Source organism: Columba livia, chromosome 2, assembly GCF_036013475.1.
Source record: "Columba livia isolate bColLiv1 breed racing homer chromosome 2, bColLiv1.pat.W.v2, whole genome shotgun sequence".
NCBI lineage: Eukaryota > Metazoa > Chordata > Aves > Columbiformes > Columbidae > Columba > Columba livia.
The window spans coordinates 108,101,741-108,377,427 of NC_088603.1; the positions used below are offsets into that span (position 1 = coordinate 108,101,741).

At 41.1% G+C, this 275,687-nt stretch overlaps 1 protein-coding gene and 2 long non-coding RNA genes across 12 annotated transcripts; 1 reads left to right on the forward strand and 2 right to left on the reverse strand.

Moving 5' to 3' along the window:
- Window positions 1-20,052: 20,052 nt before the first annotated feature.
- LOC110355620 (uncharacterized) lies at window positions 20,053-59,546 on the reverse strand. The gene is made up of 3 exons (XR_002408412.2): window positions 59,439-59,546; window positions 54,841-55,000; window positions 20,053-23,145 (listed from the first exon to the last, which is right to left on the reverse strand). It is a non-coding gene; the product is annotated as an uncharacterized LOC110355620 (long non-coding RNA).
- Window positions 59,547-62,275: 2,729 nt separating this feature from the next.
- Window positions 62,276-169,465, reverse strand: LOC110355641 (uncharacterized). 10 transcript variants are annotated; one of them, XR_010470439.1, is made up of 8 exons: window positions 168,836-169,465; window positions 116,109-116,168; window positions 85,981-86,154; window positions 75,773-75,965; window positions 73,812-73,937; window positions 73,154-73,252; window positions 66,149-66,462; window positions 62,276-62,930 (listed from the first exon to the last, which is right to left on the reverse strand). It is a non-coding gene; the product is annotated as an uncharacterized LOC110355641 (long non-coding RNA). The 10 variants fall into 10 exon arrangements; XR_010470440.1 differs by lacking the exon at window positions 62,276-62,930 and adding an exon at window positions 66,570-66,684 and having other exon boundaries at window positions 65,080-66,462; window positions 168,836-169,464; XR_010470438.1 differs by lacking the exon at window positions 62,276-62,930 and having other exon boundaries at window positions 65,081-66,462; window positions 168,836-169,128.
- Window positions 169,466-233,839: 64,374 nt separating this feature from the next.
- On the forward strand, window positions 233,840-267,768 carry APCDD1 (APC down-regulated 1). The gene is made up of 5 exons (XM_065053131.1): window positions 233,840-234,099; window positions 243,226-243,409; window positions 244,756-245,287; window positions 260,561-260,882; window positions 262,952-267,768. Exons 1-5 carry the CDS (start codon window positions 234,042-234,044, stop codon window positions 263,401-263,403), a joined length of 1,548 nt encoding a protein of 515 aa, XP_064909203.1. The 5' UTR covers window positions 233,840-234,041; the 3' UTR covers window positions 263,404-267,768.
- Window positions 267,769-275,687: the final 7,919 nt, after the last annotated feature.

Here is a 275,687-nt window from a genome sequence, read left to right on the forward strand (position 1 = left end):
CTGGCAACATTTCTTGGCATGAAAAGGGACAACATTGTACATGAAGAAGAAAGGCACTGGGTTGGACTTTTCCCACCCAAATTTGAGGATCCAGCTGAAGATCCCGTGGTAGGAGTGTTTTCCCATTAGGCAGTTCCTGAAGCAAGTTGGAGCTCGGCTACCCTTACAGGTGCATCATCCTGTTTATTGTTCAACAGGGGGTCTCTGGAGAGTAATGTAGATGTTAAAAATCAGGTGACATAAATCCAAGCTGTTGAGAATAATGAAGGTGGCCTGTTGGCAGAAGAATCCACGAAAAACGAATGTTCATTACCAAATCAGAAATCAAAGGTAAAGTTACTCCAGTAGGACGAATAATTGTACAAGACTCTTGGATTAGTCATTTAGGGCTTAATTCCACGGTACAGTAAGATTGCACATGAGTGCCCCATCACATTTCCATTATAATGGCAGTTGACTTTAATGTTTAAACCTGTTATGTTAAGACCACCTCCAGCAGGCTGATGGTTAAAGTTAGACTTTATTATAATCAGGGTTGTTTTTATTTTTTCTTCAGGATTTTCTTTTGCCAAGAAGTATAAATCTACGCTGACATAGTAAATTATGTATTCACTTATAAACCCTTTGGAAAAGAAAGTACATAACAAAGGATTTATGGAATGCAGTTTGTAGGCCAGACAATTATTTCATAATCTATTTTTCCTTCTGAAAAAAATTATTTTGATTTAGTTGGCATTGTTAATTGCTACTAGTAATCCTAAGTTTTTTTCTTTTTCATCTCCCTTCAAAGCCTAATGCCAAAAGAATACAGAATATATTACTAAAGAGACATGTATTAGTTCTCCTTTGGATCAGTGCTACAAAGTACAGCTAATCAGAATGAAAAGATTTATTTCTTATGTTATAGACATGCTGTTCTTGACAAGTGGGTTATCATTTCTTTACAACAAGCAGTGTCATAAAAATATTTCAAGTCACACTTATGCATGTACAGAGTAGCCAGGGAATTATGAGCTTGCAGTCAGTGGCTGAGACTGTCACAAGCTCTGAAACTGGAATTTCTGAAAAGGTTGTTGTTCATTGAATGTTCGGATTGGGCTTATTACAGAAACAGGTCACAATCTGCAAACTTCTGACCTAAATTTGGATGACAACATCCTCCTAATTCAGCAAAGTTTGGGTTGAGCCTCTGGGTTAAATCTTAGTTCAGATTGTCATCTGGTCTTTCATTAAGATTACCAGGAAAAATGTTGGCTTGAGACCAGGTTTTCCTTCTCGGATGTTTATTGTAAATTCTGTTGAAGCAGTCCAGATTGGTTGTTGTATGTACTGAAAGAGACCCTATATTTTCTTCATGTGACTGTCCAGAAAGATACAGGGAAAAGGAGCATGTTACTGCAGTACAGCTGTGGGTTTGCTAAGCAAATCTGGTCTGCAGACACATTTATATAGCAAATCTCCCAGTTGCTGCTCCCATTTTGATGAACCACAAATATCTTGGCATTCTAATGTCTCCACAGCATATCAATCTCAGCTTGTAAATAAGTAAATAGATAAATAAATAAATAAAAGAAACTGTGAAAACACTGTAGTAAGGATTGCCTTCTTCTATTCCATCATTTGATGCTTGCTGTGCTCCTCCAGAGAGGAAGACGACGGGAAGTAACACAGAAAGTCTCTTTAACTCAAGGTTTAGTAGCGTTTTTAAAAGGATGTTCATCCTGCATCATGACTTTGCTGTCACTGCTGGATTCTGCTCATTTCAGCTGTTCTGCAGGGATGTGAATCAGATGAGACTTTTTTTTTTTTCAGCTAGTGGGAAAAGTTATGTAGGTTTATGAGGGGAAAGTTTAGGAAAACAGCAGAAGCTGTTACAAATGCCAGTACAATTCTTGTGAAGGGACATTCTTAAGGAGAATAGAGGGAAGACTATTCTAGTAGAGGCTTGATCAGATGAGGTACAGGGCCAGCAGGTACTGTCTGAGAGATATTAAAGCCTTTTCTGCCTCTTGCAGATCAAACAGCCACATTCATGCTGGTTCTGCAGCCTTGTATTAGGTCACTGTGCTCATCTGCCTTCACAGACAGCCTGAAAATCACTTACCCATAAAAAAATATTTCATCCGCCATTGTTACAAATGCCTGTTTCTTGCATGTAACAACAGCAACAGTTATTCTCTAATTTTCCTGTGTGTTAAGTTGGAGCAATTGACACTGCAGTTTGTTAAATCAGTTACATTTTAGAGGCAATCAGTGAAACTTCTTGATTTTTTGCTGAGAGAAAAAAAAAAAACAAAAACAAACACTTTCTATCCCTTATAATAAAGCAAGTGGGAAGAAATCTCACAGTATTTGCATTAACATTTCTGTTTGAGGTCCTTACCTCTTTCAGTGACTTTAAAGTGTACATTATAACTCAAATACTTATTCAATTGTTTGGGGTTTTTTACTTTACAAAATAATAGGGTGCTTTTAAGTCATGCTTGACAAATCTGAGGTTGAGGATTATCAGAAGCTAAGAAAGGTCACATTTGGTTAGACAACAGAACCATCTCCTCCACTCTTCTCCTCTTCAACAATACCCAAAATACCTAGAAGATGATGTAATAGGGCAGCCATATATGATGATACTTCTTGTACTTTCCTGCGTTCCAAATATTTTTGGTTTGGAGACTTTGTAGGCACAATTTAATTTCTGTATATTTCATAAGCCTTGGTGGGTTTCTCTTTTAAGAGTCTGTCCAGTCTTCCCTTCCACCCATGTAAGATCTCAGCCTCTACATCTTCTGAAGAGGTGTTCCACAGCTCATCTGCCTGATGTAAAAAGAACTACCTTCTTTGTTTTATTTTGAACCTGGATTTTAGTGGCCTTATTTGATTCCCCTGGTGCCTTTCCTGGAAGAGTTGTTGAACGGCATCTCCCTTTCTCCTCTGTTCATGCCAGTTTGGGATTTTATGGGTTTTCTAGTTTTCTCTTACGAAGTCCTGAGAGTAGAATAGGTGTGACGTGAGTATACTTGGCAATGCTTGAACATATTGTTGTGAATCAGTACCTGGTGGAATCAGCATATATGCTCAAAGCCAAATTCTAGCCGACATACGGATAGACTTTTTTTCTCAGGAAAGATACTGTTACAGAGATACTTAGCACAGATACTAAAAAGAGTTCACTCTTAGCAGCCTTTCAGTCTTCAAAGGCAGCCTTCGTATACAGTTTATCCCTTCTAGCTGTGAACAGATTGAATCAAAGGCCTGGTCTCTGCAGATGTGAAGTGGCTGTTTTTTTTGCCAAAATAGGGTTTATATAATCCTTAAATCTTCTCACAGAAGACTTGTATAGACCTTGTATATTTCAAGGACTTGGTTTAAGTGATGTGCTCACATTTTGCTCACCTATTGCACAACTTGAAATTTGACCACTCTAAGTAGAATTATGTCGTATTAAGGTTTCATATTGTGATTGCAGCTCATTCAGGTTTCTTACACAAATATCCCTCCTGTGCACGTTAGTAGCAGACACCATGCTCATGTGTTCCTTGGATGTGCCTGGCTGTTTGCACTGTATGTATGTGTACAGCTGTCTTGCCCTTTTTGTGAGGAACTGGAGGCAAGTGCATATATTGTACATTGGACTGTTTTCCTTACAGGCATTTGCCCAGTGCTAATCTGTTGAAGACTGGAGACTTTTGGAAGGTATAGATATTTGGCTTTAAGTTTGTTAGGATGTTAACAGCTTTGCCATCTTTCAGAATATCAATAAAATAAGATAATAAAAACGAAAACAGTCTTTTAAACTTATCTTCCACATGAGGAATGGCAATTAAGGGCAAGGATGCTTCTCTCCTGCCTCACAAGAGTTCTCTCATCTTGGCCCTTGTCACTTCTAGCCTGTCAACACAGAAAGCCCAAGTCTCTGCCTGGATGCTGGTGCTCTCTCCTGTATTGCTGCAGCTTTGCCAGACTCTTGAGTCAGCACTGCTTTGAATGGCAGCTGACTGCCCTTAAAATGCTATATTTGACAGGCAAATGCTGATTAGTGAAAAATAAAATGCAAGCAACAGGAAAGACGCTTTTTGCAGAGCTGTACTGCTAAGATCTTAAATTCTTGCAGAGGCCACAGGCAAAGAAAATTGTCTTCTATCTATTAAAAAATGCTTTCAGCAGCCTTCTTTGAAAAAGAAGTCTGCCTAGTAAGCATAAAGGGAAGTGAAACATAGCATCAGAATATGACAGTCTACCATGTATATTCTTCTCTGGCCTGTAACATGCATCTGGAAGGATAAAGTCAGAATTATTTGTTGTAAATAACAACTTGGAATTCAGTTGGTGGAAATAAGTTCAGCTTTCATTTTTTTAAATGTAAGTAACCTTGATAGAAGGTTAAATTTGAATGTAAAGAAGATAAATCTTGAAGGCTTGTTAAGCTGATTAAAAAAAACACTACAACAGAGTGCTGTTATCATTATGCGAGAAAAAGCCCATTCCACTTGATCTACCTGGGTCTGTTCTTTGGGGCTTATGTGGACAATTTGAAGAGAGTTCTGCTCCTCTTCTTTGTCTTATATATCTTGTAGTTTCAATAGATTGGTTGTACTTCATTGCCTAGTCAGATAAAACCATTCAGCTATAGCCCCAGCCCAGTTCATGTATCTGGCCATATTTAGGAGGGCAGGTTTCTGATGTCTTATTTCTGTGTAGATTCTGAGTCGTCCCTCCAAGGTCTTTGTTTCCCTTTCATCAATCTCAGAATCTACTCACAAACTTATCTCAGATAAAAAAGACTGATCGAAGGCTTCATCCAAGGCAGCAGTCCCTATGCAGCTTTAGACCAAATTGGTAAAGATTAAGACGTTTCGGCTTGCAGGATTATTTATGACCTGTGTGAAGTGACTAGCTTGTCTCAAGGTTATCCATCCTAAAGAAAATTTTCCATCAAAAACAGGACATGACCTCCCTGGACACTCCTGCTAAACAAGGGCCAAGAATTTAATGGGTCTGGGGATGAATTATCCTATCATTTCTGAATGTTTTCTCCTGGTCTATGCTGATGAGGTACATTGGTGGGACATTGTGAAGGACACTGTCTATTCTTATAGTCTATTCATCTTTTTTAAGCCTCTAGAGTTTTAGCTCTTTGTAGATTTATGTGGTCTCAATCCCATAATACCTAGGGACAGTTGTTCATTGATTTATTCTCACTTGATTTATTCTTGCTTTCTAAGTTTTACTGAGCATGAATGGAGATATTCACAAGGTTGGCCAAATATCTCCTAGGAAGTCCACAGTAAAAAAAGAACTCAGCTTTGGTGTCTTAAGTGACCAAAGTTTCTTCCTCTGGAATTCCTTTCAAACACTTTGTTTGGTTATTAAAGCTGGAGGAAGGAAGGAGAAAATGTGTGTACAACAGGTTACTGACTTGAAAATGAAATGCCTTCCTGAAAGTGCAGGTTCTTAACTCTGCTGAGCTTCTGCTGATGACACTACAGAAGAGCAGCACGTTCTCTGCTGCTGTTAAGCCAGAACGGTGGGTCCTAATTAGGTTGTAAATCACCAGAATAATATCACCAGAATAATATCAGATGACATACTCAAGATACACAGGGTTAAAATGGGGAATGCAGAGCTGACTCTGGAGGGGAATCTTCTGATGTCTTTTTAGGGGACAACTATGTGGTAATGCTGTTGAAAACATGCAGGTATAGATCCAAAATGCAAAATTGCAAGATGCAGGTAGAAAAAAAAAATATGTTAAGATTCCATGTACTGAGTTGTAGATAATAAATACAAGATATTTGCAGTTCTGTCTAGTATTGGAAATGACAGCCATAAAGACTGAAAAAGGAAAAGAGCTGAATAAAGACTGAACTTGTTGCAGAATAAGATAATGAATACAGGATAACCCCTGTTTATTTTAGGATTTTGAAAAAGTTTGGCCTTGAATGTAGAATGACTCTTACCCTGTACCTTTGTTCTCTAGCGGTATTCTGGCACACGCAACCCCTCCAAAAACACAGAGACAAATTGTCAGCACAGGGCTGTGCAGAGCCTTTCTGCTCAGGCTTATTGCTCCAAGCCTCTGCTTCCTGCAGCTCAAGTCAGTGGTGCCTTTTTCTCAGCTGTACATCCTTAGAGGTGGGACCAGAGGCCCTGATGGTGCCTGAATTTCTGCCAGTGCAACCGAATAGGTGCAGGATGTGAAACATTGTGCACAGTACAAGCTACTGCAAATACACTGTTTTGTTGTTTGGTTGGTTGGTTTTTGTAACTGCTCTTGTATAGGTTCCTCCTCTGTGGGTCCTGTAAGATTCTGCAGAGGGCGGGTTCTTTTTGATGAACTGACCCATGGCTTCTTTTATTCTGTCCATATTGCTGTTAAGATGAAGTTCCAGGCAAAAGTGCTAAATTCTGTCCTCCAGACTCTCCGTGCAAATACGTAACAAGGTATTAATTCATGAAATGCAATATATTTTTAGTACAGTTTGGGGGAGGGAAGTATTTTGTTGTGAATTCAAATGAGCCATTTGCTGAATTGACAGCAGTCAAGTATGTGCAACAGATCATTCTAAGCTTTACTTCCTAAAGCATAAAGTGCATGTAAATTCTAGTGTCCTGTTCAAATGCAGACCGTACAGAGGGTGTCACCAGCATATCAGAGAGCAGAGCGGTTTTGGAGCCATGAGCTCAACAGAAATGACTGCGTGTAGCACTGCAGTGTGAACAGAACTTTTCTGTTAATTCCTGTTTTGCTCAGGCTGATCTCACCTGGATTTATGTAATCAGATGTCTGTGCTAGAGATTCCTTGTCATATATAAGAAGCATCCTCATCTTTACAAAATTTACCTTATGGGTATCCAATACTCAGTGGGCTTGCTTCTGTGCCCTAAGCTGCTGTATCCCACAGACAGGTGGACTTTGCGTTTCCATGGCTGCCAGTCTGTTTTCCTTCTTTCAACATTTTGACTCTTATAGACAGTTACAGTTTGATGAAACCACATGAAAATATCAAAAATGTCTATACCTTCCTGACTGATCCTCTTTGGTGGATGGTGCTTATATACAGACTGCTCAAAGACACTGACTTTTCTGTCTCTTTCACTTCCCGGCAAAAGACTTGATGTACTGAGCTGGGAGTGAAGAATTTAGAACAGCTTCCCTCTCCCTCCCCTCCTCTGTAGTGGCTGCATTAGGTACGAGCACCCATGAGGAATACAATACAACAAGCCACCCCTCGATTTACCTGGGGACTGTATCCTCCCTTGGCAGAAAAAACAAAAGTCCTCTTTTCTAGAGCTTTGTCCAGCAGGTCAGCTTTGAGAGCCTTCCTGTGTTGTATTAACACTGTAGATGATATTTGTTGAACAGGGTATGTACTCACTAAAATATCTGTCTCTTGAAAGGGTTATTGTTCTCTGATATTTTTGTTCTGTTAGGTCACCAGGAGTTTATTACCATATACTCTTTCGTTATGGTATTAGGGTTTTTTTAAAAAAATCTCTAGGTTTTTTAGGGTTGAGGGCTTTTTTTTAAGTCTCATGGTTTAATTGCAAGCTGTCAGGGCAACACCATAGTTCTTAGAAATTGAAGGATAATCCCTTGAAATGCAAAAGGTGACCAGAATAAACAAAGAGAGAAATTAAGTTACTGAAATGACTATCAATGTCAGCATCTCCACTGACTGGGGCAAGACAGTCTCAGAGACATACATTAAGAAAATACAAACCCAGGACTGGATTTTCACAGGGAACTGTCATCTTTTCCACTCAAGATCTTAGCCATTATTTTATACTAGTTGTGCATGAATTTTTTTTTAGCTCACAGAAGATATTTTGTCACTTCCACTGCATTCCCATTTGAAAATGTCAGTAAAGTGTTATCATTTCGTACAATGATGTGATTCAAAAGAATTCTAAGAAGTTTGATCCCTTGTGTGTTCTATTTTTTTTTCCCCACATGTTCAAGAGCTTGCACTCCTTATTTAGTAAGGTCTAAACATATCACTGCAATGTGTAGTATTGAATGCTAAACTGGGACCTATGATCTGTGGATTACAGTGTTCCAACAGTTGTTTTCCAGCACAGTGAGCAGTAGGTGAAAAAAAAAACATCAATGAGAAACACACAGTCGAGTCATACAGACATCCTGGTCAAACAGAAGTTCCCCCTTTGACTGATAGGAAAACCAAAGCACAGGAAGCTCATATCACCAGGCTGCAGGTGTTTCCAGGGCAAAGACTATACTTTTATGGGTCTGCTGTAGAAATGTGTGCTACTCAGGGCTGCAATTTCTGCATGTTACCGTAACACAGAAAATAGCACTTAACACCAATGGTAAAGGCAGAGGCAGGAGCTGGACTTGAATCACCTGATTTGCAGTCCCAGAAATTCCTTGCTAGTTTATTATACTGTATCTCTTCAGACCACCTCAAAGTGCAGGTATTTTTCTTGGAGGATAGAGATTGACAAGGACTAGCTAAGGAGGAGAGCCAGAAAGTAAAATTCTAATATGTGATTTGTTGGCCACACTCCCTTCAGACCAGTTCATTTTATTAATGTTCTTTCTTCCTATCATTGTCTCTTTCAGTAGAGCATTATAAATTCTGACCATTTTTCTTTGAACTGATTCCTAATCTATGTTTCTTGTTTAGGAAAATCAAGTGTATTTGAAGGTAAAGTTAGCATTTTCCTAATATTTCCGTTGCTTTGTTGTTGTTACTGCTCTGATGTGGGAAGACCTATTGGCCACAGACATAACTCCCTCTTTACACACAGCTGGCATATGAAAACAATATCAGAACATCTCCATGACACACAAGGCTTTTATATAACGATGTTTCAGACTTTACTGCAGTTTCCTTTGGAAATGCTTGAAACAACTACATCTGTTTCCTTTCATTGGGATTTTGTGTTCTTTAAGCCAAAACGAGGGGATAAAACTCATTAATTCTGAACAATAATTGCAATGTCCTATATAAATATTTTTTAGACTGCAGGGTTGGTTTTTTTATCTTTCCATTAAAAATATAAAATAGCTTGTCTGTTCAGTGTAATGAGGGTTCCTGGATACTTCTGCATTGCTCTGTTCTGCACAGATACTTGAACTAGATTTAAACAATTTGGCTCAGATGTTGGTGTCAAGCAGTGGCTACACAGAAAGAAGTACAGAGCCAGACGCCTAATGGCAGGAGAGAGCACAACATGGGTTTAATTTACCACATTTCTCAAGTGCATTTTGCATCCTATGGTGACTGGCAGCCTGTCATAGTTAGACTGCTACCAGCCCGAGTACATTCTTCCTAAAAATGTGCTAGAGACCCACCTCCTATGGCAGATGTTGTAGTTATGTCTCACCTTATGGCCAGGGAGCTCCTGACAGCCATCTGTGGCATAGTACGTAGATGGTTGTGAATGCACTCGTAAGCCAAGCACAGTTGCATGAAGGCAACCTACATTCTGCCGATTTTACAGAGGGATAAGATTGAGTCAGGCAAGCTATAACATCTAATCTAAAACAAAAAGGAGAAACAGTGCCATCTCTCCCCTTATCTGAGGACCGAGTCTCCCTCTGGATCCATTTGTGCTTGTCAGACAAATGGTTTTCTAACAGATATGTGCAGCTGTGGTTTAGTGTTCCATGCTTAAGAAATTATTTGCTATTCATCTCTCTTGGAATCACTCTTAATCCAGGCTAAGATAAAGTACAAATAAAAGTACTTAAAACATTTAGGGTAGATGATACACTTTAAAATGTTTATAAATAAAAGCATAAAAAACAAAACATGAAGATGAGACATCCTCTCAGAGTTCAAGTCAGCTCACCATGCCTGTTTGCCACTGCTTCCAGCAAGGCAACTTTTTCTCTCCTGACCAGAGTGACATTAGCTGTCCATCTGGTCTGTGACATTTCTGCTGCGCTTGGTCACTCTCTGTTATCCGTTGTTACTGGTAATACTGCAAATACATTTGGTTTAACTCTCCCTTAACCCTTCAGAAGTCCTATTCCTTCTCTGAGTTACCTGAAAAATTCCCATAAGAAGTGTGATCCTATATTTTCAAGTGTCCACTCTGCAGCTCTCCACAATACCTGTTTTCTAATTCACATCATACACGCATTGGGATGTCTCAGACTAGACACAATCTAGCATGTTGTGTAGTGTGCTGGAAGAGAAGGCACATGTTCATGGTCACAAGAGGAGTGCAGCAGCATCCCTGGGATTCCAGTTATCTCAGAATTTCACTACCTTAACTCTTGGTAGAGCTTAAGACAGCACAGAAGTCTTTGCTTCCACAGGATACACCCTCTAAGTACATACACAAGAAGAAGAGCATTGGAGCAGAGTATCACAGCTTTGCACTTATTTCTCAATAGGCGTGATATCTCAAGTCTTAGCTCCTGTTCAGACTAACAATCCCTAATCACCCATTGTGTTACATGCTGGCTGTTTCCTCCAGGCTTGGGGGAACTGGATCTCTTGGCAAAGATGCAAGGAAGAAGTGTTTGTACTCAAGTGCTGCAACTCAGTCACAGAATACAAGTTGCTTGGAACCATCAACTTCAGCCCAAGATAACATCACTACAGAAAACTACAGAATTTGGTGCCTTTATGTTTTCTTTAATTTATGACTCAGGTTTACCCACAGCAATTAGATATGTTGATTGAAAAATGCTATTCTGAACCACACATTTGTTTTTGGAGTGTTGTTTTTCAGACTTTTAGTATGGACTTGAAATACAAAATATACAGGGTGACTGAAATACAGACAAGGAGTGGACTTACTTCACAGAATAAAACAACTGTGTTTTTTCTGAGAGATCAGGATTCAGAACAGCACAGTACTGTCACATGTGAAGAGGAAGTATATCTGTGCTCGTAATACTGCTGCAGATGACAGAGGAGACATGACATTTTTGAAAAAATGTCCCAAAATAATGAGACCCAGAGTGAGTCTGAGAGTAATCCCAATCTCAGATAGGTGACCTGGGACTGAGTTAGTTTACTGGATATGAACATAAGTAAAATAATTCCATGTATCGGTTAACTAGTCCATGATTTTCATCTTAACATCCTCATCCTTTTCTAACCTTTACTATTTTCTGTCACTTCCACTTTCCCAGTTTAACATTGTGCACACCCCCTTTGTCACTCCAGAGTCTGTGTAGAGTCCCAGGGACCACAGAAGATAGCCCCAGAAAACCGAGATGTACCATCATTGCTGTGTACCTGACATGAAAAGTGAACATATGGGGAATAAATGGCATCAGTGGAAATAGGCATTTACTTCCTTCTGGCATTAAACAAGATTAAAAAAGGAAGAGCTAGATATGGCTTACTGTATGCAGAGATGGGAGAGGGGAGAATGTAACATTACAGCTGATAACAATAATTCCTTAAGATGGTACATTTGCTTTCCATTTAACTGTTAATAAAATACTTTTGTTTGATGTTCCCCATTAAGGTCTGTAATAGTTTAGATCCACACATGTCATAGAACTATAGAAGGGACCTTAAAGATCATCTAGCTCCAAACCACCCTGCCGTGGGCAGGGACACCTCCCAATAGAACAGGTTGCTCAAAGCCTCATCCAGCCTGTCCTTGAACACTCATAGGGAATGGGGCATCCACAGCTTCTCTGGGCAGCCTGTTCCAGTCTCCATCCTCATGTTGAAGAATTTCTTCCTTATATCTAATGTAAATCTGCCCTTTTTCAGTTTAAAGCCATTGCCTTTGTCCTGTCACTACATGCCCTTGTAAGAAGTCCATCTCCAGCTTACTTTTAGGTCCCTTTTAGGTACTGGAAGGCTGCTGTAAGGTATTCCCAGAGCTTTCTCTTCTCCAGGCTGAACAACCCCAACTCTCTCAGCCTTTCCTCAAAGGAGAGGTGCTTCAGCCCTCTGGTCATTTTTGTTGCCTCCTCTGAACTCACTCCAACAGGTTCATGTCCTTCTTATGTTAGGGGCTCCAGAGCTGAACACAGTATGCCAGGTGGGGTCTCACCAGAGCAGAGCAGAGGGGGAGAATCACCTCCCTTGACCTGTTGGTCACACTGCTTTTGATGCAGTCCAGGATACAGTTGGCTTTCTGTGCTGCAAGTGCACATTGCTATGTCATGTCAAGCTTCTCATCAACCAACACCTCTAAGTCCTTCTCCTCAGGGCTGGTCTCAATCCGTTCTCTGTGCATTCTCTTTGTGCTTGGGATTGCCCCGACCCATGTGCAGGATGTTGCACTTGGCCCTGTTGAACTTCATGAGGTTTGCACAGGCCCACTTCTCAAACCTGTCAAGGTCCATCTGGATGGCATCCCTTCCATCCAGCATATTGATTTTACCACACAGCTTGGTGTCTCCGGCAAGCTTGCTGAGAGCGCACTCAATCCTACTGTCCATGTCACCGACAAAGATGTTAAACAACAGTGGTCCCAATACAGACCCCTGAGGAACGCCAGTCATCACTGGTCTCCTCTTGGACATCAAGACCTTGACCACAACTCTTTGAGTGTGACCATCCAGCCAATTTCTTATCCACTGAGTGGTTCATCCATCAAATCCATGTCTCTTCATTTTAGAGATGAGGATTGTGTGACAGTGTTAAATGCTTTGCACAAATCCAGGTAGATGACATCAGTTGTTCTTCCCTTAAAGCTGTAATACTGTCATGGAAGGACACCAAATTTGTCAAACACAATTTGCCCTTAGTGAAGCCATTCTGGCTGTCACCAATAACCTCCTTATTTTCCATATGCCTTAGCACAGTTGACAGGAGAATCTGCTCCATGGTCTTGCCAGGCACAGACGTGAGACTGACTGGCCTGTAGTTCCTTGGGTTTTCCTTTTTTTCCTTTTTAAAAATGGGGGTTATGTCTCCCCTTTTCCAGCCAGTGGGAATGTGACCAGATTGCCATGACTTCTCAAATATGATGTATAGTGGCTTAGCAACTTCATCTGCCAGTTCTCTCAGGACCTGCAGATGCATCTAATCAGATCCCATGGAGTAGTTCAACTTCATGTTCCTTAGATGGTTTTGAACTTTGTCTTCTCCTATAGTGGGCAGTTCTTAATTCTCCCAGTCCCTGCCTTTTCCTTCGGTGACTTGGGCAGTGTGACTAGAGCACTTGCTGTTCAAGGCTGAGGCAAAAGAGTTGTTGAATACCTCAGCCCTTGCCATACATATAAAGAAACTTCCTTTCTGTTACGTTTCAGAAATTCTCTTTCCCTAAATAGTTTTCTCCCCACTTTCCCAAGCTTATGGTTTTTCCTATTTTAAATTTATTTCACGTTTGACACCAAGACAGACAGCTGTAATGTGACAAGAAGTACCTGAGTCAATACCATTCACCAGTTACTCAAATCTGCTGTTGATAATCTTTTCAAAGAATGGGCCTTCTCTTTATAAATCTAACATGAAGTCTTATTGCAGCTTCAAGGTTCAGGTGCAACAACAAAACAATAATTTAAGACCTGTAAGTCTAGTCATTGCTATTTTTAAGTTTAAAGGCCCATTGTCAAGAATCTTATATCCAAAGCTGACCTTCTTTAAGATTGCTATAATCTGCTTCGGAATGTTTCTTGGATACATTCACAAAAACTATTCTGGCACAAAGACATTGACAAAATTAATCACTTCCATTATTCATGTAGAAATCTACAATAATTTGGCAGTATGTAGAGAGCTTTAGGAAGAATTCTTTCCATGAAGCATTGCACAGGGCTTCTTATTCTTCCAGGAACCTGCATTGCACCTTGTTAAAGGCAGGATACCAGAACCTGTGGAATAAGGTTGCTGCTGTGTTTGGATGCACAGTTGTTGAATCAACACAAAGACAATTCTTTTCATATAGCTAAGCTGAGTATAATGACCATAAAAATACATTATACAAGGATAGACAGCTCATGCTCTGTTGTACCTGGAGAGGGCATAAGTTGCATGAAAAGACATGTTCAAGATCCTAGAAACAGCAATCAACTAGTTGTTAGAGGTTTGAGAAGCTGTTGGCATTAAAATGCAACACTTACTGGAAATTTCAGTCACGCTACAGCAAATAAGGGAAACATCCCGCTAGGGAATTTTGAAGATTCTAAATTGCAAATAATTAAAAAGGTAGCACTTTGAAGAAAAAAAAAAAAAAAAAAAATAGTGAAGGACCCAGAGAAGAGAAGAAGCCCTTGGTTTAGGCTTGAGGAGTGAGCAGAAGCTGGTTGACCGTGTGTTAATTGAGAATCATTCTAGGTCAAGGACCATACTGTGATAAAAATCCATGTTAGCCAGCCAAAAAAATACACCTTCCCCCACCTCCTCAAAAATGCATCACTGGCAGTGAATCTCAGAAAAGTCAGTAAAAGATAAGACAAAGCTAATCAGGTGGAGCAACTAACACGATAAAATGTATGGGAGAATGAGAGCAAGAAGACAGTTTAAGGGTAATATGTTAGAAGACTAAATGTTCTCTACCAGTTAAAACATCAGTCAAAACACAAATAAAACAATGCAGCTAAAAAAAAAAAAGCTATAAAGTGTAGAGTTTTATCCTTCAACTGGGGGTTATGCCTAAGAGGAAAATGGAAGTAAGCATAAACATTGGCAAGATAAACATAAAGCCGCAATAAGGAAGGCCAAGACGAAGCATGCAAGTTACCAAAGGTATTAAAACTAATAATAGAATCTTATTCAAACATCAAAAGCAGGAAACACGCCAGAGGATTGGTGAGCCTGAAAAATGATCTGTGTGTAAAAGGCATACTCAAGCAAGATCAGGCTACAGCAGAAAACCTGAAGTTGACGCCAAGGCTTCGCTATTCACTGCAGAGAGGTTTATAGAGTTTTTCATACCAGGACCATTCTTTACAGAGAAAGAGTCTGAGGATTTATCTCAAACTGAAGTGTTGATACAAGGACTTTTGTGCCTAAAAGAAAATGTAAACCACATAATGGCTGTTAATCAGGACCATGTGGTATTTACCTAAGTGCTCCAGAGGAACTCCCTCTGAAGGCTGTAAATGAACTGTGGTGCATGATATATTGCTTAAATTGGCCTCAGCACGAGAGAAATATAAGGTGATAAATACAATGGAAAATTTGAAAAGAACAGAATTAGTGCATACGTGGATAAATGCGGTGCATCTAGGAAGGGCTTGAAGAGGAGAATAAAGCCTTTTAGATGAAAAGTATTACCTTATAAATCTATTACAGTTCTTTGATCCAGTCACTAAACTTGTAAGTAGCATTGATTGAATTGATATAGTGATTTTCTCAACATGCATTTGACATCTGTCAACAATGATACTTAAAGGAACTAAGTTGTTATGGGAATGGTCACATAGATTATTAATTTGCTAGAAAATAAAGGGTAAGAACAAATGGTTGGCTTTTGCAATTGAAAGAGGTTACCAGTAAGGCCCAGGGGAGCTATACTGACTCATGCAGTTCATTAAATGAATTGGGAAGGGACTGAAGAGTGAGGTGATGAAGTTTGTAAATGAAACAGAATTATTCAGACTAGCCAAAACTACAGCAGACAGCGAAGAGTTGTAGATTAGAGGATCTCATGATACTAAGTGTCTGAGTTCAGAAGAAATAAACAGGGAACACCAAGTGTAAGAAATTAATGGCAACTAATGAAACTATGAGGCAAGTGTTTTAAAGCAAACAAAAGGAAATACTTTTTCTGAAAATAACTGAAATGTGAAACTCATTGCCGCAGGATGCTCTGGAAGCCAAAATTACTTTTAGAAAGTAATTAGACAAATTAATGAAATAACAGTTCATACACCATGGCTAAACCCAACAATGTAGATATAACTTCTGGCTTAAAGAGCTCCTAAAAATGTTACTGCTGGAAGCTGGGAAGAAAAGCAGTGGAAAGGTCATTCTGCAATTGTACTATTGTTAAGCATCTGCTTTTAGCTGAATTACAGCCAAATGAATAAAGAATTTTGAGCCCTGACTTCTAAGGATTTGGAATATACTGTTCATTTGTTGTTGTTGTTTGCTTGGGGTTTTTGTTTGTTCATTTTGTTTTGTTGGTTGTTGTTTTGGTTTGGTTTGGTTTTTGTCTTACCCATCTGCTTGTATTTGTCTCATCTTGTAAGTTTGGGACAAGGACATTTATTGTATGTTTATTCAGCAGTTAGTACAATTAGGCCTAACAGCATTTAATTTTTAGCTCTGAGATTCCTAAGTTATTATAATACGAATATTGAGCTGCCTTTCACAGAAAACACTTGCTGAATTATAAAAACAAGCAAACAAAATCCTATATTAAATAAAATTAAATTGCAGTGTCAGGCACCTCAGAGTTCAGAGGAATGTAATTTTAAGTTGTCCAAGCAAGCTCTAACCTTTGCAGTCAAAGCCTGGCAAAGCTACATGCAAATGGAAATGAATACATAGAAGAGAAGCAATCCAGGGTAGGTGCCATGTTTAACTGGGCCTCTTTATACATTCAGTTATAATTTTATACACACATTTCATGCATATACACACAAAAAGTCATAAAGTCTAGTGCTGTAACCAGGTTTTTCTTTGTACAATTTCAGCATGAGTAATGTAAGAATGCTAAATGAAAGAAAACTGGAATGAGAAATCTGTGAATCAAAACTGTAAAACAAAAGGGAAGAAGGTGAAGCATAGAAAGCAGTAATTAGCTTGAGGGAACAGCTTTGTAGAAGTGATATGGTACCTATTGGTTTGCAAAGAACTTGTGTCATTAGTGAGACAAAATTGTGGAATTATTTTCACTGATGGGGATTGCGTTTGTGACAGGTTGCAACAGTGACAGTGTTCTAGCACTGAGCAGGATATAATATTCACTAAGAAGTTGTAGGATTTCCTGCATGACTGAATATAGACGTAATATGAAAAAATGCATTTATTTCTAGTAAAACCCACAGAAATGCATTGAAATATCTGTCTCCATATCTTTTGGATATGAAGAATGAAGATTGGAAAATTCAGATTCTGAGCAAATTAAGAGTAGTTTTCTTGCTGGTGATTTACCAGAGAAAGAAGTGTCAAGGTCAGCATTATGTCAGAAAGGCAAAATACAAAAAATTACAGGTATGGAGAGAACAGATGAAAACAGTTGTCTTTTTCTTCCTATAGGCTATCTTTCTCCCTTGTAAACCTTTTACTTTAAATCTTTTGTCTGTGTACCAGGGCTGTCTCATTACTTAAGGCCACTTTTTTTGAGTGCTGTTCAGCTTAATTTTGCTACAGTTTCTTCCTCCCCCTCGGTACTGATGGAATGATCTGCTAAGGGGAGCTGAATTAGGACCATCTGAAGTGGAGACCACTGACCATAAGTCTTTATCCTTTGTTTTTCCCTTAAATCAAAACACTGAGGAAAAGAAAAAAAAAAAAAAAAAGAAAAAAAAGAAGGGTGTTCAACAAATATACAATCCATGATGTAGCTAGGCTGTGCATACAACCTGCATGTCCAACCACAGTGGCTAGGAAAGTCCTGTGGGATGTGCTCAGCTTCATTTGGCATCCTGATAGACTCCATTTGTATCCCATTCAGTGTCTCGGTACAGTACATGGGGTTGGGAAAGATGGTGTGTTTCTTGTATTCCCTTTGGGAGGCATCGTCTCTTCATTGGCTTAATATCAGAGGAGAGACTGAAGACCATGAGCAACCTTCTCCCAACCCCAGCATCAACCAGCCAAGTTAAGTGAGCTTTCTTCCAGAAGAGAAAGAAAGTATTTCTTTCCCCAGTCCCTTTCTTTCCCACCTGCAATCCCTCCTTTTGAGCAGGGCCTACCTGCTAATCAGGTCTCTCTGTTTTTATCCTTTGCAAAGCTCCAAAAAATCTGTCCAATCTTTCCATGAAACAACCAAGAGAACAAGTGGTTTGGCAGGCAGTAGAAAGTCAACATTTTATTCAGAGAGTTTCCCATGCCAATACTGAAGTGGCCCAGAATGCCATGGTCAGATATGAGCCAAGCATAGGCTTGCCCAACAGAGTCTGCGACACTGAGTGCTCCTTTTTCAAACTTTTCAAGTCTGTGTTCAATTTTGTATTGTCTGGTCATTTGTCCTAATACATTTTTTGACATTTAACTGCTAAAATAGATGGGTCACCTGAAATAAAAAGTCTTCACTGTGTTCTTTATAGTTTTTAAAATAAAAATCTGTACACTGTTTTCTTACAGCCCTGTTGTGACTTCTAGGGGTACAACAGAGTAGAGAGCTGGACAGCAGTTTGTTTTCTGATGATCACATTTACCTGACAAACCCCTGAAGACTAGAAAATGTACCAAACTGGTATCCTACTGAAGGATATTATGGGAGTAAGTGACTTTGAAAGGAGGGTTAGATACTTGTGAGAATAAGCATAGAATCTTCAGTTATGCCAATGAGGACAGAAGATGAGTCTCACTGATGATTGTGCTTCTGGGCATAAGCTGTTCACCTGTTTAGGTCAGAAAAACTTGCCTTTCTGCTGTGTTTAAATGTTGGCCTGTACTGTGAGTTTGAGTTTGTGAATTTAAAGCATCTGAGATAGGCTGATTCTAGTCTTCATACAACAAGATACAATGAAAGCTAACAGCAAGTTGTATCTTCAGGGTAACATTGCTTTTCTTTGTGATCATGCCTCTAATGTCACCTGCTGCATTAAATGCAATATATTCAACCTCTCTGTTCACGTGGGCCTTGAATTGTCAGTAAAGGGGAGTTTTGCACCATTGCCAGTCTCTTACTACATGTATAGGTCTGATGTTGACTTGTGAAAGCATGAATGAGCTGAGGTTTCCTGTTTGCTCCTAAGTAGCCCATCAGCAAACCCCCAAGTGGCTCAGGAAGGCAGACAGGCACATTTTTGCTGCCATAACAACAGATTTTTGGCCCTCAGACCTTGAGGAGCACAATTCAGATAGGCAGGGTCAAATGAATTGGTTCAGGGACCATCACCTGCTCCCAGGCTCCATACTTCCCTGGCTCCCTCTCACCTAACCAGCTACATCTTTATCACGTAGAAACGTAGGCCAGAGGGGTGGCCAAAATAGTGAAAAACTAGGTACCTCTTTGGATCTGGATCATTGTTTGCTTTGCCGTTGTGGTCTTTCTTGTATCTTGCTATCCTTAAAACCTTAGAAAGGAACCATAAAGTGAAGACAAATTCCTGTCACAACCTCAGGCTTTCAGAGTTACAGTGTAGGCTGCTCAGCCATGATTCTCAGACAAAAGTATATCTCAGCTGCTCACTGAAATGAACAGAGGTTAGATAGCAGTATGCTATTACATATGCACCTTGTGAGAACAAAACCATGAAAAATTAAGTCACAGTAGTAGAAGACGAGGAGAGAGATACATACAACTGAAACAGGTTTTCCCTCAAGGAATTTTCTCTCTTATCCTTCAAGAAATGATTGGGACCTGAGTATGCTTGTCGTGTTACTGTAGCAATCTCTACAGAGGGACCAAAACTGTCCACAAGGATCAAGTTCCCATAAATCCTAATAGGAACTAGGTGCTTACATATCTTATGTGCTTAATAAATGGGTTAGAGAACTAGAGATATCTTCACTGAATCTCAAGAGTACACAGTATTATACAATCCCCAAGGAAAAGCCCAAATACCATAGTATTTAGGAAATGCCCAAATACCACCCCTTCTTAACTGGGATTTGAACACTCTCTCAAAGACAAAATTCTAGCAGGCTCATGTATGATTCTGAAGTAATATCTCAAAGTAGTACATCTTGGCATATATACATTCCTCTATCATGGGAATGAAAATATATCCTAGAGTTACATATCCCATACTTGCTTGGAAAACAAAAAGTCAACATATTACTTTTTAAACACATGACCAGCTCTCTTAGCAAAGCATGACCTTGTAAAGGCCAGAAAATGTGTGCAAGTTTGCAGTCTAACCACAGACATCTACAAATCACAAGAAGCTTATGCAAAGCTGTTGTCTTGGTGTCTCTTTGTGCCATTCCTCATTATTTTTAGAAATGTCTGCCTTAGCTAACACAGAGATTATTCTGCATTTTAATTTGCAATTGTTTCTTACATGTACTCGAATTAGTACAAGGTCAAAAGGAAGGCTTTTGAAAGGAGATATGAGGTCTTTGTTGTCACCAGATGACAGCATGTTGAAAAGTTACCAAAATGCAATGGCAGAATAAAAAAGGGATTTTGCTTTTTGTTTTGCTCCTTAACATGAACTACTGAGCATTCAGGATTTCTTTGGATTGGGGCTCAGTCATCACTTTCAGAGTGAAGAAATGACTCCTTGACAGGAAAGGGCAAACACGATTCTTGTTTTCCTTCAATTGTATCAACATTTACAGTGGTCTGAACTATCCCCATTGTAGTCCAAACCCACAGGAAGGGGCTCTGAAGAAGGAAACCTTTGTGAGAAAATACCCTCACACAGCTTCTTAGGAGTTTTTGCTGTTGTTGTTTGTTTGTTTAGTTTCTTGGTGGTGGTGGTAGTGGGTTTTGGTGGTGGTGGTTCTGTTTGGTTTGTTGGTTGGTTTGGTTTGGTTTTTTTTTTTTTTTTCCACCGGGAGACAGGCTTTCTCTCCAAGGCCTATGACACAGGGCTTGTGTCCAAATCCTAAACTGGGAAGAAGTCCCTGAAGCTGTCCATCAGCTTAAAACACAGAACAAAAAAATAAACAAGACTTCATATTTAAATATAAAAAACATCAAAAGATGTGTGACAGAGGTAGATATGGGACCCCAGGATTCCTGGATGAGGTTCGAAAAGTATCAGTAAAAGCATTGCCATTTCCTGAAAGTTGAGTTTGGTCATTTCCATCTGATTCCCTGTATCTTGAACTGCCTGCATCTTGAATAAAACTGATATTGTTATTAAACTACTCAGTGCCAAAGACAAGGGATAGTGGCAGCTGAGCCTGACTTGTACCTTGTGGCAGCCAAAAGGAAATACATCATATAGCCCAAAAGTGACCCTGTCACAGGTCTGGAGACATTAGGTTCTGGTCTCCTCCAAGGGCAGATCAGAGCCAATTAAGCTACCTCGAGTATGGTGGAAAGTGAAATGAGTCACCCCTGCTCAAGGACCACTCTTTGCCCTGAGGGCAACTAGCACAGCACAACTATAGGGAAAGCTAAATTGCCTTACTCTTCAAACAATGTGCTTGCACTCAAACTGCCTTTTGGGAGTGGTCCTTGTCATGTGCTAATTCTCAGCTGTAGCTTGGCATTGTCTGGAATCTTTGGCAGGCTTTTTCTGAGTTCAGACCAAAACACTGCCAGACCTGTGCAGAGACAGCTGGAGAATTGCAGCCTTGTTGCTGTTTCTGCCCATGCTCCCATATCTGGAGCAAATTAATTTCTATATTTAGGTCTACTAACCAGCATGCAGGACAAGATCACCCACCTTCTGACTTGTCCCTGCACTCTTCCAACTGACATATGCAAGATGAAGCATTAGATACGAAGAAAGAACAGGACTCGCCCTCTTACCCAGAGTGCATAACATGTTGGAAAATATGGGGGACAATTTCAGCAGTGCATGGTTTCCTCTGTAGGCTCTACTGTGCCATCTTCATTCTTGCAATGATATTGCAGACTGCTCATTCTTCACCAGGACAAGCAGGACACCATGGAGAAGGGTGTATGTTGGCAGCCCAGTCTGTGCATCATGGCTGAAGGTGATTCCAGGCCCTCCATTCCCTTAGTGCCCCTGAACGCTAAAGCCAGCAAGAAACTTCAGCAAACAAACCCAAGGCTTTTTTTCTATAGCACAAATAAGTGAAACAAAATTTGGGTCCAACTTCTCAAGAGCACATATTCCTTTGCTGGCAACCCCATGCATATCTACTGGGGCAAAAGTAGCCTCCTAGTATCTGCTACTTAAAAGAACAGCAGTTACAAAGAGAACTAGCCACTAACATCGGAGTCTTTGCTTTTATCTTCAAACAACAGATGGTGTTAATCTGGAGCTTTGCATTCCTCAAAGTGCTGGAATCATGAAGCAACTTGTTTCCAACAGGACCCAGAAACACAATGTAATGCTAGGGAAAACAGTCAAAATGAGTGATCAGAGCAAAATATGCCTGCCGTCAAACAGTTAAATTCTTATCTTTTTGCAAGATAGGATGTCACCCAGCTGACAATTGTGGGTCTCTGCTTTCAGTCACATTGCCTGAGTTGGGAGTAGCTTGTGTGAGTCACCAAAATCTGGAGTAGCTTCAGTGACTGATATGCGTTATGACAGGATAAGACTAATAAAATCACAATTGCATTCATATGCCAATTTTACCCTGGAATAAGTATGCAGCACTCTGCAACTAGGTCACATTTCAGTGGAGTTACTTCAGATTTACTTCAGCTACCAAGATCAGAATCAGTGACTGCCTAAGATGAAAAGTTAAGGTGATACTGAGGCAATTTCTTTTGTGTTTCATATGGGGGAAGCTAAAATAAATAGCATGAAAGGCCCTCATGTTATTAGCTAGTGTGTTTGAAAGAATCCTGCCGCTGTGTTTTATCTTTTCTTAACTGCAAGCCAGAACATTTAAGATTTAATTATTTAGAGAAAGGGGGAGGGGAAATGTGCCTTTTGAAGAAAGTCCCACAAGTTTCCAAACACTTCAACGTTTCATCGTGGCAATCAGCCAGATGCCAAACAAAATGCTGCTTTCCACCAGGGATCTGACAGGTGGCCTTTCCAAAGTTTACACACTGAAGTGAGAGCTGATGTTCTGCTGCTTATTTTTCTGCCTTTTAAGTTATTCCTTTATTGAAGCCAGACTGCAGACATCTTTCCACGTAACAAAAGATAAAATCTTTCCCCGAATATTTGGGGGTTTTAGTATGCTTTTATTTTATCCATATCTACTCAGGGGATTATTATTCACACATTCAGATGAATAAATGTTGGTCTGGCAAGAGAGAAACACGTACATATGCAGGTGAAAGATAAGCTATTTGGAGCTTCACTGATAACGCAGAGCTGGATACTACCTAGGTACAACCCACAGAAAGATCTTGTTTCCCTTGAGCTGCTTTCCCTGTGCCATGCCACCAGCAGCAATGGGTTTCTGTCCAAGAAGAAGGCTGGTAACTCAGCCCCGCTCATCTTCTGGTTCATCCTCTGGAGCAGATCCACCCACCTCCATCTGCCTGTGGGTCCTCACCTGTCACCCACTGGCACATCCAAAGGGACACCTTTGGGGAGAAGAAAACACAGGCTGTGGTTGCATTCCACTATTCTCTCTGTTGTTCTAGCACTAATAAATGTTTCCTCAGAATCTTCTGGACGCTCTTGGAAATCCTCTAAATTGAGTAAATATCAGGAGAGACGAAGTGGAGGGGAAAAATGGAAGTACAATATCTCTAGGTTGTACATCTTGCTTTGTTTGCTCCTATCACATGTGATGTCCATACAAATACATGGCAAAGTCCAGTTGAAGAGATGAGAGAAACCACAAAATCTTCTGTAGCAACACATTTCTTGAAGAAACAAGAACCAAGACTGGTTGAATGGAATTGCTTGTGATTGATAGCTAGGTTAATGAGGCTCATATCTGACTCAGATTAACTCATTCCTGTGTCCAGATTCTCACCATCCACAAAAGAAGACTTGGGGCATGCCCTTCCCCTCGTTTATATCCTGTATGGCTATCATAAAGCCAAAAGAAAGTTGAGATATATTCCATAATGCAGTACGTAACCAAAAATTATCAGTGCTTAAGAGGGAGATTCTAGCAAAGAAAAGCCTAAGTCCTGACCAAAAGTTTCACTTACTTTTGGCAAGCAGCAGCAAGAGGTCTTTCCCACTGTTGTATTCATGTTCCTATACTGCACTCTTCACCACAGTGTCCAAGCAGTCTCCGAAACTTGTGACTAATGTTTGGCCCATATCACCAGTTTGCTCACCATTGCTGAGGGAAGAGAGATGTGAGCAGTGAAGTGCTTATTTTTTTTTTTTAAGTAGGGATTGTTTTAAATTCTTGTTATGTGTGTTGATATGTATTTATGGAAGACAAGGTGGAAGAAGTAGCTTTGCAGTTGAAGCAAGCAGGCAGACAGTGCTAAGTCTGTGCAGGACCTCAGTCCCTGGGGGATTTTATTCCACCAGCTGCAAACAGCACACATGAGCCTTATTTTTATGGAGGAGAGTCCTCTTCTGCCAAATGGGCAAGGTTGTAGCCCATAGCATTTCTCTTAAATACAAGGATATGTATCTATAAATATGATAGAAGTCTAGACATTGGTCAGGAGTCCTTGAAAACGATGTCTATGTTGGAGCTGTTTTACTGTGCCAGAATGCTGCAAAAAGACCTTTCCAATTGGAAAATTAAAAATAAAAACATAAGAGTAAGTATGCCAATGGACATATTTACTACATGCTATGAGTATTTTGTGCAGAGCCAGATCACAGAACAAAATCCTCTGTTCTCTGAACATTCTACATGAGCCAAGGGGAAGCGAAAATATGGCATCATCATGCTGAGTTGTCCATCCTTGGTCATAATCCTCATGTTTTGACCAGTCCTTTCTGTTCAACACTTTGTTTTCTGAAATCAGAGGAGACTACCACTGAATTTGTCTGCGGGACTAAGAAAGGCCTGCATGTGACTGAAGGGGAAGTACACTTCAGCATCACATCTCAGCTGCATTCTATTCATGACAATAGCAAAACAACCACTGGTTTCAGTCATGCAGCTCAAGCTCATTGCAAAATAAGCATAAAATTATTTACAATTGTTAGCAACATTCCACAATACTTAGAGCAGGCAGAGAAATGCTTGAACTCTTCTATGAGTAGTAAATAAGCCAACATGTTCTTGCCATCCCTCCTTCCAATCCACACCCTTAAGAACACTAGAAAAAAAAAAAAGGAGAAGAAATATAATAAAAGCAACTCAACAAAGCAGGAAATTCCTCAGGAATTTTCTTGTGTTCAGAATCTCTTTGAAATTATCCAGCAACTAAACCACAGGCCCCCCCATCCTTTTGGTCTTACAAAACAACAACATAGAGTCTTCTGTGCTCAGATGTGGTAATTACAGGCAACATGCACAAAGAAAAGCAAATAAATCTATTTCAATTGCCAGAGCCAAACATGCAATTGTGTATCTATAAAGGTAATTACAAACCAAAAGATCAGTCATGGTTCTTGTTTCTTCAAATTACCATTTTGCCGTGAAGAAAACCAATTCTCACATAAGCAATCACAATAATTTTAACATTTGTTTTGTGTATCAACATCAAATATGAATGCCCTTCTTTTTTGAGGCATCTGAAGTGTGTATTCTGAGTGAAACCTTATATCTCTGACTAATTTCAAATTCAGGAAAGCCTTGGTCCAAAATCCAGCATTGACAATGGAAAGAACCCATAGAGATTTCTACTACTGATTCAGATTTTTTTTACTCTTCTTATCTGTTTTTATGTCACTAGCCTCTCTTGCCAATAGACCTTGTAAGCACAAGGAGCAGAAAGCTGAGGCACTCTGGAGACAGGCAAATATAAAAAGTTCACATATTTTACTGTTGCTTTTTGGCTTTACTGCTGATATATCTGAAATTTCTTTACTTGTTGGTATTCTCAGTAAAGCATCTGGTTTTGTATACAGTAGTAAAATACCCTGGGTATCCCTTCAATCCTTGACCCAAATCCCTGGAGAATAGCATCCAGTTATTACCTTTTAGAGCAGGTTCATCCCGCAGGGGATCCCTTTCCCTGCTCGGAGGGAAACACAAACACATGCCCTAATGCCTAAGTGCCTAAACAAAATACCTCACAGAAAACTAATCCATTGCCATCTACAGAGCTTGATGAAGAATCTCACTGAAGGAATTAAAACAACTGATAAAATGCTTTTACATCAATAGGACATTTGGAGTACATTTAGCCTTTGGAAACATTCACCATATATTCAACACTTCTCAAAACCTGTGACATTTGTGCAGGAGAGAAACAACTACAAATGAAAAAGCCAGATCTGGCTGTTTTCAGTAGCTCCAGCTGCAGAAATCACTGTTATAACATCAGTGGATGTGATCCCGATGAAACCTTGAAAGATTGTCTCATTTCAGGGACAATAAGGGGAGATCAGATCAGACTTTTCCGCCTTTTTCCCTATGGATAAGCAAATCTTCATAACAAAAACAGCACACACTGCAGGCTCTCAAGGATGAGCTGTTGAGCTGACAAATGAGTAGGCCAGGCTCATGCTTGATGCCTAGTTTGGGCTCAGCTCAGCGTCTGCATGCAGGTCTAAGCCAAGGGAAGTCAAACCAGCAAGGATATTTTGGCACCATTTCCTGGAGTCCACATTGAACTCACATTTCTATTATGTATTTTCTTTTTCATACTCTATGTATTTAGTCAGCTTTGTTGACTGATGTCTGATTTTTTGGCTTGTTTCACTATGGCTTGGCTGTACCTTCGATAGCTTGGCTTGCCCAGCTCTGGTATCACTTGATTTGTAAAGCTCCTGCAGTTTCTTAATTGGACAGTGATAGTCTGGAATCCATTTATGAATGTTTGTGTTCAGCATTTCATGCTGCATATGAACTACTTGTTCATTCAGTCATTCAGCTTGCTGAACACAGAGCAGGAGCATATACAGGAATTTGGGAAGAGGAATGAGGCGGAAGACTATGATCAGTAAAGCTCGTGAAACCCTCCTCAAAGTACCAGTACCTTTAGCAGCTAAGCACAGCAACAAAGGTACAGGTTTTTTTGTGGTGGGTACCATCTTATTTCATGGTGTGTATTTTCCTTTCCTACATAATTCTTAAGCTTTCTTTCCACAGGACCCACTTATGGTGTCTTTCCATACCTTATGTGTAGGCAACAGCTTTTACCTGAGAAAAAGCTCTCAACAGATCAAGCAATGCAAAGGACTACGAATAGCATCTGCGTATCACCCTTCCCCTAGCACAGAGGAGCTACAAGCTACTGCTGCACACCTCAGCCCCCTGGTTCCCACTGTCTTGTTCAGAAGTCTACATGACACAGCAGCACTCAGAGCACCTGGGAGGGACAGCATGTGGTCACAGAGACAGGTAAAGTGCTTGGTCTGGGGAACCTGCACACTATCATTTCTTATTGCATCTCCTTCCTTTTTCCTTTATCAAAGCCCTTCCTTTTGCCCCTCATATTTCTGCCTCCATATTCCCTTTTCCTAGGCCAGGCTTCCAGCTTTGCCTCCTTCAGCTGTGCTGCCTTTCACCTGCCTGTCTGCCTCTAGCCTCCACTCTAGCAGGTGGAGGAGTGATGGGCAGAAGGGTGAAGGCACCTGTGGAGATTTTCAAGCTGTAACATGGAGACTCTTGTCATCCTATAAGAGCAGTGCCCTCTGCTCACCAGCAACGTCAAATGAAATGCAGTGGGGCACAACAAGTCAAGGAAGGAAAAGAGTCCTCTTCTCCCTAAGGATCACATAAATGCACTGTAAAAACCAGTGCTTTCTCCCACTCCATTGTGTGGACTGTGGGGAAATCTTTCTTGAATGAAAAAGTGAAGGAACAACAAAAGTATCAATGCCTCTTCCCTCACTGCCCCCAAAGTATGTGTTTCAAAGCGTTGTCAAGACAGTTGCCCTGCTAGCAAATGCAAGCACACGCTATGGACCCACATCACAGGCCAAGCTGCCTCTCATAATTTCCTCCTTGTGGATTTGTGGACTGTGCAGAGGCTACTTTAACTTGACATTTTTGTTTCAGCCCCAGGTGAGCAGCTGATTCTTGAAGCAGCTGCAGGCAATAGTGTGCAAGTGTTCACCTGCAAAGCTTTGGCACCGTGGCTGCTAAGTCACTGAGGCAGGGAGGGCTTTCTGCAGCAGCAACAAGCAGTACAGTGGGGTGTTGCAGGAGTAGCCTTGGTCCCAGAAGAAGCATGGCTTTGCTTTCAAACAACAGCTGAGATGTGGTCACAGGCAGAATAAAACACCAAGAAAAAAATTCAGCAAATAGCCTGGCTGCTCGTGGGAGAGTTTCTGGCTTGGCTGATTACACAGAAGCTGTTCTTCCTCGTGCGGTTGGGCAAGACCTACCATAAGAGAAGCCCCACTGCTGTTCATCCACTGGGGCTAAGGCTTGATGTTGCCCACTCTGGAGAAGCAGCATGCAACTTGTAGCAGAAACCTCTTGGCTTTGCTCCCACAGCAGTATGGCTTTGCCCTATCCTCAGTTCAAGACCTAGCTGGAAAAAACAGCCTGTACCTCACGGTGGACAAATGTTTTCATTAGTGGGACCAGATGCTGGTTTGGGATATGGGTAGAAAAACATGATGACTTCTCCTCCTTCTCAAAAAATTTGATGATGGCTTAACACACATGGGCAGATTAGGAGAACTTTAAAGTGTGTAGGGTTTACCAGGAACTAGTTGTTCCTCTTTCTCTTCTATGTTCTGCTTGGAGCCACGGTATAGAAGAATATGGGCCACACTGCATCTTCTCACAGACCACACTGACCCAGATCTTTATCTTCTCATAGGCACTTCACAGTATCACAGTATTTTTGGGATTGGAAGGGACCTCAAAAGATCACCTAGTCCAATCCCCCTGCTGGAGCAGGAACGCCTAGGTGAGGTTGCACAGGAACATGTCCAGGCGGGTTTTGAATGTCTCCAGAGAAGGAGACTCCACAACCTCCCTTGGCAGCCTGTTCCAGTGCTCTGTCACCCTTACTGAGAAGAAGTTTTTTCTCAAATTTAAGTGGAACCTCTTGTGTTCCAGCTTGATCCCATTACCCCTTGTCCTATCATTGTTTGCCACCGAGAAGAGCCTGGCTCCATCCTCATGGCACTCACCCTTTATATATTTATAAACATTAATAAGGACCCCCTTAGTCTCCTCTTCTCCAAACTAAAGAGACCCAGCTCCCTCAGCCTTTCTTCATAAGGGAGGTGCTCCACTCCCTTAATCATCTTTGTTGCCCTACGCTGGACTCTCTCCAGCAGTTCCCTGTCCTTCTTGAACTGAGGGGCCCAGAACTGGGCACAATATTCCAGATGTGGTCTCACCAGGGCAGAGTAGAGGGGAAGGAGGACCTCTCTCCATCTACTAACCACCCCCCTTCTAATACACCTCAGGATGCCATTGGCCTTCCTGGCCACAAGGGCACAGTGCTGGCTCATGGTCATCCTGTTGTCCACCAGGACCCCCAGGTCCCTTTCCCCTACACTGCTCTCTAATATGTAATTTCCCAACCTATACTGGAACCTGGGGTTTTTCCTGCCCAGATGCAGGACTCTACACTTTCCCTTGTTAAATTTCATTAGGTTATTCCCCACCCAACTCTCCAGCCTGTCCAGGTCCCGCTGGATGGCAGCACATCCTTCTGGTGTGTCAGCCACTCCTTCCCATGTTCATTGCAAAGGAGCTTTCCCTTCCAATCTTACACAACTCCTCTTGAAGTGGATTCCAGTGGATCAGTGGCAAAATTAGAAGAGGGAGTTTAAGGGCATATTAGTATTTGTGCCACAGCAGTTGTCAGCAACTCAGCCAAGGAACAAGCCCTGTTCTAATAAGCAAACACACAGGAGGAGGCAGGGTGTTGCTGAGCATTTTCTTTTCACTCTACATCTCAGTAGGCATTTGGAGGTGGGAATAGGACTGCAAGGTGTAAGATGATTTACAAACAGAATGTGATTTTATTCCTGGTTCCTGTGTTCATATGTTATGTTATTTCTTCAAGACATGCGGCCATAAATGGGAATTATGGAGAGGAGCTTGGGGCTTAGAAGATTACATTTGGATGGATTTCCAGCTTTTCATTTCAGGAGCATTTTTTAAAAAAATACTGCTAGCAGCCTTTTTGCCTACTGTGCTGATCAAAGCCCTCAGCTGTGCCACAATCAGAATGACAATAACAGATCTGTTTGAAATCATCCAAGTGTCATCTTGTACCACACAGCAGTGTTGAAAGATGATTGTGTAAGGATGAAACAACTGACTAAGAATGGTTATATTACTCTTTGACCACAGGTTGCATTTGTTGCTTTGCATGCAAACTTTCTGCCCAGAAAAAAAAAAAGTTATTGGGCCAACTGTGTCTCCAGTCACAAGCTATCAACTGGAAAAACATATCAGTTCATGTTCAGGACCACCAGCATTTCTCTGATGGTTTCTGAGCTCAGTTGAGCAGTGTGATGGAAGGAGAAGGACTATCCAGATGAGTTCCCACTTTTAATAACTTATATAAGGCTTTTGTGTATATCTCTCTAACACAGGAAGAGTAGTCTCAGCAAAATCACAATTGTTGGTATGGAACCTTTAGACCACCTTCTTAAGTATATTTGGGGAAATAGACCTATAAAAGAAACTGTCAGAATTCTGCAGGGAGGCTCGGCATGAGAACGAGAGCAGCACTGTAACTGAAATTTATTATGCTGGATTATTACTGTCATGAACAAATTCAGGAAAAATTCTGGTTTCAGAAGGGAATAAAGATAAGTGGAGGAAGCTGCCTACCTTATTTTAAGGTCACGAAAGCTATTTAGTTTAAGTAGCACATATGTCCTTAACCAGTTATGAACTAAGAACACAAGGGCACAGTGGGTAGATGTTTTCTGAGGCTGAACTTGGCCCTGGCACTTTTTATAATAACTCAAGATACTGAAAAATGAACCCATTTACTGTCCCTTCCAGAGTATAAAGGAATTAAACATTGTTTAACAAATACTGAGCAGACCAACAGCAAAATTTCATGGCACAGAGAACTGACACCATGAGGATAAAATACCGTGACTTCTTTAAACAACAACATTACATTCCCATGAACTCCACAGGACACTTTCCAGGGTTCTGGTCACTGGCAGAGCTATAAGGAAAAAGATGAATACAGCCTATAGTTTCGATGTGCTTTGAACTCAAGAATTATATGAAATGAGAATGGAAAAGGAAAAAAAAAGGACATGAAGCTTCCTCAAAACGTAAGTTCATTCTAGGGAAGGTCATACCCTGCCCGAATGTCCTCTATAATTGCTTACAGCTACCCAGCCCATTGGCAAAATGGGTGGTGTTGGCAGTGGTGGTTAATCAGCTGATTCACAGGCACTCAAGTGACTAAAAATGGGCCTAATTCAGCCAACTGGCTCAATTCGGTGGTGGAGATTGCATCAGTGGAAAAATCTGTATGCTGCCTACAAAGCGATTATAAAAAACTAGAGGCATTTTGGCCGTATCATTCTAATGGCAGTAGCTACCACAGGATATTAGAAATGCTGCTTTACTAACAGCCTTTATTTAGGTATTGTCTACATAGTATTTATGTAGTTTTCATGCAGCTTGCTCACAGCAGGCTAACATATACCCGATTATACCTGGTGGATGTGGTCAAAGATCCATGGATTCCAGTGGTTCTGAGATCAGAAATTGAATGTTCCAATTGAAGCAAACCCAAAATGAAAGAGTTCCAGAAAAACTCCCCCATAAAGCACAAGCTCTCATCAAAATGGTATGAATGTCACTGAAACGGAAATTCTGGGATGTTACTGAGTTCCACTCCTATAAAGCTACTGGCCTTGAAACCAGGATCCTCTTCTGAAAAGTCTTCATTTTCAAAACAGGCTTAATGGAGCAGATGATGCAAGATAAGAAGATATAGCTACACTGAGCTGCACAGCTTGCCTACTAGAAAAATTCTACATTTTCTGTCAAATGAGAAGAGCAAATACATATGTTGTTAGCAATGTTGCTGTAAATGTAGTCTTTTTGTTATAGCTCTGCCACTGCCAATGTAAGAGCTGTATATATTTACAGCTTATTTCACAGCTAGTCTAAAAACCCCAAAGCAAGATAAATTGTTAAAGCATTTTAAAAATGCTTATATTTGAATTTTTTTAAAAAATAAAATATATTGGATTATGCACACATGAGGAAACAAGTGGAATAAGCTGGATCAGACAGCATCTAGGTACTATCTGTAACATATCATGTTCAAATGAGGTAAAGTTACTTGCCTTTGCTTGGAACAAGGAATATTTGAGCTGTAAGAATATCCTACAACAAAGACCAGCTACCTAGTGGGAAATGAGTTTGTTGGGAAAACACATCAGCCAGCTTATAATTGGCATTTGATATTCAATTCAGACCTTTGCAGATTTGCCGTCAGAGGCCTCTCCTGCTTTCATCCTGAGACTGCACTCTCTGCTCGCTCTTTCCACGGATCCCTCCAAGTCATGACTGAGGAACAGAGGCTCATTTAACTTGGTTAGCTCCAGTCCTGACATTATGTCAGTTCCTCCTTTTTTCTGGATCAGTGGAAACCTCCTGTTATTACTCAGTGGCCTCAGTCCAAGGCTGGACTTTCCAGAGGCTGAAGCATAGAAGAACAGAAGTCTGATGCTGGTGATGAACCAGGACACCTGGTTTCCAAATCAAGATAAAACTGCAGTTGTACTACTTTTTTTTTTTTTTCACCTGTGAGAAGGGCACCGTTTTTTTTTTATATGTCCAGTGTAGGTCTCATCAGTATGGGCTTTTACATATGTGCTTGTATACACCACTGCCACTGTCCTTTGTTGCAGGACTGTTTGCAGGATAAGCACAGTCATCATAAAATCTATTAACATGTGCAGACACACTATTGAGTAAAATCAATCTCCATCAGAACTGAATCGTCTGAACACATCTTGGTGCTCTTTCATTCTGGGAGCAATTAAGACTGAGGCAAACACTGCTGAGTCCTCTTCTCTAAGATGAAATCCAAGCACTTGATGAAGGCACTTCATGAACAATTTGCTCCTACATGTTATTTCTGTGTTTCCTAGCAGAAACCCATTAGCAACTTCAGTGACAGAATTACTCATTTGCTGGTAGCAACGTGGAGCTGAAAACCTAGCAAGAGTGCCAAAGGACATTTTTATTGACATTTTGCACTCCAAATAAAGGACAAATATTGTAAATAGCAAAGGCTTGGTTGTCTTGAGCTAAGTGCTGGTCTTTCAGTCAAAATAATTTCTGTGAAAAACCTCAAAAAATACTTGAGGTCATCTCTTACAGAGAAAGAATGAACCATCTGGGGTTTGCATAGAGTAAGAGCAGGTCCACAAGTAAGCAGCAGAAAGACTTCCCCAGGCTTGGTACCACAGCAAGAGCACATGCAGATCAGATAACTTTACTGCTAGAAGTCCTTCATGTGTGTGCTCCACTGCTCATGCTTCCCATGAGATATTTCATGTGCATTTACTTCTTTATAAAAAAAAACCAAAACAAAACAAACAAAAAAACAAACAAAAAACCAAACAAAACAACAACAAAAACCACAAGAAACAAAAAAATCAGACAGAATTATGACAATCGCACACAATGGATCCATCAGTAGTAGAAAAGTTCATGTTCATTCTTGTCCTGGTTTTGTTAAAAATAAGTTTCTCTTTTAGTGAATTTGCCTGTAAACTAAAGTTTTCATATTAGCTGCATTTTCCTGGAAAACCAGATACATGTTTTAGTAAACATAGCAATGGAATGCGAGGTTATTGACAAGGACAGATGCACATCTTGTGGGAGGGACAAGGAAAAACAGGTGACCAAAAAAGCTGACCAACAGAATATAACATCCCATTCATGTGAACATATAAAAGTGGGAGATCACGAGGATCTCGTTCCTTTTCCTTATGGCCGACATTAGGAGAGGACCTTGCTAGTTGTCCCTGCAAACTGAGGCCTAGTGACAGCCTGAATCCAGTTCCAATTGGCTGCAGAAGCCAGTCCAGGACTTCGGGTGCTGGCCCTCATCTGCCAGAGCAGTTGCTGGGACTTTCAAGATTGGTTTTGTATATTTTGTATTATTTTCCTCTCTTTTGTCAGTAGCATTAGTAAAACATTTTTAATTTTTCCAGCTCTCTTCTCTCTGTCCTTCTTTCCCTCCCGATCACCTGTGCTTAGTAGGAAGGGTGGAGAGGGAGGGGCTGAAGGGGGAAATGGGGGGAGAGGGGGTTAACAATACATCTGCCAGGGTTTTATTGTCACCCCTCAATCAAAACCTCTACAATTCTGTTTTCAGACACTCTGTTAAAATGACACTTTTCTAAGTGTTTAGTCAGTGTCCTGATACAATTTGTCTGTGAAATGTTATAAAAACCTGCAAGGCCATATTTCACTGAAAAGATATTAGATATTCTTCACCTGACCTTTTAGTATTCAGCTCAAAAAAGAGTACCTGAGCTACTTAAATGGCCACAAATCTGTCTAGCTGCTTATATGACCCATTTTTGTCAACTTAAAGTCCTTTAGCCAAAATGTTATTGCAGACAAAAATTGAAAATTGTGTAAGCATACCTACACATAGCACTGTTTACATTATCAGCGCACACAGTATCTTGAAATCACACAGTGTGGATTCATATTCATCTTTTAAACGAACAACTTCTGTGAATGCAATATTCTTTCTGTAATCTTGTAATGGGCAAAAGATGAAGAAATGCTGGTCTAGTTACTCCAGGTAAACAGTTTCCTTCATCCCGCTAGTGTCAACTTGAAAGTCAGAGCATTCATTAAGAGTGAAAGGAAAAAAAGAGTCCTGCAGAGAAGCAGAAGGTGAAGAGGTTAGGAGTCAATTCCCATCTCAAGGAACTCCCTCCTTTCACAGAATGTTAGGGATTGGAAGGGACCTCAAAAGATCACTTAGTCCAATACCCCTGCTAGAGCAGGAACACCTAGATGAGGTTACACAGGAATGTATCCAGGCAGGTTTTGAATGTCTCCAGAGGAGACTCCACAACCTCCCTGGGCAGCCTGTTCCAGTGCTCTGTCACCCTCACTGTGAAGAAGTTTCTTCTCATATTTAAGTGGAACCTCCTGTGTTCCACTTTGCACCCATTGGCCCTTGCCCTATCATTCTATCACCAAGAAGAGCCTGGCTCCATCCTCATGACACTCACCCTTAATATAGTTGTAAACATTAATAAGGTCACCCACCCCTCAGTCTCCTGCAAGGTAAAGAGACCCAGCTCCCTCAGCCTTTCCTCGTAAGGGAAATGCTCCACTCCCTTACTCGCCTTTTGTGTAAGCTTAATTGACACAAAGCTGGAGGAGACCTCTTGAGCCCTTTAATCTAGACTGCAGAATTTACAGTAGGAAGCACAATATATACTGTGCATGCCCAGTGTAGTTGATCTTGCACAGCAAAGCTCATATGTTGGGACAACACTTGCTTCGCTGCATCAGAGGGAACCAGGTGTTGCACATAAACAATCATCCTGGCTCCAGGAGATGAGTTTCAGCAATTATGTCAATTGCCACTGCTTCATGCAATTAAGCTGTGCCACAACTCCCCCTGCAACCCTGAATCAGATTAATTTCCTTGGTTGGTGAGTAGGGAATCCTTACAGAAAGAAACTCTGAGCAATACTTTCATTTAAGATAACAATTGCTTCCCTATTTTTTACCCCTAAGAGCCACCTGCCCACAGTGTCATTTCAAGCATTTCTGGTTTAAACGATCAGGCAGTGATGATTGCTTGGTAAACAGGCCTTCTCTCATCATCAAAAAGTGAATGCTCAAGAGCTTCTCCTTCAGGAGAGCTTTTTTTCCTTTCACAGTGAACGGGCAGATGTTGGTTGATCTTTGCCCTGGCAGCTGGTCAGTGGACCAGACTCCTCCCAGAGGCAGGAGTGAGTAGGGGTAACCAGCTGTGCAGTTGGGCTAAGGTTTGCAGTCCCCGGACAGACTTTGAGAAAACACAGTGAAACTTCCTCAGTTCGATATAGTGAAAAGACCATACATAAACCTGTCGTACTGCAAGGTATAGCACAGCTGACTTTGCACCAGTCCACAGTCCTTTTCATCTAGATGAGAGTGCTGCCCTACCATGACCTACAAGCTGTAGAATTAGTTAATTTTCCCCTCTGATTAATAGCTCACGTAAAATTAGTACGAAAGAAAAAAAGATGTGCTAGTTAACCACCACATCTTTCGTGGCGGGAGGATGTAAATGTTGAAGTCAGAGATAATATTACCTCCCTTGGGCATTAGACACTTGGTGGTTTGGAGCACATGCCTTTGATAATCAACATCAGTATCTCTTTCATGTCACTGAACAGAAAATAGGGCCTCTTCAAAGAGACTAACTCAGAAAAGAAATTGTTAAGCAGGCCTGACTGGGTTGAGCAGCACTGGAAATTAAGTACCCTGGAGGGGCAGGATTAGAAGTGAGGTCAGCACTCTCAGACAGGGCAAAGGAGTACGTTAATAGCCCTCTGTGCTGCTTCTGAAGTTCAGATGGTTGTCACTGAATATCCATGTGGCCCTGGTTCTCCCCCTCCATATGCTGCCCTGATGATTAGCATTCTGCCTTCTTGTCATAAAACACATGAATTAGCTGGTGGCCAGGAGCTTACTGGCCTAAGCTTTTGAACTGCTTTAGAGCTTCAATTACACAGCCTCACTGAGAATTATTTTTTTTAATCCTGACTTTTTCATAATGTTAATCCGCTAGTAGATGCTTGTTCTTTATCTAAGATACCAAGGCGCTCAGCAAATGCATATGAAAGAATGAAGCTTTGTTCCTTTGCCATCCAAATTCCTATTTCGTGTGTGCTTCAAATAAGGGAATTACTTCTTAATGACTCACCATTTTCTTTGCCTTAACCCTTCTAGAGACAAATGACTTGCTGTACACTGATTACATCATTTATCTCCTGGACGGTAACCAATACAAATTTAACTTCATAGCAGAAGCACCTTTAGAAATGCATATCTGCTTTTAGCCTGTGAATGTCAAAGTTTCTTAATAAAACTGGGATCTCAGTAGTGATGGGCTTTGTTACTGTCCTACCCTTCTAGACTGGCCCATTGCTGGGCTATGTGGAGACATAGAGCCCTTGGAGCCACAGGCAAGGGACAGTGCACCCTAGCAGCGCACCCTGTGTCAGGGCAGGCTGGCTGGCTTGGGCAGGGAGTGATGCTGATAGATTTGTGCTGCTTGCAGACCCAGAGCTCCGAGTCATGGACAGCAAGGGATCTCTGTAACACATTTCATTATAAAAATTCTAAATACCTCGTAACTAAAGCAAAAGAAAACAAGGTGGCCTAAGGTACAGTGTTTCCAGGTTGTATTCTTTGAGTCCAGACTCTTTGCCAAAACCATTTTTGTGTGTGGTTCTAACAAGGGGTTAGTTTCTGTCCAGAGTAAACAATGTATAAAACAATTAATCACTGCCTCCACTGGCCAAGAAACTTCGTCAAACACTTTGCTAGCAGGCACAACATTTAAGCACAGATGCTACCAACACCAGAATCCAAACTCTGTAAGCTGCATCTGAGGGTTTGTCACTGTCTCCAGAGGTCTGGTCGTACGCTTCTCCAACACAATGCCAGCAGTTCGCTCACTTCTTCAGTTGATAAAGAAAAATAGAAACACTTGAGAGCAACTCTTCCTCCATCCACTGCTTGCTGTTGCTCTGGTTTAAATTGCTTTGCACATGCTGTCCCTGATCTACTCAAATATATAATTTCTTTCCATTTCCACTTATTTCCAGGAGCAGCTTCTTACATTTTACCTCTTAGATTGCTTCACAAAGACTTCCACAGGCAACCCAGAAAGCTTTTCTACAGAGGAACTTAAGACCAGAAGCAGACATTTTTCCAAATAGCAGTGAGTTATACTCCCAAGAGGCTCACTAATTTGGTGTTGTTTCTGGTGAACTAGAAAACAGAGCCTGGTAAGCAGGGTCTCCCAAGGCTGCACAAAAATCCCACATGCATAAATGACTTGAGGACATTTCTCATGTGTCCATCCAGCATGAGTGTCAAGGAAAACAGAAAAGATTAAAACTTTTATCTCCAACAACAGACTGCAGGACTGCCTTCCCACAGCTTCTACTGCAGCTTTGGGAATTAAGTAATGTTGGGGAGGGTCTGGCTGGTGAGCCAGCATACCCCAGACACATCTAGACCTGTCCCCACATCAGCTCCACCCAGACTGGGTAGGGAGCCTTACCATGGCAATACTTATTTAAACTAATATGTGCTTCCTTGCACAGATATACATTTCTGAAGAAATCTTCTCTCCAAAAGATCTCTAAGTATTTTACAGGTGATTAATTTTCACAGTATCTTTTTGAGGGAGGTATGGTTGAGTGTGGTTTTTTTTTTTTAAAGTAGAAGAAACCAAGGCATGATGAAATCAAGTATCTATCTCAGGAAGCCAGAGCAGAATCATAAACAGAGCATTCCCAAACTTCCACTGCATCCCATCACACACTCATTTCTTCATGATGCAGCTCAGGAGATCCAATAGCCAAACCCTGAATGCTATTTTGAATTGCCTAATGTGGATGAAGCATGTTACCCATATTAAGTATCTGCTCCTATTTCAGATTCACTGAGCTCTCAAGTCTCAATCCACTAGTATCCAGTTTACCAGTATCCGTAGAGGTCCACGAGGTCAGCAGAACTCTACAGCTGTAGGATGTGGTTTCTTTTGTTTTGAAGGGCAAAAAGACTTATGTCATAAATTCATTCAAAGATCAGCAAATCTACTTGAATATTTCTCTCTTCTACAGAATGGATACAGTGCATCCCAATGCAGTCTCAAAACAAGATTTAGCGCTTTGTTTTTGCTGTGTTTAAGAGTTTGTATGGATTTTGTCTAAAGCGGCAAATCGGTGAATTGTATTCAAAATGAACACTCACTATTTTTTCGCTTAGCTGAGAGACAGTTTGTTGAAAAGCCAGAAGAGTAAGTGTGACAGTCTGCTTAACAAACTGTCTTTGCTTTTATTCTGCAGATAAAAAACATTGGGACACCACTGATTGTTTCTTTTTTTTTTTTTTTTAATCTATCTATCTTTTGATATCACTGACTGAAGTAGGATTAAAGTTCAAGGTGACAAAAGGGATATACACACTTGGGACAGTAAATGTGTTCAACAGTAGCAATGAGAAGAATGCAATTAAGAGGGAAGTTCATTTTTTAGTTGGTAGACTGATTAAACCCAAAATATACAGACATATAAGCAGGTATTTATGTACTACCATTATGTAATGTAAGGATGGGCTAAGGATTTTTTTTTAATCTGTTTTAAAGAGGCAAATTCATAGAATTCAAAGCTACATTCCCCTTCATGGTGCACTTGTTCCTACAAACAATACCTGTCTCGTAAAGGGGTGTCCTGTTGACAATGACAGGCCTGATTAAACACTCAGCTGACACATAGGTTTCCATTAGCTCAAGTTCACATGCCTTGTCATGCTTCTCCGGCTGTCATTTTTCATTGTGCTTTGAACAAGATCAGCAAACACTGTTCTCCCACAAAATCTCCCCTGTTTCTTTCATAGGAGGAAATGAGGAAAAAAAAAAAAAAAAAAAAGCATGGTGGGGGGAGGGTATGGGGAGAGCATAATCACTTCTGCAGGGCACTCAAGCTTTGCATGAAAGAGCAGCTTCAAGTCCTCTGTCCTCAAACCAAGAGCACAGCCCTGCTGGGCAGCAGTGTCCCAGCATAAGGCTCTGCTCAGAGACAGCACAATGAAGCCAGAGCCCCAAAGGGAAGCACGGCCAGGCTGGGGGGTTATTTCAGTAGTAGTTAACTGACCACAGAGCCTTGGTGCTACTGACAGATCTGCAAGCCAAGCAGTTGTCAGAAATCATCTGTCTCCAGCTTTCGCTGACCTTAAAGATATACAGAAATTTCTTTGCTCATGCTGGGTTACTGGGTACTTGTGCACAGTCCTCACAGGGACGGGGTAATTCAAAGGCTGGGCACAACAGGCAATTAGAGGTATGTACATACAAACACGCATGAAAGAGAAAAAAAAAATTAAAAAGGATTTTGGCATAAAACCCATGTCTAAAGAAAAGCCAATTCAATCAGTGGCATGTTCATAAAAGTGCTCCAGAGACTGACCCTCACACAAAGCAAACCTTGAGCTCAGGCTGTGGGCTCGTGATCAACATCTGATGAGGAGTCGTAGGACACTTTGTCATTGCTCCCCCCAGTACAAACATTGCCCTCAGCTCAGTCTGGTTCCAGTTTAGAAGCGAGTCAAAGTGACCTCAGCTTCATTGAAACTCCCCGCTTGCTATTAAACAGCCCAGCAGGGATTTACGGGAATAGCGGGAACCAGATGGGAAAGCACCAGGACTGGGGACAGTGGAGCTACAGATCCAAAGGTCATTACTGCTCCACAGGGAGCTCCTGAGCCACATGTGTGCTGGTCGAGCCCCTGGGCTAAATAGTGGCTGCAGAGCTTGGCGGCCTGGGGAGAAAACCCTCTTTTCCTTCCCGGTCTGCAGACAACCCCAGCCCTCCCCTGGCCGCATCTGCTGCAATGGGCATTTAACCAGCAAAAGCACCTGGAAGTCAGGCTGCATGTGTTTGTTTTTATGAGGAGGGGCAAGGGGTTAAGCAGCAAAGCAGAAATGGAAAAGCAGATGACAAGCCGGTTTCACGGCCTTGTTCTAATCTCCCAATGCTTCTCCAGCAGCATGAGAGCTGCCACCTCCCCGCAAAGCCCAGATGGCTGCTTACCCTGGGGTCCCAGTCCTCCAAGCTGCCTGCAGGGTGTGTGTCAGGTGTAGGGAAAGGGCAGAGGAGCAGTGGTCCCCACAGCAGGATGGGCTTTTAAGAAAGTACAGGAAAATAAGACTCCTCAGTTCCATTGCAGCTTTCTTTGCTGTTAAGAGAGTAGGGCAGATTCAGGCATTTTCCAGGGGAGATTCTTTCAAGTGAGTCACACATGCTCCTCCTGCTAAACTTCTATTAAACAGGTGAGACCAAATACTGGGCAGATGCTGCAGGGATGGGCTTCACACCCTGCTGCCCTGAGGGCTGTGGGAGCTCACTGCTGCGCTGCCAGCCCAGAGGCTCCCACTGCCTGCTGTCACCCAGCCACCACATCCTACTGCTACCTCCTGGTGCTCCACTCACCCCAGCATGGGGGGACCCACAGGTGGATTTGTCCCTACAAACATGTTACAGTACTTCCTCATGATGTCATCTGACTACAGCAACGGTTGTTAAAACAGCAGTGGAACCGTTATTTCCATACTGTTGTGGCAGGCACTTTCCTGCTGCCTTTCCTCCTCTACCACCAGTTATCCTCTCTGCCAAAGCATATATCCAAATGTGTGCAAATGATGAAACAGCTGGAGCCCTGCAAAGAGCTAGAGCCATGCAGCCTGGCCCTCAAGGGCAAACTGGCCCTGACAAGGAATGCTAGAAAATCCCAAGATAAATCTGTGAAAGTAGCCTTCGAGCAGGATTTGGTGCCACAGCCTTTGTTCATCCTTAGATGTTATTGCCCCTTTGAGCAGGATGAGTATCAACACAGGGGGTGGCAGACCTTTGTCATGCAGCAGGAATGTTAACATCCTCCAGATTTAAACGGCGCCATCTGAAGAGCAGTTCATGTTCTGAAATTAATTTTTCATGTGTACATCATGAGGTCCTAATAAAAACGTTAAAAAATTGTCTTTGTTGTCGTCTGATCCCAACAGGACTCCCTTCTCCCCTTGGCACTTCTCATCATTGTTGTTGTCTGTAGACAACAAGGTTGTTGTTAAGGTTATGGTACCAGTTTCACAAAATGAAAAGTATTTAAAAAAAAAAAAAAAAAAAAAAGAGAGAAAAACAAGAAGACAAAACAAAACCAGAAAGAAGGGTGGGTTTTAGTTTTTGGGGCTTTTGGAGAAGGATGAGGGGGGAGAAAAAAGAAACAGAAATATACCAGGAAGCAATATAAAAAGAAACAGGGACTTTTGATGTTTTCTTTTCCCTCCTCCTTCATTCTTGCCTGAATTATAGGGCGTAGCATAGTATTTTCAAAGCGTCTTTTACAAACTTTATTTAGTTCAGTGATTCACATTTCCTGGGCAAGGTTAACCAAAGGGAGGGATGTTTCTCCCCTTGCCCACGGCTGTTCCCCAACTTTCAGCTAAATTGTATCACACTGTTAAAAATAATTGTCAGAAAGAAACCTTTTCTGATCTCCTCCAAGAGCATTGTTTTTCCCAACAATGTACAGGATGGTCCATTACTTACACATTTTAAAGAGTGATTTTTAAAGTACTTTGCACAATCTGAAGCCTCCAACTTGGATACACAGACGCACATGGTTAAGACCAAGAACTTCATGGTCATTGCCCACCAGAGCTTGTATTTGTCCAAGGGGGTTGCAGTCCCTGATTTCATCTGTTCAGTCTAACCTCTGCACAACTGCTCATCCCTTCTGGCTACACATTAGAGGGAAGAGTAGCAGCCATGTCAGGGCTCCAGAACACTGGACCTATGTGCAGAGGTTGGGGGGCAAACCAGGTACCCAGTTAAAGCAATAAAAAGTTGAGTGCATGGGGCATGACAGGCAATGCAGTTCGGTCAATAAAAGAAAAGGTCTGAAAAATCCAGTATCCTTTAAAGAATACCTGAATACTTAGAAAAATAGCGAGATCAGCATAGGAAAACTTTACCCTTTTACCCCTTCTGCTTCCCCTTCACTGAATTGAAGAGAAGCTTCTGCTGTCTCCATAAGAAACAACCATAAGGTCACAATTGTTTAAAGGGAGGAGAGAGGAGACCCTCTGGTTTCTTTCCAAAAAGCAGTTTAATTTAGATTCACAAAAGGTCAAAAAGAATAAATTGCAATGGATACTCTTCCTGTGTAGCCAGGATGTTATAAGGAAGCAAACAGGTAAGTATAAGGAGTCTGAAGAAAACATTTCTGATTGCAGAATGGTATCACTCTTACATATATTCAAGGAGTAAAATTACTTTTAAAGGGTGTGGGGGTGTGGTAGTTGTGACTTAGGTATGCATGAAGGCTCACTTCAGGGAGATAGTTACACATCAGAACCAACCTCTTAGCACTGAATAAAGCTCTGCTGGCATCGCTTAGTCTTGATCTCTATTACAATCCCTTGTACAACAAAGGAGATCATGTGGAGTGGAGCATCTCCCTTATGAGGAAAGGCTGAGGGAGCTGGGGCTCTAGCTTGGAGAAGAGGAGACTGAGGGGTGACCTTATTAACATTTACAACTATATTAAGGGTGTCATGAGGATGGAGCCAGGCTCTTCTCGGTGACAACCAGTGATAGGACAAGGGACAATGGGCGCAAACTGGAACACAGGAGGTTCCACTTAAATACGAGAAGAAACTTCTTCAGTGAGGGTGACAGAGCACTGGAACAGGCTGCCCAGGGAGGTTGTGGAGTCTCCTTCTCTGGAGATATTCAAAACTCTCCTGGACATCTTCCTGTGTAACCTCATCTAGGTGTTCCTGCTCTGGCAGGGGGATTGGTCTGGACGATCTTTTGAGGTCCCTTCCAATCCCTAACATTCTGTGATTCTGTGTTAGCCAAAAAACCCATAACTGCTGGAAAATGCTGAACGAACACATTAATATATGCAGTCTGTTACCTACAATATAGGAGGTTTATTAAGGTCCTTCACTCCTGATCCACATGCTGTTAACCTGTTTGTATGCTTTTTTGCCATGTGATCTCCTTGAAGCAGATAAATGTGTCTCCTTTCACCAAGTGATGAAGAAAAATGAAAAGGATTACCTGGAGTACATTAGTCTACTTAAATTGTAAACCAAGAATATCATACCTATTTTTGTGGGCTTAATCCACTACTAGTTATTTAGAATATTCTGCAGCCAACAAAAGTTAATGAAAAATACAGATTCCACAAAGAGGAAAAACTATTGGATAGATTTATGTAATTGCCTATTAATACCCCTAGTACTAAGAAAGCCTACCAGGACCTTGAAACAGGATGGCTGCATCTCCAGAGGACATGGTTTATTTACTTGTGCCTAATAATGAGCTGGATTATGACTTGGGTCAGTACAGGCTCTAAGGAGCCCTGACCAGACATTTGTGGATGATGCCTACTGGTTGCCTGAAAGTGGTCTGTGGCCAAAGAGGCCAGAGCCCCTCTGCTCCAAGTATAGGGAGATGGAGACAGGCTCTCTTTTGCACTTAACACCCAACACTGGGCATCATAGTCCCAGAACTAACATTTCTCCATCCTGCTCCCATAACAAAGCATAACAACTGTCTTGCTCAGTTTCCAGGTAATGAAATTGCACTTTTCTAATTGCCATGATCACTGACAGTTTATGTTAATCAAGTGACACCAACATAAAGTGGTGGGCTGCCAGAGGACTAGAAAGCATTTTATCCTCAACTGTTTCTGACATGTTTGTGTGCACAGTTCAGTTTACCATTAAGAAAGGCAAATAATGACCCATCTCCAGTTTGAGGCTCGGTCCCTTAAGTAATAAATTGAAAGCAAATGTTTAAACAAAGAGACACAACTACAAATTCAGCTTGACACTCTCCAGGAAAAGGGTCATTAGGCAGCAGAGGCCAGGAAATCTTCATCTGACCCCCAGGAGGTTTTTGCTGTACTTTAATGACCAGTGAAAATATCATTCATCTTTACTCACCCGATTTTCTAAGAATACAAGAGTCCAAAGTCAGGCCAATTACTGGATATAGGCATGCGGTGGCTCTACACATGCTTTTTTTGCCCTTGCAAACTATCACATGCATCCTGGGGCACAGACCACCAAGAAACCTGCCATGCATCAAAGGATGCACCAGAGAAAAGGCTGTGGCACTGCGCCACAACCCAGGGGATGGGACAGAGCATGAAGTGCATCAATGGAGCCTTTTTAGTGCTGATTCACAGGAATCAGCACGATCCATGGCATCCCAGACCACCACTGGCTCCTCCACCATCATTTGGGGATGATGGATGCAAAATACCACTGAAGGATTTTATACAAAGCCTTCTCTCTGCCTCTCCTCTCCAGAATCCTGGGGCATAATCCTAAAGAATTGAATAGGATTTCAGCAGGTAGTATAATGTTGCCATGTGGCTTTTCCTATTGATTTGAAGATAAACTATTAGTATCTGAACTGCTAGATGCTTGGATACATAGATAATCCTTCCCTTTGGAACACTACTTATTACTTTCTCCACCCCCTGAGGCTTTCTGTCAGCACTGATAACTCCCATCTAGGATGGGAAAGCATTAAAAGTGTTTCCACTTAACAGTAATCAAATTATTTTTTAAACACTCATAAAACCCAAACTACTCTTCTTCCATTACACTCTCCCAGCAAAAGCCAGTGATGTTTCCAGACATACAAGAAAGAATAGTTATACCCTATGGAAAAACACAATTGAAAGACAGACTGACTTCCCCCCTGAAGAAAATTCCAAGGCAGACAACAGTTGCATAAAACAAACAGGGAAACAACATGTAAATTAATAATATGTATCCCCCTAGAGCTGTGGTTCCGCTGCAAAAATGCAGAAAGGTATGGAAATTCACTGAGTCAGTCACGATGATGGAGTACATAACTGAAAGTTTTCTTTTAGGATATGTCCAGAAGCTTCTTGATGTTCTGACATGTCATTCTTAGAGCTTTGCCTTTTCTACTCCTTGCTTTAAACTAAGAACCTACACAGCCCAAGTGAATGGAAAATAATTCTTCATTCCAAAGCACAGAGCTGTATGCAAATATTCCTGTTAAAATCCCACTTTCAAATTTAACCTTTCAGCAGTCCTGTAGGCTGATGTGTTCAGTCCATTTTAAACTGTAAAATCTAATGAGAAAATGCTCCCACAAGCTGTGTCTGACCTGAAGCAGAAGAGCTCGGTTAACCGCATGAACCTTTATTTTGTAAATGCAGAATCCTCCCTGCCAGATGCTGTTGCTGCTGACAAAGTCCGTCATCAAACAGCGACAAGCATATGCAGTCCTGGTGGGTATGTGCTGCAGGGCAGGTGGCCATGTTAATATTTTACATAACTGAATATTTTTTTAATTTTTAATCTTTAGGCACTTAGCAATAAATGTGCAGATTGAGTAATTATCATTATGACAATTGCACCTACAGCTGGTTTTGTTTGGTTGTTTTTTTGTTGTTGTTGTTTATGGGTTTTTTGGTTTGGTTTGTGGTTTTTTTTGTTAGCCTACCTCCCTGCAACACAACTATGAAGAAGTTCACGTGAAGAAACAGGTCAGCAAGGGACAAACTGTGTCACTTAATGCCCTGATTCAGTAAGGAATTCATGCACATATTTAATTGCCAACTTGTTTTGGCTATTCATGTGCAGAAAAAAGGCATAAACCTTGGTCACAGAGCAATGCAACAAGCAAAGACAAAAAGACAAAATTAAGGTTTTGATTTTAAAAGCCTAACCAGGGATGGGTTCAATGAGAAAATGAGGGCTGCCATGCCTAAATGAGCACATCTGGTCAACTTTATTTTTAACAGGACAAAGACCCTTTTCTCTGAGGCCAAGATACTAGGTCTTTAATCTTCTTCCGTATTTCTCATGCTTATCACATACAGGCATATCGTAACGATGTCTTTATATTATCTTCTTCCTTTTAACTAAAGGCTCTGAGTAATGCTAGCCAATATCAATAACGATACCCTAAAAATAATATTATCGTCACACCAGAACCTCGCAGGGAACATAGTGTTAATCTCACTACTCCCTCTCGTATAGATCATCCAGCATCCTCAGAAAAACAGAACAACCAAAGAAACCCCCAAACCAAACGAAAACACACACAAAACAAACAAAAAAACCCCGTGAAGAGCAAGGCTCTTCACTGACATTATATTTGGAGTATCATCCATCTTATAGAGATTGAAAGCTTGAGTGATCTTTATTTTTATTAATCACACAGTTAAATTGCTCAGATATTAGGCAGGCAGGTTGGGGGATGAGGGAGGGGAGAGAGAAAAAATGAATTGGCTCAGAACTTCATCCCAAACAGAAACCAAATGTTAGCTACTTCTGAAGTACCATAAACTTTTAAAATGTTTCAGTTAAAGGAAACAGTGAAAGTAGTTACTTTTACCACACATTCAAAGATCTTCAAACCAAAACCAAGCCCAACAGGTATACATATGAACAGAAATACGCATTGGTCAAAAATACGATTGAGACATATTGGCCATGTGAAAGGTGAGACTACAGCTAAACAAACAAACAAAATACTATAAAAGGCATTGATTGTCAACCAGCCAAGTTATTACACACAATTGGTATGTATATGGGACACAATGATAGTAAGGACACTTTATGGTCCTAAAGTAAATAACAATTGTGGGAAATAATTTTAATTGTGCTCAGAAGGATTACAAAATCCCAGTTTCGTGTCCTTCTACAACAGACTAATGTTTTCCCATAAATTATAGCAGATTTCAAGGGAAAACAATTAATGGTAACAGAATCAAAGACATATGAAAGCCTTCTGATTTAAAGTGACATTGCTTATTTAAAAATAGTTGGTTTTTATCAGCTTCTTCTTAAGACCACTAAAGGTACATATTGAAGGTACGTTTCCACATGTACTGGAGAGAACTTCTGCACTCAGGAAGGTTGTAAAGTTGTGATCAACAACAAAGTTATTTGTAAATTGGCTGAATGCTCCTTAAAAAAAAAAAAAAAATGAAATTTAGTAAATAGACCAAAGATGACACTTTTGTCCTTCACTGTCATAATGAACCACTGAAGACAAGACAAACTATGACAATATTCTTACTGCAAACATCTCCTGCACATGCGAACCGTCAGACCAAAACTCTTGTCTCAGCTACTGGAAGGCAAGGCTCTGCATCATTCATTTTGTATGAGTATTTTCCCTTTACTAACTTAAACCCAACGTCTCAGTTTTATACCTTATTAATATTCTTCAAACCAATAAAAGGACTTCTTAAATATGATGGTTTGTCAATGTCTTACACACACCTTGAAGTAACTTAGCAATTAATTTGTGCATGTGTCTAGACAGGCAGCTAAATAAAATGTCCTTAAATTCATAAAACATCACGTATTATCATGTTCTCTACAGAGACTCAAGAAACCAAGACAAAGAAAGCATTAATAAAGTTGACCAAACACTAAGAATTATTCTGATTTTGAACATGTTTGAGCAAGACAGCACAAGGGATCTGACCTGCTTTTGATCATCTACTTTCACGAAGTATTTCAACCAGGTGGCTGAGATACACAGGCTGTTTTTTTGAGCAGTTTTGAGCAGTTACAAATCAAATCATCTGCAAAACTGAAGTGCAATCAATTACGTGGAGGCTAATAAGATGTCCTGGACTGGAATCCCTTCAACAGATCTCATTTTAAGACTTCTGTTCATGCGTTTGCTTTGGGCGTATTTGAAGTTCATTAACGAACAGAATTGCCAGTAGATCTGCTTAGCCCCTGCTATTTTCAGCATTTTGCAGCCCATTAACAACATTGAGATCTACACATCTAGTCATGTCAATAGGGCAGAATCACTAGCAAAATAAATATAAGAGTAAAAAAAAAAAAAAGTCCTGAGTGTACCTAAGTACAATTTATTCAGACACATTATTTGCCTTTTCTTTGATGGAGTAGTGGGATTTCAGAATTTTTAATTAGCAGTGTGGCACGCTCTTGCTAAACAAAAGGTATTTCCTGCTTTGAGAGCTCTTATAACTGAGGTACATTGCTTAAACCCAAATTTTCAGAGGCAAGTGCTTGCTTTGAGTGCCCCCTTGCTTGAACAATCAGCTCATTGATCCTGCAAAGGTGCTGGTGTCCCAGAACCATTCCCACTCTCCTTTAGGTTTCTGGAGCTTTGCACGCTTCTCTTTAAAATATGCCTCTTGTCTGAAAACCTCAGCTATAAATTGCAGCAAGAGGGCATTGCTTAAGGAGAAAGGAGGTAGTGAAACAAAATTACCAGTGCAGGGTGAAAAATCTCTAATTTGTCTACAATTAAAGGCTTGTATACTGCATCCCAGAAGGGCACTTTTAAAAATATCTTTGGAACCTCTGTCAGAAAAATTAGTAAATCTTTTGTGTGACTGACAATGAGCTACAATGTAGAATTCTTTTTTTCCACCCCTTTATTTGTTCCCTCAAACACTTTCTGCCCAACACACAGAAAGCTGAATAACTTCCTAATCTAGCAAGTGTCCATAGGACTATGCATTGACACCTGCCTAAAGATTTTTTTTATAAAGTTATAGATTTAGATTTCACTCAGGCAGCAGAAATGAGCACAACCAAAAGATTTCTCTCTTCAGAGCACACAATGATTATTTCTGCTTCAGCTGGAGCCCAGACAATTCACAGAGACCTAGGGGCAGTGCAGGGAGTATCCTCGTGCTTTTACAACCTCTCTGCCAGGAACGATGGGAATTCATCCTTTAATGATGAAGAGTTTTTTTGATTTACAGTCTCTGAAAATATCTTATTGTTAAAGAAGATGAATTTGCAGCTTCAGACAGAAATTAGCTGTTTGGAACAAAGGGTCAGCTTGTTTCAAGAAAGACACCTGAAGATCCCACAGATCAGAGTCAGCCCCTAGATCCTGAAGGTACATGTCTCTTAAGTGGCTGACAGACTCCGTAGGTTTCTGGGTCTTTCAGAGCACAGATGTAATAAAGTGGCCTTATATTCAATTGGCCAGGAGATTTCATCCTTTTTTCTCTGCTACAGACTTAGTATCATGAAGTGGAACTTCACTTCTAACTGAAGGGTTGCCATGCTCCAGGTGCCTTAGGATGCTTATTAGGAACAAGAAGATGCTTCATGGCTTCAGCAGAAGCATCTCTGCCTGTCCAGTAAGTGTCATCTGGGTGTTCCATCTCCCAGCTGGGCTCCTTGCTCAGGATGGACAGTGCCCAGGATGGAGCCCAGTTCTCTAGCATGAGGAAGAGAGTGGCTTGGGCATCTAAGGCACACTTGCTGAGTGACCCTTGGGAATTAATGAGATGAAGAGGGAGGTAAGCAGCTACCAGTGCCTGGAGATGGATCCTGAGAATCCAGGTACTCCTCACTGACGGAAGAAAAACTCTCAACAGCAAGAAACCCCCTAGCATGAGAAAGTAACTCAACCCTGTCATGAGGAGGGCAAAGCAAAACCCATGCCTATGAGCGTGAATCTTGGCTAAGCCCTGTGATCTGCTGCAGTAGCTCTGCACAAGTTGTTTGCCCTTTCTGTGCCCCAGTTCACCCATCTGCTAAACAAGGATAAAATTACTTGCTTACCAATTGCCACAGGAAAGTAGCATCCTAGAAAAATATGAAGATAGACTTAACTAAGCTTATCAATTATTTTGATATTCCCAGATGAAAGTTTCCAATATGTATAAAGTTTTATTATTATTTCAGCTGCTCCCTTCCATAGCATAATTGCCAAAAAAGGCTTTAGAAAAGCCTCAGATTAACCATTATAGTTTTCTTGTTAATGACTAGCAAAATATTATACTTCTCCCCTATGGGACACAAGCATTTGATTTCAGTTTAACACACGAGCATTTAAGAACCAAATTATCACTCCATGTCTTGTTCAAACCTAAGGTAACTTTCTCTCTTGGAAAATATGTTTTGGGGACAATCTGGTTATGCTTGTTTGCAAGTTACATGATTTCAAATATAATTTATAGGGAGACTAACCTGAGGTCAATTATTATTACAGTCTTGAAGAAGTGATTTTAAAATGGGAATAGCTCCTGCTTTAATCATTCATGTACTCTACAAAGCAAAATAAAAATAGTTTGTAGTGAAAAATACATCTTCTAGTGTAAGCATCCAATGTCAAAAGAAATGGTAAGATTAAAAATGATAGCTTTCAGCTGTTGCTCAGTAAGTAGTCAATGTTTCTTCTCTTCTGGAAAGCTGATACTCCCTCTTCAGGGGAATTTAAATGGACAAAATCAGAATGGGAGAATACAAGAGACTTAATGAGACTGCTCCAGTCCTGTGATTCTCTCTGTAGGAGATGATTAACATCTTGTTTGCTACCCACAACTGCCACATGTGGGCTGTGCCTGAAGTGGCCATTGTTAAACCATGCTGGAACATGCCATGAGGAAATTTAGTGAAAGGACTTGATTATACATACGTAGAATGGACTTGTCCCAACACCATAACTCAAATGAAAGGTAAACCAAGAAAGATCAACCAATCTTTAATAGAAAGCAGGAGGAGGAAGTTCAGAAAAAAAAACATTTTGCCATTCTGCCTCTAGAATATCCATGAGCTGTGGTTAGAAACAAAAGATTTCTGCAAGGATTCACTAGTATTCTTCAAAACCACATCAGATGGAAAATCCACAGCCACAGGAATGCTGGGGTCAACTCTGAACTTCAATATGCCCATAACTGCATGGATTAATGAAAACAAGTCTATAGATGGTACAGCAAAATTTTCTACATATATACATAATATGTAATCTGTGAGCACCTGAAAAGAACATTAAAGGGGGAGGTTGAAATGCTGTTTTCAGTTTTGGCCAGGAGAATGGGATTTACAACACTAAGGCCTTTCTCTGCTTTGAAATGGAAGAAGCATTTAGTGTGATGACCTTTCAGTACTTTCTCCGCTTGGCTGGTTACAAACACTATCACTTTCCCACAGTTTAATAAAGCCATTTGAGGGCCAAATTCTAATCCCAATTACACTCAGCCCACATTCTTTCCTCTCCCAGCCCACAGGGCTGGAAAGAAGTTCTGTGATGTACCCAGCTAGGATTAAGGACAGCTCAGCATTGGATACCAGGACCCACACAGGAGTTAGTCATAATCTGGACTTCAGACAGAAGAAGATGCAACATCCTTCCACCTTCTGCTGCTGCCACCAGAGCTTGGGTCATAACAATATATGGTCATATGCTTTAACATATGAAAACGTCATTAAATTAGTAAATGGTAGCATTCAGTATGGCACTTTCGTGAGGTGGGTTTTATTACTGCACTATGGGAAGATTGTGGAGATTCTGAAGGTCCAGTCCCCTGGGTCCCACCACACAGCATGTCCCTAGAGCACTGCTAGGGACATCAGAGGTGCACTGCCCTTGGTTTGAAAGGGTCAGTCTGGCCTGCTGACAGGTTCTCTATGTGTAAAATACAGTGCTATCAAAGCAAGAACCCCCTAGACCAGCTCTGAGTCAGGAGGAATGATACAAAGATTGACAGTTCATGGCTCACATCTTGATCTCAGTTCTGTCAAACCCTAAGTGTCTTTCGCTGAAATCATCTGGGTTAGCCCACATACCCACTGACCCAAACAAGACTAGATTATGGCCCAGGATTCCTTTCCACTTGAATTTAGTTCTTCTTTAACATTGATACACATTAAATGGCCTTAACCAGTGGAAAAAAGGAACAGCCTTCTTCAGAAAGCTGTGCAGGTGTGCACTCTTCTTACCTTTGGTCCTCAGTCATGTTATCAGTCTTGATACACAAATTTGACAATACGCTAACTCTGTGGAGATTTACAGAGGCCTATATGGAAACTAAACACCAGCAGCATGACCTAGTATTGCATTTTTCTACAAAGATAAACACTTATTGTAACTAAATTATTTAATTATCTGCAGGAATCTGTTGAGGCTCAAACACCTGCAACACAGCTGACTGATGCCATGCTCTTCCCCCAGAAACTTGTGCTGGAATGGCATTGCCTACACAGAGCTCTGCAGCCTTAACCTCAGCCTCTGCACCAGCCACTGTGACACCCACGCTTTGTCCTCCACTGCCAAGAAACACAAATACAGTCTGAAGCAAGCCCCCTCACATATGTAAGATTAATAGCCCATTTCTTCAAACATATCCACTGACTTTTCCATTTTGTATGCAGTAAAAAGACACTCCTGATGCCAGATTCTGCCACTCTCACTTAAACTGAGCAATGAATGACCTTCTGTGCAATCTACAGATGGCAGCAGGCTTATCTGAAGAAAAAGGAACAGATTTTAAGAGATATTTCACTTGGAGATAAGTGTTTTAGTGACTTTCAAAGCACAAAACTAGGATAGTACACTACGTGAATGGTGATATCACAGTCTGGCTGTAGCAGTTGAATAAAAAAAATTTGAACATTTTACACCAGAAAAAAATCTTTGCTATTAGCAAACAAGCAGTTTGAGCTGGTGAGACACAACAGCAGACGCACTCCCAGATCTCCAGTCTGTAGGTTTGCATGCTGGGGCTGCCTTCCAAAACACATGAAGTAGTTCCCAAGCCCTCATATCTTTTCACTACAACTAAATTCAGCATGTATGATTCTTACAGTGCTAGCAGTAAGAATGCTGCTTTGGGAAAAAGGTGAATGGAAGGAGTAACAAGGGGAAATGATAACACAAAGCGTAACATTTTTTTGTTATGATATCACTGTATTATGATGGTGCACCTTCACCCCTGATACACTTGGGCAGGTGACAGGGTAACCCCAAGGAGCTTCTGATGCCCTGTCCAACCTGCCTCTGTGTTCTCATTAGTGACAGGAGTGATCACAACTTCCAGCCTCAAAATCATGGAGACATTTAAAGTTATATCCTTCACCTTTAGTTTCAAATACAAGCAACTTTGTTGACCAGAGGACAAGCCAGTCATGTTTTCAACTTAAAAGCTCTTTCTGTTTGTTTGTTTGTTTTGACAGTTTGGACCAACCCAAAGGCAGTATCTAGGCTTCCTGGTTTTGAGTGGCATTACTGATAGCACTAAGCAAGTTTATCATTTTACAGTCAATAAGCTAAGATTTGTTTCATTAATAAATCTGAGATTTGTACATAAATCTCACTGTACCGAGTGTCCAGAAAAAAAGAAAAAAACTCCAACCCCCCACACAACAAAACCACAGCATGGGACTTGGATCCTGCTGTTTTGGAGTTCTTTGAGCTGGCTACAGACAAACACAGCAGGCTGCAGACTTCTTTGGGAAAGGTCAGGAGGTATGTTATTTTTATAAAAGGCAGTGCTGAAGGAAGGAACAGCAGCAGGATGAGAGAAATAGATGGTATCCTGTCGCTAATGGCTGAGCAAAGGGGGTAGATGTGGCATGCGGAAGAGTTCTGATGCATCCAGTGTTCCTGCCTAGCAGAGGCCCCAAAATGCAGCAGCAGACATTTTAGATGAAGCAGAGGAAGAGGCTGGGTTCAAAGTAAGGCAGTGGGAAGATGATTTTGACTGTGCTCTAAGCAGTAATTGGATGTCCCACTGATCTTAGTCATACATTATCCAGAAGAGGAATTACAAGCTACTTACTTCAGGATAAATAGAGTAGCAGTCACAGCATATCACAAAGCTGTGATCCTGTTTCCTGAAGGCTGGGGCTGGACACTCAGCAGGTGTGTATCTGCAGTCATTAAGTTTAATTGTTTCAGTGAGCTTCGCCACTGTAATCCAGAGTATGGCTGCACTCCTCTACATATAGTGACTGATGATTATTTACTTTTCCTGTGCTTTTCCCAGTAAGAGGCAGAACCAATCTGCTGCTTTTCTTCACAACTAGCACGAACCCTACAATTCCTTGAAAGACAAACCTGAAAAGCAAAGAAATTGATGCTTGCTCCATCATCAGGCACAGTGCCTCCAGCAGCTTCCTAACCCCAAACTGGCTCTTTGTCTATTCCAAGTGCTGACATTTTCCAGCTCTGTCTCTGTACTGAGCTGTCATCTACTGAGCACCTAAATCGCTGAGGCCAGGTGCTTGACCAGACTACAAGAAAGATGAACAACACCAGTGGTCCTGTGAGCCACTGCAGAGCTGGGCTGATTGAGAAGTGGCTTTTGTGGCAGCTACAGTCAGTTTTGCTTTGGCTGCAGATCTCTGGCAGCAGTCTGCCTAACTGTCCAGAACACAGGTATAGCTCTTGAAAAGTGCAAACAATGAGTACTTGTCATCCTCAGGTTATCAGCAGTCTTCTGGGCAAATATTAATAAGAAATTTTGGGGATAAAGTTATTTTGCAGCTATCATTTCTTAAAGTTTAAGTCTTCAATCACATTGACTTTCGAGTAAACAAGCTTGTGAATACCTCCATGACTTTAGAAGAGAATTTTTTATTATTAAAACTAGAGTCTGCTGAGCAACATTGCATGAATATCAGAACACATTCAAAAAACTTAGACATTTTTCCAGAAAATTTTCTGCTTACCCAAGAAAAACAGCAGAGAGGAAACAGAAGCAATGTAGGATTTGTCAGCCTAGTATGAGCGTGAAAATCTTCATTTCTGCAGATGGCATTTTGGACTGAACTGGCTCTCCCAGTTTTCTGTATCCTTAGAGACAAACTGATCTGTTTACACTCATGTGACCTGGTTGGAAGCAGATGAGAAAACTCAGCCTAAACTACAACCAGGAAGGTATGAAATATTCAAACTGTGCTAAGTGTGGCTGTGGCTTGCAGGATTTTTAACATGATTGTAACAAACACACACTTTGATCCATTCAGTAAGGCTAATTACATGTTAGTATCCATTAATTTGTCCTTGTGCTGGACACAGGTTTAGAAATCCTTCACTTAAGTGATACCACAGCAGGGTACTTTACCATCAGCAACAGCCATCCCCAGCTCCCCACAGAGCATCCAGCAGCTTCCCAGCCCCTTATCTCCATTCCACCACAGAGCTGAGCCAAACACCTGGTCCTGTGCCAGGACCCCCCCCCACTCAGCTCTATTTCAGCATCTCAGGGCAAAGCAGCGTTGGAAAACAATGGACAGTCATCCATGTGCAGGTCAGGAGCAGCTTTTGCACAGGGTGAGGCACCCACAAATCCACCACAATTCTCATCCTGGGGCAAGGAAACCACTGCAGACTGCCAATACAGGACAAAGCTTTCCATGCACTGGTTTGCATGCACATAGACCTCAGCATGGAGTCAATGCAGGCCCCTTAAAATAAAAGCTAAACATGATGAAAAAGCATGTAATTCTGGCATGTAATTCTTAACAACTTTCTCATGAACCCGGTAAAAATCCAAGTCTTCCAGCATTTAAATTCCAAGTACAGGAATTACTATACTATTAATAGTTATCTTTAAGTTACAGTATATTTAAGAGGCTCAGAGGGATGATATAAGCAAATATTACAGAGCCTATCTAGCAAGTTCCAGCCTCGATAAGCTAACAATATACTGAAAAAGATAGCTGTGTCCTGCCAACAGTATACTTTTAAGACACTTTTCTAAAACACAAAAACACGATAGAAAAATACTTTAAAAAGAAACAAACTACCACCACCATATGAAAATGAGCCATCCCAAAAAAATAACAGCATTGGTGTGAGCTTTTCTAAAAAGCCAGATGAAGCAAGACAGCACACTCAAACCATGTCTCTCTCCTAGAGTTTATACACATAAACTTGCAGATTAAATATTGGGAAAAGGAAATAAGCTAGAGATCACTGTTTAAACTCATGATTAGGAGTTCAAATGATCAAGTTATATGCCTGTTTTTATAGATACCCTATCTTTATATGTATCAATTGTTCTTTCTTCAACTAAGCTTTCCCACATGTGAAGTGTTTTGGATTAACAGTTATCGCAATAACTATGTTTTCTTTAAAATACCCTGAGCAAACTTTATATTGGTGATTTTCTCTGCAGACATTGTCTTTTTAATAGTATCAAGCTTTTGTAGATATCTCATAATAAAAAAATTGACATCTACACAAGATGTAAGTTATCAACAAAAATTTTAAATTTAAGCCAACTGAAACCCATGTAGTTGAACTGCTGATGAAAATAGCAAAAATATTACAATGGATGTATATTTTACACTGAGGAAGCCTAAGTGGGGAGGAGGAGCAGCAGAAAACCCACCTCTTACAGACTACCAGATCACTGCCCGCTGCTGTGATTCTGTTAATTTTCTTGAGCTGCTCATAACACCCAGCAACAAGCTTAGCTTATATGTCTATGCATCCACAAGGCTGCCAATCCCAGGATTATGTATGTATTTATAGGCAATCTATCCTCATATGTCCGTAGGACTTACTGAAGTTTTAAGGACATGATGCTCTAAGAAGTCCTATCAGAAGAACCTTTAAGCGCATGAAGACAGGGTAATTCAGGGTGTCTTTACTAAAGATGGGCCAGATCTTACAGAGCCAGTCAAGATTCCTATAGTCAAAGATATGGCCAGCACGTGGGATAAACCAGGCTCATCTCCACTACATGATGGGACCCCACACCCAGGTCCCCAAGCTAAATCCAGGCTGAGGAGGTAGATGTGAGCTCCACACAGAGTCTTCAGACTGAAAGAAGTAGTAACCCTGCTAACACAAATAGGGCTCATTAGCTCAGGCACAGGGCTGGTTTATGCTTTTTTGATCCAGATTTCTAAAAGCCTCTGGACAATTCACTGATATAGTTTCTCAGTGGTCTCCTAAAGAGCTGTGCATCCCAGCCAAGGACTGAGAGGTGGGAGGTTGCTGAATAAGGTTCTGTGGATGGGAAGAGAGCAGGAAGTTCTTAAAATGGTATTTTCACCAAAAGATAGAGATATATGGAGACATTCCCCAGTGCGGGTTTTGCACAACCTGGAAGAAGACCACCTCCTCTGCTATTGAGAATTTATTCCTATGCTTCCCATATACAGTTATTCCCACCTTTGCAGCACAGATTATGTTGCTACAAATATCTAGGTATAGAGGGAACCCCCACAAGGTAACATATATTTTTAAGGAAAGAACCCCTACTAAGCAAGGGGCTGCCAAACTTCAGAATGGGCTGAAAACTCTTTTCTGTCCTTTAATCCTCAAAGTAATAATTCTCACCCAATCCTTAGTCTGATATTCCTGCTTCAAATTTTCAGCTGAAGATGATCCCAGATCAACAAGAAGCTTGTCTAGTTTATTGACTTCTCCCCTTCCAGTTCTCTCTGTTGTTCTAATGGGGTAAAAAAAATAATAGCCTCCCTCCAAACTGCTGCTCACATAGGTCTTTGAAAAGATTTAAGATGGTGTTCTATACCACTAGCAAGTACTCACCAGTAGTTAAAATTAGCAGCAGTGACCCTGTATTACAGTGACGGTTTACTAAATGACAGAAGAGACTGGCTTGAAACTTTGTTGACACAAGTCCTCAGACCCACTTCCTCCTCACCCTAAAAACAGTGTTTGCTAGGCACAGATATTCAGAAGTATTTTGCGATTTACATTAACATATTACTGACTGCTTGCAATGCTTCTTCAGTTCCAGGGAATTTGGAATAAAGCTGCCTGCAGCACTGAATTAACTTTGGGCATAAAATACCAGTGTCACCATACATTCATGGTGTGAATTTTGCCAAAATTTTGTAGTGATAGGCTTTCAAAACCACTTTCTAGGGAGCCAGTATTGCTTCCTCTGGTGAACCGTTTACACAGACTTTAACAGGGAGTATTTGTTGCCAAGTAACAATGCTTCAATAGCTACTTGAATAGTTTTCTGTCGCTTAAACTGTTTTATGATAGTCCATTGCAGATGGTACAAACCCCTCCAGGCTACACTTACTGCAGTGGCAAACCTCTGCAGAAAGAGACAGCCAGTTACCTGCTTCCAGCCTTGTATTGTAGACACAGTGCAGAACTTTATATTAATTTCCTACTGCAGAACAAATTGTGAAAGCCCCAATGTATCTGCCATAGTACCTGGTTTATCCTGTGCATGACATCCTCACAGATTGGCTACCTGGGCTTAACATATTTTGCATGTTTACTCTTCTGTTTCCTGGAGCACATACTTAACTCTTAGCTCCATTAGGTGCTCTGGGGACAACACCTGGAACAGCTCCTAAAGTTGGTGCATCATCACTGACATGTATTTTCATAGATGTGGAGACAGCCACAGGGGATCCATAAGCCTGGGCCTAACTCTAGTATTGTGTCTTTTGCACGTGTAGCTTGTATTGACAAAAATGACAGCAAGGGACCACTTTCACTACAATATCACCCAACACATGGATAATTTCATACTGATTGCCAGCCCTGACTGAGCAAAAGTATTTTCAGGTCCTCCTAGTTCTGTCAGAAATGGCTTTAGGCAAGAGAAAAGTCCTCAGTGACTACACAAGAAAACTGCTACTTTAAGCTGAAGTAATTAAATTGACTTGTTTGCACCTGCCTCATTTCAAGGAAGTCCAGCTCATTAAAAGTTTCTCACATGGACAGATTTCAAGAACTAAGTTTTAATAGGTATTAAATGAGAGCTCTGGCTAACAAAGGGCAGAGAGATAGCTTCTACCAACCATGCACACCTTGGAAAGCATTTACTGTCTTGACAACCCTTAAACTACAAGATACTGCCAGCACCCACAACATTTATCTACAAGAATTTTACTAAAATTCAAATGTAGCAACCACATGTGATGCTTTGATTTTGGACAATGCACTCTGCAGTTTTACTAACATTGAAAGCTTCTTCAATAAGGAGGACCTTACTTGGTGGAAGGTGGCACTGCTGTACAATTGCATGGCCTTATATTTCAAGCTATGCTGTCAGCATTAATCATGGAATACTCACCCCTTGTTTTCCCAAGAAAGAGACTTTTTCCCCCCCTAATAAACATCAATGCTATTCATTAGAAGATTAAAATAGTGCAGTCTTACAGGGATACATTCAGGCTCACCAAACTATTTATGCAGTCTTAAGAAGAAAAGTCCACATGTATAAGGAGCTAAAGAAGAAAAACTTCCAGCCATAGTGGGAGTGCTCAGCCACCCCTTCCAAAAAGCAGCACAAACTACATGCAACAGCAATATTATTACTTACTTTTTTTTAACCATATCCCATAAGAGCTGTCATCAGCTTGCACTGACAGCACTCTCCTTCTAAAGCCCATGTCCTCCACAGTCTTTTCTCCCCTACTCTACTTACAAGCCTTCTAACTAATGAGCAGGTTATCTATCAATTTATCACCTGCTAGTAATTTATCAGCTGGCAACCACCCTTAGCTCATCAGCATATACACAATGAAGCACAAAAAGGGAGTCTGGGATGAACAACTGTGAGTCTCTTTGAAAGTTCAGTCTCTAGATGAGAGGCTTCCCGAAACAAATAACATTTAGGAGGGACAGCTGGAATCACAGCTGTAGCTGTTGAATGAAAAACAACTTTCAACTCACAGCACTTTAGAAAAATCACAGTCCCAAGAAGTGTTTTCTATGTGCACAGCATTATTTTCTTATGAAGGCTTACACTTTTTTTTTTTTTAATTCACTGAAGCTGAGCTCAGTTGTCATTTTTAGATGACTCCAAAGTCAACGGATGTTTGTGATGACATTTCTTTGGGATTTGCAGTCCAGAAGTATCAGCCCTATTTGCTATGTGTCTTTGTACACAATCCTTGTGGCACCTTTGTTTCTAGTAAGATAAGGAATCTGTATCCAATATGGAAAATATCTTGGGACTACAGCTGAAAGAGGATTGTAAGGATCTTTTATCTCTCTGGAAAAAAAAAGAATGAAAAATTTATCAAGCTTAAAACATGTCAGTGTTGATTCACCAGTCATACACAGTGTGTATGAGCCTGGGTGCACATCACCACCACAAAAGGCTCATGAAAAATCCTCAGAAAGTTTGCAAAGTGAGACTGCAGTTTCTGAGCAGGGTTAAGAGGGACGTGGCCTGCACACTAGGCGTGCCACTTGTTCCCATGTTGTCCAGCTCCCGGCTCGCAATCTGGCTTTTAACTGCTCCATGTGGTTTCTCCCATCCCTCTGCCTCCAGAGCAGGTCTTGGATGGTGACAGTGAGAGGGCTGCAGGGCAGAAAACTTTCAGCACACTGTCTGTAACAGCTGCTGAACATGAGAAGTAGCTTCCCCATCCTTCCTCTGGATATTTGATGGTCCTGTAGTTAAATTGCCCAGACCCACAGATTATTCCAGCTAAAACCCATGACCCACCTTCTCCCTCACCAGCTTCTCTCCCTTCCTTTAGGCTTGAAAATTAAATGTAAACATGCAAGCTATGTAGCCTAGCTTCTTAATTATAACAGCAACTAAACCAGCTAATTATTAGCAGCTCGCCTTTTCTGAAAGGAGATAATCAAGATGCAATGCCAGGATGAGAAATGGTTGTCCAAGGAAGATTTCTGTGTCTGTCTTGGCACCCGCATTGCCCTGCTTGGGTCCAAGTTAAGGAACTGTAAAAAGCCTTTGAAGTAGACTCAGCGTGTAATCTGCATATGTTTGCAGCTGGTTTACTGTTAGCGTGGCCAGAACAGATAAGTGATTATGTGTATCTGACCTATATTTGTTGATATTAGCCTTCTTGGAAGCTCTCTTTGTACACTGTCCAACCCTTGTGCGGCTGCTCATAGCATCACTTCTTGCATACTACTAAAAAGTCCCACATCACAAACTTGCAGAGGACTTCCAGAAATGCTTCTAAGGAAATACTTTTCTCAGAGAGCTGATGGGACAGCTACCACAAGTTATTTAGTCAGCTGTAATTCCCATCCATCCTAGAAAGTCAGCATTGACTTCGGGTGAGCGTGGGCTCACTCCTACATGGAGAGGAGGATGGCACAGTGCAGCCAGAGACAATTCCTTTGGTACGTCTACCTTTGGCATAGCCACAAAACACCCGCTGCCACTGCACTGTTCCTGCAGGTTATTTTGGTTCCCTGCCATATCTCACTGCCCACCAGGCCTGAATCCACAAAGGCTTTTCTGTGCCTAATTTTAACTTAAGTGAAGGGGAGGTAGGTGTCTAAATACTGATAGCTCTTAGTCATTCGACCAGCCCTACCTCCCCCAGGCAGCCTTGCTCAAGGACAATACGGAATAACATTCAGAGTACTAGGTAAGGTAAGATGCTGTCAGCTCATCCTTTTTCAGAAGTTCCATAAAAATATTCAGAGTATTGAGGTGCCCATGCTGGCTCAGATGATGAGTTTCTCCCATGCTGCGTAGCCTTTGAATGTGTTCAAACAAACCTCTTTTTAAACGGGCATACTATTGCTTCTCATTCCCTAGATGACAAGCACTTATGTCTGAGCTTTGCAAACACAGCAAGGATCGTGGCAGCTAAAGGTCTGGCCAGGTTAAAGAGAGCATATAACAAAGGCCTTGGGTCTGACTCCACCCTTCCACCAACTCTATATTAATGACATTTAGATGTGACCAGCAGCATTTACAACACTGTAGGACCTAGAAGCATTAGTATGCAAAGATTTTTTTCATTATTTTCCATACCTACTTATCAAATAGCATCTGATATTTCTAAAATTCAAAGAAAATTAAAGTACGATTTTAAGATTTGTGCCTGTTTCTCAGTCAAGTTAGTGAAAACAAATTCCTCACTTCTTTTTATAGTAACCCATTTCCTACCAGTTTCATATTTGGGATCAAATATTTGTGTTGTTAAGATACTGGTTATACATTTAAACAATTACATCCATTCATATTTAGAAAGAGAAAATAGAATGGGGCTATTTCTGCTGATCTTGGCTTTATTAAGTCTGTCCCTATGAAATCTAAATTCTGGGACAAATTTGACTTTGCTTCTTGAATGCCACTATCTCTTATAAAAGGAAGAACTAAAACACAGATATATACTAAAAAAAATACAACTATTTCATTTTAATTAATATGTATACAACATTCAGCAATATCTGTTTGTTTTGGAAAGCTGTGCTGTAATGATTAATACATCCACAGAAGAATCCACAGAACACAAGCAGGGTATGATGCTTCACCAGTGCCAAGGTCTGTCACACTGCATATTAGAAGTCTGGATGAGAAAGAATTTTCTGAGTCACTCAAGTGCTGTGCAAATTAAGTTAGCAGTTTAGATACATTTACAAAAACAAAGGCTGCTGATTACAAAGCTAGAAAGAAATGGGACTTTGTTTACATCTGATTCCTGGAAGGTAAAACATAATCAGAGGAAAAAAAAAATAGCTTTCAAGATTTTATTATTTGTTGTTGGGGTCTTGTCTGTGGTGGTTGTTTTCTTGTGGCAGGATAATATGGAAGATTTGGAAGATTTCTCTGCTCTTATTCTGTGGTGTGATTTGATGAGACAGCTGGTGGTACCCCATGCTGGAACAACAGTTGGGAATGGTCAGGTAATGTTTCTGGATAGTACAACACAAGCCAGCAATCTGTGTCTATCAACTATCAGTCACCTTCCTTTTAATTAGTTTCAGATGCAGCGTCTAAATGCGTGGTGAAATGTCAGCAGTCCCACACTCTGAAATAAAGTTTCCTCAGACCCCAGGCAGAACTTGATTGGTTTTGTTGCTGCAGCCCACTGACCTTTGAAGATAGAAAATCACAGTCATGCTTTTATCAGAGCCCACAGCTAATAAATGTTAGCCTTAACACAGTGTGCATTTTAAATCTTGCAGTAAAAGGCCTGAAACTTGCTGCTAAAACCTGCTTTAATCAGGATCAGTCTCACTGAAGTAAGATTAACTAAAGTTATAAAGTACTCATCCAAACCTAGGCGGCTGTCCAGACCCCCCGTAAAAATAGAAATAAAAGGTAGATGGAGATGAAGATTCACTCATCCTCCTGGACGCCTGTCTTAGGGTGGGTGATGTGCCCTCTGCACTGCTGATTACTGGGTGTGAACTGTGGAGTTGTCATATGCAGGGACAGGAGGTGGACTTGATGATCATGGTGGGTCCCTTCCAACTCAGGACATTCTATGATTCTATAAGTGACTAGAGCCTTTGCTTTCTAATGGTTAAAGTTAAATGATGTAAAACCTACCCTTATTTTCTACAGCTTTGCAGACTTTTCCTTGCAGTGAAGAAGTGAAGAAAATCTGTAAAATGTCAGATTGAAGGTCCTTCTAGCCCCTACTCTGCTCCCCACCATGGCCAAGAGTGGATGCCTACTGAACAGGCGCATATGAAAACTCCCTGTAACACTCCCCCAGAGCAGAAGCTTCCTGATGAGGCTGTGGTTTCTATGTATTTAGTACTCTCAGGGGATTACTCTTCCATTAAATTCTCCAGTCTCTCCTTGAATCCATGCAAAATTTCAGCCTGAGAAGATGTTTTGTTTGGAGCCCTACTATTTTATTCGCTTCATCTAATGCCTTTCATGTCTCATACTAGAAAAGAGTAAAACAACCCATCTACTCATTCTTTTCATGCCACTCAAGATTTTTTTTTTTTGTAAATCCATCACCTCCTCCTCCATTATCTCCTTTCCAAACAAAAAAGTCCTGACTTAGTCATCCTTCATGCAGAGTCTTTCTGTACATTGGATCATCTTAGTTGCCTGTTTCTGAACTTTTTCCAGCTGCCCTGTGGATATATTATGGTGAAGTATCATGACATTCTAAGATCACTGGAGCAGACCTCACACCTAACATCCCAAATTTGTTACAGTGACACTTATTCAGGATCAAAATGCCTGCCAGCACAGCGACAAGGCAGCCAGCAGTTCAAGAGCATGAGCCGTGTTACAGAGATTGCATCCTCTGAAATATCTTGAGCAGACTTGGTCAGGTATTCCCACCTCATCCTCTTCCACTGCAGCTGGCACATATGAGAGGTGAGAAGTCCCACCTCAGTGTGGCAGGGTAATTTTAGGTCGAGGAACCAACAGGGAGACTCCCTGAGCCTGGACCTTTCTGAGACAGAGAGCAGGCAAGGCTCTTGCTGCCTTAATTGTGTTCCTCCCAGATCCCTTCAGTGCCTTAACAACATTAGGAGAAGGGGCTGAATTTCCCAGTTGTTCTGTCAAAAGGTGACCCTCACATGCCAAACAGAAGAAATGAAAACACAAAGAACTCTTTTCCTAGGATCCCTGCCCATTCGTGTTCATGCAGAGAGGGCAATTGAAGCTAAAATGTTTCATCACCTAACACTATAAGCAAGCATGTCTTGCAAATAATCAAGGGCTCATGGGGAGGCCATTCAGGCAATATTTCCCTTTTATTTAGTGGCAGAAGGGAATATGAGAGGTCTGGTGGACCTCTGCAAATCCAGGGCCCTCTCAGTATCCTGAAGTCACTGCACGTGTGATAAAAGGTCAGCCTGTATGCTTGCCTGCAGACCAGTAGCTGAAGAAATGGGAGAATAGGCTGTCACTCAAGTAAAACAGTGGGCGGCTTTAGCCCAGACATCCTCAGAAGCTCTGTTCAAAGCCATGTGAGTTGAAACAATCCAAAAGCTTTAAATAACAGCCTTGAGAGAGGCACTCTGGGAGGCTTTTGTTTGTCCTTTTCTATGTATTTCAATGATATGTTTACTTTATGAATATTTTTTCAGCAGTAAACGGATGGCCCCTTGCTGTTCACCGCAAATGTATTATTACCTCAACCAAAATCTTCCTTGAAAGAAAACAAGCCAGTGTTTTTTTTTCTTCCAGATAGATAACCTTGAAAACCACAAAACCATAATAATACCGAGGGACCCACCCCACCCCTCCCCCAAAAACAAAAAAAAAAAAAAAAGGAAGAAAGCAGAGAAACAAGAAACGAGGAAAAAAAATGAAAGTGAAAAATAACAGAGAGCAAAAAAGAGCAAAAATAGTAATGCAATAGTTTCAAAGCTACTGAATATACGTCTTCGGGTATCTGCTTGAAAAACATGCTAGAGTTACTAGGGTATGGTGTGTTTATTCACTGCATTGCAAAGTAAAACATCTCAGCTTGAATCGTTTGGATTCTTGATAGCTAGGTGTTTATTTCTTAAAAGGTGATAACACCCTATCTGCCTGTAGTGTAATGGTCAAACAGGTGGGCTGAGAAAAACAAGACTGGTCATTCACCCCAATAAAGCCAAGGAATTCTGGATTGCATCAGCTGAGAATCCATTTTCCTTTGTATTATGTCTTTTCCTAAGTCTTAAGGGTAATACAAACCTTTTCAAACAAGAGCAGACTCAATTAAAAGTATGTGATATACAGTGTTCAGACTCCAAGGTTAGAAAAACACATTTTAAAAGCAAGCATTATTATTATTGTTTACTATCATAGAGTATCAGCCAAGGAAAATATTTTTGTCATCAGAAAAATCTTAAATTCCAAGTAGGGTGGGATGCAGCTGACATTCCTAGTGGTTTGCTGTCTTGTTTGGAGTACCATGTGGTTCACAGCTAAAGGGCAGAGATGCTTGCTACTGAAGGATTGTGGTCACCTCAGAAAAATGCATGGCCTAGAGCATTTCATAGTTCACCTGGAACAGAAATGCAAAGGCAAACAAAGGAAGGCAGAAGAGGTAATCTACTTTGGATTATTGCTGTTGGTGTGATGTCATTGTTACTTGTTAAGATCACTTTGTACTGAAGCCTTTTCACAATGTTGGTAACAATGCAGTATTAAATATGGCAAGGCAGCTGCACCATTCTTTTATGTAAAAGAATCAAAATAATGAGACTCGCATTAACACCTATGGTGTCACATTTCTGCAATAAAAACTACTTTTTACTGCTCCAAAACCAGGAAGACTTTATTTTTGATCTTTCAGGAAAACTACGGTGATAAACAAGCGCCTGTACAAGGAAGGGAAAATAGACCTGATTGTATAAAGCTTTCATCCTTTTCATCACACACATATGGCCTCCTTCCCTCAGAGTCTGGTGGGCTGCCAGGAACCATGAAATCTCGGAGCCTAGGGGCAGAAGAATCAATGAATCATGAGGAAACAGCTGAGAAAGGAAGCTACAGTGATTATTGCATGAGTTAAGAGAGATACAACCATGGGCTTTCCATCAGGTCTTTTTCCTCCTGCATTGCTGGCCATGCACTCCATCACACAGAGCCATGATCTTTTGAAATCTGGACCCTCGCAGCACTTGAATCTGTTTCCACTGTTACATCTTGAAGGCAACTGTGAAGCAAACACAAGGCCAGAGATTCATCAAATGCGTGAAGTCCAGTAATGTGATCCTCTCCAGTAATATGATTCACCTCTTTTATAATGAGGAGGTTTCATACCTTCACCCCACTCTGCAAAAGGTGTGAATGACAGCCTGTTGTTGAGGTCTTAATTTCTAGCAACCCGTATCAAATGTAATGCAGCTATAGACTGGATCCCAAGGTCACGCAGTATCTGTGCAAAAAATAGGTGTTTGACATCTCCAAAATGCTAAACAAAGAAACCATCCCATGCTGAACATTTTTTTGGCTATGATTATATTGGTGGAACTAGGATAGTAATATTCTGTGATGTATTGACCCTGGCTGTACACCAGGTGCCCACCAAAGCTGCTCTATTGCTCCCCTCCTCAGCTGGACAGGGGAGAGAAAATAAAACAAAAGGCTTGTAGGTTGAGATAAGGACAGTGAGGTCGCTCACCAATTACAGTTACAGGAAAAAATGACTCGACTCAGGGAAATTAGTTTAATTCATTACCAATTAAATGAGAGTAGGATAATAAGAAATAAAATCGAATCTTAAAACATCTTCCCCCCACCTCTCCCTTCTTCTTGGGCTCAACTTCACTCCCAGCTTCTCTGCTTCCTTCCCCACACCAGTGCAGGGAGATGGGGAATGGGGTTCTGGTCAGTTCATCACATGTTGTCTTTGCCACTCTTTCCTCCTCAAGAGGAGGACTCTTCACACATTCCCCCTACTCCAGCATGGGGTCCCCCCCATGTGAGACAGTTTTCCATTAACTTCCCCAATGTGTGTACTTCCCACAGGCTGCAGTTATTCATTAACTGCTCCTGAGTGGGTCCCCTCCATAAGGTGCAGTCCCTCAGGAACAGACTTCTCCAGCGTGGATCCTCCACAAGTCCTGCCAGCAAACCTGCTCCAGTGTGGGCTGCTCTTTCTTTCCATGGGGCCACAGGTCCTGCCAGGAGCTTGCTCCAGCATGGGCTCTTCATCAGGTCACAGCCTTCTGGGATGCACAGCCTCCCAGCTTTGAACAGTAGTGGATCCCTCTTGGAGCTGGCTGGCATTGGCTCTGTCAGACACAGGTGAAGCTTCTAGCAGGTTCTCACAGAAGCTACCCTTGTAGCCCTCCCTGTTACCAAAGCCGTGTCATGCAAACCAAATACATAATCAACTGCCAAAATTACCCTGCATGCTTCTCCCCTGTTGAGAAAAATGCATAGTAATCCATAAGACCATGGTATAATCAGTATAATTCACAAACCAACGAGGCACTTTTTGCTATTCAAGTAACATGAAAGAGAGAGTCAAGGGGTTGTTTTCCGCTTTCTTGCATGAAGAGAGGATTTAGTGAATCAACTCATAGTCTGAAGAGTCCAAAGCATCCCTCTTAAGGAACTCAGCATCTTCATATTTTAAAAAACTTTGGTGAGGCATTGAGACATCTTCTGTTCCTGTTAAAGTGTGTGGGAAATTTGCAATTGATTTCAAACTGAAGCAGAAGTTGATCCTTAGTGTATAATTCACAGAAATTTGGAGAAGCCTGATAAGTAATGGGGAAACAGCATGAACACTGAGAAAACAAAGGAACTTGTTAGTTTGTTTTTAGCTCTTTTTTTAGTACATTAAGCAAACAAAGTAGAATGTCGGATACTGGAACCCAAGTAAAGACAACCAATAAGAGCACATGACGTTTTAATCTTTCGATAGCTCAGATGATAAATGCTGAGTGTCATCATATTTACAGGTTGTTTCTGTATCTGAACACAAAAAGGCAAAGGGCACAACTTATTCCCTACAAGGCCAGCTGTTCAAGATGGATGGAGAAACATAATATTCTCAGGGCCACAATGACAAAACAACGTTTTCCTTTCTCAGTGTTGGGCCTATACAACACAGCTAATTAATGTCATGTGTTGCCTCATAGAGAGCTTGGCAACTGCACAGCTTCATGCTGTTTGTGAAGCAAGCACCACCATCAACATTTCACAGAGAGGGAAATGGAGGCAAAGACAGCAAGTGTCTGGTCCTAAATCACTCAGCATCTCAGCATCAAGTGCATGACTGGGGACGTGGTAACGACCCCCCAAGGCCTGAGCCAACCTCGCGCTGCTCTTCCAGGAATCCCCTTTCCACACAAGCCAACTGGCCAAGAGACGGAGGCAGCAGAGCTGCAAATAATAAACAAACCAGGAGGGATGGGACCAAGCTCCCAATGGCAAATACCTCAAAGATTTCAGCTCCTGTCAGCAAAACATATATCCCAACACAGGCACTACTGTCAGCAATAATGTTATATTGTTGTTTCTGGCTCCCACTGGAAAGAAGAGTGTGTAGAAGAAATCAGCTAATGGGTGGTGGTGATTAACTTGGTCATGCCTGATCCCTTTTCTCTGCATGGCCCAGTGCTACCTCTCCATGCTCCTCCTGCTGCTCCCTGGATAGTCATAGCTCATGTGGCAGCAACAGTAGGGGTCAGGCCATGGCATGTTGTTATCCATCGCTTGTGAGCCAGAGGGTTGCAATCATTGTGCTAACAAGATGTAATTTAACAGATTATAGTTGAGAGAACTGAAAATGAGAAATAGAGGAAGTTATTTAATGTTATCTAACCTCTCTAACTACCATTGCATTTTTTAATGTCCTGAAAGTGTACAATAAGAAGTTTTAACCCTGAGCTGAAAAGTAATGGCTCAGCCCTGGGGTCACCAAGGCAGTTCTTTGGTTTGCATGGGATACTTTTACTTCTGGAGTTTGGTTGGTTGGTTGTTTTTTTTTGTGTGCATGTTATTTGTTTGTTTGTTTGTTTGTGTTTGGTTTTGTTTTGTTTTCGCAATAGTGGTCATGATGCCTGAGCCCTGCTAGAACACCTCCGCTGACTTCTTACCAGTCAGTGATGCTATCGGACTGTACCATCCACATACAAAGTACATAAATGATGAATTGAACAGTTGGATTTAAATCCATTATCATTAAAACTGTATGTTCAGAGAAGCAGGGATCAGACCTTCTATTTATGTTTTTTATTTCATTTGATGCACAAGAACACATACACAGGGCTTACACAGATACAAAGTAGATAAGAACAATAATTCAATTCCACTTCCTTCCAAAAAGTGACCAAATTTACCCCTCTTTCCTTCTTTAATGGGAAAATAACCAGTTCAAACTGGAAAAACAGTTCAACAAATACTGACTCCATATGGAAAGAGTAACCTGCATTCTCCTACCCAAGAGCCAGGGAAAGCTTCACATACTGGAGGCTGAGAAACTTCAAACAAAGGGAAAAAAGCCGAAGGTTTGACTCCATTCCCAGCCAAGCAGCACCACCACTCCCAAGCCAGGATATCTCTGGTTTGGGATCATTCCTGGCCACACTGGATAAAAGAGGACAGGCTCTCAAAAATGTTTCTGAAGCCATGTTCACCTTTTGGGGAAAAACAGGGCCTAGCATTGTCTTGGGTGGCTTGAGTCAAAGCTTTTTGAAGTCAGTGGAAAGATTCTTGCTGCCCCTAGTGCTCTTTGGGCTGCTGCTCCATGTGAAGCGTGGAACAATTTGGCCATGGTTGCCGCTTGGAAAGTGGGATGCGGTATTTTGCATCAACTTCTGATTTAGGCTACACCCCTCAAAAAACATATTGCAATAGTTAACTAATATTTACTGGGAGTGGATCACAGCGGCTAGTGTTGCATTGGAAAGAGCGTGCAAAGATGTGAACCAGTTCTTCTATTACACAAGTGTCCCACAGCAAAGAGGAGTCCAGAAAAGACATGAAAAAATACACCAACAATCAAAAAGGGTGGTTATAACTTTGTATCAATCATCTGCACCTCCTTCTCTTCTCCTTGCTAGCTGACAGATTAGGCCATGTCACCAGAAAACTGGATCTCCAGCATCCATCTACACATCATTATACCCCAGCCACACTCAAACTCATACTATCCTGCATGAAAAAAATATGTGACCAGCTAACCAAACAACCAAATAATCTTGCCCCTCCAAATATCAGACAAACTTGCCAATGCCATTTCCAAGTGCGCCTCATACAGGTGACACTTTCCTCCTTATGTGTATTGTATTGTCCTTACCATTCATTATCCAGTGGTATTTAGGTCTCAAAAGCCTGTTTCTACCTCCATCACTACAGACCAATAACTTCCTCAGTTGAACAGGTCTGTGATAACAATAGAGTCTGTAGATCTGCACACCTGCACAAATATTTGCACATTCAAACTCTTCTGCTGTAAATCTCTTGGGGCTGATATGTTAAGATTTATTCCAACCCTACCAATTATGCCATCTGAATTAATGCCTTCACATCAAAACAGTGGCGACATGACAGCAAATTCAAGCCTCTGACTCTATTAAGGTATCTATTGATACTTTATGTCCGTGTGGAGTGTAACTAAAATCAAGAGATAGAATCCATAGGAGCTATGGAGCTTCATAGAATTATTTCCTCCTCCAGGTCCTTGAAAATCATTCTATGTCGTTACTGGAGTTGTTCAAATAAAGCTAGCCCACAAGTCAGTGGAAAGCATATTAAGAAACAGCAGACATAGATTTCAACTAGCTGTCTCCTCAAAGAACAAAAAAACCCTAAGTTGCAACACGAGCAAAAATGGGGAACAGGCCTGAGGTTTTACAGGAAGAAAAGCAGTCTGGACAAGGAGGGAGAACAAGTCTTGCCTGCTAGTGATAACAGTTTAAAAAGAGGTGCAGTGTTGGATCTTCTGTGGAACCTCTTAGCCTCCTTATTTTATTACTAATTGTGTTTTGAAACAGCCATTTATAGAAGAGATCCACATTACACGTTGCCAATTACTAACATATGTCCCACACTTGGCAAACAAGGCAACTCGGGAATGACATTTTGTGAATAATCAACACCATCACCAAAAAGTGCCTGCATCTTTGCTTTGGGCTTAATAATACATTTTCCCCCAAACAAGATAGCTTTCTCACGACAGTGCCAAATGGAACATATTAATCTTTAGTGATGGCTGAGAACATCATGTGCCAGAGAGGCAGAGACAAGGCTATGAGAATGTGTCTCGGACCTTAGGACAAACAGCTGCATGTGTACCAGACACAGAGGCTGCTCTGCAAAAAAGGTGCCTCTGGGCATTGCTACAGAACAAATAATGCACTAAACCAGTGAGCTTTAACAAACCAAGTCTGAGACTTCGAAGAGATCTGGGAGTAAATCACAAAACACTCAGCAAGATGCAATCCTCAGAGTGAGCAGCAAAACCTGCAGACAAGGATGAGATAGGACACGGAAATGGCCAGCTTATTGCAGTAATATGTACCGTCCATGAAAGAACCCCAAATAGACATACAGTTGTTGCATATATGCATGGTGTGTGTCTGAGCCAGGACAAAAGCAAAAAAACACATTTGAAATATCTGCCTAGCTTTTCCCTCAACATATGCATGCCAATGTAGATGGCCACCACACTGATACAGACAGGACAAGGGCTGTGCAGTCCTGTGGCCCCCTCTAACTTCTGCCCACCTGCTCCCAGCAAAGACACCCGCAAGCCCTTAGTACTTTGATGGGACATTTCCAATAGCTGAGGGTGTGGATAGACCTCTAATCTACATAGCTCTCATCAGTGCAAAGAACACTACTGTGAAAAATGTGACTCAGCCATAATCAAACCACTGATTTTGGGGTGAGCTGGTGGAGAGTCTGGGACAGTTGGTCTGGAGCAGGGACCACTGCACTTACTTTACATGATTCCCTTTGACCTTATCAGGCATTTCACTGGTATTTCATTTATCAGAGGCCCAACAGGACAGCAAAGTATCTTCTATACTGTGAAGCCCCACTGTGAGAAAGCCCATAGCTTGGAGATGGGGTTAGTACCCTGGGAGCAACATGCACGTGAGTTGAGTATTGTCACTCATGGGGAGGGGAAGCACAAATGTCAAGTGTTTGGGAAACAGTGAGTACAGGGATAATGAGGAACATTTACCTGAAGTGCCAAGGATTACAGTTGGGCTCTACCTTATTTAACTTTAAGCTTCCAAAACTTTGTTTTCTAGTCCACGTTCTTTGTTCAGGCTCTCTCTATAGAAAGTCCTGGAAAGCAGTTCAGCTTCAACAGCTCAGACTGCCCAGCTTTCTCCAGGGACTCCAAGGAAACTCAGAAAAGTGCCATTTAGATTTCACAGCTCATGCCTCTGGCAAAAAGCAGGTCTCATCTGCCTTTCCCTTCTCTCATGCTCTTCCATCCTTTCAGGGAACCTCCTGGTGCTGCCTCAGTTTCCCTTGTGACAGCTCCATGCTGGTCAGACACTTCCCTGAGCTAGTTTTAGTCTTTTGGCAGGTTAGTAGTCTGCTGAATATTTGAATTTAATCATCTGAAGTAGGGTCCCATGAGCTTGCACCAGGTAAGCAGTGGGAGCTGACAGCCAGGAGACAGCAAGGGAGGTGGGAGATGATGGGGTGGGATGGGAGGAAGGGACTCTCTTCCTCCAGTGATGATGGGATGCCAAACTGACTCACTGCTTCCCTTGAAGCTGCAGCCCCAAACAGGACACCTATCTCCAAAACAGTGAATGGTGGATGATAGGAATCCAAACATTTGGTAAGGAAAAATTGATACTCAAAATGAAGTTGGGACACTTTTTTTATCTGTTAAGTCATATAGTTAGCATACAATGAACACTTACCTGGAGGATATAAGTCAGTGATTTTGTTGATAAAATACAATGGTGCCAGGTCCCTCAGTAGTCACCTCCATGGAGAGGAGCAGACACACAGCAGCAACCCTACAAGACATAAGGGAAGCCTTGCCCTCAGCCATCACATGTACCACTGCCCTTTTCAGCCTTTTTAAATTACCACATCCTTCTTGCCACTTCAGAGACCCTTGTTTCAGGCTGAGTTGTATTTCAAGATGTACATTAGCAATCCTTTCCCTGAGATGAGTGCTGACTGATGAGTCCTCACTCGGTGAGACTGATGCCGTCAAGGATGGCTGAGCAGGTCACAGAGCCGAACCAGTGGCTTATTCCGGTTGAAAAGAGAGAGTCTTGGCTCTTAAAAAGGAAGTGATTCCTACCAGACTGCCTCCTGTGATTAACGCACACACCATCCTTCCTGCTGGGGATGGGGATCCTGGGGTGACTTTCCCAAGCAGACCTTGAGCCCATGGGCCTTGCTTCCATAAAGCAAGGTAGATAGCATGTGTTTCGTCAATGCAGATGCTCTTCCTTGGAATCTACTGTGTACATACTTCTTCTGTCCTTAACTTAAAGCTCATGATTCAGACATGCCAGAGGCTGGATGTGGGGGTTGCTCAATAGCTGGGTTGGTTTTACAACTTACCTCAAGAAAGTGTCATATTACCCCAGTCCGCCACAAAATGCAGAAAGACAGGGATTATCTGTAGGCCACTCCTAGGGCATCATTAGCTTTATCTGGTAGTGGTTTCTTGTTGTTTCTGTTTGTTTCCTGAAATATATTGATTTTTAAGCCTTAAAAATAATCACTCTCATTGGAAATACCTACTAGCTCTTCAGTGCATGTGTATTGTCCACATTAGGCTTTCTCTTATTTCCAGTCAATTCCTAAACTACATGTATGAACCCAGAGAAAATCTAGCAACCTTAAAAGCTTAGGTCTGACAAGAAGTGAATAGTCATTTATCACCATGCTGTATATATCAGCATAATGGGCTGCAAGCTTGCAATGTTTCACAGTAGTTTATTTCTCCCAAAATAATATTCAAAGAGAAAAAGTATATTCTCCTTAAAAGTTCAGGTTTTGCAAATGACCTCAATTGCCACATATTTAAATAAAAATAACACTCCTTCTTTTAAAGCTTCTACAATTAGGGCTTCATTTTGTAAGAAATGAAGACCCTCCACCCTTGTTCATGTGGGGACTGTCAGTAGCTTTAAAAGTTTTTGCCCTGGTGGGAAGGCCATGATTGAGAGACGACAGATTGAAGCACTGCTGCCATCTACGTAGCTAAAGTACGTTGTGATAATTTCTCCCAGTCACCCCTTCAAATCACTCACTTTCCTATTTTATCAAGATTCTCAATAGTTAGAAACCAGAAGGATCCCTGTGGACATCCAGTTTATTCTGCACTGTTTTCAGCTGTTTTCTCTCCCTTTCCATCTCTGTGCCTCCTCCTTTGAACTTTTATTTCTCCTTTATGGAAGCACGCTGTTTCCACCACTGCTGTAGGTATAGCTCTTCACATTCAAATCTACTCTATTCATCACACCACATAAAAATTGCAGATAAATTGCAGAAAAAAAACATAGCAGTGGAAATTGTGGCACCGTGCATCACATCAAAGTGCTTTGAGAACAAAGCTCAAAGGACAACCCCTAGTAATTCACCTGTGACAATTTTTCTAAATTCTTATACAATCTAGTGTGAAATTACTGTATTTTATTGTGTTACACTTAACACTTCAACTCTTGCTTTTGGTATTAATGGCAATGTCCTTCAACTATAGCTGCTTTTTGCTCCTTTTCTTTGATTCATTAGTTGTTTACTTCAGGCTATTAACAACCTTAGAACTAGCTTTAATCCACAGCCAGAGTCTTTAAATATAATACATCATCAACAGGTAATTATTCACTTTGAAGTCTTTTCTCCTTTTTTCTTAGCTGTGTGAGGTGATATCTGGGCCTTTAAAGTATGGTAACAGAGTACTTCAATCAAAGCACCAAAATTAGTAATGCAAATGTCAAAAAGTCAATTTGCGTGCCTTAAACACAGGGATGGCAAATCTTCCTTTCTTTCTCTCTTTCTTTCTTCTTTTCTTTTCTTTCCTTTCACTTCTTACTTCTGCTACAGCCTTGGAAAGCTTTTGACGCTTTTGCAACAGCGGTAGCTTGACCATTTATACTTTAGAATTGGGTAACTGTACTATAAATGCCCAGCACCATAAATTCACTAGATGAATAGGAGCCTTGGCCTTTTTTGTCCTGCTCAATAGGATTTTATTTCAGTAGTCCCACTAGAAGTCAGCTCAAAATTCCAAAGCTGCACATTAAAATTCTAGGCTAACACCTCTAAACATCCATTTGCATGAGCATGAGTTTGTGGTGCTGTGTTGATTCCAGAGGTCTTTGACTCAGATTCTTTGGCTTTATTTCAGGAAGGTCCTTGAGACCATGATTAAGTACTTCTGTACTTAAGGCTTTCCTAAGTGTTATCTGGTACTGGTATATGTTTCCTGAAATAGGATCTTTGTGCACACACTTGCAGAAATGCCTGGGCCAATCTCAGATGCACTGACAAAGACACAAGTACATATGGCAGCTCACCTCCACAGACTCACAGAAGATCAGTCTGTGGTCTCTGCAGTAAAGTGTGAGTTCATCTGGAGGACTTTTCAGTCTTGAAAAGTCAAATACGTAGTATCATGATGAACATCTGAGGCAATTTTTCTTTTGGTCACAGTATTCTTCTTTAATCTTTTCTTCAGCATTTTGTAGCTTTGGTCTGTAAACATCTGGCCTATAAATGCAAGACAGTTACATTACTGAGATAAAGAGTACCTCCTCTGATTATTCATATTTCTCTCATTATGTGCTTTTGGGGTGCTCTGACACACCTCTAGCAGAGGTGGCACTGTGCACTGATTTTATTATTATTTTATTGCTCATTTGCATTTCTTTCAGTTCACAGGCAGCAGTAACCACACTCGCAGCACGTAACAGGCAGAATGCTGCTCTCCCATCTCTCAGTTACCACCAGAATGAGTGGCGTAACTAAGGCAATCTGTGTACCTAGCTGCATTGGCCATAACAGCATCCCTATAAAGGACTGAAAGCAAAGAGCATCTTCTCCACTTACAGAAGCAGCAGCTAAGATCCAAGTTTCAGCCTTACTTCAACCAGGCTTCCATTATTAAAATGGTAAGTAAATCATGGCAGAAATGTTACATCCCACAGGCCTCCAATACCACCACTGGCTGGCTCAGCACAAGAGGAATAAGCCAGCATGTGAATTTGGGGTGCCGGGGAACTCCATGCAGCCACAGCTGCATGAAGGCAGGTGCAAGCACACTCCGTCTTCTCCTGCAAAGTGATCTGTAGCATCACAAGAAAAAATGCATGCATACTGAGGAGTTAAAATGATGAAAATTAAGCATACAATGAACAATATCCTTGCTTTTGGTGAAGATCTAAAAGCTTCTCCAAAGGGAAAACTAACAGTTAAAAAAGCTTTATCTTTGCAAGCATCATAAAAAAAGGTCAGAAGCTGTGTACACTACAAAGGCACTGCCTTCACCCCTCCATCTCTTGATTTCTTTAGATTGAAGAAACCTGTTGGCTTGAGTTCTAAAACTCCAGATAAAAGCTCTGATTTGTTAATTAAATTTTTACTGCTATCTGCATTTGATATCTTAGTCAAATTGTATCCGCTTGCAACAACAGAAAAAGTCACATCAAAGGAGTGCTCCACCTCCATGACCTGTAATTACAGATTTTACTGCTGGGTGACACTGGCTGTAAGATGCACCTGCCAGGCAGCCCTGACGTAATATCTACACCTAAAACAAAGCTGTTTCATTCAACTGGGGTGAACTAGCATATGCCAAACAAAAGGGCTATGTTTTGTCAGGAGCCAGCATAGCGTATTGCTTGTCCTGAGACAGACAGGAGCTTCTGAAAACAAGGGTTTGTTTGTTTTTTTCCTTTGTTATCACACTAAATTGGGGATAAGGGTGAGCTCCCATAGACAAAGGCAGAACTAGGAGAAAGAGGAAGAGAAATGGGGATGGGAAGATAAAGTGAGTTAAAAAAGAAAAGAGAGAAAAAGAAAATGAAAAAAAAATCCATCCTAGTGGATAAAACAAAACAAACAAACAAAAAAAGAAAATGCTATTTGTGAACAAAACACTGACAAAATATTAGAAAACATAGGGAAGGAGAGAACAAATAGAGAGGAAAACAGACTAGAAATTTTATGTATATACTAGTATATCTACTGGAATCAAGCTGTCACAGGCAGAGTATTCTTCACTTTAAACACCCACACAGGTAATGCAAAAATCTCCAATTTATGTCAATACTTCTTTTTTTTTTGTCCTCAATTGGTTTTCTCTGTGTTTTGAAACAAACAGAAACGTATTATAGTAAAGACTCACAACACAGTCTTTATTAAACTTGGGAACCTCCCTGGGAGCCCCAGAAATTATTATTAGTGTCTATGTTTGGGAAACAAAACACAAGAAGGAAAATAAAGCAGCACATTGAACAGGCTTGCTGGATAAGAATTTCTCCTGGAGTGATTAATATGCACAAAATATCCATATTACAGAACAGGCATTTTCAACAAGAGAATCATAATTTTGTTAAAAAAAACCACATTTCTTGTTGGGAAAACAAATATGGCAAATCCTTGCCTATCCACACAGAAGGCTTTTCTTAATACTGATGCAGAGACTTCCAGGCTAGCAGTCAAAAAATATCCAGTTTGGTTCTCTCACATGGGTTAATGTCTAAAACAACCCTTTCTGCAAAAATAAATGAATAATAATTAAAAAATTAATACCTTGCGTATATTGCTCATTCCATCCTGTTTTTTGATTTACATTTTCCCAAACTTTTGGGTTTTTTTAAACAGAAGAATCTCTGATTTTCTGATCAAATTTTTTTTGTTGTTGTTTTTAATGAGAGAGAGAAACAGTGAAACTAAAATCGCTTTCTTTGACTTACTTTGCTATGATCCTGGTCTCACTGTAACCTGGGATATGTTTGCTGTTGACTTCAGTGGACCCAAGATTTTGCACCTCGCACCCCTTTGGCCTCAGTGAACACTGACTAAACAGCATTGGTGAAAAAGCATGGGGTGATGTGTACAGTTGGATAAAGGGTCTGTGGACATCAAAGGTTCTCTCCATTTTCATTGGAACTTCAAAATGCTCTTGAAATATTTACAAAACCCAGCTGACGTGATGTCTCTGAAAGCTGGGATGAAAAGCACCCGCTGCGGCAGCCTGGGTTTTCAAACCTGGAGCACTGACAGGGCATCCCTTACAACTGCCGTGCCCCCAAACTGGGCATTAGCCCTTTCCCCAGTAGTCTGTCCCTGTATTGTGCTATTGGAGCCATCTTCAGTGGTGTTTCCACTGACACAGTAGGGCTTTCCTTGGTTGGCAGTGGCAGGAGCACTGTTCCAACTGAAGACAGGACCTGCTCAGATCCCATCATCAGCCTCAAACTTTTAAATGCTGCCTCAGAAGTGACAGCCCTCCCAGCCAGGACTGTAGCCTCTCTTGGGTTTCATCACTGCCTAGAGGAACAAGGAGTCACCTGGAAAACCTGACAGGGATGAGAGGGGAAATAGGCACTTGGGGGTGGTAGATGTCCCAACATCACAAAAGAAGGTCAGGGGTAAGTTGTGGCTAGAAACTGGCATTAATCCCTGGTCCCTGTTCACGGGTCAACGTTATTTCTAGTGTTGCTCAATACCATGATTTAACCTTGGGAAGACTGGGAGGCATGTTACAGGCAGAGGTCCAGGCTCCTCAGCCCCAGCCTGCCTGCACTGAAGTCTTTCCAGACTACATGGCTTCCAGCTTCCCCCAGCCTGAAGAAGAGCTGCCACAAGAACTCCTTCCCCCTCCTGAAAGCAGAGAGGGTTTCTGGAGGGAGGGTGAGCAGCAGGCAGCTTTCAGAAGCACTCAGGTTGGCATTGCTCCTGTTGGACCCCTTCTGTGGCAAAGGAGGTCAGCCTGGTCTCCATTCCTTCCCTTCCTGCCCCTCTCCTTCCTTCCAGCCTGGTCCTTCAGGCCAGAGAACAAGGAAGGTTTTGGCTTTGACTGGATGATGGTCAAAACTTACTGTTTGCAGAGAAAGGTGAGTATGAAACTCAAACCCCAGAGGATGCAAGAGCAAAGTCAATGTGAGACCAAAAGCAGAGGACGACCTCAGCTCACAGAATACAGTTCTTGTGTCCCCAGTTGCTCAGGTTACACCGAGTTCACAGGCAATAAGCAGTGTGACACCCTGCTGCTGTGAATTCCTGCTGTTGCCAGCCTTCACACCCTGCGTGAGGGAGCCTTGAAGCTGGGAGCATTGACACTGCCTGGGTCCCGGGAATTTCCCCAAAGCAGAAGGGTTTGCACGTGGGTGAGAACTGACCTGGTATTCAAGCTGTTGATTTACCGTGACATTGAAGACTCTGGGGCTGGCCAGAGGGGCTGCTGCCCCGGCAGGTCAGTAAGCCTGGGTGGGTTTTGGGGGGAAGGCAGGTGAGAGGCTGCCCAGGCAGGAAGGGGATCGAGCAGGCACACAAGAGGACAGTGGGTCTCTTGGGTTGGGAATGGGCAGGTGTGAGATTAGGGACATGGTGAAGCTGTCAAGGTATTTTGTTTTCAGGTGAAGCTGGAAACATTCATGAGGCATTTTGTAGAAATAAGTATGCCTTTGCCTTTGCTGGATCCAGCCTGAGATCTTGAAGTGGGAGCAAAATTATCTTGATCAGTAAGCTTAAGGGCCCTGGAAACAGGCATGAGGGCTCACAAAATTCTTGCAAAATATTACCAAAGTGCATCTGAAGTGTGCAATTTTGCAAGAGCAGTAAAACATTTTTCATTTCCACAAAGACCAAAGGAGCAGAAACACAAACGTTGACTTTCCAAATACCAAGTGTAACATCAAAAAGCAGTCAATAACTGAGACCACTAAAAGGCATTTTACCCAAATTGCGTCAAGGGTCCTAGATCAGATTGAACTAGACAGGTAAGAGCTGGTCTTTCATTTCTAGAAGAGGCCACTGTGTGGCATCCCCCATAGGTGTCTGTGTCTCTTCCACAGAGGTGAAACAACAGAGACCACATCCCTGCTCTCTTCATACACCATGCCCAAGTGCAGATTTACTTTTGCTCTACGTGCGGGTCAAGCTGGTTACAACCAGATTGTCTATAAGGGGCAGAGCCTGAGTTTGTACTGGATTCCTGCCATCTGTCTGGATTTCCATTCGAGGAAAGCCAATCTCCTTGCACCTGGAACAAGCCAACATGTGGGCAGCATCGATGGCTGAGCACCTCACTGTGATACTGAGGACATAGTTAACAAAGCAGATCCAGGCAGAAACACCAGAAACTGGAGTAAAATACGTCACAGAGAGAGAGAGAAACTCCACGGCTTCTAGCTGGACATGGAAAAGAGCTGTATCTCTTTTGGTCACCTGAAACAAAGCAAGGAAAAGTTGACCTAAGACTACCTTCCAATGTTGTCAATAGTCGCAGAACATTTAAAAAGCCATGTCTAGAAGAAATGAAAAACAGTGAGAGCAATTGCACACCTTTAGAGTAATTCTAGTTCAGTTATGAAAATGTATCTGCAGTCTATTTGCCTAAAACTGGAGCACTGTGATCCTTGTTTAGGAAGTAAAATATCCCGTACAGCAGGGGGAAATGACCCACAAAAGCAAGTCTTTACAAGCCTCCTCATTACACTGAGACCAGAGTGTGCCATGTGTGCTATCATTTTCTCAAGGCTTTTTCTTCTCCTTTTCCTGCTTTTTGTCAACAGTCCTGACTTCCCGTCTGCTTTCTATTTACAGAAGTTAAAGGGAAGAACAAAACCACATACCATTAGCTTGGAGTGGGATAGAAACAGGGATTAAAGTGCAAATAAAAATTAACCTGATGAATAATTCTTTCCAATACACAAGTTTGCATGAAAAGAGCAAAAGGGATATACAATTATGTAGACACATCAATTGCATCGAGTTTTGAAGTAAAAAACTTTACCATAGACCATAAGTCCAGCATGCAGGCATTATATTCTCTTGCTTCTCTTTGCATACAAGGTAAAAAAGTTGGTACAGGGCACAGTTTTGGAACATTTTCCTCTCATCACAGAAAATGTCCTTTTTTTTCCAGTTGTGCCAAATCTATCCCATCACCTCTAGGATGCTTGTGCTAGTCCAAACGAGGTTCTTGTTTGCAATTTTTCTTTCTCAGAAGCCTTTATCAATAACACTGCTCAAAACCTCCCAGCATCTTTGCACTGTTGGTCTCCTCTTTCCCACCAACACATCGATTAACATGTGTGCACCTCTTGGGTGTTTGTTGATGCCACTGATGAGAGCTCAGACCATTTACTCCTCTCTACCAGAGATCTGCGCACTGTTCGAGCTTTCAAGACCTGCTCTTCCCCCAGGGTGAGATGCTCCACGTCGTTTGTTTCTGACACTTACTGACCCTTCCTGAGCTTGTAGGATCCAGCCAGCTCCCTTGACTGCGCAGACGCTCCCTGAACACTAAAATACCAATCCCTGCAAAGAGGCGACTCCCTCAGGTGTTTTTTCCCCAGCAAAGCCATAAGCTTCATTTCCAACCTGTCTGCTCAAATTTAATGCCTCATCCAGCAGCATCGCACACCCAGTGCCTATTCCAGCTGATGCAGCTGCTCTTTTCCCCTGACTGCATGCTCCACAGGCTCAGGGCAGGGTTGTTCCCCCAAACCTCTGCACCAGCAGGGCTATTCCTCCCTCAAAACTTCTTGCTCTGAGAGCTTGGATACCAGCTCAGCATCTGCATGCACCTTCACCACGGCAGCTGGCAGACACCTCAGCTCTCCCCGCTATGCCTCTTCTCCCTCCCTGAATGCTCACCCACCGTCAGCCCTCCAACTCTCCCTCCCCTGGGTATTCCCTCTTATCCACCTCAAATCTTCCCTGGTCACAACAGCAGGTTCCCCATTTCATCTGCTCTGTGGTGTCCTGTGAGGAATAAAGCTCCACTTGGGGATTTGAGGGAATAGATGTGAATAAACAGCTGGGATTTTCTGTCCAGACCCAGTTCTACTCTTCTAGCTTTAAGAGGAGAGCAACTGTAGCTTTTCTTTTTTCTTTTTTTTGTACTTAAACAGTAATTTGGCATATGTGCTTCATTGCTCATCAGCTCATTCACTCAACAACAAAGACAGGAAAATGCTGGGGGGGGTCATTTCACCAGGAGAAGGCTCAGAAAATCTGGAAGTCTCTGATGAAAACATTTAGTCAATGGTCAGAATGAGTGTCTGTAGCGGTAAATGCGAACATATTAAAATGGCATGAGAAGTTTAATCTGTGATTGATCTCTCAGCAATTACCCTGCTTTCTAAATCTCTCTGTATCATTTAACGAGGTGATTTCAATGTTCTAATAAAATGTGGCAGGGTAATGTTTCCAGATGTCCAGTGTGTAGGGAAGTAAATGCTTCTCTGAAACCATAATCTGTATATTAAACCAACCGACAACATCTTCTGACTGAATTACTCTTCCATCTCAATTATAGAGAAAGGAGTCACCGAAAAGTCATGAGATTTTAAAAAATCCTTTCAAATCATGTCAGTTTTATACAAAACAGAAATCCTCCTTCTCTACCGATTTCTTGGCATAAAACACCACCATTTCAAAAATGCTGAAATGTCTGCTGTTAGAACATTTCTCTAAAATTGGTTACTTATTCCTCCATTAGAAACAGAAAACATCACTACTTGTACCCCATGATCGAGTTCTTTATCTCTGATCACTGCAAAAATGAGACCAACAGGTACAAATCCAGCTGTCAAATTACACTTTGAGAACGAAGGAAAAAGTTGCAATTAAAAGTTTAGGACATCAGGAATCACACTGGATCAGTCCACTTGTCAAACATACCTTGCAGCCAACACCAGGAGGTCACTAAGGTTCCCAGCCCCCTGTGCAACAGTTCTTCAGTGTGAAGATTGATTTTTTAATTAATTATTTTTTCATTTACAAGGATGCCTCCTGCAGCTGCTGGTCTGATTTCCATACTTCAAAGAGCTCATATAGAAGTGTTCACATGACACACCACCAGACCCATGCCCACCATTTCTCATGTATAATATATATGGCAACCACTGCACCATGCTAGAGGATGACTGTGAGCAACCCTGGCCTCTCCCAGACTCTCTGAGTAACCATGTGGGATGACACATGTCTGCAGCATTTCATGGAATCATAGAATGGTTTGAGTTAGAAGGTGCCTTAAAGATCATTAGCTCCAACTCCCCTGCCACGGGCAGGGACAACTTCCACTAGATGAGGTTGCTCAGATCTCCATCCAGCCTGGCCTTGAACACTGCCATGGATAGAGCATCCAGAACGTTTCCGAGAAACCTGTCCCAGTACCTCTCCACCCTCATAATGATTAATTTCTTCCTTATATCTTATCTAAATCTACCCTCTTTCAGTTCAAAGTCATTACTCATTGTCCTATCACTACATGTCCTTGTAAAAAGTCCCTCTCCAGCTTTCTTGTAGGCCCCTTTTAAGTACTGGAAGGCTGCTGTAAGGGCTCCCTGGAGCTTTCTCTTCTCCAGGCTGAACAGCTCCAACTCTCTCAACCTGTCTTCACAGAAGAGATGCACCAGACCTCTGATCATTTTTGTGGACCAACTCTGGACTTGCTCCCACAGGTCCATGTCCTTCTTATGGAGGACCCCCAGAGCTGGATGCAGTACTCCAAGTGGGGTCTCACAAGAGCGGAGTAGATGGGGAGAATCACCTCCCTGGACCTGCTGGTCACACTGGTTTTGATAAAGCCAGGGTACAATTTGCCTTCTGGGCTGTAAGTGCACATTGCTGGGTGATGTTGAAACTCTCATCAACCAACACCACCAAGTCCTTCTCCTCAGGGCTGCTCTCAATTTGGCTCAGGTTTGCCAGACCTGTCCCGGACAAACCATTCTTCAGCCAAACACTTAGGGTAGACTTCATGTTCTTTAATGTGTTTTGGTGCCAAATATCTCAGAGGAATCTCAGTGTGTGTACATATCTGTCTTGTACAGAGCAATTCAACATCTTAAAAGTTGAGGGTGAAACTAACCCCCTCATTACCTCTTCCTTCACTACCTGCGATTTTGGGCAGTGACATTTAACTACTACAGTACACAGGACCCATGTGTCTATTTTCCTTCCATTTGAGACTAGATGGTTTATCTTTGTCTGTATTCACCCATCAAAAACAAATAAAAACTTAACTAATCCCTGACAGCTGAGGTCACACTATGTCTTGGTTTCAGGGAGTGCAAACACAGCCCTCTTAGGCGAGAGAAAAGGGAAAAAGAGTTGCACACTTAACCCTCTCTGCTCTGTAAATAGTCTTGTTAGCTCTCAGCTATCACAAAAGCATATCCCTCATTGCATATGGCAAATATTAACCAGATATTGACTGCAACCCTATTCACACGACAGTAAGTAATGCACTCAGTCCTCTGTGTTTGGATGTGAAGGTCTGTATTGACCTTTGAAAGATTACAGAGCTGGAAGGGAATACTTTCAATGGTCAATATTTTACAATGTGCAGTTAGGTGAGTGCTTAGTGCCACAGCTCAGAGCAGCAACCCAAGGGAGGAGTATTTTGTTAAACAAGCTGAAATGTGCAATTGTGTTTATTTTAGAAGTGGCAAAAAGTGATGCTGAAAGCAAACTTTGTGCATGAAGTGTCTGTCATATCCAGGGAGCTTGCAATTGTAGAATATACTTATACAGATTGTTCACTTTAATATGTTGCCAAAGGATGTGAAGGCCAAGTTGTAGATTAAATTTCCCTTTTTCTTCCCTGCATATGATATAGTGATATGATCCAGATGATAATACACAAAGAAAAATTGCCTGGATTTGCCTGCCCACAGGGTTCATTTGGTTAACTTTCTGATATTTAATTCCAGTAATTAGCGAGCGCTCAATAAATGGGGATGTTTTGAAATCTGATACTCTGAAGCTGAGGTCCCAGCATTCTCTGTCTACATGTAAGAGGACTGAAGTCCTGTCTGGCCTTCACAGTTAACAGCCATGTAGGCTACACTATGTGCATTTTGTTGCCAGAAGTCACAGAACTGGATGCTCCTTGTCACTGTACATGTTTGTTGGGATCTATGCAAGCCCCCCCAAAAAAGAGATGTGTCATTTCTTCATAGACCTTTTCTGGCACATAACAGTCTTGTTGGCACTAACAATTGCTGCTGGGCAGCAAATATGAGAGCTGTATCTGTTTTCTCTTAATTAACTTGGGCTAAGTAATTCATAGTGAGTATTTGTCTCTACCCAGGAGGGAGGGGGAAGAATGATGAAGGGCTAAGTAAGGTTATATCAATGCATTTTGTTTCCCACCCAAGAAAAGGTGGAGCGTGACACTTCTCCTGCAATGCTACCTTCATTTCTAGAGCCAGCCTTGGCGTCCCTGCATATTTCTTACTTGGACATCCACACCTAAGCATGGGGACTGTCTTATTCCTGTGAACAGCTAAACCTCTCTTTGAGCTTCCTCAATAATATTGGGCAGAAGAAACTGTAAGCACCATATTTTCATGAGTATAACCCCAGGTTATGTGCAACCCCCACAGTGTACCACATGCCTTCCTATAGTCCTAATTCTTACCCTGCCTTTCAAATCTGTCTTTCAGTTCTGTGAGAGCTATCTGAAGACGTACACCATTTACAGTTTTATTTCAAAAAAGGAGGACTTTTAAAGAGGTTGATATTATCTCAGACTGGGCCATACCTTTGAAAAAATGGCAGTTCTGCTTACTGAAGTACTCTCTTCTTTGTCAGATCTGGGGGGTTGCACAGCAGGCCCCATTTCTCCATTCCCCAATACGATATCTATGAATGAGCTTGTCTAGGCACCAGCTTATTCCATTACTGCTGCCAAGTTTCCTTCTGCTGTAGTTTCCTGCTAGAAAAACAGGTAGACAGATATGTTAGAGCATATCTGAGACACATAGAGAACATGTCTTAGGAAGCAAGAGGAATTGTAGAGAAAAGAAGGAAAAATATATATCAATTAAACAGGAATTCAAAACTACTTTGAAAAAATATATGGTAGAAAAGGCTCAGCTTAAATAATTGTTTATCTTAATTTGTAGGTAATTCAAAGTGACAATACAAAACTATAAAGTACATGTGGAAGACATTTAGCATTCGTGGAACAAAACAAGAAATACTGCTGTCAGAAGTGAGGCAAAACAAGAGACTGGAATAAATCAATCTGAAATTATTCATAACATTACAGAGCAGTGTATAGCTGATATGTTGGACGGTTTTCTCAACATTCCAGTCATGGGAGAGTACACATCTCAAGCTTGCCACTTCAGAAGAAGACAATGACTACATGGAATAGCCTACCAAAAACCTTGAGGTAAGAACAGAAGTTTTATTAATGTGAAACTGTCCAGAGTCCTCTCCTTATCATAACAAGTACAATTAAAGGTTCTTCCGCTAATGAATAAAATACTTCCTTCATTTACAAAACAATCTACCGTAAGGGAAACTGCACTGAGTAGATGTTCATCCTCAAAGATTTGCTTTATTGGAAGTTCAATGTGAAAAGCTCTAAAGAATTTCAACAAAACACTGTAGAAATCTTCAGGGATATCTCATGCCGTGCCTCAAACAAGACCCCAGGGTAAAAAAAAAATTAGAAAACATTAAGATTGATGAGATAAGAGTGATCCTGCAATTATATAACACCTCAGGAGAGGTGCACCTTTCACAGAGCACAGTTGCAAGATCTATCATCAGCATCAAAGAGAACTGCATATAATAGCAAGCCCAGAGAACTCCAAACAAAGCTAAGAGCCATACAGGAAAAGTGGTAGTGTGATAAAGCAGAGGAAATCCAGCTGTAAGCTGATAAGCATGAAAGGGTTTTGCGAGTCAACGTGAAGAGGCCCCAGTCTGGTGACTCTGGTCTAATAACGAGCAAATTGCTGGCAACTTCAGTCCTATGTAGGACACACTGAAGAAAAGGCTGTAAGAATCTTGTTTGCTGCAGCGTGTATTTGTGCTGCCCACACACAGCCAAGTCACTAAATATGCACCTCAAAGTCTCTAACCTATTTCAGAGGGTTGTAAGAACTTTTATATTACTATTTGTTTCAACAGGATGAAAGTAATGTCCTGGGCTGCCCCTGCTAAACTGCAAGAGCCTCTGGCATAACCACGATGTGCAATACAGAAAGCCAAATAAACCCGATGTTTAAGGGAACCACCATCTTCAGAGAAATAGCATTTCTCTCTTCAGCCCAAACACTCACTGTGGGTATAAGGTGTGAGGTTCTGACAATCAATTTTACTAATATTAAGAGAGATACATAGATTATTATTCACTCATTTTTGAACTATTTTCTCTCTATCACATTTTCAAATTGTGATGAGTCTTAGGACTTCAGGCTAGCAGCAAAGTGCATTAATATTCAATAGGCAGAAGATAAATCTAAAAGTCAAAGTGGAAATAAATGGAGGCAATTATGTATTACAATGGGACTTTAAGGGAAGTGTTAAATTTGTCATACCTTTAAGTCTTTAAATCATTATTTAATATCTTCCTAAGAGAGGTGTTGTAATTTAACAAAAATTTGCTGGATTCAGTAATGGAATTGTATGACAAAGTTTCTTGGTCTGTAAAAGCTTAAAAGAAAATATGTCATTGGTTAGTAAAATTGTTTCCAAACTGAAATTTAAATGTTTCCAGTGAGTGAAACTTGCTGCCCACCCATGTCCCATGGAAGTACTCAAAACTACATCGAAGTGAAGCTTAAATTGTGCATAGGTCTTCTGCTGGCCCTCTGCGGTAGGGAGAAATGAATCCTAGTCAATCAGGGAACCCAGAGGTCAGGACTTGGAACTACTAATCGCAAACATATATGTATCTAGCATATCTTTAATGTGTGCACATGGAAATCTGCTTTATTCCGTCACTCACTGGAAGCCCAAAATGGATATTCCTTTGACTCTAAGTAACCAGGGCGAGCAAAGTTTCAACTTTATAAAATGATATCTCTTCAATACAAGGGAATGCTTTCCATATACTGTGGGATTAAGAAGACAGAATCATATAACAGAGAGTCATTTGGATAGATACATTCTGAGGAAAGAGAGAGAAGTTTTGTCTACAGAGTTCACCATTAATGCCCCAAAATAAAAGCTTAACTTCTTTTGGCAACTTCAGATTGTTCCAATCAGCAATGGAAAAAATGTGCTGATTTTTAAGGAACACTCATACTTTTACAACTGAAGCCAAAAGGATCATTATAATAATTTCATTTAAGAATCAACTGATTAATGAAAAAAACCCTTACATAATATCATGGAATTCCTTTACAGGAGCTAAAAAGTTTTGGTTGAATGACAATCTGTGTCTTAAGATGATGTTTTTTTTTAAAAATGTAAAGGTGGTAAAACTGCTACTTACTGTTTACACTTTGGATTCCTCTGCGTCATTCTTTAGCTCCTGAATGCTGTGCCATTGTCCCATGTTAAAAATGCCCACTGTTATTGAACACATTCTCCATATGCAAGTACTTACGGACTGTAACCACACCATTTCTTAAATTCTCAACTTCTCCTCATGAATAATCCCTAAAATGTGGATTCCTTAAATCTTTCATTTTAGAACTTAAATTGAAGGCTCTAAAACCCCTTTTTTTTTTTTTTTTTTTTTTTTTTATTTTCCAATACATTTTTGAAAAAAGAAAGATGAAGGTGGAATGTGTTGCTTTGGCAGAGGTATTGTGAATGGCAGTAACATTCCACCTCTGCTAGATACCTCAGGATCATAACAGTTGTTTGAGCCACTACATCATACCCAGAACATTTTTCAGAATTCCTGTTCTCTACTATATATCCCACACCATATAAAAATGACCTAATTTCTCTACTGCTAGATATAAAACTTCTGAGTTAATCAAATAAAAGTATTTCCAAGGCATCAGTCTCTCTGATATACCAGATTTGCAGTAGGAATATTATACAGCATTGGTCAGAGAGCAGAGTCCTGCAAGACCTTCTTGCTCATTTAAACTTCTGTGGTCATTAAGAATTCCTTACTTTCCATTTGGTTATGTATTTTTTGAAATTCAGTGTTTGTCCAATATCCTGCTTGCCTTTACTGCTTCATTAGCTTTGCTTTGGGAGAGTTCTGCACTTCCAAACATCTCAGGACACCAGAAATAGGCAAATATCATCAATCACATTTTACAGCTCAATAAACTAAGAAAGTAAGCTACTTGCTATAGGTTTTACACCTAGTAAGAAGATGGAAATGAAAGTTTAAGGCAGAAAGAGCTCCCAGTCATAAAAATGCAACTACAATGCAGAGGAACTAACTCGTCTTTCCAGATACCTGTCCTCCAGGCCAGTGAAAAGTATGCTGGATACAAGACCTGAGTCTAAACGGAGCTCAGTTTGCATTCAGATTCACTCAAAATCAGAGTATTTCAGATGTACATCACAGAAGTGTCAGACTGACATAATTTCTCTACATAGACTAAAATGACCCTGTGTTGAAAGAGGACAGGACTTTTCTGGCTCTGGCATTCAATAAGATATCCTGCTTTGAAAAATTATGCTCTTTCTTAAATAAAGAAAAAAAAAATAAAACAAGCATATTTAAAGTAAAAAACTGACAAGAACTGAGAAGGCATTACATGTTTGTGCAGAGAGAAGCTCATCCCTCTTGAATGATCATATTGATCACGGTGCTTGCTAATTTGCTAATAGCTTGAAAAGCAAATATAAAATATTCTTAGTCTCCTAAAACTCATCAAAATTATTATAAGACATGAGGAAGAAGGATGTTAAGAAAACTTCAGCAAAAAGGAGGGGAGAAGAACTAGAGGCAGCATCAGTAAGATGATGTTGAGGTACTGGAGTTCAGAGAATGGCAATGAGGCTGGTGAATGGTTTGGAGCACAAGTCTGACAAGGAGCAGCTGAGGGAACTGAGGCTGTTTAGCCTGGAGAAAAGGAGGCTGAGGGGAGACCTTCTCGCTGTCTACAACTACCTGAAAGGAGGTTGTAGCATGGAGGGGGTTGGGCTCTTCTCTCAGGTAACAAGTGATAGGACAAGAGGAAATGGCCTCAAGTTGCACCAGGTCAGATTTAGATTGGATATTAGAAAAAAATTTCTCCACAGAAAGGGTTGTCAGGCATTGGAACAGACTGCCCAGGGAAGTGATTGAGTCACCATCCCTGGAGGTGTTTAAGAGACACGTAGATTAGGTTCTTAGGGACATGGTCTAACGCCAGAGTTAGGCTGTGGTTGGACTTAGTGATCCTGAGGGTGTATTCAAACCAAAATGATTCTATTTTTCTGTCATTCTATGATTCTATGTTTATTGCCTCCTCAGTCTCCTTTCACCGTGGCTGGTGCACCACATGGTGGAAGCTTTGGTTATAGAGTAAAAGAAGTAAATATCTTATTTGGTTCATCCCCTCTAGGCTTTACCTCTTTCAGGTTTCATAGAAACAGTGGGAAAGGAAACGTGAGCACACAGAGTTCCAAGTGAAGTGGGCAACCTTACAGACAGCCCCGAGGTGGCTGCAATTCTCCAAGTGGCCCATGACATCCATGATTAACGCAAGCAGAGAAATGAAAAGCTACAGCTGCTTATTCAAAGAGACAAAAAATTAGAGACTTCCTGACTTCTGAAAGGTCCTAATCCACTTCTGGATTAGGACTTCAGCACCAGTCATTAGGCAGCTCTGGAAGAATGTGTCCTGTCACTGCCACTAGCATGTGGCACATGGAGGGTCTGCGTCTCCCCTGCAAGATGGGGCATATGCAGCATGCTGAGGAAATCAAAGGGATAGGAGATACAAATGAAAAGAGGACATGGCACATGAACTTTTGAGGACAGTTGTTTGCACACTTTACACATTCTGGGAATGTATTTTGTAACTTAAAAGCAGTTTGTGCACAATTTTTCTTCATCAGCATAACCCCATGAGCATGCCAATGCATTTAGAGATGTCATCCCAGTGCCAGTGTTTCTATCAGAAGCAAGTGTTCACTAGCGCAGACCTGCTTGTATGCTTATAAAACCTCACATAACTCCAGGACTGGTTTTAGACTGAAGAATACACCCAGCTAATGCCCTGGCTCCAAACAACCTTGGACTTTGGGTAAGTTTCAGTTCAGCTCTGAACATTAGTTTTATGACTGGAACCTTTTTTTGCCTCGGTGCTAAATCCATATTCGCATTGGAAGTTCTCAGAACCTCCGCAGTTGTTTGGTGGCTCTGTAGTTGGCACCATTTCAGTGATTACTGAAAACACAATGAAGGTAATAAGAAATGCTACTGATCAAAGACTACACAATTAATACCAGGATATGCATGCAGGTGGGCTGTGCAACACCAAAGGATCATCTGAGAGCAGAGAGCAGAAACTTCATTTCAGTCTTTAGGCCTCTGAATTGAGGGAAGCTGTGATGAGTACATAAGCACTAGCCTTTGGGCTTTCAATGGAAGGCCCAAAGATGGGCAAAGTATCAACCACCAGCACAAAACACTTCTGTCTCTGAGCTTCCCACCTTGGATGGCTCATCCTGGCCCACCTTGCCAACCCTGTCAGTTCAGCCCAAAAAGCAGATGCTGTAGTCCCACTGTAAAACCAGAGTGATTAAATTGGTCTGATTAAAAATAACTCGCTCTCTCTCTTCCCCCCCACCCCAAAAAAAAAAAAAAAAAAGGCAAATACTTCTAATATATCCTACAAATGATCAGGTTGACTGGTCAGCCATTTACAGAGTTGGAACAGTACAACCAAAGGGGCAGAAAACAGTGGTGGAGACAGGAACAAGTTGTCAAAACTTCCTCTACCAGCACTGTCAGCAAACCCAACACGGTCCTAAATTCAAACCCTAAATCTTCTAGGGCGTGATCTGACCGACATTTAGGAAAACCGGTTCGTGCTTAAGTGCCTGAATGAAAGAGACCTTAATTTCTTTCTCTCTTAGTCGTGACTTGGAGTAATGAAAACATTTTAGACAGAAGCATGATTGTTATGTTGATGATGTCCCTTCAACTATTTACAGAAGTAGTGCCAAGATACCACAAGAAAGGCTAAGCATAAAGTATTTCCAGCACATCAAAAAGCAGGAAGTATGGGAAATCTTCCCACTAGAAAAGCCTGATCCCATGAGATTTCCAGCTCAGCTGCTTAACTCTTCCTGTCCCAGCAGCCCAGAGAGTGAACTACATAAGTTCTGCAATCTCAGTGATCCAGCACAAGCTAACAGAAAAGCAGTGGAAATCACAGATATGCCATTGAGTGAGAGTTCAAGTGAGTCTCTTCACTGACTGAGCTTGAGGAAAACCAAAGGTATAGCTGTTTAATTCACCTCCCAATTTGGCCTGCTCTCCCCCCAAACTGGGGTTTGTGGTAATTAAGTCTTTCGAGCTCAACAAGAGCATGTGTTTTGCTGTGCTCTGGCTGGACTGTGTGCCAGGGGAAGGGGGCAGTGCAGGCCTGGATGACAAGCCAACAAAACCATATATAAAGTGCCTGACTTCTGTCCAGCAAACAGCAGTATCTATCAGGAACCACTTTCCCGGCTGCTCCCAGAGCTTCTTGGAAAACTGTCAGTGCTGTAGTGCCAACTGCACAGGGCACAGCAGCCAACACAGCTGCCTGGGACAAGCCCCACAGCAGGGTGCATGGAAAGAGATGGGGGGCAGCAATTTCCCCTTTGCAGTATTTGCATCACAGAGCCTTAAATCTTCTTTTAAACAGGATGTAATAACCTGTAGTTAGTCTATGGAACAGTGAATTGACTGCTGAGAGGAATCATGCCTCTTAGCAGCTTAGCTGATGGGCTTGTACCTCAGCTGCAAGCTCCTGATAGCTCTGGAGCATCTTGGTCCCCACAGGATCTTCTCTCCCCTGACTTCCGGCTACCTTGTATCTGACAGGGGAACCTTGCAGCAGCCACCTGCTCAACCTTGTGCCTTGCAGTATAGACACTACGTCAACCAGTCCAGGAAGTCTCTAAACCCTGCCAATTCCCTTCAGAATCATGGATAAAACTCACAAGGGACAGGGGCCTTTCTCCTGCAAAATAACATGTATAAAAATAAAGGCATTTCAGAGAAAATAAAGCCATGAAACAACTTGTCTTGTTCACAAGACACCCATGAAATCTTGGGCCATGGGCATGGTTCAGGAAAGTGTTCCTAGCATAAGGCACTGAGTGGTAATACAGATATGATGATGGGAATGAGTTAAGACTTTCTTTTCCAAGTGACCTGGGCTAACATACACAGAAAGCAAAACTCTGCTTCTGTATACCTCCCCTTTCTGAACTGCCTGTGATGGGTTTGCCCCTTATCCACATGACAAAAATACTGACCTGTTTTCATTTCTCCAACTTGTTTGTATACCCTTTGCTTTCCTCTGCAGTTGGACTGTCTTTGGTACAGTGACCAATCTGAAGCACTCAAATAAATATTCAGGTTTATATTTTTTCATTAGTGCCTGCAAATCTCTGATTTTTTGTTACCCATAAATCCGCTCACCTGTCCTCAGGTATCTCATGAAGCCTTAGACTTTTCATAAGTCCTTAGCTCACATCAGCTGCTTGCCTTTGACAAAAACTAAATGTGATAGATGGACTTGCATGGAAAGGAAAAATATTGTATCAATAATAGATAAAAGCATAAAGGGGAGGACTGAGCTGGCATTTCAGTGTATATTCAGGTCATTGCTTCAGCTGTCAAAATGATCCCTGGATAAGTCCTGACACCAAGATACTGGTTGCTTGGACACGATAAGAATGTAATCTTACTTTTTGGGCTTGACGGCTTAATAAAGCTGCATCTATTGAAATTAAGATCTGAGCTAGATAGTCAACACATGGCTTCATGAAACAGTGTCCAAAAGCCTTACAGCAAGCAGTTAGTACAAGGTACAGGCTCCAGCTACTGATCATCTATGGTGGATTAACAGTGTGTGTTGAAGAGGAAACCATCTCCAGACCACATCATTTTACAGGACCTGTTTAAGAGCAAGGAGAGAACAAGTTACACAGACTGCAAGGTGAGGGGATGGACAGCAATGGTGTAGGCTCTGGGAATGCAAGGAACAGCTATCTCTAAACCTGGACCACAGCACAGGCATGTTGCTGTGCCTTTAGACACAGTCTTACTTCTCTCTTTTCCTTCAAGAGGCAAGCTGGTGTAACTATCAAAATGCATTTGCGTACCCCAGAGCAAAGGCAGGCCTAATCCTCTTTCAGCTTGGCTCTGCCTCACTGCAGACTCAGCCACTGAAAGACAGCATATTGAATGGCTGTAACGTGACCAAGTATCTCAGCCCCAAGGCTGAATGAGTTTAAAATGAACTAAAGCAAACCGCTCTTAAGTAGAACTAAGTGTCCACACCACATTAAAACTTCTCTGAAGTCAAGTGTGTCAGAGAAGACCCATGTTTTCAGAAAATGAAGAAGCCTATAAGAATACTGCAGATTTTTGTCATGCTTTGAGTAGTATATTACTCAAGACTTGTTTGGGTATATTATACTAATGCTGATAGACAGGTACAAAGGCTTGTGTACTAACATTTTGCTGTATTTGATTATTGCCTTAATTTTTGCCTAGCTGAGGATTATTTTAATTAATATGGAAACTGGCTTAATTAAAATATATACATGGCAAAACAGACTAAGCCAAGAAAAAGCTCCCTCACTGCCTTGCAGACAATGTCACTTCTACCACAGATGCTCTGGCCAAAGAGGACGCATCCAAACTGTTATCCTGGAGCTAAACCAAATGCAGCGAAGTAAGAGTGCAGTCATTAGAAAATATTCTAGAGCAGTACATTGAAAATTATATGATCTTAACATTCAGAGATACAGAGCTGGACATAACTATCACACTTTCAGCAGAAATTTTCAAGCCATTCAAGACAAATTTTTGCTGAGGAACTGAGGGCACAACACAAACCGTTATTAGGCCTTGTTGAATACTAGTGCATGTTTCCAAGAATAAAAAGTGACAAAAAAGTCTGGCAAGAAAGTATTGGTGGTGACAACATAAAACACACAGCACAAAAATGCCTTTGCAGTGAGGGACAGAAAGCTAAATCAGTCACAGAGCAGTTAGAGAAGGAATAACGGGTACCAAGCAGATGTGGGGAAAGTACAAATCTTAAGAAATCATCAAATCACAGGAGTGGGAATTCTTATCTGAATGCTTCAAGAATCATCAGGATCTTTCCTTTCTGAGCTACTGAAGCAGCATAAAGGAAGAGGCGGATCAGAAGGTGTGCTGATGTCAGTAATTAAAAGGGGAATGTGACATACTGAGAACAAAAGTATTTTTTCATCTTTTTAAAGGTGAACTCAATGGCACTGGAGCCACCTGAGTAATGACAAAACCCTGTGACAATAAATCGCTCAATACTTTATAGTTTTTATGTATACATATAAAATAGTTTCTGTATGTATGTGCATGCATGAGTGTGTGCGTGTGAGAGTGTTATGGTGGTGAGGAGGTTTACCAGGGTTTTCCAGGCATGTGCAACAAGAGAGAGGAAATGGTGAAACTGTCTCCTGGGAAAGAAACAGCTCTGCTTTGTGTATGCAGGAAGGGTTACCAAATGACTTCATTACTACTTTTGCCCATCCCTACCAGAAAATTATTTAAGTATATGAACAATATCTAAAGAAACTTTGAGCCTGAAGAATCTTTCTTGTTTTGTTTCTACACAGTGTTCCTTTGCAACAAAATAGTGGTGGATAAACACGTAAATGTAAGTAGCAGGTTATGCCTTCCAATATTTACTTGCACCTTCTTATTTTAATGAAAATATAGCTATGCTTTTGTAGCTCTTTTCCACTTAAGCAACAGTTCTTGTTACTTACACATAAACATAAACTACAGTGTCAGAATTGTTAAGCTGCTAATTTTCTACATCTAATAATGCTATTCAATCCACAGAACTGCTGCCCCCAGCCAAAGATAAGGTGCAAAAAGTGCTTTAAATGTGCTGGCATATCAGCAGCTTTTATGAAGGCGTCAGAGAGAGCAAAGATGCAGCTTACCCTGCCAATCTGTTATTTCACAGCCAGAGAAACACAGGAGTTGATTTAGAGCACACAAAGAGGTTCAAAAGAAGATTCTAAAAGGAATCAAACCTTTGGGTGCCAGGTTCACAGGCCAGAAAATGGGGCCAGCTCCTCATTTACAGGGGGCACACAGCTGCAGGGGAGGGAGGAAAGCAGTCGTCTGCGCTTTTTAGACAGGCCAGGGCTACTCAGACTTGGCCAGCATGTCAGATTCAACTCCTCTTTCCCTTGAGCTCAGAAATAATAATGGTCTGTTTTCCCTTTTTTCATGTTCTTTCAACCATACTGCTATTTTTACCCTTCACTTGCTGGCACAAGGATCAGTCACTGTAGGACCTGATTTACAACCTGTATTCCAGACATTGCTTCTAGCAAGGCGGGGAATAGGGACAAGTTTGTTTAAACACCCATTGTGCGATGTCTCGATTTGGCTGCAAGAGGTATTTGGAAATATAACGCCAAGGAAATAGGCTGGTTCCTCTATCATTTATACCAATTAACTTCTGAGCAGAGAATCAGTCCATTTCCACAGAGTGAACCCAAGACTTTTAACACTCGTCAGTGAATCCCTCTTTAAAGGGCTGGTTTGTTTTCCCAAGAGGTATAGCACAACCCTGCAACTCTTTATGGATGGCTTTTCTTGACTGAAAGGAAAAAGGATTGTTTTATGAGAGAAAACTAAACAAATCTGACATCCTACACCATGTATTGACCCAATTTATTTTAAAGACAAAACACAACCTTCATCTTCCATGGCACAAGGGGCACTAGCATAATCTCAGAGCGGACCACAGTACTTGTTTTGATGACTGGGGACTCGTTTTAGATGTATCCACATAAATCCCACAGCCATCTGTGCCCATTCAAGATACAGAAGCCAGACCCCCTTCCAGAGCTACCAAAATCTCCTGGATGGGGAAACCCAGACAGAGGTGGTGGGGACCCCACTGATGGCAGACACAGGTCCCTTGCTGGCCATGGGTGGTGGTGCCAGCATGCCTGGCACTGGAGGTAAACAGGCTAAGAAGGATTTTACTGAGGGCTATAACAGCATGGTGGGGATGGACACAACAGACCCAGAGGTCATATCAACTTTTGACAATGATATCAGTATAGACTCTGTTCCTCTGAAAGCTACTCAGTGAGATGACCGGAAAAACTGCCATGTGCACACCAAACCAAAGGTTATTTAAATATTTAAATATGCAGGTGTGTATGAGTTCTTTTCAGTACATTTTGGCCTGGATTAATAAAACAGTGCTGGAGAATGCAACCGACTGACTGCACACAGCTGATGTAACATAAACCATCCTTCTAATTTCCAGAAATCAAGACTGTCAGCCATTATACAAATATACCAATCCCAGAGTATTTATACGTTGAAGTCACTCTACTTTACAATCAACCTTGTTATCGCCAGTAAGAGACTTAGAAAAAAATTTTGGCAGATTCCAACATTTCTGAAACAGAGAAGTGGTATTAGATGTATCGGCAAAAGATTGAGATGTTCTCCTGAGACACAAGTTTTGTTCAATGAGCTCAAATCTAGGGATGGATTTTTTAATATTTGAGAATGAAGTCAGTTTTGAATTCAGAAAGGAAGGAAGAAAGCAAATAAACTGGGAGAGCAAAATCTGGGTGAAGGAGAAGGTATCAGTTGCTCCCAAATTTCTGGGGAACACACAGCTGTTTATAATTCACGTTTCTAGACCTAAGACAAAAATCTGGAGGAAAAAGCTTACGTTTCTGGAAACAAAATCTGGGTTTGTACACGTACAATTCTCTCTGTAGTCCTTTCCATTTGGGGTTCTTCTTCAGCACCACCAGCCTTCAGAGCTGCGTGAGTCTGAGCAATGGGACCCAGCTATGACTGTCACCAACCTGCCCACACTGACTGCTGCCTAAAATGGAGGTGAGCTTAAAGCAAGGTAGAAATTCATCTCTCAGAGGGAAGAATCCACCCTAGAGCAGCCAGCCAACAGCCGTCCCAGCAAGGGCCTAGGCACTCTGCTGCCTAGGGAGAGAAGTCCTTTCCCCATCATGGAGACTGTGGGGCCACTGTCAGACCACAGAAAGCATCTGGCTGCATGTTCGGAACAGGGGAACATTTTCACTGAAGTATGATTCTGGCCACAATTATTTCACTCTTGAGTGAGACTATTATTATTTTTTATTATTGTTTTAGGAGGCCCTGTTTCATTAGGAGCGGGAAGTCTCTGTGTATACAAACACTCATATAGTAGAAAAAAAACAATAAACAGCCTTCTCTATTATAATAATAAACACAACAACAAAAAAGGCTATTGAAATCTTGGGCTATAAGAACAAGAATAAATAGTGCTCCAGTGAGCGAGTTCCTGTTTCTAATTAGACCAGGACAACATGCCTTCTTGGGCAATAAGTCCATTGTCTTCCCCTCAGAGGTAGGAACATGATGCTTCTTGGGCAGTTATAAGATAGTGTGGCAGTGATAAGGTTGAAACAGAGCCGTGTGTGTCCCCAGCACTGCTGCCCTGAAGACAGGAACTTTCTTCATAACATGCTTGCCCAGAAATGGCCTTGCAAAATTCAGAGTTATTGAGTACAAAACAAAATATGCTTGTTTTGGTTTTTGTTGGTTTTGGGGGGTTTTGGTTGGTTGGTTGGTTTTTGTTTTGGTTTGTTTATGGGGGTTTTTTTTCTGCTCAAGGTATTTGGTAATTGCCAGGAAGTTATGGGACTCCAGTCAGTAAAGATTTTGGTCATCGAAGTGGCTATTAGAGCTGGTCATGAGATTTGTGACGACATGTTGCTTCACTGGAAAACACTGATTCGTCAGAGCCAGAAAGTTTCATGTTAGAACGTATCTGTTTCAAGAACCAACATCAAACCGCAGGTAGTTTTCCACTGGAAAACTGCCTGGTTTCCTACCAGCTAGCCTGGTGGGCTTCTTGGGACACGGGGATCATGGGCTCGCTGCCACCAAACTGGGAGGCTAGTAATGCTGGGAGACCCAGCTGAAGTCAGCAGTCCCAAAGTATAAGCTGCCAACCCCAGCTTTGGCTCGATGTGCAGCTCCGTAAGATGCAGCAGTGAGACTGGAAAGAAGTACGTCCTGGGGAGCGTATTTTATTTTGGAAATACCATGCATCATTGTTTCCTATTCCTATTTTTTCCCTATAAACTTCTCTTTTGTGGGTAATTTCGAAATAACTGTTTTCGTTCCAAATCAGAGCCAAACCAAATGTCAGAATTTCCCACGAACCAGGAATTTGATAATTTGGCCAGTTTTTCTGGTAGTAATCCAACAAATTTTCAATTAAGTTGTGTGTGGCTTGATGACGACAAGCAGTTTGATCTTCTATAGAATTTTGAGTACTTTTCAAAGCACTTTCCAGATAGAAATAAACTGTCATTTTGCTTTCAGCTACCAGCAGGTGAAGGCACAAGCAGTACCTGGACCAGGACTCTTCTCCCAAGGGAGTGTCCTCACGTCTTGGTGAGGCTACCACAGCATGACCAGCTGAGTCATTAGAGAAGGTGGGCAAACCCACTCTAAAAACATTGTGAAGGAGTGGGGGAGATCACATGTGACAAGCTACCAGTCTGTAACTTATTAAGCAATATTATAAAATAACAAACTCTCAAAATAAGATGGGCCTTTGCAGAGCACAGATCCATCTGATGAGAAATATGGTGATTTAAATGAAATGTCCTTCACTTCCTTCTTTATTACTGGCCTGTGAAGTGATAGAGAGTTGACTTGGGAGGGAGAATACAAATGACCAGCAGTTTAACTCATGACCAGTGAGAAACTAGAATGGCAGCACCTACTTCCCTATTGACATTTCTATCAATGAAGCATGTTCAAAACCTGTTCTGAGCAGGGCTAAAATCTCCAATGCTTTTCACACCCACACAGCACAAGGCAAGGCTCTACAATGGGGATCGGAGCATGGCCCAAAGCTCCCAAGGGAAGGGCCAGAGTCTAGGTCTGAAATCAGTTCTTCAGAAAGCTTGTGTTTTCCTAAGCCACCACAACCACTACAGGCTCTATCCTGCCCTGCCCAGCCTGGCCAAGATGCCAGTGACAGCAACAAGGATGCTACACTGGCGGCATGCATGCAGATATTCCCAAAGCTGCTAATGGAGATTTCTCTGCCAAAGAGAGAGGCTGGGTCCTGGCTGCATTTGATGATCCCCAAATTGCCCCACCGTGATCAACAGAGGGGAGGTTGGCAGCCAAAGTGTTGATGTCTGAAACTGTGAGCTCTGGACTCTTTTATGTGTCAAACAACCTAATTTAGATTATTTTTTGGATGTGAGAATTCTGTAGTCATTATTTACTCTCAGGTGTCTAGCTCAGAGTATCCCTATATTTAAGCACTTCCCAGGACTAGCCACCTAGAAATTATACCAATTTAAGAGGTGAGAGAAGAACAAGAGACAAGTATCAGGAGAGAGCATCTATCAATAACTTTCCAACAAGATAACGTCTTTAAATGAATGTAGGGCTCACTCAAAGGAAAAATAGATTTAAAAAATTTATTGAGATTTTACATAAAAACACTTTACTCCAGAAACTACTGTGGACTATTTGCTTCAGAGGCAAATGAATCCAGCTGAGCTGATATATAAACTTACTTGGGTAGACAGCCTGAGAGTACCAGAAATTATTGGTGTGTATCCAAAGCTCACTGTCATCAAACTCGAAACATGGAGAAAGCATTACAACCTCTGTGTGACTACATTGTAGCAGTCGCTAAGGTCTTCTGTATGTTTGCTTCAAAATAGTTCTGGGCTTACCATAGATACTCCCAACAGAAGGACAGCTGCTACACTGCTTTATTTCATTCCCAAAGAATCTGCTGTGAAGCAGCAAGACTATCCTGCAGAATACAGTGCTTCTAGGACTGGCCTCCGCGATTCACTCTCTAGAGCGAGGATATCAGGGGATAAAGTTCCTAAAGTTGTGGTTTTTTGGAGCCAGTAGGTCAGAGAGGAGACCTGCTGTTCCCTCTCTGCCTTTGGGAAACGGGGAGACGCATGGACCTATATTCCTTATCACATGCTCCTGGGTGATCCGAAAGGAAAGCACTGTCTCCTTCACAGCTAAGCACTATCTGCTTCACAGCTCTCCTTCTTTTCCTGAGATGCAAATAAAAGAAAGGTGCTGTGTTTCTGAGACATACCTCTGAAAATTTACCACCCCATGATCTGGAAGGCAAAACTGGACCTAGTCATCCTTCCTAGCCTGTTAATCTCTAAAATCTGTGAGTCACAGGCAGGCAACATGTAAAGTGGCCAGTGTTTGCATATCTCTGCCTTTCTCTCTCCTGTCTCACCACATGAGGAGCCCATCATTCTGAGCTTTATTCAAGTTCAGTGACTTTATTATGCATTTATCTTCATCTCTCAAAAAGCGAGCAAGTAGATTTTCTGCCAACTGGTAAATGCAATGACAAAAAAAAAAGACATCCAAAGAAAGGCAGCTCCCTGAAAAATTACACATGTAGGAAAACATTAGCTACTAATGTTCAGTTTTAAACCTGGAAATCAAAAAGGCATCTTCTGATGACTGCCAGCAAGTCCTGGGCATGCAATGCAGGAGCAAACAGTTGTGAGGCACTTGGTAACAGCTTGGCAATGAATTTCTCTGAGGGTGGCCATGTGTGTTGGTGTTGTACGCAAGGCTTGATTTCCACTCTCTTCTATTAATAAAGTTAATAAGTAGAACTATGTGCTGTACTTAGGTGTGTCACACTAGATACATTTAGTGCACTGCAGACTCTAACAGTCCATGCTTTAGAAGAGTTTAAAAGAATAAAGGATGTTCATGAAGGTAACTTTACTGAGGCAAGCAAAAAATAAGCTAAGACCAGCAGATCAGCTGAAATCCCTCTGTTTTTCTGCTGGTGTCTTCTAGGTGCTAACATGGATGACAAGATGTCAAACATTCACCTTCCTCACTGATGTACCTGATCGGTGTCAGATGATGACATCAAACAAAACAACCACGGATCCTTTAACATGTTACTGCTGATTGGGAAGGCTGCAAAGAGGAGAGATCAGAAAGACAATGTAAAAACACAGAGAAAGAAGAAAGGAGGAAAGAGCATGAAAAAATATCAGCTCTCCTCTCAAGGGATGCAGTCTCATACTCACAGTTCTGACACAAAGAACAAACAAAAAAGAAGTACAATACAGTTTAGGAAGTAAACAGTGTCCACAATTCAGCCTGGCTATTTGTATAAACCTTTCATTCGCATCTTGAGCTTCTGACATAAAAGGGACACAAATGAGCCTAAATACACACCAGAATCTATTGAGCCACAATTTAAACTATAATTTGGTCCTTTCCACAGGATAAGCTGGATCGGAGTTTCTTCCAGCAAGACAGTTTCTATATGGTGCATGTGACTTTCTGTTGTCCGCCAGAGTAATCTCTGAAGCAGATGATTTGCAATTTCAGATACATTACCAGAAATCTATTCTATATGCCTTATTTTCAATGGTTTCTGCTGTTGATAGCAGTGACCCTTTGTTCCTCCAAAATGTGTGCCATGCTCTTTCATGATGCATGGGTTCATCTTTTCAAAGGCTTGATGATTTTACATTAAAAAGATTTTGCCAGATCAATGTGAGTGCCAGCAGTGCTAAGTAATTTTTTCTTACTGCTACAGATGGGGATGGTTATTTCTCAGGTCATTTGGCAAAAGCCACACAATTTTATGAGCTTTCAAAAACATTTTCAAGGGAAAGAAAAAGTGGAGACATTTTCTGGAGATGTCTTTTCGATAATCTCTGACCTTCCAGTTTCTACCTCTCAGCTGCCATAGACACAATGACTTTCCATGGGTGAACTTATTACTTCTAAAAAGAGGCAGAATTCCAGTGCTACCATGTGCAACAGGTTGATTGCAGCCTATGGAAACCATAAATCAAAGTGCCATGGCTTAGTGTCTGATGACTGGTTGCCCTAATGTCAAGTCCAGTCTCCAGGTATCAAGGCAGTAATTCCTTTTTAGGTAATTGTGTGATTTTATATGATGTACCTAAACAGAGAAATGCATTAGACAAAACTCCAAAAGAAGGAAGCAAGAAGTGAAAAAATAACCTTGGAAGCACAAAATTTAACATTGCATACTAGAACCGAAGCAACTCTTACCCAACTTGCTGTGAGCAGGGAGCGTTTGAGGACAGTTTCATTGTGCCTGTGAGAGTATTCAGTTACAATTTTGTCTCTTTGAGCTGTGGTGGTGTTGATTTGGCAATCAGTGGGGCATTTCGATTCCAGCTGGGTGACTTCTAATGAGAATAGGAATCTATGCTATTTGTCAGATACTTGAATTGACTAGCACTTCTTATTTTAAGGTATTAAGGGTTAAACAAATTTAGAAATAGGATTTTACAGAATCAAGGCATGGGAGACACAAGACTAACTGCATTATAACTAATTGTAAATGTACAGCTGTCAGGGTCTCCCGTTATCTTTTTATTTTACTATATTCATGGAAAAGAGTAAAAGCAAGAAGCTAAACTTAATGATTCCCTTCAACTCCTTCAGTACAGCCCATCCAATTGCACAAATGACAATACTTTACAGATACAATTCTTTATTTGTTCATTCGTTTTCTTTCTCACAGACAGAACTTCCATTGTTGAGATCTCTGCCCAGAACTGTCACCCTAACCTACATCAAGAAGCTTCCTGTAGTTCACAGAGTTTGTGACTTTTCTCTTGTTGAAAAGGGCAGTTTTTCATTTCTTAGGTCAAAACAGATTACACTATTTATGTGAATGTCTATTTTAAAATAGTTATGGAGGGCTGTTGGGATTGTTTGGGAGCGGACTTCACAGTCTCAACAACGCTGGCTCCAGAATGGTCCTCAGTTCAGGGTAGTCACACCACAGGGAAGGGAGTTTCTGGATCATTTACTGTAAGTTTTAGCTAAAGAAAACTGAGAAGTACCAGAACTTAAGCCTGTGCCTGTTGGTAAGCATTAGGTTAATCTACAAGGAAAACGTCTGCTTTATGAAGAGCCTTGGCTTTATTGTCTTCCCAAAAGCAACACCATCAGGTGAAACACTAGACCACCACAAGCAGTAGAGCGCAGCTATTTGTAAGTCTTTTCTGAAAGCAACCAATCAAACACACTGTATTTCATATATGTTTCTGGACATATACTGTTAACTTTCTGGGAAATATTCCAATGGACAAGTTTGGAGTCAGCAATATTTTTTTGGACAAGTGTATTTTAAGGAGTAACCTCAGTTACTGATGTGAGCATTCCCACTTACAAACTTATCTGAGGGAATTACACCCCTCCTATCAGGAACCTACTATCCCACCTGTAAGTTTAAGAAAATCTGCCCAGCACAGTTTGAAAGTCAAACACAAAATGAGATACTGCTCATGAATAAAATTGCATAGAGGAATCTTATTTTCTGAATCTTTTAAACCACATCCCCATTAAAAACCAAACGAAAACAAAAACAAACAAAAAAACCCCACACCACCACCACAAAAAGCACAAACAAAAAACACCACACATGCAAAGGTAGCTGAGACTTTTTATTAGAACATCATGAGTCCTATCCTTTTTTCCCTAGCCTGCATTTTTTACCTTCATACTTATATTTGCAGTGCTTTCAGTTCAACGTGTTTTATTACTTCCTTATTCAGGTGTGCACAGGGAGGGAATTGCCCAACTACCAAAATATTCTACATGTCAACAAAGAAAAAGATAATTCAATTAATGAAAGTTCTGTCCAGTCCTTTCATGTTGTCAAAAGCACAGAGTAACAATATTAGCAGGAGCCTGGCAACACAAGTTTCTTCTGGTTGTTGTAGCAACAAGTTAGACCTCAATTAAACAACAAATGTATTATTTTGGATATGCTGGTCTTTCAAAACAGACTTCTCTAAATCTGAATATTAATTTAGTCATATACATTAAAAAAATCCCCTGTAATTTTCTCAATAAAGAGTATAGAATAAAATTTCTAGTATTAGAACTACATAAGCTCAGGCTTAAATCACATGACTTGAGAAAGAAATTGGTAAGGAGAGTTCACAAGCAGGAACTAGTCCTAAAATGATGTATTCGATCTTCCAAGGGCTTCGTCCATAAAGAATAAAACAAAGACACTTTGTCTTTCATCCCCATAGGCTGCACTTGGAAGAGCCCAGAGTTATGTTGACCCAGACATGGGTCGTCAAGGTAGATTTTCCAGCACAGCTCCAATTTGATACCTTATTAAAAATTATGCCAATGTTGATAATCTTTAATAAATGTTAATACTAAAGACACACTCAGAGGGCTAAAGAGGAGATGCAAGGCATTTATAGTCTGAAGGAAATGGTCAAGAGGCATATTTTCCCCCTTGGATGTTGTGCCTCACTTAATCATGGCAGGGGGGATTTTTGAATCTTTTTATGCTGAGTTCACTTTGGCTCTTTGCGATGCGAGTTCACAGGAGGTGCTAAGAAGCAGAGGTTTCTTCAGGAAGTTCAGGGTAGGCAGAATTGTTTTTCTTCTGCATCTGAATGAAAATCTGCCAGAAATGTGCAAGAGCTGGAATATTCTCTTTATTTTCATAGCACAGTCATTATTTTCCTCAGAAAGTGGTTCAAAAAGCCTTTAGGGTCTTTCAGCTCCTCCAGTCACCAGCTAGTGTCTGGCACAGTTTAGACTGATATTTGCTTATTCTCCATGTTGTCTCTCCAAAAACTTCCTTCCCTTCAGAGGAGGCTGCTGCTATGACCTCACCTCAACTGTCCTCAGCTGCAGCTCAGAAATGTCAGCAAAGGAACACTAAAAGCCTGATGTGTTACTTTCCTTTAGTCCCTATGACCAAATCAGCAAGTGCCTTTGCAGTGATGAAAGAAGCTGGAAGCACCTTGGAGGGTTTGGTGGTGTGGCATGTTGGCTCTGGGAACCTCATGAAGTGGAAAGGCCATGTCTTCTGTAGCCGTGGCCACACAGCCGCTTCTCATCAGAGTTAATAAAAAGTACATGGCCCAGACTCAGAGGACACTGAAATTCCATGCTGAAAGACATAGGTTTTGCTCTTTCTGGGGCCTGGACAGCTGTCTTCTGTGACTGTTACAGGTGCAAGTCTCACACACAGCAGCCTCAGCTGGGTGCAGTGCTCTCAAATCGCTGGATGACACCACTGATTGACTGATAGGTTTGGAGGGATGGGGTGATGGGGTAATGGGATAATGTCTGTACTTTAAATTAACCATGGCCAAAGTCCTTTCCAATGGTGACTTAGAGGTAGTTCTGTGAAAAACAGGACTGAGACTGAGACTGCTTTATTATTCTCATAACAAATGAAAGAGTGCCTACAGGTGTCCCTAAAAGAAAGGTGAGTGTGGAAATGGGCGTTGCAGTTCAGACACCACTGGAAAGTCCAGTTTCCCTACTTAGTGGGCTGTACTGGGAGGCAAGAAAGAGAAAGAACTAGAGAACTTAACTGTAAAGAAAAGCAGGTTCCAGGTAGGGAAATGGTCCTTAATGTTTGAGGGTTCAGTTCTGATGAGAAATTCTTACCTCAAGAGGACTTTTACTCTGTTAAAAATCAGTGATTTTACTCCCTTACAGCACAACCAGCAAAAAATCACATGTATATTTGGGATGAATCATATAATACAGGGAATTGCAGCTCTCTTTTTCTTTGTGTAATTGAACTCTCACAATACTGTGATCATGAGAGGAAAGAACCACCAGCATCCCTGCCCTGACCAGGGCTCCCACATGTTGGCTGAAGGGTAACTGCTCCTCTGTGCATCCCATCCTCCCAGAATTTTTTTATTTCCAAATAGCCCGACAGGCTGAGCAACAGAGTAATGAGCAATATCACAAACTTCAGAACAACAAAAAAGCGGGTTTTCCCTCTGGTTTGGGATCCCCAAGTGGCTTTTCTGACATTTTTAAAAGTCAAAGTTTTCCATCTGACTGGGCTGCTTTTCAGTCTCTCTCCTGAGGAGACATTCTCCTGAACTGGTTTACCTTAAAAGAGGAAATAAGGTTATGCTGATCCTCAGTGAGGATCCCAACAGGATCTCCTCAGCCAGACACCAATACTTACAGAATTGAAAGTCAATCCATTTTACCTTTTTTACAAATGTTTTGAAATTGGGCAAAAGACTCAAAACTTGCAGGTAGAATGCCACACACATACATGTGCACATGGAAACAGAAATATTTTTTAACTGTGGCCTTTTCTCACATACAATTTTTTATCACTGCATACATAGCTAAAAACAATTGCACACGTAAGTGACTGAATTTCCATAAGCAAAAAAAAAAAAAATCCATTTGTTTGAATGGCATTTTTGTCTGTGAAAGGTTTAACCCTCACGGGCAGATGCACTAGGACTATTGTCTGCAGCAACAGTGCTGGAACTGGGCCTGTGTCACCAGGTGAAAGTATGTAGTAGTTAGCAAACATATTCATTCTCAGCTGGAAAAATCACTTTTTCTTTCATCAAGAAAAATCTTGACCTGTTATAAACACCATCTGGATTTAAATCTGGTCCTTGAAACAACAGTGAAAGTCCTATGCAATACTTGGGTGATTTGTCTAAACCATGGCTGCAAGTCTCTAAATCATGCCCATAATAGTAAATCTTCATTATTCATACCCAAACCACGGGTAATGCTATTTAAATAAAGACATCTACTAGTGAAAATACCAGTATACCAATATTCAAGAGGACAACCATCAGTTTATCATTAACCACAAGTCATCTTACTGATTTTACCTGGGTATATTGAGGGATAGTGATCAAAGTTTGTATCACATATGCATGTTGTAATTTTTTCCTATGAGCTTCTTGGAGTTGTCTCAAGTGATTCAGACTCATATCTTGCATATTTAAAAAAAGATATGTTGGTCTAAGACTGCTTTTAGAAGCTACGTGAAAGAAAAAGTATTTGTATGTTTGTTGGTTCACTCATGCTAAAGAGTTTGTGAAAAGCATTACAAAGAAATGAACAGAACAATACAGCTTTTAAGAAGGCAGGTCTCTAGAAATCTGCCAATGAAACTACTTCTCGAAATGATAAATGAGAGCCGAAAGAATGAAATAGTGAGGGAATTTGTTTTCACTGATGTTATTTCTCCATTATTTCTTTACTTCACAGAAACTTTTGTCTCAGCATTCTGCAGAACAAATACTACACCGCATGATATAAAATTATTGCACAGAAAATGAAGCTGAAAAATATTGACTCAGGTAACTTACACGAGAATACTAATTGTATGAAAAAAAAAAAAAAAGGAAAATGTACATTTCCATTTATATTCAGGTAAGTCTGGGCATATGTGTGAACCACACGATGGGTGTGTCTGTTCTGTGCAGAGAGAAACTGGACCAGCAGGGGATTTTAATCTTTCACAAAATGTGGAAATATACTGTATGTAGAGGTACTTTGCAACTGAGTTCACTGAAAAGCACACTGCTTTAGCCACAGAAATGGAATTACTCTTTGTAACTTTGTCTCATTTGCAGGTCCGGCTTTTGGACCATGTTTCAAACAAGCAACCACTCATCCATACATCATTTATAAGAATAGTGTTATTAACTCATAAATAACAAACACAGAACTTCTAATATCCACTCACAAATGCCATCATTTGCACATCATGATACTCTACCCAGACTCTTATACCAACTGCTGAAGATATGACCAAGGCTGTGCACACAAGAAGAGAAGGTTTTCTAGGCCAAAGCACACTTTTCACATGCAATTCCAAATGAAAGACTGACTTAGTTGATCTAAAGGTTGAGAAAACAGAGAGATCATTCCCTTCACACCCTAAAAAACCCAAGTGCCTCTTGGTAAAGAGGCAGGCACATTCTGTATGAACAGGGCATTCTGAAGGAGCCTGCATAACCACGAATTTGGGAAGTGAGCAAGGTAACGTTAGCAATGTGTCTTTGACATGGTGATCAGGGACCTTCCCCCAACAACTACCGCAAGTCCACATTGCTGCTCCCTACAAAGCCAGGCTGCAAGTGGCAAGTATATTTTGGTACTTTTGCTAAGTTTTTTGCCCAAACCAGGATTTCTCTTTTGGAGTGCATCCTGCATACTAGTCTCTCAGCTATCTCAGCTGGGAACTGGCCAGGACAGTGTAGCTCCCACCCATACTCAAGTTTCCTAGGAGAGAAACTAAGGCAGGACATATGGAGGAAAGCCTTACGTGGCCACATGCTGCTGCACTACCCTAGTCTGCATCTCTGAAGAAATACAACCTGCTCCATAATGGTTACAGCTATGAAGACCACTCTTTCTTTTACTGTTTTGACTGGATCTGTGATTCCTTCAACCCTGCAGCTGGGCATGGGTTACGGGACTGGGGAAGCAGACCCTTGTGCAATGCGGTCCTTCAATACCTTCCCCCCTTCTGGGCTCTCTCTGCAGTAGCAGATGGGAAATGCATGTTATCCAAGCCCAGAAGTTTGTGATAAAATGAGGATTTAATTGTTATTTCCCCAGTGTTGACTTATCCTTTACATATTCCAGTGAAAGCAGGTCACACTGATTAATTGGGGGTGGGGAGGTTTCAACAAAGAAAAAAGCAATTGCTAATGTTTTCAAACTGGATCAACTTGGGGAGGGTTGCTAGGGAAAAAAAAAATGTGACAAGTTGCCTTGTATATAGCAAGTTCTTAATTATAAGAAATGCCTTCTGTTGTCAAGACACCCTACAGTTCTGAAAGCTTTTACTTTTATCTAGTATTTGAAGTCTAAGTAAAAAATAGTTATGCTTAATTCAACTTTTTTTCCTTCAAAGAACACAGCATTCGTACTAATTTTGGTTTTCCTGGAACTGATAAAAGCCTAAGTGGTTATCATTGAATCTGACTGTCTTTCTGATAGAACAAAAATCCATGGGGAAGATGGCAGTTTTCAATGTGCTTCTCTAAAGCACGTGGTCTTTTAGACTACTAAATATGCTTTGACATAGCTGTAAGATGTTTAGGAAAGTGTTCCACAATAACACTAGCTGATTCTCCTCAGGAATTGTATGCATAACAGATAAATTCAACCTTGCTTACACAGCATAAACATGTTTCAATGAAAAAGTAAGTAAAAGGTGGAAAATTAGGTTTTGAAGGAGAAACTCTACCCTAGATCTAGGAACTCTGCCATCAGTTCTATCCATGTGTGTGTATTAACTGGGGGTTTTGTTTGTTTAATCACACTTCACCATCTATAGTTCGTGATGCCACTAATCTATTAGAAATAATAGCAGAATAAGCTTTTAACTTGTTAATTTTATTACACCAAAGATTAAATTTACTTTTCAGCCTCCTGTGCCAGAAGATTTTGGCTGTTTATTCTGGTTGGAGAACATGACAATCGGTGCTACTTAGCAGGGATCACTTTTTTCTCCCTCTAAAAGATAAATGTTTTAAAACATTTAAGCCCTCTAATTTTTCTTCTTTAGAACACATGGCTCTATGTTGGCACTGCTGGGAGTTATTGCTGTATTTAATGGCATACTATAATCCAGCCTCCAGCTGTCTGGGAACACAAGTGAAGAAAGCACAACTAGATATTTTTACCATGTATGATGCATAGCCCACAACGTATAAGGTTGATTGGAGGGCTGTGGGACAGTATCCAGCAAAAACTGCTGTTTTGCTTTTAAATGGCTGTTACAAAAACTTCAGCTGCCAGGTCCTTGCACTGTTTTCTCATTATCACACAAAAGCAGTATGATTTATATTATTCTTCAGATTGTAGTAAGGAAATAAAATGTAAATGAAGAATCCTCCTCAGTTCTGCTGCTTGCCTTGGCTTGGCTTTATCTGCCTATACTAAACATGCTCTGGGAAAAAGAAGCTGCCAGTGTTTTAGTAACTTGGGAATCACCAAATCATAGGAGCTTCTAGTTTAATACTGGGGCAGTAAGATGAATGAGAAGGTAGTGTTTTTAAATAAAAAGGATACCTGAACACAAGCAAGCTTCTCCAAGACAGAGCTACAAGAGAAACAGCTCCAGATCTCATGATTTGACCTGAATCTAAGAGCTGGCCATTCCCAACTGTGTTTCCTATAATGTTTTTTGCATGTCTTTACCCTAAGCACAATTAACTCTCTTGCAATAAATTAAAAAAAAAAATTGTTCTCTAACTTCAGTTTTCCTGCACCCATCTCAGACATGAGAAACTCAGCAATTGACTGGGCCAGCTGTTGCCTTCTGTTAGTTTTCTCCATGTCACCCTAGCCCAAAACGTCCCAATCTAATACTACCTTCTTGTTAAGTTTTCATTGGCAAGACGAAGCCTGTTGTTGCAGCTCCAGTTGACACCAGCAAAATTACACTTCCATACAGTTAGTGTGATATCAGAGTGGTTTCTAGGCATTTTCTCCTTCAAAGATTGTTGTGAAATCAACACATCACATTCACCCTACCGGTCACTTACACCAAGCAGAAGTGGTCACGTAAGTAAGTTTCAGCAATTCAGAGTTCACAAGATGCAAAAAGGAGAAGTGGGGGGAATGGCAGGGTTGGGGAAACATGGGACAGGATGGATGAACAGACAGACAAAGCCCAAAACAAGGGTAAAGGAAATCTTCCCTGAAGCTACATCTAGATTGTGAGGTCCAAGAGTACTTCCCACTCCCATATCTAAGCGGGTAGCCTTGCGGAGTCCTGACTCCTTGTCTGGATGAGATCAGGGCATGCCATCCAGACAGTCACCAGAAACTGAACGTCTCCTGGGGAAGTGAAGAAAAGATCCAACGGAAATTGTTGGTCTTGATGTAAGGTTTTACTTACATCTTCTCTTAGGGAGAATGCCTTGCTACATGATTAAGGAAGTTCCTCCAGCCCTTAAATTTGAGAACAACTTTGTTTGCATCATTTCAGTCACAGTTCACCAGCAGCCTCCCTGATTAAAAAATTTGCTCCTCAGCAGCAGGCAATGTTGGCTGTTCAGGGCAATCCCTCTTTAAAAGCCAAGTCCAACTGAGACATAAAGTGCACAAATCCCTACCCAGGGTGTTTCTTAAAGAGTCAGTTCCTCTCTTCTGTCTCAGCTTCAGTCAGTTTGCTATGTCAATTACTGACACCAGAGCCTGATTCTGGTAGTGAAGACAGTAATCCAGGGGGTTGTCTATATATCTGCTTCAAGTCTGACTTCTCTTAGATGCTGAAAAAGGATAACATCTCTCTCACACACACAACTATTCAGACAAAATTTACTGCTTAGTTTGAAAACAAAAGAAATTAACCACTGTATCATTATTTTTAATGAGAAAAAGAGTCCAATCTGATCCAAAGAAACTTAATGTATTCCCACTGCAGTTATCAGATTCAGGGTTACACCATCTGGACCAGCATGATTCCTTATTACTCTGGGACCCCCCACACAAGCGCTGATAGCTTCTGCTTACATATTTATGCTTTCCGCTGGGGGGACAGATCCTTCAGGAGGCCAAGTTATGCCAGATTGTGAACGGGGCAAACAACCCTTCCAGGCTGCCCCAGAGTTGCCATGAAGTGGGTCAGCTCCAAACAGCATCAGAGGCATATTTTGGTGTGTAGGGTTGCTCAGCCTTGGACAACCCTTCCTTCCACTCCCATTAAACTGTCTTCATCAACTGATAAGTTTTCTGTCCATTCTGCCTGTTTTCTGGATGGTCTGGAAATCCGTGAGACATCAGAGTAGGAAAGAATGAGAAGGACATCCAACAGCAAATAGCTGGTGAACAAACCAAGAGGATGCACGTCCCCAGTTCTTCTCTGCCAGCAGCTCTTCAAGGGACAGCTTGCACATTGCCAAGAGGGAGGCAGCATGCATGACTTCTATCTGTGTGTTTGGAATATGTGTTGGAGTCAACAGTGGAAAGGCTGGGATTTGTCAGCCCCTGTGTAGGCAGTTAACTTATGAGTCATCTCACCCTAAGTGGGACATGTGAAAAAAAATGTAGGCTGTGCCCTAGAAAGTGCCTATTTCCAGAAGTGACTCTAAAGGAGCATGGATGACTAGTTTCTCCTGTAGATGTCCAAATGATAAACACCTGATTTTAGGGAGATCAATCCCATTACCACTTTCTCATTTGTAATCTCTGAAGTTGTAATACCTCTTTATACCCTGCATTGAGATACTTAGTATTTCTTCTAAGACTCACAGCAGATCTGTCTATTTTAGGAGAAAACTGTAGGGAGATTCACTGCTATTAAGATTTATCATTGTTCATTTTGCCTGTCAACTGAGGGACTTTTTCTCCTTTGTTCACCTAAAAATAGTAAGGAAACAGGTATATATGACAAGTGCTCTGAGACTGTCTTTGTTATCCAGTGATTCAGCACACAGTCACACAGTTTCCCAATTCAGAAGGAACTGGCCCAGCCATGCCCAGTGCTTTGCTTTCAAATCCATCACCTTATTTGCATGCCACACAGGCAGTTTGCTGTTCAGGGGCACCAAAGAAAAAATTCCACTTCTTTATTGTAAAAAGATGCTGTCGACAGAGCTTGCAATGCTTTTGCCCTCTATCAGAGAGGCCAACATACACTAAAAACAGCTCACAGTGACATAATTCACATCTTCTGTTCTCATCTTCAGGAACCAAAACCACACTAATTAGTAGATTCTAGAGTGCAAAAGCTTGGTTAAGCCTTACTCCTCAACAAATTCTGTAAATTTTTTTCAGCCCTTCTGTGGTTTGGGAAGAGATCAAGCAAGTATTTGGAGTGGGATGTTGAAAAATCACTCAGCATTTGCCTGACTCACAAGAGATTCACCTTTGGCTCCAGGGACAGGAAAGCACTGATTTTGGAAAACTCCAAAGGTAAAGGCTTTTTCAGAATTGCTGTTTAAAATGATCCTTTGACCAGGAGCTTGTGTCTCAGTGTATTGTTTTACCCTAATGATAAAGCTTATGCAATTTTAATGGACTGTTTTTCTGCATGATGAGACACTGCAGTTGTAAAGATCCTTTCATCAAATAATCCCAGCAGTAAGTATTTAGTGTAATCTTACTAATACACTAGAAATTGCTAGTGATTACTACATCCATGTTATGACTGGGGATGCAGTAAAACTAAAGGATCTACTCAGGCCAATTGGATGCTTATGGACGCTCAAAAATAAAACCCAGAACTACTTGTTCCCTTCCCTCTCCTCCCCCTTCTATTTGCTACTCTATACTTCCAGAAAGCAATGTCATGAACTATTAAACAGTCTTGAAAGTGGATGAGAAAAAGAATTATGACAATACGTGCTGTTTTTTCTCCACAGTTTCTCCATCATTTATGTGAGAACACTGCATATATGCCCTCCTGTAACAATGCATGGACTGAATTTTAATATCATGGACTAGAAGTGACAGGTTTAAAGCTCAAAGCTAGATAGTCCCCAGCCCATCTTAAATGGTATTCTGTATCCCTTTTCCCAATTACATATGTACGCATGGATTTGTCAGCGTGTCTGAAATTCTTCCATTAGCACTAGTGGGAAATGCACACTCCAGATAACGTGATGGAGTTGCTATTCCCACTGTGTGCATGTAGGCACATGCACACCCACTCTCAGACTGTATGTAGAGCACTAGATTTGGGGAACAGAGAGCCCAGAGGAAATTAAGAAAAAAAGAGAAAGACTGGCAGACTTCACTCTGCTTTTCATATGTTTTCAGTACAACAGTCAAATGAGTGTCTGCTGCAACATGTCTTTGTTTTGCTGTTGAAAAACAACAAAGTTTATGGAAAGAAAAAAGAACAGTTTCATTCAATAGATCTCCAGTAGCAGAGAGCAGTTGGTCAACAAGGCTGTGTTTGTCTCTTGTATTTCTAAGTGGTAAGTGGTATCTGCACCAGAAAACAAGCTCTGCCAACTGCATTTGCCCAAATGTTTTCAAAATGTTTGCTTTTGAAGTGAAGTGAGGCATTTTGAAAAATGCATTTATTTCATTGAGAATGCTTTTAAAGGAGAAGAATCATGGCTTCTCTATTTCAGAAAAAATTCTGATTTTAAGGGAATTTTGTTTGGGGAGGAGTTCTTATATTATTCATAAACTATTTCACGATATCTCAGACAAATCTTCCTTTTATTATGGAAAAAATATTTAAATAAACTCTCAAAATACTATATGTTTAATCTGTTTTGAAATGTCTGTGTTTCAAAACAAATGATCACTTATTTATACATCCAAATTTTCTGAAGCAATTTGTTTTGCATGAAATCATAAAGCAACATGTTTTCATTTTAAGTCAAACCAAAATGGATTTCCAAATATTGATGTGTTTAAGAACATAAAAATGCCTAATTCCAACCAGATCTTATTACCAACTAGGTCCTGGAGGAAGCATAACACAGTGAGTCTTTACCCCAACTGGCAGACAAAGGGCAACGTCTGATCATACAAGTCCCAGCACAGAGCATAATTAATATCAGCCAAGAATTCAGACTCTGAAGTACAAGAAACATTTTAAACTCTTATGTTACAGATGAGACTGCAACAGAAACATTTTAAACTCTTATGTTACAGATGAGACTGCAACAGAGATAAAACTTATGCTTTCACATATGGGAAATAGAAATGCTCAGAAGTTAATTAAGCATGCAGTCCCTATTGCAAGCTGAAAACTGTGGCCTCCAGGGCCCCTGATAATGGGGCACAGCAATAGGACAGCACAGAAAAAAAAGTCCCATTTTAGGTAAACAGATTGTTTGAACTCACAATGGTCTCAAAAAAGTTTTGTTTTGTATATTTTTCAGCTACTTGCACCCCAACAGGGAGAAAATTTTATAGTATTTGTCCAAGACACTTACATCACTCGTATTGCTCCAATCACTATGATGTCTTCAGGATGGTGTTTTGCGAAATAGATCCTATCCATTGAGTAAAATCAAATAAAAAAAAAAAAAAAATACAGTAAATCAGTAAAATATAAACTAGCGCTCTGTCCCCAAATGACAATAACTTCTTATCACTTATTTTTTCCTACAACTATTGCCATCATTTGTTTATTCTATTACTTACAATTGTGCAATGGTGTTTGTTCTAAGCATGAAAGGGAGGGTGGGTTATTGTTTTGTTGTTTTATTTAGGGTTTGGGGGGTTTGTTGTTGTTGTTTTAAAGCATTTTAGATGTCACCGGAAAATTGTGAATTTGCACGGTAGAATACACTGGAACTGATTCCCAGTGAGAATGGTTCATTCAAAACCCTAAATATGACGGGTAGTGGCGAGGGGGTGGGAGTGTGAATATTTCATCACCAGCTCACATGAATGCACTGGTAGGATTATCCTGTGATTTGCAATATTGCTTCTCCAAAACCAGAATGAAATAACAGACTTACAGTTACTCTTTTCAAACTTGTATTATTCTGATGTTGGTGTAGAACTAGAGGAGAATGTCAGATGTACAGTACTGACTTTCCCATCATTTCATTTTAAGTCACAACAGTTTTCTAAGCACTGTTGAATTTCTTGACCATAGAATGGGAAGAACGACATGTATACTGTATAATAAAGGAAATGATAGACCATGGTCTGTTCTCCAGGTGAATGGACAACTAAAGTCATTAGCTAGGCACAAACAACCATGTCAAGCATGTGCGTTGGCATGGGCTGATGAGAAGTTCACCTGTAAAGGAGCTGCCTTGGTTCCTCTCGCAGTACCACATAGAGACCTCTGGAGAAGGTCTTTGCATTTGGCCTGCCCCGCTTCAAATAAGATGAGCTGACACGAAGTTGTCCTTCTCACTTTCCTGGCAATAAAGGGAGCTGTGAGAATCAGCCTCACCTAGATCCACACTTTTTAGGCGGCCAGATTGCAATTAGGCAAGCCATGCAACTCCTGTCTCTGAAGCAAAGCAAAAAGCTCAGAGGCAGAACTGAAGCACCTCTTTTCTAACTCTGCTGGTAACCTGCTAGGGTAATCTTGTAAAAATAAGTTTTACTCATTGGTGCTTTGAGTAACACACTGCAGATTCAGTAAGGAATATGTCACAGGCTTATTATGACATTTCTTTGACAGTTATTTGATCTGTGGATGAAGGATGAAGCCTATAAGCAAAGCACCAGTAGCCACATGGAGAAATTTGCTGAGAGAGGTATATCGCTTGTCTGGATCTAGCCTCTGTTATCAGTCTTTGGAAATGTAAAATAATCCACTACCTAAAGTTGTTTTTTTGTTTGGTTGGTTGGTTGGTTGTTTTTTTTGTTTTAAGGTGGGGGGGGGGCAGGAATCAAGCAAGCTATATTCACTATGTATGACAGCATTTAAAACAAAGATGCATATTGTGTTTGGTATATGTGAGTCAGCAGGATGCAGAAAGCAGGGCCTTAAGGACATTTTTATTCTTACTTGAATCACCCCAGAGGTAGAGCTAAGAAAGTGTTTTGCTCTTCTTGGTTATACACATTAATGTATACCACAAACACCAGATTGCAGAATGTGCTGGTGGAAGAGCCACTCTGAGCACAGGGAAAAAAAAAAAAAAGAATAAGGAAAAACAAAAAACAAAACAAATCAAAACAAAACTTCTAAAGCACCTTTAAATTGTAACATCTTGAGCAAGGAAAAGCCTGAATTATGTAAAAGTTGGCAGGGAGCCAACATCTGGCAATAATAAGATTGTTTTGTAAGCAAGCAGTTTTCTACACAGCACGCAGCTCTTGGTCCACATTAGAGCAAATAGCAAATCTGTAAAGATGTGCACGGTCTCTGGCTGCCAGAAGGATACCCTAGGCTTTGAGTGAAAATTTTTGTGTCATTTGATCTCCTAAAACAGCCAGCTGAGATGAGTTATATTCCCCTTGCCAGGAACCTCGAAAGAATTGTTCAAACCATACGCTCATCCTTGCTGAATTGGAAACAAATGCCATTGCTACATTGTTGGACTTTGAAATCAAACTCTCCCTGGTTCTTCCCAGCGTTCCTGGGAGGAAACAAAACTCCTTCCTGTGTCTGCCACTTTTGTCTCCATGGAGGGACCTTCTTCCCTCTGCTCCCTGTACTCCTTCTCATCCTTTCTCTCCTCCTCCCACAACTGCAATCTCTCATTCCAGAAAGCCACATCACAGGCCTGCCCCATGTGTTAGCGATCTTCTCTTTGCCGCCATTAGACTTTGCCATCGCCCGTAGAAATGGAGTTGCTTAATTAGGTCCAGAGAGCTGGAGAACAACAAGGCCATTCAGGGTGGCACCCAGCCAGCGGCAGCTTCCCCTTGTTTTTTGTTGTTTTCCTCTTTTCTTAGAAGGGAAAAAAATCTCAAGCCCTTCCCTGCTTCTCACCTGCAAGGTCCAACGCACAGCTGAGTAGGTTAGGACCTTCAACCAGACCCTGTGACACAGAGACTGTCTTTCAAAGGCAGCCCCAGCACCACTCCAAAACCAAAATCCCACAGAAAACCACAAATTAGGTTGCAGGACCTTAGGACTCCAAAAGCCTAGCATGTGCACCAAGAAGAGTAGGCAGCTACTGATAGCTGTTCCCCAAGCCATGAAGGGCATTGACAGACACAGCCACTCATCAGCACGTTGGGGAAAAAGGTCTTGGAAGCCATCCCCTCAATGCTCAGAGCCACGTCTGGGTATGGTTTAGATTTTATTCCAGCCTTCATAAGAAGCACAGTTGCTTCCTGTTAATCCAACGACAGTTGAACTCCATCTCATGTACTTAACAATCTGAGTATCTTTGCTGACAATGAAGCATGCGTGTGTGTTTCATTTCAAGCTGCCTGGCTGCCCTTCTTCACCACCTCCCCCACAGGGCATCAGAGAGCATTCACAGATTTATCATTTCAAAGATATTTCACTGCAAATCTAACATTCACTTGCTGAATAATTCAATCATCTTATTAAAGAATTTCCCCAATTTTCTTATTTGACTTCTAGTTTTCATTTCGTAGAAGGATTACACCAGGGATAAAAACTGAACTGTAAATCACTGCTGCATATCAGCAGCACTTCAGACCAGATAGTGTACAGCTACCAGCTATTTGTTGGCATCTCTTAGGCTTTCTACTGTTTGCTCAGTAATATATATCAGTCAGACACACAAATAAAAAAGTGATTTCATCTAGAATAAGAGAAAATTATTAAAATAGTACCCTGAAAAGCTTAATAAATTTGTTCTTCACTGCTCTTTAAAAAAATAATAATAATTAAAAAAAAAATCTATATAACTTGTCTGAGACTCGACCAGAGTTGTTCGCAGCATGTATTTCAGCCAGCCCCAGTGAAGCAATGCCATCAGGTTCTCCTTGGAAATTGAGCACAAAAAGGGAAGGGAATGAAAGAAAAAATCCAGTTCTTAAGTTGCTAATTCTTTTTATACCTGAAAGCAAGAAGGTTTCTTCTGAAATGACAAGATGTAACACAGTCCTTTGTGTTTCAAAGGCCATGCACATTGATGTGTATAGACTGGAAGTGTTGCTAAGGCTGGGGAAAGTTAAATAGGCTATGGGTACAAATAGAGTCCCACAACCTTTGAAAGTCTCCTATACAAAATATGGGAAGATTTTCCTCCTATACGGTGAAACTGAGTTCAGAAAAAGCATGTGGAAGCATGAAATACCAAAGTCTGCAGTTTATCATTTTATCTTATGGCTTTATAAGAATATTCTACACAGATCTTAATTGCTCTCATCAGCATATGCCTGCAAAGCAGAATATCTCAGTTTGCATGCTGTCAGTGCTCGATGCGTGCCCAGCAGCACCTGGCTCTTGGGAAGGGTCTCCAGAGGAAGCAACAGAAGAGGCCCTCCTCCTTCACTTCAAAACAAAGCTTTGCCAAACAGAAAATTCCTGGAAGCTACATTATTACATCCAAGGACAGACTTCTTCAAAGGAAGTTAAAGTGAGGGGAAGATCAAAGACCAGATAGGAAGAAACAGGTTGTAGCAGTGGAAGATTCAATCATCAGGCAAATAAACAACGGGGTGCATGACCCTGAAGAGGACCACGGGGGAGTTTGTCTTACAAGAAGGTGGTGGATTTCACCGGAAACCTGGGCAGGATCTGAGGCTGCATGGCGAAAGAGCATGCGGTGGTGACCTGCGTGGGTATTAGTGACACTGGCAACAGATACTCTGGAGGTAACATTTAGGATTATGGAAGGGAAACTTCAGACCAAGATTTCTGTGGTCTCTTAGCTAAATGAAAGCTAAGTGACTATTGGATAAGGAGAGCCCTTGCATGAATAAATCAATTAAAAGATAGGAAATGGGGTATAAGTAAGCGATCAGTTCTCACAACAGAGGGAGGTCAACAGTTCAGTTTTACTGGCACTGATCCAGAGAAATGAGCTATTTAATATATACAGACACTGTCAAAAAAAGGGATGAGGCGTGAGGTAAAGACTGCTGATGACACTAAGTTATGTAGAATAATAGGGATGTGAGCAAACTGTGAAAAATTACAGAAGGGCCCAACAAGACTAAATGGCTGGGCAATAAAACAGCAGCTGAAATTCATTGTGCATAGCTGTAAAGTGATGCATGTGGGGAAAGACAACCGTAGATCTGCATAGACAGGAGTAGTTTTTGAAATAACAGCTTGCATTCTGAGGTGAGACCTTGCTGTTATGATAGATCATTCTGTAAAAGTGAAGTGAAAATGTGTAGAAATAAACAGAAAAAGAAGAGACAACAAAGGAAAATAACTTAAGTGCCATTGTATCAACCCTTGGTTCACACCTTTCAAATTGTGTGCAGTCCTTCTGGAGAGGAAGGGAACAGCATTAAAATTACAAAAGGTTCAGAGAAGTGCAGGGAGGCTGATGACAAGTATGGCAGGCCTTTCGTACAATGAACAAGCAAGGAATCTGAGCCTCTTTGCTCTGGGAGAATTAGAGCACCTACAGCCAAGCCTTACAAAGTCACAAACAGCGTAGAGAGGGTGAAGAGATCAATGGTCCACTGCCTCCACAGCCACAAGCAAGGCATGCACTCAGATTAAGTGAGTAGAAACCAAGTTCAAAGGAGACAAAAGAAGATGGCTTTTTATGCAACCATGGTAAGGCTGTCCTTGTTGAAGCTGAGCTGAAAATAGAGACTGGGATTGGATTTGGGAGGGAGAAGGAAATATTAAAGATATTTGTCCAGTGTTTGCTTGTCTTCACTGATAGAGACTGCATTGGGCAAGATGGACCTTAGGTCCAGCCTGGTACTACCATTCATCATAGTGTTACAGGAGTCCCTTAGACCCAGGCAGGCTGATTTCCCCTCTGAAACTCATTATTTCTCTTCTCAGCCAGAAAACCAAATCAAAGACAGGAAGAGAGTGTGACCAGAGAAAGATATCAGTAGTCATCTTACCCCACACACCATCACTTACCACTTAAACTAACATTTTCAATAACAAATTCAAATATTAATCCCATTTGTTCTCTTCAGTGACATTCCTCTGCTTCCTGATCTCATTTTATACACATACTTTGAGAGAAATAGCAGGAAAATTGAGTGCACCCAGAAAATTAAACTCAGATTTGTAATAGCAATTGTTCATACCAACAGTTGATTTCATGAGTGAAATGAGGATGATCACAGAAGGGAAGTGTATGTTCCATTCACAACAGAATAAAAATATCTTGGGTTTCATATTTTACATATTATCCTAAGAATTATTCATGTACATTTTTCCGTGATTAACATATAATAGCAAACACATTTTTCAAGGAAAAGAAGTGTGGAAAACATTCATTAAAAAAAATAAAGAAGTGGGGAGAAAAAGGGGTAAAACTCAGTTTAAAAACAAAAATAATATATATATATATTCCAGCACACTGTTCCTCCATATTAAGGGAGGGGAGAATTATGTCAGAACAATGTCTGAAATTAGCATAAGTCATGAAAATGTAAACTTTGCTTTTTGCATGGTGCTGAAACAGAAAATACAGTCCTTTATGAAAGGAGAACAGAGGCCTATGCTCACTAAAAAGATTCAAGTATTCCTTTAAAGACACATTTAGATAAATTGATTCTTTTTAATGGAAATCACTAATCTTATGGTTACAATTTTACAAAACACCTTTAACACCTACAGTTATTCCTGCCTGACCATACTATCACTTTCAATATCTCTGAAATGAACCCTCAGGTGTTCTAAACTAAAGTGTTTTATTTTAAAAATATCAAAAGCATCTGACACATATTCACGAAAAGCCTTCTGAGAACAAAAAGCACCTTTAGAACACACATTTGTGTCATGTTTCTGTTAAACTTCTCAAAGCTTCCATAGTATCAAAGGGAAAAGAGATCCAGGACACTATAAAAACATCATATACATCTTCATTCTAATACATTAATGTTTCTCATAGAAATAGCTCAAATTCCAAAAAAAGTGGGAAGTGTTATTCCACCTTGTCACAGCTTGACCTGAGCTAGCAAACACAACCACAACAGCTGCTTGGCTCAGTCCCTACTTCCCATCCCCAAACAGCGGAGAGAATCGAAAGGGAAGGGAACAAAACTAGTGAATTCAGATAAAACACAATTTAATAAAATAAGAAAATAATACTAATATACTAGTATTAATCATGATATATATAAAATGGAAAATAGAATATTGTACTCAATGCAATTCCTCACGAACTCCATCTGCACCAAGCAGCCAGTCCTTGGAAGAGAGAGATCACCCTGTTCCCAAACAGCTGATCCAGGGGAAAGAGAGAAAAAGGCAGAAAAAGCCCAGAGGCCTCTGCAAAATGAAAGAATGGCAAAAGGCTGAACTAGAGGAATTACCGAACAGAACTCTACCAAAACAGATCAGAACCAGGACAGGTCTCCATCTCAGTCTGCCTCTCCTCAGCCAGAAAAATCCAGCTCTCCTTAAGTATGAACCATGGTGCTAACGGTGTGGAATGTTCTTACTGATCAGTTTGGATGCCACTCAAGGGCTGCCCCATCTATGCCCCCCTTACTAGTTGCATCACACCTGTGGGCAGAGAGGTCAGAAAAGTCCTTGTCTTCCAGACAACAACCAGGATAACAGTAAGATCGTACATTCTCTTTGTTCCAACTCAAAGACACAGGAAATTTACTTGGGGGGGGTAGGGGGGGAGAAGGAAAAAAAATAAGGAAAAAAAAAATCTGTTGTGGGACGTTATGCTCTTCTTCTCAAACTAAACCCAAACAATGACCATGCTACCTACAAAAAAGAACAGTTTCTAAATGCGTGAAGAAAACTGACTCACTTTCAGTCAAACCAGCACACACCCACACTGTAACCCCTTCTATGAGTTTATTATTATCCTTGGTAATTAGAGACATGCACAATTAGAGAAAAGTAGGAAGGAAAAAATCAAAGGATGAAAACACTGTGGGCATTAAAGGCACTTCTTGCAAACACCAGCTTTCTTGGTTCATCCACACTTCTTGTCATAGTGGCAGATTTTGAAGGTAAGACACAAAATGAAGCCATGTTCAACCAAGCTCAGTTACAAACCACAGCTGAAGCTTGGTCTCAGAATTCTGCCTACTCCTAAAACTACAGAAATTGGCAGGGACAGCTTCTTTTTTAACACTATGGATGTATATACTAATATACATAGCTTCTCATTTCTTTTGGGAGTGCCTACATTTCTTTATGGAGTGCCTACATTCACAACAGACGGAGAAAGCAGCTGATTTAACCAAAGAAAGAGCAACTAGCTAACATGTTGTCAAATAAATGCAATGTTGTAAACTGCCTAAAGGACAAACATCATTTTTTCCCCCAAACTTTTCTAATCATAAGAACTTTAGGAGTTATTTCTAACTCAAATTATTGTGCAGTCACTGACTGAAGCATCCATTCAAATCGTGCCTCTTTAGGACAGACGTTTTTCGATATGCATTCCCGTGCCACATTTACCTGAATACAAAAGAGAACAAAAAAGTAAAATATGCACAGAAAATAGACCAAAATTTTCCATACTCGAGAGAGCTTGTTCTTCTTTGTGTCAATGTTTTTCCGATACAAGTATGTTTCAGCTAAGAAGTAGCCAATAGAGGAAAGATTATCTGTTCATCACAGTGGATGCAGTAACATGTTCACTGACTTCTAATTACACTATAAGCTAGTCTGGCAACTTAATGAAAACCCCCATGCCTTCAGAAGTCCAGTTTATAACAATTTTTCAGAGACAATTAATATACTTTTTAATCATGAGATAACCTTGTGTGACCATGCAATAAAATGTTCTCCTTGCAACTGCTCTGATTCTGCAGCTTGTGTACATACTGGGGCAGGGGGAGGCTGCTCAAGAAAATGGCCTTACTTTCTTATGCAGATTTTAAAATAATAGAAAAGAACCCTCTCTTTCTTTTTAGTGATGTGTAATACATTCCCCTGCGATGGGCAGATCTTTATCTCCAGTAAAACAGTGCAGATGAAACCAGCAGTATTAACACAGAGCTCTCAGCCTTTCCCAGTTTAGGCTGTAGCAGTATCCTGTCATAATGATCCATACCAACAGCAGCGGCACACATATGCCTATATTATACTGATTTCAGATGCAAGGCTTCTCCCTACATCATAGAAGGCCTTCCAAACCTCAAATATGCCAGTCAGTATTTTTCACCCTTGAATCCTAAGCAGAACTGGCTATGAGGGGTCCCAGAGCCCAAAATTTCGATTCAGTGGGAAATTTAAAAAATGTTCTTGGAGTTTTGCCTTGACAATGGAACAAGAAATATGAATATTGAAGTCCTGAAGCAGTTCAAGTTTTCTTGTACCACCAGAGGTAAATTAAGGAGCAACACATCTTGGGAAATTTAAGATCATCCACAGCACACCAGGGAAAAGCAGGTATATGGGAGCAATTTCATCAATAAAATGCTGAAGTTGCTCATCTCTGGAAATTGAAGCTCTGGCTTTTTGGAGCTCTTTGGCTTCCTATCTTCAGCCAGGTGGGCTGGTTGGGAAGCCAGGAGGTCAAGCTGGCAAGAAGCAAGCCAGGAGCCCACCCGAATTTGACATACCTTAATGGATTGTGCTCATTTCAGTGAACAAATACTCCATAAGAATAAAACATTCTAAAAAAAAAAAAAAAAAAAATCTGAGAAGTTTTATTGAGTCAGAAACAATTTCCCCATTTGATTGTAGAGGAAAAAAAAAAAAAAAAATTTCGGAATAGGTTGTTATTAGTGGTTTTGTCAGGCTGCTGTGCCCTGCTGTGCCCTCTCATGACTGAAATTCCCCACTCAGGCATTCTGATTTTCTCACTCCCTAAACACGTAGACAAACCAGTCCCTGGAGCCCCTTCTCCTTTTAGCGTATGGGATTAAAACCACATCAAAACATTAGGTAAGCAAGTCTTTTCCAGAGAGGCCATTCCCAGACTGTTCTTCTCTTACAATTTTTGCAGACCCATTCTGTTCTCTGAGTCCTGGGAATTCATCTCGTCCTCAATGGATGACTGGAGAAGGTGGGAGGAGAGCTGGTAAACTTCTTCCCCTTTTCTTCCTTCCAAGCAGTACCTCTTCTTCATTCCTTCTCAAGCTAGCTGCAGATCCTCATCTGGTTAATAGCTCTCCTAAAGGTATGTAATTCCCATAATAATTCAGGACCTCTATAACGTCCTTTTGCCAAAGAACACCACAAGAAGGTATGGGATAAAGGCAATGAAATCCAGGAAGGAAACCATGAAAAACAGTCTAAGTAAATAACGACTCATTTAAAATTGACATACAAGATTAGACAGACCAGGACTAAAATCACTTTCATATCACCTCCAAACAGAAGGAAGGAAAAAAAAAAAAAAAAAGGAAGAAAACAAACAAACAAACGAATCAGTGGGATTAGAATACAAATCACCCAAATGGGACCAATGCGGTCATACTGATGGAAGAATGAAATACAGTAAATTTGGATCTCTCTGGATTAAAAAATGCCCAGGACATTTTGAGCCTCATCACAAAATCCATGAGATCAAACACATGGCAATAATGATGGGAGACCTCGGTTATTTCCATGCAAACCAGAAAAGTGACACAGTGGGCTGTGGGGCAAAAAGCTAATTTATTTGTTTATTTTTCACAAGGTATAAGTGTCTGCCTCATGGAACAACCAGTCAGAGATCTGACAAAAAGACAAACATTTCTTGAACTGGTTCCAAGCATAGGACTTATTTGCAAAGGGCCTCCATGATTGCTAATGATCATAACATAATCAAATTCAATATTCTTGTAGAAATGGGGGGGGAAAATTCTGCAGTATCATTTAAGAAACTACATAAAAGTGGGAGAGGTTAGTAAAAGGAAAACAAGGTAAATTGTTAAAAGGGTAAACCACCTGAAGTCAGCTAGGAGACTATCTAAAAATATTTCACTAGAGTTTCAGAGTAAATGTGTACCACCTCTCTAAAAGTCTCAAAAGCACCAAAAAAAAAAAAAAACAATAAACCTAACATTGTTAAATGTCAGACTAAAGGAACCTCTTGCAATTAGAAAAACATTATTCAGAAGTAGAGGTCATGTCCAAGTGAAGAAAATAAAAAGGGTACAAAAGTTTATACGTTAAATGCAAAAACATAATAAATCAGAAAAAGTTTTGAAGAACAGCTTGCTACAGTCATCCCAATTAATCACAAAAGTTTTGCAAACACAGAAGCAGCATGAGCTTTGTCAGAGTTCATGTGACTAATACATGACAGAGGTGTAAAAGGAGTTCAAGGCTGCATCAGAAAAGCTAAGTGAATTATCTTCAGTTGGTGTTTATAAGGAAAAAGCTCAGAGAGGTTTTGTGTGAAACAAATTTGAAATCTCCAACTGAAGTGCCAGTGGCGGGGGATTACAGTAGGTCAATAAAACAGTAGCAAATATCTAAGACCAGATGCCATTCACGCAGCAGTCCTAGAGGAACCGATGTACAAAATCCTAAGTATGTGATTTATCACTTCAGTGGCTTTTAAGGGCTTCCAGCCCAGAAAAATGAAAGGCTGCACAGATGACAAAACTTATTAAAGAGGTCTCAGGAGCAAGGAAATAGAGGATACTACCGACCATTAGTTAGGTTTCTATGTCAGGCAGATTGGTTGGAACTTTAGTAGTAGATATATCCATAAATATCTCATAACAGAGAAGAAATGAGTAGCTTTTATGGAGGGCTGGCATACCTCCTAGGCACATTGCAGTTCTCTGAAGATACCAATAAACACATTAATAGGGTGATTCATTTGATATATTATATTTGGATTCCCAAAAAGCCTTTAACAGATTGAGAGACACGTAAAGAGACAAAGTTGTCATGGAAAAAGGCAGAAAGATTCTCTCAGGAGTTAATATATGATTAGTGACTTTTTTCTTTTGTTTTAAAGAAAGAAAATCTGAAGTGAACAGCCACTCTCAAAGGAGAAGGATCTGCTTTTGAATCTCTGCTTCTCAACCTATCCATAACAGATCTGTGGCAGAGTCTGAATAGTGAGTAAATCTTGTTCCTAATATAAAATTTCTCAGCATCATATAAATAAAAATGTACTACACAGAGTTGCAGAAATATTTCCACAGGACGGGGCAATAAGATGTCACCTCATAGTCCATACCATTAAACGTCAAGTAATATGTCAGTAAGAAAAACCTGAACTATACAAGCAGAATGACAGGCTCTACATCAATTATCATTCAAGAAAGATCTTGGAAATAAACTGGCAATACGTAACAGAAGTAGACTTTTGAGAATATTAACATATTACAAGCTACCCAATTTACAGGAAAATAATAGAGAAATTAGAAATATAAAACATCACTATCATTGTGTTTATAGTGGTACAGACTCATGGTGGGTCTGCCGTTTGAATGACATGGACAGAACTGGTCACTGAAGGGGACGCATTAGAACAGAAGAGGTACCAAAAAAAAAAGCAATAGGATAGAAGGAAGTATAGAAATACTTCTCCATGAGGAAAAAAAAATGAAGGAAGCCAAGTGTCTTCAGCCTGGAAAAGATACAATAACCTGCTTTTGGGTTTTTGCTTGTTTTTTTGTTTGTTTGTGGAGATTTTTTGGTTGTTTGGTTGGGGGGTTGTGTGCTTTGTTTTGGTTTTTCTTTCTTTTTTCTTGTTGTTGTTTTTCATCTCAGCTGCCTCATTAACTACCGGGTAACTTTTTCTGTATCTCTTTCCTACAGCTTGGCAAATGGAGTTTTCCAAGAGATACCACAGTAGTAATGCATTGCACACATTATATGCAAAAAAAACCAAACAAATGCAACAAAAAATATTGCCCTATTACTACAGGTAGTGCCTTAACACTGGTTTGGTGATAAAGTAAATAATGGAAAATACTAGCCATAAGTTATCACTTAAACATCATCTCTTCAAGTTAAATTACAAAGGCAGGAAAGGCTCACAGTCAGTTACAGTAGATTTATATTCGCTAGCGCCACAATTGACGGCAATTAAAAAAAAAAATGGCCATAGAGCAACATACCGCAAAAACAATTCATTTTAATCAGCAACAATAACTTTTGATTTCGAAGGAAAAGAATTTCTACTGGTTGAGTTGCAGGGCAACTTGGCTTGCGCATAAGGTCTCGCAGGCCATGGCATCTCTAATTTCGCCAACACCAAAAGGTTGCAATAGAGGTTTCTACAGTCCTAATGTGAAACAATTTGAATTTGTAATGTGTTCAGAGCCATTGGAAAGGTGCAATCTAAATGCAAATTAATCTGACAGTATAATTTGGATTGTTCCAGAGTCATATCTATGTAAGCAACTGGACTTTGAAGTTGCTTGTGAAGATAAAAGTCCCTGAAAATGAACAGACCCCAGCACAGATAAATTTTACTAAAGGAAAATTTGCAGCCACCTTTTTGGAAACATTCCTAAGGAAGTATGTCATGTACTAAGAAATCCATTCTGGATGATGCTATAAAATTGCCCACCTTAATTCATATGCCAAATTCTTCTCTATTGAATAACAAATTATGGTATACTCCAGTGTCAGCCAGAAACCGTTGAATGAAAGCCACAGCTGCGTCTGTTATTGAGCAGAAACTACAATGTTGTCTGATGCATTTATTGAGTGTATGACTAAATTCCTTTTGCATCTTTTCAGTAACTACCTGGACACTGTTTTGTGAGTGGTCCGCAAGGGCTATACCCGGGGGCAAATATATCCCATTCAGGCAACAAATGCAGGAGCAAAATGAAAGGCTTGATCAGAAGACTTTTTCTGGAAGTGTGAGGGGACCATGTGCTGGAGGATATCTAGAGAGCCAGAATGTTGCTAACAGCAGGCTTGGCAGCTCAGTACATGGCTGAACACACCAGGTGGGCTGTCCTGAGCTTTCCTGTAGAGCATTTTGTATAAAGCAGCAGCAGCTGCTGGAGTTTATTGTATTCTGGATCATTCTCAAAACTGTACAGAGTGATGTTCACTATGGATGCTCTAGATATAACCCAAGAGCAGTTTCTCACTGTTTTCACTTAAACTAAGTGGTAGCCTACCTTGTTATGGAGCAGAATTTCTCTCTAAAAATCCAGTACCGACTAGCAACAAAACGTCAAGAGAAAAATAAAACAAGGAAAAATTTTCAGATGCGTATTTGCCAGAAAAATGTCAGGCAAATTTCAAATGGTTCAGTTCAGGCTGGGAAGAAGAGACCACAAAAATTCAAATTACAACAAAAGCAGAATGTCTAAGAAATTTATCTTACTTTTCAGATTATTCATTGCGCTGTTTAAATATTAGCCTAAAACGTCAGCTGTCACCTTTGCATTTAATCAGCTCCATAGATTATATATAACCCAAGCTGCATAAACAGAAGTAGACTGAATAGTTATAAGTAACTTCGGTTAGGCTATTTTGAAGGAAAAAGTGAAAGCAAAATGTGGCTTATTGAAAGAGACAAGGCATTCATGTTGCCGTTTGAATCTGAAAGCGTTAAATCTTCAGTCCTGAATAAAGCAGGGATAGATTAAGTCACCCTGGGGATATGTTATTATGTTTTTCAAGAAAGATACTTTTATTTTTAATCAAAAGCTGGGGTTGGTGTGATCATATGATCTGAACTTCACAGCAATTACTAACACATGAATCCAGCTTTGATTAAAGAAGAAATCAAACACATCACAGAGAAGATATCAGTCAGTTCATTAAATGTCCCTGCCTAATGGCTTTTAACATTTCTTGTGTTTGGGGGAGCTCCCAATGATTACAGGAACAGTACGAAAGTTTGTTCAGTCCACGCTGAAGGGAAACAAGAAGTACTGTAGTGAGATGCCACAGCCCTCGGGACTGGTCCCTCTATTCCCATACTACTCCAGACCTGCAACATCCTTCCTGGGTGGCTGCTGCCAGGTTATTCATTGTGCTGTTTATCACTTAAACATCATATCTTCAAGTTAGATTACAAAGATGGGAAAGTGGCTCAGATGTGTCTGAACTCATCAATACTCTTCTTGCCCAACATCTATCACAGCATTTGAAGATAACATTTCTATGCTTCATTTCCTGAGCAGTTTTACATATTGTGTATTGCACACAGAGGCCTGACTAGAAGAAAATAAAGAATAGTCCCAAAACAGTAATGGCATTGTGTATCACTCCACTGATGTAAAGGAGGCCCAGGCTCAAGAGAACAGCCAAAGCTGGTGGATGGTCCCAGGACTGCAATTACGGAGTCCTCAAGACCTAAAAGCTACAGCTGGCTCCCTCCATCCTTCCTCCAGCTCAGAAACTGTGAATCTGGACCATTTGTACTTGTTTATGCATCACACTCAGCATTTCTCTTAAGTGCACTCAAAGGCTATGTGCCTACTCAACAGATGAAAATACCACCAGTCCCCCCCAAAAAAACAGTATAGTGTGTAATCTACATCCTTGGATGTTTTCAAGAGCATATTCCTGAGCAGCCTGAACTGATTTCAGAGCTGACCTGGCTTCAAGCTGGAGGCTGGAGTTGAGACCAGACTGAATTATTATATCACCTTATGGTTAACTGCAGACGGTTTCTATCATTAGTTTTACTGACTTCTGTAAAAAGAAAACTAAGAGGAGCTTTATAGAAACTTTCATCAGGCTACCTTCAGGTTTGTTTGTTAAAGAAGGAGATTTTGCAGAGCGAGGCAGGTAACTGAGCATCGTTTACCTCTTTCGGAAGTTAACTATTGCAACTTAATACCTGAAATTTGAAGCAATTGTGTGGCATTACCCAGGCTTCTTCAGGGGAATGTTGCTAGGATCAATTGAAGGCTACATTAAGTTTCCAGTTTCCTAACAAAATATGGAAAGAGATTCCCTGAACCCAGAGTGATTTTTTTTTTTTCCTAAGGATTTTGTTGAAACCAGATTTCCAATTGTCTACTGAAGTCTTGCATGATCATTTTGTAGGCTTTAGTTCCTCCTTCCTCTTCCCTACCACCTAGCAGAGAAAAATCAGCAAAGAAGAATTTCTGTTTCACATAGTGAGCTGCTCATAAGCTTTCCATTATTTTTTCAGCCCAGACTTTATGATTCAAAACTCACCCTTTAGGGATGAAACAGGATATATACAAAGCCTGCAGTCACTTGGAATACTTTCAGCACAGTGCTGGTGAGAACCCTGGTTATCCCATACCTATATGTACATTCCATCTCTCAGTACTTACAGGTCTGAATCTAAACTCACATCCAGTCTGACCCAAAATGTTAGAAAAGGTTAAAATCCATTTTGCTACTCATGTGATCTCCATTATCAAGCACCCAGTTTTGTGATCTTTGTTGACAGAAAGATCAGAATGGCTGAAATTACTGGAACTGAAACAAAAAGGATGGAGTCATACAGAAAAAAAATTTGTGGCATAGATAACCAGCTACATGCTTTTACAAATTTCCATCTAACACAACTGTAAATCCTTTCAATAGAATTGAGAGGAATATAGCTAGAACTAACAAAAAAAAAAAAAAAAAGTAGTTTTGCCTATTTTACAGTAGATGCTGCATGACACTATGAAATTAGTGGAAAAAAAAAACAAAACAAATACAATAAATCACACTTCTAAACAACCAGAAAGAGTAAATTCAAAATGTATGTTAGAGAGATAAACACTCAGCTTTTTGGGGTATAAACTACCACTAGTTCTTACAAACTTGGAGGTTCTACCTATACAAGACTGATTGATCATTTGCTGTTTTGACTACACTGTTGAATGTAAATTTTCTTTCAAGAAAAAAGATGTCTCAGCATCACTAGTCATCCACATACACCAGGTGAACACAACTGGTGAAGGATGTTAATCATAGTTTCCCAGTATTCTAAGATCTCCATTGGCATCAATGAAGAAGATACTTGAAAAATAGGGTAAAGCCTCAATATGGAAGGGTTGTGCTGTGCAAAGAGAGACAACACACCACCAATAATTTCCTCAACACAGCATTATCAAAAAATCACTTTAGTTCCTGGACTATGGTCAGGTTTCCTTCCAGTGCGGAGCAGGTAGGAGGACGAGTGACCTGTGTGATGCTGATGAGGGTCTAGATTCTCACTGAAGCAAAATAAGGACTCAGGTTGAATGTGCACCTTTAGTCCAAGGTCTCATCAGTTCAGCCAACAAAACAAGAGACATGAAAGAAATTAAAGATCTGCTGGTATTTTAAGTTGATGAGTCAGGCATTTTCTTCTGTAATTGTAGGCTGAGCAGAACTGTTTGCAAGAGGCTTTCCAGCTGTTTCAGGCTGCCTAACTTGTTTGTAGCACTTAGAATTCTTTCTATTCATTCAAAAGAAAACAAAAAAAACACCACACAAAAATCTGTCTTGCTGAGGTGAATTTCAAAGAACACTTCATAAAAGGAAATTCATCAGTGTTAGTAGTTTGTGGGTTTGTTATGGGTATGTTACTATATTGCCATTATCTCCAGTTGTATTGTTCTTAGCTGTCCACCACCAAAGCTGGGATGTTGCAAAGTTAAAAAAAAACCACCCTCTGGCGACCTAAAATGTCCCCAAATATCTTAATGTTTTCAAAACCCAATTCCAAATTTAAAATTATTCTCTGAATGTCTCTGAAGCTTGAATCTTTTTGTTCTCCATGGACCCCATCTAAACTTTTAGTGCCTTTTATTGCCCCTTCTCAAAATCTCTTAGTACCCTATAAAACACATAGCATTTTCAAACCACTTGCATGTTGCTGGACCAAGTCCCCAACTTCTTGCTACTCTTCCTAGTCCAATACACGCTGTATTTAAGAGGAGCTTTGTTCAAATACAAACCAAAGAAGAACCTGTGAATTTAGCCAACTGAGCAGCTCCAAGAGGATAGGCAGTACAGCTGTCAACTTTTCAAATCTGTGGTCTGAGGTATGTAGATCCCAGGCTACATATCTCAACACTTCAGTCCATTTTCCTAGAAGAGATTAGAGAGCCTGGGAGATAACATCACCTCAAAAATGCCTAAAATTGTTCCTTCACCCAGAGGATTTATTTGAACTGATAATGATACATTTTCTTTCTACACTGGTGCAGTAATATGCTTCTGTGATGCACTAACCTCAGCTTTAGAGTGCTCTTGGAGCAACATCAGCCCAGCTTCAAACCTGTAACTGTTTATCCTTATTGGCATAGCATTCCGTCAATTTATCTCCATTATCACATGCATCTTGACTTCAGTTTCCCTGACAAATCAAACATGTTTTATTCTCAAACAGAAGAAGGATTTCTTAATGTTTCTTTTGCTCAGAGTGCAGCTTGTGACCTTACCCTGTCTCAAGCATGCCATGAATGTGGAATCTCTCTCAAACCATGGAGTAGAACCGAGCTGAGATTGGAGCTGTGGCAGCAGCCAATTCCTTATGCTCTGAGTATCAGCTATTCTACATTTTCACTCTGATAAATCTCTAACTCAAGACCTTATGAAATGAAAAGTTTGTTACAGCACAGTCATTAATGAGCCCTCTTTTAAAGAATACATTTGTAGGCACTGCGAGGAAGCTTAACGAACATCATCCTTCTCCAGACTTTTTTCAAATCATCCCTCTAATTTAAATTTTATGTTAAAGAATATCTTCACTTTTATGGTTCTATTAATGAATTACGGAAAGATGCCTGATTCCATGGTAATTAAAAAGACAGTGACATTTTAATGTACCTTGTAATATGTTACTGTTGTATATCATTTGTAAAGTTCCATAAGATTTTCCATAGATAAAAAACTTTAAAAAAATAATGTAAGCAAAGATTTTAATCAAAGCTGAGTGATACTGAAATCCTGTTGAATGACCCTCTCTGTTTATGTTTTCAGCAGATGAGAACACTCAATGGAAAAGCGTAAAGTGATATCTGAGCCATATATATATTTTTTTGTCTGTGTATCAGTGAAGCAGATATATAATGTGTCTAACCAGTGAACATTAGAAGCATATTTGTGACACTTCATGAAAACGCATAACATCAGAAAACCTATGTATTGGCAACTATAACTGCCTTTCTTAAGTTATAGCTGACTTGTTGGTAGGATCCACCTCTGTTCCCTACATTGCTCGAGGAGAGAGATCAGGAGTGGGTGCTGATAACATGAGAACAACATGGGCTTGTTTCAGACATTTTGAATCAACTTCTCGGGCAACCTCATTTTCCACCAATGACAGGAGGAATCACAGATTACCCTCCCTGGGCTGATAGTCTGTAAATATCCATCAAGGTGTTTACATAAATTATAGCTCAACAGAGCTGAGTGTGGGACCAACATTTCTGTTGGACTTAGCACTACAATACCTCAACATTTTCCAACTACATAAGAGAAGGTAGTCTTCGTTTACATCATACAAATCCAAGTAAATCCTGCCAGTGTCTTCAGTGCAAGGAGAAAGGGACACATGTCAGACAGTGACAACATAACTTTGGTTATTTCCCATATGAGGGTGAAACCTCAAAATAAATCATATAGGTCCACAGGTATGTTTAAGCTACCATATCTGTAGTGCACCGTTAACAAAACTTTAAAGAAAATTTATGCAATTTTACTGCAATTTCCTTTTTACTCAACACTCATTTCCAAACCTTTTGAAATACATTATGGTCAATTAAATTCTTTACCATCTTGGTCCTTAAAATTAACTAGGACTGAATTTTCACTGTGTTGTGCCTGGCCCTACATTTAATTACTTGCACTTAGAATATTAGACACCATGCTGATTTCTCTCTAGAGGAAATGACCTAGGATCATTGGAAGCATATGAAGTTCATTTTAAGATGAAGCAATAACTTATATTAAAGGATGTAAAAGGTCTTAACCTCCAGTCCCTCAACATACTGCAGCAAAAAGCTCCTTTTTTTTTTTTTTTTTTTTTTTTTTAATTAAAAAACCAACATCTGCAATGCATTTTACCCCCAAAGACACTTAATAATCTTAAAACAAAAGTCTCCCTGGCCAAATGGTTGTGCATGAGCATACATGTAAGAAGTATCACCCAACTTGGCTGGTTGGCTTTACTGATTGTTTGAGGCATTATGTTCCCATTGGGTTACAGCTACTCAGCGTGCTCCAGTGGCACAATCTTTATTTCTGTTAATCTTTCATTTTAAAAATAAAAAAGGAAAAGTTGATCAGTCTGACACACACACAAACTTTCCCTTGTGTGAAGTCTTTCAGAGCCTCATCTAACTTTAAATTCACTGCTAGAAATGTCTGATGGTTTACTGAAGCACAGATAGAGATTTGGTTAGCAGTTGCTAGTTAACAGAAATATGGTACCTTCCTCTTAAAAAATGAAAGAAATGGGTGCCAATATCATAGTAATTAACACTTGTCAGAGACTGTTTTGGTTAATTTCAGGGAAATAACTTCAGTTGGTTAACTCAGAATAGGAATTTTAGAAATGCTTCAGGAAATGAATGTCCAACTAACATATCAATCTTGTCCAGTCATTATCATCTAACCAAAAGCTGAGTTAATTAGGCTTTCCATTCAACGTACTCTTTCTGGAATTTACACAACACTAACTCAGTGAGCTTGCAAGGGCTGATCCTGTCAGTGCTATAACCTTTCCTAAATTAACAAAACAAACTTTAAAGGCAGAGGCAATTGCATTTTGCCTTTGAATTATCAAGACAGGATGTTATAGTATGAATTATTACTGTAGGCAGATTAGACAGCCTAAAGCAGAGGGAGTGAAACTCTACCTTGCAAACAACATTGGCCTCCACTGGAAACGCTTGCTGCCAGCTCTGCAACAAGGAAGTCTGAAGCAAGTTGGCATTGGAAGTACTGCAAAAAGACTTCAACAATACCAGATCTCAAACAACACAAACATTAAGAGATTAACACTTGCTCCTTATTTTGACCTTGCAAACATCTAACTAGACAGCACCAGAACAAGTTATCACAAGGGCTACTGTGGGAGATCTCTCATTAAGATTATCATCATGGAAGAAAAATTCTAATTTGATTTGGACAGCTTCAAAATTTCCAGTGTTTCCTGATTTCACTTGGTCAGAACAACAAAAATATAGGGACTTGCAAACAAGTCTTTCCCCCATTTCAATATCCAGAATTCCTGGCCCCACATCCTCTTTCTCCTTAATCCTCCTATCTGGCTCTCCTTACCTCAGACCTCTGTTGCTCCACTGCTCCCATCTTCTTACCACAGCCTCGCGTTCCCCAACCCAAGGCTGGTGGTTGCTAGTTCACAGAAATATGGTGCCTGCCTTTTAAAAAATAAAGATCACCAGCTGATCCCTCCTGCCCACAACAACCCAACCTAGTAGTGATATTCCCACTGCAAAGCAAATTTCCTCCTGACCACAAAGACTAGAGCTGCAAAAAGGACTTTTTAGCTATGCTGGAGTTTTTTCTGCTGTTTGGCATATGGAAGGAGATGGCCAAATGCCTTGGACTACTTCTATCTCTTGAGAGCTTCACTGGCTTTTGCTGGGCCTCTTTGTACATTGACCCAGTGACCACAGCTGCTGGTGGTGACTCCTTGCTGTACAGGTACATGACCACGTGCCAAGCAAGGGCCAAAGTCAAGCTGAAAGGGCCAAACATGTTACCTGACCCATAAAATGCGATGGTTAAAAAAAATTAAGAGTAATTTGCAATTCAGTTGTAGACAAGCCATAAAACGGTGTGTCAGAATGGCCATTTCCATGACGGAAATATGTGAAACATGGCTGTTTAAATTTGAAGGAGTCCACGCTCAGTTTCTGTGAATTTGTCCTACACTCAGAGTTTTGAAGAGCCCAGCATGTACAACGGTTTTCTTTTTTGAAGATGTGTTTTCTTGTAATTTCTAAGCAAACTAATCTGGCATAGTTTCTACCAAAAGCCATCTGTTATCGCCAAACACCATTCAAGATATTCTCCAAATTTTTCCAGACTTGTGAATTTCCATCTAAATGTGCTGCAAGTGCCAGCCTTTACCAGTTTTCTCACAGTCCTGGCTGAGAACTGTATAAACAAGCAAAAAATTATTTCAAATTTCAAAAAAACAATTTATGTGCAGTCAGTGGCTTGGGCAAAGTTTCAGATCAGCTCTTTATTTTAGCTCCACCAGTTCCTACATTGCAGTGTACAACGGAAACCCGAACCAAGGAATGCTCTCAGAACAGCTATAGCCAGTCTGGACACACAACACTAAAAACTAAGCTCAGAGATTTGTTTGTTCAAGAGCACCGACCAAGCACCTTTACCATGTGTTAAATACAGGTTATTTGAAAGGCATTTGAAAGCTAAATTGGTCTTAGTATTACCTTTTATGTTTTATGGGTTGTGGAAATTTTCCCTGCTTAATTATCAAAGCATTTTTATGGCCTTCTACAATCACCAGGAAAAGAAGGACAGATGAGAAAGCTGGGGGAGGCAGTCTGATCCATCAAGGCATCCAGATGAAAGCCTGACCTCCAGAGCTCCCAGAGAATGGCAGAGAGTTTGTTAGCCACCAAAAGCAAGAGAACGACTGCCCTTCCCAGGAGGGCTGGAGGCTTTAGCTGAGCAACAACAGCTGTAGTCATTTGCATGGTGTGGGCATGTCGTACCCAAGATGATGCACCAAACACGGCTTCTCAGTGCTTGGAGAGGGTGATTGAAGCTCACTGCAAGTCCCAGCTCCTACAACAGGCAGCTCATGTTCTGGGTGATGGTCACAGCAGGCAGGATAATAAGTACAAATCACCATGGTGTCTGTCCACCTGGTGCAGACCAAGGAAACAGAACAGCCTGTCTTTTTTTATCAGCCCAACTGAACAGCTAGGCACTGAGGAGGCAATTTACAGCCAATTATTCCCTTAAATAACTACAACAAACGATTCCAAAAGGCTTCATTTCTTCACAGCCCCCATGAGCTGGACTGAGGTTGCAGAGGGTCTGCAGAGCCTCTAGACCCACCATTGGTCAATGTCATGGTAATGGAGAAGTGAACCGAGCTCTGCCAGAATATCAGCAACTACCTGGACCACCTGCTGCCTTTTTTGTGCCTTCCTTCTTCTGTTCCCTGCCTCTTCCGACTACTGCGATGGCACAGGAAGACTCCTTTCTCTCACGTCTACACTGAGCCCAGCACCATAAGGCTACCAAACTCTCTGCTTACTGACACCACAGAATCAAATAATCAAAGAATAAATTCTTCTAAAACTAGTCCAGATCTCTCCTTCCCCCGGTGTACTCCATCAGGAATTTGGTACCCAAGCTTCTTGGAAACCCTGCTAGGAGTTTAACTGGATGTCAAGTAATTAAAGCTCCTTAAAAACAATATGACCTTACTAGCCTGTCCTCTGAAGATTTTGGCATTCAGTAGCAGGAACTATGAAAGATTTTACAGTGAGCCATAAATTATTTTCCAAGTTACAGTAATAAAGGAGTGTCACATTTATTCAGACTGCTTCCTTCCTTTTTCTATCAGACTAATTTAAAAACTGAGCACTGTAAATAACCTAGGCACACTTGCCAGCGTCCAAGGTTGGCCCGGATTTTCAAAGGCTATCGCAAGCTATTCAATGAGCTTCCTAATGCTTGTAGACAACAGTCAACTCAACCATTTAAAAAAAACGCAAGTTTTCCTAAGCACACTCATTTCTTCCACAGCACGTCTAAGCAAACAGTGACTCTGACACACAGGTACAGTGCTGGTGTCCATTCACGTATTACAAGAATACAGCAACTGTATTGTGGTCAGTTCACCCTCCAGTGTACATAATATAATAATTTTGTATGCAAGGTGTAGGTTTTTACATGTTACAACAAGGCCACAGAAAAGCATAAATTTAGATGCTAGGTACGTAGTAGATGGACTTGATATACAAGTCAAAATAAAACTCAGGAGCTTAATTAATACCCTCTATACCCACATTTCCACATGTATGGCTGGTTTATATTAGTGATCTGTATTTTAAACCATTGTTAGATAGTTCAAAATAAATGTGGCATATACACTCCATCCTCTTCCTACCTTTGTCCAGCACTCTAAGCCAAGAAATCACAGTGGCAACAAGACATTTACTTTTTGGCTTCACAACAAAGATAAGCCATCCCTCCACAAGATCCAAATAAAAGAAGGGATTGTCAAGGTGGCAATAGTCACAGAGAATATGGCAGAGAAAGAAAAGCTAGACAGGAAAGCAACTGTAAAAATTAATCTGAAGACAAGGAAGGGTGCTTATAATGAATTGCGTAGGTGATAACCAGCCAGAATGTAGGGGGACAGATCTTCAGAACATACTCTTAATTTTCACAACCTATGTATACTCTCTAAATACTCTACCACTTGGAAGAAGCCTAGCTCCAGGCTTTTCTCATAAGTTTCCTTCCACCTGCCTTCAGCCAGGAATGAGGGACAATTTCTAACATGGCAAGGATAGTAGGAAAGGAAGGGGAAGAGTCAAATCCTTCAGGGTCTCTACTCCAACCACACAGCTCTCAGTTTAACCACAGTTCAGCTGAACTCAGAGAGACTTTTTATAAGCCAAAGATAACCGACTAAACTCCGTACCCAGCATCACACAAGCAGCACAGAAATTGTCCCCTCAAAACTGAGATGTGACAGCAAAGGACCTTACACTCAAACCACCTCATGGACAATACCTCACCTAGATTTAGGCAGGTCTAAATTAGATAACATTTAAGTTAAAAATACCAGTAAAAGACTTAGCCCACTGATTACAGGTGCTTCACTCAGATGCAGCAGCTCTTTCTCCCTGCTCACAACCTATAGAGCCAGGGTTTGGCCCTGATGGAAGATGTCAGCCTGTACTGTATGTCTTGTAGTGATACGCCTTAGTAAATTGGATTTACCAGCTTACACTCGTCTTAGAAAAAAATAGTGATTATATCTATTAAAAAGCAGAATCAGAAAGCTTCCTCTCGCCTTCCTGAGGAAAAACAAAGCCTTGGCAGCTAAAAATAAATAAAAACAAATTAAAAAATAAAATAAAAACAAAAACCTGAGGAAATGGCAATAGAACAAAAAGCAGATGAGATAAATTCAGGTTTTTGAAGATCAAGAAAGGAATAGACATGTCAGGTGTGCAGGCTACCTCAAAAAGCAGTCCCTGGGAGATGGAGGCTATGAGTCTAAACAGGGGAACTCAATGTGCATCCCAGGTCTATTTAAGCAAGTATTAAGGTAGCAAAGTCCCAAATGAGAATTTCTAGCTAATAAAGCAGAGCCCCACATCAGCTTCAGGTCAAACATAAACAATAATTTTTTCTAAATAGTAGCAAAAATACCCTGGAATAAAATGAAATACAAACTATATCCGAGTTTGGTTATACCTATGTAGAAAAAAAAAATGAGTCACTTTTCTTCTGTTCTCAGAAGTTTTGCAGTCTTTTGATTTGCTTGCTGTGGAAGGAAAAAAGTATTTTAATTTAAAAGTTATTGACTTTCTCACATTTAATACAAAAAAGTCTGCTTGCACTGAAATTTATGGCTAATGAGATCTTTGCAATCTTTGCAAAAGGTATCTTCAGTTTGACAGATACATTGCTTCTAATAATTCCTTAAGTTGTTAGTTCACTTTATGTACAATTCAAACAGCTGAATTATTGGTATGAAGGACAAACCACTAAATTGTCCTTAAGCTTCAGTGTTTATATTAGTTATTGATAAATTTGTGTACAATGAATAGTTGGTTTTGACGTTTTATTATTAACTGAGATGTTTTGGTTTGCATATAGTCAGTTCCTGTTCTGCAGGACATGATAAGCACCACCCATTGATACTCCTGTCTTGAAAAACATTACCAGTAAGGCCACCGCTGTATAAATTATCTGCAGAGTAGATACCCAGGACCTGGCTGTTGCAGTGCACTTCCACCTCACGCAACTTCCACCAGAGGTCAAAGACCGGAGCCCGCTCACCTCCTGGGTGGTAGCTACTCACACAGCCCATGTTCATCCCCTGCCTCTCAAGCTCAAATTTCGTAGTTTTATAGAGAGAAGCTAAGTGCTGAAGAAATTGTGAACAAGAATATTTAACATTAAGAATTAGGAATATTTAGTGTATAATGTTATGAATACAAAATTATCTTTTCTGTGATTCAGTCCCTGGAAAATGAGACAGCTCACTGCTGCTGTCCAGCTAAGGGCAGGATAACTTTCTTTTTTATTTCCCCCCCACACACACACTCTATAAAACCTCATTCTAATCCCTATTATTGTTGTAAAAGTCTTTTTACCTCAGCTGAAACTCTACAACCACCTGCGTGACTTTTCAGACAACCAAACGCATGGAGTGTATTTTAATTCATGTGGTATGTTCAAAGTTTAGTGGGTTTTGGTTTTTTGGGGTTTTTTTGTGTGTTTGTGTTTTGTTTGTTTGTTTTGGGTTTTTTGTTGTTTTTGTTTGTTTGTTTTTTAATTTGCCTCCACACTGTTTACACTGTTTTCTGCTGGTGTAGGTCTCCACTAATTGATTAGCAAGGAGTACAGGATGATGAAACAGTCAGTCATGACAGCCAGTTCACATAGAAATAACAATACACCTTGTACTGTGAGCCGCATCAATAAGGGAAAATGAAGTTTGCTGATAGGAGCGGTACTGTTTCCTTAGACCAGTTGAAGACCTGGGTCTCCTGCTCCTTTGTAAGGGTTCCAGATTCAATGTTCAGGCATGGAACACAGTAGATAAGAGAGATACACACCACAGCAAAAGACAGAAGGAAGGAAAAGAGGACCCATGCAGAGGCTCTGCAGTAGCAGGTATAGTGTTGCACATTTTGGTTGAACAGCAGTAACCCCCTGCAAGTGTAGAACATATCTATGCATACACATAGCAACACATACTTTAAGCTCCTCTATAGCTACAAAAAATGAATAAACAGCACCAGTGGAAAGCCATAAGATTGTCACCTAGATAAGTTGCATAGATCTAGTATTTCAGATCTCTGAAAATAGACTTTGGCTGTTTGTTTCAACCATAAATCAGGATCTCCGTTAATCTGCTTTTAGAGTGGCTTTCCTGTGCAGGTTTGAGAGTCTCAAAGGAATATACTGTTCATTGATTTATATACTAGTCTTGCTGAAGAGTTGATTTAACATTGCTTTTTGCAAACAGTGAATTGCTGCTAGCTGGTTTCTCTGAATACGCAAAGCTTGTACTGTATATAAAGGTGGGACAGTTTGACAGTTTGCAGCTAAGTAAATCACACTGATCTCAGTGTTTGCCTAGAGATTTACAGCGCACACTATAATTTAGGCCCCAATGCTGTCCCACGTGACACAGCCAAATAGGAAAACGTTTCGTCACCATATATTGGAACTTCTTTAATTTATCCATTATTTCACTACTTTTCATTATTTTCACTACTTTGAAAAGCATTACCAATGGCATCTAGAAATGTTTTCAAACTTAATTTGACAACAGCCTCAACCAGTACAATTTAGCTCTTCAAGCAACCCCTGGGCTTCAAGAAGTTTTCTTTTGATTTCCAGCAACGCTTACTTATTTTAGTACGAGTCACTGCATACAGCCACAACTAAAATAGCCACAGCAGTGTGCATAAGCTCCAGAAGATTTCTGAAACCCAAAAGATTCCAGCTAACCATAGGTGTTTTAACTCTAGTAAACAAAACAAACAAGCAAGCAAGCAAACAAACCAACCTAACATCATGTGCCAGAGAATATCAGATTTCAGTCAACATTCTCTATACCAGCCGCTCCTGCGCATTTGTTAAGAGTACCATCATATATATTGCTAGGCATGTGATAAAACACAACCCTGCGATCAGCTACAACTCCTTAGCAGGTATTTCAGGGCAATACATCTTCTCAAGGTCAGTTAGCCAATCCCTTTGCTACATTCAGTATTCACGAATCTAGATTTTTTGCCTACAGAGGTGACCCAGCTGTCACCATAATGCAGATATCTAGACAGCAGATTTTTTTTTTTTTTCTGATATTTAATTTGGCAAACTATAACTTGACACATTCTTTATAGTGACTTTTCCTGCTCCTGGCAAAAAAGTGTGCACCTCATTGGCCAGCTGAATAATGAGCAAAGATTACCTCCTTTGTAGAAAATTATGCTGCCAGTGTCACAATATGAAGACAGAATAATTTATAACTACTTCTCTCTCTTCTTCTTTCATTTTTGCCTGGACACTAGGTCTTTTATATCAAATTTCAAGCCATTTTTCATTTTAGGAGTTAATCTGTTTGGTTACTGAAGTGGAATGACGGAACACACCTGTGATCAAAGGAGAAGGTAGATGGAAAAAACATCTCCCGAGTTCACGTACATACTACATCCATTACCCTGACATTGTAACACAGTGCTTCATATAGATTTGGTCAATTATTAGACATTTTACAGTCATTTTCAGAACAAAGGAACCGTTGAGCAAGTCTGGCACACACTTCATTCTTTATTAATTTAAACTGTCCCAAGGAATGACTTGGGAGAGGTCAAATATCTCTTAATAAAAAATAAAAAAATTCCTCCTGTATAAAGAAGTATATTCACAAAGGCAAAAGCCAGAAATTAACATTCTTCAAGATGAAGAAAGACCACCACCTGCTACCAAAACCATCTGAGTTATCAGAACCCTCTTTAGAGTAAAGAAATCCCAGATTAAAGGCCTTGTTTGAACTTATTGAAGGTTTTCAAAACCCAGATTAGGCTAATTCAGGGGCTTCCCCCAGGAGCAGTTTTAAGTGTCTGTTTTGTTTCAGCGGGGAACAAAGGAAACCAAACTTTGAGTGCTGCAGTTTTTCCACAAAGATGTAACTTTTCTCACCCAGTCATTTTTAATTAACATCACTTGCATCATGAGAGCATTGACACACGACAGGATTATAAGGCTTACAAAACAAAGCTAAGGGCCACAGTCCCAGCCCTGGGACTGTCTCAGCACTGCAAGCAGGGACAAGACTGATGGCATCACACTTGAGGGAATGTTTCCCTAAAGGCCCGTGGATTTTTAAATCGATCTTAGGATTTTTTTTTCTTTTTTTTTTTTTTTTCTTTTTTTAAACTCAGTCATCTATCTTGCTGAGGGAGCATGCTCAAACTAGGAAAGAGGGGGAAAAGTTGTGTAGAAGGAGGAATCACTTCTGAGCAGACTGCAAGGAACCTGGTTATCAGTTCATCTCCGGTACTCTGTCTAATACCCAGGTCACATTCCCCTTAACATTTTACTCAATCAGAAGGAAATAATAGATGATGAAGAAAAAAAAACAGCTCTATCTGCTCATTTACTTCTTTCTCTTATTTTAAATAGTAAATTATTTGTGATATCATCTTCCGTTGCTATAGAGGCAACTCCAGAGGAGCAGAGGGTTATGTGAATTAAGCATATGGCAGAAGCTCAGTAAACTCCTTCAAGGGAGACAAGTGGCTGCTTATGTGGCCCACTAAAACAACAATTAAAAAAAATCACAGGAAGGAAAATTAGGAAAAGCCTCCTTTTCCTCCCTTCCGTACACCCACATCCAATGATTCCCCATGGCTGGGTGAAGGAAAAATCATGTAGAAAATACAGATTTTAGAAAACTGCCTCTAGATAAAACGTATTTGAATTTCAACATCACTTTTGCATCAGTTTTTATGAAGCACATTCAAAACAAAGTATGTATTCAGAAGAAGCAGAAAAGTGGAAACGTGTTATTTTGTAAAGGCTGATTTGCCTGGGAAGTATAACCTTGCATTGTTGCAAGACACATATTCATTGCTTCATAGATAAAAGAAACATTTTCTCATCTCTTGCGATAAGCTTTTTTCCCACTGATATGTGGGCCCCTATCTCTCTTCCCCTGAAGGATGAACAATAAAACACATTCATTTTTTTCTCTATAGGATTATAAAAAACAGGTGTTAGGAATTCCAGAGGCATTCATTACAAAATCCTTATACCACCTCTATGAGCAGAAAACATGATCTTCCAGATGCCATCCTATTCCAGTGGCTTGAAAACCTGGCTACTAGCACAAAAATTAACAACATGCAAGCCAAATAAAGTAGCACTCCCAACAGAAAACAAATATATTCACTCAAACGCAATGTTGTCTCATTCTAGGCTCCCACTTTACAGCTAAAGAGAAGGTAGGCTGGTTGCACTACCCTCCAGTATGCCATAGGAATGTTTATTCCACAACAGCCTGAAAGGCAACAACATAGAGGTACCAGACAGCATCCAAAATTCTCAGTTCCCCTCTCCCACTGATCTGGTGCACAATGGTGTCCAGCTGCCATACAGCTCATCCCATATCTCCACATCCAGGATTGGATTCTGCTCCAAGAAAATCCATGGGATTCCATGGCTTTACAGAGAAGCGTGAAGGTGGAAAACATGAACTTTTGTCTGCTTTTCTTTTGTGAGCTAGAAAAAATTATCTGTATATCCCCTTACCAATAAGGTAAATGCATTTTGGATACAATTTTTTGCAACTGCAGAGATGTCTGTAAACTGATAGCAGTTTATGTTAAATGACAAGTTTGCATACCTTGATAGCACATTAATCAAATCTCTGCAAAAAAATAGAGAAACAAATGAAAATAGAGCTTCTCACGTGGAAACATTTTTGTTAACTGATTTCTATTTTCATGTGTTCTTCTTCTATCTAGCTTTAGCTAAGGTCTGAAAAAAATAGTGTAACCAGTTACTCCTTCAATACCTGCCCCTTGTTCAAAGTTAGGAAGCTTAGTCAAAATGCTTGAGCAACTCTGAACAGGAAGAAAGAACTGCTAAACACTCATCCCAAATTCTGCTGTGAAAAAATAACAGTTTGTCAAACTCAAATTTATCAGTAAGAGGTAAGCACTCATTTCAACAATAGTGGGTGTTTGCATGTGAAGAAATAGAATGCAAAAGAGAAGAGAACAGACTTAAACTAATAGTTCAGCAGACAACATACCCCCTTACTCCTAGGTGCCATAAATCTATAAACTAAAGACCCTATAATTACAAAATTGAACAGAATGAAGATGATAAAGAAGACCTACTCCAGAAGGTGTGATAGGGCTCCTCGCAGCAGGCCAGTGCTCAACTTTGCTGAAGTTTTCCACCCAACTTCAATTCAGATTGAATTGAACCAGAACCCAGAGAAGGACCGTCATCTCCAAGACACTTTAACTTTTGTTAAATGCTTGGTTTGGTTTTTATAAACAGGCATTTTCCAGAAACATGTTTTCACAAGGAAAATTCACAACAAACTGTTCTTAGAAGCAAGCCAATTTCCAGCCCAGAGATCTAGATTAAATAATTTTAAGACATTTCCAAGAAACATCTGTTTCTTCCACATGAATTTCCAAGTCATTCCTCAGCTACTATTTTTTAACCTTCTGCTATTGTCTTGTCTGTTCTCTTCCCTTTTTTTTAAAGAAGCTGGAAAAATCACTGTCTCTTCAACCACAATGGAGTGCAAAGACTACTTAACAACACAAAGGATGACTTTCTGATAGCAAAACAAAGGTTATAAATACTGTAAAATACCTTGAGCTTGCTGATGGAGGGGCTGTAAATGGAAGGACATGCAACTCACCTTGTGGCTTGTTTTGAGGACAGAAAGAAGAAACATTCAAAATTCTGATGCTGGCACTATTCATAAGCATTAAAACCCTACAGCACTACCTGTAGAGAGACTTGAGCTTGTTCTGCTTGTACTCCCAAGCCAACAAGAAACTCACAGCTGTGGTTAGCAGGGCACCAAGCCCAAGCTAATAAAGTTCAGCTGGGAAGCAGCACATATTGGTTTAGGCCTGGTGCCATGCTAGTTTGCTATATGGCTTCCAGTCAGCTCCAAGTAAAGACAGAGCAAGCTCACATTTCCTTGTGAAAGATCACGTAGCCATTAGTTTAGATAAATACAAAAACATAACATAGGAACTCTAAGTCTTCAGGTTTGCAGGCATACAGTAGTTAGAGATGTTTGTGCCCTTGCAAGTAAATGTGCAAAGCTCTGCCCCATCAGTGGGTTACACTCATTCACCCACTGGACCCAACAGGTTCTTCACCCCATGGAAATACACCCTGGCAGAAAATTACAAATGCTGTAGCCAGATAAAGATGCGGGGTTAAGAAAAACCCCAAAGATTTTGAATGTATATTTCACATAAGTGAACTACTATTTCAGGTTGTTGAGTAAAATCCATAGAAACAAGAGAAATAAGGATGATAAAGCTGCTAGTGCTATCTTGTGAGGTGCTTGTATGGTATATTGAGATGTATTCATGCTCTGAAATGTTACATATAATGTGGTGCTATGATATGCTCATGACATGTTTACAGCTGACATTTAATACAGTGTTTTAGGGGAGAGACTGCTGCAGTGGAGAAGAGGAAGAAGAACTGAGAAAACAACTGTTAACAGTCACCCTTCAAAGGTTAATTCCACTGGTCTGAAGTACTCAACCTTAGTTTGAAAGAATGATTAATATCCTGACATCTTCTTCATAGTATTCAGAACTGTCTCCAGAGCTGTCATGATATTACACCACAATTTAAACTGCTTCTGCTCTTCTAAAATCTTGTTAAGTTTCACAAACTTTCTAAAATAGAATCTTGCAAAGCACAAGACAGAATAGTTGGTATTGATATCTACATCGTTATTACTGTCTGCTGTGGATAACTTTCTTCTTTGACAATCTGGCTTATAGCCTCTAGGAAACACTAGATCTTTCATCCTTTTGTTCAAACACAAAATTAACAGTAAGGGATTAAAATGTCCCTAAATTATCACAAGCACTCACATTTCGCTGCTGAGGAAAGAGGTTGCTTCATTCTTTACTGTCAGATCTATACAGTGGCATCTCTAACACCTCTCATCCATGGAAGAATAGCAAAGTAGAACTGCCAAGACTCACTGAATCTCTGAGGTGGTTGTTCAAGTAAGCAGGTGTGCTGGACTCTAAATTGACACACGTTAAGCTGTCTACTGACATCTGGCATATGGCAGTCTGAGAGTCATGAAGCTACCTTCATTACACCAGGTGTAGGCAAAACCATCTTTTTTCTCAATGATTTTACCTTAGATAACTACAACATTCAAATTTTCAGACTAATTCCCACTATAGTAGCAAGGCATGGAAAGTACCTACAGACAAGAGTGCCGACCATGTTACTACACCACCAAACTGGGATACAGGAACAGGGCTCAGCCTCCTGTTCTGCCACAGACACCTGTACAAAGGCAAATTTGCTGAGCTTCTCTCAGTAAAGCACAGAATGTAACAACACAAGTGTTCCCCATACCTGGAAGTGTTAGGAGAAAAAAAAATGTGAGCACACACAAAGTGTTAAATATTTATTTAACGATACATTGTCATGGCATGTGAATACAGCACAAGATTTAGAAACAACCTCAGAACAAATTCCTAAAGCCATTAGCTGGCAAATGCTTCACACCTGCCAAGTCCAGACCCCAAAACTAATTCATAACCATCTAGTAACTTTCCTCTCCCCCTGAGGACTTCCTGTAATTTTAGTATTGACTTCACTACATATGCAAGTATGATTGAGGTCAATTCATCTGTTTCTCACAAAAAACCTTCGTAGAGTCTCAGGTCTCTTATATGGCATCAATCAAATGTCAAGAATGGGATTTCTGTGGCATTTACACGGTCCCATATACTGAGAGATATTCATGGGATTTGAAAAGCAAAGGCTTTGTTGATATTTTTCTAAGTTCACTGAGGTAAATGCGTGCTTGCTCCACCCAAATCTGGAGTGACAGCAATGTGCTGGACTTTGTTTGCATGCATTCTTTCCATGCCATCTACCTGTCTAATTAAAACAGGCCTTAGAGCCAATCTCATAGACACTTGTTTTCACCAGGTAATGTTATATTGTTCAAGATTTCTGTCACAGTCAAGTGAAATCAGAAATTGATTTAATCTCTATTTTTCATATTCAAAAGAATGGCGAAGGAAAGACAGTGAATTGAAAAACGTCAAAAGGTCTGGATCAGGATCTAACTTGAAAATTAAGGTCAGTCCTTTAAAGGTTAAAAAAACTCCTTTAGCTCTGTATATCTTCTTTAAGGTCTGACTGTACTGGTCTTCTTCATGAGGAAATGGGAAAAAAAAAAGTCTGTAGAAGTTTCAGTTTACACCATTTCACTTTGGAAAAGTTCATACCTTGTTTTCTTCTACTTTTCTCCTTTGCAAATTGTGAACTTGAAAAGTTTGGTATAGCGAATGGGTAAAACAACATGTTTTGTTCTACATGGAGTCGCATTTGTCCTGAATCAAAGTCTTCTTTTATTGTAGAGTGTATATTTTTATTAAAACAATAATATCAGCAAATGTACAAATTAGTAGTGAGACCAATTTTCAATTTTGTTTTTTTTTCTGGAAGAAAAAGCATGAAAGTGTGGAGAAATTTTCTCCTTTGCAAACTTATCTCTGGCCTTTAATATCAGTTTACTTTCTTCTACTAATTATGATACAGACAAGAGACTTTTCACAGTCCTATTTCTGTGCTGATATTTACAAGCAGCTAGAGGACTGATTTTATATACTGCAGATCCGAAAATTACCCTTGGACTTAACACAGTCATTGAAATGCCAAGTTTTTGTAAAGGCCTTGCAAATGTCTTAGATTTGTAGTTCATTAAAAGTTTCATTCTTTGAAAGACTCTGAACAGTCTTGCCAGGGATGTGGTGGTAAAATGGTTTTAGCACTTCTGTGAGAGCTGTAGCACAGATGATTAGAGATTATAATATACAGAATAAGACCTTGGAGAGAACATTAGATTTTAACAGCACTTGAAAGCTTAACTAGAAGCTGGTCAAAGAAAATCATACACAAAATCCTCTCTCTTTTTCCTTCCCTACTACAGACAGTTCAGTCTTCTCTCTCAAGCACACACACACAAAAAACAAAACAAATAAACAAAATCCCTTAGATCCAGAGTGGTTGTTATGTTGCCTCAAAGAAGACGAAGTCAGCCTGGTTAACTTTACTGACATGGCAGAATAATGACTTGAGGCTACAGAACTAGAAGCCTCATGAGATTCTGCAATGCTATATCCCAGTCTTTCAAATCACAAAATGCTTCAGAATGGGTGTTCATTATTTCCTAGACAAATGCAATACTTCATCCAGCATCATTTTTTTAATCATAAAGTGATCTTTTTTTAAGCAAGATTTTGTGTATTTTTTCAGCTGACCGATGGGCAAGTCTGAAACTACAGCTGTTGGATTTCCAGCCTTTCTGAAGAAAACACTTCATATTGGTGGTCATATTGATGGGCCTAAAAAGTCATCCTCCCAAAGGTGATTGGGGTCATGCCCTGGTGTGCAGTGAAGGCACAACCTCAAATGTCTTTTCAAGAAGCCATACATAAGTTACATACTTATGGGGAGAACGGCAGAGAATTGCTGCTAGATCAGAATCAGGCTAGAAAACAAAGGATAGGATCAAGTAATGAATTCTCTATGCAGCAGTCATCAGCCAGAGCCTTGAAAGGGTGCACTGTTTAATAAATATGTTGTAATATCTGTAAAAAGGTGGGGAACGAACCAGATGTCACTGACAGGTAATTCAGTTATTTAGGGATTGGTCCAGACCAGAGCAGACTATGAGGTCAAGAAGACCAGAAGCACAATGGTAAAAACAAATATAAAAAAAGAAAAAGCACCCTTTTGAAATACAAAAAAAAAAAAACTATAACCTGGTCTTATACCTGATAGAGTCCTGACAACCATTTCAGTTCAAGGAGAGAGAGTGTGAGACATGGCAGGGAGCTTGGAGAAAGCATCTCTCTTCAATGGCAGCCAAGAGCAAAGGAAATGTTTGGTTTCATAAGGAAGGGGAGGAACAACCACCTCAGCAAGGGCATTGCAGGGTAGGGGTAGGATTAGACAAGAGGCAGAACTTCTCCTGTTAAGCGAGTTCTTAAAGCCTGGAATCACTAATATTAGAAAGGTGGCAGGTAGTCTGGGATTTGATAAAAGTATATAAATTATGGCATATTCTGAGAAGATGGGATGGGCCTTTCTTCATTCCATCCTTGGCTCTGCAGTCAGTGCAATATAGGACAACTAAATATCCACAGCAGCTAAAAACAACCATTCTCTGTAAAGCACAGGATTAAAATTAGGCGCACACTGTCCCAAAAGCTGGAGAGGCTGAGACACAATCAGGATTCAAATACAAGGATATGGATATGGAAGATACACAAATTTATCATCATTAACAGCAATACTTTTGGAAGGCATGGTATACCCTACACTTCACAAACCAATTGTGAGATACTGCAATTAAAACTATGTGCAGTCAAGATCAGACTAGCTGCCTGCTGTAAAGTTCATGAACTTCTTTCAGGATCCAGCTGGTGAATCTGTAAATGCAAAGCCTGCAAAGGCTAAGTGTGCTGATGCTATTTTCTCACTGCAGCAGGAGATATAAGAAGATCCCATGAAACAAAATCAATTTGAAAAGAAAGTAACTCAGACTCCCACAGTCCTGCTTGAGCTATGCTTTTCTGATCTTTTAGTCAGCCTCCCTTTTTAATTTTCCCCAGTGCCCTGAGATGCATGATTTAATATTTCAAATTCATCGCCTTTGTGATCTAGATTTACTGAGCACTTTGAAGTCAGACATAGTGACACCTTTTCAAAATTACTTAGACAAAAACAATCGCCTGCATTTTTTGCTATGCATATGAAAATTTATAAGATAAGAACAAATAATTTTGTGTGCTTTAAAATGTGGCCTAGAAATACATATGGCAAAAAGCATTTTCATGTGTCTCTGAAATAAACTTAGAGAGAAAATAACTTCTTTTAAGAAATAGTCTGTAGCCAATTTTGCAAAGGCTACTTTGTGTGCCCAAATTCTTTAGAAACTATTTTTCCAAGCAACAGTTGAAGATAATTATCCAAGCACATGCTTACAAAGGAAGGGAAGATCTGCAAGAGAGATAATATCTTTCAAGTCCATATAACTGGAGAAAGCAGACAAGCTTTCACGTATACAAGCCTTCCTCCAGGTCATTTTTTTCTTGACTTCCTAAGTTGGTACAATAAAATAAACCATTTACGTCCCAAAACTATTGCAGTTACAACAATGATGCCAATATTCACAAAGCTGAAGACTGCAAAGGCACACTCTATATGAATGTAAGATATCAACTGCAAACTGTTTTAGTGTAGTGGCAAACAAAAAACCCCAAAGATTCACCAGCAAAGTGTGTGTTGAAATTCTGCCTTAAAGATCCTCCTGGTGAGAATGAAAACTGGACTGGGTTTTTTTTGTTGTTTTATTTCCATTTTTTGACTATTGATGTTAATAGGAATGTCCTGTTCAAAGAACTTCAATGCCAGGGAAAGAAAAAAAAAAAAGACAGACACAGGAGTGACTGGATGCTGTAGATTCCTCACAGTTATAAATGAAATACCGGAAAACACATCTGGGAGCCACATTGCTGAAGACTGAACAAAATGAACCTAATGATCTGAGGGCTGAAGCAGTGCTGGGACTGAAGGCAGATAGAACCCTGCATAAGCAGTAGACCAGAAATGTAAAGCATCACGTCTACCTCCATCCTCTGCAGAGATTCCAGCTTTGCCAAAACTGTTTTCAACATAAATGCATCAGATCTTTTTTGCTTCTTCCAGACGTACAATGAAGGGAGACAGGAAAATGCTGGAGAAAGTTGCAGCTTTGCTTCTCAATATTCTCATGTACCTTTGCTGACTTAACACTGAAATAGCAGCACTACTTGAGTATGAATTCCCACCTTGCTCTTCCCATTGGAGGAAATAACTACAGGTAATAGGAGCTGCTCAGTAGCAACCTTTAAACTCTTGGAAAAGTATGTTATAACGGAGACTGCACAATTTCCTACATTTGGGAGTTCACAAATCCTTTGTCTAGGTACATTTGGAGAACAAAATTTAGCTGACTGCTTCAAAGGGTCACCCAAGAGGCCTTGTAGATTACAGCAAGGCTTTTGCTGACTGTGGTGCTTACCTACACACGTGTAACTGATATCAATGACAAAATAAATCAATTCTCATTTGTTCTTGGAAAGTGTCTTACATAAGTAAGTGTTTTCCACTATACTGGATACATATTCATACTTTTAAAGGCCAACTGTTGCTTTCACCGATGTTCTTTCTCAAATTTCCACGTTACAATTTTCACACATGAACAAAGCCATAAGGGGAAGAAACTGAAATTGGTCTCACATGGCTTAAGCTTGACCGCACCCTTCACAGTCCTTGGTTAGGCTCACCCAGCCACACTTCCTTGAAGCACTTCCAAAATCACACAAAGAACTGCAGCACTACCAGCTGCTCTACCTCATCAGACCTCCCAGGCCATCAGAGTGGCTGCCCACAGTGCGACAGAATGGACACTTAGGTGTTCAGGGAAGCAGCTCTTGCTGGTAGTGCTGCCGTTTCAAAAGGGCAGCCACCACTGCCATTCACATCTGCAAGAAGAGGAGCCATCCTGATGCTCTAGGTCTCATTGGGACAAGGTGGTTGCTCTTCCCATGGTCGCACCATGCCAAATCTTCCTTAAACTTTCCAAGGAAGTCTCCAGGCACGAGGACCAGAGTTTGTTTGTACTGCTGTGAGCAGACTTCATCTGGAAATGGACTGTCCACCTCAGTAAATGCAGCAACATTCATTGTCAACTGATTTTAACAAGAAGCTACCACCTACTGCAAGCTTTAAGTAGAGGCCCCCAACATGAAGCAAAACCACAGTTAAACTGTGGATGAAGCCCAGGCATACCTACAGTTACTGAATTAATGCATGGAAAGCTCATTTGGCAAAGACTGCTGAGGGGATGGACAAAACAGCTGAGCAGAGAGGTACTGCAGATGCTGAACGCTACGAGGTACCAAGACAATTTTGGCAGTGGTTATTCTGCCTACAGAGTATGTTGTCAGTTTTGTTGGGCTTTGGTTATTCTACCTACAGAGTATGTTGTCAGTTTTGTTGGTTTTTTTTTCCTTTTTGAAGAAGTTTCTCACAGAAGCCACATCTCAATAGAGCATGGCCTCTCATTTTGTTATGCAGCCTTCCAGAACAATGAGGCTCTGCAAGCTGCAATACTGAAAATAATAAATAGCTTTAATTAGAAAAGTATTGTGCATTTATTTTTTTATTTTAAATCCAAATTGCCACTCCCAGGATACTTCAGTCAGCTTTGCAGAAATGTAGACATATTAGAAGCCATGAAAAACCAAAGAAAATGTTAAGTAGCTGAAAAGGGGGTTCAGCTGGGTTAAAAAAAAAATAATAATAAAAGGAGTAACTGCTGTGTGTACAGCTTAACTGAACAATGACTAAGGGGACATGTTAACAAGCTACAAGCATCTGTTAGAAATAAACAGCTAGCAGAAGAATAACAAGTTAGGATAGAGAGTAGAAGAGCAACAGCTAGAAATAACGACAACACTAAGAAGAGCAAAATTTAGACCAAACATCAAATTTTTTTTAACATGTCTGGTCCTAAGAAGCGGAATATTCCCAGGGACCTGAGTAGAAATGCTTTTGCTTAGTACGTCCTGTTTTATCCTGCAGTTTAAAGTCAATCAGTATGGAGGACACAATCTTGCACTGCTTATATTGGAAACCAGAGAGGGTTTCTCTCCATAAGCATCATCTTCCAGATAAAGTGCCTACTGGTTGCAGAGAATATCATTCACTGCGGAAATCACTTCTAAAAGTTACCTATTGGTTATATAAGATAAAAACAAAAGGAAGCAAGTGAAAAAAATGAACAAACAAACCCAAAGTGGCCTGTTCATCAAACTGTTAAAGCGGAAGTAATTTTGTATTGTCCTCTTTCTCAGGGAAGAGTATTTTTAATAAATAAATACATAAGCAGCCTATTGTACCCCAAATCCCATTATATTTTAGCAGCAGCATTAACCTGTCTGAAAATTTTCCAGTGTTTCAGGACTCTTCATCTAGGATCTTTTCTGCAATTGGTTAAGTAAAAACCAGGTGTGTATTCTCTAAGGTCATCTCAGTGGATGTATATTCAGGAATGACAATCTCTGGATGGTATTCAAACATTCCTCTGGATCTGTGTCATCTTGGCAAACAGCTACAGATGCACATAATGACCTGTATCTCTTCATCTGCTCTGTGTTTTGCTCAGCCCTGTAACTGCTGCCAGTATTTGGATTTCATCACACAGAGGTGCCAAGTCTCTGCAGATTTGAAAAAAGAGGAAAACTGTGTGACTCATCCTGAAGAAGACCAGATGTAATGTTCCCATTACCTGTTTCTGTGAACACATGACCATTTCAAAACTGTCTCAATTTTCAGGGGTTACACTGACAGCTTCATAGCTTTTTTTTTTCATTTGGAAGAATTGCTCCCCAAAAAGTTTGCATTTTTTTTCTTATGGTGGATGCACAGGGAAGCAGCTTCAGCAGCTTTCAGCTCAAGCCCAGCTTTTAGGTTTACTCTTCAACAACTGCTGTTCCAAAAGGAACTTTCATGGCTTTGTGAAGTTTAACCAAAATGCTAAAAAATAAATCCCATTGCTAAACATGAAAGCAGCTCCCCACAGAGACACAGAGAAGTAAACCAAGCCTCCCTCCAAAGGTTTTATGTCCAGCTTAGATTTAGAACAGGAAAGAGGGTTAACTGTTCAAGTTGACTAGTACAGCTGTTTCTGTGTCTTTTTGTCTTTACAAAAATCCTTTCTTCTTCCTCTGTACCACTACAGAAGCTTCTCACACTCCCTCTGATGTCCACAATTTGGTTTAATTTACTGATGACAGTACTTAGGAACATTTAAGCAATCCCTTCCATGCCACCATCTTGCCTATAATCTTACATTTTCCCTTTTCCTTGGCTTGCAAATATAAAACATAGGATACCATCCTTCAATATTCACAGGCAAACCATCTGCTGCCCAAAAAGCAGCAGTTGAATGCTCCAGTCATTTAAGAACTGCTGGTAGTTTATACGCAACTTCCCTCAAAATAAATACCCACAAGGACAAAAAAAAAAAAGAAATTAAATGTGTCTATGCGGTTATATATACGCATTTGATACGTGATCTAATGCACCATAAAGGTGACTTCAGTAACTTATTCAAGGAAAAAAAAATGAAAATGAAAGGCTGAAATAAGTAGTGCAGAAACCCTTTAATCTGTAAAAAATGAAGCTGACAATACATTCAAAGCCTTCCACCAGTATTTACAGAGTTACTGTCTGATCTGTTCCGCAGACTGAAATCACAGGGTCAAGGTATGTGAGCTGGTAAGCATTAAATATTATTTTGCCTGGAATACTGTTTCTTTTGGTACCATTACATATTTGCAATAAAGCAAAGATATCAATTTTCTATGAGTTTGTGGGTACGCTTGAAAGTGACCTCGTCTGGCACAAAGCAAATCTCCACTTTGTTTATATTCATGTTTAACCACTGCTGAGTTCGGGACCACCAGCTTTTCCCTAGGCTGAGATCATAGAAATATTGCAGCTCACATCAAAGCTGACCAGAGGCCTGAGACAATCAACACAATGACCTCATGTAAGAGAGGGTCTGAGTTCAACAAGCTTCATCTGATGCCTTTACTTAGAGAGCCAGCCCATCTGAGCTGGATTTCAGCATCCCACCTCACTCCTGCTTATCACAGCAGAAAAAAAGAAAAAAGAAGAAAGAAATTATTTTCATATATTATGTCTACTAACGAAAACAGGCAGGAGAAGTGAAGTCATACAATTTATGCCCTGCAGTTTCCCAAGATGACATCAAAATTTTTCTAAGCTTAAACCACATGTATCACCTGGAGTAAAAGAATGTTCAGAGAATGAATAAATGAGAGATAAGAAAAAACACATGCATTTTCCTTAGCCATCTTATTTTATGGCTAGTTATAATATGTGATTAGCATTGAACAGTGCTGCCAATTTCATTTGGGGCCTGAAAGAAAGATATTGGATAGTGTCTAAGAAGGGTGCAAGCCCCTTCAAGCTTACATTAGCAGCAGCAGTTGGGTCAGGGGAGCTGGTAGGAGGACACAGAAAGCAGCAATTGCCAGGTAAGCCCTAGTTGCTAGTGAACAAAAATTGTTTACATGTGAAGGCTGTCTCCAGGGAGACATTTGGACAACAGAAAAGCATTTTGTTATGGCTCAGGACAAAGAGGGTTTCTGTTCTCCTGAAACCTCTGGTATTTTCTGGTTGAGGAATTTCAAATCCACCACAACAATATTTCAGCATTTCTTCCACTCCAATTGAAGGAAAGAGAAATATGAGAGAAGACAGCAGTACAGAAGCACACTCAAATTAAGTGTAATTTTAAAATAATGATGGAACCTTCTCAAAGTTTGGAATAAATTTTCATAAACATGCATTTATGTAAAAATTAGTGCTTCAGGATATTCTGAAAAAATGGTTCAAGCAATCATCCATGTATTACCTCTAGGCAATGTAGTGGCACTGATTAATATGATGCTTCAAACTTCCCTCTATTAATATCTTCATTTTCTCTTTTTTTAAAACACATTTTCCAAATGTTGCTCATCCAAGAAAACATTTCCCATGACAGACAATTGATTTCAGATTCAAAAACAAACAGCAATCCCAATGGCAACCAACATATCCACTGAAAAGTTAGCCATCATGACATTCCAGTGATCTCGGTTAGAAAGGCAGATACCTGCAGTATCGTCCTCCTGCCCTGAAAGAAGGATGCGAAATTCTGAAAGAGGAAGATTTGCGATAACCTGTGCCAGAAATTCCTGGCATTTACTGTGCTCAAGCTGCTTAAACTTAGCCAGGTTATCCACTCTGGGAAAGGAAGGGCTGAAGGCAAAAAGACATCCACAAGTGTCTCCTGGGTGCCACCTGTATGCCTTGCAATAGAATTTGATGGGTATATATTGTGATTTTTAAAAAAGAAGGGGAGGTGGGAAAATCAATCATACTAGTAAACCCACCGTCCTCCTGTATGTGAACAAAGCCTGTTATTACAAGAGATGTGTTTGGGCTGTAAGTTCAAGGCCTCAAAAGCAAGGACAGGGTATGATCAAGGCTGCAGAGCTTGGGGGCCAGGAGGGACTTATGCTGCAGGGTGGTCCAAAGAGTGACACTTCTGTCCTTTGGACTTGGCTGTGTTTGCTTGGAAGTGGGAAGACACAGTCAAAGAGTCCAGGGCTGCAGGCAAGTTATTTAAAGCAAACTTTGAAAACCCCCATTTCAAGGGTACCTAAGAACTTACAGATGCTGACTTATGCTCCTTGACATCATGGGTTATTAGACACTTCATCCAGCTAGGTGTTTTGGAAAATCCAAGCAGACATCTAAGAACCTTTGAAAATCACGTCTGCATGGGGACTGTATTACTTTTGTATTAATAATGTGGTGGCCAGTTTATTAAGAAAAATAAGTTTCAAATGCTTTCATTCAACCGGACAAAAATAATAATATAAATTAAACGGGTAATTTAGATGAAAAAAAAATTAATAAGATTTTCTTAGGTAGTCAGTATATTGAAGGTCATTTTACTGAACAAATTAAATGCCTCTTAGGCACTCTCTGTAAATTTTCAGTAAAGCTTCCATTTCCATCAAAAGCCAACTAACTGGAATGCACAGCTCTTTACATAGAGCAGTATAAAAGATACAAAGCAATCAAAAATAATATTTAAATCTATAATTTATATCTATATTTCTTATTCAGGTCAAAGTTCAGTGAAAAAAAACTACTCCGGGCCATTCTAGGGATCAAACCAAGAAGTACCTCATAAAAGATTCCCAAGAAACTTAAATAATGGCATTTCCTAACTTTTCAGATTTTTTGTGAAGCCTGTTAGCTATTTCCTAACCCTATTAGAATTTCTGTATGATGACAGAACAAGTGAAAAGAAAACATTATCTGAAGAAGCATTTCTATGTTAATGACTTTACAGAAACCCTGTCAGAAGAAATCTGGATTACTTTAAGCATTATAAACCTTCCTAGTCCAATCATAACTATCTATGATTGTAAAAAATTTTCATATTTCTAAATTGAGGCCACAAAATACATTTCCTTTTTCTCCTAGACAAGAAAAGAATCCAATCTCACTTTGGAGACTTGAAGCAGGGTGAGGGGGCAGCAGGAAGGTCCTTCTGTTGTTCTTCCGATATAGCCCACTAGACAGGTATAAAACTAAAACTGTTCTAGAGATTTGGAGTAATAGCATCTTTGGAACAGAGGAGGTGGTGTTTTCTCCACATAACACTTGCTAGAAACCAAGAGCATCCACAATTACCAGACTACACTGTCTTAAGCTCTGATAGCCACACTAATGTCTTTAACGGACTTTGGAGGAGTCACTAAGTGAACAGCTGATCCATCCAAGTCAAATTCTTTACTATATCCTTTTTTTCTGTACCCCTCTAATAGTACAAACGGTCACCTATAGATGATTCAGCTAGAGGTTGAGAAGTTGAGCTCTGGAAACCTATCAGTCCTGTTTTTTCAGCTACAAGATTAAATGCTCCCATGACAGATGCTGCCTGGAGGAGTTCTGTGCTTATGTCTTCATGGACACGTGCAGGCCCCTAATTTCTACAACTACCATCAACTTCACTTAGAGACTTCCAAATGGAGATCTCTTAAAAAAGAATGGTCCTTCAACAGCACAATGAATTATTAACCTAATAGGGTGATAGTTTTACATAAATCTGATTTTACCTCACCAGACATCTAATCTATAAATGCAAACAGGCTGACAAGGTAGGCTCTTCTCTCCTCTGGCAGGGATTTGAGCTGACAGCCCTATCACAGAAGATTTCTCATCATTGTAACACTTCTTGTTACTATGTAAAGAAGCCAGAACTGCTAATGAAAACTACTTTTTGGGTTTTGTGCCATTTTCAATTATAAGAAGATTTGTGAAGGGGTTTTGGAGATGTGCTGAGTCCTTGCCTCCCTACTACCTCCCACATTCATCTTTCTATTTTGTCTTTCATCTCCTTTCTGATGCCCCACATCCCAACATGCCACACTGCACTGGTTAAATAAACCCCTAAATCTAGCTTTTGTCTAGCACTAATCCTTTTATTTCCTAAATCTTATTTAATCCGAAGGGCTTCCTTTCATCTCTTTAACTGTCAGTTGGGTCACTACTGTTTCCTATCAACAGCTCCTGCAAATCCTGTACAGAGTTAAAAAGCTTTCAAGTGTTTCTATGATTCTCATTAGATTCTGCTCTCCCCGACACCTGCTATAGACCATATCGGTGCTGTTCACACCCTCCTGCCTCACCCCTCCACAAGACAGTTCCCACTGCACAGAAGCAACAATCATATTAGAAAGGGTTTCCCATCTTTTTCTGGAAAACTCCCTGCCCTAGTTCCAGCTGAGACATTAGCAAGGCTTGATTAAATAAGGGTTGTTTAATACAGTGGGGGGAAAAAAAAAGAGGAGTTTTTAAGTTGAGGTCATCAGTGAGAGAGTAATGAGAGCAGCTTTCCCCAGTGCCACAACGAAGGGACTATCAGTTGGGTTTTTTCATGCATCAAATCACTGCCCATAGGAAAAGGTGTCTGCATTCTCCTCTTGATTCCTCACTGGCCAGTGGAGCAAATCTGGATGAATGGGGTGGGAGGAGAAGCAGCTTTCAAAAGCCTCTCTCTGCAAGGAGCACCCGTTTGCTAACACCCAGTAGGTGTCTGCAGCAAAGTCTTGCCTTCCAGCAGTGAGATATTTCAGAGCAAGTTCTACTGCTGAGCAAGATGCTGAGCAGAAGTTGCAGTGGGAGAACACCTCAGTTCCCACACTGCCAGCTTGCAGACCATGCACACCAGCTCTCTGCCTCCTGGATCTTGGTGGCACAGGGCAGCTCCTCACACTCTGCCCTGTTCTGCAGCTCTCAGAGAGATGGTACAAGTTCTTTATGTGCCTTCCATTCATTGCATCCTCCCACAGCACAGGCAGCAGCACTAAAGCCAAAGTCCAGAGCTGGCAAGTGTATAAATACCATCCCCTCCAAAGGGAGGCAGAGCTGCTGTTGTTTATCAAGCCACCCAGCCTTCCTCCAGGCACCCTGCTCATTTTGCCCTGCCCTCACACCTCCCTGCAAAAGCTCTTGGTGACTTTAAAGAGGCCAGAGATGATGGGTGTCTTTTGCATCCTACTGGACAAATAGCCCAAACATCAGATTTCATTTAGTGTTTCACAGATTTAGAATAAAATATATGGGCTTTATTTCCATTTTTACCCCATCAGTCAGTGGTAAGCGAGAACATGAACACCCAAATGACACTAGGATTGGTACACTTACCAAGTGATGAGCACCCTGGTTTCTCACTGACTGGCACCATGTGCCGAGAAAAGGACCACTCAAAGTCACCATTCGGCAGCATCCTGTGTTTGTAGCTGTCAGGAAAAGAGTGAGCGCTAGTAGCCCTCCATTAACAACCCACAATGACCATGTGAGGGGACAAGGAATGGTCAGTGTCACTGTGCAACTCCCCACTCTCCATGGCCACCAACAAACTCTGCATTTTGCTGGCTCATAAGCTGTCTTCACGTACGCTCATGCTCTGAAAGCTAACCATTTATACCACTTGGATAACATCCATATCTTCAGATAAATTAGATTTTTGGATGAAGCTCAGAGAGAAACAGATACTGGTAGCAACACCACAGCCGAGTTCCTCTCTGACCCTGCCCTACTCTGCAACCCTGCCAGCTGAGGACGCTACTACCAGGCTCTTTGCTCGCTCCAGTAAATCCCCAGTGTGCAGGAGAACCCTCACTCTCAGCTGGGGTGAAGCATCCAGGTCAGTCACTCAAAACATGACACAAACAGTTTGCTTGAAATCTAATGTTAAATCATGCTCAAAATGTGAAAGCTCATTTACATCTAACTTCTGCTTTTCCTGGTGTACTTCCAGTTTTGCCTCTGGATCCCACATCATCTTCCCCCCAGCTCCTAAACGCTGCCTCCTAAAGCCTACTGGGAAAGTCAGGCATGGGATTTCACACTGAACACTACCACCCAGACCCACTGCATGTAACCAGTTAAACTGGCTAGATGGCTGCTGCAGTCCACAGCTGCTCCAGTTCACACTCCGAAGCAAGTTGCTATTTGCTTCCTTTTGCACAACACAAGCTTTATCTCTCTGTAGGCATGCAGTAGCATGTCTGCATCCTTTGCACTACCATACTCATGCTTAGGCAGGGTGGGCCAAGTAAGTTTAGTCAAGCTGCAGAGTCTTTTAGCTATGCTAAAATATTGTCTAAGGCGGCAATAGCAGGATGAATGGGACTGGGGAACTAGCATGGGAACGCAGTAATTGTAAATTTATCCTCACTGATCTCATATAGCTTATACAAATTCTTCTAATGCTTTTAATTAGATTTTGCTCAGTGTGAGTTCACTATTTTACCCATGTCACAATATTCTAATGAAGTTAACTAAGAACTACAAAGTTCAGAGCTGGATTTTTAAAAATTTTTTTAGAACCATAAATGTCTTGTACTGAAGGTAGAACAACCTGCCTCAGGATTCAGAATCCAACTTTTCCTCCAACCCAGGTACCAAGCACTCCTACTGGGAGGGCCATGCATCACCCTTGCAATCCCTTGCTTCAGTATGGATGCAACAGCAGGACCCAACCCAGCCAGCCATCCCGGAGGCAATTTTCCAGCATTGTTCTGGAAACTGCAGTGAGCCAGGGATGACAGGGCTGTCCTGCTTTGGTGGGAGAAAAGAGACGAGCTGCATAGATGTGAACTGTGCTATGCCAGTTCCCCTCTGTGCCAGGCAGCTGGCCGGGTGACCAAGCCTGGCTATTTGATTTACTTAGTACTGATGAAAGCAGAAAAGCAGAGCAAGAAGTTTCAGATCTCACCAGTCATTTATAACACCACTTCATCATCCACCAAAGGGTATGTGGTTTCATCTACCAAATGAAACAATCTAGTAACAATAGGGGAATTCTCTTAGAAAAATTAAATAGAAGTTTTTGTTTAAGAACATGCACAAAGCTTAAGCATATCAGTAGGTTACTGAGACCTCAGTGAGAACTAGGCATCTGCCTGCTACATTTGAGAACCTTCCTGAGCATAAAGTGATGTGCACATGGACTTCGATGGTTTTCTGGGTGGGACAGAAATATCTGAAAGGAAATTATCATAAAATCAGGTGAGGGGAAAATATAAGAGAAATGATAAGTCCAACACCTGTCCAATTAAACAAGACTGGAATATTAGAAACAAAACTAAACAAACAAACAAACAAACAAATCACCAGACTAACAAAAAAAAACCCACTAATATTTATAAAGCAAACCACACAAATTTCAAGACAAAGCATGTTTCATCTAGCAGCAAAGGTCCTGAAACCCTTTGAGTCAACACAGGAAAATGAAAAGCCTATTTTCCTGTGATATATGTGAAGGCAACAGCCAAAGGAAGAAGCACCCAAGGTGGCCAAAAATCTCAAATTGACACCACTCTTTATAGAGATGCAATATTTAAAATGTGGGGCAAGTGTAATTTGAGTGTGGCAGCTTAAAGCTGGAGAGCAAACAGTCCTGCTGCCTTCTGAGCCTGACAGAGGAGATCTGTAGAAATACTGCTGTGAAAGAAACACCGGAACTGATCTGTGGGGTTACAGAGACATGTTGCCATGAGATGGTCTTGGTCTAAAAAGTGGCAGCACCTGTACATACTTTGCAGCTGACAGTATGCTGGAGAACCAAAGATAAAGTTAGGGAAATTATATCAAAATTCAAAACTACTTTATCTTCTCCAAACTTGCCACTTCAACATGAAGTTACATGAACAAATAGAACTGTGTTAATATTGTGAATATAGGAATGTTCCAACTTTCTGAAGACCCAGCACTTCCAGCATTAAGAGGGACAGCAGTGTAACCCACCGATTCTTAAAAGTTAGCTGGAGACTAGGTTTAAGTCAAGAAGTTTGCTATGGTATGTATCCCATAGGTTTCATTCAGCAATATCCATCTTGCATGCACACAAAATGTTCCAATATATCAGCTAAACTCCCCTCTCAGAGAAGCAGAGGTGCATTTCCCGATACTTAAGAAAATACAAAGTGAACAGTAGGAGGTGTAACTGGAAGAGCATCATTTGTGATCCTGATAATTTTAATTTGGGTTGTGGTAATAATTTAAAAACAAACAAACAAACATAAAACCACAGAGGAATGAAGCATTGGACATAAAGCTCAAAATCTGCCTAACATGTCTTCTAATCATGTATAAGCTTAGGCAAGGTTTCTGTAGAATATTTACTACTTCTACAGTAGCCACAGTTCAAAAAACACACAGGCACAAGCAGCACCTAGGCATATTCCACAAACACTGGCAAGTTGGAGAGAAATATAAAAGCAAATTCCCCAAATCCTCATTTTTCATCTGGATTCACTTTAGAGTCTTTCATATCCTGAGATCATCCTTCTCTGGGAATTACATGACTTGCCCTTTACCAGAGCAGTTCACAAATAGTAAATGTGTTTCATAACAAAAAGCTGGAAGGGAAGAAAACTAATTGCAGTTAGGTCTTGAATTTCTTTTTCATTTTTGATGACTAATTTGAAATTGTATTTCTAACTCTTTTTTCTACATTATGAGGAAAAATACTTCATGTTTTATGATAATTCCACCTTTAGGCCGTGTCCTGGTTTTGTTAAAAACAAGTTTCTCTTTTAGTGAATTTGCCTGTCAGCTAAAGCTTTCATATTAGCTGCATTTTCCCGGAGAACCAGATACATGTTTTGGTAAACATAGCAATGGAATGCAAAATTATTGGTAAGAATGGATGGACATCTCGTGAGAGGGGCAACGAGAAACAGGTGACCAAGAAACTGACCAACGGAGTATAACATCCCATTCACATGAATACTTCATATAAAAGTGGAGATCACAAGGATCTCGTCCCTTTTTTCCTTATGGCCGACATTAGGAGAGGATCTTGCTAGTCGTCCCTGTAGACTGAGGCCTAGTGACAGACTGAATCCAGCTCCAGTTGGCTGCAGGATCCAGTCCAGGACTTCAGGTCCCGGTTCTGCAGTTGCTGGAACTTTCAAGATTGGTTTTGTATATTTTGTATTATTTTCTCTATTGTTATTAGTAGCATTAGTAAAACACTGTTAACTTTTCCAACTCTCTTCTCTCTGTCCTTCTTTCCCTCCCAATCGCCTGTCCTTAGTGGGAAGGCGGGAGAGGGAGGGGCAAAAGGAGGAAGCGGAGAGAGAGGGGGTTAAAAATACATCTGCCACGGTTTTATCGTCAACCCGCAATCAAAACCCTCAACAGGTCATCAATGTGAAATGAGCGTAAATCACAACCCGCAAGCAGGACACACAAACTCCTTGTCGGGAACATCTCGAGCCCAAATTAAGAGGGATGAGCAAGTTTGCTGAGACAAAAGAGGAACTAATGTAAATTTTTACCAAGTCACTCAGAAAACCGTAGTTTCGCACATTTGTGTTGATTTTGGCACTTTTTTTGTCTATATTGAGCTGTCCTGATAGGGTACATTCACCTAATTTCCCATCACACTTGGCAGGCCCGGGACTGCCACAGTCTACATGTGGTCGTGGTGACGTGTGCTGAAATGGTACCACCAGTGCTTGTTTGTTAGGTGGAGAAACAGTGTAACATCTGAAAGGTATCTGTAATTTTTGATTCCCTTCGAAACCAGTCTCTGTCAATGATGTGTGTGTGTGTGTTAATCCAGTATTTATCCAGGTAGCCAGATTTGCAATCCTGGAGCATGAAGCCTTCTCTCTACCTAAAACTGTAAGAGGAGCAACAGAGATGCCCCACCTACAGAGATGCCTCCTACAAATGTAGGGAGTACCCAAACAGAATAAAGCCTATGCCCATCCTAAACATCATCAGTCACCAGGTCTGTTTCCAGCAGCTTGAGTAGTCCTGCAATTGGGCTTCAAGGTGTCTGGGATGTCTCTGCTCACCCTGACAAAGAATGTGATCATTTTAAGCTACTTGTGGTAATGCAGTTTTGGGGACAGGAACCTTCTGGTAAGCCTACTATCAGAGTCACTTAACATGCACTCTTAAAGCTGTCTGAAATAAAATTCAGTGATTGTAGATTATAAGATACATAGTAGAAGGAAAAGTATGACTCTAAATGTTCTATGTATGGGTTACAGTGTGGACAAGTGCATCTTCAGCTGGCTGAGCAGTTTTATGTTAAGCCTTTCAAAAAACTGTCAGCACTGTATGCGGGTAACAGTTCAAAATGCACAAGAGTTTATAGGCTGTGACATACACTGTGGTGTTCTGTGGTAAACATAACCTTTACTAAACAAATGCTGGCAAAACTTTCCATTGTAAATGCAACGTCTTGCAGAGTTCATAATTACTATTGCTGCCATATTAATCATCAAATTATACGTATGATTGAGCCAAGGAAATGCTGAGTAAGGTTGCCAACTTGCTGTAGTTAAAAAAGAAAAGAGGGAAAGGTAAATAATATCACAGAAAAGATTTAGAAATCAGTTTTACCATAGAGAAATTAAATCCTTTCCACTATTCACATTGCTAATAAAATGTTTCCATTTATCTCTTGCTGATGGATGCAGGGGATGGCCACATCACTGCTGAGGTTGTGCAGGCAGCTCAGCCCAGCCTCATCAAAGCAGCCTGACAGAGACCTGCAGCATTTCCCTGGGAGAACAGGACTGTTTCACAGCTCCCTGTGAACAGGCTCAATCACAGCACTGTCTGCTTTGATCAGGCCTCTCTCCTGAAGCATCTGGATGGAGCCTCAGACAAGAGATGCTCAGAAAAGGAGTTGGCTGCTTGCCCTGCTGCAGCTGAAGAATTTGAGCAGGGCGGAGAGGACTTGGGGGGATGGGGGATGAGTTATTTGCAGCAGAGGGAGAAATGCAGCCAAAAGATATCCCAGATTTGAAGAAACTTTATCAGCATACAGAATCAACACGTTTATTTACAATGGCAGGTAGGGGGTGGAATAGATTGGATGGGTTTTGAAAAGTCTTACTCCATCTTCAAATCTAGCAGCTAAATCTAGCCAAATTGAGGCATCATTTCTTCTCTTGTGCTGTGATAATTCATGGGATTTATGGTAACACAATCAAACCTAAACCAGGCCCAATCCTGTAGCAGGTTTATTCACACTGTGCAGTCATTCACAGGGTCAGAGGGTGCATGGATGGCAAGCACAGGGTGCCTGTCAGCCTTTGAAATCCAGTCTGTGCACGTGAAGCAATGCAGGGTACAAAACAATTTTTAATTGTTTCTGATGTCAAAGACTGTTGGGTTATGGTGTTAAAATAAAACCAGGGGACACAGCAAGCAGATGTCAGACTGATCACAGCGTTCCTGCATGAGGGATCAAGAACCAATTTACCCGGGAGATAGGTAGGGACTAATGGTGTAGGGAAGCCGTAACCCATGTATTAGCACCCCCTGGAGCAGCCTGTTCACTTGCACATCATATAACCAAGGTGCAGTGACGTGCAATTGCAATGGCATTTGATTGTGTGCTGAGGATGGACACTGCCCTGACCAGCGTAGACAGGGACCCCTGCACTGCCCTTGGTCAGACCTCACAGTCATGAACGGCATGTACATGAACAGAAATCTTCTAGTCAGATGTTTTCCCCTCCTGTGGAAACAGTGGTTTGTAGCAACATGTCTCAGATCTGAGACAGGTCGCGCAGAGAAGCATACACAAAAGACTGCAAATTGTCTGTTGTTCTTCATTTTCTTACTCATCATTTTGAAGGAGTCTGACAATCAAGTTGTATGTTTGTCAGAATTTAAGGACCCCTAACATTTGGAAAAGGCACTGTAATAATTAGGCACAGCTGCATCTTTTTGTACAGAAGGTGCAACAAGCTACAATACTTGCATAAATGTGGCCATTACACATATCAAAGGTTTTTCTGAGCTCTGAGAAACCCTGAAAATTGCTACCTCGGTGCTAGTTCACTAGTTCACCCAGGCTTGTGGTAGCCAAAAGAGCTAGCCCAGATCAGCTCGTCCCCTTGCTCTTTTTCACAGGAAGGGAAGGGAAGGGAAGGGAAGGGAAGGGAAGGGAAGGGAAGGGAAGGGAAGGGAAGGGAAGGGAAGGGAAGGGAAGGGAAGGGAAGGGAAGGGAAGGGAAGGGAAGGGAAGGGAAGGGAAGGGAAGGGAAGGGAAGGGAAGGGAAGGGAAGGGAAGGGAAGGGAAGGGAAGGGAAGGGAAGGGAAGGGACCACAACAAACACAGTCTGACCTTTTGAGCTTTACAGAGTGTGGGATGGTATCCATGCAGCCATCTTCACCATAAAGCAAGAGTGAAAATGTGTGGAGTCTCCCTGTGTCACAGCCACAGTCTTAACTGGAGACTTCACCCATGTTCGGTAACACAACCTGCAGAGCCCTGCCTGACCCGGCCCCTGTAGCTGTGCTGGCTCTAAGCACCTGCCAGTGGTCATACACACGCTCCTTTCTCATGCTGAGCAAAGACTGGAATGATGAGTCCCAACAATGGCTGTGTAGGAAGTGGGTTATGCAGGAAATGGGGTAATGCCTATGAGGAAAGGAGGGTTTACCCTCATGGAAACTGGCATTTGCCTAGAAGGCAAACGGGCCAGATGCAAGAGCCTCAGATCCTCCCCTTCATTGCTGTCATGCACACTAGATCAGAGATAAATCATCACAACCCTGCTGGTACCCCAGCCAGAGGCAGGAGCCCCAGTGCTCCAGGTGCCCTCTCCTCCCTGCTGCGCACGTACTGGAGGTAGGAAAGTTGTTCTTGGCAGAAATTCAGTGGGCATCTCTGCCTGCAAAGTTCTTCATTGCAGAAGAGGTGAGAGAGCTCCTGGGAGCCTTAAAGTCACTCAGGATTCTGGTAAACAGCAAACTTCTGCAACACAAGACTTAGTAGTACCTCAGAGAACTTAAAACAACTCTATTTCTAAATATTTGCTCCACCAAACTCAGTGAAGCGGCTACAGTATTTGCATCCACTGAGAACAAGACTGAGGTGGATCCAACAATCCTGCACAGGCATCCCTACCTGGCTGTGATTTCTGCCAGTGCCACTTCAGTTGCAGGCAGCAATGGAAGAATTCCTGTCAGGGCATTTTATTGGCACAGATGTCTTACATATTTTTGTCTCCACTGCAGAAGACAGCACTGGTTTAGACTCTGCAACTGACTGCGCAGCAACTACATCTGGTCAGCAGAGCAGAGAAAACCCTACCTGTTAGAAAAAGCCAATCTTGCAACTCCTGCAGTCAGCACATGGTGCTTAGGGGGTCTGCAGAAACCTCCAAAACCCCAGACCTTTTCATGAAGCTTTTGTCTGAGGATCTTGGAAAGCCAGTACAAAAGAGGGAGATAGTCTGGTGCGGTTACAGAAAAGAAATCATGAAACCAAATTATTTCCCAGACTGCAAATGTAGAACACAGCCTTGGGTAGACAAATAAATATGTAAAATATTGCCCCAGTAGATGAGCATTAGACTCTCAGAAAACCACTGTTTTCTCAGCCTCCTTGTGCTTGCCCTTCCCTTCGTGCTGACACTTGGTCCCTCTGGCTGCAGGCTGCCCTGGCTCCATTACAGGAGCCGGTAGAGAAGTCAAGGCACTTCAGCAGGGGTGCAGCAAGGACAGTCAGTTTTGCACCACTTTTGTGCCCTGGGGTAGCTCAGGAGGATTAAAGCAGTGCAAAGATTCTGCTGGGGGAAGAGGTGAGGTTAGCCATGAGGGGCAGAGCCATGGCAGCAAGCCGCATCTTTAGAAACCAGAGAGAAAAAGTTTCTCTCTTTTGTGTCTTGCACTTTAACATCACCAGTTCCCAGGTTTCACTCCTTAAAATTGCTCCTTGTTCTCCTAATGGCCATGTCACAACCTCTGACAGGCTTTTAACAGGGCTATGCTGCAGAGGACCTTCTTCAGACTCGCAGTCAGCACTGTCTCCTGTCCTCCTGCTTCACAAGACAAGAACATTTGGCAGGATGCTGTCCGACTCCGTCACCCTTTCCTCTGACATCAGTTTTCTTCTCCGGAGCAGGCTGTATTTCTAAATTCAAGGAGCAGAAACAGATAATGGTTTAGCACAGTAGACTGCATGAGGATCTTAGTGTTTACCAACCTGCATGTCAGATAGTAAGGGACTGTTCATGCATTCAGTAGCTGGATGGACACAACTCTCCAACCTTCCTCAGGGCTCTTAAGCTGTGTGAATGAAACCCACAAGTGCAGAATTCATGTAAATGCCGTAAAAACATCAAACGTGGAGCTGAATCCTAGCCAAGCAAACCAAGTCTATGCAGATTTGTTTTGGGGAGGGACAGAAAAGAAAACATAGATGGGAGGCTTTTCAGAAAAGAGTTTCTGAGAAAGTTTATCACAATTTCAGTTTTCAGTTGGGAGGTCACATCTGAAAAAAGGACCTCTCTCATACAGTCTCAACATTTGTTTTCCAAGCAAAATAGGTTAATATTTTCTCCCATCAGCATAAGCTAATAGCCTATACGTCCTGTAAGAAGAGGGTGTGTTTGAGCAGAACAGCATTTTTTTTCATTCATAGTAGAGCAGTGGGACATTTTCACAACTCAGGCTCAAGTACTGGACAACGGAAAGGCAACAACTCAGCAGCAATGAAGGTGGTTGATGCTTTAAAATAATAGTATTTCTAACAATATGTCAGGTTTTTCGGAGAAACAATATGTTTCCTAGGAAACTGCTTCTTGGTTGGCTTTTACAACAGAGTGGAAGGACAGCCACTGGGACACATCCCACCACCCTCTGGGGTGGTGCAGAATGAGAAGTATTGTTGCTCAAGGCCTGGGGTAAGGGAAGGCGTCATAATCTTTTCCTCCCATCTTAACCCACAGCGTCAGAGAGCTCCTCACCCACTGCTGCTGATCCTGCACACTGCAAGCACTCCAACTCCAGCTGATCACTAGTAACTCTTGGAGCCCTCCTCAGAAATCTCTTCCTCCAGAAAAACAAGTTCTTCAGATTAAAAAGAAATATTTTGAGAAGCAGCAGGACTCAAGAGATAAAAAGTTGGTCTGGCTAACAGAAGACTAGGGGTCCTATTCATAGATGAATTTCAGGTACCAGTGCAAAATAATTAGTTTTTCTGAGCAGTCAGTCACATTGACAAGAACAAAGGCTAGCATAGAAAGTCAAAACTTCCTTGCTGAGCTTGGGTAACTTCAGTTTACATGGGTTTATAATTTTGATTTAATTTATGTATGGATACATAAGTTTTAAAACCAGGTAGTATTCAAAGGAGCTAAACTACTTTGTTTAATATATTCTTGCTTTCTCTTTGCGTATCACAGCCAATTATTTCATTGTCATGAAGCTATAAAGGAAAAGAAACAACTAGGAGTTGGTATATGAACTTTCAAAGATGATATTAAAATATCAAAGGGGCAGTATAAAAGCATTTCTAAGGTTCTCTTGAATTCAGGTCAAATCCACTTCAGCAGTTGACATTGGGCGACATTGCTCTACCATGTCAGGATGCAAAACTAGTATAATTCTCTGTACACATTTCTCCCACAGGGCTTGGACTTCAACAGCAAGATTTTCATACATATGAAATTATTTTCATACAGCTGCTACTGGCCTTCCATCCAGCTCTTAACTTCAGGATTATTTCCTGCTATTCTTCAAGCAAACCAACTGTAAATCCTGTTCAGGCACGCTTATTGAGGAGGTGTTCAGTGCACAATAACTCATATGTGAAACAAAAGTCATGCCAGTGGAAGTAAGTGGGAAAATCAGTACTGCAGCCCCAAAAAGAGCTGGCAGGGCTGTCAGCAGGTGAGGAATCCACTGAAGAGTCAAGGAATAATATTGAGACTAGTAATTAAATTAATTTTTGCAAGATTTTCAAAACATGGAAAAGATGTCTGGAGCAATCACCTGAGCCAGAATGGAAGAGAAAAAAATCATAGGACAAGGTCAACGCAAGGAAAAATGACCTTCACTGTTAAATGGCACCTTAGCCAAGATTAATTTATTTTCTTGTATACCTACAAGTTATATTAAACAGCCATCCCAAGGCCTTAATGGAAAAAGTGATGTCCTTGTTTACTAAATCACTGAAGAAATTTAAGTCTCTTGACATTCTGCAATTAAAAAATAATAGTACTTTTGGGGGAAAAATTAAGCTAACCGAAGGCATGGTTTAATTTGGCAACAACTTTAGCCCGGCAGAAAAAAACAATACATTCTGGCAAGGGGAACAAGCAAACCTTGTAAATGAAGTTGTTTCTCAGGTTGTATATTCATGTGTTAAGAATATACTGTCATTACAGGAGGGAGCCCAAAGCAGAATTTCATTAATTTCATGAGTTTATGAAGCAGATGGTGCCTCTAGACCTGCTCATTTCTTTTTCATCCTTTGTTGCTCAATTGATGCTCTTTTTAACTACCTGCTAACAGAATGCTTTAAGAAAAACACCAAAAGAACCCCAAAACAAACAAACAAAAACAAACAAACAAAAACTAAAAACTCTCAGCCCGTGAACAAAGGGAAGAATTGAAGAATTCCCAGAAGATGTTAGCTCTCCCTTTGCCTGCTCCTGCAGAAAGATTATGTTAATGAAACCCAGAGCCAGGACTGGTCGGAAGCCTCCAGTCCCAAATAGCTTTGTGGTGGACCCCCACCAGAGACATCAATCTCATGTCTCAGATCAGGGGGACGGTGGCATCTCCCATCCCCATCCCTGTTCCAGCATTGACCTCTTCAACCCATGGCCAAGCTGAGCAGGATCATCTGTCCACATTGCAGGCTTGGCTGCTCAAAATACCCAACAACCTCAAAAATCCCCTCTGGTGGAGATCTTCCATAGGGCCAAAGAGTTTTGCCATGCCATGGGGGCCAAGAACCCCCGAGGTGGGTCCCATGGCACACTGACCCACCAGTATCTCCTCTGCTGCTCTCCTCACAGAGAGGCAGTGAAGAGGAGGGAGGATTGAGCATGGAACAATTGTTTATATCTTTATACAGGGGAAATCTGGGATTATTTATGGAAATTCAGATGTTATTAAATAACAGATGCTCTTCTGAGAAGACAAACTTCTTTTGTTTGGGGGCGTTTGAGAGGAATTTTTTTTCATGCGGTTTAGAAAAGAGAGCTGAATGTTTGCTCCAAAATCTAGAGGAACTACATTGAAATAAAACAAACGTTTCTTGGTGCAAGCATTCCATGCAGTACCTACTAACACTGAACTTTGTGGGCACCCAAGCAAAACATGAGAAAAACAAGATCTCCCTCTTAAGTGCCAAAAAATAAACAAAAATTAGCTAGGACTTTATTACCGGTTTGGTCTGTGCCCTGTAGAGAAAACTTGCTCTTTCATGCTATTGCTCTGCTAAGCAAGGCAGAAGAAAGGAATTAGCATAAAATAAGCAAAGAATTACAACTACACTGAAAACAAAATCTTCACCTTTAAAACTTAAACAATAAAAATGTAGAGTTCAGCAGAAGATGGAACCCCCAGCTAATTCCCCCAGCCTGGCCATACCAACTTGTCCTCTACATGATCAGCAGAGCCCTTCTCCAAGTTTGCTGCATAAGCACATATACTACAGCTCTTACTTTATCTTCTTGTTCATTGTGGAGGTTTCAGACAAATCCATACCTGTTGGATACCATATTCCACCCTGGTATGGTTAAAAAGACTTCATATTTTACTGGTTTTCTGTAATTGTCCTGGATTTTTATATGAGATTCCTAAAACCTGCTCCCCGCCCCCCCAAAAAAAATCCTTGAAGTATGTGCAATTTTCTCATTTTTAACTTCAACTTTTAACTTAAAATGTTGTTTTTTCTTATATTACAATATATTTGACCAAGTCGTCAGCTGGAAAGAGTTCACTCATTTTTTTCCAGGATTTAACAGCACAGCGGCATGAGTTCCCACTGTAACAAACAACATGCCCAGAGTAAGCGCTGTAATGCACTGAAGCTGACCTGTGACACATTTTAAAGAACATTTTAGATGCTCAAATCACAAGACTAACTCTTATTAAAAAAGGATTGTTTTCAGTTTTATTTTAAAAATAAATTTCACAACACCACCACAAAAATATATCTATATATCAGCAAGAACACACTGAAAGTAAGTAATGAAGAGTACGAAGAACAAAGAAATGCCTTGACTGGTCTATAAAGCATCTGTCTACTAGTAGTAAAGTGAAAGATGGGCCCCTCATTTTGGATGTTACACGTTTACCAGAGATGATGATGTATCACAGAGGGGTGATGGAAGGAGGGTCAGAGCACAAATAGCCATGGCTTATGCACTGAACAGTGCGGTAAATGTTTAATTTTGGATATTTAGAAAATGAAGATAGTGCACACACTGTGATGCACAGACCACCGGCACAAGCCCAAACCAGCTCATCTGTACAACAGGAGATTTTCAAGGCTCAGCAGCCCAGCACCAGGAGACTGAGGTGGAGGCCCTCTCTCCATCACCTTCTTACAATCTCCTCCCAGCAGCTGCAGAAACACCTTGTGGCAACATCTCATCTTTCTCAGATAGAGGATGCAGAGGGAAGCACTGGTTTAAGGAACTGGGGTAAATCCAGACAGCTGATGTTAAGTGGTGGCCGCCCAGGTCTTTGGCATGGAGGCTGAAGTTTCAGCCTGGAAAAACTAGAAGACAGATGATCATAAAGCCATTATTTCAGGGTTATCTCTACCCTTTTGAAAACAAATGTTAGAGATATTACTAAACAGTAGAGATATTCCTAAATGACATATGCAAGACTTTAAAACCCCAAATACACAGGCAAGCTATAAAAAAAGGCATTCGTGGTAGCAACTGGACGCACTCTTCACCAGCATCTGCCTTGAAGTACCCAGAAAGAAAATTATCACATAATCATTTTTGCATGTGTTTTTCAAGCTATGCTTTCATGCAAGTTTACTTCAGTTTATTTGTTCTATGATTTGAAATTCTACCCACTGCATCACCTCTACAAAAATGCAGGAACCCACTATAAAGCAAGAATTAGCTTGTCCCTCTTACAGAAGGGGTAGTATGAGGATAAAACAAACGTAAAGACCAGGAGCCACAATGAAACATCTCTTCATTTTATTTGTAAGGTAGCAATGCCCAGCTCTGATCAGCCTGAAGCAACCAACCAGTTTGGGTGATTCAGTAAGTAGACTTTATAAACAGAACATATCAGGTAACCTTTGAAATAACCCAGAGACTGTCCCTCCATGGTGCAAACATTTGAGCAAAACTAAGGATGTTTAAAAGGATGGTGTGATGTGGATCACCACATGGTTCTGCTTTGAAGAAACTGTAGCTAATTCCCTCCAATGCTTCCAAGTCATTTTTCAGAAGACATATAGTGGCATCTTTTTCAAACATATTTTTTGTTTTTATAATATCTCCATTGCCAAAATCAGCACTTTTCAGTGGAGTACATATTGATTTAGTGGGTGTTGGTAATTTAGAAGTAGTCAACTAACAAAATCATTAGCCTAGAATTTGAGAGACTCCAGTCCAAAAACTGAAGTCTGCTCTGTCACAGATTTCTAGAGTGATAATACCACATTTAGGACATTGTATCTTCAAATCAGCACAAGCCCAAACCAGCTCATCTGTACATCAGGACATTTTCAAAGCTACCCTATAGTGCCTCCAGACTAAGCCTGTTCACCTGCAGCTCTCCTTCCTGCACTCTGAGATGCTCACACACACAATCCTTGCCCAGCAATTGTTGGAAAGCACAATTGGAGCCATAGTGGGACATTTGGATAACTCTCACCCCACAGCAACATCTTTTTTGATTGTCGCCTTATTTCCCCATTTCTCATGCCGTGTGGCTGCAGCAGTCATGTCCATAAGGCTGAACCATACGACCCTCCTTCGTTACACCCTTCCCCTTGCCCTAGGTCAGGCTGGGTTTAACAGCTTCTCGAGGCAGGCCACGAGGTTCCACGAGGAACCAAAACAAGAAGAAAAGCCAACACAATCAATGCCTTTTTCAGACCTAAAACACCACAACCAATAGGACTGCTATGCAGATATCTCAACATAACATCCTCCATCTATGCGAGTTGTGGTTTTTCTTTCTCTTCTTCCTTTTTTTCTTTTTTTAATCATGATCATCATCACACACCCCATTTAATCAAGTGCCACAATCATCGTGTCATCGCTGCTCATTCTGGCAGTGCTGAACATAACCCATGACAAGAGGTTGAATTACTCAGACTGCATTGCAGTGACTACAGAAGAAACACAATAGGGGAGAATTCTGTCCAGTATCACCATCTGTAAAAGTCACAAGGATGTTTTTAAAACAAAATATGAATTCAAGAGATTTCTCAGCTATGTGTTTTCTCAGCTTTTCTGCAGAGTGGATGCCATGTGAAGGTGCAGGCCTTCATCTGGTGGAAGTGATGTCTTTACAAGGTAGAGAATTGGGGAAATAGTATGTGGCTACATCTGTCAAAATAAAAAGTAACATGAAAAAAACAATAACGCAGACTCCTCCATTCATCCTAAAAAGGCTAAAGCCTTAATACCTCTCAATCTAAACTTTGTTAGAATCCATAAGTCACAACTTTGTTCGTTTGTCTAAGTCAGGACTTAGCAAGTGTTAGGTAAATAAGGACACACACCAAGCTATATCAAACAGCACTGAGATGGTCCAAGAGCCGTTTTCTGAAATAGATCATGTTAAACTGGGATAATAAAGTAAAGCTCATGGGATATACATGAGCTGTGTCTCTTAAATTACGCATCTGAGGTTCATCGTGGTGCACTAACTTGAGTTGAAACCTTCAGTATGGTGGAGGTTCCTGAAATATATGTTTGTTGTAGGAAAATAAATAGTACCAGCTCTTGCAGTCATATTGGTTTCTGTGAGTATGTAGTGTCCTGGTCCCAGCAAATATTTGCTGACTGTAGTAAACATGTCTTAATTGCTGAAAAAAAATCATCTTAAATTAAAACACAATAGGTATATTAAGAAATCTCTTTTAGTAACAACAAATTAGGAACATCAAATCCTGCCAGCTCTTACATATGTGCTTCATTGTAAACTCATCAGTAATCCCAAATTAAGCACATGCAGACGTGTTGAAAGTATTGGGGCCATCAGAGAGTCATCTTCCAAGTACTGACAACCTAAGTAATGTGCTAGCTTCAGCTATACTACTCAGAGTTTTAAGACAGACCTCAGGCATGAGGCAACCTCAGCATCAGACCCCAGTTTGGGACTGGATGCTGACACCCTTACAGCTAAGATGTAAGGTTATCAAGTCGTGTCTTTGGCACTTACTCAGCAAGTATGTAAGTCCATGCATAACTTCAAAACTTCAAATAGACTTGATTCCATTAAAGCAAACCACAGACTTACTTTTACACGGAGAAGGTTTTCAGTGAACAAGTACTGTATATAGACTATATACAGAGTAAAGTAGTTCTCAGCTTGTAAGTGGTAGGAACTAGCTTCAAAATGTTTTCCATGTAAATACACAGTATTATTATGAATCATCATTTCAATAAACAACAAGCAAAAAGGTATTGAGTTTAATAGCATGGTGGTACCTTAAATACAGAACAATCAATAGTTCCCATCTCTGGAAGCTTACAGTCTAGACAAGAGCAGAGGTAAGAAAAAAAAACAAGAATACTTTACAGTGGGAGGAGGCAACAGTTAAAGTAATAGAATTCAGAATTAGATATTATATTTAGAGTAAGACATCTAATGAAAAACTAATTGGATTAGTGTGAAAAGTACTTGGATTTAAGATTACATACAACTGGCTTTTTGCTATAAATTCACCATATATACCAGCCTGGAAATGGGCATCTCTTAACTGTTTGAACTTGAAAAAATAGCATTAAAAAATTAAAAGGAGACATTTTAAGAGATTTTTACTTTTAAACTGAGTATGAGGCAATAGCAGATTGCTTTCATATTCTAGAAGGATTTCATTTATTGGTTCCCTTCCCTTAAGTCCACTTAAATATTCAAGTAATTGTATGAAGAGTAATGTTTTTATTCAGTACACTGCCATGGGGCTGGTGACATGTGTATCTACTTAGACTAAGATGACATTTTGTATTGTTACAGGATGAGAAAAACTAAACAGGCACCCCTTAGAACTTTGTCCCTTACTGCGAGAGAAAAATCCCATAAGAGCCATCAAAGCACAATGCGTACTTAAAATAGCAAATTAGTAATCAAAACTATCCAAGACATTCATCTCCAAAATGATCGCTGAATGTACACCCTGCCTCTCCCCACAGAGGCAGAGGATCAGGGGGTTGATGACGATGAAGGGATTAAGAACATGGATTGAGTGCAAATTTGTCAAGGAAGCAAGCAAGGGTAGGCTACACAGCCACAGAGGCAAGCTCTTCTCTCTCTGTATAAGTGCTTGTATGAGGCAATTTCTGAGGAAACCCTACCTATAGAAGTAGGATCATGGAAAGAAACATTTGTGGTATGGCATAGCAAAAGGCAGGTTTGCTCATTGATAGGAACACAGCATTGCTTAAACGAGTTTCCATCCACAAAATGTTGATCACATGGGAAACAACATTTCACTTGTCAGCCACGTTTTGCAATATGGTCCCTGAACAGGATGAGATTTTTCAAGAACATTTGTGACTCAGCTGCTCCCACTGTGACACTGGAAACTAAGCACAAGTCTTGATTCCTTACATATTGACAGTTTAGTTCCTATCAGGGTAAGAGGATTTCAAAATATCTTCACAGTTATGACAGGAAATAAGAAGAGGCAGATAACTGAGGATCATAACAGTAGAATTCAATAAACAATCCCAGTCCATCTTCTACATACTTGATGGCAAATTTCACAGAATCACAGAATGGTTATGGTTAGGAAGAACCTCTGGAGATCATCTAGTTCAACCCATCTGCTAAAGTAGGTTCGCCTAGAACAGATCACACAGGATCACATTCAGGCGGGTTTTGAATGTCTCCAGAGAAGGAGACTCCACAACCTCTCCGGGCAGCCTGTTCTAGTGCTCTGGCACCCTCAAAATAAAGAAGTTTTTCCTCATAATCAGATGTAACCTCCTGTGCTTCAGTCTGTGCCTGTTGCCCCTCATCCTGTCACTGGGCACCGATGAGATCCCCTCTCAGCCTTCTATTTCCCTCTCTTTTTAACTAGTGCTGCCACAGTATCACTTTTGTACAGAAATGACAACCGTGCATCCCACTATAGAACAAAATGAGCAGGAAAATACATCTCCAACCACAGGATAAGAGTGTATTTTCTAGACTAAAGAGCTCATGACCCAGGTTTGTAACAAGACAACTAAAACACAGAATAAATGGAGTGACAGGGGCAGATGAATTTTTAAAGCACAGTGAGATTTTCACTTTACTTAGGTCCTTCTAGATGGTGTCACTTAGGACGTAGCAGCTGGATGTAACCTGTAGGGCACATGTGCTCCCTAAACCCTGCTGCCTGACATGTTAGACCAAGGCAGATTACAAGGAAAGGGTGACATTGCAGGTACCATAGTGCCCTCCTGAGAACCAGATGCAGAGGAGAACATCAGTGTATAAATCAACAATGCAACATGGTCAAAGCCAAGGACCCTGTGATAGAGATCTGCTTCAAGCACCATTCAGCCTCTCACTGAAGAGCCTTGCTCCTGATTATACATTCAAGGTAATGGAAGAGCTGCAGACTGAGAGATTTGCTCCTCTTGCGAGGCATGACAGGCAAAGTATGCTTGAAGCACAAGGAAATGCAGAAAATGGAGGCTGACCCTTTGGCAGAACTAAGATGGGTTTTTAGTTTCTTTTCTGGACAGTGGGAGAGCTAAACACAAGGCAGTGACAGGCAGAGCACTGCTAAGTCACAAGGAGCCTTGAGCTCATGGCCAGGAGCACGTGCTTACTGTGTGGAGAAGGTCATTCAGTGATTCTCAAGGGCAAGAAGGTCAGAGTGAAAGGCAAGGGTGTAAGAAAGAAAGGGTGTAAGAAAGAAAGGGTGTAAGAAAGAAAGGGTGTAAGAAAGAAAGGGTGTAAGAAAGAAAGGGTGTAAGAAAGAAAGGGTGTAAGAAAGAAAGGGTGTAAGAAAGAATAAGAATAATAAGGTGAAAGCAACATTTTTTTTCTTTCCTAAAAACAGGGCTGCAGTAACAAGAAACCCACGCATTTTAAAGACAGATAACCACCCTTCGCACAGATCTGTCAGACTCTGCCTTCTATGTGTCTCCCAGCCCTGTCTACATATGTCTAAAGATTCAAGCCAGCTTTAGGCATGTCTTCACATCACATCTCAAAACTGAGGTGGGCCTGCTCAGAAAAACGTAATGATCCCCACAATAGGGAACCACCCACCCTGTGACACATCACAGTTTCCCCAAGGCTCCAAAGTTGCTTTCCTTCCTACTAAAACCTAGTGGTGTGCACAAGCTCACCCCACCCTTTAGCCCAAGGACTCCCTCTCTGATTGCAAACATCTGGTTATAAAGCATTTTGGCTGCTACTTTGTACTAAAGTTAACAGGTTTGGTAGAGCCTTAAGTACTATTAAAAACACCCATACCAGTTTGCATGTATTTCTCTTTAAAGCCTTTAACTCGAGGCTTTGGTTTTGCTCATAACTTTACTGTTTGTTTTATATGCTTTCGTCTAGAAACCGCTATTCCTGCTCTCCCCCAGCCTTAAATAGCTACTCTGCTCCTACCTGTTTCTCTAACCTCCAGCTCAAAATATCACTAATCCTTTCCCACTAGTATTCACTTTGTAGGACCTTGCAATGAAACTAATCCAGCCTGCAAACCACTTCCAGTTTGTATGTAACTCAGCTAATCAACAGCGGGCTTCACATTTCTCCAGCCCATGGAGACAGACAGAACAGGGATTGTCCCCACCTAAGACCAGCCAGGTCCTTGCCAAACATACGGTAAGGCGGTGTGTTACGCAAAATGCGTGTTAGACCTTTCTCCCACTGTGGAACCCACCAGCCCAAGTCACTGCCGTTTCTCTGAAGTCCCACCTGATGGCTTTAGGCAGTTCCCAGCGTGTCTCTCAGATGCAACTGCTCTGTGTGTGAACAGTTTCAGCCCTATGGAAATAAAACTGCTGACTCCAGTTAAAAAAAAAAAAAAAAAAAAGAGGTTACAGTCTTTTTCCCTAGGGAGGGGGAGGGCGGGGAAAAGAGCCTTAGGAAGTCTTAGTAGATACATCACTATAAAGGACAGGGGAAAGGGGATCAAAGGATTTAGTGAATGAATGTGTCATGAGAAATTAAGAAGAGAGCATAGCAAGAAGCAAACACCTCACAGAGGTTCTGGCAGTGCTTGCAATGCCCCTTGGCACAATGAACAAAAAATCTAATAGAGGTTAGATAAGAAATACCATGTATCACTACACAGGTGGGGAAGGAGGTGATGGAAAGGACCATTCTCCTACTAGCCAGCTTTGTGAAATCATTCTACCACAACTTGGCAACCTGCTGCTGGGTCTGGCTGATTGCAACTAGCTAAGGTTGCTCCAGAGTTTATAGTGAGGCTGCTGTAAACAAACACTTTTCCACTAAAACACGTGTAAGCAAGCAACCCACTACCACACTCTCCCTTCCAGCAATCATACACTGTCAAATGGCATCTGAGCTCCAAAAAGTTACTTGTATTCAGAAGCAAGCAGTGTTGCTTTGCCCATCCCTTTCAACTTCATTTTGTAAACTGAAATCAGTTTCATCTACCCCAGGGCAAGTCAGAGCTGACACAAGCCCAGAGACTCTTGTTCGCACGCAGGACAATGGCAATTCTCGCCACAGGGAGAAAATATCTACAACCACTGAGCAACACATTTTAAGCTACTAAAAACTGATCTTTCTGCCACGTAGGAACAGTACTGCATTCCTGTAGCTGTTCTACTGTATTTATCAATTCTGTTAATAAAGGTAAATTTGGAGCCACATCCTCATCAGACAGAAGCAATATAAATAATTACGCTTGGTGACTTAAAATAAATAAGATCAATATCTTCTCTAAATAATTCTCTAAATGCAAATCTAATTGGTACAGAACAAAAACAGATAAACTTCATCTGGATCTCATGGTCAAAGCCAGAGTCTGCTGGTTATTTCTTCTGCAATATACCCATATCTGGAGAAGGAACAAAATATTTTCCTGAGTGTTGATATTAAATGATGAGCTAGTCACAAGCCCCTGAACAAAAGGCAAATATTAGAGCATTCGTCTGTCAACTCTCATTTAACACATCAATCAGCAATCAAAGTATTGCTAGTCCTCAAACCCTGCTTGCGATCTCAGGGGAACCAGGAGTTCTATTCACTAGGGCTGCTCAGAAAATGAAAAACAATGCCTTGATCTACAACCAAATTGCAAACACTGTATGTCATGTGCAGGTCAGTCAGAAGATGCCTCACAGTTGTTATGTGCACTTCAAAATTGAAATGCATTTTGTACTCAGCTCACATGATGTTTTTCAAGATTATACTCTTTCTCTGAACTCCAACATCTTTTAAGCTAGAACTGATGCATATTTGACTAAACCAGCTGTGTTCTTAAAATACCTATTTAACTCCAGTAATAGATATTTCAATGCAGTAATAAATGGCTATATTAAAACCTAGTAATATTTTATAAGACAGTAGAGCCATAGTGACCAAGAAAGCAGTCCCAAAAGGGACCTTAGAAGATAATCAGGTTTACCTTCTGTCCCTGAGACCCTCTTGATGTCATTCCTTATTGACACTTGTCTGAGATATTCTTGCTCCAGTCTTGATTCTAGTGCTCCCTAGGCAATTAATTTTAGTACTTCACCGTCCTTTCTGTTAGAAAATTTTTCTAACATCTAGCCTGCACCTTTGCTGCTGCATTTCAAACCCTTTGTATCTTGCCACTATTCACCAGAGACCTGGAGAAAAGGTCACTCCTTTCTCTTTTATACTAGTCACTTAAACACCTGAAAACTGTAATCCTATCTGCTCTCAGCCTGTGTTTCTTTAAGCTGAGTAACCCCAGTGTTTCCAATATTTTTTGTAGTCCTATATTACAGTATTTTTTTAATTCAGTCTTTTTTTTTCTTTTTTTCTGAACCTGTTATTTTTGTTTAAGTGAAATGTTCAAAACAAAAAAACAGTACTCCAGTTGAATCCTAACCATTTTGAAACAGAGCAGAAATTTACTTCACACATCATGCGCGCAAAAACTAGTTTACAAATCAGAGTGTGAAGTCCGTCATTTTTGAAAAAATGTGGCAAACACAACTTTCTATTCAAATTGTGACACAAAACAGCCCTTAGATACTTTTCGGCAAGAACTGTTATATAATCCGTTGTTCTTATCCTGTTTGTGTAGCTCTTGCTTAACTACAGTACCCAGGATTTATAATAGCAACTACTACTATACTATTGAATTTGAAGATAATGAATTAAATTCCCAGTCCCTCAAGCTATTTCTCTAAGCCCATTCTCCAAGCATCCCCTGGGATAACTCAATCACTCCTTTACGTTCCTACTCAAATCACACAAAAAAATTGTACAGACCTATTTAATGGCAAAGATATCCTAGTCACAAATCACAGATATTATGGAGTTTTTTTACTACAATAAAGAAACATTTCAGCCAAACACAAATGAAGAAAAGTGAATTAAAAGGAAGATAAAAAACTTATGGGTAGCTGGCCTTTTTCACAGACCCACACTCCTGCCAAACATCTGATAACATCGAACATGGCATGTTAGGTAAGGAAATAAGCTATTGAAGGCTCGAGAATAAGTGACATAGGCACAGACAACAGGGGTGGTAAACGCATCCCTCTCCAGGAAGAATAAGAAGAAAAAATCTGGTCTCTGGATTACAATGAAGAAGGTTTTTTCTAAGTGTCTTGCATATTCCAACCACGAAGCAATAAAAATCAGACAATTTACCCCCATAACCTGTTGTCAATAAAACTTTGTCTAGAAGGAAAGAGGAAAAATTATTTAGACAATTAAAGGCCTTTGAACTGCAAAACCTCATCCAAGGTTTTAGCACACATTTTGAAGGAAACAAATTAAAGACACATAAGAAAATGGAAAACTGGGAGTATAAAGTAAGGTGAGTCTACTAAAGGTTGAACTTTCCAGAATAATAGATTTTTAAACAAGACAAATGAACCGGTTCTCATATATCTGGACTTCATTAAAGTTTTTTAAACAGTATCATATGGGAAAAGACTATGCTGCAGAAAAAGAGAATTTAATTCAACTATTTTAAGTCGGTAAGAAACTAAATGCAGGGAAGGATGTGCTGACAGCAAAACAATTGTTGTGGGGGGGAAGGTCGTCTTGGAGTTCTTCAAAAAACTGTGTATTTTTGTTCATGCCTCTGGCTTAAAAAGCAATGTCAGAAGGATGGACCTATAACCAAGAGGACAGTCAGAGTGTCGAAGAGTGGGATATCTAAAATGTGTGATTTGTGCACCACTTGTTAAATACATGTTTCAGTAGATAATGTGTGGCTTGATGTGCCACTAGAAGCTGACAGTAACTGCTAATGGTAGGTCCACTGGATACCCACCACTACTACTGAAGCCACTGGCCCTTTCTGATGGCAGGGGACAGGGGGAAGGCAATTCCTATTTTCTCTATCTGGACATTGAGAAGAAGCAGGTGTCTTGAGCGGCATGGAGCTCAGTTAGCATTCAGCAGTGCCAAGCATGAGGCCAGGCAGCTAGAAATCCCTAAGATGTTTTGTCATAGGCTGGGATTTCATTAGCTTGATGAGGAGCAGAAAAAAGAATGAATCAATCAATAACAGGAGGAGCTACAACCACATCTATGATGTCATTGCGAAAGAAGAATGTCGTCTTGATATATATGCAGGCAAGATTATTTCCGTGTCCAGTAAGAACACAGATTTCATTATACAACACTTTTACAAAACTACCTCTATAATATCGTACAGTCCCAGTCATGCGTGAAAACTCATACTGGAACAGGTGTGGATTGTTAGGCTGGATGAGGCTAAACTAATTTGAATTATACATCCTACAAAAAGGAAGTTGAAAGCAGACGTAAATATTATCTGTAAAAAACATCAGGGAACATCAAATCCACATACTGATAGAAGTTACTTAAGCTGCAAGACAAGATCCGCATAAGAGGAAAAGGTATGAAATAATCATGAACACATCTAAACAGTAGATTAAAAATATTTTTCTAAAAAATAGAGAAACAATGTTCCAACCCTAACACCAAAACTAGAATAATTTGTTGCAAGATGCACTAAGCAGCTCAGAAAGTCCATTCTGGTCCAGTACTTCTGTATTCCTCCTAATAAAGAGGTATCTCAGCTTTCTACTGAGAAAAAGATAACTAAACCCAGCATGTTATAAAGCTGGCAAATTAGATCGAGTAAGCTGCCAAACTGAGGCCTACCCCAGGCCAAATCAGTATGGACAGAATGGATTTTTCTTATGTGGTACAGTAAGGGAGACATAATGTATAAAACTGGTTTTCTGCATGTCATGCCAAGAATTTTTCTTAATTGAAGACTTGCAGGCTCAACTATATAATCAGTAATTTTTCAAAGTGACTAACTTCAGTTAGAATAATATGCATGCTAGGTCAGCCACCTGAATTCATTTAAAAAAAATCCACAAGGCCCAGATTCAACATGATCAAGACTCTCCCTGTGAAGCCCCAGTGCTAGGCTGTGCTAGGCGGAATTTTCCACTTTTTAATTTCAATTTGAACAAATAAATTTTAAAAGCATTTCTATAGTGTCCACATGGTAATAAATAACAATTTGCAAAAATAAAATTCATGAAGCAATCGAATTCCACAGTACTTTAGATGAAGCCACATGAGTTCATGCTGTATTCTGAACTGAAATGTGTGTTAAAGGACAATTGTACCCAGAAGTTGAAATGTGGAAAAAGTTAAGTGTATTGTAATAGCGGATTATTCCCGGAAACAATTATGCTACTTTGGTGTCCCACTCATTTAAACAGCTTCACTCTTCACTCCTATTTCAGTGGTCTCATTTGTTTATTTATAGATCATTCATTTATTAATACTCTTTTCCATCAACCCAAAAGACATCTTCCCTATACAGTCAGAGGGGTGTACAATGCAAGAAAATGAGATTGAAGATGGCAAAGTATATGTTTTCCAATAAGAAATGTTCATTTGTTGCAAATGTTTTCCTATCCAACAAAGGCCAAAAGGAATTACTAGCAAGCTCCTTAGGAGGCCCTTCTCTTACAAATAAACACATGGGTTGAAAATGAACCCATATACAAGTGTTTCTTTGAGAATCTGGAAAGCACTGTGACGTTATGTGCACACACTGGCATCCAACAAGAGATGACGACTAGTAGAGGGCAACACACCTTATGTTTTTGTAGTGTTTATGGAGGACACAGCACCATACCTCATTGTTTATACAGCATTTGTGACAGCAAAGTCCACAACAGGCAGAACAGCTTCTGCCACAGAGGCAAAGATTATAAATGCCTGTGGGAAGCTCAGATATGACTAGAGAGGAACCAGCTACTGCAGCTTTTAAATACTTGAAGAGGTTCGTAAGAAAAACAGAGAAGGACATTTTGTAAGGGCCTGCAATGATAGGAGAAGAGGTAACAGTTTTAAACTAAAAGAAGATAGATTTAGGTTACATATTAGGAAGAAATTCTTTATTATGAGAGCAGTGAGATGCTGGAACAGATTGCCCAGGGAAGCTGTGGATGCCCCATCCCTGAAGTGTTCAATGTCAAGTTGCATGAGACTTTGAGTAACGTGTTCTAGCAGAAGATGACCCTGCTCATGGCAAGGGGGTTGGACTAGGTGGTCCTTAAAGGTCCCTTCTAACCCCAGCCATTCTATGATTTTATGATTTATGTAAGTGTTCAGCTGAATCATCCAGGTTTCAAAACTAAGAAGTTGCATGTCCTTTCACAGATTATAGGAGAAAATTGAATTTCTACTGCTAAAAAATAAAGGATGTTTAGTGACCCTAAGAGCCCATGAAGATTGATGCAGAAATTGAATCTTACTGTAAGTTGTTTTCATGTCTTTATTTGCTTTTAACAGTTGTTTGGGGTTTTTTTTTGGGGGGAGGGGACTACTTTTTTTCTAAATTTAGATGGAAAAAAATATTTCAGCAGAGTCCTACTAGTTTAACTTCTATTTAGTTCTCTAGACCTTTCCTGTTGAATAAAGAGTTCTAGTTTTGCCACGTAACAGGATACCAACATTATCTTAGTGAAACACCTTATCGGCAAATGCGAACATCTCACACTCTCCACAATGAGTTAATGAAACCCACTATCCCTGTAAATTAGGGAGGCAGGTGAGAACAATTCCCTAGAAAGAAGTGCTTTCTGAGGTCTCTGCCGAGAGACCTTGAGAAAAGATAAGCTCAAGTTTACCTTTATTTTTTCCCAGGGGTGTTCTTCCTGCAAAGTAAAACCCAGTGCTTCTGGAAGTGGCATGTCTGAACTAGATACAGATAATTCACCTTCAATCAGAGTAAGCAGTAAAATCTACTAGCTTAGAGACTGTTACAGAGATTTCATTAAAGTCACCCAGACCTATGCTCAAACCTGTGTTTCAGATTCCCCTCAATTTGAAGGGTTTCAAATTCATTTTGCCAGAATACAGCATGAACTCATGTGGTTTCTTCTAAAGTGCTGTGGAATTTGATTGCTTCATGAATTTTATTTTTGCAAATTGTTATTTATTACCATGTGGACAGTATAGAAACGCTTTTAAAATTTATTTGTTCATCTAAGGCTTAAACAAAGGATTGCAGGGTCAAAAGACCCATACCTTTAATCCTCTTCAAGCCTCTGACCCATTGTATGATTTTGGGCCCAACTTTTAACTTTCTTACACCTCAGACAGCTCAGCTGGAAAAGTAGTAGGAAAATGGCTTCACAGAAAACCAGATGCTCCATCTAAACCCAATTCCACTGAAAAATAAGGGAACATACGCTTTCCTTAAAACAATCACTGCAGTCAATAAAACGTGCTGTGGGAGAATGCAAATATAGTCTCCCACAGAATATAAATCATAGATTATGATTTGTTAAAAAAAAAAAAAAAGAACACAGACAGGACTTACACAAAAATATTAGGTTACATAAAACAAAGGCAGCACTTAAGTCTGGATTCTGCAAATATATATACATATATATATACCTTTACTCACATGAGATATTTTTAATTCAGTGGGATTAGTTGTATGCATAAGTAAAAGAAAGGCTTGATATATATATATATTCCCATGAAGTATGAAAGTGAGGTGTTTTCTGTGCATCGTAAATTTAATATCAGATTTATTTCATCTTTCCTACCTGGCAGGTTCACCAAGCAATGAGGGACTAATAGCAGGAAAATAAATTGCATTGCACCTATCTGTAATGTTCAGTGCACAAGGTGATGTATCAAATGCGGTGCTAATGTTCCTGTGCACATCGTTCTTTCTCACTAGTTTAAAGCACTCAGCTTGCTGTTTTTTCTGCTTATTTCATCTCCATGTAGGCTTGTGCATCCTTGGCACAGAGACCATTTTCACACATGTCAAGGAAGTCTCTGAGGTATCAAATAAACAGACTCTTCTTAGTGTAGTCTATATTTTATCCAGGTCTACAGAAAAAGCAAAGCCAAATAAAGATTATGTTTTAAAGGAGTCCATAAGTCTGGGGAACTTTTATTTTAGTTAAACTTCTTTTTTTTTTTTGTTTCCAAAAAGATGGCAAATCAAAGCAAGATGCTACTTTTCAATCATCACAGGGTATGAAAGTAGTGAAATGAGAAACAGTAACCATTTTTAATTTTTTAGAGCTTTTTCTGTTTCTTTAGGAAGTCTCTGTAGGAAACAACCCAGCAAAAATTAGAAATTGCAAGTTCATTCTGCAAGACTTAAATCTCCCCTCAAGGCTTGCATTTCTTAGCTAATATTTCAGAACTTCCCTCGCTACCAGTCTTCCATTTATGCCTAAAGACTGTATACATGTTTCACCAAAAACAAACAAACAAACAAACAAAACTTGATGGGATGTATTCACAAGTAACAGGGGATTCCAGTATTCAGCATTTTAGGTTTTAACTCCAGCAAGGCTGCTGAAAAAACAATATAACAAAACCAGGAATATCGTAGTATTGTCCTCCTGCACCCTATCTAATATCAGTGGCGAATCAAGCTTAAAAAGTAGAGAAGTGTGGTTTGCTTTACACATACCAAAATACACAAGCTTCCTTTGCATAATAATGTGATTTCCCCTATGTCAGCCATAGAGCTTCTTGTTACCAGTGCTCAAAAGGAAAATCACTAAATTTTAACACTGTGGGACTTCCTGCACATGGCTGTACATGCAAATTGGTGAAATCTATTCTAAATAATAGAATTAGGCAGGGCACAGAAATAAAAGCAATATGCTGGAAAGAGTCTACACAGCTTTTGTAGAAGGAAGTCACATCACTATGCTGATGTAGCTCCTGGAAGAACTCAACAAGTGTGTGGACCAGACAAGATCAAATGGGTCTGGTTGTTTTGGATTTCCAAAAGGCTCTCACCAAAGGCTCTTAAAAAAATTGAGTATCAGGACTGCATAAGCAAGGTAAGAAAAGCTAAACTCCCATGAAGAAGTAACTGATTCAAAGGCAGGAAGCACAAGGTAGGAATAAACTACCAGTTTCTCGGTGTCCTTCCAGAGGCTCAACATATCCACCAGTAAAAGAGGATGAGACTACTGCAGTTTCAAAGACATTCAGAGCAAAGATGAGACTGATAGTGAGGGGTTGCACAAGGGTTTCATAAAACTGGCTGAGTGACAGAAGGTCAAATGAAATTCGGTATAAACAAATGGACACAGGAAAACAAATCCTAACTTAGCCTTTACCATTGCCACTTAGGGACAATATTTTATGGTCATACTAGATAATTCCAGTCACCTGACTGCCCCACAGCCACCAAAAAAAGCAAATCAAATGCCAGGAATCGTTAGGTAAGGAGCAGACATCAAAGTAAAACATACTGTTATACAATTTCATGAGTCTGTGCAACAAAGATAGAAAAGGTCCACAAAAAGCCAACAAGGAAAAGCATGAAGCAACGTCTGTGCAAAAATTTTAAATAAGACTCAGACTGTTCATCTCAGAAAAGGGATAAATTATGAAGTTACAAGTGGCAAGGAGAACATCAGCAAAGACTTCATTATTTCCAATAATATAGAAAATAAAGGCAACAAAAGAAATTATCAGATGTTAATTTCAAAACAGAGAAAGGGAGGATATCCTTTAAAATATTATATGCTTAAATTGGGGAATCATTGTCAGACAGTGTTGAAGCTGCCAAAGTTTATACTGTTAAAAGACCCAAGTAGACCAGTTCAGGGAAGAAAAAACTTTCATGAGCTGTCAGATGTCGAGACACCCGTCGCTGACTCAGGAAACCCCTGAACTACATTTCACTGAAGCTTGAAGAGTGCACCAAGGTAGTATCATTACAAGCTGTCCCATGGGTAGCAGCTAGCACTGAAGTCAGGCCATTGAGCTATGTGTACACGAGGAATAGCTGTATGGCTCCTGCTCATGGTCTCTGTGGATTTACTACAATAGTCAATCCATAGGCATGAGATTGCAACATTCCCCAATACAGGTAGACATGACACTGGGCATAGGGACATTTAGGATTCTGTTCTGTAACCAGATAGCTGTAATTTGCAATGTCAACATCTTATTTAGTGGGAATGGCAAGGGATTTTTGATGCCTTTGGTAGGGCACAGCTCTCTCACCTTTGGCTATCTGTTTTACTGTTCTGTGCATCTCTCTCTGTAGATGTTTTTCCACAGAACTGTGCTGACAGGAACAAAAATGCATTCATTTCACTGACACTTCCCAAGGGAAAGCATGTCCTTAACAAAATAATTTTCAGCAGCTTTCTGTGCAAAGGCACGATAAGATGGCTCCCCAGAGAACGCGTGCATGTGTCCCCTCAGTAGCTGTCTTCCCTCCTGCAGAGCACAACTTGTTGGAATCACACACACACGCCCAAGGATTGTTTTTACTCCACCCACGCACTGCCAGGAGGTTTTTCAGACTTTCAACATGCTGTTTCCAGGGCAACCATTGATCTCAGATTTCAAACATTGCCAGAGCTGCGTATTCTCTTGGTTTTCTCTCCTCCTTTTGGAAAAAGACGTCTGCAAGCCAAATTTTGCCGTAAACAGTCCCAATACTACACACATGAGTGGGGGTCTAACAAGCCTGTTACCAAATGCCTGGGGGTTCCTCTTGGTCTTGTATCTAATACAGTCCGTATACACCAGGGAGCTATAAACACTACCAATGTGCCTTGAGGTGGCTGAGTCCTTGATGTTTAATTTCTTCTTGTCCTCAAAAAGCCTTAAAAATAAGAGGTCAGGTCTCATTCAGGGTATCTAGGTTTTGTGAGGAGAGTCCCTCCAGTATAAAGACGTGTACTGTTATTAAACTTATTTCTGCTGCTTCCCATACCGTTTACTGTTCAGGAAAGCTAAAGAGACTACAAAGAACAGCCTGTAAGGTAAAACCTGAATTCATTGCACATGCACTTGAAAGACAAGACACAGGGACCCATCAAAGCTTCTAGGGGCTCCAGAGGAGAGAAAGGAAGGAAGCAGGACAAATGGACATGATCATACAAGGTGCAGAGATGTCTGCAAGTGCTCTGCTGCCTCTCTGCATGGGGAGCCACCAGCCCAGGCACAATATCTCCAGGAAGAGCAAACCCATGGTGAACCAGTGCTTCAACCTCCTGCTGGGCAACCTAGTGCCTGGGATGCCTCCAGCTCCTGCCCTCCACTGCAAATGGGGCAGGATCAGCTGTTCAAGCAACCTGTGCCTGGAAAACAGGGGCAAACCCCAGCCCCAAATGGGGATCTTTTATGATGCCAGTAAACACAAATCCCCCTAGCTCATCGAGCCCCAAAAGTCAGCATCCTCAAAAGACCCACCTCAACCACATAGTTAATAACACAAACTCCTGCCCATGCAAAATACCTTGCTGAATACCATCCTAAACGCTCTGGAGAGATGAGACAAAAAGCAGCTTTCTTTATGATTCCCTTTTGAACTGGCTGTATTATTTCTGGGCTGTACATTAAAACAGATGTCTCATTGATTTCCTAGTCACAAAGAAATCATTCTTTTCATGTCTTGTGACGGATATTTCTTCAGATGAACAGCTTCAACTTCAAACAGGATCTTTTACCTCATGGAATAACTTTTCCCAAACTGATTTTAAAATATCTGTTAGAAAACCAAAGTCACCCTCATTGTGTTTCTTAAGCAAAGGGTGAGGAGAAATTTTCTCTTTTCAAAACTGCACAAAATGCCACTGTCATTTGACATTTTTGTCCCATACAGCCCTGATCATGATGGAACATAACAAGTGCCTAATTAAGGAGCGTTTATTATTATTTTTTTAAATCTCATTATCAGCCCTGAAAGAGTAAGCCCCAGACACATTTATTTTTCATTTAAATCACCTCTCCTCATTGAAAGGGGGAGTTCAGTGCACTTTCTCAAACTGCTTATATAGGGTTTGTTTATTTTGTAATCCTTGGAAAAACTTTAAAGAGAGGGGTGGGGGGAGAGGGGCAGGGCGGGGGAATACAGCAGTATAGAAATAATATTTTCTGCTTTGAAAGTAAAATGTCCTGTACTGAGGTAAAGCAAACTGGGGAAATAACTTTGTGATTTACTAAAGTGCAAGAAAGGAAGCATTTTATATATATATTTTTGGTTTTCAGTTTAGAGAGGGACACAATGCTAAGAGGACTACCTTGGTCTTTTCCTCTTAATCCTTTGCCACTCAAATCCTTTGTCCCACTTGCACTCACTATAAAAGAGGAATAAACCCCTTCCATGAGCTACTTAGTTAAATAGAGTCTGAAGGGGAGGGAAAAGTTTGATTATAATGTTAACATGGCTCCTAATTCAGCCAGGAGAATTTGTTGTGTTGTCCCCTCCAGTAGATTTTTTTTTCTCAGGAGATACATCAAAGGTAAAGAAAAGAGCAGCTAATACATCTGACAATGAATATGACATGAATAGCTACACACACCAATTAACTTCACAGGCAGCTTCTATCTGACCAGAGCACACCTGAGCATCTGCTTCTTCAGAATATGGTTGCAGTACTTTATAAAGTCTCGTACAGTAGACCAAAAATACACTCAGAAAGTCACTTTGTTAAATCAGCATCAAGTTTGTAAACACCTTTCTCATTAGAAATATAATTTATGAGAAGATCCGGGTACATGATTTAAGAGCAAGGGCAAATATGAGAATTCTAGATGCCAAAGCTTATTCTCCACAAGGCTTTCTTGCATGTATTGCTCATCTTCATCATGGCTATATCTAATGACATCCCTGCTTCTACTTCTTGGATAGTACAGTATAATATAAAATGAAGAGCAGTCTTGGTGACTGGAATTTCACATTGTGAACTCTAGAGTTTCTGCTCATCTGTGTTGTTCTGAGTGCATACTGGTGATCATGTTTCTACATACCTGTGTATAGAGAGCTTCAAAATAAGAATGTTACCAAATAGAATAAAAGCAAAATTTGAAGGTCATAACCACAAATTTATCCACTCTGGAAATCGGAAACATCACAACACATCCAAGAATTTCTTGAGTGGGAAAAAAAAATAATAATCTTAAGTATTTTTAAAACTTATTCTTGGTTGCAAAAATTCTGTTCAAGCAGAAACAGTTTTTAAAATTAAACATCAGTCACAAAGAAAACAGGATGTTTTATTCCATGATCAGAATAAATGAGCAAGGGTGGCACATACCTCCTTCTGCTTTGCTCTGTCTTATCAAAAGGCCTCATGGCTTCTAGCAGAGTAACATAGCCCTGCGCTTGCTTTCTGTATGCACAAGTATGGCACTCTAGTTCACATGTGGATGTAGCTATGGGATGCTTGCAGCTATATATCACGAGAACAGGGCCACATATACATATGGCGTGTAACATGCGCAGATGTCCCTGACTGCTTACAGGCAAAGGCATCCACACAAGCACCAATAGACTTGGAGCTCCAGCAACACGGGCTGAGTTATCCTACAATACACCTCAGCAAACCAGCTATTTTAGGCAATGCAGGAGCACAGGTTACACACACTTACAAAAACAAACACGTGGGGTGACATCCACTCAACATGAAAAGAAGAGCCTGTTATCTCTGTGGGTGTCAGTTTAGCATAATCCCCACAGAAAAGTTTAGCTTTCTTTAAAATACTCAGATGTCATATTTAAGAAGGGCCCATTCACTTCAGACCCAAAATACACAAACATGCCTTGAGTGATAAAGCAAAAAAGGTACTTTTTGCTGATGTGTTGTGGTTTATGATTTCTGAGTAGGTGAAGTATGGAGCTCGGTTGTTGTTTTCGTTTTCTGAGGGGTTTTTATTATTATTAAGTTTTAATTTAGTTTGGCTCAATCTTTAGTTTGTAGGTATGTAAATACAGGCAATCCAATGCCAATAGCTAGAGCAATAATTCTGGTCAAAATGAAACACAGAGCTTTAGGCTATAAACCTAAGACAAAAATCAAAGGATTTAAATGAAATCTGACATGGCAACTCATTAAATTCAAGGCTATCCATGATATTTTATTAAACATCAGTTAAGTGCATCTTTAAACAAGATGAATGCAAGTTCAGGAAATGAAACAGTCATTGCCTAAACATTTAACATGCTAGAGACAAAGGAAACACACTACTGTTGAACCATATCAGAGGAATCTCCCCAGCTAGTTCATGGTCTTGTCTGCAAGATCTGTCCATATCAGCATCTCCAGAGGCATATATCTCTTTTCTAAAACAACCTCTAAAACCAGTCTGAAGATTAGATGACTGAACACAGTATTTCCAATGAGGCTACATCACCATGAAGACATCAGAGTGTTTAATTGTTTGACATGCTGTCTCTTAGACATTTGACCAGTAGGGTTGATTTTGAGTTCTTTTTCTATATGCTGAAAGCAAAACTTTCAAAATGACACCCAAATACTGATTTTCAGGGTATAAAAACTTGCCATACTGAAGTCTCAGTCCGCAGTCCTGTTTCCAACAATGTCTAGGTGATTCAGTAAAACACACAAGACCTATAGCAAGTAATTGAAATTATCTTTCTCCCTCCCATGCTGGAGATCTTCCTTATCACTGCTGGTTGCCTTTAACTGAAGATCTTATTCTGTGGTGATTGGGTTGATACAGAGTCCCAGATGTTTTTTCCAAAGGCCCATTACTTTATAGCTTTCCTTGACTTTTATCTGTCATTCATTCAAGTCAGTTCATTCACAGAATCACAGAATCATAGAATGTTAGGGATTAGAAAGGATCTCAGAAGGTCATCTAGTCCAATCCCCCTGCTGAGCAGGAACACCTAGATGAGATTACACAGGAATGTGTCCAGGTGGGTTTTGAATGTCTCCAGAGAAGGAGACTCCAGAACCTCCCTGGGCAGCCTGTTCCAGTGTCCTGTCACCTTCACCATGAAGAAGTTTCTTCTCATATTTAAGTGGAACCTCCTGTGTTCCCATTTGTACCCACTGTCCCTTGTCCTATCATTGGTTGTCTCCGAGAAGAGCCTGGCTCCATCCTCGTGACACTCACCCTTTACATATTTATAAACATGAATGAGGTCACCCCTCAGTTTCCTCCAAGCTAAAGAGACCCAGTTCCCTCAGCCTTTCCTCATAAGGGAGATGCTCCACTCCCTTAATCATCTTCATAGCTCTGCACTGGACTCTCTCCAGCAGTTCCCTGTCCTTCTTGAACTGAGGGACCCAGAACTGGACACAATATTCCAGATGTGGTCTCACCAGGGCAGAGTAGAGGGGAAGGACAACGTCACTTGATCTACTAACCACACCTCTTCTAATACACCCCAAAATGCCATTGGCCTTCTTGGCCACAAGGGCACAGTGCTGGCTCATGGTCATCCTGCTGTCCACCAGGACCCCCCGGTCCCTTTCCCCTACACTGCTCTCCAACAGTTCATTCCCCAACTTATACTGAAACCTGGGATTGTTCCTGCCCAGATGCAAGACTCTACACTTGCTGTTGTTATACTCCATTAAATTTTTCCCCGCCCAACTCTCCAGCCTGTCCAGGTCTCCGCTGGACAACAGCACAACCTTCTGGCGTGTCAGCCACTCCTCCCAGTTTGATGTCATCAGCAAACTTGATGACAGTGCATTCTAGTCCCTTATCCAAGTCATTGATAAATATACTGAATAGTACTGGTCCCTGTACCAACCCTTGAGGGACTCCACTAGATACAGGACTCCAGCTAGAGTCTGTCCCATTGACCACAGCTCTCTGGCTTCTTTCCTCCAGCCAGTTCACAGTCCACCTCATTACGCAGTCATCCAGACCACACTTCTTCAGTTTAGCTGTGAGGATGCTGTGGGAGACTGTGTCAAATGCTTTACTGAAGTCAAGGTCACATCCACTGCTTTACCATCATCTATCCAACCTCGTTATGTCCTCATGAAATGCTATGATGTTGCTAAGCATGACTTTCCCTTGGTGAAGCCATGTTGACTGCCCCTAATGATCCTCTTATCCTTGATATGCTTTGAGATGGTGCCAAGGATAAGTTGTTCCACCACCGTCCCAGGGATGGAGGTGAGGCTGACTGGTCTATAGTTACTCAGGTCCTCCTTCTTGCCCTTTTTGAAGACTGGAGTGACATTTGCTTTCCTCCAGTCCTCAGGCACCACTCCCATTTCCCACGACCTAACAAAGGTGATGGAGAGTGGCCTAGCGATGATTTCAGCCAACTCCCTCAGCACCCGTGAGTGCATCCCATTAGGACCCATGGATTTATGGACATCCAGATTGCCTAATTGCTCCCTAACCCAGTCCTCATCAACCAATGCAAAGTCCTCCATTGCCCTGACTTCCTCTGGGGCCTCAGGGGTATGGGGCTCCTCAGGACAGCTTCCAGCAGAGTAGACAGAGACAAAGAAGGCATTCAGTAACTCTGCCTTCTCTGTATCTTCTGCCACCAGGGCACCCACCCCATTCATCAGTGGGCCTACATTGCTTCTAGTGTTAGCTTTATCTGCCATGTATTTGAAGAAGCTCTTTCTGATGTCCTTGACCCCTCTCGCAAGGTTTACTTCTAAGGAGGACTCAGCTTTTCTAGTTGCCTCCCTACATCCTCTGACAACTGCCTTATATTCTTGCCAAGTGGCCAGCCCCTCCTTCCATGATCTGTAAACTCTCCTCTTCCACTTGAGTTTGCCCAGCAGTTCCCTGTTTAACCACGCAGGTCTCCTGGCTCCCTTCCTTGACTTCCTACATGTTGGGATGCTCTGATCTTGAGCTTGGTAGAAGCAGTCCCTGAAACACCCACAACAGTATCACCCCTGCCAGCCTGCCCCTTAATTCTCACCCACAGACTCTCAACTCGCTCCTCATCCACCCGTGGACAGTACTCAATACATTGTAGTTGCTCTCTCACATAAAGAGCAACTCCACCACCTCACCTGGCTGGCCTGTCTTTCCTGAGGCAGCCACAGCCATCCATGACCACATTCCAGTCATGTGTGCTGTCCCACCATGTCTCTGTAATTGGCACCAGATCATAATCTCCTGACCGCACACAGGTTTCTAACTCCTCCTGCTTATTCCTCATGCTGCATGCATTGGTGTACAGGCATTTCAGGGAGCATGCTGAGCACACTGATTTCAGTCCCTCTGATGTCCCCAGTCACATTCATTGAAATAATTTTGTGCAATTACATTACTTTCTTTCATCTCTTCTTCCACATCATTAGCAAAGAAAGTAACTTCTATCCCAGGATATAAATTCAGCTCCCCTTTTGTGAATAATTGCGAATATTCTTGGGGTTTGGTGGGATGGGTAAGGGCATTGACATTCCTGTTTTCCCAAAACACTTTGTTTCTCACATTATGACTGTCTAAACCTTTTATGGAGACTTTTAACTAAGAGGAACAATTTATTAAAAACATCAACTGACTTCCTTTTTATGTTATTTTATTATGACCCAATTTAAGTTTATTAATAGACTGCAAAGCTGTGCATGTTACCTTCAAGTATATGGTGATATTCTTAATATTTTGTTTCACTTTCAATGCTCTTTTTAAGCAAGAAGAATCACTCGATGCAGATGTTGCTGCTCTACAATTACTCTTATCAACTTTTGCCCTTTTAAAAGATACAGATTCAAACAGTAAATATATTAAAACAGATAAATTAAAGGAATAAGAATTTTAAAGTAATGAGATCTTTAAATACTTAGTTAATGCCTTAAGCATATAATGTTAAGAAACTGCTCTGTTCCTGTATATGTGCAAATAATTAGGATGTAGATGAGGGTATAGCAGAGGTTTTTAAAAAATAAGTAGCCCCATTCCTGGCATTTTGAGCTAACATAATGTATGCTGATCTGCACTACAAACAGCCCTAATGTTCATCTCACTACCATACATTGTATGGCAACTCAAAACAGATTTTCCAAGTTCACCAAATCAAGTCCTTGGTCTTGAGAGGATTAAAAGTGGCTAAGAATATGGAAACGTAAGTAACAACCAAAATACATCTGAGTGTGGCCGTTCTCCTCAACCTCTCCTGTTTTAAGAGGCTACGCAAAACGTGGCTTGTTTTACCATAAAGCTCAGGCCATGGCCACACTTTCCTATTGTCAGAGCCCTGCAGGCTGGCTGCAATCAATGTGCAATCTGCTTCTCAGAGGACTCAAGACTGCTACAGAGATTATTTTTATCAAAGTTATCACAGACTGTATTAAAATCATAAAGTTTTCTTAGCAATGCTTTAAAGAAAAAGAGGGAGAAAGGAAAAAAAAAAATAAAAAGCAGGCTTAGAAAAGCTTACCAGCTGAGAGGAAGATCAAGTCACAAAACTGTGTTAGATCCACAGGTGTCTTGCTCTGCCAAATTTAAAGGACCGGTTTCCAAAAAGTACTCCTTGGGAGCAGTATGACAGCTGTTATATGTGGTTACCGTATAGATGAAGCAGCATTCCTCATTTCATGAGGAAGATCAGTAGTGACCATTTAACCAGAAAGAAGAAGACTGCTTTTGTGTGGCTCCTCTGTATTAATCTACATCTGGTTGTGAACCTTAAGTTGCCTGTCTATACAGAGCAGCCACAGAGCTCCCAGTTACCACTGGAAAGCAAATTTCTTGGTTGCTCATACTGCGCTGGCCTTGGACCATCATGAGTATGTCCAAGCTGACACCTTTCTGCCCCTCCATGCAGCCGGTTTTCCATATTATTGTGGCTTGACACACCTGGCACATAAGCCAACATAACACATAACCCATATGCTGTTGCCAGCTTTAAAAACATTGCAACAGGTGCAAGTCTCCCATGTGTGATAATATCACCTCATCACACCTAATCCACTACACAAGAGCTGATTGTCTGGGCCATGGCATGATCCAAACACAAAGTCTAAGCCCTCCTCACTTTATCTAGGAGAATGAATGGCACCAGCATTGTCATAAAGTTTCCCAAAGCTGGTAGACCTTAGACAAGGTAACTGACAAGCCACCTCAGCAACATTACACACGGATCAGCAGCCAGTTCTGTAAGATTAAAGGTAAGAAACACAGCCCGCTCTGGAGTGAAAAATTCCTTCTTCAAGTTCAAGGTGTTTCTGACAGTCCACTTGTCACACTGTGACCCAACACCCTCCTTGGGGCAACAGGGGATCTCAGTACCATCGATGAAAAGTAAAACCACTGTTCATTGAGAGAGGATGATATGAATGGCCACAGCACGAATGATGTAAAACATAACCCAGGGGACAGGAGAGGGAAATGGAGCCTGACGACTTTTTCAGAGGGCAGTGGCAAACAATCACATGACTGTGCGAGTTTCTTCCAAAGGACATACCACTGACAGACTGAGTCCAATACCCATGAGCTCTTTGATCTGAGCTGTGAAAATAAATTTTTTATGGGGTTAGATGGTATCTTTGGAAGTTCTAGTAGTATTGTCTTTAAATTACCTTTAGCTGTGCATAACAGATGGGCAATACGTTAACTTTATTTACAGGCAGTCCTCATTCACAGAACAACGGAGGTGGAAGGGGAACAACCTGTTTAGTTTTGACATGAAGGACTTATCTTGGAAAAAGTTCTGCTGAGAGGTTATGGGGGACTTTTTTTTATTGTTTTGCATTATCTGTTTGGACTTAAACTTCTGTCCCACAGCTCTATTGTTCTCCCCTGGAAATTCTTAATCAAAGTTTAAACATTAATCAAAACGGAAATAAAACTAAAATTACCTCTAAATTACGGTGAGTTATGTCTTGGCAACTCTAGCCTTTTGACCCTGCTGTCACTTTGATGAATCCAGCCCATTGTGTTGTGTAGTAGAGTGCTGGCTTGCAGGAGCTATAGCACAAGCTGCCAAGTAGTATACTGACTGGTTTGTAGATGCCTCTACTACCAAAGCTTCTGAGTCTGTATAGACAATGTCATAGATTGGTTTAAACAAAACTACTGAATAAAACCAACATCCAAGCAACAACTTCCATTCATCAGACAGAAGTCTGGGAGTGACTTGGGTTTTGTACCATCTCATGAAGATCAGTAGCCTTAAATTCTCCTAGGTCAATGGGGATGAAAAGTTGCAGAGATAGTAGTTTTGCTTAAGAATAATTGGTTGGGATCTACAATTAGTAGATCTGTCATTAGATGATCATAATCACTTCATACTAATAATCCACTGTTCATACTAACAATCCATTCATCTCACTCGTCTTGGCAAGACAAGTAGCAGTTCAAAAGATCTTCCTCCAACCTGTGTAAGGAATCAAAAATCATAGAATCACAGGATCACAAAATGGTTGGGGTTGGAAGGGACCTCTGGAGATCATCTAGTCCAACCCACCTGCTGAAGCAGGTTCACCTGGACTAGATTGCACAGGAAGGTGTCCAGGCGGGTTTTGAATGTCTCCAGAGAAGGAGACTCCACAATCTCTCTGGGCAGCCTGTTCCAGTGCTCTAGTACCCTCAAAGTAAAGAAATTTTTCCTCGTATTCAGACAGAACCTCTTGCACTTCGGTCTGTGCCCGTTGTCCCTCATCCTATCCCTGGGCACCACTGAAAGGAATCTGGTCCCATCCTCTTGACATCCACCATTCAGATATTTGTATTATAAGATTCCCTCTCAGCCTTCTCTTCTCCAGACTGAACAGACCCAGCTCTCTCCGTCTCTTCTCATAAGAAAGGTGCTCTAGGTCCCTAATCATCTTTGTAGCCTGCCTCTGGACTACCATTCAGTAATTCCTTGTCCTTCTTAAACTGGGGAGCCCAGAACTGGACTTGAGTCAAATAGCCTTTGTGTCAGGTTGTTACACAGAAACCTGTATCAACAGCTTCAGCTGCACCCACAACCGCAGAGTTCACATGGGATAAGAACTGAATATATCTGTCTTCCTCTAGCAACCCACTGGACCTGTAAACTGTAGTCACTCCCAGCTCTGCCATTGCTCTGTGGTGGGACCTTACCCATGCCACGTCAATGCTCTGCCATTCTCATCATCTCTGCTTTAGCTTGATGTTTCACACTACGCCTACATCGGGTCATGTAGGCAGTAAGACTAAAAATTCTGTCAAGATCTACATCTAGCATTAGCCTGCAATTACCATCGGAAAAGATGTTTTTCTAGTGATATCATTTCAGTGTCATCAGAGCTGCCTGAAACAAATACTTCATTGTTTTATTGCATAAACATCCTTCTAGGTCACGTCTGCCTTTATGAACTTTGTCTATGCCATCAGAGAATGGAAGATGGCAGAGGTAGCCAAAGTGCGTCAGCTCCACAAACCCACTGCTTCCTGGTCCAACAGCTGACCGAGCTGTGTCCACACATCATTGCTGGGGAGCCGACTCTTTCCCAGAAAGAAAATAGAAAACATACTGTATCATTGTGGGGCAGCTCCAGCACACTAAATAAAGTCATATACTATCACTTCATAAGCAAAACCTGCTGCTGAGGGGAAAGAAAGGTTATGCTTGGTTTTGAGGTTTTAAAAGCTTTCTTTTATTCTTTTTTTTTTTTTTTTCTCTTAACCTCAAGGGATTCAAACCAGAAGTTCCTTCCTGTCTGAGAGAACTGGGCCTAGGACAATCGTAGCCTGATTCTCCTCTCAGCTGTATGGACTGAAGTCAGATGTACCTCCAGTGAGCTGACAGAGCTACTTCAGCGTAAAACCAGGGTGGGGGAGACAAGAATCTGTGCCATGCTAGTGAAGTCATAACAGCAGCAGCCCTCCAAAGCAGTGTCAGCATTTTCAAACCAAAATGATGTTGGTCTTTCAGCTGGAACACACAAGATTTTGAAGCTCATTCAAGTAATCTGCTCCAAAATATTCAATTCCTTTCCAGCACCATTTTATTGCAGTCAATAATATGGGTCTCTAGCCCATTGAGGACAAGAAAAATGGCAATGACTTTAACCTCCTTTCTCTTCTTTCTAGTTTTTAGCCCAGATGAAAGAGCAGACTAACAAGAATAAGCAACAGCAATGGGTAAGGAGCCCTTGTTGGTGCCACAAGGTGTGACATTCTCCAAAGCATCCTGATACTTGGTGACAAGAGGGGCTCTTGTGAACACAGGCTACGGCATGTAGACCACAGAAGTCATTCAGCAGTTCCTGCAGTCAGACCACAACCATTGGGGAAATGGGAAGGTCTACAGAAAAGGGTTTGGACACTGGAAATTATTTTGAATATTTACCTCAGGCAAGGAGAAAGAACTACCATTATGTGCCTCAGATCTTTTTCTTTTTAAACCTACTTATCTTCATAGAGTCTACAAAAATAAGAATCTCAGAGGATTCTGTCTGTGATAAATAAATCTCCTTTCTTCAAAGAAAGACAAGTGCATCCTCTAATTTTGATCCCTGTAAGAATTTGAGACCCAGCACAAAATTAGAGTTTCTGGTCCTAGTTAATCCAGTACAGGTAGACTCTGCCATGGGGAATATGTATGTTTTCAGCATCAGTGCTTCTTGTCTGCTCTTTGGCCTTTGAACCTCACTTGTAATTCCTGACATAGCTCTTGACCCTTCTTCACAGGCTTCTGATTTGACCTTTGCTAATTTTCTTCCTCCTAATCCTGACATGCTTGTCTTACATTGCTTAAATCTTATCTCACCTGCTATCCCACAATCTGCTCTGCAGTCTATAGTCCCCAGTATTGCAGTGAAGCCTCTGAGGAACTTCTTGACCAGACCTTCTGGCTAAGTGTAGCCTATTTCCCAGATTCTAATTGACTGCAGTATCTCCATCCCATCTCCAAACCTGATTCCAGTTTGACTCTTCTCAATGAGTCTGTCTACCCATATCCTGCTGTGTGCATTTTACCTCCCAGGCAGAGGAATATGACAGAGTAGGTCCTGAGTCATCTGTGATGACTAACAATATCCAGCCTACATTCATTCCTAAGCCACTCCATCTTTTCCACATCAAAAATTTTCCCCCTTTTGGGGAGATTTTGGGAGCTGAAATTGTTTGAATTTCTTTTTATATTCCTGCACTTAAGCATTTCAGTCCAGTAGAGGACCTGAAATATCAGTAGATATCCTGGACCCACCTTGCACACTCCAAGTAAAATATGTCTTTTTCTGTCTTTTGTTACAAAAGACATTCCCCACTCTGGCAAAGGACAGCATCAGTCCAAGGCAGTGCTAATCATTTAGATGTCCAGGTCTCATGTTACCCTTCCAGTCTCATCATATTTCTGTGATACTCTCCTGTGTTACTTTACCTCTCTTTCCCACTAGTATCCTGACCTTCATAGTCCAATGTATGTGTTGACCAAGAGAGGACTCTTGCGGGGTTATTGGTCCCATCTTGCACAGTATATGGTTCCTGTCACACAGCTGAACATTTGGCAATATCACAGAGTGGCTGAACATCAAGCAGCAATAAGGGCATTGCCCTTCCTTTTGTCTGCCTCTCCTGAACTGAAGACGCCTGTTCTCCACCTGAACTACTCCTTCTTGAGCAAGACAAGCCCAACCCCACTGACAAATGCAGCTCCCCTGTCCACACCCTGGCTGGATCTGCTGGCTTTTTCTGGTGGCATCAAGAGGAGAAGGTGGGAATGCTTCCTGTCTGCATGCCCAAGCTCTTTGGAGGTCTGGGTGCTATAACACACCCAAACAGTTTAAATGAGGCAGCACTGTAGACTGGGATGGGACTGGTGGAAAAGCGTTGTCTCTTCCATACCACCAAACTCAGAATCAGCTTAAAGCTACTTAAGCAAAATTAGTTTTAGCTCCTGTTGGTGAAGTTCTGGCTATTCAGAAAAAGTTTCCCATACACAGGGTAGTCAAAAATGGGTGTAAAATTATTCTGACTAATATCAGGAAACCCAGTAAGAACAAGGCAGACACTATGCACAATTTTTTTGCCAAGCTGCACAAATATATAGCTTCTCAAAGTTACAGCAAATTTTAATGAGTTCTAGAGCCTGTACTAGATCCTTGCTTTAATCACCTCCTAATATCTGTGAAACAGTGTGTTCCAGAAAGTTACTGGCCTCTCCATTAAAGAAAGCAGGTCTGGGTGGATGTTTGTGAGTCTAACAGTAAGAAGTTGTGTGTTTTTCCTCCTTAATTGTAAAAGATATTCACAGACTGACTTTTTTCTTTCCTTTCTGGGGAAACAGTCCAATCTGTATGCACTTCCATACTGATGATTCTTTGTCTTCTCTCCTGACACACTGCACAAGAAACTAAAAAGGTAGAGCTTTAATATTTTATTACTTCTATAGCCTTACTCCAAGATGTTTATAAAGAAGGAAATTGACCTCTTCCTGGATACCAATGAACTGTCAACTTCCTCCAGCCAGCTTCTTTGTAACACGTGAAAAGACTTTCTCATAGCCATGTTTATGAGCTTTGCTCCAGCTACAAAAGGAAAGTGAAAAGAAAGCAAAGGAGTTGGAGGAGGAGATGCTTCAGTCCTTCCATTGAACTCCTGATATTCACCAGAAACAGGTAGGAGCTCAGTATGTGTCACACATCTCAGGCTGTCTTCACACTTCTTGGATTTGGGAAAGATTTGAGCAAGGAAAAGGCAGCAGTGTGTCAGAGCTTCCATTGAAGCAAGAGGGCTTAGACAGGACCCTTCCTGTACATCAAAGTACCCAGAACAAAACTGTGCATTGTTCCTGAAGATATAAACAAGAGATTATTTAACTTTCATGCAAGCCCTTGCAATTTCAACTCTTTCCTTCACACATGTATCTGGAAATGCTCTTTGCTAAAATATAAATGCCCCTATTCTCTCTGTCCCAGCAGGAAACCTGGGGCGTCCATTAACAACATCAGAACTTGACAATACCCTGAAACCCATAACGCTGGGTAAAGCACCTGGTCTGACAGTTCCTAGGTTAATTTTTGTGCTTCCCCATCCCCCCCATTCCCCCCCACACACCTCAATAAACTTGCAGCAACTACATACTTTTCTCAACAAGTCTCTGGAGGAGAGTTCTGTCCTCTCTGCCTTAAGGGAACATTTGATTTCAATGGTTTCCCAAGCCAGACTGGCATCACAAATCAGACTTGAACTATTGACCCACCTCACCTCTCTCAAATTCTGGGAGGTAAATTAGAGAAATTCATGCCAAATACCAGGTGGGTATTTGTAATAGCTGGGCCAGCTCAGATGGTACCTTTAGCAGGATTAGGACACCAAGCCACTCACACCTTGGACAAAAGAATAGCTGTTGGCCAAGAACAGTAAATACACAGCTCCTGTGATGTAGTTCTGAGTCCTTGTATATGAGAAAAGGACTGGGAAAAGCCCTTCCCATACAGTCAGTTGGTTCAGTGGCCAAAATAATGCATAACTATGGGGTAGATAAAAGCCAGGTTTAGTGCAGAAGGCGGGAAGTTAAAATGGATCACATCCCTGGGAGGCAGAGAGATGACTGAAGTCTTTCAGGCCACCAGCAGCTGTAGCTTTGGAAGAAAGAAGATAAAAATACCTGTAGAGACAGCCGTGGGTCACAGCATTGCAGCCTTACATTCTTTTAGGCTTTTTATACAGAAAAAAAAAAAAATGCAAAGGTAGAATAAATCACCTTGGGTTTTTTTTCCCCAGTGGTGACACTTTGAAACAGTTCTGCAGCCTGTGGTTTTTCTTCAAACCACCCCATTCAGAAAGCCTTCTGCACATTCCCTTTCCAAGGATCTCATTGCAGACATCTTGTGACCAAATATGCAATCAAACCTACTAGTCTCAACATTGCTCATGAATCTAGAAACTTTTTAACTAGAGTTAAAAACTCTGCTGCCAATCCCCTGGCAAACAATCCTACTAAAATAAAATAAAATAAAATAAAATAAAATAAAATAAAATAAAATAAAATAAAATAAAATAAAATAAAATAAAATAAAATAGTTACTCTTCCAAAAGCGTCAAGTGTGAGCAGTTGAAAAAGCATGAGACAGGCTCAAAACAACTTCAGCTCTGCCTGGTTCTTACTGAGATCCTTGGTACAGATCTTTCAACTGCCTGCTCTGAGTTTAAGGCCTGATGCAGCAGCGCACTGAGTGCCTGTTGAAAAAAAAAAGCATAGTTACTGGCCACTGGCATCAATACACATTGAGTTGCTTGTCACAGGACAGACCTAAGGAGACGGGAGCTCTTCCCTTGCAGGCACGCGAAGCCTCACAGGCGGGCTGGCTTGGGTCTCCAGCACAAAGCCTCTGCCTGCCTCTGCCAAGCTATACAGCCCTCAGCCAAGTGCTTTAGCTCCCGCTGACCCTATTTTACAGGCAAATTAGACAGGGCACTGTTTGGTCCCTGAACTTGCTCCAGGCTGCTCTGACATGGACTCTGATGCTGTTTCCAAGTGAACTGAGGCTGAGATTTGAGTTTCCAGTGACACCAGTGTTGCTTGGGGCTTCTAGCTTGTATCAGAACTAGTGTGGCCAGCAGGACTCAGGAAGTGATCGTCTCCCTGTTCTCAGCACTGATGAGCACCTCGAATCCTGTGTTCAGTTTTGAGCCCCTCACTACAAGAAACACATCAAAGTGCTGGAGAGAGTTCAGAGAAGGGCAACAAAGCTGGTGAGGGGTCTGGAGCACAAGTCTGATGAGGAACGGCTGAGAGAACTGGGGCTGTTCAGCCTGGAGAAAAGGAGGCTGAGGGGAGACCTTATTGCTGTCTACAGCTACCTGAAAGGAGGTTGTAGCATGGAAGGGGTTGCTTTCTTCTCCTGAGTAGCAAGTGATAGGACAAGAGCAAATGGCCTCAAATTGTGCCAAGGGAAGTTTAGATTGGATATTAAAGAAAACTTCTTCATGGAAGGGGTTGTCAGGCATTGGAACAGGCTGCCCAGGGAAGTGATTGAGTCACCATCCATAAAGATGTTTAAAAGACAAATAGATGTGGTGATTAGGTACATGGTTTAGTGGTGGACTTGGCAGTGCTAGGTAAAGGTTGGACTCAATGATCTTAAAGGTCCTTTCCAACATAAGTCATTCTATGACTATCTGATTCTATGCCTGCCTGAAAGGCTCATTTCTGCCTTTGCCCTCGCTCTCCTGCTGCCAATGTTGTTTCAGTCTTGCACTTGCATTTCCTGCGGTGATCTTGCCCTGACCTTTGACAGGCTCCACACAGTTAATTAAGTTTGGCTGCAAGTTGCTTCATTTCTGGAGGGGTTTTCATTTTGTCTATTCCCTTTCCCGTCCACTACAGGATACAGCTCTTCAAGGGAGATTAATTCTGTCTTGAGGTAAAAGTCCAGAAATTTTTTTCATTGACCTAAATTAAACTCCAGCTTTGCACTGACATCAGAATTTAGCCCTAGAACTTTCAAGTCCTGCCAAATTCATAGAAATGGAGAGCAGCATTCTTAAAAAACTACCTCCACTCATTAAAGCATTTTATTGAACAATATCTGTAGTACAATTGGACATGTATATGTGTCATTTGAGTTAATAATAATATTTCAAATTATGCAATTAAATGAATTATGAAAATAAATTAGATTCTTGTACTCAGTCAGCAAAAGCAAGGACAGAAAGGATTTCTCCTCTTTAACCTGCTTAAGAAGAGAATTAAAATTATATATGTTAATGCTACCAGATGGTTCTTGAATTAAAATATCACAGGGCCCTCAAAAGAGAATAAAGGGCTAGGTAAGAATGATTAATGTGCTTTTACACAATGAATGATACTTTTTATATATCTTTGACCTTCTAAGGTCAAAGGGATTATAGGACTGTTTGAAGTTCAGGAGGAGCTGAGCAAGGAAACAAGAGGGCTTTTCATGGGGTGATGAGAAGCTGTGGCTGACATTTCAAGAGCAGAAAGCCTATTTTTATTAACTCCTTCTTTCTCAGGTAAAAAATGCTTTTGACAGCAGAAAACAGAAGCAAACATACAAATGTGCAAAAAGTAATCCAATTTCCTCTTCAAGCACACAGACCTAAACTTGAAGTTCAGCAGAAGCAGCATGGTCATCCCTGATGAGGCAGAAAAGCCAGACCCATCAGAGGCGGGTCCCTGCAAGCAGGAGAGCATGAGATTATCAGTGGTTAACATTGCTCTCTGCACTTCTGGAAATTTATTAGGACAGCTGTTCAGATTCTGCAGCAGTCATTGTACATCTTAGATTTTTCTGTTTAAACATTTGAAGAGTATGTCTTGTACATTTCTGTGCACAACACGATGGGTAAGCAAATATCAGGACAGTTATTTGAACATGCAAATAATAGCAAATACAAGATGTGTGAACTAGAGAAAGGAGTACAACACAAGGACTCTAGGGTAGATAAGGTTATTTATGGTCAGTGAGTATTTCACTTGCTGAAAAACACTTCTTGCAAGCAGGCAGGGGAAAGATAGGTTAGATCTAATGAACAGTTTTGGCAGTGAGAACTTAGAAAAATGAACAACAGGGCAAAGTGTTTCATTTGATATTTTCAGTATTCCTACCCTTTCTTGTTTCAAACTGGTAATATTTTCTTTAAAATTGCCCAATCAATTTAAAGAGTTTTAAAAAATAATTTAAAATCCTGCAAAGGAAACTCAATATTTAACTTTGAGTCAAATGAAAGGTTTTGATCAATCTTAAATTATTTTTGTTTTTAAAGAATAATTACATATGGGTATGTGGCTTTTAGCATGAATATTAATGTTTTGTAAACATATGCAGTTATATTAAATACAAAGTAAATTCTGTGTATCTACTTACTCAGCCTCAGCAGTAAAGTGTGGAGAAAACCATTTTCTTCTTTACCTGTTCTGAAATATACTGATTTTTTATTTTTTTTTTTAATGCCACAAAACAGTCCTGATTTTGAGTCCTTGCAAAAGGGGGGAAAAAAAATCACTTAGGGTCACCACTGTAACAAGAGTCTATTCCACCGACCTCAATTTAGCTACCAAACTGAAAATACAGTGGAGACCTTGTATGGAATACTTGGGTCAGGGCTCGCTTCTCTCCACTTTCGTCTAAATTTTCTGAATTTTATGTACAAAATGAAAACTTTTCACTTTTCCAAAAGTATTTTTCATCTCCTAGCTCTAACAAAAAAAATGAATGAGAAATCTAATTTCTCACTCTCTCCCTTTGCTTACCCTCAAGCTATGAACACTAGTACTGGACTGTTAACACAGCTTGCTCAACTTACATCAGACTTTCTTAGCATAAGTTGAGGTTGCCAATAACATTTTCTAAAAAACGCAATGTGAATTCTTGTCAAGAATGAACTCTTAAAACTTAATTGGAAAGAGCCTGCAAGCATCCACAGTGTAAAGGATGAGTAACTTCCTTCCATGCAGAGCAACTGGCTTGGGCTCAGCCTCCTTCCTTGTCTATATCCGGAAAACATGGGAAGTTTCCATGTACATGAAGATGCCGTCACAGAGAGGCAGAACTCTGGAAAAGCCATTCAGTCCTAAATGAGGCCTCTCTCAGTTCATCTTCATTGGTAAAGTAGTTTGAAGTGGCTGTTTCCCCTTATTAATATTCTCTCCATAGACACCCAGACTCCAAAAGCGAATTCAACATAGCTTGTCGGTTAAGGGCTTAGACCAAGTACAAAACTATAGCTAGAAGATAAGGTATCTACCTTATAAAATCTATAATTCAAAGTCCTTTGCTGTCTATAGACCACTCCACTATACTTGTGTTGACAGAAATGCCAGGTACAGTCTTGATTTCCAGAGCTTTCTGAAAGAAAAGCTGAATTCCATCTTAAAGTCTTCATTCAGCCTCCTGTTTACTCTGGACTCATAGTGTAAATTCACACATGTTGAAGTACATTTTTTATTTGGTGGAATATCTGCCATGTAATACATGTAGCAAAGGGCAGACTGGTCAAATGATTCACTGAATCATTTTGGCTTGAAGAAAAGTTTAAAAAAGCCAGACTCGGGAAAGCATTAGTTGTGGTATTCTTTTAACTAGTATTATAGCAGTTGGAGTATTCAGGTGGATGTGAGAAAACACTGGTTTCCTTCCTCTGCCAGACGAGGTGTAACCAATAGCCCTCACCTCCCAGAAGTTCACCCATAATATCAACACTTTTTGTACTCAGCACAGGGTGTCTGTCTCATTCTGCCCCATTAACTAGCTTCACTAGTAATTAAAGAACTTAAGAAACAACTAAACTGCAGGTTTCTCACCTTTCCGCTGAGCACCATACCCATCTGGGTAGGGAGTCACTTTCATTTGCTTTAGTTGTCTCAGTTTCTAAAAATCTCATACAGGATAGAAAAGCTTCACCAGAAGCAACTGAGGAAGCCTGACTAAGGCCTGATGGTTTGGATGTTTACTACAGAGATCTTACTTAAAATTCACTGCTTTCTGATTCAGAGGCTTTGTAGCGCAGGAAAAGTGAGCTGTGGGTGTCAGAAGTGGTTAAAGGCTACGCCGTGCAAAGACGACGTGCGCAAACTCACCCTTTGTCTTTACCAGAACAGAGACTGCAGTGAAGGTGCTGCCTTCTGGTCTACTTTTTTTTAAATCTTTTTTCAAATCTTCAAGAGAAATATATACAGGAGAAGGCGTAGGTAGTCTGCAAGTTGGAACACTCCTCTGGGCTCATTTCTGTGTTCCAATAAATATTTATATGAAGTTGAAAAGTGACAAAACAGAAGAGTTCTCTGGCAATAGGTTAAAAGCATCTGACTCCTCTTTTGCATTTTCCAGTTTTGTGAATCTATCTCTTCATTTCCTTTGCTTTTCTTGCAAATGCTTGGAAAATGAAATGTTTCATTTTGGGGTGAATAGAATGTTTCATTCAATATAAAATGTCATTTTGGGAGTTTTCATTCTTCTTTCCTTGAGGAGAAAAAAAAAATGGAAACAAGTCTAGATTCATTTTAATCCAAACAAAAATCTTGATTATTTTTTTTTAACTCAGTCACCAGAACAAAAAAAGAAATTCTTCACATAGCCCTAATGATATATGCAATTGCTAGATCTCACTTGCTCAGCTGCTGTAAGCACTCCAGGCTATATGAAAACTAACTGCTGCAACAAGAAAAGGTGTGCCAAGCACGTCTGAGTAGAAGACAATATGATTATTGTAAGACAGGTGAAAAAAGGGAAAGGGAAAATGGGGGAGGAAAAAGAAAGAAATAGGAGAAAAAGAGAGGAGAGGAGAGGAGAGGAGAGGAGAGGAGAGGAGAGGAGAGGAGAGGAGAGGAGAGGAGAGGAGAGGAGAGGAGAGGAGAGGAGAGGAGAGGAGAGGAGAGGAGAGGAGAGGAGAGGAGAGGAGAGGAGAGGAGAGGAGAGGAGAGGAGAGGAGAGGAGAGGAGAGGAGAGGAGAGGAGAGGAGAGGAGAGGAGAGGAGAGGAGAGGAGAGGAGAGGAGAGGAGAGGAGAGGAGAGGAGAGGGAAAATTGCCTAATGCTCTCTGCAGCAAGGCAAATCCCATAGACAGCTACAGTTATTCTGACTTAGAGAAATGGGAAAAGCAAGCAGGTAATGAGCAATTTGAATTTTCTGTTCTTTAACAGTAATGAAAAGAATTAAAAAGAAAAACCAGTCCAAACTCCTACACTTCAACACTCCCCTGTACGCAAAACCAGGTGAGCCTATGCCAATTCCTTCCAGCGTGTGTGTTCAGACTTGGCTGATGCTGCATTCCACAGATAATTCCTCTTCTCTGTGCCTGCAAGACACTTCAGTGTAGGAATGGAAACACAACCCAACACTTTCAGTTAAAATAATTATTCAAAACTGCCAAATTCTGAGATACTTCTACTGTTTCTTGCTTAAGAGTTGGCATTTAAACTTTCAGAGATACGAAGAGGAACTTTGTTCATAGATCTAATGGAGTTCTAAGGAAATCTGGCATCCCATTTGCCTCTCCTGAAGACTGTGAGACCCTTTCCAAGGCCTCCTTATAAGGGGACACTGCTAATATGTAAAGATAAGGATCGTATTGTACATTCAGAAAAATGTTCCTAATAAAATGTAAACCATCTGGCCATAAATACTGTGCAGTAAAAAGACCATCATATAAAATTATTATATTGCTTGCACAAAACAATGTATCATCTCCCGTTCTAATGCTTTAATCTTAATTAAACACCTCACAACCTTTTTTGCATGTTTTATACTAGTTTCTCTGTTAGCACACTTCTAAAGGAAAACGTGAGAGATTATTTGACTTTCTCTTTCTTTAGACTGAGAAAAACTAGCCTTCTGGATTCGTGAGAATGACACATATAAACAAATAGCCTTTTTAAATTACAAATAGCTATTAAGACTCATTTCTTATGCATGATCATTCTTACAGAGAAGCTGGTCTGGTGCTACAAGACTTTGTGATTCTAAGCTCCACTGGTTGTTGTGTGTATATGTATTATAGCTTTGCTGAGGCAAGTTCTATTATTTGACTCGAAATATCTCCCCTGGGGTTCAGTGCTTTCCTGAAAATGAGAAATAGACTTTGATCACAAAGTTCCCAGGTTTTTCCTCACTTTGACTAAGGAGATTGTTATTAGCCTGCTGGCAAGTGTTTTGAACTGTATCAAAGAATTCAAGTGAGTATTCTCATGGATCAGGAAGGGGCTTTTTAATTCTATGTAGAAGCATTAAGGACATGGCAATGGGAGCATGTAGGAGAGGCCAAGGGCAACTGTGCACTAAACACAGCTCTTTGGGCAGATTCTCAAATGTTTCCACTCATGACTTCACTTCCCAGTGCACTTCCAGGCTCATGACCCCACTTCTGATTGCAAGCCCTACTCCTGCAATCAAGTTCCCATCAAGCCACCTCTTAAGTACCATGACCTCTTGTTTGTAAACCCATGTCCTAAGGATCTGGTAAAGAGATAACTCCCTTGTGATACTCCCAGTACAGCTGCTGCCAGCAAACCACAGACATCTCAGGCTGCCTGCCAGTATACCGTCTTTCCTTACACCAGAGATGAAGATATTTCCACTCAAGTTTTTGTATTGGAGAATAATGGTCCTGACATTACATGCCCATGTCCTAAAACTATAGAAATAACATGTTTAAACCCTCAAAACACATGTAGACCAAGATGCCCACACAGTCTTTCCCAGACCAGCCTGCACTGCTGGCCCATGATTCCTCAGGATCATGGGAACGTTTCCACTGACCACCAGGACCTTCACGTAGGATGCTGCAGGGTTGAGTGTGGCCACAAAGAGGATGTGAAACCACACCTTGTCACACCTCTTTCACAGTCACTTCACCCACAGTTTGCAATGTTCCTCGTGTCACTAATAGAGGCAAGGGAAATTAAGCCACCCTGGTAAACCTCCCTTTGTTTTTAATCCTTCATCATAAATCAGTTCCTCTGCTCTTGACTCTGTGTCCATTCATCTCTGGCTTTCCTCCGTCTTACCATGGAAGTTGGAGAGCTCTCGATCATATTATCTTTCTCAGGGGCAGTCTTTAAAGAAGAACACACAGCTAATCACAGAAGAACCATAGACTTGGGTCACGATTTGGGATGGAAACCGATGCTTAATCAGCCTCACACATGGTCTCCTCTTCTTGGTATCTCCTCTTCTGAACTGTCCCAAACCCCACTGTTCAGTTTCCTTCACTGCAGATTGTTAGAACTCCACAAGGATCCACATCCAGTTCTGCTTGGAACATCCGTACAGGTCAGCTTCAGTTACATGCATGCACATCCACTAAAGAGAGAAAAATGCATCCTACAAAGTGTTTTTTGTTTTAATAGCAAATAATTCCTCACAGGGTGTGGGACCATCTGCCACATAAAAAATGCCATCTCTGACTATGATAACCATATAGGAAACCTTAGACTGAAGTGGAACTTTCAGGTGCATGTTAGTATTGATGCCACATGACTCCATCTCTCTGAGCCTGTCTTCTTGAATACAGGGCATATCTTCGCACCTCTGCTCAAAAGCACAGAAGCATGGATTGATCCTTTTTCCCTTTAATGATCATGCTTGCCAGAACTCAAGCCAGGAAATACCAGCTTCCATAGGCATTGCCGCTGTGGGTGGTTTGAGGCTGGTGCACCCATCCCTCTGGGGGAACAGATGTTACCACTGATTCACTTTGCAAGCATGTGAGTCAAAGTCTACATCTGTGACAACTTACGGTAAAGAATTGTCAGCAGCTGCAGAGCAAAAAAGCACAGAGCGAAAAGTCAATCAAGATATAAGGCAAGATACTGCATCAGCCCTGAAAACTGACAAATGGAATCTATTTGATTCAAGCTGTGGCAAACCTACCTGAGCAGAAGAAAGAAAAAGAGAAGAGAGAGACAACAGTTCACTCAGTGCCCCGCGCACAATCCACAGTGCCTGCTCTCTGATGCCTTACACCCTTCCTCCCACATTAAAAACAGCTGGAAGGTGTCTGCACGTTACTGCAGGAGTTCTGAGGAACCTTCTCCCCATCCCCTCCCTGAGCCAAGGAATCACTCAGAGGGTCTGGCTGAAATCCTGCTTCTTGCCATTTGCTGTCACAAAAAGACCCAGGATGTTCTGAAAGTGTTGATTTAAGTCTGCTGATCGAATTCCATCTCTACCATTTATTTTGCCCCTTTGATGCAATGTTGGCACACTATCAAAATTAAGGGAGGTTGCTTCGAATTGGGCAAGCGCAGTCCAGATGACAGCAATATTGTTACCCTGAATTTAAGTTTATGTATCAGCTCATTGTTTGTAAAAGGGGTTGGGATTCTCTAGGTGAAAAGTATTACCTGCATAAAGAAGTAAAGCTACCTCTGTACCTGCATATGAGAGTAAATACTTGGGAAAAAAAATAAAACAAATAAAAGTCTGCAAATATTTGATCAACTTTCTAAACAAATGTTTCCCATCTGTTTTCTTCTCTTTTATGTTTGCTTTTTATGCATATTTATGGTATTGGGTTTTACTAGCTCAAATGTTTGTAGAAAGCAGAAATACACAAGGTTGCATACTGAGGAAAAAAAACAAATTTTAAATGTGCTTTAAAAAAAACAAATTTTAAATGTGCTTTATCCCCTAACTTTACAAGTAGGGTTATATGACTAGACAGGTCAGTCACAAAACAGAAACAATTCCACGAGTCTTAAGCAAACTAAACCTGCGATGTGAGAACTTTTTCAAACTCACTGGTAGTATCAGTACACCAAAAGATAGTTATCTTTGTAATCTTCAAACAACTTACAATGATAATTAACCTAATTTAGTTAAAGTGGGGATTTTGGCCAGTCAGAACACTTTTCTAGCAGTTACCAAGACTATAATTTTGCAAAAGGAAGTAGCATCTTCAAAATTATGTTCTTTATTAATGTTTTGTCTTTAAAACTGGTGTGGTTCAGGGGCTTGTTAAATTAAAAGGAAGTTATTTGACTAACTGAGTAGTTTCTGTTTCTTGTGTGGGTAGGACTTTTCCTACTGCATACGCTACTTGTAGCAGCTTGGTAGTTGCAGGTTGAGCAGATTTTTCACTTTTTTTCTTGAATTCCTGTAACATAGACCTGTCTAGAGTTTGCAGAGCATTTCTGTTCATTTTCACTGCACTTATCTATTGTTTCTATAACTACTACTTCATTTATAAATTGCATTAGCAACACTGAACTTCATTTCCTACAAGTAGTTCATTTATCTAGCTTAAGATTTACCAAATTTTTATCAGTCTTTATCTTCCTACCTACTTCTTTCACCTCTATTAACACAAATTATATGGGGGCCATTTGCTGACTTACTGCCTCGCACTCACCATCATTTCCAAGTTACTACTGCATATACTAAACATTGGCCTTTATATTGAAATTTGTCAGACTCTGCTCTTAGGATTTTGCAATAATGGAACTTATCGCTGATGGGAATTGATTCCTTCCTGATATGTCAGTAATAAGAACTCTGACTTTTAGCCAGTGACTATTTAATTTTTAATAGCTGTTGTCAAAAGTCTTTCAAAGTCTAAATAAATTTTATCATCTCATTTTTCTTTATCCACTGACTACTTCTTTGACATACTCAAAGAGATCCAAGAATTCACCCAACACAATCTCCTACTGCAAAGACACATTATGACCTTGCAGATTCATTTTATTTCCTTAGTTCAAAGTCTTTTGCAAGGTGTGAATGTAAGGTTCATGGCCTGGAACTTCCTGAATCATCTCTAAACCAATACAATATTTCTTTAAAAAAAAATAAAGAAATACAAATAAAACTTTCTCGCAAAACTTTCTCAAACAAAATTATGAAAAGAAAATTTGGATGAATTGCCCTAATAATGTTTATTTTCATTCTGGATTTTTTTTAACTCATCCTATCCTGTTTTTCTTGAAACAAGATACTACTTGAAACTACTTTTTTGTATTAGTACTGTTCAGCTAGGCTGGTCCAGTCTAAAATGATGGCCTCTAAGCCGATTACCCCTCTAGAGTACAATCCTCTGTGTGGATATTTTCACATAAACACAGGTTTGGTATCAGGATGCCATCAGTAAGGAAAATCAAAGAGTGGGGCTTTTAAAGAAAAAAAACAAACCAAGTTGTTATTATTACAGCACTGCGTGTATTTCTCATGTGCCTGCACCTTGAATGCCCTACGCAGTTTTGCTCCTCCAGCCTCAGAAAGGATATATTTGAACTGGGGAAGGTTCAGGGAAAGGTCACAAGGATGATCAAAGGTGTGGAACAGCTTCCCAACCAGGAATCACTAAACAGAATAGGCTGGAAATGAAATGACGGAGTGGGGATATGACAGAGGTCCATAAATCACAGATGTGTGCCACAGGGGAGAGCAAGCTGGGCACAATGGGAGCACTGTCCCCTCCAGGCAGCAACTGGAGGCATAATGTGATGAGAGAAGGTGGTCGATGGAAAACAAGGGAAAGGCGGCGGTTGTTCACACAATGTATTTTTAAGCTCTGGAGTACTTTGCCTCAGGATGTCGTGGATACCAGTGGTTTCAAAAAACAACCAGGCAAATGCACAAAGCAAAGGTTCAGAGGGTACTGCCACATTTTACAGATGCAGCTTCCATCTCTTTGAACCCTGAGTCGCTGGCTGGCAGGAGTGCATACCAGGCAAGTACTAAACACTAAGCCCTGTTCTTCTTTTACCTAGATATCCATGTCTTGCCAACATTAGAGGGAGGATCCTAGGTTAGATGGGTGCCTGGTCTGACCACCACTGCCATTCCTACATTCTTATTTTCTATCTCTGATGCTTGAAAACTACTTCCAGTGACAGATTTTTGCTGGCCTCTCCACCTCTCATATCCAAGTTACCTGGCAACCCTCTTCTTGTGAGGCCAACATCCTCCTTCCACTATTTCTGTCCTTCATCTTTAACACAGAAGACGACCTCTCTGGAGATAAATCTTCTCTGGAGTCATCTGAGGAGTGTCCCAGCCATTGATAAGGAACTCTACCTGTATCGCAGTCAATGGGAACTGCATGATTGATGACAGTCTTTGGTATTTATACTGCAATGTACAGAAGGTGTGCAAAAAATGGATCACATAATCCAAAGAATACCTGATTCTCTATGCCTTGGGCACTTCATTGTCATGACATTTCAGAGCACAATCACCAAATAACAGATCAGGCTGAACCTTACCTGCAACTTTAAAGCTGAAGAGAAATATTTCAATCAAAAAAACCCAAACAAACAAACGAAAAAAAACCCTGCTTTTCTGATGTCCTGTGTAAATAGCCGTATGATATTTCAAGAGCTACATTGGATTATCTTGTTCTTCAGGGTAAAGTAATTAATTAAATAAATATGTCTACTTACTGAGAAAACCTCAGATGTTATGGAGGAAATGGGAAAATATATTTGATTGTCAAGATGAACAATGATATTTTCAAGCTTGCCTAACTGTAATTAAAAATTCAGGGCCTGTGAACTTTCTCTCTTATTTACTTACATGCAAACATTCCTCCATTTGTTCAAGGAAAGGTACTTTTTAGTTTGTTTATATACATTGAAAGCATAAACACCAATGCAGTGCAACAGAACATCCAACAATAATCTTAGTTGCTAAATTTGACAGGGTCAAGCTGAAAATCCTCTGGTTTGCTTAATAAATATGCAGTCTAAAAAGGGTCAGTAACACTTACCCTGGACTCATCCCAAACTTCAGCTTTTCTGAAAACTCTCAAAATAGGCTTTCTACACTAGTGAGACATCCTGCACTGAAAATTGCCTCTGCTTGGAAAATAATGGGGCAATGTGTTCCGTTTGACACAGGGAACTGAATTTTCTGGGTTTCATTTCTGGAACTGTCACCAAACCATTGTGTAATTCAGTCAGCGGGATGGCAGGCATTTTTTCAATTAAAGAGGGTTTTCTTCTATCAGAAAATGTGATTTTTGTAAACATAGACTTTTGATGTTTGTGCTTTTTTAAACAATCCAAACTGATTATTTTTTTTTTTTTTTAAAAAGCTTTGACGTTTGCTTCTTTTAAAAGCACAAGAAAACTCCTGATTCTCTCTCCATTTTCTTTAAGTTTTTCTTTGCATTGACAAGAAAAAGGTCATAAAAAGAGAGAAAAAATACAATCAATATTTTTATCTTTCTATACTCAACTCTGGAAAACTGATGAGGCAACAAAGATGTCAAAAATTGTTTAAAATGCAACTTAAATGATGTAATTTTTTTCCATGTAAATAGGCGAAGTACTGAACCTACACCTGTCACACTTCGCCTACCATACATACAATATCCTACAGCAGAAACAGTCATATTACAACGTTGGCCTCAGCTGTACATCTGTGTCACCTGGACCTTCCCATGGTCCTGGTTGCATGATGCTCTGCATCCTTCATACCCGTATAATACCTAAACCTTGGCCTGGCCTTCCTAATGCTCCTGGTGCTGTCACAGACACGATCTGCTCATGCTAAGTGACTGGGCTGAGTAGTGGTTATTTTCATGGCAGACGGCAGCTCGTGGTGGCCAGAAGATGCGGCTGCTCTCCCAGATGGGAACAAGCATCCAAAAGCAGAAAATACAGTTCAGGTATTTCAGCACTTGCTTGCTAAATTACATACCCAATCTCTGGGAAGGCAGGGCTGAACTTCATGGCACAGGTTGCCCAGAGTGGTGGTAGATGCCCCATCACTGGAAACATTCAAGGCCAGGATGGACGGGCCTCTGAGCAACCTGATCTAGTTGAAAATACCCTTTGCTCACTGCAGAGGGGTTGGACTAGATGGCCTTTTAAGGTCCCTTCCAACCCAAAACATTCTATGATTCCTGACTCCTACCACAAACAAAGGTTGGTCCTGACTCCAGGATGCCAGCGGTCATGCAGGAGGCACACAACCCCAGGCAGGACTCCCCAGGAGGGTGCCCTGCAGAAACTGCCCATCTCCATGGACAGACACAGCTCTGCCCCTTCCACCATCACGTAGCATGCTGGCCTCCTCACAGCTCAAAAATCCCTGTAAGTAAAGCCAAATCCACCCTTCTGTGAGAGCGCAGCTGAAATTGGCCTCTCTAAGTGCTCCATGTACGTGTTCTGCATGCCCAAGTATGTGCTATGTCAGAAATGGTTATGCTAGAAATTGATGAAATTATGTACAATATTAGGAGCTTCCAGAAAGGAAATAGCAATGTTTACAAATACATGAGATTTCGTCAGAAATAAACTATGTGAATATGGGATCTTGCTTCATTCCACATTAAGAGCCTGTATATTACACTGTTGGATCCAATACACTTAAGAAAGACAGAAGATAGGCCTCAGTCAAAATTAATTTTGCTGCCTGACCTGCTGAGTATAGGCATGAAAATATATGGCATGTCTCATCTTTGCCTGTATGTACGCGATAGTGCTTACCTACTCTTTAAGGTTATTATGAGAATGTTTTAATCTGATCTAATTTAATTCAGTGCTTTAGTGCCACTTACCTACAGCTCTAAGAGTGAAATGGATGCATCAGTTCATACCATATAGCAGGCCTGTTCACACAGAGCCGTGTCCACCTGACACAGGGATAGATGGATCCCTGTATATATAAGATTATTGAAGAGCACAAGCACGTCCAAGGATGGAGTCTAAACTCTATCTGTGTTGTCTAGCCAGTACATTAGTATTTGCAGGACACTGATAATTGTTATTATGTATCGGTTCTCCTTTTTAATTCTTATTCTTTAATAGCCTGATTTATTTTGCACAATGGTCCAGCATTTCATAGAATAACGTGTCTTTTCTGAAAGGAACCATGTGGGTTTTTTCTTTGTTTCTTGTTAGTATTGTACCACCATCTCTTAAAATTTCAAATAAAAGCATGACTGGAATAAAAGATAGTTAAATTACATCCACATGGATACTAAGAAACAGTCTCTAAAGCCTTAGCCAGTTGCCTAACCAAAACACAAAGCATATGGGAAAGAAGGAGGCCTGAAATTAAAAAACAGCAATTCTGCACTTTGTTTAGTCTGCATGGTTGAGGGAACATGAGCATAGGGACAGAAGGGCAGGCATTGGAAGCCTAGTGCAATTATTTGGATGCATAATGATGCTAAAGGACTCCCATCTGCACATGTAGGCATGGTATACAGTTGAGTATCTACTCTTCTAAAGGCTTCTATTAATTTTTGTTTCCTCTATATCTGCACATCTAAAAGGTCCAGGAGCTGGTCCACAAGTATTGCATGCAATGCCTCATCTGGAAGACTGAACAGCCTGACTCCTAAAAGCTTCACTAGCATCTTGGAACTGCTCAGAAATGACCATTTTTCAGTGGCCCAAAGGCAGGGAGTAGTGAACAGTGTGTGAAACGACTCACACAGTGTGAGAATGGCTGTGAGAGTCCCTCAGCCTGATGTTGCCTATTTGCAAAAGGCAAAAGGCATGCCACATCGCCACCCAACCTGCTCCCTGCTGAGTTCCATGCTAAAATACCCACAGAACTTGATCCATCGCGCTTCCCAATTTGTGCATTTTACCAGAGAAAAAATAAAGCTGAAAAATGTGAATATTTTCACCATGGCAATTTGCTATTTTCCTGCTTTGATTTCTACTCAGGCAGATAGAGCGAAAAACCTTTATTTTTCAGAGCCCGCATTTCTTTGCTCTGACGCAGATTTTGGTATGTTTATGAAAAGACAACAGTTTTCCCTGTCCTCTCCCTGCTCTCAGAACAAGTGTTCAAATCTGATCTATCCTATCTGTGAGAAATTCAGAAAGGACTGAGAAATTATGGTGTAACATGAGGTAATCTGATTTCCAGAGAAGCAGACCTCCACCCACCCCGCTACTCAGTTACTGCTGATCAATACATCAAGCAGCCAACCTGTGTCAACAGTAGTAAGAAAGTGTGGTGATTACAACGTGTTTTTCCATGGTAAATCATAAAGGGATTGTCCTGAATGGGTAGATATATCCTCTGCTCACTAGGAAACAGAACTGAACAGAATCTGGAATCATTTCCATCTAAGAAGCAACAATGTCTTGTAGAAAAAAAAAGTGCCATGCATCTCAGAAAGCTGGGTACCAAGACCAGACTGTAAGACCTGGGATAAATAATTTAGATTATGTTTTAAATGCTTACTAGTTTTGGATGCCTCAGATGGAGTAATCATTTCTGTATGTTTAATAGATGTTTTTAAAGATGCATGGTTCCCTAGTACAAAGGACTCTGATCCCCAGGTCCCCTGTTTCAGACCCAGGCCTCTTCACAGAGAGCAGTTTCAGACAAGTAAGGTAAACTTTTCCCTTGCCTTTCACTGCAGTAGTGAAAAAATAATAATTTCTTGCTGAAGTCTTTGAAAAATATATTTCACCTTAAAGTAGGGGTCCACCTAAGATAGTTGATAATACTACCAGTCAGTGAAAAAAAGAGATTACTGTAGAGAACATTATGTAAGCTTAACAACTTCAATTCAGGACAAGCATTTACTTAAGTTCAACAGATCCCTCAGCTTTACTCTCTGAATGTAGGTGATGAGATTATTTGAGCTGAAATAGTTATAAAAACTTATGTAGGTTAATGCTCATTGAATGCAGAAACTGCCTGCAAAATTTTCTTACAATGCCAGGACCTTTCCAAACAGATGTTTCATTTTAGTTTTACAAAACGATGCTGTTTAGTCTTGTAACACAATCTACAGCTTAGACATAAAAGGATTTGGCATAGACATATATATGTATATATGTGTGTGTATGTATACACATACATACACATACACAAACACGTATATGAACAGACACTTACTTAAGATATAGCCTAAACATTTTAACACTAATATTCACATGCATAAGAGAAATAGCAACAGGAGAATATAACATAGTTCACATGATAAACTGTACACCATTTTGCTGCAACTACTTACCAAGTGTCCTTCATCAGCAGATAAATATTTCTTTACAAAAAACTTATAGTTTTTTTATTGTTAGCACATGTCTCAAAGCACTAACTGTCACCTTATCTCTGAGGGTGTTACTTCCCTATATCATTATAACAAAATATTTTTTGCCTATGAGTGTTTTGAATTCTCTGTTCTGTCCATGTGTCTGAGACTGTTTAGATAAATTGTGGTTTCTTCAACTTCCACAGCAAGTGACTGCACTATTAATTAAAAGCCTTCTGTTAAGCTAGAGGTCAGGCTAGATCACAAGTCCCTTGCTATTGTCATAGAATCATAGAATTGTTTTTAGTTGTAAAAGACATTTAAGATCATCGAGTCCAACCATTAACCTAGCACTGCCAAGTTCACCCCTAAACGATGTCCCTAAGAAGCATCATGGAGAGAAAAAGGACCCTAAGATGTCATAACACAAAGTCAAGGTATGAAAAAAGTGTGGAGGTATGAAAGCAGAGAACCAGTAAGGGCTCTATCCACTCCTAAAATCTGTGTTGCATTGCTGCAATACAGGCAAATATCCGTGAAACTTAAATTGTGGAAATATGCCTCCATTTCCACTCTTATTATTCGTACCTCATTGAAGGCAAGATGCAAAGCATGCATTAAAACCTAGGACTTTGAAAATGGACACTTAAAGCCATTTCAGACCCAAAACTGCTCCTAGCCATCATCAAGGAGGCATAACAGTAGGTTAAAGAAACGCAATTGTTCAGTTAATGTAAAGGACTAAAACGTTGGTATCTTCTTCTTAAACTAACACTTGGCCAGACAATTTTTCATTCCATGTCAAATGTGACAAGTTTTAAATGCAACCCATCACAAATCATGTTCCAGCCTGAACCATTGACATTTCTTCTGCAATAGAAGTGAACACTTTTAACTTTTGAATACACAAACAAACACTAATACAACAACAGAGAATGTTGAGGATAGGGCCTTTTTCTGTTGCAAACAAACACCCCAATAACACTTGTTTGCTATTCCATCATATTAGGCATAATGAAAAATGTCTACGACAGCCTCGGGGAACATCTTCTTTCCTTTTAGTGGGAATGAATCGCGTTCTTTACTTGCAAATTATTTTAGAAGCATTTAATTTGTGGTAATTTAAATTTTTCATGAGTGCACCTTTCAAGGTGAAATTCTGAAAAGTTTTGCAAGAAATAAGTATGCCTGTGAGATTTATGTGTAAGCCAAGGCATACAGAAATGAAATGAGATAACCACCATAATGCTAGTTCATGGCTGAGCTAGTACTGGAACTTGAGAGTCCTGCTTCTCAGTTCTCTGATGTTAGATTGTGTGGCTTTGAAGAGATACACATCTTGGACTCCCAGAGGAAAGTGCTCCAGACAAAATAAATCACTGTCAAAAGTGGGTGAGATTCCACTGAAGTCGTGCCAGGGGTGACTTGAGCAATTCATCTTCAAAGAAGTTCATTGCATCTTATCTCCAGGAAGATATTAATGATATTAATGGCACATTTACGCAATGTAAGTTTCAACATGCAAATTATCCTTATTAAGATATTTCTTCTAGCTGTTTGCACTTGCTTTCAAACTGAGCTATAAAGGATTTGTCACTGGCCCTGCAACCTATCCCACTTCTGTTGAAACCAAAGCTGAAACTCCCATTGACTGCAACAGGAAACTACTAAACTGTGTAAACCTGGACAAAACCTGGAACAACATACTTAGTGACAAAGATGTACTTGAAATTTGAAAAAGCAAGTAAAGATACAAATATTTTCATCACCATCATCATCATCAGGGTTAGTAAAAAGCAGGACTGCTGTGCATCTCAGTTCCTGAGATACAAGTTATCCTGCCTATCAAGCCACAAAGCATTCCCAGTGCTTACATCTAGGACATTTCACCAGTGAATAAGAAATACACAGCTCTTCAGAGCAAACTTCTATACTCTTAAGGTGCCCAAAACCAAGTATAAGCAAGTAAAAGTAAGTATGGGAATCTCATAAATAGCTACAGATTCATATCAGACAGGAATGAGATTAGCAACAAATTTGGTAATGGGTGACCATGAAAGCATATGAGCAATTAAATTGCAATTCTCTTGAGTTCTTGATTTCCCAGTCTTGATGTTCGAGGGAGGAGAGAGTCTGTGACCGGTGGAGTGTGTTGCAGGGGGCCCTTTACACCCAGCGACCCCTACTCCTCTTGCCTGTATTCCTCAGAGGTTTTTATCCCACAGGAATGTGGACTCTGATGTGGTAGCATTGTCAGAAAACAGTAGATATGCTACTGTCTATATTCATAATATACAATGATAAAAACAGGGCAGTAGGCAGAAAGGCACTCTGTTTTACACCCTGTGAGTAAAATGTTATCTCCTATCCCCTGCTAGAGGCTCTCTGTGGCCCCCATGGAAAGCGAAAATCTACAGGGTGTATCTGGTATGACATGAGGAATTTGCATGAACTCTACCTCTTCCTTTTCCTTCCTTCAATGCAAGCAGCTTGCTCCCACTTCACACGAAATGATGCTCAGAGCAAATTCTGCTCCCCACACTTGTCAATGCAGAATCACCAACCAACCTTTTGCTCTGACCACATTAGCATCCTCCAAATCTCCAGATCTGGAAGAGTAGACACCAAAGTGAAAGCAACAGCAGCTTCTGCCCCTTGATTCACAATGAAGGCAAACTCTGCTAAAGACTCCAGTAAAATATATCTCAGGGACTTTACCACCTTTGCATGCTGAGCAGAGAACTCTGTGTGCAGACTCCTTCACATCAGACAGTTACTACCAAATATACCCTTTCTTTCTGTAATGTGATGGGGAACAGTTCAGTAATTAAAGAGTCGGCTGAATGGGGATATTTTTAGTAACTTGATAGCTTTAAGATCACTGAATTATCTGCCAGGAGCAAGTCACACACACACATGGTTGTAATTGGAGTAGCTGCAATTATTCTGGTGGGAAAAGCAGTTCCACGGGTCACCTGCATATGGGGTGTTTATTTGTGCATGTGTCCAAGAAAGGAAGAGCAGTACGAGGGTCAGCACACCTTGCATGTCCCTTTTGCCAGGTGTTTTCCATAATCCTTCGCAGGCACATGTTCCTTGCTGGTACAGGGCCAGACAGCAGTGCCAAGGGAAGGGGCTGAGAGGAGGGGCTGGGGAAGGGGCTGCCGGAGATCCCGAGGCCACAGTAGGTGGAGGGGACAGGGATAAAGGGCTTCTGCGCTGCTGTGAACTCCTCCCACGGCAGGAAGAAAAGGTACCTCTGTGTGCTCTTTGACACAATTTAATTGTAACTTTGTCCAGACCAAAAAAAATAAAGGCAGGAGGGGAGATATAAGGTATCCTCCGGATATGGAGACTGTGCAAAATCTCAGCACGATTGTCTATAAGAGACAAAGATGCAAAAGGGGACAGAGCAGCTCTCTGTTACTTTGGGCAGAGAGCTATGTTCTAGGGCCTAAAAAGCCTCAGACTTCTCCTCTCTTCTTCTCTCCTCTCTTCTCCTCTCCTCTTCCCTGCCCTGCCCTGCCCTCTCTTTCTCTTATTACCTACAACTGTAATTTAGCCACCGCTCCAAGAAACATGGAGCTTCTCTCCAGGAAGCTGCTGGTAATATTTTCTCAGCAGATAAGCAGTTTTCCTACAGAACCTGGCAGCTTTTACGTAGCCTAGAGAACACCTTGCAGCTGCAGACACAATTGTCTGGGAAGATTGCAGTTAATTCAGGCAGTCAGCAGGCTGGCTGGCTGCATATGGACTTGAAGATCATGTGCTTGCATAATGCACTATCCAGATGTTTCAAAGATTTTATGCATACATAAAAAAGACATTTTGTGCATATAAATGTATTGTATACGTACCTGCACCACCCATACAAAAATATGTATATATATATATATAACATACATTTTACATAAATAGGTGGAAATTATGAAAGGAATTCAAAATCTACTGTAGTTGATATCATTACGGCTTGCCCTCTATCAGTTGTGGAATCTCCCATCTTGGAGATATTCAAAAGCCACATAGACATGGTCCTGGGAATTATAGCTCTAGGTGGCCCTGCAAGAACATTGGACCAAATGACCTCTGAAGTTCTCTTCCAACCTCAACAATTCTGTGATTCTGTGATATATCATATTTAAAGACACATTAATGCCATTCTAGCTGTGGGTGAACTCCAGTTCTAAGTTACAGCTAATACTATGCATTGCTTTTACTCCATGAAGTTATCTACAGATTTGTACTCTTTTTTCCACTGCTGGGGAAACCAAGGGCCTGAGAAATGAAGTGATGTGCACTGGCCTTGCACAACAAGCCAGAGCAAAGTCTTGTCCCCGGCCTCTATTCCACCCTGTCTGCCAAGACTAAAAGTGGTAACTCTCCAAGACTTCTCATCACTTACTTTTTCCATCCTTCTTATTTTCAATCTACTTGGCAAAACCTATGTTTCTATGGGGGTTTTGGTAGCCAGCTGTGCCCTCAGTGGCCATGATGACACCTTGATTACGTCATTGTTTGAAAGTGCATGGAAGCAGTATGCTTTTGCTGAAAGATGGTGGTTAGCCCCCGTTGGGAAGAAGCTTTGAGAAAATACTCTTGTGCTTGAACATACAAGTGGTTTTTAGACCCTGAGTCTAAAATTCAGTGAACGTTTTGAATGAGCCAGTTTTGCAATGAACAAAATTAAAATACCTATACATGGGTATGTTTGAGATATTTGCAGACCTCCAAGACCATGATACCTGTGATTCCAGATCAAGATTGAAAGTGGCAGCTGAATATAAAACTGAGAAATAAACAACATTAGTAAAAGAATGAGACTAGATAACAGCCAGCCAAAGGGCCACTACAAAAGCCCAGAGGCACTGTGAGAGATGGTTATACTTTCAACTTGTATTTGGCCATTTGTGGATCTAAGGCGCCTTACCCATCACCAAATACAAACACCGAACAAAACTGTGAAAGAAAACTTCCAACCGGCTCCCTCAAAGAGCAGGTCAGCTACAGGCAGAAGGGCAGAAGAGCTTCTTCCTCTCCTTGCTGAGGGACACCTTCCTCTTTAACAGGGCAGCCTGGAACAGCTTCCATTTCCCACTCTTTACCTCTCCACTATGTGTTTCCCCTGCCGCAGAAGTTTGCCAAGTGGAAGGAAGACCAAGGGCAAGGCATGAAAAGCTCATTTCCCCAATGATGTTATTAACCTGGAGAGACATCAGCCCCAAAGGGACTACGAGAAGAATATAAAATAAGAAAGTAACTCTCAGATGCATTAGCTGCTACTTGAGACTCTCACACGAGCTTGGCAAGTCACATTTATCCATTTTTCAGTTTGGAAATAAAATCTGCTTCTTTGGATAGTTTATAAAAAATTGCCAGAACTTCCGTTTTCTCTGAGAAATTAATCAAAATCAAAGTTTAATTTCACTCTGAGAAAATGTAAGCAGCAATGAACGACACCGCACATGTGTTTAAATTTTTCCAGAATTTTTCTTTTGTCTTCTGTGATGGAAACCATCATTAGTCCGACTAGTTGCAAAGCGCTGCAGAGCAAGAAGATATATGGAGGGCATTTTTGCCCAGACCACAACAGATTTTTAATTTGCTGGTTTGGCTATGTAGGGTTTTTTTACTAATTTTTTTAAGTCACAACATCAGAAAACCACTGTGCAAACAATAGAAGGCATAAACAACATTTATGAAGGTGTTTTTGCCACACTCATTTTCATGGCATTTGAGTGCCATGAACAAATGAAATGAGCAGCACTGGAGAGGGTTAGGATGGCTGCTCATGTGTACGCTGGACGAAGAAACACCCTTGTCCCCTGTTTGCTGTGGTTCCTGATGAACGTTGTCAGTGTACAGCAAGCACTCACTGTTCCAGCTGGTCTTCCCAACAGCCTCATCCAGGGCCTGATCCAGCCCTTGCTGTAGTTCATGGCAAGACCCCCATCGAGCTCCCTGGGAGCTGGTCCTAAAGCTCTGCTTGTAGCAATACCACCATGAAGTTGTCCATGCTGCTAGTAAAGTAATTCTACACAGAGAAGTTCCTCTGTGGCTCTGAGCAATCAAATCACAAGTAAATTTTAAATGCTGGAAGCAAGTGGAGAAACGAGAGGGAGAGAGTTTATTTTAAGGAAAGCCATTTGCTTGGTTTCAATTCTTTACATCTTTCTCTCATTTCTTTGTCTGGGATGGTCTGAGCTCTGTAGAGTCTACTCTTCATGTCGTTTTATTCCTTTTCCTTTATTCCCACCTACTTTTCAAACTGCTCTAGGAAAATTAGAAAACCTACTTCAGACAACTACATTTTTGTGAAACCAGCAAGTCTGTTCTAGCAGATGGGCTCTGTGTGTGTGTATGTGTGTGCATGCATGTCTCTGAGACTATCTGGAAAAAACAGAGGCAAAATAGCCTATCTTGACAATGGCCACAAGACCTTCATTTTTACTGTGTTTTGTCTATATTTTGCATGTCTGTTACAAGGTAGCAGACCTTCTACCTTCTACCTCTCAGGCTAGTTATCTCCCTAAACAAGGAAGAGCAATAAAGGATACATCTCTGTGGTGACCTGCACCATCTCAGAGCCCTAGTTTGCAGGTGAGCATTGCTACAGGTACCTGCTTGAGAAAACTAAACCCAGATTCAGTATCCCTTGAAATAATCATAAAATTCCACTAGCTTCAGTGACTTCACTGAAGATCAATTTCTTGGTAGGGGAAGTTCAAATATTCTGCACAATTTGGGAGCTAAATGTCTAGAAAGTATTGCCAAAGGCTCTTTAGTTACTTTAAAAATATATATATATTTTTTTTTTTTAAAAGCACTTTAACACCTTATTCTAAAAATATAAGAATGATAGATGCAGTAACTGATAAATCCCACCCTACCCCATAAAATGTAGTGTTTTCAGTCCAAATTGAAAGGAGAAACAAACTGATTGCCATTTGTTTTACGTCGTAAAACAGTTTAACTTCTCCCTCAAACAGCTGAAACCAATATAGGAAGTCACATAGTGAATATTTCTATGTATCAGACAGGCTCCAGGCTCATCTTGTGGATTCTAACTCAAGCCGGACATGTAGGGCAACTTCTCTCCAAATCTTCACTTATTTTGATGAATTTGTCATGGACAGAAATCTGACAGAAACTTGATTCTTTACAAATTAGTTACTCCACTCCTTTCCAATAGATCTTTACATCACACTTCTTTGACTTATTCAAGAGAACATATTGTCTTTTTAAAAACATGATATAGCCATTAGCACGTCATAGTCATGTCACTGCCAAAGCATTACCAAGTCGAAGAGTGCTGCCCCATCCCATTCTTCTCCATAGCATAAAGTGTCCCACATGCTCGCTGTGTCCATTCTTTCCTATCTTCTCTCTCTCTTAAATATCTTTCACCACCAGATTGGCATTGGCAGCCAGCCAACCAGCCAGCACTTTAGCTAGACAAGTACTGTGCTGATATGCCTAGATCTTTGAAGTGTCACGCAACAAGTCCAACAAGTTAGTTTTCTTCCTATTTTACTACTTTTTGCAGAGGGCCCCAGCCACAGAGTACATTTCCCATCACTTTTGTTTTTTTTTTTTTTCAAAAAGGCTCCTTTCTTGGCAAACTTCTGCTGACTACTTACTTTTTTGAAATGCTTTGACCTCTGTGATGTTTTTGAGACTATGGCGAAGGGATGCCTTGATAAATGATTTTACATTACATCTATATTAGGTATATACCGTGCCCTGGGAGCCCAGGTTCAGAAAGTCATGGCTGGGTTGGTTAATATAATTTTTAATGAGCACTGATGTGACATGCTGCTTAGATCAAAGTGCAAAGAGCTGTTATTTGTCACTGCTTCCCATTACAGCATACTCTGAATAGGGGCACGGTAATGAAACAAGTAGGATTGGGCATATTTTCAAAAAAATATTGTGCGTCAGTCTGAAAAAAACACATATCCTTAAAATAACACAAAATAAAAAAGACGAGTAAAAGATAACATATAGTCTGTGTTGTTTTTGGAAAGTTCTCCTGTGTCTGAACCCATTGGGTATTGATTTCATTTTATTTCACTACCACATTTGAAGCTGCACTGATAGTAAATCACAAGCAAAGCCTCATTTACCAAGTTGGCCAATGAAGCAGTAAAGTAATTCCCTTTTCCTCTTATGAAAAGCTGCTAATGATGCTGCCGGGGGGTGAGGGGGAGCTGTCACTTCCCAGGGGAGAAACTGTGAGCTTTTGGGATAATTGACTTTTGGGATAAATGACTTCTTGCAGGTGATCCTCATCTCATCTTTTTGCAGATGATTATATTGCTTAATCTTGGTATGGTAAAGCAGATTGTGTCTATAGAAAAAGTTTCTCCTTTCTGATGTTGCTGCTTTTATACAAATACACTTTGAAACTGCTGTTCCTTCATTATTGCTTACACTGACGCTGGTCTACCCTTTACATTCAGGTAAATAGCAAGTGACTTACATTCAGAGCCTTCCTACATGCCCTATTATCTATACACCTGCCAAATGTGAGAATCCTCGAGCTGGCTTCTTCCAGCAGGCAGGATCCCTTCATAATAATCTGGCACTCATGGCCAACAACAGAGCAATTTGCTTTCCCGCATATCTTGCCTTTCACTTCTACTTATATCTCCCATTTGCACGTCCAGTATTTTCTCACTGATCACCCTGGCAGGAACTTCTCTTAGGAGATGCAACTGTCACACACAGATCTGAAGTGCATCATGTGTCCTCAGGGCTCAGAAACACAGATGCTTGTACTGTATTTAAGCGAACATCACAGTTTTCCTTCCTCACGGGATCTGCCTCACTTATAGAACCTGAAGGTAAAGAAAAACTACTTGGGTGTCTGTAGGAATTGATACAAGTGGCAAAATCAGAGTTTTGACCTGAATTAGTCCTGAAAGCAGCCAAGTGGATACACAAGGCTTCCCAAACAATTTTTCCAAATGTACTTTGTCCACAGCAAGAATCACCTCCCTTCACACACACCTCCATAGCAACTACAGGAATGGGCTGAAGGTAAGCAAGCAACTTTGGGTAAGGATATTCTTACATCCTTACCCAGTGTTACTTGCTCATGTTCATGGACAGCTGTTTCTGAAAGGATGATGCTTTTCTCTGTGCATCTCTCTCCAGGTCACTGAGAGGATATCTGATGACTCCAGGCTTGTACAGACCACCACCAAGTGCACTGGAAGCCATCCTTTCTTATTTGAAAAACACCTGTGTAGAGGCGCAAGCATAACCCTGAGAATCCAAGGCACTGGAGCTCTAATTCTGACTCATCACTTACTTGTTTCTCTCTCCGTTTCCTCCCTATACAAGTGAGGAAGATTAAATTTATTCTTCCCTCTCAAGGGAGTTGGAAGAAGACATCATTGTTTGAATTTCTTTTGAAGTATGCAGCATGTCAACTCTTTGGCTCAGTTAAGCTGCCCAAAACTCAGTTATGTTGATTTTCTCACAATTTCCTCAAATTCGTTACACAGTCTTTGCCATGAGGCCTGTACACAAGTCCACAAGTCCAAACACAAAGAAAACATGACATGCCTGTCCAGAGGACATTAGAAACAAAACCCTCAGGTTCAAACTCAGGCATATGAGTCACATGTACAACATTAAGCTTATGTGTCTTTGCATCACCAGGGCCTAAGACTAGACTAAAAAGCAAAACTAACCAACAACAGACATGGAGTAAAGTATACAAGAGAGTGCGGCACCAAAGAAGACAACCTTTTTAGATAAGATTTTAGATTTTAGAAGACAATCTATTTTTAGATTTTAAAATGTGCGATTTATGTGGAAAGCTGCAGCCACATGAAGGTTTCTTTTCGAGGCAAAGGCACACCACAACTTTCTCTCTAGCTTATGGGTGCAACAGCAAACAACCGCTCAGCACCCCTTGGGAAGCGCGATTCAGGCACCTGGAGTCACAGCTCTACCGGCACCTCCCTTCCCTGCTCGGGCCGCTTCCCCCGCAGTGAAGAAGGACTGACCGCCCCCGCACGCTCTCCCACGCGTGCTCTAGCCTCCCACGGGCGCATCCCACCCGCCGTCCGATCTCACGAGCCCCGGGCTGCCCGCCGCCCACCACACAGCCCGCTTTTCGCTGCCTCCCGTCCCCGCCACCCGCGGCCTGCGGTTCCCGAGCGCCCCTTCCCCGTCCGTGGGAGCGCTCTCCGACGGGACCGCCAGCCCAGCGGCGGGGCCGCCCCCCTCCCCGCCCCGGGAGGAGTCCCCACCTCCCAGCCCCTCCTCCTCCTCCTGCTGGAAGGGGAAATATGAAGCGGAGTCGCCGCTGCGCTCCGCGGAGACGGCGGGGGAGGCAGCGGTGGCGGAGCGGGCATCTTCGAGCACTGAGCGGCGGCGGAGCCGGAGCCCGAGCTCTGTCTGGGCAACGACGGCAGCGGTTGTGTGCGGGGCGGAAGCCCTGAGGAACGGCGGCGGGTCCCGGCCCCAGAGGGTGTCCGGTGGACCCCGGCCCCGCCAGCCGCCTGCCCCCCAGCGCCGGGCCGTGGGCTGCCCGCGGCGGCGCTGAGGCGCGGGCGGCGCGGCGGGAGGTGACGGCCGGAGCGAAGGCGCAGGGAAGGAGCGCTGCGAGGAGGGGAGATGTCCGCCCCGTACGGCAGCCTGATGAGATACCTGTTCCCAGCCCTGCTGCTGCACGGTGAGTGCGGGACGGGTCGGGACCGGGTCGGCTGCCCGCGGGGTGACGGCTCGCGGTGTGCCCGAAAAGCCGGCGGGGTTGCCAGCGGGCCCCATGACCTAGCTGGTGGAGGGAGGGGGTCGCGGGTGGGTGCGCTATCGTGGGTGTGGATGTTGGGTCCCGGCTGCTCGGATCGGGCGTCTCGCCGAGGAAAGGTCCGCACGGATGCCGAAGCGAGCAAAGACCGTTTCTGGTCTGCCTGAACCCCCTTGTTAGCGGCACCCCTTTGTAAAATGTGTGGGTGCGGCAGCCAGCCGGCGTAGGTAAAATCATGCAGAAAGCACCCAGCTTCCAAGTTCGTGTTAGAGATGTTATCGTTGCATGCCTGTAACTGCTTGGATGGAGCAGCTGCTCCGGGCACCTCACACAAAGATGCTTTACACACATCTAGGCAAAGGGCTGGCTCGACCAAGTTCCCGGGAGCTTGGCTGAGATGTCCTGCGGGATCCACATCTCACCTGCAGGCAAAGAAGAGGTTTTTTGATATGGAGGTATTTGCTGGGAAGCCTTAGGCAGCAGAGTCTGCCAGCACTGGGTTATGTACCCAACAAAAAGTTTTGCTGCACAGAGCAGAAACTCTGGGTGTCATGATGCACAGCCCTGCTCTGATGCTCTCTCAGCTTAGCCCTGGACTGACATTTCTCTAAAACTGCACAGTAAGCAAAATTTTAGTGAGAAAAGCCAGCATATTATACTTAAACTTACAAGGTCAGCTTGTAAATTCATATTTAGGCACTTAAACAGATAACCCATCTTTCCAGAAAGCCACTGCTCTTCTTGAGCAGCTTCTGAAAAGGAGGCTGTTTAATGAGCTGCTTAGGTATTTCTAACATTTGGCAGCCAGATTTGAAAAATCTGGACGCGATATTGTTCTGAAAGAGTGACTTGGTTACAGCATCATTTTGAAGAGTGTTCCTAATTCTGAAGTACTTTGTAGCATCCAGCCTTCTTCAGTTACATTTCTTAGGACCCCAAGCTTACTCGTAAAAACAAGAATTTTTTTTAACTGTTACGATGCAAGTGACCTGCGTGGGTTCAGTGTGAGATCTGTGAGCTGGGATAAGGATTTCAAAGCTGTTCCTGGGGTTGGTTTTGTGGAGCACGGATTGTTTCTCGCTGTGTTTGTACAAGTGCTAGGCACACAGATGGCATTCAATAAATAATAAAGAGCATGAGCTTCTGATTTTGTGTTCTGTTTTGAGAAAGAGGGAGCAGGAGACCCTTTTCCCAAGGAGAGGGTTTTATACCCTTCTCACAGCTCAGCTATGAAATCCAGAGAGCATAGAATTGTGTTTAGTCGAGCCAGACCTGCCAGGACGCCAGAGGTGTTCTTTAAAACTCTGTGATCTGGGATGTAAAAGTCAAAATGGGAGGTTTGAAGTTAGAGGGCAAAGAGAGGAAGCATAATTACAGGGTTGGACTCCCCGGCTCATCTGCTTGGAATTACAGAGCAGAGCAGAACCCTGGCTGGAGCAGGAAACAAATCAGGGCCAGTGATCAGATCAAAACAGCAGCTGCCAGAAGAGGATGAAGGATGAAAATAATCTATTTCTCCCATCTGCAGTTATATTTAATCAAATAACATAAACCTATGTTCTTGTAGAAAGATACAACTCAGCATCTTGTATATAAAGATGCTCAGTAATGTAGCAGTGCACAGTTTGGATCTGAGCTTCAAGTGTGGAGAAACTACTGCCCTCTTACAAACTTGAAATGACATCAGTGCCATATAATGCACTAAAATGTAGCCCATTTAAACGTATTTATCCTGTTAGCTTTAACTTGTCCTACAGCTTTTCCCTCTGTCATATAGTCAATAGGAACATCCTTCAGTCAGCACCTAGCCCGAATTGGTAATGAGTAAGAACAACCTGCAATCTCAGGGGATCGCAGTGTTAAGCCTCTTTACAGCACTTGATGTTTTCCTGTTTTCTTTTGCATTTCTACTACACATGGCGATTTAAGGGTTAAAAGCAAGTGAGTGTGGGTGAGTGGTTGAGGTTTTTTAGGGCTTAAAGCTTTGTAACTCAACATGTTCCGTAAGGCTAAAGCTTCTGCTTTCATTATATTAAGAATGCCTACTTTAACATCACCAAATTAAAATTTGGAGAAAACTTGTCTTTGTTAATCAAAATAAAACCTGTACAATGTCAGGAGAAAAACAAAACAAAACAACGTTTGCAGCTGGAAGTTGTCCATTATCACTGTTTTCTTTGCTTAGACAAAAAGCCACAGAAGTTTCAGATGTCAAATGCTAAGACCATTCAGCTCCAGAAAACCCAATTAATAAGAGCTACGTTCAAGTGGATTCAAAACAAATTGGGCTAATTTCTTTTGTAAATGTAAACTTTTTTTACAAATACAGATGCTAAGAAGAAACTTTAGTATATTTCTGATTATGTTACTGTTAGAATAATGTATTAAAAACTTTAAATAAAACTATTTGTTGATAACATCATGGAAATAGTACCAATAAAGATGATGAAGACAGGACTGCTAGGCTTTTCAGAGGAAAACTGTTTATGTTTTTTAAAGTTCTCTGGCAATATTGATTAAATTAGTTACATAGAAACACTCCATTTCAAAATCTGTTCAGGAAAATAATAAGTAAATGTATCAGGAGATATAAATACCTGTATCCATAAAATGGACAAATACTGTGCTCTATGCTAAAGATGTATGTGATCTATTCCCTCAGTAAAAATACTACATTTGGAAATCTGGAGGACAACAAAGATGGAAAGAGGGGAAGACACACTGCTTCATGTAAGGCTTGTAGAGCTTGAGTTAGAAGATGGACTCAGTTTTATTCACAGTGTAAATTCAATTTCATTCATCACAGTAGCTTGACTGTGGGCTAACAGCGATACGATGTAGGTGTCATGAACAGTAAGGGAAATTTTTGCACTCTGTAGGGTGTCCATAGTAGGTGGGCTACCAGGTGATGAAGCCCAAAACTAGCCTAAACCATGCTGAAGGCAAATCCCTTCAGCTATTCCAGGCAAGGCTAGTATTTTGTTACTGACGTGGTGCTTTAAGCAGGGCTGACAGAGGGCAGGATTATACGTAGCAAGCTTGTTTAGCATTGTCTTTACTCAGACACAAATCTCAATGGCGTTGGGGAGAGTTCCACTTGAATAAATGCTGGTGCCGAGGTGTGGGTGGAGGACAGGGCAGGGGTCTGCAGGCTGCAGGGCAGATGTCTCTGACACAGAGCAAATGTTTCCTTCAAAGAGGGCAAGACCAAACTACTGTCAATATTGGAATGCACTTAGGGCCCAGTGCTGCACCCACTCATGCCAAGGGGGAGAGTTCCTGCTGACCTGAGGAGAGGTGGGCTTTAACCCTTCAGGGCTTCATAAAGAAGCCCATTCTGCAGGCAGTGGTGTTTCACCTTGCACGGGTAGCAGCAGTCATCCCAGTTAAGAGCCAGACTTCATATTATCTGAGTTTATTGTTGTGTAACTGCTTGGCGTTTGGTTCTCTGACCTCTTCCAAGATGGGGCATTGAGTAAGGACCAAGATGTAGGACAACAGAGGACCTCAATGCTGGGCCTGTCAGCCTTGGAGGAGTTTTTTTTTGGTTGTCCCATCTAAACATACTTTGGATCTCTCTTTAGGACCTTCCATACTCTGAAACATTCATTTTGCCTATCTTTGAAAGCTGTATCTGGAAACTCTGTGTGCACGAGGAAGGGAGCAGATACATGTGAAAGGAAATCGTTGTCCTGTCTGCTTCCGTGGCCATAAAACCCAGCTTTCCTTTCCCAACCCTTTTCTTTGTAGTAGCTAATGTAGGTCCCAATCCTGCGAGGACTCTTTGAAGTTCCAAGTGCAGGGAAAACACTGGTAAACACAGACTACGACTTGGTAACGGGACATTATATTCTCCATGGCAATTACGTAAGTTTGCGCTGTAACTAAAAGCCTGTCATGGGTGTTATCTAACACGATCCACATCAAGAAAGAGCGTAATCCAAATGTCTCTTTATTTAATTGTGCAGGGCAACTGCCCAGATAAGGAGAGCTATAAACTTAATCCTGACAATTTTTCTTTATCTGTCGTAAGGTTTTTCAAGTTTCAAACAAGTAAAGAGCTTGCTGCAGAAATAAAGCACAAAGATTAAACTGTTCCTATCAGAGCTGAAGCCACTTCATATTTTGAACTTGTACTTTCACTTGGGGTTGTTTTAATTCATAATAAAATTGTGCTTTTCTGAATTTACATTGCTATAAATGAAAGAAAAAGTGAAGTGGTTCCTGCTGAGCAATACCAATCTAAATCCAGGTTTGAATCCTACTTTCAGGTAACATTTATTCTCTCGTTTAGAGAAGCATGAGTGTGTTGAACACCTGGTAGCTTTGAGTTTTGGTTTGAAGCACTACACTTCGACACATTGGAAGCCATGGTTTGGATTCTAGTAAAGGTGTTCATTAAACTGATTACATCTAAGCTGTTTAAGATTTAAGATTATTTGCATTATACTTTAGAAATCTGGCATCACTGAGAACAGAATTTGGCCTGGGTGTTTAGGCACTAATTAAATTATAAGAACTTGTGTTCAAGGACAACTCTACTTACCATTATCTGTGTTGCAATTTTAGGTTATTTGCATACTATTTTTCAGAAAACAAAAACATTTATTTTAGAAGCTTGCAGGTTTTTGCAGAAATGTTGGTGGAGAGCTTTGTCATAGCCAGTTTTGAAACACATTTAGGTAACGGGCTGCCAACAGATTGCCCTTTCAAGATTTGTATTTTACTCGCAGCTATGTGCAGAATTCTTTGAAGAACTTCAAAGTAACCTATCTTCCCTTAGCAATTATTTTTATCTTGGATGGTTGTTCCCACATCAGATACAGGTTTGTAACTGAATCTGAGAGCCTGAGGTCCTCTGCCTGGCGTAGTTCATGCTCCTGTCCACATCTAACTGGGGCGGCAGCTGTGCAGACCTCCACTTTCCCACTCAGATGGATGTTGCATCCATCACTGTGAAGTGTGACCCGTGAGGGCCCGGGCAGGCATCCCCGGCTAGCTGTAGCACCTCTTACACTATTTTCAACCAGCTTGATGCTAAAGGTGTGATCTATACCGCTAGGGCTTGATTATGAATGAGGCACTGGCTATCAGCTCATCAGAAAATGCATTTGTTTTGCTTTGTTTCTCTAGATGGCATTTCTGATGGGCTCTGGAATTTTCCTTTTGAGCTTGCTCCTTTGCGTAAATAGCCACCATGGAGCGGGTGATACAATCTTATGACTTCTGGTTGTCGTGTAGCTAAAGTGAAAACCAGCCAGAGGCTTCACAGAATTAGTGCTATTAGTCTCATGCAAAGATCTTTTTTGTTTGTTTGAATTCTGTCACACTTTGGAGTAATAACATGGTGGACATTATTTATTTATTTATTTTTAACAAGTAAGATTCCTTCATAACACAAAAAAATTAAAAGTCAGTCAGAGAGTGTCTGAGGTACCCTCAGTTGAGTCTGAAATACTTATGTGACATGTCATGGAGGTACTGAAACCAACCATCTGTCTCTGCTGTAGAGAATAGCAGACTTGGATCACTCTGAATGAAAGTAGTGGCTCCAACTATTTTGCAACTGCGTCTAGGCTCCAAAATGGGCTTTTAAAAGAGCCGTGAAATGCTTTTCCCAGTTTCATGAAAGCACATTTTAACCTTGAGCCTTCCAGCCTTGTCCAATTTAACATGGCCCAATGGATCTTTAAAAAAATGAGCAATATCATCTCGGTGGGACCTCAGTTTTGCAGAACACCTCACTGCATGCCGCCAAGGGTGGAGCAGGGGGACATGGTGCTGCCGCTGAGCACCTGCTGCCAGGAGGAGCACAGGAAGGCGGTGCGGGGGTTTTGCTGCCCTGTGTGGGAAGCGTTATCACCGGTCTTGGTGTTTGATCTGCAGATGGTACAAGGGGAAGTTACGGCTCCTTTGTATGGTACTCATATGTATAGACATATGCCAGTAAATATAAAAGCGTTGAAATGATTACTTAGTAAGGAAGAAGCCTGTGCTAAATTAAGTATTTTCTTGCCCCAGCAATGTGAACATAGGTAAAGGTCCCATCACTGTCTTTTAATTTTATACCATAATTCATATTCTGATATTCACATCATATTTATGTGATGTTGCCTAGCATGTGTGTGTTTTCTACATCCCTTCCTCTGTCTCTGAAGCATTTGTTATGTTCTCATGCCTGTCTTGATTACCTAAACTTGTTCCTGCCCTCGTTTGTCACAGTTGGATGGATAGAGTCCCAAACAAATACCCTCTTCACAGGTACAGATCTCTGGAGGTATCGATGCAAATCTCCCTTCGGTCCACTGGTTACAGTTTATCATTTGCAAGTTGCAGACAAAACTACATAGATGTGACAGGAGGAACTGGGACCCCATTGCTTTTGAGCTATATCAAAGAAAAGACACTGTATAATAACACAAATCTGACTCATTTTCAAAACCCCCTTCTTTTCATAATATCCTCCAGGGAATAATTGGGAATGTATAATGTGGTTGCTGCATTTTCTCCTTTGATATGTACACATGCAAGATGGTATCCTCCCACAGAAGAATTTCTGCTTGGAGAAATTAAATGCCCAAGTATGTTTAAATGAATAAATCATTCATTTTTAAGTGCATCTGTATTCTTGAATCATATGACATGAGCTGGACAAAACACAACTCCTTAAAAGCAAGTGGTATAATAAATATGCCTTGGAAAAAGTCACTTGAACCATTTCAAAACCTCCTCTCAAAGGCAGATTTCAAACGCTTAACAACTTTAAAGGGAAAAGCAAATTTTCAAAGACTTTTTCAGTGTGAGATAATTTGTCTGCAGGAGACATCCTGACAACTACGTTTCTGTTGAAAGAATTAGTACTGATGGCTGCAGCCTCTATTGGGTGTCTGGCAGGAGGTGTCACTTCTGACCCGAAAGATGCTCTGAATGCATAGACAGGAGCGCTCGCTCCATTTCAGAATGAGGCACTAAAGTAACGTGGGCTTTCTGAGTGTGTGGAGACTTAGAGATGGAAAGGGGTGTTAGGAGGCAAGCTCTCAGTCACTAGCTGAAATTCATATGGACAAAAATACATAGAGTGATAAGTTCACCTGCATCTGGCTGAACATGTTCTCATAGTGGTGTGAAGGCCTGTGATATCTGCCCCCATAACCACAAGGTTTCAGATAAACCCAGGGTTTTTAGAGTGTCAAATACTACTCCAGGCTTCAGCCCAGGAGGCTGTACCACTGCATACATGAAGTACTGACCCTGTCTACTAAATCCTGCCCCTCAAAAGATGTAGTCAGTTCAAGTAGAGCATCACTGTGCTTTGGTTCTACCATTTGTGAAGCAGCCATGCCATTTCTGGCTGAAGAATGGGGAGATATTTGACACTAAAGTAAGCGACTCAGCTCAGCAATGTAGAAATACCTGAGAAGCCGTGACTTCCAGAAAGGGAGAAGTATTGGCCCCTGAAAATCTGCCTCCTTTAAGGGCATCTCAGAGAGCGTGCTCAAATATCAAAGCATCTCTAGTATTTATTACCCTTTAGAAATTAAGGCCGTAAATTCTCATTCACATTGAAGAATTGTTTGTAACCTGCAACAAAGCTACCAGCTTTTCTGGTAAAGGCTTTATGAGGTTGTAATCACTGATCTCATTAAATCTTGAGATCATTCAGTGGTGAGTACCGTTTACATTCAGATATTTATTGTATTCTTTCTGATCATTCCTCACCCTGCCTACTGGACAGGTCCTTGCCTATGTTTAATTTAGGAATTGCTATTTTAAAAGGGTTGACATGTATTTATCATTTTAGCAATGCCATTTTCCCAGGTGTTACCCAAGTTTCTTTCGGAAGATCTAAGGCGTAGCCAACATAATGCATCACTGACACGGTTTTCTTTTTTGCAATAGGAAATAGGAAAGGTTTGAAACAGTGTTGAACTAAAAAAAAATAAACCCACTGATTTTCTTGTAATTTCTGTGGCAGTGCTACACACTACTCATGCACATGCCTAAGTATTATGTGAGGCCTGGGGAATAAAGTGTAGGATCCTACATCAGGCGGTCTGGGCACCAGAAAAGAGAAGGGGGAATTCCAGACTCTGCCCCTGGGAGCGTGTGGTAGCAAGACATCCCTCTCCTTAAACAGCCATCCTGACTTAACAGGCAGCCTCTCCACCTCACCCCATATTTGTTTTCTAGCCCACCGGTTCTTAAATTCCATCTGGCAAAGCAATACAGTTCCCAACCCATGATGTAGGGTTCATGTTTTTCACCTCTTAACCTCTAGATGTGTGTTTTTCTTTTGATCCATGTTTTCCAACATATCTGAGAGCAGGCTGTGCCTAAAAGAGCAAAGACGCATTCCTTCTGAAGCTACATATTAATTTTGTTCAATTAATATTGTGTAGAGAGAGTGCTGGTGGGTTTTGTATGCATACATTACTAGAAACCAAAATTACTGTGTGCTGGAGGTAAAATTAGCTTTTGAAATTCCTTTTCCCCTTTAAAATAAAAATAGCAGAATCTGCCTTTAATTGACCACCTCAGTCATCACAGAGGCTTCCTGTGTGCAGAGGCTTTGCTTTTAGTATCTGTTTTCCCTAGGCTTTAAAGAGTAGTCTTCATTTGCAAGTTTATTATAGAAGCGTTCAAATTAGAGGTGGGATGAAACCGCACAGTTTACATCTGGATCTGAACGCAACTTCAAGTTTCAAGGTCCAGGTTTTGATTGTCTCAACTAGAGATCAAAGAGGTGTCTATAAAATTCAGGTTCAGAGCCACATCTACTGGGTGTGGAAGTGCAACACTTTGGTTCAAACCATTTTCTCCCTTGTATTTCATAAAGCAAATCTATTTAGTGGATTATTAGTGAGCTCACAGAGAGGAAGAGCTTCCCATATTTATTTAATTTTTCAGATGAGACAAGAAATGTAAACAGCACATTCCTAGACACATAACATTGCGAACAAGTGTCATTCAACGGGATGTTCTCAGCCTCCTTTATCGCATTGAAGCCTTTCTCACTAGGGTCTCATGATAACTTACACTTTTCTTCCACAGGGCTGGGAGAAGGTTCTGCTCTTCTTCATCCAGACAGCAGGTCCCACCCTCGGTCCTTGGAGAAGAGTGCATGGAGGGCTTTCAAGGAGTCGCAGTGTCATCACATGCTGAAACACCTTCACAATGGAGCCCGGATCACTGTGCAGATGCCTCCCAATATCGAGGGACACTGGGTCTCTACTGGGTAAGATAAGACAAAGCAAGATGCTTGAGTGATATCTGCAGAAGAGGGGAAGGAAGCAGAGAAGGAAGGATGAATATTCCCACTTTAAGCAGCAGGGAAAACATTTTCTTTAATATGGTGATGCTCTAAGTTCCAAATGCTTTCTATATGTTTATGCATAAAAGGAAAAGAAGCAGCATTATGTACACTAGAATAGCAGACTATAAAGCTGTCTTGATGAATCAATTTATAGTCTGGATTTTAAACAACATGCTGTGAAATATCTTTAAATCTCTCTTTCTATAGGAAGGATCTCAACAAATTGCCAAAAGGGATGCTTACTCAAATATAACATTCTGCTATCTTTGACTACATGCATTAGATCCATTGAATGGGTCCTTGCTTTCAGAGCATTTGTCTAGCACAGATTTTATTAGCACAAGAAATTAAGAAGATGTATTTCACCAGTTCTATGACTCTCTGTACATGATAATTCATAATTCAGAGAGCTATTTTGCTTCCTGTCTCAGCAGGCAACATTCACATGCTTATTTGAAGTGAATTGTAGTAGGAAAGACTGGGGTTTTTTAACAGAAAGGAGTGTATTTGTATTAAGCAGTGCAGATGTGGCAAGGGGGACAAGTTTGAAGGCACAAAAAGACTTTCTACAGGAAGTGGAATTTAACTCCTATTTACACCTTAAAAAAAAAACAAAAACAAAAAAAAAAAAAAAAAAACCCTGAACATTGCATGGCCCAAATTCAAGCCAAATATAAGTTTTTGCATTAACAGTCAGAAGTTTGAATTAATTGCCACCCCTGCTGAAAGTCCGAGTAGAAGAGCTGAGGACACGATCCTGCACGTCCTCTGCAGATCAGTGTTGGTAGAGATCTGCTGAGAAACTTGCACAGCAGCATAGAAGCTTGTACTGATCTGGGGGTATTCGGCATCTCACTTTCTCATGTTATCAGTCCTTTTCCTAAAATCTGCCATGCAAAAGATAAAAATAGATGTTTAATAAGATGCTACTTTGTAAAAAGAAAAATGGAGCCACACAGTGGTCCCTAGACAGAAAGGAAAAGAAAAACCTAACTAGAAGAATTTAAACCTACAAAAGTTAAGCCCTTAGTCAGATACGATCAACATGAAGCAATATATTAATAACAGCGTAACAGCAGAGGAAATTGTTGGTTAATTGGCAGGCCACAGGTGCCTAGTTCCTGTTTACTCCCACTCATGCTAGAGGGACATTAGCACCCAAGTGTCTCTGTGGAGCCAAGGAGGTTTGCTCAGCCTTGTTACCTGTAGTGTACCTGATGTCTCGCCTTGCTAAAATTTTGTTTCCATCACTTTCTGTCTTCCCACAGCTGTGAAGTTAGAGCAGGCCCCGAGTTCATCACAAGATCTTACAGGTTCTACCACAATAATACATTTAAGGCCTATCAGTTTTATTATGGTGGCAATCGCTGCACAAACCCTATCTACACATTAGTTATACGTGGCAAAATACGTCTCCGCCAAGCATCCTGGATCATCCGAGGGGGTACCGAAGCTGATTATCAGCTGCGCAGCATACAGATCATATGCCACAATGAAGCAATAGCCAAAAAATTAAGTGAGCTGGTGAACCATACATGCCCTGGATTTATACCAGAAGATAGTCCCTGGGAGCAGGATGTGAGCTATGATTTGCTGAGAGAAGAGAATGGCTGTGAATGCACCAAAGCTCTGAATTTTGCCATGCATGAACTCCAGCTGATCCGCGTGGAGAAGCAGTATCTGCACCACAATTTGGACCACCTTGTGGAGGAGCTATTTCTTGGAGACATTCATACTGATGCTACTCAGAGGAGGTACTATCGGCCCTCTAGCTACCAACCTCCACTTCAAAATGCCAAGGTATGTGTCTGTAGATATGCCCTCTTTTTAAGATACTAGTGACAAAGCCCACATTATTCAGCTCTTCTGAGTCAGTGCACTAGTGTAACCTAAAATGTAGATGCGCTTCTAAAATAAGAGGTGGATTGCAGCCTTACAGGTGATGCAGACAATTAAAAAATATCACACAGTATATATCAAGAGAATAGTAACTCTACTGTGGTTTATGAGACTCCATCAAATGCACAAATAGTAGTCTGATGAACTAAGGTCAATGAAGGCCACTCTGAAGATGGAATCAAAGACTTGTACACAGTGGTGGGAGTTGTTGGCTGGGACCACAGCGTAGGCTAGCAGTTGAGAAGAAAGTTTGATACAGGTCTGAGAAAGAGCAAGAGAAACAGGCATCAGCGGATGCTTCTGTAGCTGCAGGAGTCCCAGGGAGAGAGGAAATCCAATTGTATCAGCATATGGAAGTTGGGTGATCCATAACCTGAAGAGAAAAAGAGGAAATTGGAAGGTAGACACATAAAAGGGCAGCATGAAGGAAAAAAACCCTGATGGGTTGTGCAGGTCACGGATCCAGACGCAGGCACGCACATTAATGAAATGAAAAACAGGTGAATTTTGCATGGGGCTCTAATTCCATTTGATAATTCAGTTTTCAAAGGGGCCTCAAAGTGCTGTCAGCTTTGTTGGGAACTGATCAACTCGTAGTAAGTTAAAGAAAAATCAAACAGGAAAAATAGACATTGATGGCCTGCAGGAGGGCTGTCTATAGATCTTTCCTGGTGATATTTCAAAGGCAGGCAGCGATTGGAACCACATTGCCGGGTGCCGTTGCCACAGCATCACGTCCAGCTAATGGGTTATCACCATTTTTAATCATCTCATTGCAAACAGTTCAAAAATCAGCTATAGCTTATCAGCAATAGCAGGAAACACAACAGGGGAAGGGAAGATTTTGATGAGAAAGCGTTGGATTTCACTTCCATTCAAAACTGTCCACCCTGGTTTATATCTGCCTGCTGTGAACATCAAATTTCAATACTTCAGGACCTTACATGATCTACCTTTAATCATTTTAATAGTCTGGCCTAGGTATAATTTTAATTCACAGTCAAATATATCTCTGTATGAAAGCTGCTGTCATTTCTGTCATTCTTATGTTCTCTTTAAGTGACCAGGGACAAATCTGTGTTTTCTTTTTAAACATGTCTTCCCAAAATGGAGAGTTTCAGCAAAAACAGGTGAACCACAGCATGTTCCTCTTCAAAATTTTACTTTAATTAATCCAAACATGCACATTGGCTTTCTCTTTGCTTATTTTGGAGTCGATGGTTCTTTCCTAAACCTGTTACTTGCAGGTACCTGTAGGTACAAATGATCTGACACTTGCTATCTGTTGTATCTGTTCTAGAAAATATGGTACCTCTTTTTCTGACCGCGTGAAACAGAGATAAAATCTTGGTTTAATTCACCATAGCTGATTATTTTTTCTGGTCAAATCTAGTTCTATTGCTAAGGGCTGATAAATAACATAGTAAATGCTTACACTTCTACCTTGTAGTAATTTCATTACAGTCACAACGATCAGATGTACTGTCAACCAGCTTTATAAAAGTAAGATTTTTGCCCAGGTGAGCTATAATTTTAGGACACATCGTTAACAATTTTCCTTCCTGTCTCTTCTGCTGCTGTAGCATGACTTTTTCCCTCTAAAATACAATGTCTTTAAAACATAATGCTCAAATATAAGGGATCAAATCTTGCATAAGAGGTCTCTTTCTTGAACCAGGTTAGCTAAATAAACTGTGAGAGCACTGAAAACTCTCATTTACATTCACAAAGTCCGTGATTTCAGACATTATCTGATCCATTCTAACCTGAGTGGGTGACGTCTCTATGTGAAAGGTCGGACCAGCCTCAGCCTTTCTGCCTGGGTCACCCTCCACACCATTATCCTAGAGTCCCATGTGTCTGGATGGGCAGGTCCTACCCAGGGGTACCTGTGTGCTCCGATTGGAGACAGCCTGCAGTCTGGCTCCCAGGGGAGGCTTCCACATCATATATTTACAAAAACTAGGGGAAGGGAAAAACAAATAAGCCAACTAGTTATCTGTTGGTATTCATGAATTGGAATCATAGAATAGTTTGGGTTGGAAAGGACCTTCAAAGATCCTTTAAAAGTCCACCCCCCCTGCAATAAGCAGGGACATTTTCAACTAGATCAGGTTGCTCAGAGCCCTGTCCAGCCTGGCCTTGAATGTCTCCAGGGATGAGGCATCTACCACCTCTCTGGGCAACCTGGGCCAGTGTTTCATCACCCTCACTGTAAAAAATTTCTTCCTCGTGTCTAGCCTGAATCTCCCTCCTTTAGTTTAAAACCATTACCCCTTGTCCTGTCATAACAGGTCCTGCTAAAAAGTCTGTCCCCTCTACAGTGCTTCCAAATAAGAGTTTTGGTACCCAGGTGTTGGCAGAGGCTGAATTTATGACACTGGAAGCCCATTCATAAGAGTACTGTTGCCTACAGAAAGCATAAAAATTCATAAGGTTTCCAGCTCTCCATGATGAAACTACTGTGCTTTTATAAATGGGGTCTCAAGTCCTGACTTGCAGCCCACTGCTCGACTTCCAGTTTGGCCAGTTATGACTTATAGAGAGTTACAATGCCTCAGTTTCTCCTCCAGCCATTGCTTGCAAGACCTGGTTGGCTCCCACAATGTGTATTTACAGCATGTGGATTGCTGGGATGCCAGTCTCAGCTGGACCCTTCAACAGCAAAAGATGCATAGGTTTAATGCAATATTGAAGTGCATAACAGCAGAGCTTGTCTTTGTGATTTTTTGGTAGGTTCCTCTTGCTCAAATTCAATGCGAGATTTCTTTTTTTCTCAAGAGAAGTTGGGGCTGCTGAAACCAGGCTTTCAGCATGATACAAATAACAGTACCACTAAAAAATGAACCTTTGCCTCAGCTGCCATGAAAGACTTCTGGGAGTCAGTTTGTACCGTGAAATTCTCTATGCTAACAGGTTCACAACACAGCCATCTGACCTAGTGTTTGCCAAATGTAGGAAGAATAGTATGAGAAGTGCTTTTTTTTTTTTTGGTCTTTAAAGTCCAGGCAAACATACTGCTGAAAGGTTATAACCCTTCTTCTTTGAACTCTTTTCCTTTTCTAATTGTTGCTCCACTGGGACCCAGCTGAAACTGAGTTTAAATGCTAAATTGAGTTTAAAACTACAAGGCACAGACTCCTCTGGAAACTGGACACCATGAATAAATAGAAACATTAAATCAACTTGTTTTCTTAAGGTTTCTACAGTCATACCAAGAGGTTGAGGAGGCCAGGAAATTGCTTCTGAAGTGAATCAGGTGTATTGTGTGGAATCTTTCATTTAGGGCTTTTTTCATTTCCTTTTTATTTATTTTTATTTTAAACTTATAAAGACCTGTCTAAAATAAGTTAAGAGGATTCACATTTTGAGTTAAATTTATAGTTAAGCCTCTATATAGAAGAAAGTTCCACCCAGCTCAAGAGTTTACACAGCCTGCAAGTTGAATGTGGTAGCCATGTTCATTACTTATGTGGTTGAAATGAATGGTAATTAAAAGCAAATGATTGCTGGATATGCTAGGAATGCCAAAGCCACATGATCAGGACTTTAAACAAATAGAATTGGACCTTCTCCAGATTCCTGTAGCAATTTCACCACAGGTTGGTAAATCAAAAGGGCTGTCCAAAAACCAGACAGCTTTATGCTGAGCTACAAATCTGAATAAATTCACAGATTACCATATCTCAAGTGTTCATATAAAATCAGGGAGCTTTGAAAATATATATGTCATCTCTTAAGGTTTTATGAATTCTCTTAGATAAGAGCATACCTTAAACAAATTCCTCCGGTAAAATATGTGAAAGTTCTTGAGTGCAGCTGATGACTAGGTCACTGTATAGATTTATCTTGGCGGTCCTCTAGCCTTGCTCAAGATATCAATTAAGACTTGCTGAGGAACCAGGCCAAATATCTTTGATGCCTCTTGATGTTGTGAGTTTGTCAAGGGATTCAAGCTACTGCACATGCAGCTTCTTTAGCCAGCATGAGAAAGGACACAGTTGGAAAGACCAGGATGGTGGAACTGCTTGGCCATCATCACACCTATTAGACAAAATATTCCTGATGCCAAGCAGCATAAAATCATAACTTATTTACAAATGCATACAGGGGCTTGTAGAGTGAAGCAAGGCTTGGATGCAGTATTTGTTTGCTATGTGGAAGGACAGAAGATGTTTTCAGAGATATCTGCCCTAAAACTACAGGAAATATGTACAACAGCAATATTGGGACACTTCACATGTAATTGCCTCAGCAATAGTGCTTTGTAAACAAAGAACTCCTTGTGCTTTTTTATCATCTGACAGAGTAATGGGAAAGATCAGAGCAGAGCTGTGACGACCAGTCATTCTAGTTAGATCTTTATTTAGAAACAAGGCTGGAATGGTCAAGAACATCACAAGAAGCCTAAAATATGCTAGGATATCCTTTCTTCTGCCTTTGTCATGCTTGAATATTGGCTGGCCACATACTTGCAGTAAGACATTTTCTCTTGAAAATGCAACTCCAAGGGATCAATTATCTATTACAGGTTTATTTGCTGCTGGGAGCTGACTTTCAGCAGCAGCTGGCATTTGCAGCTAATACAGATTCAACATATGGAGACTGGTGCTTCGGCTCTGCTTTAGCCAGGCAGCGAAAGAACAAAGTGCGCAGATTTTTTTTGTGGCTTTGAAAATTTGTGTCTTCATCTCTTTGAAACTCAGTGACTTAGTCTGTAGGGGAATGCTATGTCCTTGAGGAGCTCCCAGGCAAATGAGAGAGCATAAGTTAATAAATAGCTGTTAAACATGTGAAGTGCCTCAGAGAAATACGCAAAACATTATCTCAACCAAAAAGTGTCATTTTGGAGGACAAAACTCCTTTGTTTCCCAGAGTAGTGCCACTACACTTCCAGATTAAGCCAACACTTGAAGGATTTCTTTTGTTCATTATTACTTGCAAAATACTCTTGGTTAGGGAAATTATGAGGGTAGCGCAACAAAAGAGCAGCCAGAAGAACATTCAAATAAGTTAATTCTAGGTTTATGAACAATAACAGTGCATGTGATGCCCTGCAGAGATAAGAGAAGCAAACAGCTTCTAGCCGAACCTGGTCCTTGCCATGCTCGGCAGTGCCCTTGGCAGTGGCCATGCAGAAGAGTGTTTTCTCCTTTGGAGGTGCCACTTACTGCCTATACCAGCATCAGTGTAGGCAAGGGCTGAAGCAAAACAATGCTTTTCACTCTCTGTGTGAACCTTCAAAAGCTAAATGTTGCTTTTAAGACCCTATACATCTTTGCTGATTTAACTGTTGCTGTCTGCTCTGCCACTGCAGGAAAAGCCTGCCTTAACACAAATACAGTACCAGAGATCAAGATTATCTATTCAGCCTAGCAAAATGAAACATGGTCCTTCAGATCAGTTCCACATATGTATCTAAACTACTGACACCTTCCTTCTTTTTGGCACCTAACCAAAATTGCTTCACCTTTTGTAAGAGGGGAGGGAGAACTTGCTGGTAATATTGCTACATGGTTCAGAGGGCTACATCGATTGCTATTTAAAGGCATAATAAACACATAAGGCAGCTTTATTTTGGAATATTCTGTTCTTGAAGATGAACATTTAAGCTGTCCCTTTGGATTTTCCAGGAATTTTTTTGTTGTGATACTTCCCAAAATATTCATGTCACCATAAATCAGTATAATTTTAACAGGATAGATGACATGCAAGCACATTCATCTGAGAAGAAGGCTGGTTTTCTCTTTGTTCTTGTCCTTTGCTGTGGCTAAAGTAGTTTATATCAGAAAAGAACAAGCAGAAGACTTTTGAATTTCATGTTGATTGTGTTTATTTCAGTTTTATGCAGGGTTGTGCAAGAGAATCAACATTGTAGATCGAACAGTTCTCTAATGGTAGTGCCTTCAGATTCTTTCATTATCTTCTCCTTCATGAGAGCAGTTAACAAAAACTGTTCCTCAATATCTTAAAATATATGGCATGCATATGCAGATAAATCTGAACATATCTCCAGCCTCCTTCCCGCATGCAGCTTGTCTGTTACCCACCAAAAGAAATCCCAAACTGACAACATTGCAAGGGAGTTACCACTCTCTCCAGCATTTCACTTGCTTCAAGATTTTTAATTAAAGTTTTAAATCTTTGTTATTCTTCATCCCCTTTGGCAGGCTGAATTATAACTGTGTCAACTGTGCTTGTCAACTCCCCAGAGCCAGCCTAATACACATTAGCCAACTCAGCTTCATATGAGGTCATGGAAAGCCTGCAAATTATTGCTTTTGTGGTGGAGAGAGATTGTAGCCATTTGTTAAAGTGTTGTCTTGATCTGCAGTTATCTAGAGTGGTGGAGGAACAGAGCTTGATACTAAACTGAAGAGTTCATAAAAGTGTTGTTTCTGTGGACTCGCTCCTTGGCAAGGTGAGGCAAAGCCATCCAACTTTAGTTGGAAGCATTTCCTTGAACTGACGTTCTCCCAAGGGTTTCCATTTGCACTCGTCCTAGGAGCACTCAGTTACTTACACTAAAGTCAGGCACCTGGTTTTCTTGAGTGGTGAGATTTAAAGCATCCTGTCCAGGCATCCCTCATTCTGGTCCCATCTAGCCCTGCCCATGACACACAGTAAGATGCAAGAGATCATTGCTGAGTGTGTCTTTTCTTTCCCCTCTTCTTCATTGCTTTCCCTCATGGCAATACATGCATTCACATGGCAAGGGTTCCCTACCCCAGGTATTTTGACTGTTGGACCTTACAAAATCCTAGACCACTGGTTAGGTCCATACTGCATGTGCAGTTCATGCCTGAGCCTGTGCTTGAGGAAACCTGGCACCTGGTCCCTCACCACACTGCAATGAGGATATGCAGGGGCCAACATGCCAGACGCAGCCACTGCTACGTGGTCCATCTGGTGACATTGCATAGCCAATGTCAGACAGGCTAGCCACGGGATCCACCCTAAAAGGGAATCCTCCAACGCAAGAGCAACCCAGCGTTGTGAACAACCAGAGCCTGGGCTGCCTCATATGGGCTCCACCGCTTGGTTAGGAGTGTCTTCCCCACCAACGGGAGGGTGCAGAAGGGAGCAGGGGTGGGCACTGGGGCTTTTGCTAACTCTTGCTTCTCGCAATACCAAATAGATGCAGCCTGTCCTCCTTTTCCAACCATGAACAAGACCTGCTTCTTGCCACACAGCAGTAACAAGTGCAAACAGAGACTGGCCAAAGGTGGCTGAGAACCACCAGCTGAGAACTTTGCTCTTCCAAACAAGCTCCCCACGCTACAGCCACCAGCACAGACCTGGGGACTCAGACAACAGCAGAGCATTGTAGAAATATTATTAATGTCAGTACATGGCTTGATAAGGAAGGATATTGCTACAGAAATTGGAAATAAGTGACTTCAGCATAGTATTATTGTAACTGAGCAGGGTAAGGGTGGCAGCAGCCCTTGAGGAGAGACCAGGCCCAGTCAGCAATGGTGTGGGGGCCAGGGATGGAAGGATGTGCTTAGAGTAGCCACATGGAATATATGTGCGCGAATAAAAGGTGAAAGTTGAAACGTCTGAGCGCTGAGGGAGGCATTAGAGAAAGAAGCCTCTGCTCTGCCAAGGGGTTTGGGTTGGGTTTTGGTTTGACACTGGCATTACTGTGGGGGAAGAGGAGAGTGAGGAAGAGTCCAAAGGTGGCCAAGATGATTGAGAAGAGCATGTGCTTTTCTGTCTTGCTGAGGCAGAGCTGATACCTGCATCTCTTAACCAAGCTACAGTATGGGAGGGATGTGTCCACTGTGGAGTGGCTCCAGATAAAAAGAGAAGGAGACATGATTTCCCAAATTACTTTGTCAAACTGCTGTGTAATTTCGTGCAAGTTTAAAGACTTCACAGGGGTAAAACAAACTGCTACTGAGGAAATTAATCAGGTTCACCACTTCTCCAAATTGTTCACTGCTTTTCCTTAGCCTGGGTGAGCTCTGAACAGCAGCAGTCCCACATCTGCCCCACCACCCAGCCTCCTATAGCAGGAGTTGCGCTATTTTTGGATGGTTTAGGAGCTTGACACACATCACTACATTCTATGCTTTTGTCTTCTTAATGTGTCTCTTTTCTGGTAAAATACCGATTATTTACAGCTATAAAAGATGACAGAGAGAGCCTGTCAGAAAATGGTCAAAATTCTCCATTAAAAATACAAAAAAAAATCCCCTGAAAATGCTTTTCTCATTTTCTTAAGAGAACCATTTGCTTTTCAGAGAAAAAAATGAATATCAGAAAGCAAAATTTTGTTTTTATCTCTCTTCCTCCAGACTGTGTACATTCAATGAGATATTTTCCTATGTTCTTTTTAAAATAAGAATCTAATGAAAAATATCACATTAATTTTTTGGTCCGTTCTGCTAAGAATGCATTGCATCTCTCAGACTCTAAGTAGTCTGAGCAATTAATCTTACCTTGAAAACCAGTAGGTTGTAGTTGAGATAATGTTAATTTTCCATTATGTAAATAGCCAGATATCAGAATAGTCACCTATTGTAGTTCTATGAGAGAAGAGTTGAGTTACAATTTGAGCTGTTTCAGACAAATAGTGGTTTAAAATTTTTGGATTGAAATACAGACTCATTTTCAGGATATAAAGAATAAAAAAATACACAAGAGAGCAAAAAATTTTAACAAGGTGTTTAGTTGAAAATAACTATAATTTCAGCCTCCTCTTTACTATTAGTGCTTGTTTGTTTTGTCCCTAAATACAACTTGCAGTATATCCTGCAGGTCTTCTCTCTGATGTTAAGCATTGATTTCAGCTTCTGCTTGAACCGTAAGGCAAGGGTAGACTTCCTGTACATTTTGAAAAGTCTTTGGTCCATAGATGTCTTACTCTGTAACAAAAGCATCAGAATACAAAAGTGTACAAAGAAAACTAGAACAGATTGCAAAAAGATCTTTCTAGGTGTTATTCAAAGCACATTTCACCATTGCTCAGAGAGCATGCCAGTTGCATGATAGTTTTTTGTCCTAGGCCATAAAAAACACTATGAATTGATTAGAGGCAAATTAGTCCTAGGCAGCCATAGAAACCCATGGAACTTATGAGAAAATTGAACTATGCCAAGAGGGTTTATGTTTCTGACTATCCACAGCAATTGGGAAAAAGATCAAGGAACCTCATCCTTGTTTGCTTTTCTTATTAGAAACCTCCCTGCTTGGCTTGGAGAGCTCTCTGGCCCCATTACCACTTCAGCTGAGGCAGCAGGAGGGAGGGATAAGGAAAAACGTTGGTGGAAATTTTCAGATCACAAACTGTTTTCTCCCCAAGTAGAAGGACTGAGTTTCCAGCCAGAGATTCAGGCTTATTTCAGCCCACATGGCCTCATGGATTAATTCAGAACCTGGCTTTAAAGGGTGAGGAGTTGCGGCACCATGGATTCGTCATTGCGGAGCTACAAGGAGGCACCCTCCATGGGAAAGGATCTTCCAGCCATTGGGCAGCAGCCATTTCAGGGGCCAATCCTTTTAGCAAAACCATGCTATTAAAAGTATTGCATTGTACACCTAAGATAATCAAAACGTAGAACAGATGTTCTTCCTGTCCCCTGCTCATTTTGTTGCTTTTTAGTTTATGTCCTGCCCAAATGAGCTTTTTATTAGAGAGTACTTAATCATGTTTGGACTTGAATGTTCTATGCCTCTGTTCCCTGTTTTCTTTCAATGTCTGTTTTTAGAAAATAATCTTTCGCTGAGACACATGGAAAGGGAGTGATTTGCAAAGCCTCAGCTAGTGTAATTAAGAGCTAAGAGCAGCTGACCTGAAAAAGCAACAGTGAAAAAGACAGTCAATTGTTAAACATAAATTACTCCATAATTAAGTCCAATTGCCTCATAACAAAGCTAGATCTTTCTTTCATCCATTGCTTGGACAAAAAGCATACTGAGGGAGTTTACATGTGGTATATTCTTCTACTAAGAAGTTCATAGTTCTGTGAAGACAGTATCACAGGAAAAAAAAAAAACAAAACCAAAAACAAGATTTATGTAGGGTTAGATTCAAGCACTGGTCTCATGGAAGCGGTGCATTCAGGGTACATCCATCTGAGGTGCTTGAGCCAGCCTATTAAAGCGATACTCCTGTATCCCTCCTCACTGCCCCAGCCTCCTCCTGTCCCACTCCCTATTCATTGCAAAAAGTGCCTGTTCACCTTAGCCCTTTCATCCCGACACATTGTCAGTAACTAGAAGACAGGCCAGTTGGACATTCCTTAGCAGAACAACTGGCCAGACCTTCAGAGCTGGTGCAAATCTCTCGGAATTAGATAGGCTGCACAGACTTATAGCAGTTCAGGACCGCAGAGGTCCAAGAGCCAGATGATCCACAGACGAGTGTTCATACTGCTAAACTTCACTTTGATTTCTGCGAGTTAACTTGGACTTTCATTGTGGTTGCCCAAGGAGTCACTCCCCTCACAGTGTAATCACACTGTACAAGTTTCAAATTTTGGAAGTAACTCCTTGTTCCTCAAGACATGAACCCACCTCTAATCTGGAGGAAGGGACTGCTCATAGTTAGGTATTTTTTTTCCACTATGGAGCTCTGTGGACCTTCTTCTACCCCGTCTGCCACTGGTCACTGCCAAGGGACTAAGCAGCTGCAGGTGTGAGCAGTCTTCACCTTCTACACTCCCAGAAGAGAGTGGAGAAGACACCAAACTATGATAGTACTCCCTGCCCAGCATCAGAGCCTTGACTCACAATAGTCTTGTTTTTTAATGTTGTAGAGCAGAGATGAAACCTAAAATCACTACTAGAAGAACAGCAAAAAGAGCGTTTATGTTTGATAGTCCTTCCTGGTTAGGAAAAAAAAAAGAAAAAAAAAAAGTAAAAAACCAATGTTGCTGCAAATAGGATTGATTACAGATCTCATTCTTGTCCATCCACTAGACCTGAGAAACAACAGAGGAATCCCACAAACAGCCAAGGGTGACCGAGAAGACAACAGGCTGGTTTTCTGTTTGTTTTTCTTCAAATTTTTAACAAGGGCAACAGAAACCAGTGTTTCCCAGGTTAAATTGTCATGGCTTACCGACTGATTGTGGAGGACAGGCTTCTGAGAGGGCAATGTGAATATAAACCAAACCACCCTGGCTGGCCCATGCTGCTCTGCCAGGGTCTCCTCTGGGAGATAAGAGCTTTCAAATTCAACAGAAAAGAGACAGCAGCAGAAAATATCTCCTATTATTGACCAATTCAGATTTCATAAGGTACTTTCAGGTTTATAAGTGTCTTTTCCTTGCTTTCTTGCTTCACTTTATGCAAGTGGGGCAATCATAGCAATCAAGTTACTATCATCAGCACAGTTTATTAGCCCTTACATTGTTCATGATGCCAGTCTGCCCATGGTGGGACAACCATGCTGGAGAAATGAGTGCTTGATAGACATGAGTATCTTCCACAGAGCAAGACTTCAGCCTGGGTCACTGCAGGAGTCTGTGCAAGGCAGCAGTGGCATCTTTTGGACGTTGGTCTCCAAGAAGTAAAGGTGTTATTTCTGTTAAATGTGTGTTTCTTTGGGTGCTTTGGTTGGAAGTGAATGGAATCACAGAATCATATAGAATAAGAGATCTTCAAAGAGAATAAGGGACCTTCAAAGGTCATCTAGTCCAACCCCCATGCAATGAGCAGGGACATCTTCAACAAGATCAGCTTGCTCAGAGCCCTGTCCAACCTGGCCTTGAATGTCTCCAGGGATGGGGCATCTACCACCTCTCTGGGCAACCTGGGCCAGTGTTTCACCACCCTCACTGTAAGAAATTTTTTCCTCATCCCTAGCCTGAATCTCCCCTCCTTTAGTTTAAAACCATGAACTCTTGTTGTATTGTAACAGGCCCTGCTAAAAAGTCTGTCCCCATCTTTCTTATAGGCCCCTTTCAAGTACTGAAAGGCCGCAATAAGGTCTCCCTGGAGCCTTTTCCAGGCTGAACAACCCCAACTCACCCAGCCTGTCCTCACAGCAGAGCTGTTCCAGCCCTCTGATCATTTTTGTGGCCTCCTCTGGACTGTCTCCAATGGGTCCATGTCTTTCCTGTGCTGAGGGCTCCAGAGCTGGACACAGGACTCCAGGTGGGGTCTCACCAGAGTGGAGTAGAGGCAAAATTACCTCCCTCGACCTGCTGGCCATGCTGCTTTTGATGCTGCCCAAGACACCATTTGCCTTGTGGGCTGCAAGTGCACATTGCCAGCTCATGTCCAATCTTTCATCCATGAGTACCCCCAAGTCTTTCTCTGCGGGGCTGCTCTCAATCCCTTCCTCCCCCAGCCTGTATTGATAATGGGAGCTGCAAACCTCATCTGACAGTTTTCCTGCAGCACCAGCAGTGCTGCTCAGGTCAGGGCAGATCTCTGCTTCTGGCATCCCTGTTCATGGCTGGAGCTCAAGGGGAAATCAGGAGGCTCTGCTGCCTCCTGAGACATGTCACAGCATGTCAGCCCAGCATCAGCTCATTTCCTAGTTGCTTATAAGTCATCTGACCCCCAGTAATCCTTGGCCGCAAACTGCCCAGAAAACCAGACTGCTTTCTCAAGAAAAAGACTCATGGGCTCTGAAGAGAGATAAAGGAATCAACAGCCTGGTTTCCTAAGTCCCAAACAAGCTTCCAGATGAGACCTAGTGAGATTTTATGGTAGGCAAGAGGAAGGTAGACACTGAACTTCTGTCAGATTGTATTTGAAGGTTTGTTCCAGGAATAGAGCTACACACATTTTTAAATAATAATTAATATTATTTTATTTCTAATCATATCGAGGCCCCTGAAATTTCTGTCTGCTTTCTGAGAACTCAGTGTCTTTATTTAGCCTCCTGCCAGTCCCATCCCAAACAGGAGAGCTGTAATTGTCTGTGTTTCTATGAAATTATGTTAGGTCACACAAGAAATTTACAGCAAAACAGGAAACCAAACTGGATCTTGGTTCCTCTCTTGACCATCAGTAAATCCAAACTGAAACTTGCAATCTTGGGAAAAGGCCCAGTTTCACAGTCCTTATGTGTTATCTGAGCTTTCAGTGTTCAGGAGAACCAGATGTTTCGCACCAGCCTCTGCCGTCAGTTACTATGGCACAAATCTGTGCTAACTTTACCAGTTGTGGTTAAACTACTCAATTAAACGTTCTTTGTATTTTCACTAAGATACTAATGGCCCTTGCACCTGCTTGGAGAATTTAGCGGAAAAATGTATCTTAAAATTAACTAACAAGTCCCACAGTGGGAGAGAACTGCATTCACTTTAATAGCATGCTGGCACGTGGTTCCCAGAAGACCACATGTTTTGGGGTGGAAACACTGCCCTGGAGGTCACCAAGTCCAACCTCCTCCTCAAAGCAGGGCTGTGGACCGGCACTGGTTTGGATCAACCTGAGCTACATCATTTAGACTTATTTTGCACATAGACAATTATTCTACATCCTGGGGATGTAGAACAGCGGACTTTTCATTCATTTCACTGACTTCTGCTGTTTATCTATGCTGCGGGAAAATATAAACCCTGTTTAATATGTGTAAAAGGGATATACATATTTTGTGAGCTGTATGTTGGTTCTCTGAAGCTACCTGCAGTCGTATTATCAGACAAACTTGGGGTACCAATTGTGTGAAGGTGTAAAGCTTGTGTAAATGTTGCCCCTGAAGTGTGCCATGAGCTGAGGGCAGTGAGTGGAGAGACGCTGACTCCATAGCAGCTCACGTGGACTTTAAAGTACGAACGATGAACATGAGCATTTATATTACAAAGGTAGCTCAAAGAGAACTGAGAAAAGAGAGCTGGAAAGAGGCACAAAGAAAAAGTATTTGTGTAAATCTCTCTCCCCAGTGGCTGCATGGGGAGCTTCAGCTCTTGACTCGGTGCACTCTGAATTGCACCGCAGGAAAATACCTCGCAGCTTGAACAAGGTGGATGTCAGTAACCTCCCCCCAATGCATCCCCCTGCCTCCAGGAGGATCAAGTGTCCTTGGAAGATGAAGGTACCAGCTGTCTGTGTGGTCTTTGCCTTTCACTCTGAGCATAAGCCTCCTTACAGCCCCTCTGAACATCAGCCAACTAGAGATCCTGAAAAATAGACAAACAGCACATCACCAACTCAAAACACACAGCAGGATAACAGAAAACACTGCTTTTATCTTATGGAACAGCATTTATTCTCCTTGATCTAATTATTTGTCATCAATGAAGTGAGCTAAAAAATGAGTTTCATAATCCTTTATCAGTTCATAAAATTTACTTCAAGGTTAAGCACAGCAGAGACAAATGCTAATGCTGCTGTCTCTCTTGCCATTGAAAAAAAAAAAAAAAGTAAAATAGAGTTTGAAAAGAGAATAGCTAAGCCAAACTCATTTGCCAACAAGAGAAAACCTTGCAGAGGCAGAAACAGCCTTAGGAACAAGACATGGGTCTTTGTAGTTTCGTTTTCTGGTGTCAGGAGGTGGAAGCCTCAGCGTGAAATTCCCTCCCCTCCTGCCATGGGCTTTGGAACCTGCACACCCCTCGTAAGACACCCCCGGCACTCACAGATGGGGCTGGGGGTATCTGGCTGTTGGGGGCTGGTGCTTGGCCCACAGTGGTGAGCAAGCACCACGGACCCCCTTCTTGCTGGAGAGGGACATCAAGCTTTCACCACGTCCAGTGGCAGCCAGCCATGCTGTACCCTTCACGAGCTTGTGTTAGGGGTCATAAAAGCTGAAAAAGTTTAAAATAGCTGGTTACTATTCTCCCAGGCTGCTACCCAACTGGAAAATGTGCTTAGGACACCTGTGTTCATCTACAATGCCCAGTTGCCAGATCCCTACCCTAGTAAACTACCATCTGCCAGATTCTCATCTCATAAGCATGAAGTCAGCCTTTTCTAGATCCAATAAAAAGCTGAACTAAAACATTCATTTCAGATAAATGTAGATGAGGGAATTAATCTCCTAAGTCCACTCCTGCTGTGCAGTCTTATACATACAAAACCAAGTGGTGCCATGTTTCAGGTGCTTTGAAGGGTGAGAATCTGCAGGAGAACATAAAAAAATAAGAAATAACAACATATTCTTTAAAATGTTGAGTCGATGTCACTTCAACATGAAACGTATGGCCTGATTCAGTTCCCTCTATGACAGGTAATGCCTAACAAGAGTTTCTCTCTGCTTCATTTCAGAACCATGACCGCACATGCATTGCGTGCAGAATCATCTACCGGTCAGATGAACACCATCCTCCCATCTTACCCCCAAAGGCAGATCTGACTATCGGGCTACACGGAGAGTGGGTGAGCCAGCGCTGCGAGGTGCGACCAGAGGTCCTCTTCCTCACTCGGCACTTCATCTTCCACGACAACAACAACACCTGGGAGGGTCACTACTACCACTACTCCGACCCCATCTGCAAGCACCCCACCTTCACCATCTACGCCAAGGGACGCTACAGCCGGGGGGTGCACTCATCCAAAGTGATGGGCGGCACGGAGTTTGTGTTCAAAGGTAGAGTGGCTTGCTACACTGGCAGTGAAGGTGGCCACGTAGTTATGGATCAGAGCAGAGTTTGCTCATAAGTTTGGTTGCTGATGGTTTCATTTTGTCATTTTCAGGAGTTAGTCATCTCCTGGGAAGCCCAGACACTGTGTGAATGCCCAACCAAACTAGACTGCTTCATGGTACTTCACACCAGTGAAGCAATACTCATTTGAGGCAGAGATCTTTAAGTGCAGCACAAGAAAATAAGATTTCACATCTCTAAGTCTTTGAGTCCGGTGGCCAGACTTCAAGCATCTAAGCAAAGCATCTGAGAATAGATCTGTGTTATAGGGCTCCTTCAGTAGGGAGAAAAGTGCACCTTCAGAGGGCATTTCAGGTCATAAGTGGTATAAATCATTTTCTGCTTAAGACATATACAGCAGCAGCAGCAACAAGCATGTATCTTTTCATCAGCTTCCAAGGGGCCCTAGAGCAAGTAAGGATGTCTCTAAAGGCAGGTCTTATTAATCCCACCACAGTGACGACTGGATGTATCCAAGCAAAACCCCTTGAGTACTTTGGGAAGCAGCACTCAGTGGTGACGCCAGCCAGGTCCCTGCGGCTGAGCAGCCCTGCTGTGCAAATAGCCCCATAGCACCCTACTTAGAGAGAGATCAGTGGCTTTAACCACTCATAGAAGCAAACATCTCCAAAACACACTGTCCTATCATGGCAGCAGCCCCGGCAGAGAATCTGGAAGCCCCAAGCACTCTGTGGGCTCTTCTCCTCCTTATTTCAGTTACCATGTGAGAAACATACAGCTTCTTGCATGGCTCTAATTTAGGAAAGCGGCTAACTATAAGAAATAATTCAGCAATCTGTGATTTTCATAGAAGGCAGGAGAGATCCTCACCTATCAGAGCTTTTGCTCTTCACAGCTGCATGCAACATGTGCCGGCTAAGCTCCTGGGGTTGAACCCAGGTTTTGCTTGAATTTCTGGCCTACCTCACTATGAGGTCAATAATTCAGTTTTAGTAAAACTTTTAGGTTCACTCACCTATAGATGAGCTTTTACACCAGTTAGGACAAATAATGTGGAACGTAGAGCCATTGAGTCAAATACCTGTTTATAAAACCTCAGAATGAAACTTCCAACAAATCTTACTATAAAAAGATATGTTTTTATAAAAAGGCACACACTATAAAAAAGACACATTCCAGCTGTTAACGACCTGCAAGAGAATTTGGGATTTTGGTGTGTTAGGAGGCATGAGGCCTGGTTATTTTTTTCTGTTTTGGTCAACATTATCCATTCAGACACCATTTTCCTGATATACAGTGTAAAAGGCACACCAGGAATAACCTCTATTCAGCTTCCATAGGCTCATCCAATTTAGCTTTTCCTACTGTTTTAAACTTGTCTGAAAAATGAAACTTTATCTGCCTGAAGCTCCTTAGAAATACAGGCAACTTGGAACTGCAGAAGATGCAGCACTTCTACATCTGATACTGTAAGCTGTAGCCACTGTTTAGATATGAGAAAGAGCATCCCTCTGTAGGTAAGCAATACTTTATAATTCGTGCAAAAACAACAGGTAATATAGGAAGATAACGAAGCTGCGGTACTTTCCAAAATTTCCAATTGGAAATAATTATTTTATTAGCTTTGTAGGGTAACATATGTTAAAAATTAGGAAGAATACATTCTAAACAGCCCTACTTATGGATTAATATGGATGGTAATAAAACATGAGCACAGTTTTATTGTTTCCTCTTTTACCTATCTCATATAACGAACCAACCAGGCTTTATCTGTAAATGATCACCTGGCATTTATGAAAAGCTCTGCTTAATCTCTGACTGAGATATGTGGCCATCAGGTTTTCTTCAACCAAGTTTGGGCATGCATGTGTTCTGTGATAGAATGAATTAAGTCGAAGACATAAAATATTGCAAATAAATTTGCTGCAATATAAAGAAATTGATTTAAGAACGAACAAGCAGGGACAATTCTGATCTGACAGGTACACCCCAATCCACATGTTGCCTTCGCTTTTGTCCCTCTGCTGACAGCTTCTCTCTTCCCTTCTTGCAGTGAATCACATGAAGGTCACTCCCATGGATATATCCACAGCCTCTCTGCTCAACGTCTTCAACGGGAACGAGTGTGGAGCTCAGGGGTCCTGGCAAGTCGGGGTTCAGCAAGATGTCACTCACACAAACGGCTGCATCGCGCTCGGCATCCGCCTACCTCACACCGAGTATGAAATCTTCAAAATGGAGCAGGACGCTCGGGGCAGGTACTTGCTGTACAACGGCCAGAGACCGAGCGACGGGTCCAGCCCCGACCGACCAGAGAAGAGAGCCACTTCCTACCAGATGCCTTTAATTCAGTGCGCTTCATCAGTACCCAGAGCTGAGGAGTCACCAGAGGAGAATAAAATAAGGCTGTATAGCAGCAGGGCACCGGAAAAATATCCCAAGGCCCCAGCTCTTGCTTTGCTGTTGTTTGTTTGTACTGTGTCATATTGGGACATTCTCAGCTAGAAGTGAAAAAAAACCCAACTTATTTTTCATGACTACAAAGCCAGGATTCCACCAGACTGGGGGTTGTTTTTCTTCCAAAAGAAAGGGACGTTTATTTTCTTGATGCACTTGAATGCCTGAGAATGGTTGTTCTTTTCCTTACTTCCCCCCTCCTCCTTGAATCCAGAACAGCACTCGTTTGATGTTTGTGCTTTGAACTTCATCCAGTCTGATCCCTGGCCTGACATGACTGCACAAAAGTAATTGCACTTTAGGACTGCAGACTTCTGGGGTGGAGGGAGGGGGTCTCCTTTTATTATGTTTTTTTTTTTAATTGCTGAGGTGAACATTAAGATCCTGCTTCAGTCGTCTCTCCATCTTACCAGTGTGGTACTCTTCTCCCCAGTGCTGGGGTTCTCATCAGAACTTAGCTCTGGGGAAGGGCTCGGTGTCGTGCCAGTACTGTGAGAGCAGCTTCCGCCTCTGACTTCACAGCTCTGCTGTAGATATGTATATAAGGAGGAAACCCAAAAAGATTTATTTTGTCCTATTCTCACAGCTCGTAACACAAAAAAGGAACATCAAATCAACAGCCATGTGTTCAGACAGTGCTAAATGGTTCATACCTCTAATTAAAAAAAATACTCCAAGTAATTTAAGCTCTTTTTACAATCATTAAGTTGTAAAAATAACCAGTGGTTTAATATTTTCTCATTCAATTTCCTTAGCTATGTAATTGCTTCAAGGTCTCCCTTTGTACCTAGCGTGTAGTTACAGCCAAGCCCCCTTAAAACCAGACAGAAGCAGCATTTTTCTGTCAGATGCACACAGCACAGGTAAGTTGCCAACACAAGGCTGCAGGGACTTCTTCCGTTTTCATATTCCTGAGGCCTTACATACTCTGCATGCAGTATTTGTGCCTTGGATTTTCTGTCAGCCAGGTGGACAATTAAAAAAGTACTTAAAAGGAGTCTATAAGAAAGGTGGGGACAGACTTTTTAGAAGGCCATGGTATGACAGGACAAGGCGTAATGGTTTTAAACTAAATACGGGAGATTGAGACTACACACGAGGAAGAAATTTTTTACAGTGAGGGTGGTAAAACACTGGTCCAAGTTGCCCAGAGAGGTGGTAGATGCCCCATCCCTGGAGACATTCCAGGCCAGGCTGGACGGGGCTCTGAGCAACCTGATCTAGTTGAAGATGTCCCTGCTCATGGCAGGGGGTTGGACTAGATGACCTTGGAAGGTCTCTTCCAACCCAAATTGTTCTGTGATTCTAAGTGGGCTCTAACATGTTCTGCAATCCTATTTAGCAGTGTATTTTTAGCAATGTGACCTTATGTGGGAACAAGTAAAGATTTTCAGCAGCAAGCACACTCTGGTCCCTAGAAGAGCCAGAAAGCAGCTGGAAATGTACCGGCATCCATCTGATGGAGGGCAACTGGCCCAGTCTTACCAGAGGAAGGAGCAAGAGCTGCACAAATGCAGCTATGTCTTCCCTTTTCTCCATGCTGGACTGTCCCAACACATACCATGGTTTCACAGAGTTTAAATCAGTGTTGGTTTGGGGACACACTGCTGGGAAGGTGGATCAGCACAGCCCTCAGAGCATTCTTCAACAAGAGCCTGCCCAGGAAGCCCTCAGGTTTTCCTCCATGGCAAATTCATCTTTGTGTGCACACTGATGTGAATCAGAGCAAACCCTGGAGAGGCAGTAGGGGAGATATTTAAGGCCAGCAAGGAGTTACAAATTCATGGATGAACCATGCTCCCCTGCTTTCATGGAAAGCGAGCTGAGGGCACTGCTTAACTTTGTGGCATTTGGGTTGTGGCTTTTACAGGTATATATACCATGTTTTGGCTCACAGAGAGGGCAAAAACCTGCATAAGAAACTTAAGGAGTAAGGTCTCATAGTATCAGCAGCTTCTAGATGCTCAGTCCAGTACTATGGGGGAAAGAAGCCCTTACTGCGTTATTTTCAGCAAAACAGGAAAAGTATGTCGTGAATGAGGTCTTTCAGCTTTACACAGGTGAGTCTTCCTACTGTCTGCTACAGCAAAAGCATTCTTAGAAAACAGTGACAGCATGGACCTCACTAGCAAAATCAGCAGGAAAAAGCCCTTTGAGTAGCAAATGGCTACGCTCAGTCTGCCTACCTCCTCAAAATCAATGCCTTCTTGACAGTTTTTCGAAGCTGGCATCATTCTTTGATGCAAATTTCCTCACAATGGGAACAAAACTAGTTCATCTCATTTTGAGACAGCAGGAGGAAAGGGGGGGAACAATCAGAGGCTCTCACTGCCAGGTCAGATCGCATCTTTCATGTTTTTTCCTCAGGTAGATGAAAAGTCACAGAAAACTCACTAAGAATCAGGAACAGAGCTCAGGATGGCTCAGGAGTCACCATGAAAAGTGTTCATCCATCCATCTGATATCAGATCTTATTCCAGCCTGCTGGAAGGAGCTGAAAGCCAACTCCCCAAGATTAATCAAGCCCTATGCCAATCTGATCAGCATTTCTTGACAGTTTTCTCTGCTCCACACAGTCAAACCTACTTGAAGAGTCAGGTCTGGATCAGTTACTGGTAGGGAGGCATCAGGAGCACAATTTAACTAAAGAGTCAAGAACAAGACACAATGCCTCTGAAAGACACACTAGGAACCAGGATGAAGTTTGGTTTTCTCTAACTAGGCTTGAGTTTTGTATCCAGCAGATTGACACCAGCATATCTCCAAATGAGTTACAGAGCTATTATAAGAGTGTTGAATAAGTATCAATACTATAAACTACAAGATAGTTAAACAAGTATAAATACTCAAATACTAGCTTTGTTCTGTTTGCGACACAGTGGCATGACTGAATTCATGTTAGTCTTTACTTATGAAGATGGGTATGGCATGATGTTCCTCAGATCATGAGACAAGCTTCTTTCACCACCACCAACCATTTCCACATTAGTTGGTCTCATCTCTGCTAAAAATCTCAATAGCCAGAAATTGTCAGACCCTGATCCTTGCCTATGCAAGTGCCACACACAGCTCAGTCCCAGCTAAAATCTGCACATGCTCATGATGCAGGATTGAAGCTGAGAGCAAAGGAGCTGCCCCACAGCATGATGTTCAACACTCATCAGGGCAATGATCTACAGTTTATTAGTGCTTTGTGGCTTCTCTGTCAATTACTTAACATCACAAATATTACAACAGTTTCAAGAGAAAGACCTGTCTAGTTCTTGCCTCTGAAAAGCACATTCATGCCTCAACTGTGATTTGAATCACAGACTTTAAAAACGCTAGGTTTTCCAAGGCTTACAATTACACCAAATGCAAACATGACACAACGTACAAATTGTACAAGAACTGCATTTTTTTTCTTCTGTCACCTAGAGATAGTTAAAAAGGAAGCATTTCAAAAAAGCCTTCATAATGCATGACCAGAAATCTGATTTGGGGTTCCTCTAGTTTATTTGTAGTGTTGATCAGAAACATAATTTTAAGATCTGGGTTCTCAGCGCATGCTGCACCAGCTTCCGTCTTTGTGCCTATATATTTTTCTCTATTTTTCTATTAGCCAACAGAAGCCAAGTTGAGAAAGAATATAAGTAAGTCTGCAGAGTGCGGTTTATTTGCCAAGCCATGTTCTCTGCAAGGCTTCTCCTAAGCTACAGGCACAGAACTAGGAGCTAAGCTTCCTTGATCTTTCGGTTTCATCATGCGCTAAATTAACTGCTGCACAGCACCATATACATTTGTGACACAATATATTCCATTCATTCTATTTCTCCAACCTGACCTCACGTGCTGGCAGCCCTGGCTGCTAAAGAAGTTAAGCTGCAAGTGATTTAGCAGTGGAAGACCTACAAACTGAGTGACATGTGCCATACCAAAATGCAGAGGTTTTAAAAAAATTAAACAATTCATGTTGGTATCTTCAATAACTGCCAGTGTTGCCAGGACAGGTGAAAGTTTTGCCCTCAGTAATATCCTACTCAAGGAGCCACCTGACAGAACAAATGGTAACCCAAAGAAGTTCTTGGGCAAATTGTTTTAACAGGTTCTATTTCAGTAAAACGACAAAAGGGATCAGAAAAACCAAAACAAGTGTTGTTACTTTGTCTCTATACCGTTTACATATTGTGCCTGGTGCCCTGGGGTAGAATGTAATTTTTATGAACAGAAGTCCATATTTGAAGATATAATGTCTGTCTTGTTTGAATTGGAGTGTGCTTGCTTAAAGTGCTGGATTTAAAAGAAATCTTTTTATTTTTGTAAAGTTACAGAAGATATTTTTCTTCTCAACTACGTTCAAGATTAAACTGCCGGGGAAGTTTAAGCACTTGTTAAACTATTGATTGAAATAAAAGAGACTAACTGAAAAATTAAGTATCTCTTTGCCTCCTACACGTTAATTTTCTGTTCACTTTCTACCTGTAAAAAATTACAGGTGTCTCAGAAAGCAATAACCAAAAATCCCTCTGTTCAGTAACTTGTGCACAGAAAAGCTCATTTCTTACACTATAGAGAAGAAAACACTTTTGCTTGAGAACATGTCACTAGAAACAGCTCTGATGAATACAAGTGGGAAGATTTGGGTTTCACAGCACATCTTTAGGTTCTCTGACTAAAATAGGGTCTGGAAATGCCCAGCAAGTAACAACAGCATTGGCTTGCAAAGAGCATATGGCCAGAGCATCTTTGTCAGGATAAAGACAGTGGTTTAAAAGAAACAAAATATTTTTCATAAATGAGAAGTAAGCAAACAAAACAGCATCACTGCCCTGCTATTCCATCTCTCTTGATGTAAGGGCTACAACCCGGGGGGCTGGGATTAGAAGAGACTCTTTTCTTAAACAGGAAGAAAAACCTCAAATTTACTGAGAATGGAAAGAAAATCACAGGATAACAAGAGTATCTTTCTTCAGTGCTGTGCAGTTTCACTCCAGCCTCACTTGCACAAAGAAAGAAGATGTGAAATGAAGCCAATGAGACTTCCACCATCACCATCAAAAGCTTGGGAGTCAAATGATTTCTGAGGTTTCAGACGCAACTCAGGAGGCCCCTGAAAGATGAGCTTGATTTTCAGGAAGAATGCCCTAAATTACAAGGCAGTCCAAATGCAGTAGCCACAGCCTGTGAAGAAGTGGCACTCTTTCCACATCAAGTAGTGGGTACGGATGAATTCAGGCATAAATAGATTATACATGGCAAAATATACTCACTCCTGACACAACAGGGTAGGCTAGGTAATAAAAACCAGCACTACTCATTCTGAATTTTTTCATTTATTTTCCATATTTTTTCCTCTTACTAGAAAGCATTTGCCAATAATTTTTTTCCTTCCAGTCTCCTCGTCTTTGGTGCAATCACTGTTGATGTCTTTAAATTACTATTTGCTGACAGCAATAAATAACAATAAGGAAATGAAGAAACAAAATTTCCACTCCACTGGTGAATCAGGCAGAAACAAACATGGCTGCAAGGCATGAAACCATAGGGACCCTAAATAGCTGAGGAAACAGCGCTGTTGGCCTGAGCAATTATTTACTAAGCACCTTCTCCCCACCCTTTCTTCATCACAAGTCTGCTCCAGGGTATAGGACCAGTCCATCGCACGGATTCTAGCTGTGGCGCTGCCAAGCCTCAAGAACAGTAATTAATTTCTACGTGTCTCCCAGTCACGGGAACTGCCCGTGATCACTGCTCTAAAGCAGGTAGACACAATTCCCAACATTCTTTTCCCATGGGAACCACATTGGACCCTGTCCACTGTCATTTCCATGACAGTCTATTGGAAAATGGGCAAGCAAACTATGCAGGATAGTGCATTCTTCAAATACAGAAATAAAAAAAGTTTGGGTAAAAAGTTTGTTCTTGGAGTTGTTAGGAATTATATTTCTTAGATTAACTCTGCTGAATTCTGCAATTCCACCCATGGAAAAAGTCTGGGATCTGACCTACTACATACCTTCATCCAGAGAAGAGATGCTTGCTAGACAGACACAAGCATAGATAGACAGACAGCAGCTTTACTAACTACCCGATAAGGCATTGCTGGAAACAACCATATCTTCCAGCAAACACAATGAATACCTTCATGGTTATAACCAAGAGACAGGCAAAGCCCGTGGGCGGGCCGGGAGTGGCTGCCGGAGCCGGGAGCGCTGAGGGCCGGGGAGACATTGCCATCTGGCGGCCTTCCTCAGCCTTCTTCCTACCGCCAGCTTTCCCCCAAAAAAACAGCGGGTAGAGGCAGCGGGGAGACCGAAACCAGACAAGGTGGGAGGTTCGCAGTCCCATTTACCGCGAACAATGAGCAGAAGCGCGGTTGAAGTGGAGAATCAGCGCGTTGTCCCTTGGTCTGAATATAGCAATTAACTCAGATCGCTTAGGAGAGAGCACAGTAGCAACTACGGAACAGAGCAGTGCCAGCAAGGCAAAGAGGGTGACACCACCATCACTTAAAGGGTCATCAGAGCCCGGTTAACTGGGCAAATTAACAGGAAACACGTACTGGCCCTTAAACTGCATCGGGGGACTGGATTAGATGATCTTTTGAGGTCCCTTCCAATCCCCAACGTTCTATGATTCTATGAACGAGTTTCTCCATTGAGTCCATGGTTTTACACAGAAAATAAAAATACACATACAGCTTTTTAAAGATATTTTAAAGTCCTCCCTGAGGATCAGGCTAACACTACAATTTCATTCCACATGATGCTCTCTCCTTACCAGGGGAGCACACCATTCACAGGAGCTTTAGTGATAAAAGAAATCACAGGAACTTCGCTTAGAAGAAATCTGAAGTCAGGCTTTCGAGAGTTAAGAAGCACCAAAATGAAGCTTTGTCCCTGTAGCCCCTTCTGCATGCCATACAAACATGGCAAGACTTTCTGAACCTATGCAATAGGCACTAGAGGAATCTCTTCCCCACACTGCATAAGGCATACTGGGCAAGTGACTGCATAGTCTGAGCCGTACCAAGCATTTCTGCAGGTTTTGGTTTAAAGTAACACTAGAAGGAAAAACTGTAAAATTTGCATTGCTTTCACACTCCTATCTGTCCAAAACTGTATATATAAATGGCAACTGGAAGGCATAATTATATAGACAGCTTATATGTAAGTACTTTACTTACAGAATTACCAAAATCTTTTAATTAGTATCACACATTCGCTAAAACTGTTCTAAGAGCTACATAAACTCTCAAATACACTATATATGCTAAATATATCACATTTTGACAGACAGTCTAACTCTAAGTCTGAGACTATTATTGCCTCACCCTACTATAAGAGCAAGTGCTTTAGCTTCTACAATTCCAACTAGGATGAGAACTATCAATGTACAGCTACAAGGGAAGGAGCATAGGGGACTTATTGGCCATCAGGCTTGAGACTGGGAAGGATTTTCCTACTAAAAAAACAGCTTAATTTCTTATAATCTAAAAATGCTTTTGCATTGACAGCTGAGATCTTTGTACTTCATGAAAGCAGCAGCAAATGCTTCTGAATGTTGGAAATTCACCTTGTGTCAGCATCCTCCTGCTTAAGCCTCCTGTCTCTCCTTGAAGGTCTCTAATACTTGCAGAGGCTCATAGTGCATTTAGGAGGGGGTTTTGGACAAGATGCTACAATGTGTAGTCCTATAGTAACCCAGTTTACTATAACCACCACTTTGCATTCAGGCTCCCCAGATTTTTGTTCACAGATCAGACATAAATATGTACACAGACAAACACAACAGTTGTGCCTAACCCTATTATTATGCCTGCCCACAGGGGAAATAATGTTTGTGTGGCTCACCTAACGAGCCCTGCTGCATGCACAGAGCACCGGAGGACTCGGGTCACGTGCTGCTCTTTCGCAAAGCACTCACAGAACAGTAGCCAAGGAGATCAGAAGGCCCCTGTCCATATGCTGCTGGTTACGTTCCCGAAAATATTTGCTTTTGATTAGCTGCTTCACTTGTATGCCTCTGGTTCCACAAACACAACTTCTACACAGCTCTAGAATTGGACTCATAAAACCACAATTAGCTTGCTTTTTCAGTGCCTGGTCTAAGAGAAGCTTTGAAGTCAGTTACAGCTCCTCTGAAGATCAGACTCCTTCTCCCACTCATTTGCAACCATTAAACCATTACTATTTCCAAAGTATCTGACCAGAGCAGGTTGGAGAAGTGAGGATACAAACATGCAGGGTTATCACAGAATCTTAGGGATTGGAAGGGACCTTGAAAGGTCATCTAGTCCAATCCCCCTGCCAGAGCAGAAACACCCAGATGAGGTTACACAGGAAGGTGTCCAGGTGGGTTTTGAATGTCTCCAGAGAAGGAGACTCCACAACCCCCCTGGGCAGCCTGTTCCAGTGCTCTGGCACCCTCACCATGAAGAAGCTTCTTCTCATATTTAAGTGGAACCTCCTGTGTTCCAGTTCGTACCCATTACCCCTTGTCTTATCACTGGTTGTCACCGAGAAGAGCCTGGCTCCATCCTCATGACATTCACCCTTTACGTATTTTTCAACGTTCATATGGTCGCCCCTCAGTTTCCTCTTCTCCAAGCTAAAGAGACCCAGCTCCCTCAGCCTTTCCTCATAAGGGAAATGCTCCACTCCCTTACTCATATTCGTGGCTCTGCGCTGGACTCTCTCCAGCAGTTCCCTGTCCTTCTTGAACTGAAGGGCCCAGAACTGGACACAATATTCCAGATGCAGTCTCACCAGGGCAGAGTAGAGGGGAAGAAGAACCTCTCTGGACCTACTAATCACCCCCCTTCTAATACACTCCGGATGCCATCGGCCTTCCTGGCCACAAGGGCACAGTGCTGGCTCATGGTCATCCTGTTGTCCACCAGGACCCCAAGGTCCCCTTTCCCCTACGCTGCTCTCTAATAGGTCATTCCCCAGCTTATACTGGAACCTGGGGTTGTTCCTGCCCAGATGCAAGACTCCACACTTTCCCTTGTTATATTTCATTAAATTTCTCCCCACCACTTTCTTTCAACTTCCAACATTTCTCACCCCACCATTCCACCTTTTCTCGCATCACCTCCTTCCTGTCCCAGCCCACAGACCCTCCATGAGCAGCTCGAGTTTTCCCCACCACGCGTCCTAACCTGCTCCCTTCTAACACACCTGTCACTCACCCACATTGCTGACAAGCACTGCCAGGGTGTTTGATCTACACCTGTGCCGAGAGCTTGACGAGCAGTCCACCACTAACTGGTCAAACAGCAGCAGCAGTGGGACAGCTGTCTTCCCAGCTCACTGTTGTGCAGGCTTGCCCTGAATGCGAGCACCAACTTATGTGTCTTTCATCTCAGCTCTAATTCTCCTGTAACTGGAAGTAGCTGGTATCTGTGAAACATCAACCTCTCTATCAGACTTGGCTTGAATTAGATTTCAGATTCACACAGGGAGAAGCAGGACAAAGATGCTGCAATCAGATAAACTTTGTCTCTATAAGAAGTTAAGTTTTTCCACAAATCCGCTGACCTTCCTTTGTCATTGTAATCTGGTTCCTGCAGAGGCAGGATGAAAAGATAATTTCACCTAATCAGGAAAGCAATCTGTTCTGATTTTCTCAAAGCTGGGACATAAAATGAGAGGCCCAAGGGCTGAAGTATTTCAAGGTATTACACAAGAAAATGAAGTCTGAAAGCAGCGCCATGAAGATTGCATTGGAAATTTAATGTTAGACAATAGTGGGCATGAATACAACGAAAACCCTCCTCCTGGCATTCTTCTGTTTACAAGACTGGTCACCATGTCTGAGGCTTTACAGCCCGAGGTTGGAAAGAAAGCCCTGTTCCTGGAGAAGGCTACAGCGGTTTCCAGCATATGTCTGGGGAGAAGGCAGCACGTACAGACCTTTTTTAACAGCCCAGCTGTCCTGGGAAGACACAGCCATCAACAAAGCCACTTCTGGAGCAGTGCCTCTCACTCTTCTCATAGAACCATTTAGGTTGGTTGGAAAAGACCCTTAAGATCACTGAGTCCAACCATTAACCTAACACTGCCACGTCCACCACTAAACCATGTCCCGAAGTGCCACGACCATCTCTTCCTAACCATACTTTTTCTTCACTTGACACCAACTGCTCCTCAGTTCCCACACGAGATGTGAGACAGGTGTCTCAATTTCCTGACCTCCAAAGCCAGCATGAGCCATTTTCTGAGACACTCAAAAAGATTGCTATTTAATTACTATCCACTCAGAGAACAGCCTAGATGTTGATCATCCGTGACCTCTCTGAATTCACCTATGCACAAGAACCTGCACCAGCATGAGTAAAAAGATAAAACTTACAAGAACATCCTGAAATAATTATTTCCAGACTACATTTTTTTGCAGAACTTGGATGATAAGCACACTTCAAAAAAAAAAACCGAACAAACAAACCCACACACAAGCCACCTCAATGCTTTTTTCTTATACAGAAGTTTACAAGGTAATAATAACCATTTCAGTCACCTTTCAATTAATTTTTATTTCAAGTGTCTGAGCTCAGACTGCTTACTATAATAACAGCTGTCTTATACCTCACTGCCTAGATACCGTAACACCCTTTAAATCTTTTCTCCGAAAGAGGGAGGGAAGAACATCAGTCCACCACTGCCAGTAACAGAAGTAGCTACCACATAAAAAGGGATTCAATACCCTGCTGGCAGTGTTATCAACATTACATAAACTGGTACCAAGCTTTACAAAAAGTGGCACTGTAACATGATGGGAGATGCTTATGCCACAATTTAGTTAAAAAACACATCTTTCATCCCCTACAAATTGTATTTCATCCAAATCAGTTCCTAGATCCAGTTCACAAACACATAAACCCTGTCCCAGGAAAAAAGGAAGCAGCACTGACCTTACCATCTAGCAGCAATGAGAAAACCAGACAAAAGAATCAATTGTTTTGCTTTTGCAGAAGACCTCATTTCTTCATAGCTATTTGCCACCTAGAGGGCAAACAATTAAAGGTGACACCACCACCACTATCTCTGCTTACACAGCCCAGTCAGAATAGAAGTCTTTCTTAAACACACACAACTTGCATTCAAAAAGAAAACCACAATATACCAACTTTAATATTCTTAGTTACATTATTTGAGCACACCTAGAAAACAAATTCAGACAGGAAATGAAGGAATGGGTCTTATTTCATGGCCACTAGTTTCAGTTCTTCCTGCAGGTGCTCAAACCCGTGTGAAAACTGACTCCTGCATTTAGCTCCCCCTCTTGTCCAACACTGAAATGTGCCACCAGACCAGAGCTGCCACAGAAGCTCAAGATCCGCAAAGACAGTGTCTCCCTGGCAGCGGTGGTCAGTGTTACATGGGGACGTGTCTCCCAAGAACTACACCACAAAGGCGCTCAGCAGGAATCAGCGCAGAAAACAAAGCAGTGAACTGTTACTTTCAAAGCAACATGGCTAAAAAGACAAGCTACAGAATTTTATCCCACCAGTAAACATGAAGAACAGGGCATTCCAATGTTATAGTAAATGTTTATTAGGGTTGTTCTGTATTCTGTCTTTTGCCAAAGACTGAAGCATTTGCCCTGGAAAGTTAGTTCCAGCATAAATACCTAGGGACTCCAAACAGGAAACTCTGTGTCATGACAACTACTATAAATCTGAGAAATCAGCATCTTCAGTGCTGCATGGATTCAGGCACCTGCTCTTCGCTTCAGCACTGATTCTTCATCCAAGGCAGTTTCACGCTATTTACTAGCAGTACGTAGAAGCAGGGCAGCCACACCACCTGCAAAGTGGACTAGATACACCTATCCACTATCAGCACCCTACAGACCATACACAGTCAGGGAAAAGCTCCAAAATAAAAAGGACACTACTACATTTTCAATGGTTTATTAACACTTCAATTTTTAATATCTTTAAAGAAGGCCTGAAAGATAAGTTTTGCTTATTGACTTTGTCTTATCCCCTTTGGCAAAATGTCATCTTCCACCTCCACCCTCCTTCTTCCCAAGAAGACAATGAATTTTCAAACTAGTGTTTGGTTGCTTCTTATATGCAAATCGGCTTCAATTATAGCAGCAGAAACATGCAAGCCTGGGCAATAGTGTTTGTCAACAGCTTTTAGAGAATGAGTAGAAGTGCACAAAAAACTCGTGCATGATACAAATAACTTTTTCTTAAATGAATTTCATACATACATATATTTTAAGTGGGTTAAATTTGGTGCCCAGAATTACTACAGAAGCTATATCTTCTATTTAACTAGGCTTTTATTTTTTCCCCTGAACCACCATACTACCCTTTTTTAAAGTGCTATATTCATAAA

What these genes read in the sequence shown, in the direction of transcription:
- APCDD1 (XM_065053131.1), top strand. Translation starts at nt 234,042, where the DNA reads ATGTCCGCCCCGTACGGCAGCCTGATGAGATACCTGTTCCCAGCCCTG. An exon ending in CCCAGCCCTGCTGCTGCACG is followed by an intron (nt 234,100 to 243,225) that starts GTGAGTGCGGGA and finishes TTTCTTCCACAG; the next exon opens with GGCTGGGAGAAGGTTCTGCT. An exon ending in CTCCACTTCAAAATGCCAAG is followed by an intron (nt 245,288 to 260,560) that starts GTATGTGTCTGT and finishes GCTTCATTTCAG; the next exon opens with AACCATGACCGCACATGCAT.